This window comes from Copadichromis virginalis, linkage group LG2, assembly GCF_057382275.1.
Source record: "Copadichromis virginalis isolate Kocher_CV1m ecotype Utaka linkage group LG2, C_Virginalis_male_GT1.1, whole genome shotgun sequence".
NCBI lineage: Eukaryota > Metazoa > Chordata > Actinopteri > Cichliformes > Cichlidae > Copadichromis > Copadichromis virginalis.
In genome coordinates this window covers 25,756,592-26,017,647 of record NC_140619.1, presented here as the reverse complement: position 1 = coordinate 26,017,647, position 261,056 = coordinate 25,756,592, and the positions used below count along the sequence as shown (strand labels likewise).

The 261,056-nt window shown below is 40.5% G+C and overlaps 6 protein-coding genes and 2 long non-coding RNA genes across 8 annotated transcripts; 6 read left to right on the top strand and 2 right to left on the bottom strand.

The window, feature by feature from the left end:
* The first annotated feature begins 2,099 nt into the window (after nucleotides 1-2,099).
* tspan17 (tetraspanin 17) lies at nucleotides 2,100-23,570 on the top strand. The gene is made up of 8 exons (XM_085475537.1): nucleotides 2,100-2,797; nucleotides 12,273-12,323; nucleotides 15,228-15,374; nucleotides 16,080-16,250; nucleotides 16,736-16,861; nucleotides 17,075-17,122; nucleotides 18,667-18,783; nucleotides 19,019-23,570. Exons 1-8 carry the CDS (start codon nucleotides 2,711-2,713, stop codon nucleotides 19,082-19,084), a joined length of 813 nt encoding a protein of 270 aa, XP_085331663.1. The 5' UTR covers nucleotides 2,100-2,710; the 3' UTR covers nucleotides 19,085-23,570.
* Nucleotides 23,571-53,884: 30,314 nt separating this feature from the next.
* On the top strand, nucleotides 53,885-72,141 carry LOC146717399 (uncharacterized). Its single transcript, XR_014923363.1, has 3 exons — nucleotides 53,885-56,221; nucleotides 71,724-71,768; nucleotides 72,020-72,141. It is a non-coding gene; the product is annotated as an uncharacterized LOC146717399 (long non-coding RNA).
* mchr2b (melanin concentrating hormone receptor 2b) lies at nucleotides 58,485-61,871 on the bottom strand. Its single transcript, XM_085475517.1, has 2 exons — nucleotides 61,172-61,871; nucleotides 58,485-59,124 (listed from the first exon to the last, which is right to left on the bottom strand). The coding sequence occupies exons 1-2, from the start codon at nucleotides 61,573-61,575 to the stop codon at nucleotides 58,485-58,487; spliced, it is 1,044 nt and encodes a 347-aa protein (XP_085331643.1). The 5' UTR covers nucleotides 61,576-61,871.
* A 10,092-nt stretch (nucleotides 72,142-82,233) lies between the features above and the next one.
* LOC146717398 (zinc finger BED domain-containing protein 4-like) lies at nucleotides 82,234-85,576 on the top strand. Its single transcript, XM_085475504.1, has 3 exons — nucleotides 82,234-84,270; nucleotides 84,416-84,732; nucleotides 84,941-85,576. Exons 1-3 carry the CDS (start codon nucleotides 83,333-83,335, stop codon nucleotides 85,294-85,296), a joined length of 1,611 nt encoding a protein of 536 aa, XP_085331630.1. The 5' UTR covers nucleotides 82,234-83,332; the 3' UTR covers nucleotides 85,297-85,576.
* Nucleotides 85,577-88,214: 2,638 nt separating this feature from the next.
* On the top strand, nucleotides 88,215-88,994 carry LOC146717397 (uncharacterized). The gene is made up of 2 exons (XR_014923362.1): nucleotides 88,215-88,399; nucleotides 88,477-88,994. It is a non-coding gene; the product is annotated as an uncharacterized LOC146717397 (long non-coding RNA).
* Nucleotides 88,995-114,520: 25,526 nt separating this feature from the next.
* On the top strand, nucleotides 114,521-198,957 carry ctnna1 (catenin (cadherin-associated protein), alpha 1). Its single transcript, XM_085475465.1, has 18 exons — nucleotides 114,521-114,875; nucleotides 116,353-116,470; nucleotides 116,711-116,906; nucleotides 129,470-129,636; nucleotides 129,999-130,118; nucleotides 132,192-132,461; nucleotides 138,429-138,632; nucleotides 155,897-155,977; nucleotides 156,262-156,414; nucleotides 162,160-162,252; nucleotides 162,770-162,926; nucleotides 163,811-164,011; nucleotides 167,219-167,370; nucleotides 171,722-171,832; nucleotides 175,994-176,175; nucleotides 184,766-184,871; nucleotides 195,996-196,130; nucleotides 197,139-198,957. The coding sequence occupies exons 2-18, from the start codon at nucleotides 116,366-116,368 to the stop codon at nucleotides 197,427-197,429; spliced, it is 2,724 nt and encodes a 907-aa protein (XP_085331591.1). The 5' UTR covers nucleotides 114,521-114,875; nucleotides 116,353-116,365; the 3' UTR covers nucleotides 197,430-198,957.
* On the bottom strand, nucleotides 148,501-152,592 carry lrrtm2 (leucine rich repeat transmembrane neuronal 2). Its single transcript, XM_085475478.1, has 2 exons — nucleotides 151,913-152,592; nucleotides 148,501-151,245 (listed from the first exon to the last, which is right to left on the bottom strand). Exons 1-2 carry the CDS (start codon nucleotides 151,914-151,916, stop codon nucleotides 149,609-149,611), a joined length of 1,641 nt encoding a protein of 546 aa, XP_085331604.1. The 5' UTR covers nucleotides 151,917-152,592; the 3' UTR covers nucleotides 148,501-149,608.
* A 52,563-nt stretch (nucleotides 198,958-251,520) lies between the features above and the next one.
* On the top strand, nucleotides 251,521-257,670 carry LOC146717394 (general transcription factor II-I repeat domain-containing protein 2-like). The gene is made up of 2 exons (XM_085467149.1): nucleotides 251,521-253,093; nucleotides 257,555-257,670. Exons 1-2 carry the CDS (start codon nucleotides 251,521-251,523, stop codon nucleotides 257,668-257,670), a joined length of 1,689 nt encoding a protein of 562 aa, XP_085323275.1.
* The last annotated feature ends 3,386 nt before the right edge of the window (nucleotides 257,671-261,056 follow it).

Sequence of the window (261,056 nt, the reverse complement as noted above, 5' to 3'; positions counted from 1 at the left end):
GCAGAAGTTCTCAGACTTTAACAAGAATTGTTATAGTTTTGAATTTGAAAGCAGGTTTTTTTTGGAGTGCTTTGGGGGGGGGGGGCTGATTGCATGCCTGCATTTTATAACCCATGCTGCATAACTGTATGATCTTTGAATGATTTTATGCAGAATAAAAAAAATGCCACACTAGATTAAATATTTTCAGTTTGTCTTTGCTATTGTCTTTTATAAAACCATCACCCTAATGAGGAATATAATTGAAAAAAGAGGGCCCGTTATTCTACCCTGGAACACCACCAAGTCATTGGTTCAGGTATGTGGATGACACCTGGGTGAAAATCAAATCTCAGGACATAACACAATTCACTGATCACATAAACTCGGTGGACCAACACAACAAGTTTACAGAACTGGCAAACTTGATGTGAACTTGAGTCTAAAGACTGTGAGATTTCCATGAGTAATGGGGATATTTAAAAGTTGATGTGTACTGTAAACCTACGCATCATCAACCACTGGAACACAAACTGGGTGACATCCGGACGCTACAACACATGACGAACACCATCCCCACAGGTACAGCAGCCAGGGAAGCAGAAAAACATCACATCAAGAAGGCCTTGAGCAAATTTAAAGGATGCTCTCGGCATCCTTTAAATTTAGTGATCCCTTATGTGTCAGAACAGTTGAGATGCATTTTTTCTCAACACCCCCCCTCTGTCGCTTTTAAATCCCGAAACACACTGCCTCAAAATTGGTCCACCCCAAGAATCCGGTCCCCTGGCACAGAGTAACGCTGTTAAGATCCAGGAGGATTGCCACGATTTTTACATCGGGGAAATCAAAAAACCTCTGGCTAAGTGGATGGCACTACACAGAAGAGCTACGTCGTCAGGCCAGGACTCTGCAGTCTATTCACACCTACGGGCCAGTGCCAACTTTTTCAATGAAGAGAATGCTCACATCCTGGACAGGAAGGAACGCTGGTTTGAACGGGTAGTCAAGGATTCCATTTATGTGAAAAGGGAAAGAGCTAGATCAAGAAAGGGGCCTAAGGGTACATGTTTCATGATTGCAGCCATTTCCCAACTCTCTGTGAATGGTACATAGATCAATGGTCATTGATCAATGGTCATGCCAATTTACATATTAATGATCAAGAAACTGACCTTACAGCCATTGTTCATCAGTGGCATAACATTTCCCTAGCTATGATGTATCTAAATAAAATGTGAAGCTGGTCACGGAAGATAAGTAGTAACATATCCGCATTTACAATGTTAAGTTAGTGTTTTTATTCTATAATCAATAAAACTTTATCAGCCAATAAATGTACTATTAAATGTATCACTACAACATTAAGGCCCTTTAACAGCTGCTCCTTTAAAATTATATGACAATGTGGACAGTGTATTTGTAATTTCATAATATGTCTTTGTCTTGTTATTAGGTGCGGGTTTATGCCATATTGAGAAAAAGTAGAGTACTGGATGAAAATATTACATGTAGCTAATAGCTAATGCAGGCTAATACTGTTTGGTTTTACAGTTTTATGCTGTGTTTACTGTCAGTACAACATAATACACATTTCTGGCAATAGTTAGAAGGTTGGCATGCCCCAGAGTGGAGCACCCAGAGGTGAAAAGGAAATGCATTCATCGCAGGATCATAGACTGCCATCTGTAGGACTCCAGACAGAAGTTCAAATGAGGCAAAGTTGTTCAGAACAGATTGTTCACTTCCTTTTTCATTTGATCACGTTTCACAACATTTTCACAATATTCTGCAGTTATCTATATTTCTCCTTCACTGACTTACTTAAAGGAGTGAAATTACTCAGCCTGTCATGCCAGAACATTATGGCTGAAATTATGAATATATAATTGCGCTTGAGTACCCCAGTTTATTAGAGTGTCATTCTTAATCGACCTTTCTCACTGCAGATATTTTAATGCGTCGTGGCAGGTGTAGGCAAAGGTGTAAATAATGAGCTAGAATCTAGCTAATTATTAATCATTATACATGATTGTTAATATCATTACTCATATTGTCCTGTCCCGTTTTTTGTTTTTTTTAATTACTGTGCACTCCTTCAATTTGAACTCACACTATAAACCTGGCCACTTCCTATTGCAGCTTTTAATGAAGCAACCTCGTACATACAGTGCTTATTCTCTGTGTGGTCAAGCTAGGCTGAGACACAAGAGGCCGCTCTTGAAGCGAAAAGGGCGAAAGCCAGCGCAGTGGTTTTCCCGTTTGACAGCAGGGGCTTGTTTTACAGCACAAAACAACAAGGATGAAGACTCACAAGCGGCGATGCAGCGACACAGATAACATTAGGGAAGTGTAGCTGAAGTACCGCCATCTCGATCATCCGGCAAGCGAAGCGACGTAAACACCAGGCAACTTGAATGTCGACGGAGCTGCAGAGCCGCATCTGTGTGCCTTAGTTGAAGTGCTCCTGGATTTGTTGTTGTTAGCAGCCAATGCTAACTATAGAAGTTGCGAGCTAGCTGGCCTAGCAAGCTAATAGTCAAAGCGAGTTAAAGACAGTTTAGCCACATATGTCTGAGTTTTAACCAACCCGGAAGACTTAACGCGGGGTTTGCTTAGCTGATGGAGCCAGCTAACCTTGTATTCAGTTGTTTAAGAACTGTAGCTTTGGTTGATTATCAGTCATAGTAGTTGCCTAGCTCGTCAGTTAGCCACCACTTTCCGTGGAAGAATGAGTAGAAAACACCGTCATTTTAAAGGAGCCGAAGTCAGCTGCTGTGTGAAATACGTTTTATTTGGATTCAACATTGTATTCTGGGTAAGTAAACACAATGTTGTTACTCATTCCTTTTGTTTTTATTAGAAATTTCACGTAACTAGTGATAACTTGAAGTGCACATTCGTGTAAACGTCGGGAACGTTAGCACCGTTGCAGTTGGCCAATGGAAGTTGATCGCTGAGCTCCATCTAGTATATATTTTTTTGTTTGTTTTTTCCTGAGTCACTTGATTTTAATGAAAGTCACGTTTTTTCCCCATCCATCTATGCGGTGTTGTTGATGTTTAAGTGTGTTGTCATGCACAGAAGTAGATTGTTGTAAATGAGGAGGAAATTATTTGTTTAATGTAGGACAGTGTTCATGCCCTAAAATGTCAGCTACACACTCCATTTATTTAGGATTTAGATATTTATTTATTTATTTATTTATTTTTGCGTGCCTCTGCTTATTACTTGTAAACTTTACAGTTTTCCATTTAGAAACTTTTGGCCATCAGAGACAGATTACTTATAAATGTAACTTCTCAATTTAAATGTAAAGTTTAGTAAAGAAAAATAAAGGAGCAATTTTCTTTCATAATAGTTTCTGCTCCTAGTTGAGCTGAGCAATAGCATAATTCTCACCAGAACTGATGGGGCAGTGGCAAGTGGTTGCACGTCTACTTTACAATACCCCTCCCTCCATCTTTATCCCATCTCTGAAAAGTTTCTCTGTTCAGTCTTGCCCACACCTCCCTCCTCACTCATCTGCATCGCCTCTGTGGGCTGGTATAATATAATGTCTGTGGGTGAAGGAATGGCGTGTCTGTCTGCCCCAGGAGGTCTTCCCACACACAGTTTAAAGGAAAAGGCCATACAGTCTGAATACCACCCAACCCTCCCCTTTCCATGCTTTCTTTCACTCTATACTATAGCACCCAGACTGTGCGGGACAGCATTGTTTGTCTTCGCTCACACACCCACAAATGCACAAAGAGTAATGGTGAGAACAAAGGCTGGGAGGGGGGCTTGTAAGTCTGTGTTTTCTCCCATCATACGGTTGCTCTATCAGACTCACAAGGAACACGGACTTCATGTATATCTGCCTTTTCTGGCATTGCTCAAACTTTCCTTATCGCTTCCTCATTCCGCAACACTTTTCCTTCAAAAACAAATATGAGTGCACCATACCTGCCACATATTTCCATGAACATGATATTTGTAGATACAGAGGCTACTATTATCGACATAAATACAGAGTTTATTGTAGTTTCATCTGAATGAGCAATCAACAAGGAAATATTGAGTCATGGGCTTTCAGCATTGTATCTGACTCATTGTGTTCTTTTGCAGTGTTTGACAGTTAGGCCAAGCTAACAGTCATGTGTCTGAATTCTCTGTAAAACAGTGGAACAAGTTCCAGCTCGCTGGCTGTTTCCGTTAATAATCACTAGAAGATGTTCTACTCTTGTCTGTGTGCTGCAGAACTGGATTTGACAGACAAGCCAGTGCATTGCTGAAATAGAAAGAGATGGGGTTTATACTCCACAAATCAACCCATTTGTCTTTCCTCTAGTGATCTTGTCAGGCTTGAAAGGGCTGCCTAAATTGAGACAAAATGCTTGTAAGGCCATAAATATTGTGAACAAAATGGAACAATACTTGCTTTTGGTGTGAGGTTTCGCAGTACCCAGGCTTGCTGTTGACAGCCAGGCATTCTCACCCAAGAACAACACACCTTCTCTCATCCTTAGAATAGACACATTCCCCACATCCAATTAATTAATCACGTTTTCTGCCTGAGCTGCTGAAATGTTTGGGAGCTCTGCACGCTGTAATTAAGAGCTTGTTAAGCTGTAACCAAGTTGCTGAGTTGGTTGAATGCAAGGGAGAGTGTTATTAGCCAGCTACAGCTCTGTCTTTTCACATTTGGCACCAAAAGGCAAGCTGCATGATTACAGCTCTGGAGCATACCTGTAAACAACCAGGTGTGACGCTATTCGGAGACATGCTCTGTGACTTAGTCATGGATAAACTTGTCTAGTTATTGCAATGTTGATTGCATTACTGATAGCATTTAAGGAGAGCAAGACTTTTTATTGCCTTACCTTTGGCACAGAGGACAGTCAGATTTTCTCAGTATTTATGAAATGAAGGAATAAATGTTGATAAGCTACCTTATTTTAAAGATCCCATTGTGTGCGTGTTCCTAGAACATATCTTCCTTTCTTTGGTTTTCAGCATTTCTCATATCAGGCCGTTTAGAATATTCACAACATACTTCATACCGTGTACATTATAACATACCATAATAGACCCATTTCTGTAATATACTCACATATCTATATTATTGCTAATATATATTGTAATATATCTATATCACTAAAGCACTTCTGGATGGATGCAAACTGCATTTCGTTGCCCTGTACCTGTGCATGTGCAATGACAATAAAGTTGAATTCTATTCTATTCTATTCTATTCAGTGACTCTACCTTAAAATGGCGACATGGCAGCTGATCAGTTATATGATATATTATGCCACTTCTGCCTTTATCTCTTATTGATCATTTTGAATTGATATGTAGCCTTAATCACTGAACACAATATGTAAATAAATTTGTCAGACAGCTTTGCAATTACATTAGTGTCCGTTGTGCGTGGGAAGAAAACTTCTTTTTACAGCGAACAAAACCCCTAAACAAGCACCGAGTGCGCAACGAGGTAATGGGAAATTCACAGAGAAACTCGCGGATTCTTCAACTGACCGCAGCACACCTGCACCAGCGTAAACCTCCGCCTACTCTACTCCTGCTTTACAGGTGAAAATAGAGCAAAAGGACCGCTGAGTCTTTGACTTTATTTATTTTCTGCTGTGTTTTACTTGCATCTATTTGAAAGACTGAGTGTAAACACAAAAAATATTTTATTTTATGTGCTGGAATGTGCAGAAAATAGGTTTAAATGTTAAACTAATTTATTCCAGTCAGAGAATGTTGCATATAATTAAATTTCTGCTTGATGCATAAAGTTAAAAGATTAAAACTGATAAAACAAGTTAAAAAAAAGATAATTTTCCATTTGATTACATTTTGTATGATGGATTATGTAGAAAAAGTAGAATTGGGCTGAAAGATCTATCGCTTTATCACCTCTTCAGGTTGTAAATCGTGTTTTTTAAAAAGTAACTAAGTAATTAATTACTTTTGAAAATGAATAATCAGTAAAGTAACGGGATTACTTTTTTGGGGAAGTAATCAGTAATTAGTTACTGATTACTTCCCCAAGTAACTTGACCAACACTGTTCTTAACACTACTCAACAGGACCGTCAGAATAAAAATGAAAAAAATAAAAATGTTATGTAATACGAAATAAAAGTGCCAGCAGTATTTAAACAAAAGACGTGCTAATAGAAAACTAAAAATGGCTTCTGCCCACAAACTCAAATAAATATTTAAAAGAAATCAAAAAGATTTTCTTTTCCAGTCCAAAATAATAAGTTTGCAAAGTTTACAGATGATTCAGTTTATGACTTCATGATTGCAGTGGATGTGCTCTGGAATGAGGCTTGCTCTTGTCTTTGAGATGCTGATAACTAGACATCCTCTCTGTCATGACTTCAGCCATTTGAGAGGTGCAAGAGCCCCCTTTTAAAACCAACTCATCTATACGCCTGTGCTTAATACTAGTAAAACAGAACAAAACAAAATTAGAAAAGACAGTTACCAATCACTGTAGTTGTATATCTCAGACAGTGTAGTGTTCAATGCAAATGAAACTTTATAACCCAAAGAATAACTACCTAATGTAAGGTGGAAGAGGTTTAGTAGAATAAATGCTAATATTAGAGTGAGGAAAAAATAAAAGACTAGGAGACAGTGTAGCTACTCCTGTTTAATGGGTTACTATCACATTTCACTCATTAGCTAACAAAACTGAAATGGTGTTTCTTTAGCAAGTATCATCCTGAGGAGTTTCTGAGAGGTCATCTAACATAAACATTATTAACATAAACTTAACTCTCTAAAATTGACCCGTTCAGAGTTGACATCACAGCTCGGGGTACGTTCGTGAAAGGAAAGCGCCGCTTTGCATAGTCTACATTTAGGTTTGTTTTCTGTGAAATGCTATCATATTTTTTTTAAATGTCTGTTTCCATTTTCTGCCGTCCTCCTGTTTTGTCGTTTGTGCTACATTTCCTATTTTCTACTTCTACCAACACATGGTGTCAGAGTGCGCTTAGTGATATTTCTTCCTTTTTTCTATTCATTCATTCTGTCTCAGAATCTGGTGTTGAATCTTTAATGTTTATTTTCTTTGGACGTTCGAATTAAGTTTTGATGTAAAGAATTAAACTGCAAAAATAGTATATATATTTTGTAGCCATGTGATGCAAAATGAAAGTATTAGTAGTAAAGATATATGTTGTGGAATGTAAGGAGCTTAACAATTTGCTCACCCTGTTGACATTGCTGCTGAGATTGAGAATCACGGTGTCACACTATCCCCCTCATTAAATATTCATTTTTTTAGGGAGTCATGGAAAGGGGATTCACACTATATCCTGTGTGTGTATGTGTGCATGCGTGTGCAGGAGTGGGGAGCTTGATTTGTCTGACAGTTAGTAGAGGTTAATGGGATCAGCTGGCTTAGGGAGGCATCTTTTCAAGTGTTGATAATCTCTTAGTCCACATGGAGAGAAAACCCTCGCTCTGGGAAGGACATATTTTACAAGCAGCACTTGACACCGAAGGAACCTTGATTTGAATAATAATGCAAATAAAGAGACATCTAGATTCAGACTTTATTTAATTAGTTTCTGGTAAAATACATAGGTTTGACAGAATGATTAAATTAATCAAAAGCAAAAGAAATGCATTATCCATGCGGGTGAGATTTAAATGAACAGATCCTGAGTGTTTTAATAACATATTGTTAAAAAACCAAAGGTGGTGACTCGTACATTGTTGTGTTGTACAAAGAGATTAGTGCTGTAACGATTTATTGAGTATTTCAAATAATTCGATTGTAAAAGAAAAGTTTTCGACAGAAATTCTTTGCGTCGGCGTTTCATTTAGCACACGGCTCTGTAGCACACTACTGTCACCATGGACAGACAGACGCAAGGGTTTAACCCACATTTGCGACTAAAAACAGACTTTAAACAAAAACACTGATAACACAACAACAGCAGATGGTGAGCTCAGGTTGAGTGAAAGAAAACATGTTTCTACCGTCCAGAACTGCAGCGCTGTTCCTGTCCTCTCTGTTAAAACCTTTACTGGGGAAAAGGTAGCAGGTTTCCTTCATCAAAGCACCTGATCAACAAAGTCCCAAAGCCAGCTGTCTTGCTTAAGGAGTTTCTTAATAAGGTGAAGGACGTTTTGCCACAGAGAGTGGTATTTAGAGATTTGTCTCACATATCTAATTCTATTGCCACAAGCTCACCTGAATTTGATTCAGGTTGTGAGAAAAGTTAGTCAAAATAAGGATGTTACGCAAGCACTATACAAAGACAGTTTGTTCTTTTTGTGTTGTGTATTCTTTCAGTAAGTTCAGTCTAAAATGTACTGGTCTTTAAAGGGAAGTTTGATTTACAGATAAGGTTCCAAAAAGCACAGAGCACAAACACATACTGCCAGTTATCACGGTAAATATTTCACAATACTGTTTAGTTGATCTGTCCTGTCAAATCTCCGCAATAGATTAAAAAACAAACAAAACAACACATTCAGTAGAAATTAGAAATTTCAGGAATCCATCCCGTCTGAAACTTACATTAACTTTATAAAGTATAAAATAACAGTTCACAGACACCCCCCCCCCCCCCCCCCCCCGCCCCCAAGAATAAATTAGTACCAGGCATAGATGTCTCTTTAACACTGTCTTCAGTGCCACTTCAAGCTGTGGCAGGAGGAAATACAACCTGATGTGGGAAACAATGATTTATTTCTTGAACGGAAATAAAAATAATAATAAAATTGGTTCTATAACCAAACACCATCCAGACATCACAAAATACTTTTGTGGTGTCTGCATGGTGTTCCTGCATCTTTTGGGATCTTACAAAGCTTCAAACGACGCGTCGACTATTAAATTAGTCGTCGACGATTTTAATAGTCGACGTAATCGTGGCAGCCCTAATACACACACATACACAGTCGTAGCCAGACGTTTTGGTAGTGGAACAGATTTTGCATCATGTATTTGCCACATCAGTTTTTTTCTTTTCTTTCACATTTCAGTGATGTAATGAATTAAAAAACATGTCAAATAAATAAATCAAAATATGGTCAGAGAAGTTGACTGATGGAATAAGGTCTCAGCAAGGCTTTGTATGTCACTAAACATTTAAAATAGTCTTCAACGGAATTTTAAAATCCAGTTGAAGACAATGCAGCGAAGCAAGAATAAGGATGAATGTGATCACCTGTTAGTTTTTCTTAAATGCCTAGCTTCTACTGCCTAGACGAGCAGAAGCTAGGCTGGTTGCAGAGGACTGCAAGAACGAGTGGGGTGCGTTTAACCTCCTAAAACCCGAGCTCTTCCATGGCATGCATTTTTAATATCTCTTTGATATTTGGGCATTTTAGGACCTCATGAATGTAAAAACAAAGAATTGACAGATTTTATTTTATTTTTTTTACCTGATTTTTGTTTCTGACAAGTATAAGATCCACATATAAGGACATTCGTTTTAAATTTTGATAGAACAGTGGCAGTAGAATGTCCTCGTAAGTGGATATCAGGCCCTTGTAGAGAAAAATTTAGTGTTTTTAGGTCTAGACAACCCAAAATGTGATGTCCACGTATGTGAACGCCAGGTCCTAGGAGGTTAAAAATGACTTGCAGAATCTAGATGGGAGATGTTTTAATTATGTACTAAAGGCTTCCTTGGTATCGACTGATGGGATTGGTTTGTTAGATTTCTTAGGTGAAATCAAAAAGACTGGATGAGCTTAAAGATGCAAGATTGAAAATTTTAATACTATGCTCACCAAAATAATACCAGGATGCTTGGCAAGTTATTTGATATTATCCAGTGAGGAGGCAGAGTGACATCCCTAGTGAAATAACAACAAACACTTCGATTGAAAGGGGCGAAAAATGTTGGTGTCTGTATCGGGTTTTGGACATTTAGTTATTTTAAAAGCCTGTGTGGTGTACCTCTCTGTGTGTAGATAAATGTTTGTGGTGTGTAACTCTGGGTACTGGTACTGTTACCAAATGCAGCCTAAAAGTGATATGGAGTTCTCTTGTAAACAAGTAATGTTTTTCACTGTTACTCAGAATGTGTTGTGGTTTCCAAGGTCTGATGAGCCAACTAAATGCATTTCCGTGAAAATATCTGGTTTTGTGTGTTTACTGGCATGAACTCTTCCTGATTAAGCGGAATATTGCGAAAGCAGTAGCTGGACTGAGCATGTCCCGCTTGACCCTCTCAGATAAAAATGTTTCCATTAGCAGAACTGGAAAAATGCCACAGCTTACCATTCAGCTTGTTTCTTACTGCATAATTGAATTACAATGATTTTGGTGTGGTTTAAAGCTGCGTGCCAAAGATTAGGTAAATTTTCTGACTCCTAACTTTATTTAGATTTCTAAAAACATGGCGATGGGTTCATTGAAAATTGGCAAAAACAGTATGGTTTTTTTGGGGGTTTTTTTCTTTTCCTTTTCCTGCCCTGGCTTTTGAGGCTGACTACAAGTTCACTATTCTGTTGGGAGGACAGGCAAACAAGCTACTACTGATGAGATTCCTGGATAGATTGTGTACTGCTCTTTTTGTGTTGGTGCACAACTGTGGTAAAGCGGTGTAGTGTAGGGACCTACAGGAACCATTATCATATCCAAGAAAAGGTTATTTTTTTTAAAATAAACTCCTGAACCATGGAAAAGAACTGGAAAACAGAGCACTTATGAGCAAGGCTTCTTCTGGGTGTAGTCACTAGAGGTGGAAACTGAGAGCAGGCTCCAAAATGTCCAGTCTATTGAATTGCTTTGCCTCCAAGCTTTTCAGTTTCTTTCATCAGTGCGTCAAAGCGTGCTAAGGTTGCACTTTGCAAAACAATGATGTGAAACTGATTGGAATTTTTGCACACCTGAGTCATATGCTTGCCTTTTTCTGCTCTGGTCCTATATGCTGTTCAGACTCGGATAATAAAACTGTTGTATTGATTCTAAAATGTCTTCTTTTTTGCCTAAAAATATTGATCAGCATTGAAGTAGAGAAGCAAAATGAATGAAAGCTTCCATAGATTCCATTTTAGGGTTGAAGCCAAGCTTGACAAAGCTGCTTAAGTAGTTCAGTGCCCCAAATTGGTTATTAACATTCAAATATAGAAAAATGAAAGCAGCCTTGTACAAATGTCCTTATTTTGAATAAGTGAACTAGTAGTTATCCATGTTGTCTGGCGACTCTGATGCATTGTGTTGCTGTGCATTTCATGCCGCAAGACGCAAGTGGTTTCCTTTGTCACGGTTTTCAGCTTCTTTAATCTGCATGAAAAACTTGAAGTCAAAGGCTAAGTGCTGTAATACTCCCACTCTGTCAGTCTAATCTCTTCTGATGTCTGCCTGCATACACTGACTCTTCCTGCTTGTCACTTTCCAGTTGAATCTACCACACCCTTCGCTACAGACGCTTATATAACTACCAGGTCAAGGCAGCCCCCCCAATCCAACTGCTGACTGCTGTTGTTGTTTGCAAGACTGTCACGTTGATCTTGTTAGGTGTGTGCTAATGGGCTGCCATTAGTTTACCTGCTTCTCGCGATTTAATCAGCTTCCCAACAAATGATTTAACACAATTTCAATGAAGCTATTATATTTCAGGCATTACCATTAGAGTTTGCCCCCAGCTCTCTCCATCGACATCCTAAAACTCTTATGAATGCCATTTTGTAGCAGCTAAGCAGCTGATTAGACAGTAACATTTCTACGTGTAAACACCAGAAACCGGTGATTTTTCTCATCCTGTTGCTATTCTGTTGTTTTTGTGTCATTTTTACATCTTTAGACACCGTGGGCTAGTAACACAGCCACTTGGCTTTCAGTCAAGTTGAAGCAGTGAGCCTTAAACTCGTCCTAATATTGACTAATATTGGACGGATTTTCTTTAACCCTTACAGCAGCTCAGTGTAATATCTCTGTGATTTAATCTTTGAAGAATTCACTTTATTTAAAAGCTCCTAAAATCAGTTTTTCTTTTATTGGTCTCTTTCCTATGTGATTCTCTCTGTTTTTTTAAGTGCACTGATAATTAAAAATGAGAGATCCCTTTGTTCTTATGTGAATATTGTTAGAAAGGATGCAGTGGATGACAAAAGATGAACTAGATTTTTAATTACCACAGTAAAACTCAAGCAGTTCTGCTGTTTACATATGTTGCCAGGGGGACACCAGTGTAATCCACACCACTCCCAAACCATTCCCGGTCTTGCTACAATAACAACCGTATCATCTGTAATAAACTGCTTCAGTTTGTATCAGTTGCCTCCCGTCTCACTGCCGCATCTCTGTGCTTTGTTTTACAGTTACTAGGAGCTGCATTCTTGGGTATAGGCTTGTGGGCATGGGCGGAGAAGGTATGTATAAACACATGCACACAAACACGCTGGCTACGGGTTACCACATAGCTAAAATTCTTCCAGATATCCTAGCTGTAATAAGCTGGAAGTATAATTCATCGGATGGAGTTTGGATGTAAACAGAGCTTTTGAGAAGAGTGGCGTGGAAAATAGAAGCTCTATTCCTGTAACACTTTGTAGCACTTAAAGGCATATAACCTCATAATGTTCCTGGTAAACACGTCTCAGGATATGAATTATGCTCACTGCTGCAGCTCCAGTGTGATGTGTAACTAAGTTTTGTTGAACCAATATCGAGCTAATGGTTAAATTGTTTTTCCGGTGATTGGAGCTTTAAATGGCTGTGGCTGCAAATAAGGAGCCATAGGGTCCAAATGACACACTCATTTGACTTACAGCTACCAGGATTTGAATGCCTTGTGCTTCGTCTCGTATGAAAGCCTGTTGCACGATAAATTGGATCGTATATTTGCGCAGGAACTGGTTCGCTGTTTATTGTCAACGCTGGACAGGCTACAAAGATCAGGTGTTGCCATTAACCTCTCATGTGCAGTGAGTCATGGCTACGTTCAAAACTTCTTTCAGAGGAGTTACCAGTCAATTTGTTCATTAATTAGCAAGAAATCGCTGCACAAGCGTGGAACCATGTACTGATTAGTAACGTCTGGTCATGAACTCTGTGCAAATCGGCCTGCGCTGGAGTACCTTTGTGGAGCAGCGTGAATAATTTAAAGGGATTAGGGTGAATGATGAATAGTGGTTGCTGGAAAGTCGTAATGGTGAGTTTGGGTCTCAGTGACTAAGATGATTAGTTTCAAGCCTGCTGTGCACAGCCAGACTACATTATTGTTTCAGGGCCTCCTGCTAAAATTTAAATGCGTGCAGTTTATTCTGCAGCAGTGCCATAAAAACATGAGCATCCAGCATTGCCTTCATCCTACAGTTTTGTCCTTGCTCAATGCAGAGGGAGATTAACTCAGTACGAGAGCTGTCTCGACTTTAGCTGCAAGTGTTGGGCATGTTCACTACAATATATGACAAGCAAACAGGATGTCAGACTGAGAGTGGATACACATAGTGGTTTCCTTTTTCAAAATAACTGAAAAATATAGCAGGGATCAGGGTTGTACAAAAATATGTTAATAAAACAAGCTTGAACTCGTTTTTATGGAGCTTTTGCAAAGTACCTTCTTTAGTGTGCTATCCAGAAACAATAACGACGCCCACTGTTACTGCGGAAGAAATACTAATTTCATTTCCTGCTGGATTTGTGTGATGTTTGCTCACTTCCAAAGAAATAAACTGTCTCTATTTTTCATTTTAATAATAATAATAATAATGGATTGCATTTATATAGCGCTTTTCGGGACCCCTCAAAGCGCTTTACAATACCACTATTCGTTCACTCTCACATTCATACACTGGTGAAGGCAAGCTACAGTTGTAGCCACAGCAGCCCTGGGGCAGACTGACAGAGGCGAGGCTGCCATATCGCGCCATCGGCCCCTCTGGCCAACACCAGTAGGCGGTAGGTGAAGTGTCTTGCCCAAGGACACAACTACCGAGACTGGGCTTTAACCGGCAACCTTCCGATTACAAGACGAACACCCAACTCTTGAGCCACGATCGATTTTAATAAAGACAGCCAGAATATAAACCAAAAATGTAGGGGAAAAAACCCACATTTACAGTTATAAATTGATTTGCAAGGCTTTGAGTGAGATAGGTATTTGATCTCCAAGCAAAACATGACATAGTACTTGGTGGAGAAACCTCAGTTGGCAAGCACAGTGGTAAGATTTTTCTCATTGCACTGAGCCCCAGACTGAGGGTGATTTATGTTCATTTTCTATTTCTTTCATTTCGGAATAATCGCACCAACAGTTGTTACATTCTCACCAAGTTTCTTGGTGATGGTGTCGTAGCCCATTCCAGCCTTGTGCAGGTCTACACTTTGTCCCTGACAGACTTTGACAGCTCTTTGGTCTCGCCCTTGGTGGTGGAGAGGCTTGGCAGGTGTGCTTTGTACGCTTTTTACGCTTAATAGGCTGAGATCAGGACTATCCTTGACTGATTGATTGATTGGCTCTGTGCCAACACACACTCGTGGGAGCCAGAATTCTGGCTGGTTTGCAGAGGATGAAATACTTGTTTCGCTCAATGACATGAATAATTTCATATGTAATGCAAACTTTATGTAATGTGTTTTTTCTCGAATTTTGGATAATATTCTATCTACCTCCATTAAAATGAAACTATCATAAAGATTAGACACTAATCATTTAATTGAAAATTTTGGAAAATTCAGCCTAAGATCAAATTTATTGCATCAAAGTTGCAATATACAATATAGTTAAGAATTGGGAATGATTACATGTGAAGTCTGTCTTGTTGTAAATAATTCTAAGAACGCAGAGGCTGACAAAATAAGATGGTGGTCACACTGTGGCTTTCAGAGAGGAGAGTGGAAGGGCAAATGTCTCTGTATTTTCAGGAGGCTTTGAAGTTTGCCTCTTGTGAGAAGTTACTTGTTTTATAATTTTGTCACAAAAATGCCATAGAGTGAGTGCATGTTGCATTTAAACTGATAACAAAACCTCAGCGAGGTTCTTTATTTTATTTTGAAAACATCACATTGATATATAAGAATGTAATGGAATAACAGTATTTCAGTTTATTAAATTTCCCTGCTACAAGTCTGCATCTGTGAACGGGGCCCAGCAGGCTGTGACATTAGTTAAATCTCACTTTTTCTCTTTGACATCACAGGCTCTTCTCAAGGTTAACTGTGTTTTTGTAAAAGGAGAATTTTTACTGAGACCTTGTCATGGGGATGGTAAGGATTGATTTTGGAAATATTATGGTCTGAATTTTAACCACTCTTTTTGTCTTCCCCCTCAGGGCGTGCTGTCCAATCTGTCATCCATCACAGATTTAGGGGGCTTTGACCCTGTATGGCTCTTCATCGTCGTCGGAGGGGTCATGTTCATTCTGGGCTTTGCTGGATGTATCGGAGCGCTCAGAGAGAACACCTTACTGCTTAAATTTGTAAGCCACCTCTAGGCTTTATGTGCACAGACACTGTTTTAATTATTTCACACCCCTTAGATCTGCACTTCACACCAGGGCTGAAGGTATCTGTGTAGCAGGTGTCACTTTGACTCGTCTGAGCCAAATGCTATGAATGATGGTGTGGCACATCATACCTCATCAGTAAACCAAATCCTGTTTAATGATCAGAAAGGTATACTGATCCACTGAAGCCTATTTTTTTTTGTATGCGTATTAGGCAGTTCTTTCTTCAGCCACAACACCACCAGGATTTATTTGGGTTCAGCTTTATTGATAAAAACCTGTGACTGACAGAGACAAACTCGCCTTGTTGCTGCCTGTGATTCTGAGTAGCTATTACTCCAGCAGATGTCCATTAGCAGCAGTAAATCAGGCATCAGCGTGAGGAGCTAATGCGGCTTTTGTGCATTTATCATCAGCATCTTCTCCTACATTTACTGTAAAGGGATTATTCAATAGGACCTGTGGGAGTGCAGTTTTTATTGCCACACTCTCACTTAGCAAATCAGGACAGGCCCTACAAACTGACCTGCACAGGAACATTACATTAAAGTTGTTCTTACACTCATTTTTAAGCAGAAGCGGGGAAAGGCACAGGATTTTCTTTGGTGCTCCTTGTTCCCTGCTTGAAGTGACAGGTGTATTGTTTTCTGTTTGCATGTGTTTACTTGTACTTTTCAGTTTTCTGTGTTCCTGGGTTTGATCTTCTTCCTGGAGCTGACTGCAGGGATCCTTGCCTTCGTCTTTAAGGACTGGATCAAAGACCAGCTTAACTTTTTCATCAACAATAATGTCAAGGCATACCGCGATGACATCGACTTGCAGAATCTCATCGACTTTGCCCAGGAATATGTGAGTTCACCCCCACCGATGGTATCTCTTATCTTAAAATCGTTCATGTCTCTTTGCTGGAAGAAGTTACTCCCTTTCTTAGAAATGCGGCTGTACATGTGAGCTCAGAAAATGATGAGTCAGCCTTGTTATGGTAAGAATGAAGAGACTCTGCTGCTGCAAATGTGGAGTGGTTTTTCTGATTAATGTGATTGTATTTCGGTCAAATGGCTATCCAATTATGTGGAGGAAGCAGTTGAGATCATTTGCTCCTGTGTGTAAACGCTAGGTTCTGTCATGAGGCACCCTAAAGGCGATTAGATTGGCTTTTGTGTTCATACTTGAATCTCACTGTTTGTAGTCATTACCTGCCATAGTAAGCTAACAACCTAGGCTGACCTGAGCCAGCCTGTTAAGGGCTCAGATGGCAAGATCAAAGAAGGTACATCTGTGTGTTTACTAGAGTTAGCTGTTTAATCTCTGCTTGTTGTTGTTGTTTGTCCCAGTGGTCATGCTGTGGAGCGCACGGGCCTGACGACTGGAACATGAACATCTACTTCAACTGCACTGACAGGAATCCCAGTAGGGAGCGCTGTGGCGTTCCCTTTTCATGCTGCATCAAAGACCCTGCAGTGAGTCGCGTTTCAGCAGCACAAACAACTGTCCATAATCAGCTTTTTGTTTCGTGTAATACTCTGTAGCCATGCATCATGTGTGTCAACATAAGAAGTTTCTCTCATGCAAAGAGTCATTATTTCAAACCTTCTGACCTTAGGTAAAATTGTAACGGATGAATGTGGTCGAGGATCCCATTTTAATCTCCATTTGGTTTGGTTTTTTTGCAGGAGGATGTCATCAACACACAGTGTGGTTATGATGTTCGGCAGCAAATGGTTGGTATCTCTTCTATTTCTGTAGATCTCTTTAGACAAGGAAATCAAGGAAATCTGTAATTTAGAGTCCCAACAAATTGCAACGCTTAACCAGTTCTCATACGATAGAGTCAGCTGCAAATGTGGAGTTCTGCAGGAAGAAAGAAATCTTGGTTAAAATGATGCAATGCTGCTGGAGAGAAATACTCCCGAGGGCGAATTGACTGACAGCCTGCAAACCCGTTTGACTGAAACGGTCTAAGTTGTCGAACGCAGAGTGACAGTTGGGTTCATTTGTATTGGACTTGATTGTCAGTCGATCAAAAAGTAAATTTGTGTTTGAAATGCAAAGGAAAACCAATTAAATGTGAGATTTTATGGCATTCTCTGCATTCTCTCTTTAAAACTACTATAGGTAAAACCAGATGGCTGGTGTTAGATATAGAGAACATAGTGGGTTAAGTAGCTTACACAGACTAGTCTGTATGCTTCTTGCCTTAATAACAGATTGTTCTTCTAACAGTAATAATTAGGCTCCAGTTATAGCCTCAAGAGCAGCCTTACTACACTCTGTAATTGGCGACTCAGTGGGTTATGCCAGTCCGTTCCCTTTTCCTCTGTGTGTGTGTGTGTGTGGGTGTGGTGGTTACAACTCACTGCACTGCAGTCAGAAAGATTGCTGTTGCTAGGCGAGCTGCAGTACAGTGAACCACCTGCCATTGAGTTGCTATGAATTCATTTTCTGTGCGCTAACGCCCTGGCCATTGACATTTTGCTGAAACTATCAGGGATGTGCAGAGAGTTCCTGTGCAGCACCTGAGCGGGGAGCAGGGTGGGAAAGAGGAAGAGCAGGAAGTATGGCAAGGACAGGAGCACAACAAAGGCAAAGGGCTGAAATAGCTTTAGAGGAAGTCCACAGCTATAACAACATTGCATTTCCTGCTATTTTTTTTGGCTGCAAAGTGGCTCTCTCTACCTCATTGGTCTAAAACTAGATTTCAAGTTCTGGGAGAGAACAAAAGATTTTCCTGGTTGACTTGTCTGAAGGATAACAAAGAATGAATTGTACAGCGGCACCGATTCTTATCCCCTTTTTAGTTTCGTTGCAGCGTTAATTAAACCTGTTTTTGTTTTTTTTGTAAAAATGTTCGTGTCTGAGTAAAGCACGTACATCATCAGCTGGATCCAAAAGCAGAAATGGCCATCTGTCAGGCAACAGGAAACAGCTTTTGTCTGTTCAGTCCACCAGTGTCCTTGGTGGAAAAGAATACACTGCATTGATAGTCAGCGTAATTGAGAACACTGACATGTTGCAATCTTAGGCTGTGACTCAGCTTATCGTGAGGTCTTCACGCCCTCATCAACTGTGATGGAGTCAGTGGGCAAAACACTATCTTGTGTTTGTGTCCAGCATTAGTCATAGGGCAGAGTACCAGTTTTTGTTTAAATAATGAGCAATGCCAGCTTCCTCTCAGAGAGCAGATCATTCAATATGCTGTAAATTAAACACGTTTTCTCGCTCAAAACTTTAATGCACTTGAATTATGCTCATGTTTGTGAAAAAGGAGTTGGACCGGCAGAAGTTTATCTATACGAAGGGCTGCGTGGGACAGTTTGAGAAGTGGCTTCAAGACAACCTGATTATTGTAGCCGGCGTCTTTGTTGGAATTGCACTTTTACAGGTAATGAGCTGTTGTTTGGAGATTTCTCACACTAAGAAACCTGCTGTATCGCAAATGAGGCCTTTAATTAAAACTAACAATAGTTCTAGTTTTTTGATTTTATGTCTTCGCTTCCATCTAGTGTTGAGAACATGTAACTGTAGTTTGGTTTTTTTTGTTTGTTTGTTTTTTGCCTTAATCCGGTGACTTAAAATCCTGTGTGGCCTTTTTAAAAAATGTTTTTATTTTCTTCTAGATTTTTGGTATCTGCCTTGCTCAAAACCTCGTGAGTGACATCAGAGCTGTCAAAGCCAACTGGTGACAGGAGAATTGAAGTGGGGCGGCCCCAGCACCAAACTCGCATAGCACACCGTCCGGCTGAGGCGGACAGCCGGCAACTTTTGCCACTGAGCTAAGCAACACACACACACATGCTCTCACACACTGATATGTGTGTGAGTGACGCTTGAAAAAGAAAATATATTTCACAGACAAACCAAACAGTCAGAACTTTGTTTACCACTCAGCTGGGATTTTAACCCAAATATACAGAAGAGAGTCCTGCCTACTTTTTTTCCCCCTCTATTATTTTTTTTCTTTCGAGAAATTTATTTAAGGCACGCAGTTGCACAAGGACACCAGAAAACTCGGAGATCAGAAGCCATGGATAAAAGACAACAACAGCAAAAAAACAAAACAAAATGAGGAAAAACGTCTTTTTTCAAAAAAAAAGAAAAAAAAACTCAAGCAACATGTTGTCACAGAGCCTTTGTCCTGCTCCGCAAGGGGGCTGAAGATCTTCCCTTAAAGTCAGCTCGCACCCACACCCACACTTCCTTCTCCTCCAGAGGACGATGACTGGCTGGCCGCATGGATTCGTCTGCGTGTCATTTTTCTCCTTTGTGACCTTTTTTATGACCACTAAAAAAACAAACAAAAGAGAGACTGAACTGAACACTGGTCGGTCATATCTGCAAATTTAAGTCACTTCAAGAGTTTTCTGTTCAAGTTCAAATGTAAAAAGTGCCATTAATTTCCAGTTTTGTGTCCTTCCTGTTCTGTACATGGAACTTGTGCACCTCGACCGCTCCCTTCCCTTATACCTCAGGGCCTGGCTAAAAATGTGTTTCCTTCCGCCAGTTAAAAGCATATCTTATTTTTCCATCCGTGTCTGTTGAATTTAGATCAACGCCAAAAGTTACCCCATTCGCCCTATGGTGATTGCATCATCTGTTTGAGTGTATTGTATGACATGAAATAGTAAGGATTATAAGTGTGTGCTATACAGAGAAAGAGGGTTTAATGATAGAGGTTGTTGTTTATCTCCGAGCATCCCTCAGGCACATGGGATTGCTAGTTTGGGGCCTTTTTATCTTCTTTTTTCTTTTTACTTGACTTCTGTGTACCATATTTGTCTTATATTTTTGTCTTTGCAAAAGAACATATGTCTGTTGTTAAAGATGTTCTTTTAATTCTTCATTCATTTCCTGTCATTTATAGATAAATCTGTTCTCGGGTTCATTGTTAAGCTTTACAGGCACCTGTTTTACTTCCAGCTCATCAGTCAGCTGCAAATTAGCTTCGTATTGTGAATGTTAGCGGTCCTAATGGAGACCAAATAATATCATTAGCTAACTGCCAAGGTTTTGTCTGGCCACAATTCTGTTGTTATTAGGAATGCCAAACGATAACAAATGGCATTTCCACGGCCAAAATGTGAATTCATTGTCCCTCCATGTGGGAAGTGCCAGTTGAACCTAGAAATCAAATGACAATTAAACAATGTTACAGTAACGCTTTTATCTTTTAATTCAGTGTTGTCTTTTTTTTTTCCTTTTGGATTTTTTTTTTTTTTTTTAAATAGAATAGCAAATACACGCCGTACCATTTTAATATTAGCGACAGTCTCAATATAACATGAATGCTGCTTTTAACTTTGACTAGATTATTGATGGTGTATTACAATAGTCGAGCTAACAATCTATCTCACGTGGCGGCATTTGTAGAAAACGGTCTGGCCGCTACGGTTTCCATCTGAGGAAATAGTCACATTGTTTTTCATGTTAAAGTTTACACATTATACGTCACCGCCTTTTTAATTATTATGGGGTCCCCCCCCCCCCCATTTATTCAGTCATTCAGAACACTCTTGGAGTGAGTTCAGTTCTGCTATAACTGGCTTCACTCAGTAATTCTGTATATTATTCAAAGCATTTAACCACAACAGCTGTTTCTGGCTGTCACAATGTCATTCGGATACATTGCACAAGCTAGATTAGGAACGGATTTACTTGACTGCACACACAGGTCCATATATACACACTTTAGATATATACACACACACTCTCAAAAATGAGAAAACATGTTTGGAATTGCAATGCAGACTAGCTGAAAGATGAGTAGCATTAATATTCTGTGAACAGTGCAGGAAAACTTTCCCTGCTTCTCTCTCAGAGTCGGTCTGCAGAATACATATACATAGGAGTTCTTTCAGCGACGCCACCTTAAGATCGTCTGTCGTGTGCACATGTCACATGTTGCTTTTCACCCACGCCCTTTGAAAAAAAAAAAAGAAGAAAAATCAAAAATCTACCTGATCATAGTGCACCTGTTTCAGAGCCTCTACCATTCTGATGTATTTTTAAACATCGGGCTCTTTTGACAAAAGAGGAACACGCGACAAAGTGGGAGTCATTTGAGTTTAGGCGCCGCGAATGCACAAGCAGAAATATCGCCAGCGGAGAACAATGCATCTGCACAAGAGCAACAGAGCCTTAATGACTTCTCCCCGGTTCAGGTAGATGCGTGTGTATAGGAGAGGCTCTTTTATATCAGCACTTTAGGTCTAATCAGTGAGTAACAGCTTCCAGTAATCTCCAAAAACAGATTTCATTTAGAATAAATATGGAGTCGTTTTACAGGATGTACTTGCAGTTAATTCTCACCTGGAGTTATATTTTCGTGACGTGCCGCGAAAGTTGTTTGTCATGCTTTGTGTGTGGGCTTCTTTGATTTCACTTACTGTTCAGTCTGTTAGATGAATCTGGATGAAACGTGTGTGTGTGTGTGTGTGTGTGTGTGTGTTTTGTTGTTTTCTTTTTTCTCTTCCCTCCATACATCTGTGGGTTGAAACGAATGTGTGCCACTAATTAGCAAATGAGAAAGTTTAACAAATCTGTGAAGCATTTTCATGTTTTTTTTGGGGTTTTTTTTCTCTCTTCTAAAAATCTTAATTGGAAAGTCTTTGCTCAGGGTCTTTAACACACCGTTCCCTCCAAAGACCAAAGAGAAATAACAGAAGAGTGCATTTGCATAGGATGAGATCCTGTGTTATGTTTGATGAAGTGAAGAGCTGCAGCCGTTTGAGTTATGCTGAGGATCTGGCTGAACGCAGGCGGAGGCCATGAGTGTCAATTCTCCTGGACTACAGTTCTGCAGCTCTTAAATAAAAACCGCTCTGCAGCCAACATCATGCTTGAATGGATGTGCCAAGACAGTCACCTTGGTAATAAGGATAATGATGCCATAATAATTCGCAGTAGCCGCCTGGCAGGATTTAAATATGCAGACTCCACAGAGGTGAACTTGCTCGAGTATGTTTGTTTTTAACGGCTTTGGCTAATTCTGCTTTTGTATTCCTGTAATGCAGGGTAAAGCAGGAGGGAGAGAACGATGCTAATTACGCTTTGTCCTTTATCATAATGGCCTTGCATCAAGAAACACCTTCTTAATTTTCTCTGCTTCCCCCCTGTGGGTGCTTAAATCATTCCCGAGAAGGAGCCTTATACATACCATGAATGTACAAGTCTGTTATCAGCGTGGACCTACTGCTCCACATTCAGTTTGAACTTCCCTTTATCCTGATGCAGTGCAATGCATAACATGAATCGAGATAAGGAATGTGAATCAAGAGTATGCGGAGATGTTTTAATGTTCTTTTCTTGAAGATTTCTACATTTTTAAATATGTTGTAGCGAGCATGAAAGCGGATGAGCATTCCTTTTCCTCAGTCTCCAGGTGTGTGTGTGTGTGTGTGTGTGTGTGTGTGTGTAGACCTACATTTATATGCAATCACAAAACCTTTTTAATTAGCAGATACAACCAGTTAACATCGTCCTGGTTTCTCTGTGTAGCTGAATATGTGGATCTTTTTCTTTAAATACACAAACTTGTCTGTTCAGGTTGGAATAAACCATTATCGATTATTCATTTGTACTGATTGAATTATCTGAATGAGCCTTTTAAAAATTGCTTTACAGGTATAATTCAGAGTGGCTGCCAAGTGCGTCGGATGACATGTCCTGCGAGCATGTTTAACAGAAATGAGCAGCACATCAGACATTTGTACGTCTTACCTCATCGTGTGCACGTGCTCATGTCACACAGAATGCAGCTTAACTGGCTCGTTTGCTAGCATATGAACAGCAATACCACACGTGTTAGTACCGACGTTCCCAAATCGAACACATTTGTGGTTTGAGCTGGTATGAAAACGCATTTGTGTTGATTTGGCGGGTTTTACAGAGATGACATTTATGAAGACAACTTGTTTGTCAGTCTGATATAAACCACCACAAAAATTTCTGAAGATCCTCTGTTTTCTTTGTTTGTTTGTTTTTTATGTTTAAAGCTTTGTGGATAACAGCAGAATAATACCACAATCGGCCGTATTTTTCCGATCTGCCTACTCCGAGGGGTAACCTCGTGAAGAAGTGTTGTAAATGAAAACTGTGGGACTTGGTCTTTTACACTGTATATTCTGTTAATACATGCCTCTTTCATATATTAAAGGATTATTGATAAAAGTGTTCTTTTTTTCCTTTGTGGTTTATGAAAATAATCATGAACGCTGGGCCTTATGTATTTATTTCTTTTGTCCGAAATCCTTATTCATCATTAATGACACATGAAAAAGGAATGAATGGCCAGTACATGAATACGTGGCCTTATGATGAAGCCTAAGTAGCAATAATAACATTTTTTTTCTTTCTTTCTTTCTTTTTTTTTTTTTATGTAATAGGTCTTTCAGCAATCCTGACCCGTATTTGAGATTAAGTTATTTCTACTTGTACATGAAGTCTAATGTTACAGAATATTGTTTATGGGGAAGCAGGCCTACCTAAAGGGCAAAAGATGAATGCTAAACCTACTCATTTACTTACTCTGGGGGTGTTGTTAATGTCTCCTATGTTTACAAAGTCCTTTTAATTCATCATATTTGGATAAATTTAGCCAATAGAGGGAGACAAATAGTGATTCAGAGCTCAGATGCTGACACAGTGCTGCTGTGACCTCCTCTGCTAATCCTGAAAGTCAGAGAAAACGCCGTGCAAAAAGCTGTGCGTTTCTGTATTGTATTCTTGATGTTATTAGCTTTTGTAGAACAGCTCAGATCTATACAAACCCATCCCGTCGACCTGCTGTTGCAGCTCTGCCTTATGATAACAAGATCAAAGAGAAAAATTAATCAACTAGTTTAATCCGTGAACTTCAGAGACATTTTCTTACGCATCTCAGAGATGAAACACTTCATAGTTATGCACGCACTGCTGTTCTTTCCCTGGCAGTAAACAAATAACTTAACAGACAAATGTCACTGGTCTTTTCCATCTTTGTTACCGTTTCTGGCCACGGGGGAAAACGAATACACCGAAAGTCTTAACTTATTACCAAAAAAAAAAAAGCATGCAGCTTCATGGACAGACCAGCCAGTACAGCTCCCTCTTTTCTGATTTGATTTAGAGCAGCTGCTACCATCATCTGTCCAATAGATTTGACTGACCTTGTGTTTTTATAGGCGCAGGAAGCATCTTAGGCACCAACAATTCGCTTTCATACCATACTATAGTTCATCACTGAAAACCAGACCAATTGATATCATTTAAAAGACACAGTTCAGAGAGATCACTGCTCGATGCATGCTCCATTTCCTTTATGAGAGACGTTTAAAGATTTAATCTCCAGATTGTATCTCACATCTGGAAGGCTACATCAGACTCTGCTGCTTCTGCAGTCCCTATTGTTACTGCCTTTCATCTTTGAGAGGAAAGCAGAGCGCCTGACCTTCTCACCTTAAATAATATTAATCACAAGTGTTATGCTTGTAATCTTTTAAATTTGTTTTGATATTATTTTCCCCCCAAGTTCAGTGGAAAAAGTACGGGATGGGCATGATAACAGAACAATAGGGATAGATTTAATAACTTGCATAAGTAAAGCCTCTTGTTATATCCTTATCCCCCTTGTCCAATAACAGCGCTCACTACATCAAACCTTTCCTTCAATTCCCGTGATAAAATGAACAGATATTGAGCATTTAGTCTCTGGCAAAATAACTCAACAATAAAGGTTAAACAATAAATGACAATCAGATTTTTCAATAATAGAAATAAAGCAAAGCTGCAGTGTGAAAAGTGACCAGGACTACCAGCTTTATAATACTAGTAGTATTGATCTGAACCCACCCTTTTTTTTTGGTCTCACATCAACTCACTGAAAGCTGCCTGCTTGAAGTCTGGAAAAGATCATGGTCTGAGATTCATGCTACATGTGAATCATACTGCTGAGTCAGATCTACGTCGTAACTCACGCCATAACTGCAACCCAATTTTAACCCTGGACCGCAACCTCCTACTTAACCTGACGTGCACCTCCCGAGAAATCTAGCTACATGTCGGGCTGATGCATACCACAACGACTTAAAAAGCATGGAAGGTTACGCTGTAGGAATAATAGGAGTTTCCGGTCATCTGAAGCATTTTTAGAAAGCTCTATTTCATGTTCTTGCACAGTGCCAATTCCAAATCTAAAGATGCCAGCACCAACACCCATCGTACATACACTTCTTCAGACACATACATTAAACTGATAACAGCCTGACAGACCTATAAGGTCTCTTTTTGGGAGAGGACATCTCTGTATCCACGTAACATGAACAGAGCTTCTCCAGAGGGCTGTACAACAAAGCAGGGTTTGGGTTAGTGGGTTAACTGCAGCTTTTGAATGAAAGCTCTGAATGGTTTAGGACCAAAATACATCAGTGACCTCCTGACCCAGTATGAACCTTCCACATCCCTCAGGTCATCTGGATCCGGTTTTTTATCAGTTCCCAGAACCAGACACGGAGAAGCTGCATTCAGCTTTTATGCTCCATATATCTGGAACAAACTCCCAGAAAGCCCCAGATCCGCTGAAACACTGTTTATTTAAATCCAGGTTGAAGACTCACTTGTTCTCAGCTGCATTTGAATAAAGCACCAAATCCACACTGTTTTACTTTTAAGCTTAAATTTCAAAACTTACATTTTAACTACTGATTTTATCTATTGTTTCTTTCTTTTTTCCCATTTTAAATCATGCTTTTTATTTGCTTTTGTTTTTTAGTGTCTCTGTAACGCACTTTGAATGACCTCGCTGGTGAATTGTGCTATATAAATAAACTTGCCTTGCCTTTTTCTGTATTGTAAAGGTAGCTCACTTTTTACTGGGGTGCATCCCCACTAGGGTTTGCAGCATGGGTAACAGCGCTCTTATGCTCAGAAGCACTTTTTTCTTATGAAAAGAGTACCACCATTTGTCCCACAGACCTCAGCACGGAGCATGGCGAGTAAGTGGTTTTCTAGGTTTCTGAGACTTTCTAAACCCTCTGGCACTCCGTGGGAGATATAGATTCTCAGCAGAGATAACTTTACTTCTTGCTTCATTTCCCCCCCCAGCTGCTAGCTAGGAATTTAATCTTTTTTCATTACTAATTGTTACCCACTTGTTGGTCATATATAAGATTTGTCAGTTCAACACAGCCAGTGTTGCATCTAAAAGGGTAATAACTCTAGTCATTAAAGTCATTATAGCTATTATAGCCCACGGGTGGGCCCTGGAAGGTTAAAGAGTAGCACGGAAGTTATGGGGTTAAACTATCAAAATAACTTTTAAGTAGCTGGTACAGTTATTCTGCTGAGCACTGGGAAAAATGGAAACTTTATTCTGTTTTTGGCTTCTTTTTGTTTTCTCTATAAATCTAGCTTTTTATGTTAAAGTTAAAAAAGTTTAAAAAAAACTGTATTACTAAGTATACGTTTGACTTTTTTTGCTGCTTTCTTTTTTAGAACTATAGGAGAATAAAAGCGGTAGCTATTAAAACCAGCAGCAGTACCACTCATTGCCTTCAGGTGGCACAATAGTTTTAAAAACTATTAGCTTTACCTGTAGGTGGCACACTGTAGCTTTTAGTAGCTGGTCACTGCTCAGATCCATGAGAAGCTTGAAATCTAAAAAAAGTTTTTGTCTGAATTCATAAACATATGTAATGATAACCTGTTGCTGAATACTGCAGTTGGATCTTATTTACATAAAACTACAGGGCAGTTAAATCTGATTAGACACTCTTGTTGTTTGTGTTTAGGCTTGCAAAAAGTTGTGCTGAGTTATTTCATAAAGTGCAGTGCAGTAAGATTTCCCTCACTGCAGCCTGACTCACACCATAGCCCCCTAAAAAACATCATCAACAACAACAACATACATTTGTGTTCAGGTTGTCTAAATATGCAGTTAAGCAGCTAAATTGGATGCACACAGTTAGTAATTAGCTAATTAAATGGCACGGTGGGGCCTCTGTTTACCATCTTAAAGAAGCCGAATGGCCCCGATGTGACACTCAAGAACAAAAGCATCTTGTTCCTGAAGGCGTGACACCCTATAGCCCAGCCTGGATTTCTTCTATCTGAAATTGGATGAGTCAAAAACTCATGAGCAGCAACTAAGCTCCTAGCACAGATGAATGAAAAACACAGAGGTTTCACAGTCTTGGCCTAGCACAGCATTTCCTTCCTATGGTTCACATGGGAATGAAAGGCATAACTTTCCAGTGAAAGGTGTAAAAGTTTAAGCCCCCTGCATCCACTCTGATTGATCTGAACAAGCATCGAGGAACAACAATATCATTACGAGGCAGTGGGAAACCTCCTTGCGGTTCTCCACAAGGGGAGGGATCATGTCAGCCTGCAGAAAGAGATGATATTGCCTCTGGCATGGACAGAACTTGATTTCATTGATGTGTTCTATAGAAAAAAGCTTTCCCCACCAAACTGTCAAAGGCGCCCATTAAATAGCCGGTGACGTCAAATGTGCGTAAGCTAACTTAGAGAAACAGACATCACATGACAGCACTCTCGCTTTTTCATGTGGTATCTTCATGGAGGGGGGACAAGGGAGTCATTGACACATACTGCAGTTAAATAAAAAATCTTTGAAGTTTTCAAGTAAAAGCTTTTATTTTTTTTCTTTTGGGATTAAATGAAACATGCTGCTTTTGATTTGTTTTCTTATCTAGTGCGTGTGAGGAAAATGAACATCATTATTTTATCTTTTATCCTATAATCAGAAACTCCGCATTATTAGACAGCAATGGCCTCCACTTAGTCGAGACAAACACAGACATCAAATTATGTCATGATGTCTGCCCTTTGTTGTGATCTAACAGATCTGATTGGTTGTAATTGAATGAGTATGTTTCTCTTATTACCACACAAACTGAGATTGAAGCAGGGGCCAGTTGAAGTAACGGCAAGAGGGATTACAATGGCCCAAGCAGCAAAATCGCAGAATTGCTCTTTAGCTGCTGCCTCCTCAGTCTGAGGAATGTGCCGTAGGGTTAAGTTGAAGGAGAGAGCTTCTCAGGCCAACCATAAGTCACCCAAGTGGCTCTACTTTAAAGGCAGAATCCCACAAGAGCTAATTGCATGTCACCCATTTTTAGCCAGAATATTTATCTGAGCTATATATATTGATAGTGCTTCAAGGTGCTCGAAAAGAAGAGCAGGATGTGCGTGTGTGTCTATGAAAAAGACCACTTGTGCCGATGTATTTTTACCACTGCCAGCATTCAGCTCCTTTAATGAAGCAATAGTATTAATACTGTGCTGTAGAAATGCTCTGTTAAAAGCAAATGTTCTGCATTTACTTTACAAAAATGAACTCAAAATACTAAAATTAAAAATAGTAAATACATAAACTAGCATTAGTGGGTACAGTATGTTGAAAAAAGCAATACAGTTACCCGCTGTTAATTGTTAACATTATCAAAATTATATATATATTAAAGTTATTAAATAAATAAGAGGAAAAAGAGAAATATCATTTTGTGAAGCTGCAGCCAGGAAATACTTTCAAACAGAGTGACTTAAATTGATTAACAAAATAGTCTGCAATTAATCTTCTGCCAGTCAGCTTAATTGATTTTTAAACTGTTTGTTAAAAACAAAACATGTCTTTTTAAGATCTTCTTTTGTGTACAAAAATATACAAATTGGTAACTGAAGTTGTATCTTACTAACATTATTACTGTTAAACTGTTTTTTGTTTTTATTAAAGCAAGAAAATGGCATTATGGTTATTGTCAGCCTTTAAAATCTCCAAGTCTAACCATATCCCAAAATGATCTATTGGATTGGGATCTGGTGAATGTAGAGGCCATTTGAGTACAGTGAACTCACTGTCATGTCCATGAAAGCAGTTTGAGATGATTTAAGATTTGTGACATAGTGAGTTATCCTCTTGGAAGCAGCCATCAGAAGATGGGTAAACTGCGGGCTGAAAGACATGGATATCGTAACCAACAATACTTAGGCAGGCTGCGGAGTGTAAACATGCTCAGTTGATTCTAAGCGACTCAAAGTGTGCTAATAAAATACCCACCATAAATTTATACAACAACGGGGTGGATCCAGGCTTTCAGGTTGTTTACACTAAATTCTGACCTACCATCTGAACGTTGCAGCAAAAATCGAGACTCATCAGACCAGGCAACGTTTTTCAAACTAAAGGTTGTCTGATTTGTGGGAGGCTGTGTGGACTGGAGACTCTTTTTTCCTGTTCTTAGCTGAGAGGAGTGGCACTCAGTTTGGTCTTCTGCTGCTGCAGCCCATCTGATAGAAGATTCGATGTGTTGTGTATTCAGATATGCTCTTCTGCATACCTTGCTTACAGCGAGTGGTTATTTAAGTTACCGTTGCCTGCCTATCAACTCAAAGAATCCCTGATGTCACCAAGGCATTTTTGCCCAGATAATTGCCATTCACTGGACACTTTCTCTTTTTCATAGCATCCTCTTTGAACCATACAGATGGCTGTTTGGAAAATCCCAGCAGCAGATCAGCAGCTTACGAAATACTCTGACCAGCCCATCTGACACCAACAGCCACATGTTCCTCAAGCACCTTTCTTCCTCATTTTCATGCTAAGTCCAAACGTTAGCAGCTCTTCTTGACCATGTCTTCATGCTTAGATGCGTCTTGTGATTGTGAAACAGTTGAACAGGTGTACCTAATAAAGTGGCTGGTAAGTGTCTTTATGAAATACCTCTGTATTTTGAATATACCACACAGTACTGCTTACCTAGTAGACATTAGCATGCTAGCACTGTTTAGCATGCTAACATTAGCATTTTGTTCAAACTGTGCCTTCTGTCCTGGCAGGCTCTCAGACTTTGTTTTAGGACAACACATTGATGTCATCAGTGAGCTCATCTAACTCAGAAAAAGCAAGTACCACACCAAAAAGTCTATCTGTTGGTTTCAAAATAACTAAAGGAACCAGCCTTAGCAAAGAGGCTGATGTATCAAACTGGCATTCAGTACTTTGTCTGTGAAGGTTCTCAGTCATCCAGGTCATCGTAGTCAAAGGAGCTTGCAAAGAAAAACGTCTGGACTTCTTTAAGTTGCTTTAAGATGTTTCACCTCTCATCCGAGAAGCTTCTTCAGTTCTAAGGTCAAATGGTGGGGAGTCCCAGATTTAAACCTAGTGGGAGTATCCCCCCGCAGAGGGACAAAAGGACCCCCTGATGATCCTCTAATCCCCTGAGCCAAGGTGTGAAACTGGGTGTGGGTCCCAATCAGCCAGGGTTTTGGGTGAGCTCATTGTGAAACCTGGCCCCACCTTATCATGCGAATTCCTGAGGTCAGATGGCCCAGGATGTGAGTGGGCGTTAAGGCGTCTGGGGAGGGATCTCAAAACTGGATTATAGATGGCAGACAGTTGGAGTCGTAAACCACCGCCTCTGTTCAAAGATGGTCGCTCACAGTGGACATAGATGGCTTCTTTCACTCCTCTTTCAAACCATCTGTCCTCTCTGTCCAAAATGTGAACATTGGCATCCTCGAAAGAGTGTCCTTTGTCCTTAAGATGCAGATGGACAGCTGAGTCTTGTCCTGTGGAGGTGGCTCTTCTGTGTTGTGCCATGCGCTTGTGAAGTGGCTGTTTGGTCTCTCCAATGTAGAGGTCTGGGCATTCCTCGCTACACTGTACAGCATACACCACATTGTTAAGTCTGTGTTTTGGAGTTTTGTCTTTCGGGTGAACCAGTTTTTGTCTGAGCGTGTTGCTGGGTCTGAAATGCACCGGGATGTGATGCTTGGAGAAAACTCTCCTGTGTTTCTCTGATACACCGGCTACATAGGGGATGACAATGTTGTTGCATCTGTCCTTCTTATCCTCCCTCACTGGTGTCTGATCTTCTTTTCTGTGCTTCTTTGCTGACTTTAAGAATGCCCATTTAGGATAACCGCATGTTTTAAGTGCTTCCTTTACATGCGTGTGTTCCTTCTTTTTCCCTTCAGGCTTAGAGGGAACATGTTCTGCCTGGTGGTGTAGGGTCCTAATTACTCCAAGTTTGTGTTCCAGAGGGTGATGGGAGTCAAAGGGGAGGTACTGGTCCGTGTGTGTGGGCTTCCGGTAAATTTCGATGTTGAGGTTGCCATTCTCTTCAATGTGCACAGCGCAGTCCAGGAAAGGCAAACAGTTATCCTTTGTGTCTTCCCTGGTGAACTTGATGTTTTTATCCACAGTGTTAATGTGCGCAGTGAAGGATTCCACTTCATGTGTCTTGATTTTGACCCAGGTGTCGTCTACAACACATATCTGTACCAGTGGCTGGGTACTCTTCCTTTGAAAGAGCCAAGAGCCTTCCTTTCCACTTCCTCCATGTAAAGGTTGGCTACAATAGGTGACACGGGGGAGCCCATGGCACAGCCATGTTGTTGTCTGTAGAAGCCTTCGTTGTATTTGAAGTATGTTGTGGTAAGGCAGAGGCCTAACAGTGTGCAAATCTGATCGGGTGTGAAGTTGGTCCTGTTTTCCAAGGAGCTGTCTTCTTGTAGTCGTTTTCTGACAGTCTCCACTGCCTCCATAGTGGGTATGCAAGTGAAGAGAGAGACTACATCAAAGGACACCATGGTTTCATCTGGATCCAGGGTAAGTTTCTGGACCTTGTCAGTGAAGTCGGTGGAGTTCTTGATGTGGTGTGGGGTCTTCCCCACGAGAGGAGCAAGGATGGTAGCAAGGTGTTTTGCAATATAAGTGGCTGAGTTTATGCTACTGACTATGGGTCTGAGTGGGACAGTTTACTTAGTACTTTTTAGTACTTTACACTTTATTCAATGTTAAAATGCAATTCTGTTTCTGCTTTTCATTCTGGTGCCGATTAAATTTTAATGTCACAGTGTTAGTTGCTCTCTGATCACTGTGTGCCAAGTATCCAAGTATCATCAGAGGAAAGGTTTAATCGCTGTATGCCAAGTAGCATAATCTATGCTGGTGAACATCTGCAGTCTTTTTCCAGCTTTCTTCTATGCTAAGCCCATTACTCTCCTCAAAATACAAATTGAGATGTTTCCCTTGAGTGTTCAAAAGTCATATTTACCATTTTTTGCACTGTAAAAATAAAACTTTCTAAATGCTTTGAATGATGTTAATTAACAATTTAATTTCCAGGATATTAATAATGTTAAGCTCCACCATGAACACATCAGCCAGTGGCACTTTCAATGCAGCTAAAAGTACAGCGAAAAGACTTCCTTACACACTTTATGCACTTCACGTTTAAGCTTTTTTTGGCATGAAATACAGAATCCCATCTTTGCAGCAGTGCAGTCATAATCACATCATTTCTCCACATATCATCAAGGCTAGCTTATATAATGCACACACCTGCCAACAAGTCCCACTTAATCATATTAGTGAGAAAGCGAGGGTTGTGTGTGTCTGACTACTTCCTCGCATTCCTTAGTTCTGCAGATTTGTTTATCTCCCACCTTAGTATATGTTACTACAAGGCAATTTAATCACACTCCTTTTGTGTTGGTTTTTTAGCAAAGTCATGGTATGATGGCTGCTGTAGCTAAGAGCGAATTGAACCGAGTCACTCCTCCTTGTGTGGGACAGATGCCCAAACACTGTGGCAGCCTTGTTGAAAGGGACCTTTGTAGCTGTCAGGAGCAGTGGAGGGGGCTGAAGAAGCACATGCAGCGCTGCGAAAACACTCACATGAACATGTTCAGACACTGACAATGTGCTTCATTTACATGTCAGGATACAACTTATTTATCAATTTGCTGTTCTGGAGCTTTCAGTGACATCATGTAATCTTCAGCTGCCGATTGAGCGCGCCCAGATGTGAACCAGAAATCCCTGAGCTCCTTTAGGAAAAAATGGATGTTAAGAAAGCTGCATTTCCACGACAACTCGGGCCAACTCTGTCTGCTGATAAAGATCATGTGATGCAATCCAAAGCTCCAGAATGGCTTTTAATGGACCTCGGGGCAGGGTTTTCTGAAGAGCTTTATTCAAGGTCAAAAAAAAAAAAAAAGTTGTAATATTATTACTGCATGTTTGAATGTAGGCTATAAAGTCAAATTACATGCTTTTGTGGGGTCTTTTTATAGGCTGTATGTGCTGCTTATAATAATAAATAAACTGTTTAATTTGCCTGGACATTTCTTTAAGCAATGAGAGACAGCCCAGTAACAATTAATACTGCGACAATGAAAAAACATTAATTTTCAAATCACGAGTATCGGCAATACCAGTTCAACAAAACAAAATTGTTCGTTTTTTAAAGCTGATCGAATAGTAAAATGTATGATCAAACTTGACAGTCATCCTAAAAGGCCACTGGACACTTACTTAAGATGTTGTTTTGAATAATTTTACAAATTAAATGAAGAAAATGCTTAAAAACTTTGCCGACTTTCCTTCTAAAACAAACTGTTTTCCTCTGAGCTGAATCCTCACAATCCTTTACTTACCATAATACACAAAATCCGTCCAACAACTGCTCCTACGCAATCAGCATTTGAGCAACCCAACTTGACACATTGGTACGTCTTAGTCCCCCGAAGGTTCTCGTCAGATGCTATGAAGTCACCACGTTGCCTAGCAACCGCCTACCAATGGACTGAAATGACCCATTTGTTGCATTTATGCACATTCAACACCTTTTTTAAAGCATTGTGTCGTGTCAGTAACTTCTTACTGATGTTCACAAAACTTGAAAAATACATGAAGTCAAGTATGTATTATGACGCCATCACCTTGCCTGACAACCACCTAACAACGGACTAAAATCGCAGACCAAGCAATACGGTACTGCATGGGCTTTTACTAGCAGACTATGTCTCTCTCTTATAATGTTTCTGATATGATATCTTTTCATCATCTAACATATAACTCTAGGCGCCGGGGCGAGATTAAGTACAGAATCTCTATATGCTGCCAGATCTCTATTCACCCAGAGTCTCATTAAACTGTCATTCAAAACTATTTAAAACAGTACAATGGCCTGTCTGCTACATATCTGTTTTTTAAATGAGTCCACAGACAGGTACTGTCTCATTTGCATTGATTATTATCAGAAGCTTGTCACTGATGTCTGTGTGTTACCAATGAAAATGATGATACTGTGCAAATACTATTCAAGCATAATAAAACTAACTTAAAGTTCAATTGTTTGACTTTTGTTTGAGAGCAGCGCTTGAACTAAAGTCTGATGAACATATCAAAGTCAGGTGGCTGTGATTCACTTGGTAAAGCAGGTTTTGCTTTTCACATGGCACCCCCACTATATTGGTAAAGAGCTGAATCACAACCCCTTAAAGACTTAAATTGCTTGTAAGAAGCACAACTTGCTTAACATTTGGCATCTTTTTCTAGTTTTAGGGCCCATTTTGATCTCTATGTCTAGACTCTGAAGCTAGTTTTGAGAATTATAGTCCATTAAAACTGGCGTGCCGTATTGGCAGATTTCTTTTGTCATTTTTCTTGATACGGGACAATTTGACTATATTTAAGAATATTTGGCTTCTTTCTAGTGGGGCTGGTGCCATCCTGCCAAGATCTATCGAGCTCTCTGAGGCCTTCAGAAAAGGCTATCAGTGGGTGTCTATCAGTCTGGCTGTGGGTTTAAAAAGATCTCCAAATTATTTGAAATAAACTATTCTGCTGTAAGGAAAGTCTTCTTCAAATGGCTCAGATTTCAAATGAATGCCAGTTTTTCCAGGCTAAGGGCAGACTGGTGATGGATGCATAATCGGAAAAATATTACATAGATAAAACATAGAGAATGAACATTAAGATGATGAGCAGGTGTTTTTGGAATAATGTGCTGAAAGACAGAGTTGTCTGGCCATGGTAAAAGCAGAAATATTAGGCCCTGACCCCCAGACTTCAGGAGAAACTATGAGAATATTAGGTGGTGGGAATATTAAGGGTTGAGGTTGTTTGGCGCCTCGGGGACTGGGTAGCTCACAGTCAGTTATTCAATTATTAATCCTGCATCGCGCCAAAGAGTGCTTGATGATAATGTGAAGGCATCTGTCTGTCTGCAATTTTCAGTGAAAATGTAAATGGGTTTATCAGGAGAATAATTATTCTAAAGCACACAGAGAAACATATCGAGAAAAGGCTCAGGAAGGAAGAGATAGAGCCAAAGCCCTGATTTCAATCCCTTTGAAATGCTGTTGGGAGATTTGAAACACATGGTACATAAAAACATTCCTGAAGGACACGAAAGTGGGGTCAAAATGTAACAATTGTGCAAAATAGCTACAGTAATTTTTTGTTGTTGTTGTTTGCCACAGAGGGCAATACCGGCTTTCGAGGCTTTATCTTTACTTCAGACTCTCTGGATGTTTTTGATAATCAATAATTGTTTAAGTCAGCGCTGCTTCAACGAGGACTGTCCAAATTTATACATAAACATCACAATTTCTTGGGCTGTTCTTACTTTTTTTTATATTGTGCGTATTATATTGTGCATGAGCACACCCCGCCTTGGTTGTGTCACTGGTGCATTTATTCTTTAAGCCTCATAGCAGATTTGTGCACAGAGTGTCTGCACCTATTAAACTGGTCTGCTGGTTTCTGCTGCCAAACCTCTCGTCTTCTGGCTTTTTTTTTTATTGCCTCCTCTAGTCTGAGCCAATTGCTGAAACCATATTGCCTCCTTTAAGCATCCCGACTCAAACAGTATGTTCTCTGGCAAGTAAACCGCAGCACGACGAGCTCTGTGTGGATGGATTTGCACATTATTACAGTTACGAATTAAAGATGCGAGTCACCAGAGCCTCAGCTTCTATGAGGACAAACAACAAAAAAACGCCGACCTTTTTATTGTCGCACTCTAGAAAGGCCACGCTTTAAAGCTATTTATGACCTTCTGTGGGGGCCAGGTGGGGTAGGGTTTAATAGAAAACACTGCACAAGGAACAGCAAGAAACTTTGTGAAAGTGACAGTGGGCGTCCGCTTCCGGCGTGCTCTGTGCAAGGCCCACAGCAGGAGTCCCTCTTAGCAAGACAAACACCCTTGCGTCTGCCTGCGTGTATGAAAGCGGAAAAGTGTTTTTCAGCGTTTAAATTGAATGTCAAAATCAATGTCCAGATTTCGTTTTGATATGGCTGAGGGTTGTCATATCACATTAAGATGGATGCCCTGTGGGGAGGTGTTGCCAGGAAGTGCGATGAGGAGGATCCTTTCCTCCAGGAGGAGCTAATCAATATGCCTCTCAGACACTCTCTTTTCCAGTCTAAGCACCGCTTTTTTTAACACTGCTGACACAGTTCAATTAAACTTGTGCTGCAGATAAAGAAAAGTCCGATTCAGTGGATGGAGCCGAGTCTAACTCATTTCAATTTCAGAACACTCAATCATTTCCCAGCTATTTAATCTCCATTCCACACCTTTTTTAATATAGATGATCAAAACAATTAAGTTACGATGCATCTGGATCAGCACTTGAATGTAACCCGATCGCTCTTTCATAACCTGCGCGTGCATGCTAGTGTGTGTGTGTATGTGTGCGCTGAGATATGACAGATAACACCTTGCACAGCGTGGTTGCATCCTCTGTCATCACTCCATCAGGTGTGCCCCGACGGAGGCAGAACAAGTGTGGAAATGATTATATTGAGGTGCCTCGGGGCTGTACAGAGACACCTGATCAATATTCAATCTCAGTTATTTCACCCCGCATTACCATCTCACGCGGCGCTGCTCGATGACTGGAAGGGCCGTCTCTGCTCGTTGAGACTGAGAATCGCTTAATCAGAGAAAGTAACTAGATTTAGTGGCGTCAATAGGAACATGTTAGCCAGTGTGTTTGAAGCAGGTCGGGATATTCTGTTCAGTCTTTGATGCAGGAAGACAAATTGAGGAGGATTCTTCCAGCACCTCGAGACAGAAATCGTTTCAGTAGTTGTGCCAGTGAGTGGGAGAGATATGAGGTGCATTAGTGAGCTGTTAGTAGTGTTTATTTATTTTGTGGGTAGCAATATTAGCTTGATGACAAAAGTAAAACAATAGAAGAGCGCTTAGAAAGTGTACTGAACACCGAGGCCAGAGGATATCTTTTATGGTGGATTTGCTTCATAGTACTTGTGGTAATTATCCAAATACAGTTACTGAAGAGTTTTTGGATGTGTTACAACCCTCTGGCATCAGGAGACAACTTCCTTCCAAAGCAAAGATGAATCACAAAAGCGCAGCACTAAGATGTTTGCCCATTTCTGGTTTCTGGTGGCACCAGGAGAATCTATTTATTGGAGAACCTTAGCCAACTGGTTTTCATGACAGCAATAACTTAAAACAGTCGCTTTCTTTATGAATTATCGGTCCCTCATTGCTGTGAAACTCTCTGGCGCTTTTCTACTCTGTTTCAAAAAATCTGTTGTAGAGTTGCTGCTGTGCTTGGGATCACTGTCCTGTGGCTCATTTGTGGCCAAGCTGTTGAACAGATAGCCTCACATTTGACTCTAGAGTATTTTGGTAAACAGAAGCGATCACTGATGGTCGACTGAATGACTGCAAGGTGGCCAGGTGTGGTGGTTACAAAAAACAGTCCAAATCATGCTGTGCTTGACAGTTTGTATGAGGTGTTTGTGCTCATATCCTGTGTTTGGTATTTGTCAAGCGTGGAGCTGTGCATTATGTAAACACCTCTACTTTTATCTCGCCTGTCTTGTGGTTTGTTTAGATGGGACTTTGTAAACTACACCGTGCTGTCATGCTCTTTTTAGAGAGAAGAGGTGTTCCCCTGCAAACTCTGCCGTACAAGCCAAACTTGTTCACTCTTTTTCTAATTGTGCTGTCATGAACATTTCACATGCTAACCGAGGCCCGTAGAGCCTGAGATGTAGCTCTTGGTCTTTTTTGCACTTTCTCCATGCAGTGCACAGTCTGACTTTGGGGTGAATTTGTGGGGATGTCTACGGTGGCCCTGAGAGGCCAAACGGACTGATCTTAAGAAAACATCAGCAATAAGAAAAACGCTGCAAAAGCACACAGAACACAACGGAAATAGGAAAAACGACAACGGAAATAGGAAAAACGACAACGGAAATAGGAAAAAACAGATTTCCAATAGCACAAGGGAAGTGTTTCTGGGGAGACAATAACCAGACGAACCAGTTGCTGGAACCCAAAACATGCTAGGTGTGTTTTATCATGATTCATATAATACTGATGACAGATTTTTAGGCTAACACACTTACCTCTCATCTTTTCTTTCCTCATAAAACCGATAGATCCTCCACTTCTTTTAAGCGCAACTCTTAACATATTTTGGTTCCTGCAACTGGTCCGTCAGGTTATTGTCTCCCCAGAAACACTTCCCTTGTGCTTTCGGAAATCTGTTTTTTCATATTTCTGTTTTCTTTTTTCCTATTTCCGTTGTGTTTTGTGTGCTTTTGCAGCGTTTTTCTTATTGCTGGTGTTTTCTTAAGCTGCAGTCCATTTGGCCTCTCAGGGCCACCGTAGATGTCCAATGTTGGGAAGATTGTGAGATTATGTAAAGACATACCTAAAAGCTTGAGACCAGCAAACTGCTAAAACTTCTACTTTTTTAGAGGTGCTCACACTCACTGATGAATGTTTAATCAAATACATTTGATTAGCAGCACCTAGCTGCTATTTGTCCTTTCCTATGGAGGGAGTATGGGTGTACTTATACATAGATATGAAGAGCCGATCCCGATTCAGACCAAATTTTAACTGGGTTCCACTTTCCCCCATCTCTTCCCCAAGTTTCATTTGGCTCAGGAGCTTTAGTCTTATCTTGCTGACAGAGTAGAGTGACAGAAAAACAACAGACAGGCAGACAAACGGTGCTGAAAATCTGCCACTGCCTCAGTAGCTGCGCTGGCTGTTTCAGCTTTTTTCAAGGAAAATACTCCTGTGAGCAGAGCAGTTGAGAAGAAAGATGGCTGAAAAGGGGTTTAAGTTTGCTTCTTAATGGGGAACAATAGGCCTGGTATCACAGCTCTGCATATCTACGTCTATGAGACTGGACATTACACTGAGTAATGTGCTCATAAAATTTGTTACAGCAACTGTACTGAAACAGAAAGTCTCTTTATGTTATGAGAAAAAAGTGTAATTGTGAAGTTACCGAGTCATTTGTATTAAAAATTGCTTGGGGAGTTGATTATGTTCAGCCTGTTAGAACAGAGTAGGAAAAAGAGCCAGAACACAATGAACCAGTGCCCTAGCACGGACACGAGAAGTACCTGATAATAGTTGGAAAATATTACCCCATCTTCCCCACAGGCAGTGAAGGAGACAAAGCAAAGAGGTACAAAAGGTAACACTTGAATTGGTAAGCATGGAAGAAATAGTACGCCATCATTTTCTGTTACACCCATGACTCTAAAATTAAATCCACAAAATACTCAAATTTGTTGTAATTTAAATTAGAAACGCTCATCTTGCACATTTTGACCAATGTTCTTATTAAAAATCAAGAATTAAAATAAGCTTAGTGTTTTTCTGATAGTTTAGATAATAACAGTTTTCCTCCAAGATCCTGGTAGACAAAGAAAAGAAGACATGGAAGAAATGCTCTTATGAAGCCTCAGATAAGTCCCCTCCGTCACTATAAAGCATTCAACCTTGTGACTCAAATGACTCAAATTAAAACTCAAAGTAATTTGAAAGTTTTCTTCTTTTGATTAAATAACTGTTATTACATAATAATAGAATATATTAATTATACTATTTATTAATATTTAAAATGATAATTTATATTAATAATGCTTTTGAAATGTTACAATTGTAATATAATACCACATTTTTACTAAGGTTATGTCACAGCTGTCATCTCCTCCTGATGTTTAAGTCATCAAACAGTCACGAGGTTTTAAACTACAGTTCTTTTAGGAGTTAAGCTGGTTGACAAAAGCTAAAAACGGTGTACATGCATAAATAGCTTTGGGTATGCGACACTAAAACACCAACAGCAGGAAACGGCACAGTGTTCTCATGTTGCCTCGCTTGCTGTTTATAGCGTTCGGCCAAGATGTATCTAAGAAATTTGTTTACTTGACCTGGCACGACAACGCTGCCGAGGAGTTTGCTGTTGAGTAAGAAGCAGGGACTGAGGGTTTACAATGTTTGGAGTGTGTTTTTCTTGAAAGCCTTCATGAGAAAACACTGAATCTTTAGCTCAAGCAGGAATTGCACAAAACCTTCATTCAACACAGTGTCCTATATGATTTTTGTTATTGCAAATATGCATTCTTTTCTGTAGCTGAAAAGTCATGTTAGGCGAGGCCTGAAGACCAAGCTTTGTCAGTACAAGGCTCCTCTTTATGTCAATGGAACAGAGGCCATGACTTATACTTTCAAGCTTATGAGCCTAGATGACTGCACAAAGAGCTTCCAGCGTGGATCACTGATGTGCACAACTGACTACATTCGAGCAGCTCTGTTAGCTTTCTGCTTTAAGCCCAGAGTAATGTTCTCTAAAAAAAACCCAACAACAACAAAGGAACAGTCACACATTTACTCTGAGAGGTTTTTAATTTAGAAAACCATAAAGAAGCTTTCTGTCACTTTAATGTTGGCACTTGAGTGTCAGCTTGCTGTCACACATAAAGAGGTTTATATTGTGCTTTAGTGCAAATTGCTTTGCATACTACAGTATGTGTGCAGCAGTACAGCATAGTCTCATTTGTTGATGATTTAGGTTTGTCTGTCAGTCAAGTTTTTTCCTTTATCAGGCTTTAAAAATCTCATTAATTCAGTTTATTAAAAAGAAAAGCTTTAAGTCAAAGGTCTTGCCTCACTGGAAGAGTTGGTGGAGGATCTGTAGTGGAGTTTGTTTCGTGTTTGGTGCTTTTAGCAGTTTGAAAAGTTGCTGCATGGAAAATTAGTTCAATAATTTACATAATATTTACGTAATATACAGTCATGTGAAAAAGAAATTACAGTATACCCCTGCAAAGTTGTGGTTCAGAGTTTGCAGTCTCAGTCGTTTTCTAATTTTTCCTTAGAACTAAGAATTGTTTGTGGAAACCCCTGGAATTTCACAGAAACTGCACATGTCCTTTGCAGCTTGGCATGGTGAAGTTTGAATGTAGCCAATTTGAGTGCATCAGTCATGTCTCCTTATTATTATCTCTGGCAGACGTCCAGTCCAGCATTCCCAAAATTTGCTGTTTTTCCACACTTAGCGGGTGCTTTAAGAGCGTAACACCCTCCAAATTTCAACTACATATCTGTAATTTCTTTCAGTTCATGTTTTTTCATGTTAGGATATAATGAACACATGACACATCCCACTGTGTCGCTATTCTTTGGAACAAAGACTAAGCCAAATAAGCTCACCCCATGATTCAGTAGCTTATAGAACCACCTTTGGTGAAATAATCATTTTCAGTCTCTCACATCGTTGTGGAGGAATTTTGCCAAAATGTTTTCCTTACAATATTGCTTTAGTTCATTGATGTTGCTCTTAACGTCTCTCAGCTGTCAGACAGATGGCTTCACATCTGAATAATCTGGTATCCAGTGGTTGCAAAACAAGCCCAAATCATCACCGCTCCACCACCGTGCTTGACACTTGGTGTGAGATGTTTGTTCTGATATGTTGTGTTTGGTTTGCTCCAAATGGGATACTGTGTATTATGACTAAACCTTTTCACTTTGGTCTCATCCATCCAAAGGTCATTGTTCCAGACATTTTGTGGTTTGTTCAGATACAATTTTGCAAATCTTTGAGAGAAGAAGCTTTCTCCAGGCATCCCTTCCAAACAAGCCATACTTGCTTGGTCTTCTTATAATTGTAATGTGATGAACTTAAACACTTAACATGCTAACTGCAGCCTTTAGAGCCTGAAATGTAGCTCTTGGGTTGTTTGCAATTTCTCTGAGCATTGCACGGTTTGACCTTGGGGTGAACTGACTGGGACAACAATACATTCGCTGCTGGTACGATTGTGGATTCACACCTGAATGTTTCCAGAGTAGCTGCTTTTATAAAGGTGATCATCAGTTAATCGTTTGCATTTCATTAGCAGCACCCAGCAGCCACTTACCATCCTTCTATGGAAGCAGTGAGGATGCACTTAGTTTTTCCTCACACTGCTTCTGCATTTAGGCTTAATCTTTGTCAAATGCATAATGATATAATATCGTGTTGTTCATCTCAGGTTATATTTACCTAAATTTAAGATCTGATTAGGACCTGATTATTTGTATTGTCTCCTTAAATGTACTTTCCTTTTTACATGGCTGTATGAGACATGTGATATATTGTCTTATCATATATTAGTTGCCTTTAATACTGCTCTAAAGCCACCTTAATGTGCTCTCAGATTAGTTTTTTTAACTATCTGCCGGGACCAATCTGACCTTTGTAGTTTTTACTATTTGCCACAAAGGACTACAAAGCGTCTTAAACTTATAAGGATTAATGAAGTAATGCAATCTAGTATATGCAGTATATGCAAATGCAAGAAATGAAGAACTGAAGCTAAGCAGGGGAAGAGGAGATAAAACATAATTGGTAAAGTGCCTGAGCTTGATCAGGGACTTCCACTGCAACTGTACTGCTGGGTTCATATTGTTCTCTTGAGTGTTAAAAAGCACCAATCATTTTAAAGGGCTTTACTTTGTGCACGTTTTTTCCAACTAATCACAACTTTGTTTTTACCCAGAGAAAGTCATGACGAGCTTACTTACTGCTTCCTAGCAGAGAAATGTCAAGATGACGATATACAGAGAAAATGGCATAGTTTCTGAATGTCACCCTCTCTTTCCCCTGTGATTTTCACCTTTTCTCCAGGGTTTCGATGTGTCTTCAGTTTTCCTTTGTCACAGGGTGCTAAACCATGCTTCTTCATCCCCCTAAATTGCGCTCTTTCTGATAACGTAAAAAAATGTCTTAGTTGCACTCAAGTAGAAAGGAGAAGGATTCTGGAGGAGCAGAATCCTGAACAAAAACTGTAGAGGCTTTGTTTATTTTCACAGAGCTTACTTTTCTGTGTCATATATATGCATCAACAGATAATATAGCTGATTAAAGTACACTGTCACACCTTATTCAGATTAATCTCACACAGTGCAGTGTTTCTACCCTTGTGCAAGTTGATCCACTCCACAACAGTCTCCCCACCCATCTAAGCCCAGCTCTGCCTTCAGCATCCGCCTCCTTCTATTATTATTAAATTTCCCAAAGGCAGTATTGTTGATTTGACTGTAGCGTACTGCTTTCGGGTGAACTGCTCCATGAAAGTAAACAACCTCCTGTGACAGCATGCTGGTTTAATATTAAGAATTAGGTTCAATAAAGTTATTAGTCTCTCTGAAAAAAAATTTAAACCCTAATTTCAAAGAATGCATTTAATGATCCAAACTCAAAGCTAACTTGAAGATGTTGCACACTTATAGTCTGTAATTTGATACACATTCCTCAACATATGTATTTGCAAAGCACTTTACAGTGGTAATACACACAGACGCACGCTGGACCAGAGGCACGTTGGACAAATTACTAACCCTTAAAAACTGACCGAATTAGTGGTCACTTTTTTATTGGATCTAGAGGTTATATTCTAATTTAATTTGGTACTGTGTTTTACACATAAGTTGTGATTTCAGTCTCTCTCATTTGGTGTTTAGACTTCAAAACTACTTAGTTAAGATGCATTCTTCTAAAATGACATGCATTAGATTTCAAATTGTGATAAATGGCACCACTGTACACGAAGGGAAAGAAAGCGATCCTATTCTTAACTACTCTGTGAAATGGAGGTGAACTAGTGAGCCATACTGTCGATTCCTCTGACGGGGTTCATATTCATACATTTTATTTACACATGTTCAATAAGTATGTGGATGTTGACGCAGCCTTAGAATATGCAATAATAATGTGAGCGAAAATCATAAATGTGGCAAACAGGGAAGTCTTAGAATAACTTGTGAACTGACAATAATAACTTTTTACCTTGAAAATGACTGAAAAAGAGACAAAAACCTTCAGGAAGCCTGGAGAACTGTTGCTGAAGACCACTTCTGTCACAGTCCTGAGTCTGTGGACTGTGTTTTTCTGTTATTCTCTATTAGTTCTCCTTGAATTCATGATGTGTTTTTGCTAGCCTCTTGGTTTTGATTTCTGTCTCTAGTATTCCGAGCTCCTTAGTTCCTTAGCATTTCTTGTGTTCTAGTTCTTAGGTTGTGGTTCTGTGCTACTTCTGTTTAGTGTACAGTCATTTTTGCCAGTGTGTTCATTTGTTCTCTGTCAGCTGTATCCCCTAGTCAAGTCCTCGTCTGTTATGTTTCCTGTTTTACTTTGAAAGTCTGTGTATTATTATTCAGTGTGTTGATTTTTGCTTCACCTTTGTCTTGTCATGGGGCGATCGTGGCTCAAGAGTTGGGAGTTCGCCTTGTAATCGGAAGGTTGCCGGTTCGAGCCCCGGCTTGGACAGTCTCGGTCGTTGTGTCCTTGGGCAAGACACTTCACCCGTTGCCTACTGGTGGTGGTCAGAGGGCCCGGTGGCGCCAGTGTCCGGCAGCCTCGCCTCTGTCAGTGCGCCCCAGGGTGGCTGTGGCTACATTGTAGCTTGCCATCACCAGTGTGTGAATGTGTGTGTGAATGGGTGGATGACAGGTTGTGTAAAGCGCTTTGGGGTCCTTAGGGACTAGAAAAGCGCTATACAAATACAGGCCATATGTCAGATTACTCTCAGCTGTGCTCTCCTCCTGTTTCACATTCCCTAATCACCTCAGTTTGTATTCAAGCCCTGTGTTTTTTCCCTGCCAGTTGTTGCGTCCTCCACGTTAGTTGTGTGTGTGAGTCTCTTGTCTTGTATCGTCAGCTCATATCAAGTCACCAAGTATTCTTGGTTTACTTAACCTTCCTAGTTGGAGTTTTATTTTTGTGTGGCCAAGTTTCTTATGCCAGCAAATAAGGCTGCCACTTTTGAGTTAACTATTCTGTCTCGGAGTCCTGCACTTGGGTCCAGCCATTGCCAGCCACACAGCTCACCGTGACAGTTTCTGACTCCTTGGAAAAATATAAAGAAACGAGGAGTGAAAACTTTTGCACAGCACTTCTTCTTCTTGTGGCTGCTCCCTTTAGGGGTTGTTACAGCAGATCATCTTCTTCCATCTCCTGCTATCCCTAGCATCCTCCTCTGTCACATTGACTCTATGCACGTCCTCCTTCATTACATCCATGAATCTTCTCTGAGGTCTTCCTCTTTTCCTCCTGTCTGGACGCTCTAGCTTCAAGTTTCCATCATTTTTCCTCAATCTGCACATGTCCAAACCATCTCGAACTTGCCTCTCTAACCTTATCTGTGTCGATCCTCGACGCCCCCAATGAAAACCTCCTCATTCTCTTCATAGCTGCCCTCATTCTCTTCTTACTAATCCTCTGAACTTCCCGATTCACTAACCGTCCTCCACACCATCCCTTCTCCTATCTCGCATTGTATTGATTCATAAGTGTTAGTTAATTTCCATCTCTATCCTTAATCATCCTAACCTACTGTACATCCTTTCCAGTTTAATCTCTCTGCCTAACCAATCAGTACAACTCCTGCTCTCTTTCCTTAGTGTTCAGTCTCACATACATGCATACCTTTTCCTTTGAATACTACTACACTTCCTCATTTTACCACCAGGTCTCCTTGCCTTCTTTCCTCTGCCTTGAGACTACACCCAACACCTTCCTGGCAGTTTCCCTCACCACTTCAGCTCTACGTTCCCAGCCATCTGGTATCGCTTCACTACCACCTAGAGCCTGCCTCAACCCCTCCCTGAACTCTGCACAGAATTCTTTCATCAAAATCCACCATTTAACCCCTGCTTCTCACTTTACTTGCTTCGTCTTCTTAGTTTCTAAAGTCATTCTGCATAGCGTCATCCAATGCTGCCTAGCTACTTTCTCCCCTGACGCCACTTTTCAGTCTTCTATCTACACTCAACAAAAATATAAACGCAACACCTTTGTTACTGCTCCCATTCCCCATGGGATGGACGTAGAGACCTAAAATTCATTCCAGATACACAATATAACCATCCCTCCCAAACAGTGGTCACAAATCAGTCCAAATGTGTGGTAGTGGGCACATCTGCTATATTGAGATAATCCATCCCACCTCACAGGTGTGCCACATCAGGATGCTGATCTGACATCATGAGTAGTGCACAGGTGTACCTCAGACTGCCCACAACAAAAGGCCACCCTGGAATGTGCAGTTTTTTGCGGTATTGGGGGTCTGGGGACCCAGAACCGGTCAGTATCTGGTGTGACCACCATTTGCCTCATGCAGTGCAACACATCGTCGCATGGAGTCTATCAGATTGTCAATTGTGGCCTGTGGAATGTTGGTCCACTCCACTTCAATGGCTGTGCGAGGTTGTTGGATATTCGTGGGAACTGGTACACGCTGTCGTATACGCCGGTCAAGCACATCCCGAACATGCTCAATGGGTGACATGTCCGGTGAGTATGCTGGCCATGCAAGAACTGGGACATTCTCAGCTGCCATCTGCCCTGAACAATGTGAACCATGATTCATCCGTGAAGCGCACACCTCTCCAACGTGCCAGACGCCATCGGATGTGAGCATTTGCCCACACAAGTCTGTTACGGTGACGAGCTGGAGTCAGGTCAAGACCCTGATGAGGACGACGGGCATGCAGTTGAGCGTCCCTGAGACGGTTTCTGACAGTTTGTGCAGAAATTGTTTGGTTGTGCAAACCAATTGTTCCAGCAGCTGTCTGGGTGGCTGGTCTCAGACGATCTTGGAGGTGAACCTGCTGGATGTGGAGGTCCTGGGCTGGTGTGGTTACACGAGGTCTGCGGTTGTGAGGCCGGTTGGATGTGCTGCCATATTCTCTGAAACGCCTGTGGAGACGGCTTATGGTTGAGAAATGAAGATTCAATGCACGGGCGACAGATCTGGTTGACATTCCTGCTGTCAGCATGCCAATTGCACGCTCCCTCATTGCTTGTGGCATCTGTGGCATTTTGCTGTGAGACAAAACTGCACATTCCAGGGTGGCCTTTTGTTGTGGGCAGTCTGAGGTACACCTGTGCACTACTCATGATGTCAGATCAGCATCCTGATGTGGCACACCTGTGAGGTGGGATGGATTATCTCAATATAGCAGATGTGCCCACTACCACACATTTGGACTGATTTGTGACCACTGTTTGGGAGGGATGGTTATATTGTGTATCTGGAATGAATTTTAGGTCTCTACGTCCATCCCATGGGGAATGGGAGCAGTAACAAAGGTGTTGCGTTTATATTTTTGTTGAGTGTATTTCAGATTGCACCCTCTGCATAAGATGTAATCTACCCGTGTGCACCTTCCCCCTATTCTTATACATCACCCCATTTTTCCACCCTCTTCTTCAAGTACATGTTCACCACAGCCATTTCCATCCTCTTCACAAAATCCACTACCATCTGTCGTTACAGGTTTCTCTCCTCAACACCATACCTACCTAACACCTCACCTCCTCGTTACCTCTGTTCCCTTCACCCATATGTCGCTGCAGCCTGCTCCAATCACTACTCTCTTCCCCCGGAAACACTCTCCACCTCTTCATCCAACTTACCATACAATTCTGCTTTTACTTCTACCTGGCATCCAATTTGTGGGCATACAACATGACTACATTTCAGCTTCAAACTTCATGATTCTCATTCTCATGATTCTGCCTGACGCTCTTCACCTCCACAAAACTATTCAGATACTCTTCCTTCAAGATTACTCCTGCTCCATTTCTCTTCCCATCTAAACCATGGTGGAACAGCTTGAATCCACCTCCGATGCTCCTGGCTTTGCTTCCCCTTTTGCACCATATTTTCAAGACACCCTGAGTTAAGATTTTGTGATTAGATATAAGATTGCAATCCTGGTTAGGTGGGAGTTTTTCCTCAGTGAAGAATGTTTTTTGTTTTTCAACTTATGAAACAAAGTTCAAACCTAAGTGCATCCGTGTGTGTGTGAGGAATGAAAAAAAAGTGCTCATAATCAGAGATGGGCAGTAACGCTTTACTGTAATCTGATTACTTTTTTCAAGTAATGAGTAAAGTAAGGGATTACTATTGCAAAAATGGTAATTATATTACCGTTACTTTCCCGTAGGAACGCTGCGTTATTGCGTTACTAAAACCGTGATATTTTTTGCGAGAATGTCTCATGACATTGACGTAAGCGAGTGCGACGTTCGTGACAACAGCTGTGTGCAGATCAACAATGGATCATATATTGAGTGCGGGAGAGAGTATGAGCGTGCAGCGTTTAAAGCGTGGAAGTACTGACCTTACTTTGAGTTTGATTCCATAAAAAGTGACAAAAACATTAGCGTCCATCGTGCGTGGGAAGAAAACTTCTTTTTACAGCGAAAAAAACCCCTAAACTTCCGAGCAAGCACCGAGTGCGCAACGACGTAATGGGAAACTCACAGAGAATTTCCCATTGTTCAACTCACGGCTGTGGCACACCTGCACCAGGGTAAACCTCCGCCTACCCCACTACTGCTTTACAGGTGAAAATAGAGCAACAGGACCGCTAGTCTTTGATTTTATTTATTTTCTGCTGTGTTTTACTTGCATCTATTTGAAAGACTGAGTGTAAACACAAAAAATATTTTATTTTATGTGCTGGAATGTGCAGAAAATAGGTTTAAATGTTAAACTAATTTATTCAAGTCAGAGAATGTTGTATATAATTAAATTTAAAGTTAAAAGATTAAAACTAATAAAACAAGATTTAAAAAGAGACTTTTCCATTTGATTAGATTTTATATGATATATATCAGTAACTAATTATATGTAATTAGTTACTGATATAATTATATGTAATTAGTTACTGATTACTTTTTTCAAGTAATTTGACCAACACTGCTCGTAATACATAATCAGATTCCACCATGGAGTGTGTTTTGCATATTTAGGTCTGGTAATTTTTTATGGATCATCTCCCTGCAGTGCAAATAGAAGTGGGCTCTATCCCGGGGAAGCTTGCTGTAAAATCCCTCGTGCCACAACCTCCTGGTGTTGCATTAAGATTTAATTTCCAGTAAAACAATGAGTCTTAACATGCATCAGAGCTGCAAGGGAGAGCAACAAGTGTTGCTCGCATGGCTCTCCATCAGCAGTCACAAGACCTCAACCCCAGTGAATATTTGGCATCATTTGAGGAAGAAAATTTTCAAACAACATCACAAGACATGCTCTGGGATGCTCTAAAAGCGAGCTGGAATTTTGTGTTTTGTGTGGTAGAAGGAAAGAAATAGTTACGTGAGGTGTGAGTTCTGATAAAAGCAAACAGTGAACAAAACCAGACTTTTAAGAGGGTTTCAAACACTGAGAGCAGTATCGCTGTGGCAGAGGCGGAGTGGAAAATCTGATTAGTGACCAATTGCATGTAATCTGGGGTTTTAGGCTGTATCCACACTGATAAACCTGAAAACACATTTTTCTCTCCTGCTGGGCTTTGTATCCGTGCCAGAACTGCTCTTTGCAGTTTCGAAATCGAGCTTTTTGGGACTGCTGACTATATTAGGTGAATCTGATAGCGCACGTTTCTTACATAACTTAGGAACGAGCCTCATGGTCTTTTATAGATGCTCCAACCATGCTCTGATCATAATTATTCATCCCAGGGGTGGCTGTAGCTCAGGTGGCAGAGCAGGTCAGCCACTAATGAGAAGGTCGGTGGTTCGATCCCAGGCTGCATCCTGGCTGCATGCTGGGCAAGATACTAACCCCATGTTTGCCTACTGGTGGTGGTCAGAGGGCCCGGTGGCGCCTGTGTCCGGCAGCCTCGCCTCTGTCAGTGCGCCCCAGGGCAGCTGTGGCTACAATGTAGCTTGCTATCGCCAGTGTGTGAATGTGTGTGTGAATGGGTGAATGACTGAATGTAGTGTGAAGCGCTTTGGGGTCCTATGGACTAGAAAAGCGCTATACAAATGCAGGCCATTTACCATTTGCCATCCCTTGTCAATCTTCACGTTCATTAAATATATTTCTGACCTTGACACACACCAGTTTTAAACTATGATTAACTTTATTCACTTCCACTGAGGTTGGTTTTGGTCAGTGGTTTTGCTTCACAGACATAGCAGATCAACAGAAAGTCGGCTTATTTTGCCTCCACATCTCTCCGCCTCTGTTTAATTCTCTAATAGCTGATCACATGAGAGAGTAACGCAGGGAAGCTGCTATAACCGTAAAGTTGATGATGTCCGTGAAGATGTCAGAGCCTCGGAGTGGAAAATTCAAGACAAATACACATCTGTGTAACGCTTGGCAGTAACATGTTTGATAGGTGATCTCATCGCTGGTACGGGTTTGAATGCAGATCCACTGGGGAAACAGACACACAGAACCAGCATCAGCACATGTATGCACAAGCGTCACAATGAAGGATGATCCACTCATTTACATCCTCTGTGTACACAAAAGTACGTACTAATGCACAGCCTATAGTGATGTGTTACAGTGGACTCAAAAATCCTGGGAAACTTGCCTGGATGACGACGGAAAATCTAAGATGTTTTGATCAAGTTTTCTTTGAATTTTCAACCTCAGGCTGCAACACATGTTTATTTGCACAAGAGACATGACATGATGTCCCTTTAAACCAACGTAGAGATGCATGTTAATGCCAGATGTGAACAGGGTGAATGTAAGGCTCCTTGTAATTCAGCACACTCTGTCATCTGTTATGACTTTGCAGACTTGCTACATTTTAAAGGTAACAGCTATGCATGTCGCCTTCAGTCTACTGCTTAATTATGTTGTCTATGTGCTCATCTTCAAGCCACCGTAACATCTTAATGTGTTCTGAATTTTGATTGATTTGACTGCACATGTCACATCCACATTTTAAACTTTATTCTCTTAATCATCTGATTTATTTCATGCAGGCAGGCAGAGAAGAGCTCTCTCTGCGGATGGCTCTCTAAAGCACCGCATTCAAAGCGGCTTCCCTCTTATTAGTTCTGGTGCTCATCAAATTTTTACACTGTGGTGCTCGAGGGTTTAAAGTTAATACTTTTAAAGTCACTGAGTGCCATCGTGTTTAATTTGTACGTGAGCGGTCACAGTTGTTGGAGATCAGCTCCAAATCACCCAACAATCTGCTTCCCATTCACTCGCCAGCTAATAAACCCGCGAGGCAGGTTTAAGACTGCTGCAGTGCACGCTCGTGTCACATCCACATCCAGCGCTCTCCTTCGATCACCGCGGTGCATGTAAACGTTCGCTCCACCACGAGTTCTGCCACACTGCTCACCTGAAAATTATGCTGACGTGCGCTGCTGTCGCTGGCGTTCGTACAGCATTCATATGCCTTCCTGCACCACGAATCCAGTCGCATTTTAATACTTTCAAATGTCTTACATCAACACTGTGCACACACGTTCCCATAATCATCTTTTTCATTTGAGTCGACGTCCTGAAACCTAAGCCTTCTGATTGTGACAAGTTCTGACTGTGCTTCCTGCGTGACTGAATATGTTTATGGTTGTCTACAAATTCCGCATTAAGAACAAAACCAGTTTTGTGTTAAATTTGTGCTCCGGTTTAAAAAAAATAAGCCAAAAGTAAACAGTGCGGCTCATTTATGTGTTCAAACAGTTTGAGCAATGACAGAAAGTTAAATTAAAGCAGATTGTGGCTCCACAGATGATCCCTGTTAATGCTTTTGGTCTTCAACATTATTACTGAATGAATTCAGGCTGAGTTTGAGTTTGAGCAGAGCTCCGAACACAAACAGTATTTTTTTTTACTGTTAGAGAGATAGATTTTCAGGTAGCATCAGCATTACTGTGAGAGAGCTGTGCTACTGCAACATTTTAATATTCAGTGAAGTTTTTACAGTCAGTGCCGGCCCGTCAGGTTTAACTCCAGCAACTCCTGAGGAGCATCAGCTCACGTTTTCTGCATTCTCTGTAATGTTTCAGCAGCAGAGTGGAAAATATGTCAGATGTGCAGCTTTTCTGATATCATCATAATGCTGGTTTCTTCTGTAATGCAGGCAAATAAAAAAGAAAGAAAGATTTTGGCTTCCGTTCTCCCATCAGAGACCGGAGTGTATGGAATCCATAATTGAATTCATGTTGTCTCCGATGGGAAAATATTAAGTGAAGCTGGGCTGGAAGGGCTCTGCTTCACTGAGATAGGAGGGAGAAGTCAGTGCAGATGAGAGGTGAGGAGGAAAATGTGATTTATATGTTAGCCTGAATCATAAAAAGGACTCCTGTCAAACCTTTGATTGAATCACAGCTGGAACGCATTCAGGTTTAAGCGCTGAACAGGTGCTGCTTGTAGCAAGGATTGCGGAGAGGAAGGCAGGATGACCCGTCTACCTCGACCGGCTTCAGTAACGAAATGTGAACACAAGAGTGAGATCTCCCTTTGAAAAGAGCTGAAAATCACATTTTAAAAGGGCGAGCGGGACAAACCCCTACGAATAAGAAAAGTAAAGGTGGACTGAAAGTTATTTTCATTTCAAATTAAAGTCTACTTCAGAAACATAATCATATAAATACAAACACAGTTGATGGACCTGTTCTCTAAAACTGCTACTTGTTCATTTCGTACTTGGTTAATCATTGCTTGATTGCGAGTTTGCTTACTAACTAATTTCTTTCAGGACTCTAAGAAAATACCTGACATTTTTTTAATCACTTTTTTCCTGAGCTTTGGATGAAAAGGTGGACAACACTTCATTCAATGGAGGATATAGTGATTTGATCCCCTGCTGGATTTGTAAGTTTGCTCACTTACAAAGAAATGAACAGTCTGTGGTTTTTATATTAGTTTAATATTAATGAAGAGAGAACAAATATCAACCCATAATCCAGAAAAACAAATGACATAAAAGTTATACATTGATTTGCATGTTACTGAGTGGACTAAGCATTTGATCCCCAAGCAAAGCAAAACTTAGTACTTGGTGCAGAAAACCTTGTTGGCAAGCACAGCAGTAAGATGTTTCTTGTGGTTGATCACCAGGTTTGCACACATCTCAGGGGCCACTTTTCTTTATAGAAACTCTCTAAAGCCTTTAGATTTCATCCTCCACAGATTTTCTACATGATTCAGTTTGGAGACTGCCCACTCCATGACCTTAATGTGCTTTAGCCACTCCTTTGTTGCCTCGATGATATGTTTTGGGTCAGTATTATGCTGGAAGGCCCAGCCATGACCCATCTTCAGTGTTCTGACTGAGGGAGGATGAAGTCTTCCTGGACCCTCAGCAGAAAAAAGGGCACAAAGTAAAATGTTTCAATCTCTGTGCGTACCGTTTCTGAGCGCACATGGTCGGCACCTTCTCACCAAGCTGATGATCCACTGACAGCGCTTTGGACTTACTCATGGGTTTTTTTAGCAGATCGAATGCTTATTTCACGGCATGCAAATTAGTTTTTCAATTTTATGTAATTTTGGGGGTTTTTTCCCCCATTTTTGGTTGATTTTCTGCCCCTATTCATTAAAACGAAACTACCATAAAAATTAGAGACTATTCATTTCTTTGTAAGTGGGCAAACGTATGAATTCAGCAGGGGATCAAAAAATTATTTCCCCTGTTGGATCAGCGCAGCTGGAGTGAGCAGACAGTTAGACAGACCAGAAACAGCCAGCCAGGCCCTGTCTGAAGATTTTAAAAGTTCGCCTACTAGTACTTACAATGCTCACTAATTAATTCTGTTAAAATCCCTATAAGCAGTTTCCAGCTGTCATATTAAACTAAACTAGCAGTCTTATCCTGTCTAAAGATTAAGAATTTTACTTTCTCCTTTAATAGGAAAAAAAAATCTGTGTTCAACTGTGTTCCCAACTTTCAAATCAAAGATCCAAAGAAAAGAGGAGTGGGGGTGGTGGTTGTTGATGAAATCCTCTGCAACTTCACTTCACTTAACTAAAGCAAAGACAGAGGTCGATATATAATTCAGGGTCATTTCAGTGCACTGGTGTGACTTTGAAGCTGTTTTGGCTGCTGACGCTCTGACTCTTGCTTCGAAGAAGGCATGCAGGCATGTCCCAAAACACTAGACTAACCTGGGCCAAGCACACTTCCCCAGTACCTCCTTTTTTAAACTGGCACTTTCAACTGTTCCTTTGGCATTAATGGCATGTTGCTGGAGTGCTAAATAACACAAGAGCTACTGTACGAGCTTCACCGTAAATAGCAGAGGCAAGTGTTTTCGCTTGATGCGTCTGAAGATAATCAAAGATAAATCTGAAATATTACCACTGCACCAACTACTGATTAAAAGTTTGACTCTCCATGGATACTCTTTATGGTTGCTAAAGTGAGAATCGAGAGCACCGATGTATTAAATGAAATGCTGCTTGAATTACTGGGAAATGATTTGGAAGGATGCAGTTATACTGTACAATATGCGGCAGGTCTGAACATTTACAAGAAATTCACAAAGAACTCACAGAGTTCATATATATGATTGACATGTAAGCCATACCAAAAGCTAGAGAAGCCACAGAAGCTTTAAAGAGGCTTTTAAAGCTTTCATTGGCTGAGTAATTCAGCATAAAGCAATGAAAGAAAATAAAGAAAAAACACTTTACAATACAGACAGTGAGGAGACCACAGCAAAGCAAGGTCAGGGCTGGATTAACCCAATGTTGAGGTCCCTGGGCAAAAATCAGTTTTATTTATTTTTATTTAGATTATTTGATTTCACTTAAACTTGTTTGTTCTGGATGTAAGCTCAATGGCAACAGAAACAATAAAGGGAAATGCCACCAGTTTCACACATTAAACGCAGGTAGTGAGCCCTAGTCTGGTTCAACCTGTGAAATTGAGACTCCCAGCAGAAACAACAGCAGCGCTTCTTCCAGCAAATTTCCCAAAACAATATTTTTACAACAAGCTAGTGGTTTATAACTAGTGTCACTATTATAGAGTCAAGTACCAAAGAGGAAGAGAGGATCGGGGAGGATGAGCAAACTAACAAGACGTGAGAGACGGCAGACGGTCTCCCATTTCCTGTGTCAACAAAGTGTCTTTTATGCACCATTCTGGTCATTTCTGGTAGAAGGATTTCACTGTAACCATGGTTATGAAGATTTGTTTACCTTAATAAAGCAGCAAATTTTAATCCAAATCATAGTCTGTCCCTAAGACGAATCAAGCTGCTTAAAGCCAATTTCTTTTAGCTTTCACTTGAAAAAAAACCCTTTATTGTTATGAACAATCGTTGAGTTCAGAGGTTGTAAAATGAGGGAAGTGTTGCTTACATTGAAAGTTACACAAGGTCTGTCCCATCAAGTCTGAGAAAACGGTTCTCCTTCAGCATTGGGGGAGAGTTGCTATCCCAAGGGAAGGAGTTTGACCATCCCCGAGTGATGCTAACACCGAGTTTGAGATGGATGGGTGGATTGATTAATTCCACTGTGGTGAAAACAGACCCGAGCTAGATGACAAAGCTTTCCATTTACCAGTCCATCAGTTTTCCAACCTTCTACAACAGTCACAAGCACTGAGTAGTTCATTTTCCATTCGGTTCACGTTTATTTACATAGCACTGAATGACAACAACAGTCACCTCGAGGTTCTTCATACTGTACAGTAAAGACATTACAGTATTCTGGAGAAAACCTCGAGATAACACTTTGAACTAATGGGAAGGAAAAACTCCCTTTTAACAGGAAGAAACCTCCGGCACAACCAGGCTCAGGGAGGAGCAGCCATCTGCTACAACCAGTTGGGAGTGAAGGGAAAGAGAAAAAAAAGGAAAGAAAGAGAAGACAAAAGAAAGAGAGGAGCAGGAAACCAGACTAACACGGAGTAACGAAGAGAAAAGAGAAAAATGTAACGACATCCTGCAGGGGTTCATAAACGCCTAGGGAGTGAAAAGAGGTGAGTGGAGATGTGCTAAGTGCATCGCATGAGGTCCTCCAGCAGTCTGAGCATATAGCAGCATTACTAAGAAAGGATTTAGGGTCACCTGATCCAACCCAAACTATAAGTCTTATCAAAAAGGAAAGTTTTAAGTCTATTATTAAAAGCAGAGAGGGAGTCTATCTCCCAAATTCATACTGGGAGCTGGTTCCACAGATACAGGCTCTGCTTCCCGCTCTACTTTTATAAACTTTGGGAACCACAACAAAGCCTCAGTAAGTCTGAAAGCAAAATACTCTGTTGGGATAATATTATACTATAAGATCTTTAAGCTATGATGGGGCCTGATCAGTCAAGACTTTGCATGCAAACACAAGGATTTTAAAATCAATTCTAGGTTTAACAGGGAGCCAATGAAGAGAAAAAGGTCCCGTTGGTGCTCTCACCGCAGCGTTTTGGATCAACTGGAGAATTTTTAGAAGAACCTGATAATAATGCATTGCATATCCTCCATTGGGTGGCTGTGCTGAGCTGAGATAAAGTGACAAATCTGGACATGTAGAGGTAAATCTGCATGTTCAAACTCTATTGAAATAAGCTACATGTGGTAGTTCAGACATCTACTAATGATCTCTTCCAGGGCACATTCCCTTTGAAGGTAACTACGGTGGCCCTGACAGGTCAAATGCACAGTAATTTAAGAAAACACCAGCATGTAGAAAAATGCTGCAAAAACACACGAAACACAGCAGAAGTAAAAATATAACAATGGAAATGGGAAAAAAAAATGTCACAAAACACAATAGAAGTGTTTTTGGGGAGTCATTAGTGCAGATATGACAGAAGCCAAAATATAAGAAGGACTCCACTGACACACGCTTTAAAAGAAGAAGAGGAGGATGCATCGGTATCGGTGACACAGATGCCTGTTTACTGTTCACTCCACGACTGTTCCTTCACGTTATCGTCTCCCCCAAAAACACTTGTGTCGTGTTTAGTGAGATTTTAAGCTGCTGCCGCCATGAAAAAAAATGGACAGAAACTGGGATATTCCCGTTTTTCTCTTGTGAGTTTGTATTGAAATGCAACAAGGAATCACTTGAGGGCCGTTGACAAAGATAATGTGAGCTTACTCATTGACAAAGGCTCCCTTTCACAATACAGGGCCTCGATATGAAGTCAGACTCTGAGAGCCACTTCAACACTTCGAGCTCGGTTTGTATTTTGAGTTTCCAAACGAATTTACATGTCGTTAAATTACCACAAACTAATTTTCCAACTTGTATGCATCCAGGGCCCAGTCGCCTAATTAAGCACAGCTGGTAATCCACAGCGCAGAGAGAAACACACTGAAACACACTGTGATTATTTACTGAGGAGCAAGTGTGCGAGGACTCAGGAATGACCTGTAATTAATGAATGTGCGTTCCTCTTTAAAAACTCACTAGGCTCCTTCACCTCAGTTGGCACACAATGAATAAACAACACTCAAAATTAAAAGAATTCATCTTAAAAACTTATGAAAGAAACCAGTGATGATCATCTACTGTGCAGTCATAGCTGTTTCCAAACTATACAGTGACAGTTTATTCCTCTGTGTTTATGCTGCGTCACAGATCTAACAGGAAGCGTTATACTTATAAAACGTTCTCACTTTTCATTGTGCATTTTAACGTTACACTGAAGGGAAATGAGTATGCGGTCTCTGTAATATCACTCTGAGCCCTTTATGAGAAAAAACAACTTCTTATCACAAAATTACATGTCAGAGGCACAATCTGAAGCACATATCAAATATACATTACATGGGAGGAGAGAAGAACACCAATATTAAATCAACTATCTCAACTCAATATACAGTATCAACACTGTTTCAGAATGCTCAGAATGAACATGCCACCATGTGTGTTAACATTATCCGTCAAACACATAATAAAGCTGACTCCTTCTATCACCCTCCCATAGAAAGAGTCCTGAACATCACATCATTTCACACACTCAGCATGTGAACGCTTATCCAGCAAGCTGCACTTCAGTGTTGCAACTGACCAGCAAGAGACTGGAAGTACAGTTTATGAAGGCTAATGGAAACACTGAGGCTAAAAGAGAAAAAAACAGTACTTCCACTTTCCTGTTTTTTTCAGCTGCGGTTGCTTTTGCTGCTCGTGCCATTACGTTAGGTGGTATGAGTTTATGGTGATTCCATCCATCCGAGCTCCTTTCTTCTGTGTTAAGCAGCAATATATTTACATGTACATATGTGTATATATAGAAAAAAAAGTTAGATGACCGTACAGCGGTAGTTGGGGTCGTTTGTCGTGCTGGAGCCATCTGTTTTGACCACCGTCACCTTGGAGGAGTGCTGGGAGCTGTGCAGCGCGTTCTTTCGGCACAGACGCTCACGGTAATTCTGGGCGAAGATGAGCAACATGAGCGGATTGATGCAGCTGTGAGAGTAGCTGAGGCAGATGCTGATGTTGTAGGCATAGACGAAAGCGACGGTTGGCTTGTTGTTGCTCAGGTTGATCACCTGGATGACGTGGTAGGGCGACCAGCAGATCAGGAACAGGGCGATGACCATGAGGACCATCTTAGTGGCTCTTTTAGCCCAAACAGACTGCTTACGCTTGACCCGACGTATGGAGCTGAACACGTGGTAGAGGGTGAGCGAGTAGAAGGTGCTGATGATGATGAGGGGGATGATGAAGCCCAGGATAGACTGGTAGAGAGTGTACCAGTACATATCTTCAGGCCCGTCCAGGTACATCATACACACCTCCAAATGCTGCCTGCTCACAACCTTGGCGTACATCATGACGGGGACGGAGAGGAGGAAGCTGCCCAGCCACACCAGAATATTGATGATGATGGTCCACTGCACGGTCCTCTTTTCTGAGGTGGGATGGACAATAGCTATGTACCTGTGAGGGAGAATGCACTGTGTAAAGAGTATGACCACTCTCTTGAACACAAATGGTAAAAGCAGCTTTGCCAGAGTGCATGCAAGTGCAGGATTTTGCTTGGATGGTCATTTTCATGCTGGATGAGCTCAGGCTACCCAATGAGATACAAGGTACTATGTCAGAGATACACAATCATTAAAGTGATGATTGCACTGATAAATCAGCATAATTTAATAAGAGTAATTTAGCAAGAGGATGTAAACACATTTCCATATGGATTGTGCTTCAGTTTGAAGAGCCAGAAAAATCATTTTGCCATTACATGCAATCATTGCCATTTAAGTAGAGCCAGGGACTGTCTGCATGTTTGCGCCTGACCTTTCTGTTGCGATTTAGCAGGCGTGGACACAAAAACACTCCTGTAATTTCCTCCATGACATGCTGCTAAATTGCCATTGCTCTCTTATCATTAATTTAGTATACTGATCATTCAGAGCCATTCGTGTCCTGAGCTCAGGTTGAATATGTTTGCTATATGCCCAAATACCCCCACTTCAGACTGTCAAAACACTAGATAGCCCTGCACTATATTATGTACAAAAAAGGTGTCCCTAGATGATTTTTAGGTTTGCATAGAGGAAGAATACTACAGTTTACCTCTATGCAAAGAACCAACAGCCCTTCGGGTATTGTGTTTCAAATAAACAAACACTTGTACGTATCTAAAACCTATAAATCCAACAGCATTGGGGCATTAAAACATGAGTCACTCATCTGTAAATGTTTTTACAATTATTTAGGTCTTCTGTTAATTGGGAACACGATCATGTTGGTATCCACAAACCTCCCATGAAATGAAATTACACAGCAGCCCGAGATAAAGTGGCCTTTGTTGGGATAAACAGCAGCGAATTCAAAGAAAAGCACCGTAATGGCAGTTTGGACTTTACCTAATAAGAAATTAAGGGAAAAAAAATGCAATTACAGTATGAGCAGATGTTGAGCAGATAATGTATGCTTTCTTTGAAAGGTAACATTGATATCAGAAATAAGGGGCAACTCAAATAAACTCAGATAATCAGATATCAAAAATGTGATTTGGAAACTCGGGAAAATCAGCTGCTTTTTGTTTTAGGTTTCCATGAGTTTCACTGCCATTTGACTCAAGACTACAGACTAAAATTATTTGCCTTGAAAGGGAAGAAGTTTTGATTTTTTTTAAAAGGATTGTTTGATCTTTTCCTCAGTGTTTGCTACAGTTAAGCCTTTGTCTTTGTTTTCCCCGTTAAAGAAGTGATTTAAAATGATGAAGCTGAATTGATGTGATATAAAGCTCCGATGATTCACAACCTAAATGGCAAAGCAAATAAGAAACCTGTGAGGAATTCTTCTTGTGGAGGTGGTGCCGCTAAATCGGAGCACATTTATCCGCTCCAGTGACCCCCCTCGCAGAAATGTATTATGTGTATTATTCTGAAGATGTGTGCAATCATACCTCTGTCAAAGCCACCTGATCCAGATTATGTCTAAATGGAGATGTTTATCACTTCAGCTCTTTGGCGTGAGGGCTCATTTAATGTCCTGAATGTGTTCAGCTCACAGACCCGACACATTTATATAGGGAAGATTGTGTTTTCATGGGTTGTTACTCGCATGAAAAAACCCACTCAGTGGTACATTTTTAGAAGGAGTGCCTTTCAAAAGAAATGAAAGCTTCACTTGCACCCACTGAGGCTGGCTATGTATCAGGCTGAACAAATGAGCATGAGCATGGATTTCTGTTTTCAAACAGAAAACTCTGGAAATGAGATTTAAAAACACCTACTGTGGAATAAAATAAAGACAGTGAGTACAAAGTGGATACCAGACAACTACTTTTACTTATTTTCAGGTAATATTGGGTTGTTATTATCTTGATTTTTTGCACAGATAAATACAGATAAAATTTGTTGTTAGCATGGTTTGGAGGATATCTTTTGTTTTGTTTTTTCCTAAAAGATAAAATATTAAAATATCTTCATGGATTGGGAACAACTCTGTGAGATGTGTGGATTTCAACGCTTACCGATCAATGCACAACACAGTGACAATCCCCACTGTGGTGAACTGGTTGCTGACATCCACCACAACGACCGCTTTGCACATGAAGTTTCCGAAAACCCACTGCCTGTCTCTGACCAGCTGGTGAATGTTGAAGGGCATCACAAGCAAGAAGAGCATATCTGCTATTGCCAGGTTAAACACGTAGATGTCTGATACCATTTTCTTCTTGCACGCTGCCACCGCGTAGATAACCAGCCCGTTGGCAACAACTCCAACTGAGCACAGGATGCCATAAATGGAAGGGAATATGTGCATGAAAGTGGTGATGTCGATCTGACTGTAAGGCGAGGGAGTTGAATTCTGACATGACTGATCAGCGAAGCTGTCTGTTTGGTTGTTTTTGCACAATATGCCAGTGTCATTCATCTTCAGCTCGTCCTCACAGTCACCTCGGCGTGGCCAGTAATTAAGTGGCGCACCGTGCGCTCCGGGATCCCCTCAAGCCCGAGCTTCAAACTTAGGGCGGCAAACTTTGGCTCGCTCTCCAAACGCGCGTATCCGCTTCTCTGCCCTGGCTTTCACTTACAAGGATTATATGATTTAGCACAAGAGGAGGGAAAAAAGCAGTGTCCAATCCAGGCTGACTCCACTAGCAAAGATATCGTTCCGAAGATGTTTATATGTGGGAGCAAATTAGGATCCAAATGTTTACTGTGCGCTTCTGCCGCGAGCTTCAACGGACACCAGTGTTCCCTCCTTGTAGAGGATCACGCTCCACGTTGTGTAATGAGAGGAGCAAATCACAAATCGGCACTTTAACCTCATGACAAGAATTTTTTTTTTGGGGGGGGGGGGAGTAAAAAAACATTTAGTGAGACATTTTTGATCATAGGGGCGTTTCCAGGATTTTTTCCCATTTAAACGAGGCGACACACCCACAGTTTGTGCGCCTTTACGCTTCTACTTCTTTCTGGGTGTAGGTTAAGATTCAAGCTTCGTGGATCAAAGAGGACTTCCTGCTTAAACTTTAAGACGGCAAACTGAAAGAATCTCTCTTCAAGTTCTTTCAAATCGTTTAAGGCGTTAAAAAAAAGTTGGAAACAAATCTGAGGTTCAGACTGCAGACAGCTGTAGCGTGCCCCCCTTCCACACTTCTCTTGTTTCACTTAATTTTTTTTACATAAAACAAAAGATCTGTCTCCCTTTGGGGGGTTTACCTAGATTTCCAGACGATCTTTAAACATTCTTCTCTTTTGCTTTCTCTAAATTATGATTAGCTTCAACTTCAGCAAATTAAGGCTGGCAATTAAGTTTTCCGGTGGTGAATAAGCCCTAAAGGCTCCTGTCTAACCCTGCTATCAAAGATGTGATTTTCTTTGGAGCTTTGTTCTGACATCGCTGGGAGCAGCTATAAAGGACAGGAGCTGATCCAGAATCTGAAGCAGCTCAACGTAGAGAGGGCTCTGCTGGGATCTCATCACAGGTCATCCGGCAGGAATATATATTGGAGGTTTCCCCGTGCCGGTTTCAGGGGCTGTTTGTTCATTCCCCGTAGTGCTTTCTTTCTGTTCCACCAACCATTCAAAGACGCATATAATATAATTATTTTTCACACAGTCCTCACATAAAATATACATTATACTTTTGCCAGTTCTCTCTTGTCCAAAACACACAGCCCACCTGCCTCAGCGAGCTCTTTAAACTCAGCTCTGAAATGAGTTTTGCATTCAATTATCTTGATCCTCCACACCAGCCCTCCTTCGTGCAGAGATAGACGGGTAATTGCTGTGATCTAGAGTACCTGTGCAGATTCTATCTACAAGTCAAAAACATGCAGAGTGACTAAAAGCAAGGCCGTTCGCTGCGTTTTGACTGAGGCCCCCCCACTTTGATATCAGCAATTCAAGGACAGGAGATGTGACTACGTTTCAAATAGAGGATTTGCATAATAATGTCCCCCCGCAGTATCAGAAGTCATTTGCTTTGCTTAAATGTTTTTGAGCAAATCCTTGAGATCAAGGACTAATCCATTGTTTGCATTTATTTCATTTAGTGTTGCATAACTTCATACTCTCTACATGGGCTCCTGTGGAATATTATATAAGAAGTGCGAGTCCCTGAGAAGGTCCTGATTTCTTTTCGATATATTTCTTCGTTGTATATCTCACTGGGTGGATGCTCCCCTACACAAGTTACCCCTAGAATGAATTCTAAGGACTTTTATTGTCCTCTGATAGTTTACAGATATCACCATCAGTGATGTCATGAGTCATCATTGGACAGCTTCTTTTTTGCCTTTGCCTGCGTGGGTTTCTTCTGGGTTTCTTCCACAGTCCAAAGGCAGAGTTTGTTGGTTTAATTTTCTAAACTGGCATACCGGCTGTAGGTGTGGGTGTGAGATGAATCAAGCTCTCAAAGCACAGAGAATCAATGTATGTGTGAATGGATCAGTTTGGCTTGTTGTGAAAGATGGCTTTAGGCGGTTAGTGTGACTACAAAAGCTGTCCATTTCCATTCTTTTCAAAATTTCCATTTGTGCCCTGCACATTGTGTTTAGTGCAGATTTGCTAATGTTAGCGGGCCCACTTGGCAGGTAGTTTGTTCCAAGCTTGCCATGGTTCTTCTGTGGATTTGGGCAGTCTCGCTGTCTTTTGTCTCCTTGTGTAATCCTAGACTGACTGCAAGATGTTGAAATCAAAGGTCCACGGGCGCAGTGCCATCTGTTTTAGGACTCATTGTTCCTCTTGTAACAGAGGATAGTTCAGCTGCAGACTGAATTTGGGACCAGTCAGGCAACATCCTGATGGCTCTGCATCATTGATAACAACCAAATACATTTACACAACACTGTGCGGCTCTGTGTGTGTGTGTAGGTGTGTGTGTACATGTGTGTGTGTGTGTTTTAATAGCTTGTTTAGAGAATAACAGTGTTTCTCATGTGACTATCTGTTTCTTAGAAGGCTAGTAGAAAATAGTACAAAAAAGACACAGATCTCATTGTTTGCAGCAGCACGCTTCTTGTGCTATAAATGATAGACTACTGTGGGCTGAACGTACCCAAAGCTCTAAGAGCTGGGCTTGTGGCTGATACAAATCTCCAAAGGCGCGCAGTGTTTGAGTCTCTCTTTCGGCACCTGCCACTGTGAGCGCTGATGCGCGACAGGGTTAGTAGGGTCTTACCTCACACCTGCTCAAGTGGTCGAGCGCAGAGGACGGCGCTCGCCCTGGTCTAGCCCATGGATTGTGAAAGTGTGTTACTGTAAAAAGTACACTGCAGAAAAAAAGAGTGACAGACCAAGCCTGGATCAAGTTAGGATTAGCTGACAGCTTGTTAAAGTTTGGAGTGTGCCGACACGTTTCTGGGTACAGATTAAACCAGAAGGGTTAGGTGTATTAAAACCACAGGAAGATAATGCTTTACCATGCATTACCCTCTTGAGAAACTTTGCATCAAGGCATTCATGCAGAACACCCACATGAACATTGTCTTAGATCAAGAATCCCACCAATATATCCAAACTTGCCAGATCCCAATCCATGCAAGCCTCTGGTCTTGCATGGATTGTCAGTTCATTTATAGGATGAACTGACACAAACTGTTGAATGTTTTTTTTTTTTTTTGGTGACAGCATGAATTGGAAACTCACTCACATGTATCATGCCTGCCCCACAGACTAACAGTGAGCAAAAAAAGAAGTGAACAAAACAAAAATATTGTCTTTAGTGTGACTCAGTCTGTAGTATATTAGGTAATGATCATGTGACCTATGCCACCAGTGTCCTCAAAGGCTTCATTATGGTCTCATGTTGTTGTCTACTTCTCCAGCCTGGATTACGGGAATTGAGCCAATGTGAATGCTTTGGAGGTTCACTCGGGTGCAGTCTTTGAGCACGCAAACAGCAGGTCTCCTCTGGCCAGTGACACTTTGCACACTTTGCAGACAATGCCCAGACGCCATAGGTCAGGTAGGCTGCCTTGAAGTGGAAATAGAACAGCAACAGCAGAGTCTAGTGACAACAGGAGGGAAAACAAACAAAGAATCAAGAACAAAGAGTCAGAGATGAGAAGCGGCTTCAGCGGACAGCTTTAATCATTTTTATGTTGGGTTTCATTCCTTTACAAAGAAGTTCTTTGTACACGGCTTCTGTCGGGGACAAACAGAAGCAACACATTCAGAAACAGAACGTTCTGATATTGATCTACACACGGACATTATTTTTTAACCTGATAAAAGCAAATTACCATTTGCCTGTCAATCGCAATTTCCCTTTTTGCTCTTCAATGAATTAGTAAAATAAAGTAATCCAAATGCCATCCATGTGACAAACACCATTTACAGCATTCAGTGAAATTACCCATGCTTCTTAGAAAGTTCCTCAATGCAAACACAGAAGTGGTTTCAAGTCTTCTCCAGACAGTTTAAAGACATTATTAGATGCTACCCTGTCCTATTTTTTGACATTTCATGCCCTCCAGAATTTTCTCACATCAGTACAGATGAGCACTCATTATGGTGAAGTGTATAATTGCTGTGACATTGAATCGTTTCAAAAGAGCATCGGGGAGCTGGCACTGAGCTGCGCACAGCAGGTTTTTACCTGTGTTTTCATGGTATCGCAGTCAGTATCAAATGCGCATGTAAAACACATGCAGGTTGATTTATATCCATGCAGATAGGCACTAGATTATCGCCTGACATCATAAGTGTGTCAAAAGTGTGGCCGCAACCGCACTGCAGCAAAATACACAGATTGAGCATAAATCTGTATTAGTAGAGTGCATCTACAGAGATTTATACTAAGAAACATTTCGACAAGCATGCACTGTAAACCTGTTTTGACATCCCATTCCTCCTTTCACTTGGATTATTTTACAAAATCCAAAAACAGACACTAAAACCAATCAATACCTTTCCACAGCAAACCATGCTCCATCACATCAAAGGACACAAACCTGAGTACATCCTGTGCTCTGTGCCCGTGGTACACTCTGTGGACATGGAACTGAAAGCAGTGAGTGGCAAGTGTAGCAAAACATAATGTAGTGTCTGAGTAACTTATCTAGGAACATCTTTTATGCAATATAGTGCTATGCCTTAGGCCGATAATTAAATTCTGAAAATGTGAAACGCCACAGAGAAACTGCCACTGTATCTATACGTCAAGCTGAATGTATAGTATAGAAGGAGACTTCAAATTAAATTAATTTCGAAGGATCATGTTTCATTTCCTGCACATTCTGAGCAGGCTGCAATTTACTGAGCAGATACAGTAACGTATGGGCTGTACGTACAATGTGCTCAACGCTAAACTAAACCAGGGTAGAAGTGTCTGTTTGCAATTCAATTGCAAAACATGAACCAAAGAAAATGAAACTCCAGCCTGTCCACTGTGCAGTTAACAGTATCACATGCCTGAGAGGTCGCATGATACTCTGCAATGAAAAGATGCATAAATGCATATATATATATACTATCATGATCATCATCATCATTATTATCAGTAGTAGTAGCATGAGTAAAAGTAATTACTTAAGAATAAAGACAAGACAGAACATGGTTGACTTGGCAAGGTTAAGGCAAAAGGGCAAAATGTGCATTGATTATTTAAAGTTGCCAACAAAGTTGAAGCTGGAGTGGGTGTGCTGGGTTTATTTATTGGTGTGTAAATGTAGAGAAGCAGCCAAGAGTGTGTTTAGGAAAAAAATACATCAAATGGTTTTAAAAGTACAGGCACAGATTTGTTGGTACCCGAAGCAGCTTACATTGTGAGGTTTTTTTAATATGATTTTAAATATGATTTTTAGTCTTATCCTGTATTTTTGAATTGCAGCTAGTTTACCGCAAAGCCATGATGCAATCTTTTACTTTAACGTATTACAGTGGAGTTATCTGTTTATTTGTTTGCCTTAACAGAGTTTGCATGTTTTCCCTGTGCCTATGTGGTTTTCCTGCGGGCAAAACACCAGAATGGTGTTTTGTAGTATAAAATGATCATTAGCAAATATATAACGATCAGTCCTACAGTGGTTTTTCTCCGAGTGTGGTTGCCACGCCGCGGCAGAGCTGTAAGACTGTTGGATGCAATCAAATGTCAGATACTGTACTGTCTGTCCTTTTCATTACTTTCAAATGCAGTAAAAGTCCCTGGAAACTAAATTTAGTCCCCTCTACAGTTCAAACCCTCACTTTCTACAGCCATGGCTGGCTTTCATTCTACTTCCAAAACATATAGAATTGAAATACATCCAACTACTGGTTCTACTGAATTTTCATTGGCCGCAAGTAATAAAAAGAAACTTGTGAGCTGTGAAAAAAAACCAAAAAAAAAACCAAACGCTGACAGGCAGAGCTAAGAGGTAAGTACTCCACATTGCTACCACCATAATTAAATGTGGCAGTAGGGTATGACTGAAGCTTATAATGATTTTATTGCCCCTTGTGACATTTCTGATAACAGATCTTTGCCAGCTTTCGAAGGCAAAACTTCAGCTTAGTACAAATTTCCCTCTGATAGTCCTTCCTTAATAGTGGATGTTTACTCAGAGTTCTCACAGATGGATGCTATATCTTACTAAAGGCAAAATCCCCTCATTATGGAAGACTACCCAGCTTCACAAAGGTTGTGACTTTTGTGACAGAAGAAACTGTGGATCTACAGTTTCTCAAAGCTGCCCAGTCTGTTTTTGACTTCCTCGATGATCAAAGCTTCCTTCAGTGACAGCATTCATACTTTAGACCTTAAACCAGCAAGAACTCAGCTCATAAAAAGTAACACTGTGCTGCAATCCTTGTAGATTTGTCCAAAGTTACAATATCATTACGTTTTGTTAAATAATCTGCTTTCAGCGGGCATTGAAGCCGCTCGTTATTCCAGATTAGATATACGAAACACACAAGATAAAGTAACATTCAAACATCCCTCAGATGAAAATGAGCCCCTTGTTATACTGTGGTCACTGGGTTAAAAGGCATCCACCACAGCCCCCTGACCTTATTTATAGAGCTGCCTCTCCTATTGATCAAATGCTATGAAAATTCCTAGAATGGGACCTTTAGTAACAATTTGCCCTCACAGTTGAGACTAGATGCTGGAACAGATAAAAGCTATTCACAAACCATCTTTGCCATTAAGAGCTGATAAAGGGAAGGAGTGTAAGGAGCGGTGTAGGGAAGAGGATTTATAAGAGATTATTCAGTCCTCTAGTGCAGCACTGTGGCCATGCATCACAGTCTGATCAGGATGACAGCAATATTTCAAATAGTGATGGAAAAAGGACTCGGTCTGCATTTGATTATGGCATTAGTGTGTAAATAGATGCAAGAGGACTACCAGCCAAAGGTAGTTTCAGGTCACAGTTTGAACAGTCCCTAAGAGTTTTTGTTGTGGTTCACGGGGAGCTGGAACAAACACATGGGAAACACTTGACCCGCTTGGCCACATTCAGACTCATTAAGCTTAATAAGAGAAGTATTTATCTCATTAAGCTTGAATTTGGAGGCGGCTAGTTGGTACATTCTTGACTGCGGTGTGTAAAAGCTAACCTCATTTTAGACCCGTGTGTGATTTCCTCTGAGCCACAAATCCCATGATTCAAGGAAATGTGCCTTTTATATTTTCAGCTTCTTTGTTTTATGTTTATTAAATGAAATTGTAGTTTGCGGTGTAGCTACCCTGCCATGGATTACCACAGACTCATGGAATTTTGATACCATTTTGTGACTGATAACAATCAGTTAATACCTACCTACCTAAAAGCTACATTTCTAGGTCTAGGATTTCTGCATTGTTACATATTTGGTTGTCTTTGTGGGAAACCAGATTTAAATTGAGATGATTAATAATTCAATCTTTCATATGGAAGTGGTTCAGGGTCTTGACATCAACACTGGATGAAAGTGCGCTGCATGGCAGGCAGACTATGCTGGATTTGGATGAGAGAGTGAAGTACTGAGGTATCAGCTAATGCTTGCAGCCTCTGGCTCACATCTGCCAATTAGTAATTAGTAATATTAAAAAAGCCACTTTTGCAAAACAAAATCTGAGAATTCTGTTAGTAAAATTAACAGTAGAGGATAGTAAAATAAAATAAAAAACTTATAATTTTATTAAAACACCAAGACCATCTTGCATCTGAACCTAATCATTGTAGCCTTACAGCATGTGACAGATTTGCTAAAGTATTTGGAAATTCAATGCAAATCTACAGGTGCTACAAGGTTTTGTTTACTGAGGCTGTCAATATCTATTCAGCTGGACTTTAGATCCACCGGCGTGGCTCACATCAAGAAATCTATGGTTTCAGGGTTTTTAAAAAAAACTTTATTACATGCCTGTCCACGTCTGTATGTTTTTTATGGGACAGTGATGGCCGAGTTTGCACAGGTTTCTACGGAGACAAGCACCCATGAGTCTTAAAACTGGTCGTAAAAAAGTAAAATCCTTTTATGGTACATATAGATTATTCTTTTTTCAGTGAGGACAGTGTTTAATGTCTGCAATGGTTATCTATATATTGTAAATCTCAGCAACTTGAGAATTTTCTTGCTACTTTGACTTTCCGTTAAATATATTTAAATCATCATGGCTGTTTTCATGCTTCGGGGAAAGCAGGATGTGCAGGAAATGTTGTAGAAATGTAAAAGTACACTTTCGCTGCTCTCTGAAACATAAATTAAGGCTTAATCATTCATGTATTAATGTCAGGTTGGCTATTTATACATTCTAAATACATCTGTAGTTCGAAACTTGGCACAGAGATTTATTATGAGGGAGTTCTTGGCCGTCTAATGTGAGGGCATGAAATATGAACAGTATGCACGGTTTGAGGTTGACTAAGGAACCGTGAACACATTTATAATGTGTTGGATATGAAAGCAATGTTTATCAAAGCTGTTCTGTCTAAATGGAGAAATACTGCGTGACTGTATAACGAGAGTGCACAAAACTTTTTTTCAGTGTTTTTTTTTATTTTAGCACAAAAAATGAAGAAATTATACATAAAAGCAAGAGGTCAATCTGACCTTGGTAGGATTCATATCATGCATCCCCACATGTTTTTATCTCTTATTATTTTGGGGGATTCCCAGTGGTGCACCACCTCACATACATGTCTCCTCTGGCTATTCAGTATGAATTTGTGTTTCTTCCTTATGTGCTGTTTTCAGCTGTGTAACACTGCTGGCCACAAGGAAGCTTTTTGTTCGGCTTCTTCTTCTCCGACTAAGCCTGATGAAATATTCATGGAAATTTCACCCAGAACAAAGAAAAGATCTGAATGTAAATAACATGTTATTCCGCGACTATTACAAAGCATGAATCCAGAACAATACTGTGGCTTTAGGGTTTTTTCTCTTTACATATAGCAACGACGCTCCCTGTATGTTTCGTCCCACGCGAGTTGTCATTTTAATGTGCCATTCATTCGGATTAGTCAATGACTCACTCCAGGCAAGAAGAACGAACGATAGGTCAGCGCATGTCAGCACAAACTTATCAGTCTGTGTCTGTGTTTGGATCACAGAATGAATGACGCGCATGTCTTTTAAGAAACTCCGATTGTACGACTTGTCCTTCCATGCTTGTTTTGTTCTTCTCTGGTTGTTGGATGACACAGATCTTGTGAAGGTTCTTTAGACCATCATATGATCTCCTTCAGGGGAATGAGCAAGATGAATTCACATACTGTATGCAGGGAAAGCATCCACTTATAAAATACCCACACATCTATTCTGGTGTTACAAATAACTCACTTTACTAGCATCTCATTTTCCAAGAATTAACAATCAAAACATTGTATTTTCCTACGAACTCGGGACAAAGTTTAGATTTGTGGACATTTTAAATAGGCTGCCATTTAAGTTATATATGCTGGTAATTCGGGTAATAACGACCAGAAGAAAAGTGGCATGAAAATTTTATTTTCTTAAGATACAGCAAGTGAAGTGAAAACATGCAGACAGGTGCTGAGCTCCAGGAAAATGTCACCACTTTCCAAGAACAGTTTTAATGCACATTGGCATTTACTGTGGAAGTGTGCTAATAAATAAAAAAAACCAGCAGTTTTTTCAGTATGCCTGACTGGAGCAAAACCAATTGCTCCCGGAAGTTAGCGACATACGGTTGCTGAGTACTATAGAAAGCAGCACTGATGTTTGAGGTCATTTTTAAAAGGTAAGATGTTTTTTTGTTTGTTGAATGAGCAAGCCTGCATGTTATCAGCACATAAATCAAATTAATCTGTGTATTGAAACACAAAACTGTGGCTTACCTAGCAACAAATTACTACACTGTGGACATATTAGGCTAGCAAACTCGTAAAAGCAATGAGGAACGACACATTCATTTATCAATTAACCAAATATTTTATCCTAATGTTATTTCATTCATTGACATCATGACATGTTTAAAAAAAGACTTTGAGTTTTTGCTGGGTTGCTGGATTGAAATATTAGCTAAATATAACATTAATAAAACATTATGTCCTACGGCTGTCTGCTCTGTTTATCCTCAAATAATGTTTTCAATGTTTTCAAGCTTTGTCGTCCTGTTTACCGTTACTGTCTGTATTACAGCTGAGCTGACTGCTGAAGGAGAGCCAGTGAGACTGAAAACACAAGGTAAGTTTATAATATGCTACCAGGTCTGAAACAAATACTCAAGACTAAATAGATGAATTAGACTAAATACGTAAAACTTATATAACTCTAATCCTGTATTACAGTATTAGTATTTATTGAATATGTATTGAATTACACAAATTCATAATAAGTGAATTTGTGTAATTCAATACACAACTCGTCACAAAGTTCTATCATTAGAGTTTTCCAATGAAAACCATACTCACCTCCTGATGCATTTACCTGTCCAGGTAACGTGTTTATGTGATGCCATCACCGACAGTCTCTTTCTGTCCCACCTGCAAGTCTTGGAGATTACTTTCACTCTGAGATGTGAATCATGAAGATTACTGAAAACACAATGAAGAAAAAGTGGTAGGTAGACAATAATTCATTGTGAAATATAAATTTTATTGCATAAAAATATAACAATTAGTTATATCACAGTTAATTGTTATTGATTAGCAATATATTAACAATAAAAATGACCACCAGCAGCGTGCTGCAACATATGCTTCACTGTGAGGTAACAATTATTATAGATTGATTAATTTATTGACTATTAATTGCCGTTACTATTACGCTCTTCCACAGTGTCTTGTCTGTCTGCCTTCTGCCTGTGCCTGGTTCTTCCTGTTAAATGGGAGTTTTAGTTTCCCGCTGTTGCCAAGTGCTTGCTCACTTGATTGTTGGGGGTTTCTCTGCCTTATAATATAAAGCTTGAGTCAACTGCTGTTGTGATTTGAGGGTCTATAAATATAATTGAATCTTATAAATTGAATATTCCAGCTGCCTGTTAAGCACTTCCAGGAACTATCTGAATCACACGATGACCCCACATTCACCATTCGAGGGCTCTGACTGAAGCCAAACCATGTCTGCAAATTTCCTCTTGCAGCATAACAGTGCCACTAGATCTTGGGATCAAGAGTTTTTGACACATGTTGGAGGAGGACTTATCTGGTTTTATCACTTTCTCCCATCTCTGCAGACCAGTGCTATGGTTTCTCTCAAATGTGTATTCATCCGGGATATGTTCTGCTCTGCCACCAGTGTCATCCAGAGCTTCCTACCTTATTTACTTATTTATTTATAACGTTTTAGTCACCCTACTCATCTCGGCGACCGATGCTCCATCCACGACAGCAGTGACCCTCCCCCACCCCCAAATCACAATACTGAATCAGACTCCGCTGGGCCTCCTCAGCGCTTTCATACACCACAGAGCACAGCTGGATGTTAACTGCTTAATTGTACCACGCAGTGCAGCTGTGTGGTACCGTTTGCGTTCGTAGCGTTTCTCCCTTCATTTAATTTGCCATTTTTCCTTTAATTTGTCACCCATCTGCAGTTATGTCGTGCGCCTCTGTTTACCCTCAAACTGCGGGGCTTTGACAGCAGTCTGATGCGGTTCCTGTTTGATTCGTAATGCCTTTCAAAACAGTGGTTTAGAAAGCACAGAGTTCTCTTTCTGCAGCTTATCTGATTATAGATTTGATGTAAAACAAGAATCAGCCACACTTGCCAAGTTATGATTTCTTTTAAAAAAGCTCCTTCCTTTCCTTCCTTCATTCCTTACTTCCTCCTGGCAGTTCTCAGGAGTCTCTCAGCAGTTTCTAATCTTTCCTTTTCTTTCTTTGTTTGTTTGGAAATACAAATATTTTCATATTCCTGATGTCTTCTTATGGCAGCGGGGTGTAGGTTGAAGAAATTACAAAGAAAAATAAAGGACAATAACCCAGCTTGATAACATTTAGCATCAGCTTAAGGAACTGTTTATATAATCACATCTACTGTTGAATGCCAGTATTTAATGGAAGTGTTTTCCATGAACCTTGATGTGACATGTAACTCATCACAGCTCCCCGATGCCACCCTGATGCTTTATTTGATTTCATATTCTAAGATAAAAGAAGACAAAGGAGAGGTAATAGTTCTTTGTTCATAATGAAGGCTTCAAGCAATCCTGAGAATGTTTAATTACTAATAGCAGACATTAATCCCGCATCACAAATGCAGTGCCAAAAAACAGACTACAAAATGCCGATAAAACGTTTCTAAAATGATAACTAAATAAAACGCAGCATAAGTGGTTTTAGTTTCAGTGACGGAGGCTGAGGACGCCGGCAGCTGCAGGCATGCCTTTCATTTAAAGTGGTAACTTTAAGCCATAACAAAGCCCTGATGGGTTAGTTATAAAGGCTTCTTTTTTAAAAAATTTGATTAAAAACAAACAACCAGGCTGTAAACATGTTATTTTCATGGTTGAATTTGGGCATTTTAAAACGAGTCTATGGGGACTGACTCGCTTCGAGTGGCCTCGAGGGAAACAACAATTTTTCCTGCTTTTTTTTTTTAACCCTAAAACAGCTCTGAGTGAAGCACCAGAAGCCGGCATGATCTTTTCACAATACACCGTTTTCGTGAAGACATTTTACCAAACCACATACTCTGGGAAGAGCACAGAGGTCATTCTTTAGATCCTCACTTAGCTCTGTGTGTTACCTCCAAACTTCCGTTCTCAGCCAGCGTTTTAAAGAAACTAGCGTGCATGCAACTGTTAACTATTAGGAAATATTGCAGATTGTAATTTGTTTTTCCACAGATTGCACTCCACAGGGGCAGCTCTCCCTTGTTGTCACTAATTGCATTACTGGATGGCTCGAGCTGTAACTGGAGTGGGGTTTTTTATGTCTCGTTTTGTCTCTGAATATTCTGCATTTGCACAAATGATTTTTTTTTTTTTTTTTTTTGTTATTTGTGTGCTCATTATACAGCGAACCGCAAGAGCCGATTCTCGGTTCATACTGAGAGCAGGCTCAGTGACTCTAACCCTTGCTCATAGGAGGTCGCTCTATTAGTGTGGGGTCTTTACCTAGCATTGTTAAGTGTCTGTCCCATTTAAATCAGATAAAATGAACGAATTTGCTCCTCTGTTCATTGTGTTTACTGCTTATCCGGTTTAAGGTCACAGGGGAGCCTCCACCAGCAGACACCAGTTACAAGGCAGGGTACGCTCTGGTCAACACAAACCATAACCCCTCCCCTTGTGCTAATTTTTCAAGGGATCTTATATCTGTTTTCACTCTTGTATGCTTTTCATACAAGTTTCGCACAAGACAGATGCAAACTTTATAAGATTTATATATATCTTTTCCATATGGGAATACTTGAGCTTTAATCCAGTTTAGATTGTCTTCACGGGTAAAGCTATTGGTTTAAAAGGGGTCAAATGTGATCGAAATACATCACCAGCACTGTCAGCAAACACGTGTTAGACATTTCTAAGTTGACGGAGACTTGCGGCAGTCTCCGAGCAAACACGGAGGGATTACACCTCGAACATAGCCTGGAAACACCTCTGTGCGATTCAAGAACGGCTGTGGGATGCGACTGGACAGTGGGGACAAAAAGAAAGCATTCACACGCACATATGAAGTGGCACATTTCCATGATGGCAGTATTTGATTTACCCAAAATTGTGTATTGATTTATTTGATTACTTGCCTCACAGACTCACAGAAAACCATGGCAAATAGTGAGTCATACCCGACCAATTTCATGTGCAGACAAGCATAATGTTTTGTGTGGTCTTATGGTGGGTGCTCAAGATTTAATCAAGGATCCACACTGGATCTTGCTTGCATAATCACAGCTTTGATATCGTGAGTCACTCAAAAATAGGAACTGCAGAGGAGAAGAAAATCCTCCATTGTCACATGGCTGCATGGGGAGGATGGATGCCTGACCACATTGTGGTAGCATAGGAGAGCAGTGACACCCATTGAAGGCTTTATTCAGTCATGGGCACAATTCTTCCCTCGCTTTCTTTAAACCAAGACAATAAAGGTACCCTAGCTGTAATTTTAAAGTTTAATTTAAAAAATGAACTGAGGTATTTCTGTGCCTGAAACTTGACAAGTCTAAACTGTAGCATTTCTGTTTCATAAAACAGATGAAGCTTTAATATTTTGGGAGAAAGCAGGGATTGTGTGCTGCAACAGTGTCCTCTTAGATTTATTTGCACTGTTATCAACACCACAAGAGGGCAAGATGTTATTTTGGGATATTGACGTTGCTTTTGTGCGGATTTGAAATGCAAATAAGAGTTTAGCGTGTAGTATCACAGCTCTTTTTAAGCATTAGAAAAATTATTTCGCCACTATTCTCACCTCAAAGTGCAGCAGCACAATAAAAACATAGTGCATCTTGCAAACTATACTTGCCAGATGCCACTAGACTAACAATGACACTGCAGTCATTTCAGGTCTTCTCCTCCTACTTCAGTGCACAGAGAGAGGAAAAAAGGAAAACAATAGCTCACTGTGAAAACATCATTTTTATTTATTTATTTTTTGCTTCATGCGCAATCATCAAATCTCTGGAATAGTTTTTGCCCATTTATGACCTGTCACAGCCACAACAAACATTGCCTCTCATAATTGGATTTTAAATAAGAGGATGAAAACTGAGCCACAAAGATGCCTTGTTTTGTGAGGGGACATCTGTATGCCAGTCTGTGTCAGAGCTCCCTCTGGAAATGGAGTCATTCCAGTAAAAGGGACGAATTAAGTAAGGTTCGGATTAGAGATTTGACGTTTTTTAGGAGCAAAGCCAGAACGAAAATGTTTGCTAAAGAAAAGTTATTGTATCAAACAACGTCTCAAAGGACCATTTTTCATGACAACTGTGTCAACAAGGCCACTGGTGGAGAACTTGAGATTGCTTTTTCCTCAATGACCGGTTCCCCTGTTCCCATCCTGGTTCCTGAACACCCACTGATAGCACAGAGAGTGAGCGATATAAAAAAAAACAAAACAGATTTCTACTAAAAATGTCTGCCAAAATTTGTTGGATGTGGATAATCAGTTATGCTGCAGACTACGCGTGCGCAACACTTGGTTACACATTTTTCTTGCAAATTGCAATCAAAGTATGAAACTGCAGTTTGTCTTCCTGCCATCCCCTTTCCCGCTTCCCCATGCTGAGCGCCAAACTGCGCCGCTGAAGTTAAGAACTTCCTTTTTGATGTGATTTTAAGTTTCTAATGGCATAATTAGTCTTTTCTCCAGGCTTAAGGGAGGGCATTTATGTTGTGTTTTCTTTCTTTTTCTCGACAGTCATGAAAGTGGCTTTATTCGAGGGTGTAAAATGCCTGTGCGCAGTTGCTCGTTTGATGACTGTTCGAAAAGAGAAGAGGCGCGTCACTCGGCTTTACGCAAACAAACAAAAGTCTAAAAAGCTCAAAATAGTTTCGGGGGTGGCGGGAGAGAACAAAAACAATAAAAAGAGACAAACACCGTATTGATCCTTCATCGCCCTCGGGGGCTTTTTGAATTAGAGCTCGTCATCTCCGCAAAGAGTTGTCTCACCTCTCTGTAGCATCTTAGCATTCACACGGTGTCTGTGGGGTTCCAGCACTATCAGTATGCGGCACACATCGCCTGCAGGTCTGCAAATAACTCTGTGGCATGCCCCCCACCTACCCACCCCGCCCCTTTGTTGATCTATACTTTATTGCTATATTTATGAGTAATACACAGGCACCAACGCAGTTGTTCCAATCAACTGGGGGCTGCGCAGATTTTTTTTTCCCTTCTAGCTGTAAAACTTAATGAATAATTTGAATAGGTGCTGACGCAGATAGAGAGCATTGTCAAGTTTATTTCGTTAGATTTTACATATACCGCTCTAAAGTTACACGCTAGCCCTCAAATCCTGCGAACGTCCTCTAGAAAAGCATTGATCCGAACATTCCCGTTCCTGCGTGTCAGCCCGTGGATCAAAGATGAACATATCAAACACAGTGTCATTCCAGATAACATCTCATCCCTACCTGTCTTTATAGAAGCAGAGACTGCCTTAGTGCACACGGGACTTGCAGTCACCGCTTTATACATAATCCTCTGTGGAGTTCAGTGATTTCACTGTGGAGATACGGACAAGCGCTAAGCCTGCAAAGAAGAAGGAATCAATAAAAAAAAAATTTTTTTTTAACACCAGAGAGACCGGGTTTATACCCGACACGTAACTGTCTTTGTCGCCAGCCCATGATAGCAAAGCTGGCATCATTTTCACCCTGTGACTCTGTAAGGCAGGACCTGCCAACCAAAAAGGTTTTTTTTTCTTGAAGCTCATTGGCAGTTGTTTATATTCCTGCCTGTGGACAGCTTTAGATGATGTAATAATGTCAAGATACAGACGCTAAAGTTTACAGGTGTGTAAAGATCGAAGTGAAGGCCAAGTTCAAAGATGGATGAGGTCATGGGTGGCCTATGAGTGCTCAGTGAAAGATTTTGTGTGTATTTTTAACTCCCATTTAGAGTTTATGAATACGGACTATTTTCCAGGATGGGTAACTCATTGGCATTACTGCTGAAGGATGGGATCACACATGGTCCATCCATTCATGCCTTCAACCAATGATCCATTTTCTTGTCCCCTTATCCAACAAAGATCGCGGTGGAGCTGGATTCCATCCTAGTTGGCACCGGGTTCAGCTAGCGTTCAGCCGCCATAAAATACGACTCAGGACAGATTTCCTCTTCTCTGACACCCATTTTACCAGCTTAAAGATGTACACACAGGGTTCCGTGGAAGAGCATTATCCACCAGAGGAAGATGGCACTGCAGCAAAACCTCTTGGCACTCACTCAGTCACTTAATATGCATGCATTTCCACCTACTGGTCAAGGAATAACACTGCACATCATGATCTCCCCGCCACCCCCATTTTTTTTCTTCTTATTTGTCAGTCTGTGATACAAATCTAAATTACTGCTGCAAAATAGAGATTCGGGCAGATAGTAGACATGCATGTAAAATTTGAGCATATTTATGTAATAGATTGCAGCCAGTGGAGCATATCACAGGCTGCCTCAGGGGTTTATAGAGGTTGTAAAAGCGGGCTGGTTCAGGCCTGAGTTGATTTGTGTCTCTGCTCTCAGGTGTTCCTGCATGTAATTTGTCCAGAACACCCCCACACCCCCTTTTTTTTTGATATCCAAGCTGCAAATTTTCTCTCAAACAGGATGACACAGTGCGTGAGCCATTATTGCAGTGCATTTTAAATTAAGCTTGTCACCCAGACCTGCTCTGACTGTTCGGCTATTGGGAATAAAAACAGGTGGTGCCTCCCCCTCTTGTGGTTTGATGCATTATTACATTGGTTTGTGCAGTTACTGCTTTAAGCTGTGCCCAGTCATTAGCGCTTTTTTCTTTTTTCTTTTTGATAACCGCACCGAGGCTGCGTCTGAGCCGGGGCAGTGCGTAAGAATCTGCATTTCATGAGATAAATGTGCGTGCAAGGGTGGCACCGATGTTTGATCTCAGCAAAACATCCCAGACGCTCTCCTTTATGAGCGTAATGTGGAGTTATGCGACTGGCTGTGATCATGAAGACAATGTTTGAGAGAGAAGAGAAAGAAATCCATGTCAGAATTGAAGTAGATCTCTTATTTCCTTTGGAGTGCAGTGTATTGCTGATTGAGCGTTCAGACCTATTCAAAACCAAGATTGCCTCTCCTCTTTATAGACAGCTTCAGCTTGGATTGACTCTCAGTCTCATGATGCTGGTAAAAATAGCCCTGTTCTCAACAGGCTAGAGCTTTGCATTGTTTGCATTTGTGTACCTATGATCACTTTCCTCTACCTTCACATCTGTCTGTGTGCATGTGGGGTTTTATTTTTTTTGTGACAGCGAAGACAAGTGTTCAGCATGGCAAATGTTTCCCCATGCGTTCAGAATTTTCTTCTTTAATCTCCTCCGAGAAAGCTTCGGGGCTTGGCTGCAAAGCATGGGTGCCTGGATGAGTTATGGCATGCCAGCGCCTCAGAAGGGTTTAGAAGAACGGGTGAAAGAGGAGGTTTCACCCAAGAACATGCTAATAGTGAAAACTTACCACATAACCGTGCAGAGATCACAGATCCCTATCAGTTATTAAAAAGCTATAATATGAGACAGACGGTATTGTGTCCTGGAGAACAGGGTTCCTGCAGGTGAGGGTGAAATGCCGCACACGAAGTGGTGATGAAACTGCAAGTATAGATTCTTGGATTCATTCTGAAAGCATCAAATTTAAGTGTTTCTTTTTCTCTTTTGTGCACACATGATTGTGCATACAATACTCGTGTGTGTTTGTGCACAGGAGGCTGTTGGTGCATCAGGGGGTTCAAGTTATGTGGATTGAAATTCATCAAAATCAGCAGAGCGTTATGATGAAGGTTTTGTGAGGGAAATTCAGCCACGACTATAGCCAGGCTCCATGCAAAGTTGTTCGTTTTCTGTTGCCTTTTTAATGAAAATTCTCCCCAGCTATATTGGTCCTCAGTATAGCTTTAACCTCTGCTGTTTTTACTATCCGCTGAATTGGCTGGTGCCATCCACTGGGCGGGCTGTGTGAATTAAAATCATCCAGGAGTTGTTTAGCGCGCTGAGAGTCTGGCCACGCGTCTATCTATCGCCTGAGTCCCTGGAGACAGATTCCCCATATTAAATTTGTGTTTGTTCCATCCAGTTTCCATTTGGAAACTGATTGACTCAGTGCATCCCCATCCGCCATAATCACCAAATAATTTACCTTGTTGTTATCAAGAGGCAGATAATGGGAAAGAAAATAAATCTCCAATCTCAGCTTTGTTAGGCCAGAACATTACAATAAAATGCTCGAGTTGTTTGTGAGGCACCAAGAAATGAAAACGGAAGAAAAGCCTCCTAATGTTTTACTTGTTTGCATGATTGCTTTAGCGGTTCCTCACCTGTGTTGTGTCTTCTTAAGATCAAATGGGTTCACGTATCTATGGCCAGTCGTTCACTTCCTATAACCCAGCACATTAGTGTGAATGGCACGACTGAAGCTGCCATCATGTCCTCAACTACTTACAGGATGATCACAGCCCATTGCATATGCATTTACAACCTCCAAGTAGGAGGCATGAAGTACAGCTGACATTAGCTCGCTCTCAGTGCACCATCATAAACAAATTCAGTGGCCTTGTACAATAACCTTGCCCAAATCATGATGGATGATTCGCCATCAAGATGATTTTTGGTGAGATCTTCGCTCTAGCAGTTTTTATGATGCAGTGTTTGGAGGCAAATAAAAAAAATATGCAACAGTATTGCACCATGACCTGTTGTGCATTAGCTGGCAAAACTTCCATCTATCATTGGCAGTCAGAGGTAGGAAATATTTAAGTAAGTACAAATACTAGAATTTTCAGGTATCTGTACTTTTTGAGTATTTTTTGTCAACTTTTTACTTTTATTCCCTACATTTTTAAACAAATATCTGTACTTCTACTAAAGGGTAGTAGAGATGAATTTGAAGCTAAGCTGATGATGATTGTGTAGTGTATAATATAAAGACGGGATAGGCATTGAACTGTCAGTGTAGAGGATGGAATTCAGCCAGGACAACTGATAAAAACATCTGCTTACACTTCGTTGAATTAAAAAAAGTCTACTGATGCTTTCAATAGACAAACATTGTGAGTTGTGATTCCTTTATTAGAATTAAAAATTAGACTGAAATTAAGTTTATAGTCCTATCTACTAATAATATTTTATTATTACATTAATATAGCCCAAGGTTCGGTTAGCGTTGCATAAAATTAGGTTGTTGAAATGTTCTTCAAGGAACTACATTTACTTGTGCTGACAGTGCAGCATTGGGATGCTGTTTACAATGTAAATACGATTAGGATGCAATGATGTGAAAATCACAAAAAACCACAAAATCTTCGCAATAGAACATCAAAACCATCTCAAATGTTTAAAGTCAGAAAATCATTTTGGTAGAAAAATAATATCATGTCAAATATAATGGCAGCAACATGGGCAACAAAAGGCTGGGAAAGTAAGTGGCACTAAAAATAAAAAGCTAAAGGAACATTGTGCAACTGGCAGGGGTGGAAGTAACGAATTACAAATACTCACGTTACTGTAATTAAGTACATTTTTTGGGTACTTGTACTTTTACGAGTAATTTTTCAAGTGTGTAATTTTACTCATACTTGAGTACAACTTACACCATGTAATCTACTTCGCTACTTATAAAATCAAAAGTCACTACTGAGTACGCCCACAATTTGAATTAATATTCAAACCTTTCGTCTGCATTTTTGCAGCCAATAAGGCCGTGCAATCGCAACCGCGCCAATTTAAGACGTAAGCAAAGAATGAACTCCGCTGCAGCAGCAGGCACAGGTGTCTGGAGGTGCTAAATGGTGGAGTATAAACTACTTTATAGACGAAAGATTTGGAGACAAAGAAGCCAAAATGGAGACAGAGGACAACACTGTCAACCATGAAAACGACGTAGAAAAGACGGAGGACGCGTGCCCGTGGCTATACCTGGAGGAATTTTTCGTGTACAGAGGGAGAAAAGGAGACAGCGTCCAGATGCAGTGCAAACTTTGTTTGACCTCTACAGTCATTTCAGCTTACAAGACTTCAGCGTCTAATCTAAAAAAACACATTGAGGTAAGAGGTTTTACAACTATACGTGTATGATATTGCTTTCTTATTTTTCATGTGTGTTAAGGTTACTAGTTTGGCTAAGATATTGTCACCGCCATTGGTTAGCCTGATATTAAAATAAGACGGAGCTAGCTAATGTGCGTGTGTGCATGCATAACTGAGCTACAATTCGTAGGAATGTTTTAGCTTATTATTTGGATAACCACCGTCATTACAATAAATTAAACTTGTAGTCATTTAAAACTCACAGGCCTACAATCAGCTGGCCTATTTAAAAAAACAAACAAACAAAAAAACAAACTTGAACACAGTGCTGAGCTGCATCTCAAATTAATCTTCCAGCTCTCAGCTGACATGTACCAGAGCCCGATTGATGGATCAGTTGATCAGTATCATTGGCCTGATATAGGTCTATCATAGTGACATGGCTCTTAATCAGTAGGGTTATATGTTTCCCAATATGATATCTTTTTTTAAAGAACATAATGTGGATTGGTTTTATTTGTTAGCTGTATGGGCAGCATTTTTGTGTATGTGATCCCTTTTCTTAAATTAGATTTGCTAGATACACATATTTTGCTCTCTTAGTATTTTTAGGACCTGACTAATACTGAAAACTTTAGGGTGATACTGATAAAAAGGAGTTAAAAATTTAGATACTGATACATTGGTCGATACTCTTTTTACAGATAGTATACATATTACAGAACTTGGAATGTATACAGAAATTCATGTTTTTTGCAATGATCGTTCAAAATTGGTTTACACTTGTGAATAAATACAGCAATATATCTGCAAAATTTGACCAATTCACCACTCTTTTATACTATGCTCAACAATCAAAGATTAGCTCAAGTCTAGTTGAATAATGTTTTAAAAATGTGTTTTCTTTTAGTGTTAATCACAGTGATGTTATGAAGTAATGTATGAACCTGACGTATGATAATATTTATCTCTACAGAGGAAACATCCATCGAAGATTGAGCAGTACAATATCACTGTGGCATCAACATCTCGACAGCGAAAGACCACAGCCACACCAAACAAGCTCTCAGCAAATACACAAGCCAAGTTACCAGACCTGATGTTGAGAGCTGCAAACAAACATGTTCCACAAGCAACTGTTGACAAGCTTGTCATCAATTTCATATGTGAGGGTCTACAGCCATTTGCAGTGGTAGAACAGCCATCTTTCAAAGAATTGGTTACCACATTACAACCTCAAGCCAAAGTCATCTCCAGACCCACTGTCCGTGCCAGAATCTGTGAAGCTGCTGATCACATGAAGATGACTTTGGTTGCAGCATTGGATAAAGTCAAATTTGTTGCTACCACTACTGATTGTTGGTCAGCTCATCAGAAAAGTTACCTTGGAGTCACATGCCATTGGATAGAGGAAGCGTCCCTGGAAAGAAGATCTGCAGCACTAGCATGCAAAAGATTGAGAGGGTCTCACACATTTGACATGCTTGCTGGTGCGCTTGATGATATCCATTGCCAATACAAGATTAGAGGCAAAGTTGTAAGAACCACAACTGATAGTGGATCCAACTTTGTCAAGGCCTTCCACATGTTTGGGGCACAAAATGATGCAGATGAAGCTGAAGATGAAGCAGACCCAGAAACTATTGACCTGACTGACCATAGGGACTACCATGAGGCAAGTGCAATTCTTGATGAAGACTCTGGTTTGGAGTATCAACTTCCGCCTCATCAGCGATGTGCATGTCACCTGCTAAACCTTGTGGCAACAACTGATGCTGCCCTAGCAGAGAGCATGAATGAAACCTACAAGAGGCTCTCCTGTGCAACCTTTGCAAAATGCCAGGCCATTTGGAACAAAACTGGCCGATCTCATTTGGCTAATGAAGTGGTAGAGGACAAGTGTGAGCTACAGATCATTCGTCCCAATGCAACACGATGGAATTCAACCTACCTTGCCATTGAAAGGATAATACGCATCATTGATGAGAAGGGGGAAGATGCCATCAGGAGCATTTGTGAGGAGTTCAAGGTGAAAATGTGAGTAAAATTGGACACCTACCAATATGGTTTCAAATTTTGTGAATTTTCCTTAATGGATGGTTAAAAACGTGAGCAGACTCTTAATATTAAATCAGAAGATCCCTATTATAGTCATGGTGGGTTTTGTTGTTGTGTCTTACAGGTTGAGTCCTGCAGAAGTTGCATTCCTAAGGGAGTACTGTACCACCATGAAGCCACTGGTGAAAGCTTCAAACATCCTTCAGTCTGAGTCCACTTCCTTTATGGGATGGCTCCTGCCAGTAATCCAACAACTACTGTCCAAACTTAGCAGGCTGGAGACATCAAGCAAGACATGCGTGCCACTCATCAGAGCCCTGCAAAATGGCCTTCAAAAGCGTTTTGGAGCGATGATGGAGGATCCAGAGTTGGCTGCAGCTGCAGTCCTCTTACCCAAGTTCAAGACTTCCTGGACTGACAGAGCAGATGTAACAGAGGCTGGTAAGGATTCATGTGATCCCATTTTTGTGTATTTTTACATTTGAACACATGCTTAAGTGAGTATTTCACCTAATACATTGTAAGTTATTGATGGTCTGTCCTGAATACTAAACAATCCTTTTTGAGAATTTGCCGATTTTAAATTTGTGTTCAGGAATAATCACTGAAATTTAAATAACAAAATTGTGTTATCTACTTGCAATTACAGCCTTGACATACATCAAACAACATCTTGAAACGACAGAGCATGAGAGTGAGGATCAGCAAAGAGAGTCATCTGATGAAGATGAATTCTTCTCCAGACCAATCTCCAGAAGGCTGCAAAGTGCAGTTGAGCTTGATGGTTATCTTGCTTGTGCCACAGACACCATGGAGCTGCTGCACTCCTTCTCAGCCATCAAAAACCTCTCTCTTAAACTAAAAACAGCTCTGCCTGCTTCTGCTGCGTGTGAACGACTTTTTAGCTGTGCTGGTCTACTCTTCACTGCCAAACGAAGTCGGATTGCCTCTGTTAATTTAGAAAACCAGCTCTTGCTGAAACTGAACAAAAGGTTCAGAAAGTAAAGTGTGAAAGAAATGCTAAGACTTTAAGACACTTACCTGCCTGTTGTTCAGTGTATGGGGAAAAGTTTAAATGGTTCTACGCATGTTCAGAAACATTTTTGTCATTGTTTTAACAAACAAAATTCCTCCTTTTATATCTACATTTATTTACAAAACAAGTTACCTTTCTATACCTTGTTCATCTGAAAAATGTGCTTTGAACATAAATATTTATACTGGTGAATCGAGTTGAATGCCTGCTATTGACAACAGAATAAAACATCAGTCTGTTAAAAAGTAATTAATACTCTGAGTAGTTTTTGAGAACAGTACTTTGTACTTTTACTCAAGTATTTTTTTAACACCAGTACTTTTACTTGTAATTGAGTACAATTTAACCAGTGTAACAGTACTTGTACTTGAGTACAAATTTTGAGTACTCTTTCCACCTCTGGCAACTGGTTATGTTATTTGGCATAATTGGGCATAAAAAGAGCAACTTAGAGAGGCACAGAGAGTTACTCAGAAGTAAAGATGAGCAGAGGTTCACCGATCTGCAAAACATTGTGTCTACAATTTGTGAAGTAATTTCAAAATAAAATAATTCAACATAATTATCATCTACAGTACACAATATCTTTAAATGATTACAAAAATCTGGAGAAATCTATGTGCACATGGTAGAAGTTTAAAAGTCAATGATGATCATGATCTTTGGGTCCTTGCTGCAATAAAAACAGTAAGGATTCTTTCATGGAAACCACTGTATGGGCGAGGACACAAAGCCATTGACAAATGTAGGTTAATTTTTTTTTTGGGGGGGGGTGTCATTGATGCAGATATACGAAGAGTATCTGCCTTGTTATCAGCATTCAATGATATATGGAGGTGCATTTGTGCCTATAGAATTGTCTGCGTGCACATATGGAAAGTGAATTAATACTTTTGGCTATATAGTGTACTGTATGTATATATGCTTTAGAGTAACATTTGCTCCAATCCAAACAACATCTTTCTCAGGGAAAGCCGTGGATATTTCATTAAGAAACTGCTAACCCGCACACTGTGATTTGCAGTAGAAGCGAGGTTGATTGACAATGATTGGGAATTTTTAGCTGAGAAAAGTTTTAATATAACTTTAAATTACTCTCAGAATCAGGAGTCACAATAGCAGACGTGGTATTACTTGGTGTCCAACTACGTGTGAGACAGGAAAGCTTCTTCTGTTACTCTCCACACGTACAGCAACACACACAGGAGGAGAGAGTAAAGGGAAAAAGTAGCAGTTTCTTTTCACATTCATTGCTTTCATATAGCACATTCATGCCGGGCTCCTGACAGATTTCACAACAGACCATGTTGTGTTGATTGAAAATCCACTGATATATTATCACCTTTACATAAGCCGTGTGGTTTTCACTGTAAAAAAAAAAGAAAAAAGTATTTTCTTTGTTGACAATAGAAAATCCACACCTCTCATACCAATCACCTAATACTTTAATCACACTCGTTTGTCCCACACTTGTGAATGTAACTGATTAGCTGAATCCACCGGCAGATCAACACGTTGTTTCAACACTGTTAGCACAAGTGCTGACAATGATATTGCTTTCTCCCACTGATACCTCTGGCTATCATATCTGCATTTGAACTCTTGGTCTTCTGCTGCTCAACATTCCTACCCACTCTGCCTTTAACAAATTTGCATCTTAGTGCAGTGCAGAGAGGAAGGTCAGAGGAAGAACACTGTGTAAGCCTATCAATGAGCAAACCTGTGTCAACGATTTGGGCCAGTCTTGTTTTCAAAATTAGTGTTGAGCATCTAAAAATATAATCTGAAATGAGAGAATGTAAAATAGATTGGTGTGTATGTAAAAAAATAAAATGTTTTTAGAAGGAAGGGGTTTTGTACTGTGAAAGTACATACATAAGGCTTAAAGGTTTATTAAAAGCCCAAAACCTCAGTTTACTCAATGGCTACTCATTTATTATTAAGTCAGAATTGTTTATCCATGGTTAATAGCACTGCACCATAATTAATACATGAATGGTTTGTGGGCAGCCACACATAGAGAAGGTGCATTTAGCTTCATTTGCACAGACATGATTAAATTGAAGTCCAGAGAAACACAACCAGAAAAGGGAAAATCAATTCCAATCAGCAAGAGCCTGACCTAATGTTAACTATGAGGCCCTGAGACACTTGTGCTAACTGCGTACTCTGACCACACTACAGTGAAAGTAAACAGCATTTCCAGCCTGGGTGTAAAGTCGATCTCAACGGAAAGAGAATGAGAATGAACATCATGAGGATCCCGGCGGCGCTGATTGATAGCAATCGCCTTCCCGTATCAGAATAGAGCTCAGCGGACTCTAATTATGAGATGATGTTAAAGTAACATGTCACATCTGCACCTTGGAATCACTCCCCAGCATGAATTCAACATGACAGGTCTGTGTGCTGTGAGAGGAAATCAAATTATATTGTGACAAACCGCTCCAACGATGATACAAACTGCACAGAAAGAATTAAGCCTGGAAACCTGTCTGACAACTTTATTCTCAAAGCTGGGGAGCGGACCATTTATGAACATCAAGCATCAGATTCAGGAGCAGCAAAGAGGCCACCGAGTGTCATAAGTGTAAAATAGTTAGTTAGCGCATTTGGTTTCTGAAAGCATCAGGCAGAGAGGTTAATTGTACTTTAAGGTCATACTCAAGAACTCCAGTGCGCGCCTGCCCAGCGTTCCTCTAACTGTTCAACTCTGTGATGCTGCAAGTAGATTATTATGTCTCTTATGTTCAATGGCCCCTTGACCCTCCCACTTCAGCTTCCCTTTACTCCATACTTATAGATTACACCCTACCATCTTCATTTTGGTCTGAACTGCATTGCTGTAACATTTCTTGTCTGCATCCTGCGTGATTGCAATTGTAACCCACATCAGATTTGTGGGTTGTGCTGCTGCATAAGGTTGGAGGTGTAATTTTCCCTCCCCGCCGCTAGGAGGCGAGTATGCCTTGAGATGACTTTCTGTTAGTCAACATTTCCTGTTGTGGAAGCCATTACTCACGAGGCAACCGCTACTCACGAGGCAACCGCCAAATTAGCTGAAAGATCCTGGTAAGAAAAACTGAAATAAAAGTTAAATTCGCAATTTATCTTCACATACTAGCTGTTAACAGATGGCTATTTATTAGGATCTGAGATCTGTGAAATACGGCCGTGGGAAGCTGCGTCAGCTGGACGAGCTATCTCACCACGAGCTCCGATTGGTTTTTGACCAGGACTGGATCATTTGAGATCTGAACCCTGTGGGTTCAGTGGCGAGCCAATCCCGAGAGAGTGACTGTCGACGGACCCGAGTGCGGTGTGGCCAGCCGTGGGATCCATCTTCAGCGAACCTCAGGACTATTACTACCTTCCTTGATACAGATAAGACTAACACTTTAAAAATCTACCCGGGTAGTGTTCGAACCAATGGACAGAAACACACACACAAGGAGCTCTAATTTCTCTTTCTAAAGAGAAGTGGACTGAGCAACGGGAGCGGAAGCTCTTTAATTGAAACTCTTTGGAGAATTTCCTTAAAGAGGATGTTGTTTTGATTTTATTTTTGGGCCCTTTAATGTGCGTTTGTGCACTGTAGGAAGCCGGCTTTAGACAGGCAGGGTTTGTAAACTTTACAACTTTCAATACAGTTTCTACTCAAATCACATCTATTCTATCATTGTGTGGTTCCTTCTCTGCTGATCCTTTCAAGGCTCCATAGTCTTACCTAGAACTTTCTGATACTGGTCCAAAGTCGTCGAGACAATAATTTAATGCATATCTCATGTTGTTTAATTGTAATACCTGTTACAAAAGTGGCGAGCCAGCCAGGAGCCTAGTTAAGTGTCAGCAGTGAAACATATCTCAAGTTTGGGGAATTGTATAAAAAAAAAAGTTGTTTAAAAGTTGTTTGTCATTGCCAAAGATGGAGTTCATAGCTAACTCAGGTATCAAAGTCCCTAATGCAGTGATTGTAAGTGGGTTGCTTGAATCGCCAGAAGATGAGGAGATTATAGACTTTCTGAAGAAATTTGGTTCTTTTAGGCTTGTTTCAGTAACTGATGCTGAATCAGAGTTTTATAAAAACCTGATTATTGAATATCAAGATGGTGCCGCCATTGAAGCCTTATCTTCTCTTTTGCCTTACACACATGAACTCAAAGAGAACCCAAGTGTCAGGTATCTCGTTCAAGCTTTGGCTAGCATTTACACTACGAAGGTTGGCTGCAATGTTACCAAAACCTACCTCAATGAGATAAAGAAATTGGCAAAATTAAGTGGGAAAGACTACGAAGAAGTGCTGAGAGACATGATGTCAGAGATCAGTGAGGCAATTGGAACTGACAGCATTGATGAGGCATCTGTAGCCAAACCGTTCGACACATCTCTTGAAACAGTTGAAACCTCAGAGCACCGGATGTTCAGAAGTCCCTCCTTAACAGATTCCGGTCAAGATTGCCCCAAACCAAAGCCACCCACCATCCTGAGGCAAAATCTACCCATCAGGGAGAGTGACCTCCATCCACCTGAAGTTCAAAAGGTCATCGTTGAACACATTGTAAGGAAAAGTGACTGTAACACATATCCACATTTTCCCATCAAGCTTCACCCATTTTCAGGAAAAACCCCAAGACCCAGTAATGAGACCGACTACGACACATGGCGATCACATGCTGAGCTTCTCAGGAAAGATCCCACTCTGTCCAATCTTCAGAAGTCTCGGAAAATGGTTGAAAGCTTGCTCTCCCCTGCAGCAGATATTGTTAAAAGGCTAAGTCCTGAAGCTACCCCTGAAACTTACCTTCAACTGCTGGATGCAGCCTTTGGAACTGTTGAAGATGGCGAAGAACTTTTCGCCCAGTTTATGAACACTCTTCAGGATCCTGGTGAAAAGGCTTCGTCTTACCTCTGCCGCCTCCAGGCTGTTCTAAACCTTGCTGTTAAGAGGGGAGGAATTGCTGCTGAAGAAGCAGACAAATATATTCTCAAACAATTCTGCCGCGGTTGTTGGGACAACATCTTGCTCTCTGACCTCAACCTAGAAGAAAAGAAAAGTCACCCTCCAGCGTTTGCAGAGCTCCTGTTACAGATCCGTACTGAAGAGGATAGACATGCAGCCAAAGTCACACGCATGAAGAAGCACCTCGGCTCAAATCGACAGCGGGCCATTACTAGCTCGCAAAGCACATGTGCCTGCAGCCAGCAAGTAGTGATCCCACCCGAGTCCAACACGTTGGCGGAACTCAAACAGCAGGTCGCATCTCTTCAGAGCCAGCTTACCGCATTGATGTCAAAGAAACCCCAAAAGACCTCGAAACCCAAGGGGAGCGCTGAGCACACATCCAGCCAACCACTACCACCTAAACTTAACCCTAGAGCACCAAGCTGGAAGCCCTCCAACCCAAAACAGAATGCAAGGCCAAAGGCTTGGTATTGTTTCAAGTGTGGTCAGGATGGCCACATTTCCTCAACTTGCACTAACGAACCAAACCCCACTCTCGTTGATGAAAAAAGAAGTCAGCTAAGAGAAAAGCAGCGTCTTTGGGATGCAACCGACCATCTAACTCCCAATGAAAATTTTTAGATGTAGCCTCAGTTGTAGGGCAAACTGAGGCTGTAGCAGCTCACCAGCGCCCTGTTAATAAAGACGCTACACCTAAATTAAGTGCTGCTTTGAACCAGTGTAATGTCAGGAAACACCTTTCGAAGGTTTCCCCAAAACTGATAGGTACAAAGAGTACATGCCAAGTGATGATCCAAGATAAACAGTTTAACTGTCTGATGGACACAGGTTCACAAGTGACTACGGTTACCAAGTCCTTCTTTGATCAACATCTGTTCAAAACACAGATAGAGCCACTGTATGATCTATTGGAAGTTGAAGGTGCCAATGGGTTACCCGTGCCTTATTTGGGCTACATTAAAATCACCATCACCTTCCCAGAACAATTCCTGGGGAAGGAGTGTGATGTCCCAACCTTGGCCTTAGTGGTCCCAGACAGTGGAACATCTGGCTTTCATGTACTGATTGGTACTAACACCCTTGATGTGGCATATAACATGCACAAAGAGAAAGGTCCAGTGATCCACCACCCTTCAGCAGATGGCTACAAGACTGTGCTGAAAGTATTACAACTGCGACATGAACAATGTCATGACAGTAACATTGGAGTGGTGAGGATGCATGGGAAAGACAAGAAGGTTGTTCCGGCTGGAGAAACTGTTGTTTTAGAGGGAACTGTAGCAGTCAAGGGACTCCAGTCGGAGAAGTGTGCCATTGTGGAGTACCCTACATCATCTCTGCCTGGAGGACTTCTAGTAAAGACCTGCCTCCTTAACATACCGACCAGATCCCCATGCAGGCTACCAGTTGTGATTTCTAATGCGTCTGAGCACGACATCACTATTCCGGCCAAGAGCGTGATTGCTGAGCTCAATGCAATCCAGGCTATTCTACCGCACAAACAGAGTGCGATGGAGGGTCAGGAGCCAACCAAGCTACCTGGATCCAAGTCCCCTGATCAACCTAAGCTGGTCTTTGACTTTGGGGAATCTCACATTTCTCCAGAGTGGAGAGACAGAATTGTGGAAAAACTAAATGGATTGCCTGAAGTCTTTGCCATGAATGATATTGACTTTGGGAGGACAGATAAAGTAAAGCATCACATCAAGCTGTCTGACCAAACACCATTCAAGCACAGGGCCCGGCCAATCCACCCAAACGATTTGGAAGCCGTCAGAAAACATCTTCAAGAACTTCTTGATGCTGGAGTGATTCGTGAGAGCGAGTCTCCATTTTCATCTCCCATTGTTGTGGTCAGGAAGAAAAATGGTCAAGTTCGCCTCTGTATTGATTACAGGAAGTTGAACCTGCAGACAGTGAAGGATGCGTACGCACTCCCAAGGATGGACAACACTTTCACAGCACTCTCTGGTTCCAGGTGGTTCAGTGTTCTCGACCTCAAGTCTGGTTATTACCAGATTGAGGTTGATGAAGCTGATAAGCCCAAGACTGCCTTTGTCTGCCCGCTTGGTTTTTGGGAGTTTAATCGCATGCCTCAAGGAGTGACGAACGCCCCAAGTACCTTCCAGAGGCTGATGGAAAAGTGCATGGGCGACATGAACCTGAAGGAGGTTGTAGTTTTTCTGGATGACCTGATAGTCTTTTCAAAGACTTTAGAAGAACACGAAGCGAGACTCATCAAGGTTCTCAACCGGTTGAAGGAGTACGGGCTGAAGCTGTCTCCAGAAAAATGCAAGTTCTTCCAGTCTTCGGTTCATTATCTGGGACATGTGGTGTCGGAGCGGGGAGTGGAAATAGACCCAGAGAAGATAGCACCATTAAGGACCTGGCCAGTTCCTCACCGCCTAAAAGAGCTGAGAGCCTTCTTGGGATTCTGCGGGTACTATAGGAAGTTCATCAAAGGCTATTCAAGCATAGTAAAGCCTCTGAATGACCTGACATCGGGGTACCCACCTGTTCAGAAGCATTCCAAGTCAAAAGACAAGAGTGGGCAGTATTACCACCCAAAAGAACCATTTCTGGACCGTTGGACACCTGCTTGCCAGCAGGCCTTCGAAATGATTATAGACAAACTGACAACATCCCCAGTTCTAGCCTTTGCAGATCCCACGTTGCCCTACATCCTACACACGGATGCAAGCTCCACTGGCCTCGGAGCGGCCTTGTATCAGGAGCAGGAGGGGCAGCTGCGTGTTGTTGCCTACGCTAGCAGAGGGTTATCACGTAGTGAATCCCGCTACCCGGCTCACAAGCTTGAGTTCCTGGCATTGAAGTGGTCTGTGACAGAGAAGTTCAGTGACTATCTGTATGGCAATCAGTTTACGGTGGTCACTGACAGCAATCCTCTCACTTATATACTTACTTCTGCCAAGCTCGATGCAACCAGCTATAGGTGGCTGGCTGCACTCTCCACCTTCTCTTTTAAGCTCCAGTACCGCCCTGGGAAACAAAATGGAGATGCTGACGCATTGTCGAGACGCCCTCACGGCAATCTGCGTGATGACCTACCATCTCAGAAAGAGTGGGACAGGATACGTCGTTTCACTCAACATCACCTATCTGACCCAGGAGACATTGAAGTGGTTAATCCAGAGGTCGTTCAAGCCATTTGTGAGAGACAACTTATCTATTGCACCGACAATGCAATGGACTGCGATGGTAGTATCTCCCTGGTTGAAAGCCTGGCCATTTCTGCAGATGCGGTGCCTGACAGTTTTGGTCATGAGGACGGGCTTGGAGGACTACCCATCATCCCAAACCTTTCAGAAGAGGACCTCAGAGACAAGCAACGAGCTGATCAGTGCATTAAGCATGTCATTTCCCAGATTGAGCACGGAGTGAAACCACCATCTAGTCTAAGAACCGAGCTTCCAGATCTGCCTCTCTTGTTGAGAGAATTGAACAAGTTTGAGCTCCGAAATGGCATCCTCTATAGAACACGCCTAGAAGAGGGACACCCCCAACATCAGTTAGTCTTGCCTGAGGAACTTCGGGACGTGGTATTGACCAGTCTGCACGACGACATGGGTCACACGGGAAAGGAACGCACAGTGGATCTAGTCAGAGCTAGATTCTACTGGCCAAGAATGGCTTTGGACATTGAGAAGAAAATAAGGACGTGTACCAGGTGTGTGTGCAGGAAAGCTCTACCCGAGAGAGCTGCACCTCTGGTGAATATAACAACGACGCGACCACTCGAATTAGTATGTATGGACTTTTTGTCTGTTGAACCAGACAGAAGCAACACAAAGGACATCCTCGTGATCACTGATCACTTCACCAAGTATGCTGTAGCTGGACCGACACAAAATCAAAAGGCTCGAACAGTTGCAAAGTGGTTGTGGGACAATTTCATCATCCATTATGGATTCCCAGAGAAGCTGCACAGTGACCAAGGTCCTGATTTTGAGTCGCGGTTGATCAAGGAACTCTGTCAGATTGCGGGCATCCGCAAAACGCGAACAACACCATACCACCCGAGGGGCAACCCAGTGGAACGCTTCAACCGCACTCTATTAGACATGCTTGGCACTCTGGGAAGTCAAGAAAAATCTCACTGGAAGGACTTTGTAAAGCCGTTGGTCCACGCGTACAACTGTACCAGAAGTGAGGTGACTGGGTTCACACCATATGAACTAATGTTTGGACGCCAGCCAAGGTTGCCTGTCGACCTCGCATTTGGGTTACCAGTGAAAGAACAGCGACACAAGTCACATTCCCAATACGTACAAGACCTTAAATCTCGCCTTGAGCAGAGCTACAAAGTTGCCACAAGAACTGCTGCCAAGGTAGCTGAGAGGAATAAGATTCGGTTTGATAAGCGAGTGAGTCCTTCTGCTTTAGGCGTTGGCGACAGAGTACTCGTCAGAAACGTGCGTATCCGAGGAAAGCACAAGCTCGCTGATAAGTGGGAGTCCACAGTCCATGTGGTAGTAAAGAAAGCTGGAGACCTCCCAGTCTATACAGTTAGACCAGAGAACGGCGAGGGTCCCAAGCGCACGCTGCATCGTGACCTCTTACTCCCATGCGGATTTCTTGCCGCACCAACGGAGGAGCGTGCTCAGCCCAAACGAGCTAGAAAGCCTAGGACACGTCAGAATACTCCCAACAGGACAACGGAGCTTGACCAGTCTTCAGACGAGGAGGACATTGTTCCCATTGCCTGGTTCGAAACACAGCCAGTCTCTGAGACGACTGGGGGTGCTGCAAGGCAAAATGCCCCAAGAGACCTAGGTTCCAGTCACGCCAAGAGTAACCTGACATCAATCTCCGCTGAGTCAACGGAGGTTCCGGAAGGTGCCAATGTTATGCCTGATGCCACATCAATTTACCATGAAACAGATCAATGTGGCGATGAGCAGACTCCAGATGATGGTCAGACCTCACCTCCTGCTGCGGACGTACCAGCACCTGAACTCCATGAATCTGTGGGAGAAGCAAAGATGGATGATAGTGCATCCACTGAATCTGAGGGACAAAGGATGCTGCTGGATAGCAGTTCAGGAGAAGATGAGTTGTTTAACGAGGTCAAGGATTTGAGTGAGGACCAACCTAAAGAGATCCCAGTCCTCCCGGACAGGTTGGAGGATGTGATGAATGATCCTGGAACTGAAGGACAAGAGGAGAGTGGTGAAGTAGAGGAACGAGCTAACGCTGATATCCATGTCAGGAGGTCTGAGCGGGATCGTCAACCACCAATGAGGCTCGACTACACTGAATTGGGGAAACCAATTGTCACCGTGGTGAAAGTCTTTCTTCCAAGGGTTGACCGATGTGTGGAATGACATGGTAAATGAAAGTGAAGCACCTGCTTCTTCCCTTGCCTTTCCCCCCAAGAAACATTTGTGTGAACCTTGTCATGCACAGGGACGTGCAAGAGTTCAGGAGGGGAGAGTGTAACCCACATCAGATTTGTGGGTTGTGCTGCTGCATAAGGTTGGAGGTGTAATTTTCCCTCCCCGCCGCTAGGAGGCGAGTATGCCTTGAGATGACTTTCTGTTAGTCAACATTTCCTGTTGTGGAAGCCATTACTCACGAGGCAACCGCTACTCACGAGGCAACCGCCAAATTAGCTGAAAGATCCTGGTAAGAAAAACTGAAATAAAAGTTAAATTCGCAATTTATCTTCACATACTAGCTGTTAACAGATGGCTATTTATTAGGATCTGAGATCTGTGAAATACGGCCGTGGGAAGCTGCGTCAGCTGGACGAGCTATCTCACCACGAGCTCCGATTGGTTTTTGACCAGGACTGGATCATTTGAGATCTGAACCCTGTGGGTTCAGTGGCGAGCCAATCCCGAGAGAGTGACTGTCGACGGACCCGAGTGCGGTGTGGCCAGCCGTGGGATCCATCTTCAGCGAACCTCAGGACTATTACTACCTTCCTTGATACAGATAAGACTAACACTTTAAAAATCTACCCGGGTAGTGTTCGAACCAATGGACAGAAACACACACACAAGGAACTCTAATTTCTCTTTCTAAAGAGAAGTGGACTGAGCAACGGGAGCGGAAGCTCTTTAATTGAAACTCTTTGGAGAATTTCCTTAAAGAGGATGTTGTTTTGATTTTATTTTTGGGCCCTTTAATGTGCGTTTGTGCACTGTAGGAAGCCGGCTTTAGACAGGCAGGGTTTGTAAACTTTACAACTTTCAATACAGTTTCTACTCAAATCACATCTATTCTATCATTGTGTGGTTCCTTCTCTGCTGATCCTTTCAAGGCTCCATAGTCTTACCTAGAACTTTCTGATACTGGTCCAAAGTCGTCGAGACAATAATTTAATGCATATCTCATGTTGTTTAATTGTAATACCTGTTACACAATGCTCATGTCCTACAGTATGTTTCTCCAGAAGTGTTTTTTGCCACGATGACGCACACTGACAGACTCACAGGGTGGAAACAATACTAATGATGCTATACGTGCTGGTCATAAAACTTGGATTTGCAGCAGCTGAGGCTGATCTTGAATCACCACCCACTGATAATGTCTCTCCCTGAGAAGATAAAACTGATGTCATACTTTGAGTTTTCGAAACTATCCCAATATTTTGTTAAGTTTGAAAGTTTATACAGCATGAAAGGACAAATTTGCTGAAATAATTAAATTACTTAAGAAACTGTAGTCATTAAGGGATTAAGAAATGGCTCATTTATCTATACAGAACGACATCTGCTGACGAGCAAAGGACATTTATTATTGAAAATGCAATGAGTCAGACTATCAGCCTTCACAGCACTCCGTGCAAACTTGCACAAACATATATTAAAGGTGCTGCCATCAGAGCCGTTAAAAGTAATTGATACAATGGCAGTGTGCTTTACAAATATGAATGAATGTTAATGGAATGCAAAACACAAATTAGGCTGAAAGGACATCAAAGCCATCAATCAATTTAACAAGCATACATGATGATTTTCAGGCAGGCAGCAGAAGCATAAAAACAAGATGCTGTTTTTCTCAGTTTCTCAGTCTTTGAAAGTGGACGCGAAACACTACATGTATTAGGGCTAATTTACATCATGGAGCCGTCATAGATTTAACACTTTCTATGAAGCTGGATTTAAGCATGTGTGTAGCTTTGTCGACAGTACAAACCGGACACCTTGGATTACTAATCCAAGCGTCCTTTTCCATCTTCCACATCATTCTGTGTGTTTTGTCTTTTCATCGCCATGCCGCAACATATCCCTGCTCGTCTTCTGCTGACATGCTGACCCTGTGAAATGTTTATTTTCTCCATGTTCACAAATAGTTGCAACTTCCTTTCGCTCGAGTTCTTTACAGACAGTTTACAGCGCTCATACTTGTGACTTAGGTCGGAAAGTGAAGTGTTGCAGAAGAGTTGTAGAGCTGAGGTCTTTAAATCGTTATGGGGATGGGGGGGCGACTCCTCCTCCTCCTCCTCCTCCAAAATGACTTCTGGTTGTATAGAGGTTTATGTGGGGAAAACACCCTAGGCCCTTTTGTTCGGAGATGTTCGCGCGGCACTGGCGGCACGGAGCACCGCCTTTGCCTCCGCGAACACATCGGACTACAAACACGCACATTACCAACTCCGGAAGACGATCAAAGCAGCCAAACGTGAGTACAGGGACAGGGTGGAGCAACAGTTTGACAACCCTCGGAGTATGTGGCAGGGACTAAACACGATCACAGACTTTAGAGGGAAAACCAGCACACCGCAGACCACGGCCTCTCTGTGTGAGGATCTAAACATATTCTATGCTAGATTCGACACAGCGAACACCATGAGACCGGACAGTGTGCGCACCGCGGATGACATCAGTGCGCACACTGTGTCTGAGGAGGATGTGCGGAAGTGCTTCAGGAAGGTGAACGCACGCAAAGCTACTGGTCCGGACGGGATTCCCGGCCGCGTCCTCAGGTCATGCGCGGCTCAGCTGGCTGGAGTGTTCACGCACATCTTCAACCTTTCCCTCTCTCTGTCTGTAGTCCCAGCCTGCTTCAAAATGGCCACCATCGTCCCTGTACCCAAATCCTCCACCATCTCCTCATTGAACGACTGGCGACCTGTAGCCCTGACCCCCATCGTAAGCAAATGCTTCGAGAAGCTGGTCAGGGACTTCATCTGCTCTGCACTACCCGACTCACTGGACCCTCTACAGTTTGCATACCGCCACAACAGGTCCACTGATGATGCCATAGCCCTGACACTACACACTGCCCTGTCACACCTGGAGAAGAGAGACACGTATGTGAGGATGCTGTTTGTAGATTACAGCTCAGCATTCAATACCATCGTTCCCTCGAAGCTGGACAGGAAACTGCAGGATCTAGGACTGAGCAGCTCCCTCTGCAGCTGGATCCTTAGCTTCCTGTCTGACAGACGCCAGGTGGTCAGACTGGGCAGCATCACCTCATCCCCCATCACACTGAACACTGGTGCTCCACAGGGGTGTGTACTGAGCCCTCTCCTATACTCACTCTACACCTACGACTGCACAGCCACTAACAGCTCCAACATCATTGTGAAGTTTGCGGACGACACTACAGTGGTGGGTCTTATCACCAACGGTGATGAGACGGCTTACAGGGAGGAGGTCAGCGCCCTGACCCACTGGTGTCAAGACAACCATCTCACCCTCAACGTCGCAAAGACAAAGGAGTTGATAGTGGACTTCCGGAGGTGCAGAGAAGTACACACCCCCATCACCATCAACGGCGCTGCTGTGGAGAGAGTGAGCAGCTTCCGGTTCCTTGGTGTACACCTGGCTGAGGATCTTACGTGGTCAGTACACACAAACAAAACAGTGAAGAAGGCGCAGCAGCGCCTCTTCTTTCTCAGGAGACTGAAAAGATTCGGCATGAGCCCCCGCATCCTCAGGACCTTCTATCACTGTGCCATTGAGAGCATCCTCACTGGATGCATCACCACCTGGTATGGCAACAGCACCGCCTACAACTGCAAAGCTCTCCAGCGAGTAGTGCGGTGCTCTGAACGGATAATTGGAGGTGAGCTTCCCTCCCTCCAAGACATCTACAGGAAGCGGTGCCTGAGGAAAGTGGGGAGGATCATCAAGGACTCCAGTCACCCCAGCCATAAACTGTTCAGACTGCTTCCATCAGGAAGGAGGTTCTGCAGCATCCGGTCCCGTACCAGCAGACTGAGAGACAGCTTTTTCCATCAGGCCATCAGACTGCTGAACACGTCATAGACACCTCAGCTTCACTACTGGAACTTCAACATTATGCACTCCACACTGTATTAAAAATGCCACTTGTTCTGCACATATTCAACTCTGTATATTTTATATATTTTATTATTATTATTATTATTTTATTTTATTTTTTTACTATTTAATTTGTAAAAATGTGTATACACACACACACACACACACACACGTAGGAAAATATTTAGTATACACATCCAGAAATGCATACACTATTATATATTGTACATATATTTATTAGTTTCAGGTTGGCCATTCTTGTATTTTGCTCGTTTGTGTTGTTGTGTTTGCACATCTCTGTTGCTTGTGGGGCTCGCACACAAGAATTTCACTCGCATGTGCTGTGCCAGTGTGCCTGCACATGTGATGTGACAATAAAAAGTGATTTGATTTGATTTGATTTGATTTTGATTTGATTTGTGTGATGGCGTAATTGGGTTCAGTCTCTCATTGAAAGAGAACATTACGTCCATTTTGCAATTTATGGTCATTCTAAGAGTCAGAAAGGAGGATTACCAAGCTCACTGGCTAATGATTTGTCAGTCACAAGTTGTTCACCAATGAGTCAGTCACATCCACCTATCACTGCTCAAATCAAGTTCAAATCACCAAACTGGCAGAGGTGAAAACACTCATGCTGAGGCTGATCCTTGATTAGATGAACTATTCTGCATGTTTTGACTCACGACACAGTGAAACTATTTAAACAGGACTAAAACTATTCAGCTGACTTAAATAGATACACAACCAATATTTGTTTAATTTGTAGATACTTGGTAGTGTGGAGGTTAGTGCCATCGCCACACAGCAAGCAGGCTCTGGGTTCTAATCATCAGCTGGATGGGACCTTTCTGTGGTAGCAATGTGATATTTTGGTGATCTGTCTGGACTGTACCCCGCCTCTGCCCTATCACAGCTACGATAGGCTCCAGCCAAGCTATGACCCTGAAGTAGATGAGCAGAAGAAGATGGATGGATGGACTTTAGATAATTGTACTCAATCCTATTTGCCTCCATTTCCTAAAACATGTATAACACAAAGCGCTCAGAGAAAGCAAACCTTCACGAAGCCTGGTCACTCTCTCAGCAATATTTACTTTAGAGAGAACAGTCTTGTATTTCTTTTGCATAGATTCATTTTGTTTTCTTTGTTCGTTGTAAACAGTGCAGTAAAAAAATAACACACTCTGAGATCAACATAGAAGAAAAACTGTAGACAAGCATCACTTCTCTGAAAAATAAAATGCATTTAATGAAAGTTTGACCTTATTTGATTTTAAAAAAAGAGGTCAGAGGTCTAAATTAGCATTATTTATGTAATCCCCAATATCATTCCCTATATGCCTATATGTCATCAATACAAACAATGGAAGTAAGAAACATAGTTTTAAATAGATCAATATAGCATTTTTATTACTTTAACCTTGAGATCATTCTATTGACCTTGAAGGAGAGGTCGGAGGTCAGGTGTGATATTTAAAATCTTTATGTGTGGTACTTTCTATATGTTAACAAAACACACCACACTTGTAGGATTCATAATTTTTAAGTTATAAGGCTTTTGGTCCATTGCTGACCAATAAAAACTAAGCTGACTATGAAGACCTTGGTCATGTTAACATGACCCCACTCTATACACCTACAAAATTTAATCAAAACACATTCAAGGCTTTTTGAGCTGTCGTGTTTGCAGACAGAATGACATGCATGCAAAAACCATAACCATAACCTTCTAGGTGCCACTTTAGCTCAGTGGGTGAGCAGGCGATCACATGTTAGATGGCTGGGGGGCAGTGAGCTGGGTTTGAGTCTGACCTGCAGCCCCTTGTTGTGTGTCTAGTTTCCTATTTTCACTGCTAAACAGTGAAAGGCAAAAATGCTACAAAAAAGGATCTTTTAAAAAAAACACAACCTCCTTGGTGGAGGTTATGTTTTTTTTTAAAATAATGAGCAACGAGAAATGCTTTTTCTGACGCGCACCATTACGAACAGCTTTGAAAAAGTCAACTGTCATCACCCGACAATTGAACCAAATCAACCGAGAAAAACAGACATGCAAGAAGGTACAAACCGAGGAGGCACGGTTAAGTAGTGGTCTTGATTTGGTGCAACAAATATTCCTCTTAGTTTAGTTCTGTTTATAAGCTTCATCAAGCCCTGAGAAAAATATCTGTTTCTAACTGCCCGCTGCTCAATTTTCCTCACAAGAAGAACATTTTCTTCATTCCAAACGCTATTTAAAATTGCATGTATGCATAATTCCACTCCAGTGAATGTTTTGCATACACACTGCAACACAATAAAGGGACTCAATTATATTGATGTTAATGGCTCGTTCCCAGCCGTAATTTAGTTTTTTGTCAGAGTCAGCGTATTGTTCCAATACGACCAGGTGCAAGGCAGCTTTTGATGCACTTGAGCACAGATAGCTTTACACTCAATTCTGTTGCCTGGTGAATTACATAGCAGGGGGAAGCCAGAAGTGCACATCTGTCGGGATAAATTTTTTATAAGGAAGTCCTACTTGTGGCCATATTCCCTTCAATAATGTGTGAAACATTTACCACAATCTGTGAAAATAAGTCGAGAAATCACCGAGAAATTGGTTGAAGGTGCTAACTGTAGCAGGACGCAGCTCTCTGACATACATGCAATGTGGTTTCCTGATCCTGCAACACCGACACTGGACGAGGACTTCTTCCATATTCCTGTGCTTTGATCATTGCTTCTTCTTAACCAGGTCCATTCCCCTCCTTTCTGTTTCCCTTTTATTCTGCTCCTCCAAACTCTCGGATTCTTTATAAAACACAGCTGGGTCATTCTTCCCGTTGCACTTGTTATTCTCATCTCTTCATGCTTCATGCCTAATGGTTTCATTATACTTAAGAGATGACACATTTTTTGGATAGGCTGCATTATATTTGTCACAGGCTTGTTGTATTTTTTTTCAGGCTTGTCTGCTGTCACTAGATAACCTTGGTATGTTAAATGGAGCAGCTACAGTTCTTCCCCAGATGAAACTGCAATGTGACGCCTTTCATTATCGCTTTGTCTTGTCTTTGTCTTTCTTCAAAGACGCGTCAGTGCAATAGTCAACAGTGGTTTAACCCTCGGATTAGTTTTCTCCGCCATGGGCTTTATCTCGCTGTTGATGTGCCGCTACAGAGTGCATTTCAGCTGTGTCACTCAAACTGACAGGGTGGGATCCTTTTCTGGACATAAGTCATTCTCTTTCTCTTAGGTTCTTACATGTACATATTAAAGTGTAATTAGAAGAATTTTCAATGAAAGCTCCATTACTGAAACATCAAGAAAAATAATAACTGTGTTAGGAATGGTGTTTAAAGTTGAACACGTAGCATAGATTTGAAATACCACAGATGCTAGCACACGAATTAAGCTGTTCAATCTGATTGTTTCCGATCCAGTCAGAAGGCAAGGACATAGCAATAATGCTTTTGAATGTATTTGTGCTATTTTCATAGCAATGTGATCCATGGGTCCCAGTGCAACAGAGAAGTGAAGCCACTGCAAGCAAAGCACAGTTTGTGCTAATTTTTTCTTTGTGGCTTTATGAGACATTGGACAACAATACATTTTGAAAAAAGGAGAATTTTTCTTCTAACTTGTTTTCACAGCCAAGTAAACAGATATTTAAACATAAGCTAAAGGCGCACACATTAGTTCTCAAGGCTTTGGGGGTGGGGGAGTGACACTGTCTGCCATGGCATTCCAGATACACCAAGTTCTGCCAAATATCTGCTAATATCGCCAAGAAGTGGACAAACTGACCCAAAAAATTAAAGAAATAACCCAGAGTAAATATGTTAATTTCAAGCTGACACAATCACACACTGAGCTGCTTAAAATAATTATTAAATAATTAGATGAAGACTCATCCTATCCACAAGACATTTTCGTAATGCACTCTTGAAGGAAGTGTGTTTTGTGTAATGTATGTATATTCTTTTATCAGAATAATAATGAAAGTGTTTATTTCCCTTAGATTTGAGTTACTAAAATATGGATGGGACTATTATGTCACCGCATTAAAGAAATATTGAATCACATTATACTGCAATGTGCACTTTTGTATCACAAAATCAATCAGATCACTTGAACACATTCATCCAGTCACACAGCGCTTTTATCTGTGACTAAGTGCTTTTTAGCATTCTGGGGGAGTCAGGGATCGAGCCACCAACCTTCTGATTGGTGGATGACTTGCTTTACCTCTTGAGCCCAGATAGATAGATAGATAGATAGATAGATAGATAGATAGATAGATAGATAGATAGATAGATAGATAGATAGATAGATAGATAGATAGATAGCGAACACTTAAACTGTAGCACCAGCAAACTAATGAGATGCTGAGGTGAGTGCTGGGCCATAAAGTTAATTGTGGGTGTGGACAAGCGAGACAGCAATTACTGATGGCCCTGTGATAATGATGTCACTTTTCAGACAGCCAATTAGGGGTTCAACCCCCTGTCTGCATAAACCGTCTCTTATTAGCTACTGAAATAGCACAGACCCAAACTGAAAGTATCTGATTTAAGCACACAGCTCTGTAAAGTAATCTAATATAAGACAGCGCGTTGATTAATCCTAAGAGGGTGTAACACATCAGCCTTTTTTATTTTCAGTGCAGACATTATAATGTATACAGTGCATGCCCAAGACGTTGGACCAGGACATACTGCACCTCTCGCTATATGAGAGCTGGGACAGTCCAGCCACCCTCCTGTGACATTACGTTTGATAAGAAGTTGTGGAAATGGATGGATAGGTGGATGTGTACTCTCTTGGCTCCTCTGATTTAAAAAAAAAAGAGAAAGAAATCTCTAAATGTCATGTCTATAGATAACCAATGTAAAATTTTTATTCTTTGACTGCTTAAAAAAAAAACACGGTACAAATAAGCACAAAATAAAACAGATCCTCAACAATTTTAAGATCACATAAAATATAGGAATGCCTCACCAAGTGTCTGACTACCTCAGTTGCTGTTTGTAGTCTTCTTAATTGGACACACCAGGGCTTCTACATATTTCTTAAATATTTTATTTATACTACTTTTCATCTTTATCAAGCGAATGTTAATAATTTAGATCTGCAACTCTTCTTTGTGCTTGTTTTGAGGTTATCAAGCAGTTGCTTTTCACTAGTTGTTTTTTTTCTTTCATGGATCAGTATGATTTCTGAACTTCTCCTGACTCCAGCATCTGACACAAACTGCTACAGTATGCACCCTCTATAAGGAATAAAAAGTAACAAACGTTTCTTTTGCTTATGTGATGCACAGTTCATGTTCCAAATCAGTCAATTAATACGTTCCTTCTAAGAAATTTGCACTCTGATTTCTGCTACTCCAGAATTTATTTCCTCATATATTACAGAATTTTGATAATGGACGTGCGGGATTCCCGCTTGGCAACACTGACGCGTCAAAATAGAAATCCATAAACCTCTCTTGACAGCGCATTAAATTGGACACATCCTGGTGATTGATTAGACATCCAGCTGACAGATACCCGGCGATTGTTTACTGTGGTGGACCCTGGATACGACTGGGTGTTTATTGCTGTCTGGTCCTGCAGTATTTCAACATTGTATCTCACTATTTAGAGCTATCAGCAAGCAGCTACACAGCAACCACACGCTTCCAAGTACCAGTTTGTTTCCAAACCGCAGCACATCCCTGCCGTGTTTACCTGTGCTATCACCTCTTCACACTGATGTTTTCACCTGCAGGTATTGCTTTTACAGACCGGGTAAAAAAAACTGTCATTTTGGATAATTTATGGGTAATTATCCATACGCGTTCTGACATTCAACACGTCTGCTGAATTCCCTTCAGGTTTGTAAGTACTCTTGGAGGAATGAAAACTGCTGTTTGCCATGTTAGTTTTGGCAAAACGGCAGAAATGTCAACACTAAATGCATAACCATTTCCGTTGCAGTTGTAGTTTGTGTGCTTTTTCTCTTCGTAAAAGGTTTTTGCATATCAGTAGATCAGCTCTTCAATCTTCTATTCATTATTCAAAAAACAAACAAACAAACAAACACTATCAGGTGCTTCTGAAAACTTTATCCATCATCCATTCAAACAGCATAGTGCCATATCAAGTGAAAGTGACTGACTACACATAAACGACGATTCTGGTGACAACCTCCTCCACCAGAAGTCCTCACATCGGAAAGAATCAACGTCAGAACGGTGGCGGTTCGCTTTCCTTCGCTGCTCTTTCTGCAATGTGCGAGAATTTTATGCTTTCAATGACCCGTGCTTTGCAGCACAGCAAAAACAAGTCATGGCCGACTACACAGAAAGAGCATTACTTCCCCTCTTTTCCATTGTTTCACTGCATTAGGAAGACTTCTGTAAATCTGTGACGGTGATTACATTTCGTTATATGTGGAAGTAATTTGATTTTACAATACACTGTGTGAGGCACCTTTTAAACAGGCCATGAGCAAACAAATGTTTGAGCTTCAGTTCTGCCCGAGCTACAGCCAGAAAAAAATGACATCATCTGACTTATTATCAGCTGTGTGGAAAATGGTAGGTAGTGCCGGCTGAATTGCCACATTTCTGCTGCTGCACTGAGTGACGCTTCGAGCAGTTGGTTTGATAAATTTTTATTATAATAAATATGGCATGAGTGGAGCCGGGGAGAGCTGATATTCTCTACAGGCCTGTCTACACATCACATGGACCCAATCAGGTCCTGATGATGTCATAGCTCTCTGCATCATTAATATTGAAAGGTCATTTCCCCAGCTTGGAAGTTGTCTCTATCACAGGCCGGATTCAATTTCCAATTTGCCACACAACTCTCGAGGTCTTTCTTACTGTATATCTGAGAGAACGCCACCTCACAGTGTTGTAAAATTCTATTTCCTCTATTCTGCTTATAGAGCCATTGACTCAGAGTGGCATTTTATTATTTTCTATGAAATGAATATTTAGTGAGTAGTCATACTCATAACTATACACACACCAAATCCACATTGGATTTCAGGCTTTAATAATATGACTAAGTATCCATTTTTATTTTATTCACAAACATCTATTTATTGCTTGTTTTATTGTTTTATTTCCTACATAGACTGCTTCAGCTCTTTCAGCGCATTAGAAGTCGCAAGCAAAAACATATTCTTTCTTTTTTCTTTTGGCTGTTTTAATAAGGCCCTTAGGTTACTGTGGTACTTTTATGATTAGTTTCTGAACTTCAAAGAAGTCTTATTTTCCATCAGCCCAAATCCTTTTGTGGATTCTCTTTTTACCCATTTCTCTTCAAGTTCCACCTAAAATCACGCCTGGTTATGTGACACATGTGACTTGAAATACATTTCTACCTATAAACACATATGTATAAATATATACACGCTTTGTGTATAAAATGTTCTATCAGAAGTCACAGATTATAATATAAACAGCCTGTGGCGCAGACATTTCCCGAGCGTCCCTTATTAAAAAAACAAAAAAACATCTCTTCTGTAAGGTAGAGTCTGACATTATATAAGCTGTCTTCAGTCATTTCACTGCTGGTAATGCTATGAGTGTGTATGTGTGTACACGATTAGTGCTTCAATGCAAAACAAAGCTTGCATCCTACTGTATTTTTGAAGCTCGCGAATGTGCTTAGTTCAAACACTTTGGCAGCTGCTTAAACCTGTGACTCATTATCGCTTTGAAATTCATTATGTTTCATTCTGTGGCTTCTATCACACACTTCACCTTCCTTTTAGCCTGAATCCCACTTGGAAAATGAGAAATTAGGGCAGCGGGTCTCAAGAGACTTTTGGAATAAAACAAGGTTTCTAGAATAGTTCTTTGTACTGTGAATGACAAGTGATTTCGTGGTTGGTGGCCTGGTGGTAATTGCATACCAGTCAGTAATCACTGTTTATGTGAAAGTGATTATAAACACACGATTGTCTTCTAATCAGCGAAACCCATCTGGCAATAGAGGTAACATGATGAATACAAGTAAGAGGGAGAGAGAAAAAAATAGAGATGCTTGTATAGTATAGTCTGCATCACTGTTTTCCTATTAACATCACCTATCATCAACATCACCTAATATTAACACCACCTTCGCAAGTAGAACCTCTGCAAAAAACATTTGTTTGAAATGCACTGCTTGAAAAAATTAGAGGAACACTTTGAAAACACATCAGATCTCAATGGAGGGGGGGGGGGGGGGGGGGGTGTGAATCATGCTGGATATCTACACTCGTTTGGACTGGGAAATATGTTAGACATGAAAGGATGCCAAATCATTTGTTGAAAATGAAAATGATCAATCTCCAGAAAACTGAATGCAACGAAACCCTGAAAATGCTGAAAGTGCTTACTGTGAGTGTTACTCAGTAGTATTTATGCCCCCCACATGCTTGTATACATGCCTGACAATATGCTCCTAGTGCGATAATGGATGGTGCGCTTACCTGCTGCTCCTTGGCAGGTAGCTCCATGCCCTCCTGGGTTTTAATTGCACCTTAGAACACATATGCATCAACACTACAATGAGCGGGTGGAGGGAGGTTTGGAGTCTTCTCTCACCCCCATTCTCTGCGGCCTGCTGGAGCGGGAGGGCTAGTAGGAGGAGTTGGCCGTCCGACTGCGGTCTGGGGTGTGGGGCCTCCCTGCTGCTGCGGAGTCGGGGTGGTCTGCCTCTCCCCACCGCAGGGAAAAGGGTAACACCACCTGGGTCTGGGTGCAATTCCCCCCTCCAGGGGCAAGGGTACCTAGACCCGGTTTGTAGAGTACGCTTGGGGAGTGTGATCGTGTGTACAGCGTCTCTTTATGTCTGTCTCCACGTTGGTTGAGTGTGGAGTGAGTGCATATGAGAGCATGAGGGTGGGAATGGATGTTTGTGTCTGTGTGTGCTCGTATGTCTGTGTCTATATGTCAGGTTGGGTATCAGACGCCACTTCTCTGGGGACACCTCAGGCCCTCCAAGGTTTGGAGGCCTATCTCCACCCACCACCACTTCCCCTGCCAGTGGCGGACTCCCTCAGGTGTCGGTGTGTTGGTGGTTCTTTGTATCTGGGGGTGGGCGTCCGGGTACACACCGGCTCACTCCTTGGCGGCCGCTTGTCGGGGCCTGGGGCCTGGGGCTCGCTCGGGCCCCTTTGGAGGTGGGGTGCCCCCGGCCTCTCGGCCTGGGGCTCGGTCACTCAGGCACAGCTGGGGGCCGGCGGAGCTCACGGGCGCGTCACTGCAACTCCCCCTGACTTCTGCTCCGCGGCTGCTGGGCGAGCCCTCATCTGGGACTCTCCTCAGCTCTTACTGGAACAGTGGCGCGGCTGCCCCTCTGTTGGTCTTCCATGGTCTCTTGTGTTCTGGGGGCCTCTGGATGTCTGGAGTTTTGATCTCCTCCATACCCACTTCACACCCTGGAGGACGGGGCTGTGGCCCCCCCACACTCCCTAGCAGATCATTACATGGAGAAACCTTTGGAATGCAAGCATGCTGATCCACACAGGTATGCACACATGGGTATTCACAGACACGGACTAAAGCTTTCTTGGCTGCTGCCTCAAAGCACACTGTGCGCTGTCTATCTTGCGTGCTGCACAATATCGTTTATTATTTAGTAAATATTGATATCTATGACTAGCTAGTTTATTGTGATGGTGCTTTGTTTTCTCTATTATTATGTTGCTCTTTGTTGTTTGCTGTCTCCTCTGTTTGTTTTTTTTGTTTGTTTTTTTTTTTTCTCCATACAGGTGACCCAGGAGTTCTTTTTTTTTTTTTTTCTCTCTCTCTCTTCCCCCCCACTTCTCACCGTCTCTTCTCCCCTTTGGTTTTCTTTCTTTCTCTCCCCCTCTTTCTCTCATTCATTCCCCCTGTCCTATTTATTAAAAAAAAAAAAAAAAAAAAAAAGACAAAGGATGAACTGAAGCTCTGCCATCACGTAATGTCGCATACTGCTGTTTCTGATGTCATTTAGAAAAAAAAAAAAAAAAAAAAAAAAAAAAGATAATGGATGGTGTCCTGGGGTCTCCTTCCTAACCCCTAACCCTGGACCAAGGTATTGCTAGGCTCTGGAACAGTCTGAGGTGCAACCTGACAGCATTGCATGGGCTGAAACATAATGTTCTAGAGGTCTTCTGTTGGTTATAGCTCAGGTGAGCACTGGGATCCAGTCAGTGGTTCCTTTATCCTCCAGGAACTGCCTGCATTTCTCATCACATGAGGCTGGGCACTGTTGTCCATCAGAAGGAATCCAAGGCCTGCTGCATCAGTGTCTGACAGTGGAGCCAAGGATTTCATCCTAAGATACCTAATAGCAGGCTTGTGTGTCCCTCCATGGATATGTCTCCCCAGACCATCACTGACACACCACCAAACTGGTCATACTAAACGATGTTACAGCAAAATGTTCTCCACAGTTTCTCCAGACCATTTCAGTCTGTCACATGTGCTCAGAGTGAGTCTGCTCTCAGCGAGCCTGTTCTCAGCTCCTTGTAATCTCCTTCATGCTCTTTAGACTGCACTGGGGGACACAGCCAGCCTTCTGGCAATGGCAAGTATTGATGTGACATCCTGGAGGAGTTGGACTACCTGTGCAACCCTTGCTCGTGTTACCAGTAGTGACACTGACCCTAGCCAAATGCCAGACTACTGAATAAACAGTAAGAAACGTGTGAAGAGTGAAAAGGAGGCACGTTCAGATCAGTTCATAGCTATACTTGTTATACTTGACCCAGAAACAGAAAAAGGGTTATTTCGTTAGTTCCTTGCTTTTTTTGTAAGTCAAGGAGAGGTTCTGTCAAAGCAGCTCCACTGGGACAGCAGGGAAGAGTGTGATCAAAAAGCCTAAACCAGCAGGTGGAGCTCAGCAGGTCACTGTGACCTTCCGATATGTCCAATCAGACAAGCAAGGCAGACCTCTGATATTATGACATCACCGTCCTAACACCTACCTGTAGGCATGTCTGATATGTCATAAGGGCTTATTGTTTGTCCACTGGAATAATGTGCGTTTCTGTTCCGCTTTGCTGGACTGTCTCGATGAATGACTGATTATCATTAGCGTCACTAGTCGGCTGACTTCTCTCTGATGCCATGCATCACCACACACTCATTTCTAATCAAGGTACAGGGTTTTGCTTAGGAAAGGGAAAGCCTGCAGATGACATCATGCAGCTCCATGGACAGCTGTCAGAATGAGTCAGGTGGTCCTAGGCAGACTGATAGTCGCTGTGTTCCTTATGTCAGGGAACAAAATTCCTCCAGCAACGAGGCAGCTTCCAGTTCAGTCACCGTCAAAGCATGAGTAACTACTTTGACAGGAAGCTGTAACATACAGTGTCCCCTGAATAGAAATGTAGAGCTAATCTATAGAATCCATGAAAGCTAAGAGGAAAGATAGCATAAATACCATTTTTGTATTTTGATTTTTGTAATATTCACCTGACGTAGCACAAAATAATATTGCCGCATTTTCTATTTTTCTAGTGCCACACTCTGAAGATTTGCATGCACTCAATTATACATTCAGTATGTGACAAACATGTGCACTTCCACATAATGAGAAGGAATTATTTATAGCATGCTGCGCTCTTATCATTTGTCGGGCCCAACAGGTACAAAAAGATGAAGTTCAAGGACACCCAAACTTGTCCTCCCAGCAAGCTGTTACTTAGACAAACATTCATCATTCAAGAACACAATTACACCACATCTAAACCGTCTTCTCTACGGAGTATTAATTGGATAAACAGATCTCTGTTACACTATGTACATGCCGGTTTTCTCTGTTCTACACTGAAATTAATAATGTACACAAGATAGTTCACTGCTGTATCTCCATCCCAAAGAATTTAATATGGAAATTGAATCCATTACTCCTTAAGTTTTAACATGGTCAAAACTCTATGGCGAAAACAATTACTTCACAAATTATTATTGCACAAAAACCCCAAAAAACATTAAGGAGTGTCTTTCTGAAAGATAATTATATTCCGAGGCCTTCATTAAGAGCTTGATAAGTACATTTGTAAGCTCATTCTCTCCAAGACCGTAATTCATGCTGCACTGGTGGAGCTTCTTAATTAACACCTACTCAAGCCAACAAATAGAAGTGTGTTAGTTGTGCTTGGCTGCAGGACAAGACAGCATTGTTGATTGTAGTGTTCTGTGTGTCCACTGCTTTGAATTACTGATGACTGTCCTCTCTTTTTGGAACCATGACGTGAAGCACTGTAGAAAAGTCTTATCTCACCCATCAGTTCTTCATATTTTGCTTGGACAATACAGATCCATTGTGCAGAGATCTATTGAAACATGCAAACATGTATAGTTTGTGCGATTCTAACAGTTTTGAAGCTTCATTGAACCACACTGCTTCAATAATGTTGAGGTCCAGGCTCTGTGGGTGCCAGTCAACGACTGATAGTGTTCCATTGTGTGTTTTTCTATTCAGTTATGCTTTCACTGCAGTGGCAGTGTGTTTGGGATCATTGTTATGCTTGAATATGAAGCTGTTGCCAATCAGACTTGGTATTGCATGATGGATCAAAATCTCATGGTACTTTTCTGCAATCATAATTCAGTCAGTTTAGACAAGATATCCAACACCACTGGATTAAATTCAGCCCCAAACCACGACAGAGCCTCCACTGTATTTTCCACATGGCTGTGGACACTCACTGTTGTTCCTCTCTTCTGAGCTACTCCATACATTCTCATAAAAATTAAAACCCACAATGTCAAACTTGGATTAATCGCTCCAAAAGACCTGCTGCGACTCCTTTTTAGGTCTGAACTGACACCCCAGTGTTGGTTTTGTGTGTACAACATCATCATAACAATGTTGGCTCAACATTACAACTGACCAGTCACGCTGTCTGAGCAAACCAACACAAGTAATCTAAATTTGGCTAAAAGAAATGCTAACTTGATCATATGTTTGTTAAATAAAATAACTTTTAAAAAATGAACCACTTACCATTTGTTCCATAAGAGTTTAATATAAACAAAGTAATTTGTTTTCTTTTTTCTCAATATTCCAAAGCTATCACGTCACAACAATATGACTGGTCAGTAGCAATGCTGACCAACATTAACAACACCAGCACAGAGATAAGAGATTATTTAGTCCAGCTCTTATCTAATATGGCATACTTCAGTCTTTTTATTCCTCTGTTTGCCTTTAGTGGCTTTCCTGAACAGTAGGCCAGTTGTACCTCTCAGGTCAGGTCTTTGCTGGATTCCCCCCCTTTCTCAAGCACATGATTTTCACAGGTCCATGTTAAGTAGCTTAACAAACACAAAAACACATTCCTCTGAAAGTGGTCAGGTACAAGGACTGGACTAAAAATGGCTAAAAAGCAAACAATGGCAGAAGAAAAGCCTGGAGGACTTTTACTTACAAACACTTTGCAATATTGCAAGAAAGTCTGGCTCCTTGGAAGCAAAATGTTACAAAATGAGGGGTAACTCAAGACTTTTTCACAGTACTTTATTTCTTTAAGAGGTGTCTTGTGCCATAAACACACATAACATTAGGAGGATACAGATTGAACTTAATTAATAAACTATTAATTGCCAGCTCTGCAGCTAGTTCTATACAACCAAGAACCAAGCACTGAAGCTACCACTGCTATACGTGTGTGCGTGTATGTGTGAATTAGAAAAGTGAGGCTAGAGGGGTGGCACCTGGCCTCTTTAGATAATCTATTTATGTCTTTCACACTTCATCAAGCCTGAACCAAAATACCCAGCACTTGAATATGTTTATCAAATGTCTCAGTCCACGACATATGTGAGATATATTTGCTCTTGACCTTGTAAGAGTTGAATTTGCACATGTTTGTGTATCCACAAAGCATTTCTAGATATAGATATGCTGGTTAATTTACTTGTCTTGAATGCCTGCAGTGTTTCCATATGATGTTTATTTATTAATAATAAATGAATAAATGGCGCTTCAATGTGCCCATTGTGTCTGTGCACCTGATGCCACATCAGCTGGCTTTCCCTAGGGGATTCTGTTATACAGAGTTGCTAACATGTAAAACCCATTAGCATTAACAAAAGATAAACACAATTTTAGTTTAAAACAAATCGAGCTGCTCTAAATTGAGTTAAAATTAAAAATTAAATCAACTGAAAGGAAGATAATCAGCAAGTTAACAGAAGGTACAAAATGTGCAAAAGTTTTGATTCACCCGTCTAGTTTTGCATATTTATGTTTTATGAAATATGTGCTAAGATAAATAGAAGTACAGTAAATAAGGAAAAAACAGAGTTTGCAGAATTCTAATGACTTTTGCACAGCACTATATAACGCAAATAGCTATTTGTGAGTCTTCGTGATACTTCACAAAAAGAAGGTTTCAGTTTGAAAAGGCTCTGTTTTACATTCTGCTAGCGACGCACACACAGAGAGACAGTAAGAAAATAAGCAACAGACAAAAGAGCCACTGCCTGTGGTAATAACCTTAAACCTTGGAGTTTGTTATCGACACCGCCTCATTGCTGTCACTGAGTGGTGCAGTGCAGAGAGGAAAGTAAAGACAGGAGACAAAGGTCCAATACACGAGTTAGCAATAATACGAGATAATGAACTGATTTGCTCACGGAGAATTTCACTGTTTTTAATGATTATTTTTTCTGTTGTGACAGACTTAAGAAGAGTAAATCTTTTTATGGCTTTCTAGTTTAGCCGTTACGATTGAATGTCGAAGAAATCCTGGCAGAAAAAACAAAACAAAAACTATTACAACAAAATGTCACGTCTGAAAATCCCCTCAAATCAAATGTCATATTTAAAAATCAGATTTCTTCATAATAACTACTTGCAGTTTATTTTCCATCCTCTGTCAGAAGTCTGTTTTTTCGCCCAACAGTTTAAATAGCTCTTCCCTACTCCTGCCTTTATGGAAGCAGTAATTAATCCATATATGGACATACACAGCGAGCGCCACGCCTAAAACACCTCCTGGTTTTACGGACTTGCTGTGGCCCGTGTCCTCCCTTCCCCGCTGCCTGGAAGTTCAGGAACTTGGTCACCGCCCAGCGCCCCCTCCTCTTCCTTTTACCTCATCTATTGTTGGGCAATACGTTACGCCATCGAAATTCTCTTAACCGAAACTTTTCAGCTGACTTGCTGGAGCTCTTGTGATACTTTTCTGTATAGCCGTCGAGCGGAGGGAGTGTTTATCGTGAGTGAGCGGCGCAGTTAAACTAAGTCCGTGGGGCGAGGAAACGGGAGGAGAACTTTTGACGCAAGGAATTCCGTAATTCCCATTCCTCCATTTTGAACTTTTAAACTTCACTTTGTCTAGCGGACTGTTGTCGGTGAGTATATAACGAGTCTTTCTTACTTTACATACAATGAATACTTAAACAAAATGAGTGGACTAGTTGTTTGGGCCGTCGGTAAAGTTTCTCGCAGAAAGCAGGCTAACAGTTGTTTGTCGCTTAGCATTAGCTTTAGCTCATCGCTGTGTTTGGAGAGCTCCGTGTTACAGCAGGCAACCTGCATTACGCTAAGCTAAGCTGGTTACCTGTTACCTGCTGTTAATAAAGTATTGAAAATGACTTGAGGTGGACAGTTATTGGCTGTTAAATGTGTACACGAGTATCTTCTGCTTTGTATATTCTCGCTTAACGCTTTTTGACGGGGTAAAACCGACGTTTGTTTAGGTAGTTTTTGCAACAGGTGGAAGTTGAGCTAATGTTAGCACACCAGGTGATTGACCCACCCTAGTGCTTCTCAGCAAGTGTTAACATGTTTCTGTTTTGTTACGTAATTTTTCCTGTTTGGATACATTATATACACTTCTTGGTACCTACACATGGCTTAGTTTGACAGTTTTAAACCGTTAATATTATTATTTTTTGCCTAAGTCGCGTACATAAACCCCCCCAAACCTGCTAGACGGTTTCGATTTAATTTGCAGAGATTTGTAGATATCACTTTGCGACATGTACCACGCCCATACAGAGCAGTCGAACGCAGTTTCTCCCACGCTGGCCCAGATTAACCTTCGTCTCATGACTAGCATTTTAATGTTGCTTTCAGTGGAAATGCGTCATGTTGTCTGGACAAACAGACGTCTTCCTCAAACAACCTTTACAGAATTTTTTTTTTTTCCCCCCAATACACTTTTTCTTTCAATACAACATTATCAGTTTCACTGCGTGTTAACTCATGGGTAGAAACTCTGTGTATATTAGAAAGAAGAAAAGTGGTTAATAATACAGTAGAACTGAAAATAGCTCTAATATATAACGATTCACTATAAAATTAGAAAGCCATGGTTGCCATGTTCCCCTCTTAATATTTTTGTACTTTTGTTGGTAATGTAGGCTAATAGCTAGTGTTGTAATTCCTCACATAATACAGCTGACCAACTTTTCAGTTGAAGCCTCTCAGCCCTCGGGCCATCCTGATTATCCCTGCCCCTCCATGTTTGATAGCTAATCAATGGAGTCACAGCCACTGCCTGAAAAGAGAAATTGAAATTGGGCCACTGTGTTGCTGTGCTCTGCCGTTGGCATTCATTCTGAAAGCAATGGAGCACTGCTGGCTCTAACAAGGACTTTAATAATTTCTTTAATGCACCAAGTTCTAGACACTAGTCTGATAATCTGACAGAAATCTTGATTTGTGAAGAGAAATTATAACTTTTAAGTCATTCAGGGAAGCAAATATTGAGTAATCAAAGGACAGAGATGTCCATTTTTTTCTGTAGTCTACATTTTCTGCTTCAGAAGAATTAATTTGTCATTTGTTTTTTGTTTTATTTTATTTTATTTTTTTGAAACCCAGTAAACTAGACATCATGACTAGCAACACCGCACCAAACATCAACTTTAAATGGGACCCGAAGAGCCTGGAGATCCGTACTCTGGCAGTAGAAAGGCTACTGGAGCCTCTGGTCACACAGGTAATACAACAAGTATTAGTATTATTAAAATGAGGCTCCTTACACATCTTATTTCACAAAACAGCAAAGTGAAAAAATGTGGTGTTTTTTTCCCCCCTGTGGTTCATTCTTGCATTTCACCATTTTAGAACTGTTATTTTGCCTTACTATGTCATGTTGTTTGTTTTTGTTTTTTTTTAGACTTATCACAATTTATTAACTGTAGGCAGGTATATAATATCCTAATAATCTCTGCCATAGGTCACCACTTTGGTAAACACCAGCAATAAAGGCCCATCTAACAAGAGGAAGGGACGCTCTAAGAAGGCCCATGTTTTGGCTGCATCAGTGGAGACTGCTACCGAGAACTTCCTTGAAAAAGGCGAAAAGATTGCAAAGGAAAGTCAGTTCCTCAAGGATGAGCTGACTGCTGCTGTGGAAGATGTCCGCAAGCAAGGTATATTGAAAATACGAATTGCAGCAGTGTGGCTTCATGCTTGTACAGAGTGCCTCTTAAGATAGGACGGATGAAAAATAAACCATAAGCTATGTATACATCATCTACTCCAGCAAAAATCCTTGAAATAAGAATATGGTTTGAGTCTGATAGATTTCTTTTAGAAATGGGTTTTTCAATGAGGCCATTAATAGACTTTCAGTTTAAGCATGCACACGGTTCAGATTCATTTCATGCTAGATGGTGTCATTCCCGTACCTTCTGTGGGGATCAAATTTAACCACTTTTCCCAGAGAAGCCTGCGTGTTCTCTTAGCGCAGTGTTAGGATACTCCCCAGTTATCTGAACTTGAGAATCAACCTCACCATATTCAGTGTTGTATTTTCTGTGCTTCCTCCCGTTTCTTGTCCTTTGTTTTTGTTATAGAAGGATACCAAGATGTGGTTATATTATAGAGGTTTGCATAACATCAAATCAGTATTATTTTACTTGTTTCTTAATGTTCAGAACTTATTTTTGGGTAGTGTGTGGGGTATTCTTGGCTTTTAAAAATCCTTACTGAGCAGTCTACTATAAACTATGTAGTACTCACACGAAGAACTAAATTCCAATTTAAATCTTGTGTTTGCCAGAAATCATAAAATGTATACAAATTAGGGTGTAACATGTAGTAATTGCACGTTCTGTACTGATTGCAAAATATCAACAGTTGTGAAAAAAAAAAAAGAGGTTTTGTATGATAGAAAATTTAGAAGATTTATGTTATGGTTAGCATCAAAAAGATTGATGCCGATTTACAGTTTTATTATATTTCTTCTAACATTGGAGTGATATCACACACACTATCTGGGCCCTACATTATTGTGCTCATCTCTGCGGAACTGGGGTTTTATGATTAGCACAGTGGGTTGAGGAAGGTTTCTGTACCCGTTAACAGCCCACTGTTAGAACCGAGACAGGGCACAAGTTTGCACCTACACCTGGATCTGCGTACAAGTCTGTAAGGTTTATTTGTACCCAAAGTTGGCGGTATTCAAGATTTTTCCTGGCTCAGAATAGGTCTTTGGATTTGACTCTGTATACAAGTCTGATTGATTCACATAGCCAAAGAGTGTGTTAGCAGCCTTAACAGAGGTCAATACACTTCCTGTGGTTTGGACTGTTTTGATAAACAAAATGCATTTTAGCTTGGAAAAACTTCAAAATCACAGCCCTGATCATTTTCCTTTTATCTAAGGCCAAAACGTTTCTGGTTTTTTTTTTTTTTTTTTTTTTTCTTTTTTAACAGAATAAACCCTGATATTGCAGATAACGTCAAAAGTGATCCGTGGAGGCTTGTGTTGGTGGAGAGGTCTGTTATTCTGTGTAATTAGTCATCTTACTGGGGTGATTAGTGGTATACAAACTCATATGGCAGAAGTGACACATGAGCTGTGCACTGTTGTTCCCGCTTTTTAATCAGAATGCTTCCCTTCTTAGTTGTTGCCACGGAGACCAGAGAAGGAAAAAAAGTTTGCAGATGTCACCAGTGATGTCAAATTTATTTAAATGGCTATATCCACCTGCCTGGTGGGAGGCCTCCCACGCACAGTCCATTTCAAATTCAATTTCATGACTTCCTCAAGTCTCAAGACAGGAATCCACCATAAAAATCACCAGCCAATGCAATTACAATTTGTCTTGCGATAGCAGGTTCCATCATCTTAACAACCACACAGCAAGTCTCATTGACTCTCTCTTTTTCCGTATATCATATCCGTCTTTTGACACGCTAGGAGACCATTGAGACCAAGGAGCTATGACTGGAGGGTGGCTGTTATCACCTTCTGAAGTGACATCTTTGTAGCTCTGTCCTTTTTTCTTTTTTTTTTTTTTCTTCTTTTTTTTTTCCTCTGCCCCCCTTCCCCTTGATGCCCAGTGAGTTAGATGTCCCCTGCTCAAGCTCAGCTCTGAGTATTTGGGAGGTAGAAGACATGTTGCTAGATAGCCTGTGCTGTGCTCAGTGCCCAGGAATGTTACTGTAGTTATGGTAAGCTGTCACTGGGCTGGAATTCAGTGACTGTTAGCTGGTGCCTAGGCCTGGCTGTCAGCTATGCCATGCTGCTCAGTGGAGCGTGCCTAGACTGATAATATAGCCATTGAGTAGGGTAAAACCACCCTGGATTCAGAAAGCATTTTCTACCCAGCTGTGGATTACCAGCTGTTTAAAAGGAAACACAAAGAAATCACTGACATAATAATAAATAAAAACTCTGTATATATTGCATGTTCAAGTGGTTGTTGCAGCAATTATGCCCTCTTTTCCCTTTTAAAGACTTTTTGTTTACTCAGTCCTTTCTGTCTGCTCTTGTCCTTGTTCCATCTCTGTTGCCCTTCCCTCTGTGTCTTTGTTGTCCTGCTGTTTTGGAGCCTTACTGTGTGATATACATTTTAATCATTTCATCATGCACTTGGTGGGCCGCAGGTGAGCATTAAACAGATGGAAGTTTATTAAAGGAGCACTGATCACTATCTGTCCCCTGAAAATGGCCTTATTGATTTTGTTCAGGGGGGAGTAACATCCTAAGGGTGTAGCAGACTGTGTTTGAGGTTTGTGTTGTCGATCATTTGCACAAACTGCTTTCGCTCTGTCAGACTAAAATGGGCAGAATCTGCGCGAGTGGTGTGTTATGCCTTTAGTGGTGCAACTTTTAGTTAAGTAAACAATGCTTCACTGAAGTAGGAAGAAAAACTCCAAATGTGCATTTTAAAAATACCTTCATTACTGTAAAGTTACAAGAGAAATGGTTGATTTTGTTAAATTTAATTAAAAAGTTATTATTGGTAGCAAGTAGTGTCTCAGTAAATGTCCCAGGAAACATTAACATCTTTGTGTTAATCTGAGGTTTCAATAATTTCTTTATAACTAGTGATGGGTATCGTTTAGGTTTTATCCGATACTGGTGCCAAACTGGTACTTTTGAAACGGTGCCGGTGCTTAAACGGTGCTCAAACCGGTGCTTAAAGAATGGAGAACACAAAATTGATCCAAAAACCTCATGTTCAGCTGGGTTTGTGTGGTTTTATTTTTTATTTTTTTGTAAAAAGAAAAAAATGTTAACCTTTTCTGCAGCTATGGGGCATATATGATATCACTCTTGGCTGGAAGCAGTGCTTAATCAATGGGGAAAAAACACAAACTCTGTCCAAAAACCTCTCATGTTTAACTGTTTTCCACTTTTTCTTTGGTCATTTTAGCCTTTTTGGCCAGGGCGAAGGGAGCATCTGCCATCAAACAAGAAGACAGCTGCATGTAACTACAACGGTGTTTGCTAGTTCACCTTACATGCATTAATGTAATAACGTGGTTAGCCTACTCAACGTAAATTACACACGGACAGCATTAAGCTACTCACACAGAGAAGAACGGCTGCTGCTGCCATCATCATCCGTCATCTTTTCTGCTACACTGGCAGGGCTAGGGGCCAGGACTCTCCTCTTCGTGTTTTTGGGGGATGTTGCTAACTCCGGGTTCGATAACAGGCAACCCACCCGCAGTAGATGCGCTCGGTGTGAGGTTTCGCAGCAAGCTATCAAATACGGCGCATTTTTCGGCTTTTAAAAAAAACGCTATGCATCGCCAGGTGTTTCATCGGATTTGAGGTTTTACCTCCTTTGCACAGTATCACTTTAAAGCACTTGTTGCAGGCTGCTGAGTTTGCAAATTTTGCTGTGAAGTACAGCCAGACTTTTGACTGCTTGGCCTTGGGCATTTTTAATCTGTAGCTCTGCTCTAAAAGAACGTATGTACCTGGACCTGCCTACTATCCTCGGAAACGTAAAATGATTGGCTAGAATTCAAAGTGTATGACATCTCAGGGAGAAAAAAAAAAGCACCGAAATAAAGCACCGAAATGTGCGCTGCTTTTCAGTCTGGTTACTACCGTTTATGTCAGAACCGGATACCAGTACCCATCCCTATTTATGACTCACTTTTCTTAGGTATTTGTAGTATTGCTCTATTTTAGATCTGCAGGGATTATTTAATGAATCTTTTGGACTGTTGGTGGTATATTGGAGACTGAGTTATTGTAACTGTAGATTTGTTTTGAAGCCAGTTGATGATATGACAGTTGCTGCTGATGTGGTGCTGCTAAAGCCACAGCCACTTCTGGCTCACAGATGGTCACAGCAGTGTTGTCCGTTGAGATACACGCGCCTTTGAATGACTGAAGCTTTCTACATTTGCCACATACAGTAAAAAATGTATCATTTCTGGGAGGAAGTCTATTTGCTTGTCTGTTTGACGTTGTAGTGTTTATATAAACTTTTTAAAACTGGTTCTCTGAACAAACCACAAAGCAGTATTTTGGCAGCGTGGATCTAGTGTGAACACAGCAGCCAAGCTGCTTTGCTTCCAACGTTCTATCTTCCTTTACAAGCTAGAAGGGACACGTTGGATCCCAAAGTGTTAAATCTGTCCATTTCTGCTTATTTGTTTGTTAATTTCTTTGAACAGTGAAATTTTAGAAGACGGTGAGTAAAATTTGTCATTTTAACTGCCTTTATGTTTCTGTCAAAATGGAAATTTAACATGAAATTTTGACAGTTTGGGGGAAGATGCCTTTTAAAAAAATTTTTTCTTGGTTTATTCATTAGGTTTAATTCAAGCAGGATTTTGTCCTAGAATTGTTTTTTTTGTTAAACAATCACTTGTATAGTAAAATGTGTGACAGTGTAATAATGGCCTTTATTTACATTTTGTGTAAATAATTTGAAAGCTTCCATGCAATAACGTACACCACAGTATAGATACTGTTCAGAACTAGTCAGTCAGTTCCAGCATGCATCAGGCAAGCTAGGAAAATGGCTTCTGTGTTAGCACTTCTATATTTCACTGCCCCCCCCCCCCCCCCAAAAAAAAATAAAAAAATAGATCTGCTATCTAAATAATCAGGTTGAGATATGTGAAGTGTTTGGCAAGATCCTAATAACTGAAGGTAAACATTAACAGCTAAATTAATTTTCATTCATCTTTATTCCACATCACACTGGCCAAAGAAAATTATTCATTCTGCTTGTCATATCTCCTCTCCAGTTTCTATAAAGCTGCACCACATGCTAGAAAGGTAGACACAACAGGTTTTCTCTCTTTTCTTTTTGTGGCTGCGCATTTCTGGGGCAACGATGGTGGTTTTACAGTCTTTTTCAGAGTTTGAGGTTAAATTTGTCTCCACTGAAGTAAACTACTGATTTCCTGCTTTGTTCATGACTACAGAATTTATTTATGTGCCCAGTCAACTGTGCAAACCCATCCAATGTAGAACAAAGCATGGTGCTGGACAGAGCAGACACCGAGCCTTTTGTTGTGGTTTTGACCTCCCTTTTTGTGTGTGTGTGTGTGTGTGTGTGTGTGTATCCATGTATAACCAGAAACGCTGACAAATGCCTATATCTCAGATGAAGATTTCAAAAACAAAATGTGTTCAGTCATTGGTCACTCCCTGTAGGCAACTACTACTAGAGATGGACCGATCCGATATTACGTATCGGTATCGGTCCGATACTGACCTAAATTACTGGATCGGATATCGGAGAAAAATAAAAAATGTAATCCGATCCATTAAATATCACGAAAGCACCTCACAAAACTTGCAACACACCGTAACTCACCTCAGAACGTTAGCAGTCGGAGCAGTATGCATCACGTGATAGAGCAGCTGTGGCATGCCGGACCTGTCGGTGGTCTGGATAGCATGTGGAGCTTCGCTAGCAACCTGGCATTTCATCTCCGACAAAGTTATCCCCGAGAGAAGTAAAGCAAGTGTGTAAGTCCATCTCTGAATGTTTGTAAAGCATTCCCACGTTAAGCTTAACAAGCGACTGCCTCTCGCTCTCCGGCTGCTACTTCAATCGTGAAACTGCTTAAATGATCAGCTGATCGGCTTTTCTGTCGCGAGTCCGTTTCTCTTGTTTGTTTTTGGCCCACTTTGCACCAGAAAGAGGAAACCAGCGGCTGAACAACAGCAGAACGTTTAAGCTTGATCAGCTGTTGTTAGAATTTATTTAATATTTCTTTCTACACCAGGATCTTTTTCTACGTAGCTGACGCTGGTAACTGTGCAGGGGCGGATCTAGCAAAGTTTAGCCAGGGGGGCCGATAGGGCATGAACAGGGAAAAGGGGGCACAAAGACATACTTTTCTTTCTTATTCTCATTTAAAATGTCGAGCTTTTAATAAATAATTATCTGACACCCAAAGTTTTAATTTGATGTAAAATGAATAGAAGTCAATTACTGTATATAGTGACTATTAAGTCTAATATATATACCCTAGTAAGCTATAGTACTTTTTACTTTGGGAAGGTACCATCTGTGCAGTCTGCAATTTTGTTGAAGAAAGATGTTGAATCTATTTAATATTTCTTGAAAAATAATTGATTTCTGTGCATTTTTTTTCACACTGCATCAAATTAAGGTTGATTACGTCGATTAAGCATCATGAGGTGGCGCGTGAGGGGTGGTTCCTTATTTTTTATTTATTTCTTTTTGTTGTTGCTGGGAGTTGGAACCCTATTAGTTAGGTTGCTTAATATTTACGCTAAGTACTCTTTAAAATACCAGAATAGGGAGGATGGTGTAGGTCTAAGTTTATTAGATTGATCAGTATTGCTGAACTATGAAATATTTTTTTTGTATACAGGTATAACAGAATAGCTTTAGTGTAGTTGTTGTTTTAAACTTGAGTATGAACTTGCAGACTTGCAAAATGCAGCAAGATATTTTAAAAAACAGTTTTGTTGATTAAAAAACACTATATCGGATTCATATCGGTATCGGCAGATATCCAAATTTATGATATCGGTATCGGTATCGGACATAAAAAAGTGGTATCGTGCCATCTCTAACTACTACTATTAATGATTGTGTTTTTACTCTTCTTTTTTGTCTTTTAATGAACCACAAAAAAGTGATTCATTGCACTGAAAAGCATTTTTTTTGAAAATATTTTTATTGAAAAAAGAAAACAGTACTTGCAGTTACCGAAATACAATCAACCTAAGTAAATAAACTTAATATATATGAAAAAAAAACAACCCCCCCCCCCCCCCCCCCCCCCCCCAGTCCCACACAGATCAACACAACCATCAAACATATTAGAGGAATATAACAGTAACAGAAGTAGATTTAAACAGGCAACACCTCTAGACTAGCAAAATAAGAGCATAATGGGTTGCCACTTGTGAAAAAATTTGGCTGTGCAACCTCTCAACGTGTATTTAATTTTTTCAAGTTTAAAAAAAAAAAAAATCTTTAAGCCACCGGGAAATGGTAAGCAACCGGGAAATAGTAGGATACTTAACAGACTTCCAATGCAACAATATTAGACGTCTCGCTAATAGGCATGTGAAGGCTATAATATCCTCTTGTGTGGAATCAAGTGTAAGTGAGCGAACAGGAATCCCAAATACAGCAATCGGAGGACAAGGATGAAGAGTTACCCCAAGAACAGTTGACATAATAGCAAAATCCCCTGTCCAGAAACCTTGTAGCTCAGGACACAGAAAAAACATGTGGCTAAGGTGACGAGGAGAACCATGGCATTTATCACATTTATTTTCCACTTCTGGATACAATTCAGAAAGTCTAGACTTAAAGAAATGCACCCTGTGTATGACCTTAAATTGAATGAGTCCAAGACGAGCACAGGACGTGGAAGATCGTACCCTCGCTATAGCCTGTTCCCAAGACTCATGTATTCGAATTCCTAGTTCTCCTTCCCATGTACACTTAAGCTTAACATTAGAGTGGTTGCTAAAAGACAGAATAGCATCATAGTTTCGAAATGGTTCCTCTGTGATGAGGAATAAATGATAACGTAGTTTCCCACTGCTGTTCTGGAGGTAAAGACGGGAAATTTGGGAAACACTTGGCAACAAAATTTCGAATTTGAAAATAGCGAAACAAATGGGTAACAGGGAGATTATAACGAGAAGACAAGTTGGGAAAACTATCGAAAACACCATCCACATATAAATGTTTGACCTGTTTTATACCCTTGTCACACCACACTGAGAATGTCGAGTCCAAAAGTGAAGGGGGAAACAAATGGTTGTCGCTTAGAGGACCCGAGGAAGACGGCATTACAAAATTAAAGTGATGTCTAAACTGAAACTAGATTTTGAGTGTGTTAAGAACCACCTGATTATCAGTGTACAGAGGGTTTTACGGGTAAAGAGGAATAGAGCAAAGCCGGTAAAGAAGAGCCCTTACGTGACGATAGCTCCAATTTACACCACGAGGAACCAGAAGATTTTAGCCAGTAGCAAAGTTTATGGATTTGAGCGGCCCAGTAGTAGGCTAAAAAATTAGGTAATGCAAGTCCTCCACTAAATCTGCATCGCTGCAGCAAAGTTTTAGAGACCCTAGGTGGCTTCCCTCCCCAAATGAAAGAACAAATAATCTTGTCCAGTGAAACAAAAAAATGTTTTGGCAAAAATAAGGGAATTGACTGAAATAAAAAATTTTGGTAAGATGTTCATTTTAACAACATTAATCTTACCGATTAAAGAAAGGGGGAGATTACCTCATCTTTGAATATCAGATGTGATCCTTGATATAAGAGGAGACAAATTTGCTGATTTAGGGCCAGCTAAAGAGTGAGTCACGTTAATCCCTAAGTACTTAAACCCAGATGGACTGAGACGAAAGGTTAGATCGGACTGTTGAAGTTGACGTGCTGCCGTATTAACAGGAAAACACTCACTTTTCCCCAAATTTAATTTATAACCTGAAAACGAACGGAAGTTCTCCAGAATACTTAAAACAGCAGGGATGGAGCATGCAGGGTCAGTCATATATAATAACAAGTCATCCGCATACAATGATACTTTATGTGTAATTCCATTACGGATGATTCCCCTGAATACAGAAGAAGATCTCAGTGTAATAGACAGAGGCTCGATGGCAATGGCAAAAAGAGTAAGGGAGACAAGGGGCAACCAGGCGAGGAGGCCTGACGTCGTAACTGATGTGCCAACAAGCGACTAGCCTTGTAACCATATTCGTAATATGAGCCACGACTGCGTAGTAATAAGTGCTCAGCCTCTTTGGTTGACATAAGATCAAATTCTGCTTGCAAATCAAGGCGCTGCTTCAGTAATTCTGGAGAAGGGTTCAGTGTATAACTTTGATCAAGGTTACTAATTGCAGCTATAAGTTCTTTAAGCCTGGCATTAATCTTTTTATTAGCACGGCCAGAGTAAGAAATAATTTGACCTCTCAGGTAGCATTTAAGAGTCTCCCATAGCAGAGAATATGAAACAGAATCATCCTGATTGAAGGACAAGAACTCCTCAATAGAGCTTGAAATTCACAAAATTCTTTATCCACCAGAAGGAGAGAGCTAAATCTCCAAAGTGGAGGACTATGTTTATGGGTAGAAAGCTGAACATCCAATAGCAGAGGAGAATGATCAGATATTACAATACCAGAATAGTCAGAAGAATTAACACATGAATTAAGAGTTCTGTCGATGGAAAAAAAAATCAATCCTGGAATAAGACTGGTGGACCTGAGAGAAAAACGTCTGTGAAGATTCTCAGTCATCCAGGTCATCGTAGTCAAAGGAGCTTGCAAAGAAAAGTGTCTGGACTTCTTTAAGTTGCTTGAAGACGTTTCACCTCTCATCCGAGAAGCTTCTTCAGTTCTAAGGTCAAATGGTGGAGAGTCCCAGATATAAACCTAGTGGGAGTGACCCCCCACAGAGGGACAAAAGGACCCCCTGATGATCCTCTAATCCCCTGAGCCAAGGTGTGAAACTGGGCGTGGGTCCCAATCAGCCAGAGTTTCAGGTGAGTTCATGGTGAAACCTGGCCCCACCTTATCATGCGAATTCCTGAGATCAGATGGCCCAGGATGTGAGTGGGCGTTAAGGCGTCTGGGAAGGGATCTCAAAACTGGATTATAGATGGCAGAGAGTTGGTGTCGTAAACCACCGCCTCTGTTCAAAGATGGTCGCTCACAGTGGACATAGATGGCTTCTTTCACTCCTCTTTCAAACCATCTGTCCTCTCTGTCCAAAATGTGAACATTGGCATCCTCGAAAGAGTGTCCTTTGTCCTTAAGATGCAGATGGACTGCTGAGTCTTGTCCTGTGGAGGTGGCTCTTCTGTGTTGTGCCATGTGCTTGTGAAGTGGCTGTTTGGTCTCTCCAATGTAGAGGTCTGGGCATTCCTCGCTGCACTGTACAGCATACACCACATTGTTAAGTCTGTGTTTTGGCGTTTTGTCTTTCGAGTGAACCAGTTTTTGTCTGAGCGTGTTGCTGGGTCTGAAATACACTGGGATGTCGTGCTTGGAGAAAACTCTCCTGTGTTTCTCTGATACACCGGCTACATAGGGGATGACAATGTTGTTGCATCTGTCCTTCTTATCCTCCCTCACTGGTGTCTGATCTTCTTTTCTGTGCCTCTTTGCTGACTTTTAGAACGCCCATTTAGGATAGCCGCATGTTTTAAGTGCTTCCTTTACACGTGTGTTCCTTCTTTTTTTTCTTCAGGCTTAGAGGGAACATGTTCTGCCCGGTGGTGTAGGGTCCTAATTACTCCAAGTTTGTGTTCCAGAGGGTGATGGGAGTTGAACAGGAGGTACTGGTCCGTGTGTGACAGACCAGTACCTCCATTGGCAGCTTTATCGATCGCCAGCTGCGTCTTCACCGCCTGCAGGTCGAACTTAATGGTAGACAAAGCATCACCAAGAGTATCCTGAAGTTCCTTTTTAAAGATGTCGGCGATATCTTTCCTCAGTGAAGCCAGCAACTCGACCTTGAGAGCCTCAATATCAGGATTAGCTTGACATGTGGGGGGGGGGGGGGGGGCTTTGCAGGAGACGACGGCTCACTCGAGGGTGTGGTCGCGGTTTGCAAACTAGGCCTCAGTTGTGTTTGAATAGTACTGCGGGTTTTAACTTTTTTTTTTTTTTTTTTTTTTTTTTTGCTGCCATTTTACGCCGGCCCGAGTAAAACTTCTCAACAAGACAATCCACAAACCAAAACAGGACTGGAAATATGGCCAAAACGCGCGAATAAATAACAATTTAATCAAAATTGGCGCGAGCTCCCAGACTTGCTTCCTACTCCATCAAAGCTCAACTGGAAGTCCCACTGAAAAGCATTTTATGCAGATTTTGTGATACATGGCTTGCTGTGTACGAATGTGTGTCTCATATCTCTAAATCACTGCCTTCATGAGGCATGTGCCAGGTAGAGCTGGGCAAGTAATCAGATTTTCATCTTGGTTGTCATATGGGCTTCTGGCATTTTATGAAAACAAAATAATTGGTATACAGTGGTTATTCTTCTGTTTTCATTTTTGCTATGCTGTCTGTAACGGCGGATATGTAAAGCTAGCTCATATTCACGTAATATAACGTTTGTGCTTTTATTTTGGTTCTAGCTACAGTCGACAGGGGAACAAGGTTTGTAATGTATATGATTTAATTTGAGCAATCTGAAATCCATAATATGTATTATATAGTTTAATAAAAAACGTTAGACCAGCGTAATGAGCGATTAAGATGGTGTTACATGAATAATATGGTGTTTGTTTGTTTAGCTCTTACATTGGTTCGTTGACTGATACACGGCAAGGAATAATAAAGGTCATTCAACAACCATCAGTTCTGGCCTTCTCAATTCGACTGGATGCTACACTGTCCTTGTTTTAAACACAGTGGTGCACTTTTTTTTCCCCCTTCCTAAAAGGTTCAGCTCATCTGCTGACTAAAGGAGAACCTTCGGTCAACAGTATCCATTTAGAGGAAGCAGAACTCGGGACATTTATGTAGTTCAATCCTTGGAAGGATTATCAGTTGTCTACAGCTGTCTTTTCTCTGGATTGCTCAGGGTCTCTCGCCTAGTCTGCTTGCAGTAGCAGATGACAGTTGGCTGTTGGCTTCGTCTCTCTGTCATTCACCGTATGGTTGTTGTCCAAGTCTCACGGGGCTCACTAGTCCGCTGCTTTCTGTGGCTCCCTTTGCACCCTTCTGCACCTGCAGACATTCTGCAGTAAATACAGGCCGGTAGAGACTTGGCAGTTGCCCATGCGAGACAGACTTTATAATCACTAGTCAGGGCCTTACTCCTCACTGGATGAGCTGCTGTTGTCCATTTCATTTTTAAAAAAATATTTTTGTCATGTAACTTTACAATTCTCAATAGAATTATATTTAAAAGTATCTACATTTTAAGCACAAATATAAATAAATAAAATAAAATATTGTCCCAAATAATACTCACTATTTTTCCCATAATAAATGTGATATCAATGTTAACAGCTCAGTAGCATGTTTTCTTTTATTTATTTTTCTTTTTGTTACTGTGAAAGATGTGAAAACTCTTTCCCAGTCACAGATGCCTGGGGGTTCAGAAAGAAAAGGTCATAATGGTTTAAAATGGTTGCTTTTGGACAAATGCTTGTAAAAATGTTTTGAACAGGTTTCTCATGTAAGGTTTCTGTTTAAATCTTGGATATGGAGCTGATTTTTTTTTTTTTTTTTTTTGTGCTTTGTTTCTCTACCTGAAGGTGAGTCAATGCGTCAGGCCTCTGGAGAATTTGCAGAAGACCCCTGTTCATCTATGAAGAGAGGCAATATGGTTCGTGCAGCCAGGGCCCTCCTGTCAGCAGTTACGCATTTGTTGGTGCTGGCAGACATGTCTGATGTCTACAAACTTCTCGTGCAACTTAAACTGGTGAGATGTTGAATTCTCATGCATAACATACATTGATAATTCTAATTAAAGTGTCACTAACAATGAAGTGAATGCAGAGTTGGTAGAATCAGTTTGATTTAATATTTCTATTTGTCAGTAATTGCCTCAACCTCTTCATTCAAGTGCAAATTGAAATCTTGCATTCTCTCAAACTTTTGGGAACAGCTTGATGTCTTAATTGATCAATCCTAACTCATACTTGAATTTTAAAAGCAAGCATAGACATTACTAATCTAAGTTAACACTTAATGTTGTGCAAACTGCTAATTCAGTCAAGTACTGCTTGTGTTTCAATTACTGTCTTCAGTATTGCAGCAACTCTTTCTATCTGTGTGGCTCAGGTGGAGGACAGTCTGGCCAAAGTGCGCAACGCAGGTACAGAACAGGATTTGGGAATCCAATACAAGGCCTTGAAACCAGAAGTGGACAAGCTGAATGCCATGGCTGCCAAGAGACAGCAGGTAATTGAAAAAAGTGATAGACAGGAGCAGAGTTACAGAATCTGTATTATAGCTTGAACACGGTTGGAAATTTTTTGAGTGACTTCAGTACTTGTAACCAAAAACGTGCTCCAAACAGCACAGTGACAAGTGACTATAAAAGTCTTGAGTGAGAAAGAAACATGTCCCAAAATTTACATTAAATTCAGCCTTCTAATTAGTATACAAGTATCGGAGTGATTTGTGTTTTTAAAATGATTATAGCTGGGCTATATAGCTATATATGATTATAATGGGCTTTTTTTTTTTTTTTTTTTTTAATAAATCGGTTACTAGCTTGTCTCCAAAATCAAAACTTTAGATTTTAGCATCAATAAAATGATGCTAAAATCTACACAAATATTGTACACTCCCAAATCATTCATCCATCAATTTTATTCCACTAAAGCTGGGCAGACACTGATTTTTTATTTTATTTTTTTTTTCCTTTTTTTTTTTTTTCCAGTCGCGCGATTGAGCTCCTGCTCAAACTGTACGATTGACTCGCAGGGGTTAGAAGTTCATAGGTCATGATGCAGGGTCTCACACTATACGACCCGATGCTCTGATGCGACCCGAGTGCTCACACTGTGCCTCCATAAAATGAAGGTTATAACAGAAATTCTGTCGCTCGTTCTCCCTCTCTGTCTTTCACTCACACAGACACGCACACCACCATCATCAACTTTGTTAAATTGCTAATGAAAAACATTGATCAGGCAGCTGTGATTGAGCAGCAGTGTAGATCCAACTATTTTCACGGTTGTTGTGGTCGTGATAATTTTGTGAGGCCACATCGAAAAGGCTCGGATGAGCTTTCCATAGTTCTACAAGTTGTACCTCCATCGCTTGTTTCCAGATCACACGCTGCACTGCCGTGCTGCGCCGTCTTTTTCGCTGACATTTGTGTTTGCGCGTGCGCAGTGTGAGAAACTGCGGTGACACCCTCACGACCAAGCGATTGATGATCGGGAGCTGGTTGTGAGGTGTCAATCGCTTCTCGTTACCCCACGTATACTACACGATGCATGACGCACGATGAAGGCCAAAATCGGGCCGATCGCCAAAACGGTCGAACGACTCAAAAATCGGCTCAAAATGGGCCAAAAATCGCACAGTGTCTGCCCAGCATTACTCAGTTCAGAGTCACTAGAGTCTATTCCAGCTGTCATAGGGCTGTGAATATAATATAAAAGTGAAACCTTGTTTGCAATTGAAAATGAAGGTCAAACAGACCAAAATGTCAATTGCCCTCCGACATTTATTATCTTAAGCTACTTAGCACATCATACTATAACATTTTTTTTATTTTTTTTTATTTAATGGTGTAATGTGTTGAAACTTGCTTTTGGACATTTATGTGACTTTGCTGATGGAGATGGAGGAGAGGAAGTGGGTTGTGACCTTTTGCCAATGTCCCAGCGTGCTGGAATTTGAATAGTGGACTCACTGCTTTGGGAATTGGTGATCAGTAGTATGTTCTCCTTCTTGGCCATCGAGTCATCTAACTGATAATAGTTTTGAGAGAAAATTACTTTTTTAACTACAACATTTGGGTGTGGATGGAAATGTTTAACAAGAGTGAAATCAGGAAGTAATAGGGCTTAATTGCAAACGAGTAGTAGAGATAAAATCCTTGGGAGTAGTCCAGTTGGAGCTGAAGTAGTTGGTGTATGTAAGCTAGTTGTTTTGTTTTTTTTTCGTTGTAAATGTATAATAAATCTACAATGGGGTAGTGATCGCTATCTCCTCTCCTCCTCCTGTGAATCTGTAACTAGAGTACAATGCTATGGTCTGAATAGTGATGTATTAAATCGCAAAGGCACTTTATATTGACCTGATTATGACTGTATTTTCTGCAAGGGACGGAAAAAAATCTGGGTCATCTACAATAAACTGCTACACTTGGTGTCTTTGTAAGGGCATGACAAGTCCATTTTGAATATAAAGTATATTACCACACTACCTCCCATAGCTGTTCCTCCTCAAAGTTGAACATTTTTATCATTTTTTTCTGATCTTTTTTTTAAAAATTTTTTTAATTCTTAATTCTAGGAACTAAAGGACGTTCAGCACAAGGACCAAATGGCTGCTGCCCGTGGGGTGCTACAGAGGAACATCCCATTGCTGTACACAGCATCCCGTGCCTGCCTGCAGCATCCTGACGTGGCAGCATACAAGGCCAACCGTGACCTGATCTACAAGCAGCTGCAGTCTGCAGTGTCCGGCATCTCCAATGCTGCCCAGGCCACTCCCACCGGAGATTCAGCACTCAGTCAGTCAGGAGGGGGTGGAGAGCTTGCCGATGCCCTCAACAATTTTGATGTAAGTCAAATGAGTGGCTTACAAGTCACAACCTGACTTGTCACACTTCCAGGTATCTGCTTAATCTAGAAAAGCATGACATTTAAAATGACATTTTTCCTAAGTCTAACAACAAAGGCCTGACTAGGACGAAACATTAGACTTGGGTCAGAATGCTAGTATATAGAGCTAACCAAACTGACTCATGAAATGACGAAAACCCCCCAAAGTTAGTGAGGTACATGGACAAACTTGGGACATGGCTTTAAGGCACATGCTTGACTCACTACTACTCCATTCTTTGAAGGACATAGATTAGTCCGTCTTTATGAACGCATCATAAGGAGGGGGGCGGAGAGGGGGTGGAGATATAGCCTCAAAGCTGTATCACAACATTCAATGGAAATGTGCTAAATTTCTGACGATATATGACATAAATAATAAAATAAAATAAATCAGTTATTGCAGTTTGCAGGCATCAACATGTAGAGCAAAGAAAATAAAGGTCATCTTCTGTCCTTTTCCAATGAGCTACTGTCACTGATGACGCACTGCCTAATCTGAAGTGCGTATTTATTGAAACAAGTTGCCAACAGCAACATTACAGTGCAGAGGTAGTGACACAGCATCAGTCAAATTTAACCACGAAAGTAAAAGTATAACTGCCATATGCTTTTAAAAATGACTAAAGTAACATGAGTCTTAGAGCTTCACATTATTGTCGCATAAAATGGAAAAGTTTTTTTTTTTTTTTTTTTTTACCTGTGATGAGGATGTGTGATGGGTCAGGTTTTACAAAATGTATTGCTTAAGAAAAATGAACTTGAAAGGTATATAAAACGTGTGATAATGTACTCATAATATTTATAGGAAACAACATCAGGATAACAGCTGGAAAACACAAAGCTAATCAACTTAATGCAGCCTGGGGTGATAAATGCAGAGAAGATTAACCTGATTTCTCTTCCATTGCCACTTATTCTGTCACACTTGCAAAGTAACTTATTGTTTACAAGAGATTTTTCATGTTAAGATAAAGTCCAAAGACATTCAACAAATCCACGAGACAAATTAAGCTCCACAGAAGTACAGGTTTCTGTTGTGTCCTCTTTTGCTCAATGAATTATTCATCTTGTATTGGTTATTAAGTCATTTCGCAAGTAGCAGTGTCTTGATGTGTTGCTCATACTGAGACACTGTGTATTCGTGTGATTGATGCAATTCGCATGCTCATGTTTTATTAGCCAGTGGCTGTATGATGCATTGTTTAATTACTCATAGTTATTGCAGACCATGGTATTTCTGCTGGTTGACATGGGAGGTTTGGGAGTTGCTTGCACAGTTATTCCCGGCCTAGAATGTGACCCGTGGGAAGGGTGACTGCGCGTAAGCAAGATCTGCATGCAAAGGTAATGAGTCTGTGTTGCCATTAGTAAAAGAAAGCAGTGCTTTTTCCTCAGTAAATGAAACTCGAGTTAACTGAATTTGCTAAACAAAATTTGTTTTCTAAAAATTATTTGGTAATGGCCAAAGCACCTATTTATTTCATCTAGAGCTGGGAGATACTTATTTGTATCTCTCTGAAATTAGTAGTCAATTTGACAGTTAAAAGATTTGTACCAACAAAGATGGACATCTTTGGTTAAACAACCTTTTTTTGATTTATTTTACTTTTAATGTATAACACCAGTTAATTGTTGTTTCTGAGATCTTATGCCATGCACCAGGCTGCAGTGCCCCCCTTGTGCACTTTCTCTCAGGGGAGATGTAAACGAGAAACCTGAAAGACAGACATGTGAACCAGCATGTTTCAGAACTTTGATATAGAAAATGAATGGCTCTATGTAGGGTGTAATCTGGTGTGGTTGTTAGTGGAGAAATGTGAACCTACACTAACGTGTGGGGAAAAGAAGGCGCCTGCTAATGTCAACCACACTCTGCAGGCTAATAATCAGGTTTTTATTTATTTAGCTTTTTGTGCGTGTGTGCAATCTTATGTGTGATGTGATACATTTTGTATTTTAGTGAAGAATTGGTTTCGGAAGGCCCTTAAGTGGTTTTGTTACAGTTTTTAGTCTTTTTGCTGTTTATTTATCTTGTTTTGGGTCCTATAACTAGCGAATTGGTCACAGGCAGTTGCTAACGCTACTAGGTAACACTCTAATGTATTTACTTCACCCTCATATGTCAGCACTACCCTTCACTCCTGTTGAAGGGTAGTTGTTTGAAATACTCACCTGAAAGTTGAGAGAAATAACTCAGGATCTACTCACTTGGTTGTTAATGCTTATTTCGCCTGCCATGACTGTAGGCCGCCAAAATTCAGCGGCATTCTATTCCCTGATTTCTATATTACTGCTAGTGTCTTGATGTATTAGATGACCCCTGGACAAAACCATTAAAGGCTTTCAAATTTTGTCACGGTTAGGGTGCCTGAGAATTCCAATGTTTAAAGGATTTGTTGCTTTTCTTTTTTGGAGGTGGTGGACTCAATAAGCCAAAAGGCAAGATGCTCTCCGTTTGATTCAGTACCCGCTAGAATAGGAGAAAAAAACAAAACGCTTGACTAAAACTATACTTAAGGTAGTACATGTGTTATGTAAGACCGTCTTCTTTGAGTGTCCTTCATGAACTAAGCATTACTTCTCAAAGTAGTCCCACTTGGGAATATAACACAATGCCGTTTGTGCATTGAACAAATGTGTATTTTTAGGGCAAGGGTAGGCTGATGGCTGAAAGAAAAGAGTTTGATGATATCATAGTTGGCTTGCGTCAAGCCCTTTTTTTTGTGTTTAAAATATTTTTTTTCACTCTAGAATAAAAAGATCATTAGTATGAAAGCTTTTCTGCCTAACGGCATCATTTCTGAGTGATTAATCAATATTGATCAGGTGACAAAAAAAAGCCCTTGTATCTGTTGCATCAGTGATTATTTTACAGGTAATTACACACACTCTAAATAAACTGGAATGCAGGCCTTTTCCAGAATACCTAGTTGTGGTGCCCACTTTCAAGTGCAAGGCAAAATTAGCAAATGAGTCAACCCCCGCCATCTCTCTCCCTCTCTCTTTTTTTTCCTCCTCCATGTCTCTCTCGTGTGCCTGTTGCCATGGTGATATGACACGCAAGCAGAGGAGGTCAGATGAGACATAACGGAGGGGGGCTGGAGGTGGCAGTGATAGAGGGCGGGCTGCCTAATAAACCACGATTGTAACAGCTGAATTGTTGAATATTTTTCAGCAATAGGGCATCTGCAGCAGTATTGCAGAGTTCATTTCTCCCCGAGTAAGTTGGCTGTCTTAGACTGTCACAAACGTTGTATTGATACCTTAACCCTCCGCAGTCACCACCAGCAGCCTTTCTCAGCAGATTTACCCGTGTGAAGTGAAACGTTTAAGTTGGCTCCCTTGTCCTACAGATATATGGAAAAAAGTGTGGGTTGCTGGAGCACCTCTTAGACTGAGATGAGCGATAAATACTACCCAACTAATACTTGAAAGAAAAGAAAGTTGTACAGTTGCATGGAAAAGTATGGAGACCCCTGAAGAATATCTGATTTAATTAAAAAGAAAATATATATATTTTTTGTTTGTCTTTTTTGCGCTGGAAGTATCGATGGTGTCCTGTTTTTGGTTACTTCTTGAGTTCAGTCCTTCATCAATATTTACAGTGTTAATATTGTAAACCTTCTTGACTTTGGTTGAGAGGCAAGTGACATTGTTGAGGGCAGCAGTGTTTCAAAAATTGAACTATTTATAACAAAGAACGCTGTGAGCACAGTGAGGAGGGGAAAAAGAAATCCCTATGCTGACGGCCTTTTTGCACTAAGGACTTTGTAAGTGCTGACGTTCATTGGACTTGTATATAAAATATATACTGAGACGGCAAAAAAATACAGCCTGTGGAAATTGGTCTATAGGCACATATCACAGCAGTTTTTGTTTTCCTTCTTCTTTGTCAAGGAACTTTCTTTGCCACACCCTTTTCTGAGATATTTTTGGGCAAGCAGGGCACATGCCTAAAACAGCTGGAAACTGTTTTTCAACTGCTGTTTGATTTAAAAAAAAAAAAAAACCAAAAAACAAAAACTTGAAACCTTACTTGAACATAATCAAGCTTAAATTAAGAAAAACGAGCAGTGCCTAAACAAAATTAACTGGAGGAGCATTTAAACTATGATGAAAGTGATTTCTTCCAGGATGACTATGCTCCCTTCAGTAATGCACAAATGGTTGCTGCATGGTTTGAACTTGAAAGGAGAGAAAATACTCAAAACAAGGCACCTTGCAGCAGTTCTCAAGCTTACTAAGGTTTAAGTCGTCACCATGTGTTCAGGTTCATCTGCTACTGTATTAAATTCTTTAGCTAATAAATTAATGGGGTTCTCAATCACAAACTCTACTGTTACTGTTTTTATTACACTAGAAACAACATTTGGGTTACATTTTGTAACTTGGTTTTCCCATGAAGAACCTGCAAAAGGTATATCCGCCCCAGGGTCAAACTGTACAGTGGAGGCTCAGCCTGTTTTAAATGCCTTAAATTACACCATTTAAACCATTTTCCTTGCCAGGGCCTTATTTTCTTAAATTCTTTATCCCTAAATTAATTTTGTGTTTATTTTTTTTATATATAAGCCATTTTATTTTTCTGTGTGGGAACCTAATGGCTTTTTAGCAGAGTGTGTTAACTATGTGAAGTGTGGCCTTTTCTGAGAATTTATTTTCTTCACCATTTGTGGTAGGACCATTTTAAACCAGGACATGTTGCTTTGGGGAGAGAGAAAGAGAATGTATATTAGACTTTATCATTATTACCTGCTTAACTTGAAGCAGTGTATTTAAATTGACAGCAAAAGTTACTTTCACTTTGTCCCGGATAATCAATTAACCCTGAAGATTTGTTTTACAATTTCTGAAGTTTAATACAGGGTTTTGCCTTTAGTGGCTTTAACGTTACCTTTGATACTGCTGCCCTTCCACCACAACAAAAATAAACCATCTTTGAGTTTGAGAGACAATGCAGGAGGGTGGACTGTCAGTGAAGAAAAAACCCCCAAAAACTTAGCCATGCTTTCATGGACTACAGACCATTTTACAAATAACTGCCCGTTGCCAAAAATCTTAGAATTGCCAGTCTCATTACAATTTCTGGATACACTCAGATAACAACAGTTCCAGACAAGCTCTATAAAAAGCCTCAGTCACACCAGGCCTCTTATTGTATTACTGCTGGAAACTACTGTTTTCAGTTTACATTAATTTATTTCAGCGTCTTATAGAGTGGGTCGTGATGAAGAGATTTGAATTTTGCTCAGCGAGTATATGCAGCTTTGTATATACTCGCTGGTTTGTATTTGTTCAATTGGAGACTGCATCCTTCTTTACCCCAAGGTTTAGTACTTTAAATGTTTGACCAGTTTCCTTTTTTTGAACTGTAAACACCTTAACAGGGACCACTAAGGTGAACTTGTGTCAGGTGTAAATCAAAAATCACTCAACAGGCTTCAGCCAGATATAAGAGCTTAACATAAAAATATTATTGGCTCATAATGTTCTGCAAAAACACTTTTGTGGCCGTTATTCAAGCCATAAAGTCGGGATAGAATTTGGCATTGTGGGGAATACTGGCGTAAATTGGTGTAGATAGAGGAATTTAATCACTACACACATTCCATGAACTTTACTGGTTGGACACATCTGTTTTATTCTTTGCCATGTGGAAAGCACTTTGTAACACTGCCTTTGAAAGGCGCTAAAAAAGGAAGTTGTTGTTGTTGTTCAGGGTGTACAGAGACGAAAAAAAAAAAGACAACATGGCACTTTCCTCCCTTCTGGTTTTCCACCTCACCTCAGAGTCAGTCAGTTCAGTCATTTCCTTTCTTGTTACTCTGGGCTTTGTGAAGGAGAGATCAGTGTACCATGATTGTGCATTTTTTTTTTTTTTTTTTCTCCCTGTGTAATTTTCCCTCTGACCCTTTCTTTACAGAAACAAATCATTGTGGACCCCCTGGCGTTCAGCGAGGAGCGCTTCCGCCCTTCCCTGGAGGAGCGCCTTGAGAGCATCATCAGTGGTGCTGCCCTCATGGCTGACTCTTCATGCACACGTGATGACCGCAGGGAGCGCATTGTGGCCGAATGCAATTCTGTGCGCCAGGCTCTCCAGGACCTTCTGTCTGAGTATATGGGCAATGTAAGTCTCTTTTCAGTTTTGTTTTCTTGTCATGTTATCTCGTCCCATCTTCTTTATTGTAGGCAGAACAATTTTCTAAGGTCAAAGGTTGTGCAACGGACTACAAACACAATTCATTCTGGCATGGATTGAGTTAAACTCTTAACATTTGACTTTATGTGAGTGTAATATGCGAGTCTTTACATAATCTGTTCCACTTGCAGGCACACCAATACCAACACATAACTGTCAGTGACAATTAATTCGATTATGTAAGTGATTACATAGCTAATCCTTGACCTTGCTTAATGCCATAAAGTATAGTACTCAATATCAACAGTGCTAACCACCATGCCACCGTGCTGCCCATAGTACTCAATATATAAACTAAATTGCGAAATGTGGTCTTACTCAATATTTCTTGTTGTGAACAACTTTTTAAACTGAAGTACTAGTTTGTTTCTGAAATTCAGCGGAAAGAAAAGACTTAGGAAAGTCTATACACATATAGAAAAGATGAGAAAAATTACAATACTAAATATTGCAGAGCATAATGACCAAGCTAGAGACAATTAAGCCCAGTCCACACAGGAAACTATTTGTTTGATGGTCATTTCTTGGTCACTGATGGTTGGTCATTAGTGGACATTCCAAGCTCCAAGTTGCCTTGGTGACCCCCTAATATATTTACTACCTTGTCATGTCAATCTACTGTATCCTGTGCTCTCATTGGTAGCTGCTTTAGTTGCTTGCCTCAAAGTTGAGAAGTTGATTTTTCAGCCATTACCAGCAGTTACTTCACCCACCATTGCTGGATGTCAGAACTGAGCCTGCTGATTTATTAAATGCTAAAATTACTATTCTGTCTGTAACAAAAAGTAATATATTTATTCCTGGCCTTGGCCCTGCATGCCGTGCCTGTGAAATCTGTTTAGAATTTTAAGGATTCAGTGGACCTATAAAGACCAAGAGCACAACCTTTTTTAGAGTTCACTTGCCTTTGGGGAAGTATCTAATATTAAAAAAAAAAAAAAAAAGATGACTTAATGGCAAAAACTGTTTTTTATCCTTCAAAAGGAAAAATTTTCCACAAGTGCTGATGTCTTATCACTGGATTAATGTGACATGTTTTGTATGTAGATGCAAATCTGCTCCCATTTGTTGGATTTTGTTTTGTCCCAAAAACAAAACAAAAAAACAACAAACAAATATAGATAGAGAGAGAGAGATCTCTGAGATGCTGCACTGGCATATCATTAAAGTGGCGGTAAAAACCGACACGAGGGTACACTGTTCGACCCAGCTGTGGTGGCCACGGCGCAAAGTAGGGCTGCACGATTTTGCATAAAATGAGAATCACGATTTTTTTTTTCTTTTTTTTTTTTTTTGGCTTGGAATTGAGATCACGATTCTCTCACGATTTTCTTTTCCAGTATAAATATTTATTGCACTTATTAACTGCACATCAACTTCGTAACAGTTGAGACTGAACATAAAAACAATAAATAAACATAAAAACAACAAATGTCTCACGTTTTGTTGTTGCCGCAAAATGTTGTACTGCTTGAAATTCTGTCTCCACCTTTGCTCAACACTGCGTGTATAGAGCAGGTAATGCTATAATAGAAAAATAGCCTCCGTAATTTCTTTGTGCCTGCGGGAGTTCGACGTGTATAGGGAAGCGCTGTATAAGGTTCCCGTTATTGATGTTTGGGTGGTTGACCGGAACGGATTTTCTCCTGTCACTTTCTCGTCATCCCTGACATGTTCTCAGTTGTTTTTTCCCTGCTAATTTTAGCATCACACGGCACAGCTTCTGTATCACGTGGTATAAGGCTCCGCCTTTGTCATTTGTTGAGCAGGAAGAGTGAGCGCTTGTTTTCATGCAGAGTACGTCCCGGATCAAAATGCGGTACAGTCGTCTTTTTTTCTTTTTCTTTTTCTTTCTTTTTTCGTCGTTGTCTTTTGGAAATGAGATCGCACATAAGTATGAATCGAGATCGCGGTTTTCTAATGATTAATCGTGCAGCCCTAGCGCAAAGCATCAGATTACAAAACTGCATGACCGGCTAGGGTGTCACAAATGTTATGGCGTGCCCCCAGATGATGTGATGTCCAACTCCGCACGGGGCGCTCAGAGCATAAAAGCACCATACCAGTGAATGCTTATAAAATTATTTGATTGCAGATCAGGTTTGCCTCAAAATTTGTTTTCATTGGACATTGACAAAATTAGCAGTTGTGGGTCAACTAAGTTTGAATGTCATTTTCTCTTATTCTAGCCTCAAGAATTGCAGTCATGGTTTGCACTCGTTGTCCATCCACAACATGTTCAGTTTATTTTAAGGTTCAAGACACTCATGAAGCATCTCTGATTTGCTTCAAAATGACTTTTCCACTTCACTGGACTCATCCATGCCAGCCATGTTACCCTGTATGACTTGAGATGTTAGATTTACAGCGAAATACCACTCTGATGATAAGTGGACATGATAGGTGTATGACCACTCATTTGGCCAAATGAAAACAACAGATGAGAAGCATAATGTGTCATTGTCCACAGTGTGCTTTAATGGCGTAGTTTAGCCTCTAAGAATGGTGCCTTTAAAGCTGTGGTAGATGTTTGTTATGAATCTTAAGCATCTAAACAAACCACACTTGTTTGAGGATGTGTCAAATTATTCCAAGACAGAGAGATAATAATATATGTGATGTCTTTCAGGGAGGCAGTCTTTTTCTTGCCTAAACCAGTGTAGGCCTATGCTTGGCACAACCTTGCTACATGATGTCCTTGATTTTTAACTGTAGATCATTTTGAATGCAGATGAAGCAGTGAAAGTCAATAAACGGTATGTAGCCATTACAGCATATGGGTTTACACTCACAGCTCATGGTGTTGGAAAGACTCCTAACTCATTCATTCCCATCCCTTATGTTTCTTCATACCCTCTAGCTACAACTTGTTTACCCCCCTTCTCCATTTTTCCTGCACTCCTCCTGACTCAAAGATTTCCTAGTATCGTATAGTAAAACTCAAGCATTGAATCTTAGGTTTTGTTGAAAGGATTTAACTTGGAGTATAATTAATTGTTCAGTGTAGGGTTGTTGTACTATACTTTATGTTGTACGACTTGAGTTGCTTTGAGCTTAAAATGTGCTAACAGCAGTGGCCAAGAATCAAATTCTGGAGCTTGCATTTATGTGCTAGTGTGTTCCTCATCCCTTAGGCCATGAAACAAAAATGCTTTTGTTAATCTTTTTCATTAAGTTTTGTGTAGGTTTGTTTAATTAGGCATATTACAAGTTGTACAACCCCCAGTAGTAATATACAAATGATCTGGCTGCGGCATGCTGCAACAATATATTAAAGCGATAATTAAAAAAAAAAAAAAAAAGTCCTTTGAATACCCTCTTAAAAATCTCTTGATCATTTTTATATGGAAAAGGGCTGGATAGATAATGACAATTGGTATGTTGTCTAGAAATCAGGTTTTTGTTTTTTTTGTGTTACATTTTGTTTCAAAGCCAGCTTGGTTTATATTAAAGTTGTTTTGATAAGCATTTTTTTTTTTTTTTTTTTTTTTTTTAATGTTCTGTTTAGGTCTGTTTTTGAGCTTTTCAAACTGCCTTTTTATACACATTCACAGCAGGTGATTTATTGCTTGTTTCATTTGTTTGTTCAACCATGAGAGTTATTCGAGGAGCAGTTGAAATTATGAGCTGATTTGAACACCATTTAATATTTGTTTATCTTGTATACAGCAGACACTTTGTACAAGTTGTATTGACTTTTATAAATTTGAGCTTTGAGATAGATAGAAAGATAGATATTCATTCATTCATTCATTCATTCATTCATTCATTCAATGGAACTAAGTGAATAGAAAAGTTGGGATGCACTAGCTACAGATGTCTAAATGTATCAAGCACATTATGCGGATGAATCACTTGGATATGTCCAAGTGTCTTTCTTTTTTCGTGTTCCCAGAGTAGAAAATGTAAGGGCAATGCTAATGATGATCATTTAATAAGACTAGAGCTTGTCTACTCAGCCAGTGAAGTGGAAAGGTGGGTGGGGGGAATGTCGCCCCAGCACTGCCACATAGTGTGACCTCAATTATTCCATATTGTCATGACAGTTTGGCATGGCACATGTCGAGTGCAACTGTTTCTGCCACTTTTTATTAATAATGCATCCCTTGTTCTCGGCATCTGTCAGGGTTTCATTTCACATTGGAGAGTGACACTTGCTTGTTTTGACATACACAGCTACTGACATTTAAATTTCTTCAACCGGATAGGATATATTATCATTTTCACCTTAGGCAAAAAAGACATACCTGGCCAATGTAGTGGAACCCAACTTGTCCTCCTTGCTTGTGGTTTTTGGTGTAGTTCTCTTTCCACACTCTGCCTTCTCCTTGCTGAGTTCTGTTTCACTTTCTTTTGCGGTTTCAGTCTTCCTGCTTGTGCCCTCTTTTCTTAGTGCCTCACTCTTTTCTTAAGTCTTGCTGTTTTCTTGCCTTGGGCATCTAAAATGAATTTTGTTTTATTCTTACACTGTGCGTGCCTCTCATTTTAAATACTTTTTAGGTTTGTATCTTGTGCCATGTACCCGCCTTACCTGGTACCCTTATTGTGTGTGTGTGTGTGTGTGTGTGTTAATAACAAGTTCACAACGCTAATGAGGATATTGATTGACATTTTACATGAGGATTTTGTTTGGACATATTTAAAACACAAACAAAGAAACAAACAAAGATTGTGTTTGATATTGTACCCAGAGGTTGTGATTATTATAAACTGTTTTTACCAAAAATATTGGGGTGGGAGAGTGACAGGGTTTTTGATTTTATTTATTTTATTTTAAATTTGTCTATTTGTAATCTCAATGGATAATTAAAACAAATTGCACTCCACACAATGTAACGGGGAAAGCTTTAGAGTCCCAAAGGTTTTTCTGTATTTACAGCCTCCATAAAACACTGGTCTGTCAGTAAAAGCCCTTCAGGCTACATTTCATTGATGGGGTGATCTTTTGCTGGTGAATTCCAAGCTTTTTGATTAGCTTTGCTGTCAGGTAAATGAGGTACACCCTTTCTTTAACAGGGTGTGTTGTGAACTGCATTAGACGGCTTGTTTTAAATAATTTGCTGGCAGCTGTGGCAAGCTTTGTCTGTATATTAATATATTTGTATTAATTCAGATTACAAATTTCTGTGTCAACTTTTGACCTTTTGCCATGTCCCTTTCTTGGTCACTTGAGAGCTGAGGAAACAATTTATAAGTGTAATATACTGAAAAATACCGATGCAACAGCTTAAGCATGCAGATGGTCCTTCTGATGGTAGTTGTCCTTAAGGTAGACTCATATTTAGCACCATAACATTTTCATTGAATGTACATCAGTTTAAATGTTTTCTTTCAATACTGCATTTTCTTTTTTTTTTTCTTTTTTTTTTTTTTTCTTTTTTTTTTACAGTTACAACACTGTGAATACACTGTTAAGTGACAAGATCAAACTAAGAAGCCTTCATTTCTTTCCTTGTTCTAAGTTTCAAACACTTTCAAATATAACACTAATATTCCTTTACTGTTGAGATTGAGAAGGACTGGTGTCCGTCTACGTAGAGAGGTGGCTGCCTCAGAGCCAAAGTGGCACATCTTAAAATGGATTCAACTGAGAATGTGGAATCCAGTTATTAGCCAGGTAAGGCCATTGTCTTTGAGTTCCTGTATCTTGGAACTATAGTTGAATCTAAAACCTAAACAGACTGCGAAGAACATGTATATTGCATACAGAAAAAGTTATAGCTTTAAAACTAAGGGCTTAGGTACCTTTCAGAAAACAAAGCTTATCCCTCAGTTAAGTACCAGATGGTTTAAGTGGTGTAAGCAACGTTGGTGTTTGTTTTGTAGAAAACATGGTTTGATTAGGCTCGAGTTGGAATTTTTGCTGTTTACTTAAAGCAGGCCTGATGTTGGACCATTTCTCTCTGGTTATGAGACAGCAGTGGCAGACTTGCTGGGTCTGGAATATTTTGTAATATGGTAACATGACGGCCATAGGTTTTTGTGAATAAAAGTGCTGTTCTAAGTTTGAATTAGATTTTAATTTATTAGGCTAAATATTCAAGCATGTCTATTGGTTTGTAATTCTCAATTGTTTGTGCTAGGACTCACCAGTGATATCCTTGGAGAATGGCTTTAAATTTAAGCAATAGATACATTAGGGGTTATATGCTGATGAGAGTCCTGATCAATGTGTCTCTCCTAGTAAGCATTTTCTAGATTTATTGGAGGTCTTATAATGAGTACCTGAAACATACATGGGTTCTGAGTCCTTGAACCACACTGCCGAAGCCGTGCTGTCAGACTCGTCAGTTTTGTGCCTTGCTCACTTGGGTACACCCTCCAGGTTAATTACGGAAGCTTGCTTTTTGTAGACCTCATCAGAAAAGAGCAGGTAAAATTGAAGTGGCTCTTGTAGTTATTTATTATCTGAACCTTCTGACAAATGTAAGATCATAGGTTAGAGGGGTGTGGTGTTTTTTTTTTTGTTTTTTTTTTTGTTTTTGTTTCAATCCTCAGATGAAATAGTTATATGAAGAAAATGGCTTAACAAGTTTCTGTGCCTTTATAATTTCTACTTAATATAACACAAGTGCGCACTAAAAATATGATTAGAAATATGTAAATTATGGAAAGTTTCTTGAACAAATACCTGTCAGGTGTTTATTTTGATATTATTTTGTTTTCAGTTAGCTGTTTTAGAGCAGTCAGTGAGTGAGAACAAACATGGTAGAGTTAAGTTTGTACTCTGTTTAATCATCCAAAAATGTGGAAGTTGTCTGGATTCAAGTACTCAGTCTGTCTAAAATCAAAACAATATTGGATTTGTTGTTTGCAGTGGCAGTAATACTTGCACTAAGCAGAGATTTAGAGAGTGGCTCGAAAATCCAGAGGTTAGATAGCCAATAACTGTATTTACTGGAGTGTTATACAACTGTAGAAAAAAAATATGGACACTGAAATGATAAAACGAAGTCTTTTCTGTTGTTTTAGTTTTTATGTAAATTGCTTTACTGTCTTGTGTGAATGTTTCACTTTGATAGTTTTTTTTCTTTTATATTTTGCACATAGAAGCTTAAGACTTTTTTTTTTTGCGTTGATGAATTATATCTACTACTTTTTTTTTTTTTTTTTTTTTTTTTTCTTTTCATCTGAAAGTTGAATCTGAAACTAGACTCAAAGACAGTACTGTTTATAAATGTCACTTGTAAAAACTAAGAAAAAGGAAACACCCATGCCATTAATGTTGCCTACAATCTATTAGCCCACACGAAATGTGAAGTCTTAATTTGTGGTTTTGGTTTTGATTTTCTCCATGTAAGTAAATATCACATTGTCACAGAGTTTCTAATTCCAAAGTTTAATCTCTAGTTTTTTGCTCTGACATCCAAGAAAAATGGACAATGCTGGATGTTACTGGTGTTATCTGATGATCATTATCTGTAACTGCAGTGCTTGTATATCGGTCATTTAATTTTGGGCATTTAATCACATAGGACCAGTGTCGATGCAAAATCACGAATTTGGTGCAGTTAATATTCTCAACAATTCAGTCTTACATAAGACTGGAAATGCTTTAATAGCTTAATTACTGGTTATTCATTGCAGTGTTAGTTTGTAGATTTTTCACTATTTGCTCTTCTATTAAACAACAACCTATAGCTTGTGGTAAAGTAAAAGTTAATTAACTTTTGAATGTACCCATAAACATGAATCCTCATAGCAAAAAAAATTGAATTTTTAAAATCATAAATATTTAAACTATCCTTCTTGAATGTCAACAAGTGTTGAATTTCACTTTGTTGATGTTCAGAGTTTTGCAGTATCATGATTTATACACTGTACTAAAGTGCAATTACAGACCAAACCAAGTTGTGAGCATCCATCAGTTGGCAAACACCTTGTAAATTATAATCATTTTATTTAAAAAATATATGTTTTGAGGGGACAATGTTTTTTTTTTTTTTTTTTTCTTCAGTTTGGCACAGCTTATCCACTATACAGATATGAAATTGTACATATTACAATACAAAAGGAAAATGGGAAGAGAAAAGCATTCATTTTGCACAAAGAGGTTGGGTTAGAGAGGGGATTGGTGCTGCTTTTTTTTTTTTTTTTTTTTTCTTTTTTTTTTTTTCTCCCTATTTTCCTTTTTTTTTTTTTTTTTTCTTTTTTTTTTTTTTTTTTTTTAGGCAGGGTGGGAACAAGGGCTAGAGGATGACAAGAGGAAACAAAAACAGATTACAAAGTGCAAAGGGATGCATATTTCTACAAATTTGTGGATTTTCAGTCACTTGGTACAACTGTAGTATTAAACAGTGAAATGTCTAATGATGGACAGAACTTTATAGGAATTCCATATACATCCCCATACTTGGTGTTATCAAAAACAAAGTCTCCCCATAAAGTTTGCTGAATGAGATTAGGAAATATTCAACTGAATTTTGACTCTTGAACATGCAAGACAGATTAGAAGGGCAATAGTTATAGCAGTGCTAAGCTGGAAACAACTTAAATTAGAAAATGGAGGTGCTTGACTGATCAGTGTATGCAATGCTTTCATTCAATTCAGACATGAAGTGTAACAATTTTTGGTTTACAAAAGCACTTTCTTGTTTTAGGCATCCTATGAGCATGTGCTGAGACATGTTGACACGCAAGCATTCATTTGAGTGTGAAGCCAAATTTTGACAAGCTCAATATAAAGACAAAGCCACAAATGGTACCTCCTCCTTACCTATAGGGGGCATCAGCCAATGAACTTCACCCTAATTGTTGAAAACCAGGCATCTCACTTAAAAGTGCTGCATCTTGTCATCACTAATTGCAGACTTTAGTAAACACGAGTTAAAATACTAGTCCTAGGAATTGATAAGAATATCGTAAAATCGCTGAGTACTTGAATTTTACAGTGTTCAAACATTGGACTGCTCAACACTTGATTAGCTGTGAAGTTGCTGCTACTCTGGTCAGTGTACATTTCATGCCTAAGGTGCTGTCATTCCATTCTCTACTACTTTTACTTGCCCAAAAGGATGCTCGGAATTGTTAAGAAAAAGACATAACCCCATTGTTAAACTCTGTCTTCATCGTCCTATCTATTCCTCTCAGCCCCACTCTTTCACCCTACCCCCACTACTAAATTGAACACAAAGAAGTGCGAAGCTACTGCAGCAGCTTTAGTCTGATGCTAATGCACATCCTCCCCCTGCTGCATACAAATGTGTCCTGACCCAGGCTTGCTGTTTGCTTATCACTGGATCTCCATTTGCTCTCAGGGTATTGACCGCAGTTTAACTTGACACGTTCGAGTGCTAACCTAGGACCTGAAATTCATTTTTCGCTAACAAGAACAAAACCTTAAAAATATATTCGCACATGATTTTTGGTCACAAGGATTAATATACTGTATTATTTTTCAGTGGTAGCATGACTAAATGTTTCTAGATCACTGGTGTGGGTGATAGAATATTAAGTTCATTTTGCCTTGCTTTAATTGGTTCAATCTTGAGCCTGTCAGGACTTATTAGTGTGTAAGCAGTAAAGAGCACAGGCTACTGGGGTTTTGTATTCAGAATAAAATGCGCTCCTGTCTGGCATTTGAGCTGTTTGTTACAGTTTGTCACTTGCTACCCTCACTCTAGCTTGTCTGTATATTGATCCTGGTATAATATAGCTCATCAGTTAATTGTAATCAACACCTAAAGCTGTTGGAAATATTATGGTCACAGTTTGTATGGCAGTTGAAAATGGAGAATCCATGTACAGATCATTGTAGATCATTTTCCATGTCTAGGGTGAGGCTGACATCCATGAGTTGTTTTTTTTTTTTTTTTTTTTTCCTTCTAAGCAGTGTAGTGTGTTGGAAGTTAATCACAGTTGTTCAGTCTGTCCCACAGATTGAGAATTTATTTGTGGTGTTGAGCCCTCGTGGGTGGGAGCTAAAACATCCATTAACTTGAGTCAGCTGCAAAACAGCTTTTCATTTACGGGGGTAACGTCTGATTAAAGAGGTAATTTTTCCAATTTATATAATTGAACATAAATTCTCCATTCTCAGTCCACACTTTCAGTTGCATTTCCACACAGAAATGTTTCTTTGGAGGAAATCCAAATTTATTTATTTTTTTTAGAAATAAAACAATCTCATTCTTACTAAATACAGCCTCTCTTCTTCTTCTTCTTCTTCTTTTTGTTTTCTGTTATTTGAATTTGGCAACCCAAATGTATTCTTGGTGGGAAACCGTGGAACCATGTCAGATTTGCTAAACGTAATGTCATAAGTGATTACTCAATAGAATTTCAGGATTCTTCTATCCGTAACAGATGATTTCTTTATTCATAACATAACAATAATGACATTTACTTTACAGTTATAATTCATAATTTGAGTTTGGTCTTAGTGCCCTTTAATGTATTATAGTTCTCTCAAAACAAAGCTACAAAACAAAATGTTCTGATAATTGGTTCTGTTCATTTGCCCCAGTGATTGAATGTTTGGCTTGGACTGCCTATGGTGTAGTTAGAAACAGCATTTCAAATATTTACTTTTTAAAAGAAAATACATAAATCACATCTTCCCTTAATGTATTCTGTTAGCAGAGGGCCACTTGGCAAAGTAGTTTCTCTGTGCTGCAGAATATAGAGACAGTGGTGGAGACAGATCTCACAGTTTACAATTTTCTTCTTTAAAATGATTGCCCCTGCCTGATATGAACAACCTTGCATTCATATAAAAATAAATTTGTGACTATCTCTACAACGTCCTGTAACTGCCCAACCTCTGCCATTGTAGCATTCTCACATATTCTCAAATCTCACTTGTAGAAATTATGCTTTTTACATAAACTGGGAAAAAAAATCAAACCCTGTATCATCTGAAATGGTCAAATGACAAACCATATGCTCTAGGAATAAATAAGAGTTCATACTTCACACTCTTTGTAAGGCAGCTGCTGACACTTGCACTGCCCGTAGCCGTTGATGATTACGAGTGCCCCTTCTTCATGGCTGGGCTCATACTCATTATAGGGTACCTGCGTAGCTAGGTCTGCCATAGGCTGTCGTTGCTGGGTCCTCATCTGTCTGCGGTTCTGAATAGCCGAACAGTGGCGTATCCGGCGCAGGGTAGGAGGGCAGCACTTCCGTGAGATATAGACAACAAAAATGATGAAAAAGAATGAAAAAAGAAGGGCCATAGTTCCCATGATAACCCTTTGAGTCATAACAGTGTTGTCTGCAGTTGCGAAGTCATCTGTTACAGCTGCCTCTTCCAATGGAGCAGTAGTAGCTTGAGCAGTGCGTGATGTTTGTGTTATGATTGTTGTGGTAGTGACTGTGGTAAAGCTCCCAAAATCCTCTGCATAGTCTGGTGTGGGGGTCGGCTGCATAATTCCAAACAAGGAGCTTGTGATCTCTGCAGCTGTAGTAGCGTCTGTTGTTGTACTAATGGTCTGAACGACTGGTACTGAAAAATTCTGACAAAGTTGGAATCCATAAACGGCATCTAGTATCTCCTCACCTTGGGCATATTCAGGACTGTGGCAGAGGATAGAATGCTCCCACCTTCCCTTAAAGGTGCTTAGCCAAGTGGCAAGAGAGCAAATCCTTTTGGTACATTCCCAAAGGTTGCTGGACAGCCCAATCATACCCAAAGACTGCCACATATCCAAGACTTGGGGATCCAGGCTGCTCAGTTTGTTGTTATCCAGCAGCAAAACTTTTAAATTTGGCAGCGTTTGAAATACATCAGGGGTCAGGACACGAATTTCATTTCCTGTGAGGTCCAGCTTCTCCAGCGTGGTCCAGATCCATTCCATGCCACATGTTACGTTGCTGATCTTATTCCATTGCAGGTATAGAAATTGAAGGGCAACAAGGCGAGGGAAATGGGCCAAGTTTATCTTGGTCAGTTGATTGTGCTCCAAGTGGAGCTCTTTAAGCTTGATGAGCCCAGCAAATCCATTTCGTGCCAGGCTTCGGAGACGGTTGCTGCTTAGGCCCAGATATTCCAGGCTACGGCAGTCCCAAAATGCCCGAACAGGTGTGGTGCGAAGTAAATTAGAGCGGAGGTGGAGTATCTGGAGCTTCCTCAGTCCGTGAAACAGTTCTGGCTCCAAAGCAGTCATCTGATTGAAGGACAGGTCCAGTATCTGAAGATTGATGAGGTGGATGAAGGTTGTGTTGGGCAACTTGGTGATACGATTGGAGCTCAAATTGAGGTCCTTCAGTTTATAGAGCCCTTGAAAGGCATCCTCTTGTACTGTGGTAATCTGGTTGTGGTCTAGATGTAGCCAAGTGAGCTGGCTGAAACCATAGAATTGATCAGGACTGAGCTCAGTGATACTATTGTGTCGTAATGACAGCCCCAGGGCTCCCTTGTCCACACCATCTGGAGGTGCCTTAAGCCCCTGGGTGTCGCAGTAAAACTGCAGGTCCTCACAGCGGCATTTTTGAGGGCAGGTTGTGCACAACGCAGGAGACAGCAGGCACGCTAGGAGCATGCTGATCACAGACAGAGCCGCTGGTGCAGGTCCCACCAATGGCCACCTTGAATGGAAACCTGGGTGGGTTCAAAGACAAGAAAATGAACTGTGGGGCGGGAAAGCTAATCTCTGCAGAGTACTTATTACTAATTCATGCTGGCAGTTATGCTTTTTTGTGTACGCTCTGTCTTGTCCTTACATATAGCTGCTAAGGTATTTTACATTGGCAACTTTAACAGTGTATGTAAACATGATACCCTTGAGATTCGGTTTAATGGAGATGTCATTTTCTCAGCAAGGCTTCTAATGATCAGCTGCATACATAAGGCAGACCTTTTTTTTTTTTTCTCCTCTCCCTTACCATTTATATTAAGCCTGTTTTGGTCCACATTTTGTGCTATTCATTCGAGCATAATTTTCTTAATATTGTCCTTTTTTTTTTTTTTAATTAAGTGCTCTATGCTTCTTTTTTTTTTTCCTAGGGGAGAAAAAAACTAACATAGGGTGTTCAGGAAAAAATAATAATTAAAAAAAAAATCTTTTTTTTCATCACTTATGAGATCTTCTAGAAGATTCAAATGTTAAAAATGTATGTCTTCCCAACTCTTCTGTCTGAAGGAGGAAACATGAAGGACCATTGCAGTAAATAGACTAGGCAGAAGAGCTTTTAGTCTTCAGCCTCCCTCACTCTTACTTGTATTCCCTATTCATGTCCAGACCTGTCATATAAAGGGGCTAACTTACCCATTCTTTTGTGCACATCGGAGGCTGCATTCAACTGTCCTTTTCCGCAGACTCTTGGAGCAACCAGATGGAAGAAAAATCCAAAGGGAAAAAGCCCTTTTGATTAAGCACAAAAGGAATCAGCCTCTTGGGAAATAAAGCAATTCTGAACCCACCCAATTCAAACAAAATATGAAATTCCATGTCCCGACTAGATGTTTATTCCTTTTATTTTGTTAGTCCTTTAAAATCCAGGCTCATAGAAGAGTGAGTCTTTTTCTTCCAGCCCACGAATCCTTGAAGAAATTATTATTTTTTTTTAAGTTGATCAGTTGCATCCAGAGCGACTCCAGTGATCAGACCCCCCCCCTCTCCCTTTTTCTTCTTTTTCTTTTTTTTACCCTTTTGTTTCCTTTCCTCCGCAATGGTGTCAGCTCAGACCGTTAATTGAAGATCAAGCGCTTCTCTTTCATTGCCGTGGTCCTCCAACCCTAACTTGTTGATGGCAGCCAGAGATCTTGCTTCTGACGCCGGCTCAGTCTCAGCATAGCCTCTGCAGAGCTGTGAGCGGAGCCCTCGTCTGCTAGCTGAGACGCAGGGAGAGAGAGAAAAAAGCAGAGCAGGGAGTCAGGGATGTTATTCTGTGCTTTTTTGTTGCAGCCACTCACTGCTACAGAGTGGTGGCAGCCTGGCGTCGATCATCACTACTGTTTCTCTCTCTCTTTTTCTCTCCCACACACACACACACACACAAACACCCTCTCACTCTCCTGCTCAGTCACTTGCTCTCTGCCTCATACACAGTGCTTGTGCACCTTAGTCTTCCTCCACCTCCCTCTTGCATTTCCCTTCCCTCCCACTGGCTCGTCACCTTCAGAATATTGATATCTTGAACGTGTTGCGGCAGCATGCTGTTGAAATTAACCACAGCTGTAAATCTGTCTCGCATTGCTGCTGTTCTGCAGACTGTATGTATAAATGTATACACAGGACATAAACCTTAAAAAAAATAAAAAAAAATAAAAAGAGAGAACGCAGCAAAACAGATTTTACTACATCAGTGCTAACATAGGGTGTCAAATTTACATATCCTGGTTGCAGTTCTTTAACTTTTGAGGACAGGCATGTGATCAATTGCCAGCTCCTTTGAAGTTAAGTTAGGCTAGCTTTTAAAATGTAAAGGTCAAGGAAAAATACTGGGTTATTCATGTGATGCATTAAAAGGATTTGAAATTTACTAATGCTAACATGTATCTACTTGACCTTAAGCTATTTTGTGATTATTTTTTTATTTTTTTTATTTTCTGTTGGAAAAATGTTTGCATTTCAGAGGTTTTTTTTTTTAATAAATTTTTTTTTTGAATCCCCCTTTTTAAAAAAAAAAAAAAAAATAAAAAAAATTATTATTATTTGTTTATTGTTGTTTTGCTGTTCATCCCTTTTGGTAGAAAAACTGAGGTAGCTGAAAAGTCGAGGTGTGAAATGAACCGTGGTGATGAGAAATTCCTTAATCCCTTGTCCCTATAGTTCTTCATTATTTAATGTTTGGTTGAGGTGCGTTTTGGGGTATATGCATCAAATTAAATTGCAATCAGGCAGACTACTTAGCAGAAATGGTATGAAGAACAGATGGTATCCTGCTCAAAGTTGGTTCTTCGGCCCCAGTCTCCTTAAATTTATCTGATCTGGATTTTAAACATTGTTATTTAATGAAAGCACGTAACAATGCACACTGATCACTGATTGGTGATGGTGAATTCCATATTTTCTGTTTTTTCACAATTTAAGTTGGAACACAGAAAAAGTAAGCCCCGTCATTATCTGGCGGTGAATTTGCAGGTCATTTGTCCTGCATGTTGCTGTATTTTTCCACATCTATTTTAGCCTGCATCCTCAAAATGGGAGAAAACATGTAAAAATACTAAGACCTTACAGGAATGTTCCATCTGTCTGTGTGTCGTCTGCTTAGTGGCAATTTGGCGTGTTGCAAACGTAAATTTTAAAAGGGGGAAAACATTAAATTATACTTAATTTGTACTTAAAGTTCAATAAATGTATAACTTATAACTAATCCAACTAAGATGAACTTTGAAAAGCAATAATGTTGAATTGTTGAAAAGCAATAATATTGACTGCATATTATTTGACTCTTAGAGCAGACTCTTGCTTACATTGAAACACTAGTGGGTTTTTGTTGAACGGGATGTTCCTAAATCTGTCCTAAAGGAGATGGATATACTCACCTGGCTATCATAAAAGATTCTACAGAGAAACTGCTTCCATAATGAGCACCTGAAGAAGTGCTTTAGAACCCCTTGGCGTGGAAATGAAATATAGGCTAGGCATGAATGAAATAGGATTGAAAGTGTTGGGGCAAAGCAGGCTAAAGCACTACCACAGCACTGTATCCAGCCAGCACAAAATCACAGGGGATTAGTGCTGTGGAGCTCCATGGCCCCTAACTGTGTGCACAAGCCCCCAACGGGCATAAGGCAGTGGGGGATGGGGTAGGTCAATGCTACCGCCATCCATGGTGTTACGTTGCAGTTGATTTAAGCATTATAAAGGAAAAGAAGAGCCCAGAGTCCAACTGGTCCTTTGCCTTTACTCAGACCTTTCCTGTCCATCTAATTTTGCTCTAATTTTATGGCTCTCCACTATCTGGGAATTTTCACTCTTTCTCACTTTATCTTAAGCGTTTCTAAAAGTTTTCAGTGTTTTTCTTTTGTACTTTGCAGAATGTGATCAAACATCTCTCTACTAAAACTACTCAGTAGTTACGAATGTGTTCACTGCAAGGCAGCCCCTGAGTACTTGTGTGGATACAACTAAGAACTTATTTAAACGAGAAATGGATGCATAGGTTTAAATGTATAAGACTGATATGATTTTGGGCCTTTATGACTTTCCCAAAGTTGGTCAGTGCTTGTGTAGCAACAAGTCACCTCTACTTACGTCACCTTATGATAGCCAATCCAGTCCTTACTTTGTTCTCAATAGTTTCCACAGTTGGGAGCTAATGTTGGCCTTTAAAGCTTGAAGATAAATGGCTTATTCTAATACAAAATGACCAAAGGACTTGGGCAGCATTGTAATAAAAATTAGTGAGGGGGAATAATGAAACAAAATGAGCACTTGTAATATTATTAACCCTGAATCAAATTAGAATCACAAATGTGACAAATATAAAATGATTTACAACAGTTTCAAGTTTGACAGCCCATTGGATTTAGAAACGTTGGCTGTTACCAGACTACTTTTAATGTTGTGCGCAGGTCTTTATAGCATATCCATGAAGAGCGCTGTGGTGGTAGAGAGGCTTTGAAAGGATTTGGGTAGCTTCCCCCCCCCCTCTTCAATAAAATTTTGGATTTTAAAAGCAGTTTGCAACCAACAGAAACACGTAAGAGGATGCATTGCACATTAAATATGACACTGATATAATGCAAAGGATCTTTTTTTTTTTTTTTTAATAAAAGCCAATGTGGTGGCTGTTGCCCTGTTTACTTTCAGTGTGTATACATTATTAATTTAAATTGTTAGCTGGTATTCTGTCGGTGCATTACTTGCTGTGAGTCGGTGGAGGATGTCATTGTTTATTGGAGAACAAAATGAACAATAACTGGAGGCTTCAGAAATGAACTGGACTTGGTATCTCCAAACATTAGCTCCACGAAGCAGAATAGCTCAAGCTTGTTGAAAATTACATTTCATTTCAGAGTAACACCTACAGGGTGACCCAAGTCTGCTCTAGAAGAGTTTGGGTGACGTTAAAGTATAAATTGTATAACTACCCTGTTGGTTTAAAAATGAAAAGATGCAAGGGATGATTTACAGATATGAATATTTTTGTCATTTTGCCTTTTTATTTACTCAAGACTGTTTAATATTTTAGGTTTGATATTGATTTAATTTGATCTGATCCCAAGACTTTTCAGGATTTTTGACACATGAGCTAGTCACCGTTATTCTACTCACTAATTACTACTTTTTTCCATGTTTCAGGCGGGAAGAAAGGACAGAAGCGATGCTCTGAACACTGCCATTGATAGAATGACAAAGAAGACTAGAGACCTTCGCAGACAGGTACTTTTTTTTTTGTGAACTTCCTTTTCCCTCTTTCCACTAGGTCTTCAACTTTAAACTGTAGTGTTTGCGCTCAGTGAACTTTTATTGGAAAAAAACAAATCAAATATTTTTTTTCTTCAGCCTTTTGAAGTTTACCAGCAAACCTCAGGAGACTCTTGTCTCTCATAATGTCAGGATGTAATCTGTAGTTCAAAAAAGCTGTGGTAGACATCAGTCTGTATGTAAAGGATATGCACCAAGGGCATTCTAACGCTTTTTCAAAAAATCATCTTATTTCACAGCTGCGCAAAGCTGTGATGGACCATGTCTCCGACTCTTTCCTGGAGACTAATGTTCCCCTCCTGGTCCTCATTGAAGCTGCTAAGAATGGCAATGAGAAAGAAGTTAAGGAATATGCTCAGGTGTTCCGTGAGCATGCCAACAAACTGATTGAGGTATTGTATGTTTTTCTTTTTGTTTGTGTGTTTTGTTTTTGTTTTTTTTTGTTTTCCCTTCCCCTTCCTCTCTCTCTCCAGTGCATTTGCAGTCAGAACCTGACCCACCCCCAGATCATAACACTCAAATGCTTCAAATCTATCCCATTAGTATTGCATATTTAATTTTTATTGTTTCTGTTCTCTGAGATAAAACTTGTGATAAGACTATAGCATTATTGTCCCTTTAAAAGGCTTCTTTAAAGGTCTTTGGTCAATTCAGTCTGATGTTGGTCACACTCTCGCACACAAACATTAAATAAAGAAATGATAATTATTAAACTTAATATTTAAGGAGCTCTATTGCAGATCCTGGATCCTTTTCCCCCTAAAATGAAAAATAATAAAAAATTGCTATGTGGCCAAAGACATCAAAATTGCTCTTTCTTTATTATATAATGATTGGATTTATATAGCGCTTTTCAATGCACCCAAAGCGCTTTACAATGCCACTATTCATTCACTCTCGCATTCACACACTGGTGGAGTATGAGAAACAAAAAATATATTTAGATCATTATGAAACTGTTTCAGGCTGTCATAGTAGTCACGTGAGTAATCTTTAAAATCTAGTTTTGAGTCCATAACCTTCCACTAACAGACGAGAATGCAATACATGGTTAAAAAAAAAATTCAAGATGCAAGGAGAAAAGCAAAGTAATGGACTCGATAGGCAAGAAACTAACAGAACATTCAGCCAGGCTCATTAGTGGTCTTTCCTTCCGTTCCTCTAATGCCTGTGTAGAGCATCATATGACATTTGAAAGTGACTTCTGTCTATGGGCATATTGCCATGAGTATAGCTGGATATGTTAGACTAGCCAGGACAAGCAGCATGCATATTCACCAGGGAAACCATTGAAGCATCAGAAGGAAAGGGGGAGTGGGCAACAACACTGGGGAGTAACCCCTTAAGTAGCACCCGAAGGCCTGAGTGTCATATGTGGCATTAGAGCACTAGACCTTGCTAATGCATGGTTACTATTTGTGCTTGTAACACTTAGAAACACAAGGGGGGAGTGTGTAATTTAAAAAAAAAAAAAAAATTACATTTAAACCAAAGTAGTTTTGGTTTAAATTTGTTATGAACTTTATGGAGAAATTTCTTTTAGTAATTTTTGCTTACAGTTTTCATTTTCATTTGAATATACATGTTGTATGATATCAATCTAAGAATAGAAGGTGCATCTGTAAAAACCGCTTATCAGCAGCACAAAAGAAAAACTGTACAAATGATGTTTAAAGAATGTAAACTCCAAATGCTGTCTATTTTAAAGCTGGGGTTCGTTGTGGTAATTGTTGCTATCATGACTTTAACTAGAATATTTTACTTCCAAAGTCTCCATATCTGCAGTTGAACTGAGCTCCTACATCAGTCTAGTTGTACTAAAATATTTATCAGCAAAATATGTTTTTGTCATACATAAATTAGGAATGCTAGTAGTGTAGTAAAGCCACTGAACAGCATCTTGGCACTGAGTTGATGGGCATCATTATGGTAGAGTTTTAAGCACTGGGCAAAGTAACTTTCTTGCTCATTACGCATTTTCTAAAAGGGAGCCAGTTGCCATAAATTCCCATTTCAAAATCTACATTAGGAGATATTCAGTGTAATCTAGCAGTTTATCCTCCACATACTTTCTTTAGTGTGTTCCTTCCAAAAAACGACAAACATCAACTGCTGCAACACAAGCGTTCACAACCTAAGTTGATGTATGCCTTCAAACCTAGAGAGAGCCCAGCTCTAACTAGGACCTGGGAATTATAAATCATGTTTTGCAACAGCCTTGACAGAAGTTGCATACGTTACTCTTCATTTTGGCTAAAGATTTCTGCCTTTGTAGAAGCTGCCAACATTGCATTTTGTCATTTTTACATTAACCTTTTTAATTATTTTTTTATGTATCCCATCCCTGGTTAATATGATTGGCAAAAGCACACAGTCAAGTATTATCTCACTTCTCAGGAAAATTATTCCTGTAAGCCAACATCAATACAATCGGCTGAACAGTAAGCAGTTCACAGTAGACCTCTTGGCTTTCACCTTTAAATAAAAATGGTTGACATTTACCTTCAAATGCATGGTAGGAAGTAGGTATTGAACTGTGCTGTGGGCCGCTCTAGATTAGAGCCTTTGCCAAACAATATATATGCAAATCAATAGAGCTGGAAAGACTAGAGAGAGAAGTTGAAACATGTTTGTTTCTTTATAACATATGGAACAAAAATGCTTTAAATGTAGAATGTCCTCTGTTCAGTAGCAGGAATAGCAAAGAGCAACCAGTCTCTGGCTGTGTTTTGTATGACATCACAGGTTGCGCAATTGTAGTCTGCCGTAAGGCAAATGGCCTATTACATTACACACATTTTTATGAAAGCTACATTATGACTGACCCATATTTAGAGAATGAGGGGGATACAAAAAACTGCATTCAATTTGGCATGCACCAAGCTGTGTAAGGCTCTCATCCAGGCAAAGGGATGGTTGTCACATTATGCAGAGGGTTACTTATTTACCTCATTTAGATAAGTTGTTTGTTTTTGAGTGCACACTCAGTTCTGAAATATAAGCTTTGGAGTGTGAAGCCACTATAAGTCATAAAGATGTGCTACATAGCAGGTTGAGATGCAGAGATGTGCATTACTGATGGTATAATCAGCAGTGGAAAGTGAATTTACTGGTAAACCCCACCTAAGGATTTCTTTTGTTTAAGAAAAAAAATTAAGCATTGCCCTAAAGCTTGCTTTTTTTTTAATGTTTTAAAAAAAACAACAACAACAAACTTGCACCCATTATTCATAACTCTAAAACCGGTCACTAAATATTGTGTTCCCTCATGTCAGTAAAACAACTCTTGGTAATCAGCTTTTCCATGAGTGCATGGAGTTAATCAGTGTATTTAATCTTACCTGTCAGTGGTATTATGTCATTGACATGTGAATGACCAGTTGTACACCCCTTTATTTTAAAAAGATTTGGTGTCTGAATACCTTATCCATTAGACCTGAACATCAATAACTTTTTTTTTAAGCTTGATGTATGGACGGTCACACTGCAGTTGTATACTTGGCTCAATAGCACTGATACTAAACCACTGCAGTGATTAAGATATTTTATGCTAAATATATTATCCATGATATTAGCATAAGTTTGTAGTTTGTTGGATTATCTGTCCTTAGTGCAACTGCTTGATTGGGATAACTGTTACAGGGCCATAGTTATTTCAAATAAATGCAACCCCAGTGTCTCAGCTTTAACATATGTTTGGTATGTTCACTGTGAGAAATATGGGTTTGAGATTTGTAAATCATTGCTTTTTTTTTTTCTTCACTTTTACATTTTACACAATGTCTCAGCTTTCTTGGAGTTGGGTTTGTACGTATTGTTGATGACAGAGTACTTCTTTAACAAGGGGTTGTGTATTAAGGAATAGCTCTGTAGGACAGGAAGGTAAGAAAACGGGTGCACTTTTGTAATTGTTTGCATAGACTGTAAAGTCGGGCTCCCCTGATACTTTAAATGGTATGGTACAGTGTTGCAAGTGGAATGGCATCTCTCTATGCAGAAACATCTCCTTTCCCAGTGGTTCACAGGGGGCGTCATCAAAAGCTTTTGTGAAAGATCGTGCAAGTAAAAACACAGGTCTTTCCAGTTTTTCTTCATGTAACCACTCTTCATTCGTCCTCATGGATTACTAAATGTTCTCCCTCTGGTTCCAGTATGTTTGAATAGCGATGTAGAATATGTTTATATCAATGTTTCAGTGCTTTAGCTACACAGTGAAGAAAGTGCTTCTCATCAGCAAATTACTCAGACATTTTAAGGTTTGAAAGGGGCTCCTCAATGCAATACTTTGGCAGCCAGTGATGCACCAGCCCATCAAATAAGATGTTTTTTGTTTTTTCTAATAAGTATTATTTTCTAATAAGTATTATTTCCCTGTCTGTTAATGGTACCAGAGGAAGAATATCATCACAGAAACCTGTTTTTGAATAGAAGTTGATTAAAGGAAAAAGATAAATTGAATGCCTAAGCTGAGCTTTGTTCATTCCTTTTCCAACCTCGTGTTTTTGCTCCAATCAGACATATTATTAATGTACGTTTTAAAATTCAGTGTGTCACCTTGGCTGACAGTTTTGTTGTGCTTTTTGACCCAGACGTCAGTAAAGTAGTAAATTAGTGACCAAACTTTAACAGATTTATGTGTGGGAATACAAAAATAAGAGCAAAGCTGTTGGACTCCTAGTGCTTTTGCTGTCATGAGTTGGTTTAGTCCTTTGTAATTGATTATGTTTCAGCACATTTTCTATCTGTTGAATAATCCCATTTTGGCGCAGTTCCTCACATCCCAGGCATTCTGTTACAGCATTGCTGCCAGTATATGCCAACCAAAATGGGAATCTTCAAAGCCTTTGACCTAAATTTATGTCGCTATAAGTAGATGTCTAATGTAAAACTTGAGTATGAAAGACTATTTAGAGATAATTGTAGGAGAGCTTTATTTTAGTCAAGACAGAAAAAAATTACTGATGTTAGCAGCTGCAGGCAAGATTTGCTTAGTTTAGCACTCCCGTTCTCACTCTACTGCTCACTTTTTGAAAGTGTCATTAATATTTGCCTCTCCAGGAGCGTAATGGCAATCTGGCAGTCTTGTGATTCAGTCACTGAGAATAACGATATCCTTGAGTTAACCAGCTACAACTTAGATTTCCATTTGGTGAAATTTACTTTTATTCTGGGAATTGAATACAGAACTTTCCCAACAGCTCTGCTTTTGTTTTTCTTCCTACTTTTTTGGTTTCTCCCTCTGTGTCATCATATTGTATCCTTTTTAGCAGCTTTATAAATTAATCCACAGCAGTGGGTTTGTATTCCACAGGGATTAGTTGTATTGCAGAGCTGCTCCATTTCTGACGGAAGAATCCCTAAACCAGGCTACCATAATGAACTTATCCAAGTTTAATTATGTATCTACAGTATGTATGGCGTTTGTTTCTGTTTTTTCTCAAAATTAGTGCAGTGCCCCGTTCAAAGTGCTGCCTTTATTCAGAACAGGCTCACAGCATCTGAGATTTGTGGCGAGAGGAATGGTAACAAAATGGATAAATGATTTGGGTTGCTAACACCCACTCTGCTTGAGCCAACACTGCACTTATTGGTTCCTGTGAGTTAGAGGGACCATTTCAAGCAATGGAAAGACAGACACTAGCAATTAAGTGTTTAAATTTTCATATTGTGATTATTTTCTTATCACAAATATCAATATTTATCACAGCTATCGGTTTTGTTACTTGCTGTGAAAATGTGCTGAAAGTATATTAAAACAAACTGAAATTGTCTTAACAAATGTTATATTGATTGAGGGTTATAAACAAAAAAAGACCACCACTGAATATGAACAATTTAGTTTTGACTGTGGTTTTCTTCCTTTTTATTTGAATAATTTATAGCTCCACGCCTCAGCCAAGCGTGATACAAAGCTTTGTACTGAAAACAAACATCTATACTAGTTTGCATATGAGTAGTTTTAGCGACTTCACACACCTTAAATAATTATCAAGAATCAATGGACACAACACTGGAAGGTTTTTCTTGTTTTTGTTTTTTGAAGCAGGGTAATCACACATGTTGTTTTTTGTTGTTTTTTTTTTTTTTTGTGAGATTTCTTGCCTTTGGTTAACAATTTTGTTTTTTGTTCATTGTAGGTGGCAAATCTGGCATGCTCCATTTCCAACAATGAGGAAGGGGTAAAACTGGTCCGTATGGCTGCATCTCAACTAGAAAGTCTTTGCCCCCAGGTATGTTTGCCCCCAGCTGTCACCCAGCTCAGGTCTTGGAGCACATCCAAAAGTCAATAAATTTAATTGCAAGAACATACTGTCTTCAGCAAACAACAGTTGAAATCTGTTTACGTCTCTAACCTCCCTTTTGTGTGTGTGTGTGTGTGTGTGTGTGTGTGTGTGTGTGTGCGCGCGCAAATAACAAGTTTGTTTTGCTTGTCAATCTTTTGACCATTGAGTCCATTTTTTCCACACACCTGCTGCTAACGCTCTTTTTAAGCTCATCTAATGAGTCCCATTCATCCTGAGCTATGATATCCACAGATGTTTCTTAGTCCAAAACAATCTATTATTTTTGCCCTAGTCAGTATCTAAAAACACTCCCTGTAATCACCTCTAGAAATTAATTTTCTTCCTAATTCAATCCTAACATTGAGCTAGGGAATGGGGTCTTCGTGCAATCAACCTATGCTAATGTTGTGGCTCAAGGCTATGTTGTAATTGAGCTTTAATGGTTGTAATTGGGTGATTACAGGTGATTAATGCAGCGTTAGCCCTTGCTGCCAAGCCCAACAGTAAGGTGGCCCAGGACAATATGGATTTGTTCAAGGAGCAGTGGGAGAAGCAGGTTCGTGTCCTCACTGATGCTGTCGATGACATAACCTCCATTGATGACTTCCTTTGTGTGTCTGGTAAGTCTTGTTCATTTGCATGTCATAGCCATGAGGAAACAAAATAAGTTTTTCCAAATAGTTGTAATGGTCTGGATTTTATTATTCGTGATGCTTATAGACTAAACGCAGTGCATAACGGAGGAAAAACCTTTTTATACGGTCTGTGGTAGTAGTGTTTCCTCGTGAGTCGCAGTCACGCTGTACACTTCTCAGATATATATATATATATATATATATATATATCTGACGTGGCCTTAGCAAAATGTTTAAACGTAGAAGACCATATTTGTCACCATTATCCACACAACAGAGTGATTGAGATTGTAGTGCAGTACTAACCACTGTTATTTGATTTAAAATATAACGTATGTATGTAAGATGCATAAGCCATCTTAATTCTCCCTTTGTCCAACAACAAGCATTGGTTCACTCTCCAAGGTATCATTATGCGCTATAGAGAAAAACCCAGAAGCATGAACAGAACTACATCTATATTTGACATCCTGTCATGTACGTTGAAGCACACAAATGGTTTAGAGTCCTCATTAAGCATTAAGCAGAGTGGCTTCTCTGACCTCCAGCCAAGGACGGACTGTAATTTACACAGTGGACATTTGCATTTTATAGGCGGCTCATTAATAAGTATTCTAAGAATTGGTTTTCAAACCCATACCTTCCAACAAACGCATATTATGTACTTGAGTTTTTCAGTGGCTTTTAATTTCAGGACTAACTCAGGAATGAGAACTTCCTAATAATTTTTTTTTAGACTGTCACATTATGTGTCATATTATACTGTAGTCGTTTTGATTAAAATAAAAAAAAGTGTGGGTGTGTGTGGAGAGGTCTGACTGTCCGTCCGGGCTGTACACTAATAATTTCACACTGCTTTATGTCCCCAGAGAACCACATCCTGGAGGATGTGAATAAGTGTGTCATTGCTCTGCAAGAGAAAGATGTTGATGGTTTGGACCGTACCGCCGGGGCTATTCGAGGCCGTGCTGCCAGAGTTGTCCATGTGGTTACTTCAGAGATGGACAATTATGAACCTGGAGTCTACACAGAGAAGGTTTTGGAGGCAACAAAGCTCCTTACTGATACAGGTACCACAGAAACAAATAAGTTTACTACTAAATAAATTTAGACAAATACTGAGAGGGTAGACACGGTAACACTTGCTAATGTAGGTTACTCCAAGTTAAATGAGAAGGCAGTGGGTCCATGGGCATGGATGGCGTCATGGTTGCTGTGTCCATATTTTATATACATTGTGTGGTTAACACTTATACCATATTTTCCGCACTATAAGGTGCACTTAAAATCCTTTAATGTTCTCAACTCGGCAGTGTGCCTTATCTGGTGCAGCTTATCTATGAATTCTGGCTGTTTACTGACTTCGAGCCGGTTTTATGTGGTACACGCCGCTCAAAAATCTGTCGAAATGTTTTAGTAGGACTTTGCTGAGCTACGAAGCCGCACCGCTTGATGGATTGTCTGAGCGTTATGGCTACCGTATTCCGCGTCAGGCCCCAAAGTCAAACGAACACTGTAAATTCTTTCATCTTTAATAAAATGATCAGTGTTGCTGCTTTACCAGGTGTAACAATTAAGTTTAACATCCAGGCATCCATGAAAACAGAATATATTAAATTTAACGGAGTTAGAAGTTAGCAGAAAGTTAGCTCGCTAGTTTTGCTAGTTAACTAAACACGATATATCATGTTCTGACTGAGAGATTTCTAGCGACACATTTATGTTAGCATACCAAAGCATAACACAGTGAACCTGGAGAATGAACACTAACTTTTTTCCACTTGATAAAAGTTCCCAATGTGGTTTTTTTGACAAATGCAATTGCATGGAAAATTACTGTAAATGGACCAAACTTCAGTGGGGGAGAACAACTGAGATAATCCAGCCACAATATGAGGTTAGTCATTAATATAAGAACCTCTATTAGTCCCACACGTGGGGAATTTGTTTTGTTACAGCAGAAAGTGGACAGTGCAAAGTTACATAGCAAAAGTTAGAAAAACACTGGAACAACATACTGTTGTTCCAGTGTTTATAGAGCAGCTACCAGCGAATTCAACATTAATGAATCAATTGTAAGGAAGTGGAGGAAGCAAGAGGAATGAGTTGAGTAAAGTTTGACTTATCTGACTGTTTTGTTTCGATTAATGCGCCTTATAATCCAGTGCGCCTTATGTATGAAAACAGACCCATTTGTCGACAGTGGGCCTTATAATCCTGTGCACCTTATGGTCCGAAAAATATGGTATTTATGATCTACTTACATGGACTGACACACTAGGGGCCATAATGGCATGAGCGTGATAGTCTTTCTTTGATGTCTGTCTTGTTTTTGTGTAAAAACGGTTGACAAGAGTATAAAAAGATTAACTACTAAAGGGCTTTAAGATAATGGGGTCCCCCAGTTAAGCTCTTGCAGACTAGGAGAATCTGTAGATCACAAGTTTGTTTGTTTGTTCTTTCCTAAGATTTTATTTTTATTTTGAGAATAGCTTTAGTTGCTTTCAAGAATGAGCTTATTTTGGTTATGCTTATATATTTATTATAGGTGGTGGTAGTACTAGTACAATACAAACGCAGCACTTTTTACAAACAGAACCAGAGGTATGCATGTTTAGACAGGTTGTCTGTAATGTGGTGCACTGTACTGTTGGAGTATTTGTGTACAAATTAGTAGTCATACACATGTATAAAGAATTTCCTTTAATTTAATTTGATCAAAAAGCCTCTAAAATCTTTACTTTTTATTTTTAAAAAGGTGGAGAGACCCTGCTCCATCCACTTTATCTTTGGTACATTGCCTGGTGCTAAAACCACACTAGTATCTGCCTGCAAAGTTGTTTCTCAGAAGTCTGCCCTTTATTTGATTTGTCTTTGCTTTGGATGTTTTTGAGCATTTGAGTGCTGGTGGCACTTTAAAAGGCAACTTGTATGAATCTAGAATTGGCTTGTGAAATGCAATTTTCTGTTGAATGAGCCTGAGACATTTTGAGCTCTTCCACAATTCATTATGGTGCATTGTGTGATATGGTCTCTCACACAGCTTGCATTACTAGTCAGTATGACATGACGGTCACTGTTAACCCTTCAGTAGTATTCTGTTTTAATCCAAATTATGACGTAATCAATCTGTCATAGGTTCAAAGACTGAGTCATATTACAGTTCCTTCCACCTGTGCTATTATATTGCAGTTTAATGTGTGGAGGTTTTTTGTCCTTTAAAGGACAAATTCCAAAAAATATTTTGCAATGCAATAGAGAGAGGGGGGACAATATTCACCAGGGCAAAAAAAATCTTTATTAGCCTCTATTTTCAGTTTGTCTGAATGTTGAGGTGCATTTATACAATGTTTTCCACCAGTTAGTAAGAATGTTTAAAGTTCATTATCTATGGATTCACTAACAATACAGTTATTTATTAACACTTTTTTTTTTTTTTTTAAATGGGAACTTACTTGAAAGAGTCAGTTGTGATAGTTTAAGGAGAGTAATCACTGTGACTGAAAAAGCCTGGAGGTTGTAAACACAAAACCAAATCTGCTTTTTAATCCTGCTGCTCCCTCCCTCAACATTTGCATCTTGACACCCATGATGTTCTCATGAAGTTGCAGCAAAATGCAACTCTCTTAATGCAGTGCTTTAAGTGGTGTCTATGCATATGTCCTGGTGAGTCCTCCAGAGCATTCTGTGCATTCATTTAAGGCATTGAGTAGACACCAGTGCAAATTTCATTAGGTTTAATATAACACTTTGTAATTATGAATTCTGACACCACTATCTTCGTTTGCATTTAATTTTAATTCAACATCAGACCAGAACTATTGTTCAATATTATCACTGGGGCGATTGATACTGATAAGTCGATTAATGTAATTTCCTTACTAGACTAACAGTATGTGTCAAGTAGCTTTATAACCCAAGTTACACTGAGAGAAATGTGATGGATGTAAAATGAAAAATAGGCCCAAGGTAAATTACTCTGATATAAGGATAAATATTTACAGAAGTGTATCTAACAACATTGTCAGTTCTGCTTATGGAACGCTATCTGATCAGTTTTTACTGTAGGAAAAAAAGACCTACAGAGGTTTTCAGCATCAATACAGCTGCTTTATTATTTGTTTCTGACAGTACAGAAACGGTAGAAATGAGGCTTACATGTTAGTGAGTTGTGTACGGTTTACACTGCCGACACAATTCATTCAACATACAGCTGTCAGGAAAAGCCACATCAGATTGATAAAGGAACTGATCAACTTCATCTCTGCTTCCTGTAGTCATGCCACGGTTTACAGAGCAAGTGGAGTCTGCAGTGGAAGCCTTGAGTGCAAACCCCTCACAGCCTGTGGATGAGAACGAATTCATTGATGCATCGCGCCTGGTGTATGATGGCATTCGTGACATCCGTAAGGCTGTCCTCATGATCAGAGTGAGTTGCACAGTTTTGTTTTTGTTTGCATGTTTTTTTTTCTTTCTTTTTTTTAAATCGAATTTATTATTTCTAATGCAAAGTAAGGCTTCATATTGTCATCTATTTTTCTCTTTCAAATTGTGACCGTGAGAGTTCTGATGGAGGATTTTTGATGTGGTTTTTAACAGCTTTTGAACAGAAGTCATATGCTTGGAGTTGCTCTATTGTTGCCATATGAGTAGTAATATCCAGATTAGCTTTTTATCTATAATTGTGAGAACCTGTACACATGCAGTCTTGGGAACCTATGATTAACTTGTCTCAGGCAGTGGCCAACCTAATTGACCAGACTTGCAATTTCGGATAACAATGGATTTAGTTGTCTGTGGCATAATGCCTTTTAGTTGTGTCCCATGGATGAAGAAAACATTTCCATCAGGGTAAAACGTTTCATCATAGGATCACTAAGAACAGTTTGGGCATTCAATCACAAATGGACTCAATCCATATTTCCTCTAAAATGAAGAAAAGTGAAGGGGGGAAACCCACACAGCCTGTAGGAAATAAGATTCTGGGGGAAAGTTTTTTTTTTTTTGTTTTTTTTTTTTTGTTTTTTTTTTGGTCTTTCAACATATTACCCCCTGTAGCTAAAGTACCTGAAACTGCCAAATTTGATTTCTCAGTAGGGAGCAAATTTCTTTAAACCACTTGTCATGTTTAACAGTACCAAATTATGTATTTATCACACTAAGATACAAAGTGCTGGTTGCTGTCTTCTATTATTTTCAACACTTTTTTAAAATTGAAAACACTAGCCTTGAGAGCACATTTTGTTTTGACAGTGGTCCTTAACTCTTATTAATAATCCTGCTCAACCACAAACAAAAAAGCAATAACAAATGAAAAGAGGAACATTATCCTGCTTTTGCATTTTAATAAGTGAATGATTTAAGATGGAGGGTTTAATTGGCTTTCCTTAATTGAATTGCAGGCCAAAGAACTATATTTTAAGACTAATTTCCATCTGCCCTAGCTCCACTCTTCTTACCCTTTTTGTTTCAGACCCAGCGGTGAACATTGGGCTTATGGTTTGGGCTGAACACTACCTGGTAGATTTGTGGGCAGGTGTAATTTGGCGTGTGTGACTGTTAACGGGACTTATTAAGCAGCTTTGCTCATAATGTATCTGTTAGCTTTATTCTGCCTTTAAGTGCCAGCTGGAGAGACTGATGAGATTGAACCTTCACCCACCACTTTCTAGAGAAGGCAAAGGAAAAAAATGGATTAGTGTTATCTCTGCATTTATGTTATTTCAAGCAGCATCTACACAGCACACTCTTTAATCTTAGTCTTAATTACTGTTTGTTATAATAAGATTAAAGGCGTATCAAAAGCATTGATCTAGACTGATTCAATTGCAGGCTAAACTGTCATTCAAGGGTTTTTCTGTGGGCACGTTCAATTCTGAGTCCAAAGAAATATGAAATCCTCCTAACGGCTGCGCTGAGATGGCCACGAGACAGCTTCTCTTCAGGGCATGTCCACTCACATGTACAAACCCACCCTCTTGCTGTCTTTCTAAAAATCCCCACATGCAAGGCCCTAGTCTTAAATCAAAACAGACAAGAGTGTGGTTGGGGCTGCTTAAGATAGACTCATCTTTAACCTCTATAAGTAGTGCACAGACAGTCTGTTAGATGTCCCTTGAATATTTGACAGGCAGACAGACCCCTCTCCCAACCTCCAGTGACATCAGAGAATATGCCTCCTAGACATGAAACGGTCTCGAAGTCAGCGAGCCACTGACAGTTAGATACAGAGGGCAGCTGTTACCGTATGATTTGTGCGGTGCATCACAGCCCAAGGTGATTTTGCTGCCTCTGTCCTAAAAGAAGAAAAAATTGTCTCGACCCACAGAGGCTATGAGCAGAATGTCACAAAAAGAATAAAACTGGGGTTATTTCAGTGTTGAACTGTCTCATTCATATTTACAACAGGAGGGAAAAAAATTCTGGTTAAGGCTATGTCTGTTTTCCAGCTCTGTCATAATGCTATAATTTCACCTCTTGCCCTGTACACTTGTAATTATTGCATTTCAGATATCATCTGTACATGTATGCGTCATGAAGGCGTTACAGGTGACATGGATAATTGCAGCTTTCAGACACGGTAGAAATACAGAGAATTATCACCTAAAAACCTGATTAACATATTTTCCCACAATGTGGAAAAAGTGGGTTTTAACTTCATTTACCTTGACAGCAGGTTTTCAATATGTTGTCTTTTTTTAGACTGCAGGCTATTGTTGTCACTTCTCACAGTAGTTTCCCACTGGGTGCCCACCATGAGTTATGATTTCTGAGCCTCCCACGTTCACAGGTTATCTGTTGCACAGGCCGCAGCAGGTGATATCTCTGCCCCACTGAACAGCATTGTCTGAGTTGAAAGCGATGCCGATGAGTCACTACAGCTTTTGTATCTGAAACCATACCCATATTCCCTTGAGTACAAGAACATCTCTACATTCCCTAAAGCAGAGTAAGATTGTTCAGAGTAGAGCTGGGCGATATATCGAGTTTTTAAAAAATATCGATATATTTTTATACGAGATATAAGATGTGACAATATCCTTTATATCGATATAGTCTATGTTACGTTATAATTATACTTGCGGAGCCGCAAGTTTGCCTCTCTTTCGTCAACTTTCGTCTTTACGCAACGTTACTCGGCCTCGCGCCTCCTTCACTGAACACAACTCCCCCTCCTCCCCCATCGCTTCACCTGCAGGAAGCGACAAGATGGACACGGCAAATCCGTTAACGAGTTACTGCGCATCGCCCCGTGCGTGGGGCTGGACGGCGTCAACGTGTTAGCTAGCTAACCACGCTAACGAGCTAACCACGCTAACGCCATGCAGCCCAGAGGTGCTGCACGGACTAAAATCCTTTCATTTTCTCAAAAGTTGACAGCGCGCCTTATGTATGAATTCTGGTTGTGCTTGATGGCCGCGCACCGATTTTATGTGGAACACGGCGCTCAGCAATCTGTCAAAAAATGTTTTAGTACGACTTTGGTAAGCTACGGAGCTGCAGCGCTTGATGGATTGTCGGAGCATTACGGCTGAGCCTCGCGGAGTGATACGTACTGTGCTTCAACGTAATATTACCCTACTGTGTATAAGGACCATAAATGGCACCTGTTAAGAGACGTGGTTGCGAAGCGGATTTCAAACTCCAGGTTGTCAGTCACGCAGTACAAGTTGGGAACAGAGCAGCTGTGAAATCTGTCCTTGTTATAGTGCTCGTCTTTTACTTTACATTTTGACTGCACATTTGTGAGCTTTTTGTTATGCACAAAAACAACATTGTTTTCTTTTATTTATGGAGCATTATTATTTAATAAATGCTCATAATTTATTTTTGAGTAAATTTTATGTACATCTGCTCTATGTTAATAAAAGTGCCTGTGTGACATCTGGGACACAGCTTTGACTAAGAACTCTCTTTTTGTTCTTACTTTATGGCTTTAAAAAAATATATATCGAGATATATATCTTATATCGCCATCCAGCTAAAAAATATCGAGATATGAATTTTGGGTCATATCGCCCAGCCCTAGTTCAGAGACTTTCAACTATTTTTTCATTACAGAAAGGAGGTAGTGAGAAAGCCGGATAAGCACAAGCCAGGGCGTCTGCATCCTAATGTCCCTTTATCTGTCCACATCATCTCCCCTGTTCCTACATATCAACTAACTTTTGCCTATCACTTAATATTGTATCTTGCCTGAAGCATAACCGGCAAAGATAAAGTTCATTTTATATATTAATAATATGGCAAATTGTTCCCTGTGGCTTGTTTTGCATTCAGGGCAAGAGGTAAAGGATCTGAGATGAAGTGGCAAAATTCTGGAAAAACACAATTCATGCCTCACTCGCCTTTCTGCAGATAGCGACAGATGGGCCTCTAAAGTGTTTTGCTCCCAATATGTTTCGTACCAGCTCATACCTTCATTTTCCCTCTCAAGATGCACAGGCAGCACATTACACTTGATTTACAAATTCATTTGGAGTTTACAGTTTCTCTACCAAGCTGTGGAGAGGGTAGACATTTATCTCATGCTGCCCTGTCTGGCAGCACTAAGGCATTTCTCATAGATGGTAAGCAGTTTTGCTATTTAATAGTGTTCACAATGCTGTAGTATGCCAATATTATTTTATGTTCCCCACTTATGTACAAACAGCTTTTTCTTACCTTATTCCACTTCATCTCCCATTTTTCTTTTCTCCCCTCCTCCTGGACTTTTTTTTTTTTTTTGGGATGTTTGTCTTTCTTTTGACATCTTCTCATGCTCTGTTGTCCTGTTACAGACTCCAGAGGAATTGGATGACTCTGACTTTGAGACTGAAGACTTTGATGTTCGCAGCAGGACCAGTGTGCAGACAGAGGATGACCAGCTTATTGCTGGCCAAAGTGCACGGGTATGTTGTTCAGAGGTTCTGATTCTGTATTTACTCCTCTTCCTCTAAAACGAAGGGTCATCAAATTGCAACAATACTTTGGGAAAAATTGTGAAATATCCCAGAAAGAAACACATCTCAAAAATGTATTTTCCTATGAGAAAATGGGTTGCTTCAGTGTGCGGCTTAACTGTATTTTTACATGGTTAAATATTAGCTGTGATACTGCATATTTCAGTATCACAGTTGAATATTGTCATCCAACTCTATAATAATTTTTATATGTGTGTGTGTGTGTGTGTGTGTGTGTGTGTGTGTGTGTATATGTGTATATATATATGTATTTTTTTATTATTTTTTTTTTTTATTTATTTGGGGTGCAACGATACACAAAATTCACGGTTCGGTTCGATACTTTGGTGTCACGGTTCGATATTTTTTCGATACAAAAAAAGTTCATGCCTTTTTAATTTGTCATTTATTAAAATTATAAATATATATTTTAACTCAAAAGTACAGTTTTTAAATTTAACCCTAACCCTTGTGCGCGTTTTTTATTTTGACAGCGAATGCGCACCTGCGGACCACTTATGTGCAGCCCTGGTTATTTAGCTCGTCATATTGCAGCCACAGAAATTCTTTTGTCCATGAAACCATGAAGCTGCACTTTCTTTTTGCCTTATAGTCTGATTTGTCATAACTTCTCCGTTTTGTGGTAAGCTTTTCTTTGGCTGTCACTTCTTCACCCTGACCTGTCTTATTTGGCTCAGAAGAAATGAAATATATATCCTCCTGCTTTTACACACGCACTCACATAAGCTCAGCGATTCTCTGCGCAATCAACCTCTCACATGTTTAAGCTTGCTGCGGGAGATTTCACTTGTCATGTTTGCATAGTGAGCTAACGATTAATAAGACGATGTCAGAGGAATTGGTGCACAAATTTTCATCACTCACAGATCAGTGCTGTCGCTCTCTATACACAGTTCGCGCGATTGCAAAGTGAAAGCAAAAAAACAAGCGCAAATTCAAACGCGATTTCAATATGTCACATATTGACAGTGGCTCACCGATGCCAATGACATAATTACCCAGCTACATTTCTGAAAGAATGCAAAAGCATTGACATATATTTTTCTTCCTACAATAGCCCGACGGGCAGGGAAGAGATAGATTTTGGTAGCCCGACTGAAAAAAATCGCTAGCCCCAGGACGTCGGGCTAGCGATATTGCAAGCCCTGTATCTGATTGAGGAATCACTCATCTTTGGAAAAGAGAGTTTATTACAGAGAAATGTCTCTTTCCAAAATAAAAGCTATACTATCTGCTTCTTCTGGGCTATATTCTCAGCAGCATATTAAACATATCAGGTCCCCATAAGGAGAATCATGTGCTAACAGCTGTCTAAATGACTCGGGTAAAGTTAGTAGCATGCTTGTTGTTTTTGTCTTTGCACTAGGATGATGTCGGCGTAAATGTGCAGTCATATTCGTTGTGTTCCCACTAGTGATTTCAGGTTAATCTCGTTGAAATGACGTTAACGCCACAACACGGCAAATCTCCGTTAACGAGCTACTGCCGATCGCCCCGTGCATGGGGCTAGACGGCCAACACGTTAACGAGCTAACTGCGCTAACACACTAGCTCCCACCCATGTAATTGAGCATTGCATGGCACATCCAACATACTGTTTTACTTTAGTCCATGACTCGCTTACCTTCAGGGTCATACGTCACATGAAAACCAAAATAATTCCAAACGCCAGATCTGGAGAGCTTAACTTCTGTCTTGCTAGCTTGCCCTGCGCTCTTCCTTCTGACTATGCTGTCTGTGTTGAGCACTCAGTGGATCTGCGCTCGACAGTGCAGCCTAGGCGGAATAGTCAAACGCAGATTCACTGAGCGCTCAACACAGACAGCATCATCAGAAGGAAAGTTGATAAAATAAATTACAAATGTTGTTCGATACATATGCGTACCGAAGCGAAAGCACTGTATCGAACGGTTCAATATCGATACGAATATCGTTGCACCCCTAATATGTATGTGTGTGTGTGTGTGTGTGTGTGTGTGTATATGTGTGGTAGGTTTAAAAATATACTTGATGAGACAAATATCACTTGACTGGTGCAATAACATCAATTGGAATAGTTTATTTGAAGAGCAATTTTATATCTCTAATGAAATTTGAAGATGAGAAAAGTAGAACCAATAAATTAGTCTTTCTATATTTGCAGGAAATATTTAGTCTTTTTTAACAGTATTCTAATATTAATGCTGTCCCAGCCATTGTTTATTTTTCAAACGCTTCACCCACGTACTTGGTGATGATGGCTTGTCTTCTCAATAGCTCAAGTTATGGGGGGAAAAAGGTTTAACCATATAGAGCTCTTATATTCAACTTAAAATGGACCTGTTATGCTTTTACTTACTTTTTCTGTTTCTCAAAGAATGCATGGCTATAGATGAGTAGGACTCTTTTTGGCTAATGCTAAAAGATGAGCTGTTCTATTGATACAGAGCAATGATGGAGGATCAAAACTTTACATGAGTTTTAAGGAAACTGGCATCTTTAAGATATTTTTCTTAATATTTGGCCCCATTAATCTATCATTAAAATGTTATTGAAGAAAAGTGTCATAGTAGCCAAGCAGCTTTTTTTAAAAAAAAATTTTTTTTATTCTGAGTCATGCAAGCTCTTGTGCACACGTAAACCTGTTTATAAGCTATATTAATTACCCGAAGACAGTTGGTGACTCCAGAATCTTTTGCTCACTCATTTTAGCTGTTTTAAAAATAGAGGTTTTTCACTGCAAATGACCTTTTTAACAGTATTCATGGCAACAGAGACATTCTTCACTTACCTTTAAGCATAGATTGGAAATGTAATAAAAGCAGACAAATATAAAGCTCAGCAACAACACATGTATGCAGATGAGTTGGAATAAATTTTAAATTTTTAAGAAATGATGATAATAAGTCAACTTTGAAGTCAGTACTTTAAAGTTGACTTATTGTGTGAATTATGTCCTCCAGTTTGCTTTCCTTCAGTCATCCATGCCATCTGGCTCTTAGATACCATGTCACAGACGGAACCAGTGAATGTTTGTTGACTGAGCAGTCTGCACTCTGTGAACTACCCAAAAAAGACTGAGCAGCTAGTTATTTTGTTTTCCCTGCGTGGTGTAACACACTGCGAATCCAATCTTTTGTGCCTCTGGACACCAGCTTTGTGTGTTCTTTTGTCATGAGATTACTTCAATACAACATTCACTTGGATAGGACAGAACTGCAGTTCTACAGTATTTGTACTACGCACCAAATTTGTTAAATTTAAGGTTAAACTTACTTGTAACTTTATATTTTAAGAATATAGAGAGATTGTACATGTCTTGATCTCAAGAATCCCTCATGGCTCCATTGGTACATTTCAAGTGTTTTTGTTGTTGTTGTTTTTAAATCGCCAAAGATGATCTATTTTGTTAGGTACAGTCTTTCCATCTGTGCACTGCATAAACAGCTCTTTTGAAGCTTATGTGCCTCTAGAGAGAGGGTCCCATTTATCAGCAATAGAATGAACACTTGTGTGATGATATTGGATTTCCTGCTCTTAAGTGTCTGCCTACTTTGGCCTGACAGGCTCATTCACTGAATGGCTGATGTCTGATTGCCTTTTTTGGAAGCTGCCCTCTTACTCTCCAGTCCAAAAGGATGGATAAATATGGTGATAAATACATCTTAACGTGAATAAAGTAGTTGTAACTAACTCCCCTTATACTGGTCTTCAGTGGCCAGAGGTGGTGAGTTCATATTTTTCCAAGATATGTTACATATGACTCACTTGCTCTGAACATAATTTTGAACCCAGCTTTGAATTTTGGGGATGAGAGAACAATATTATTTACTTATTTATTCAGAGGATACTTCAGGCAACCGTTATTCAGGCACATTGCTGAAAAGCAAGTTACACACCAAATAGTGAACAATTATGTATGTGTTTAAATTCTAAATAAAGGGTCACACAGTTGTGTAGGATATCTTGCTGCCTTGATATTCTCAGGCGTGGTTTCGAACAAGACTCACTCATTGATTATGGCCGCCAAACTTATGTTCATGGTATCAGCAACAGTATGTTTGGGTCTAGTTTGCTAACCATCCATGCTTTTCATAAATCCTCCTTCAGGCTATCATGGCTCAGTTGCCCCAGGAGCAGAAGGCAAAGATTGCTGAGCAGGTGGCCAGCTTCCAGGAAGAGAAGAGCAAGCTGGATGCAGAGGTATCCAAGTGGGACGACAGTGGCAATGACATCATTGTGTTGGCCAAGCAGATGTGCATGATCATGATGGAGATGACAGACTTCACCAGGTTAGTGTTAGTGGACTGCTTTAAAGAATACCTTTGATTGGTAATTACTTTCATGTACTTGCACGGGGACAAAATACGTGCTGCATGTCAACTTCCCTCTTGCTCGCATTAATATTCTGTTGTTGTGCACTTCAGGCAAAATGCCTTCCAAGTCAGATTGCATATTTAACTTAAGCCTGTGTCAAATACAATCAGCCAGTAAGCCTACATTTGTTTTCCCAACATTTGCCCATATCTGCACAATGCTGTGCACCTAGTTTAGCAGTACCATTCATGCATCAGTGCCCTTTTCCTTGAGCAGCACTGTTGGTAGGATTTTGTGCTTGATTATTTTTCAGTCCTCCTTTAATCTTAATATGCACAGCCATAAGCAGTGTGTCAGATCTCCCTCTCTCCTGGTACATGAATAAAGCTCTGGAAGTGGGGATTCTCCATCCACAGAGCTGCTCTAAAGTGGCTGTATTCACTCTTGGTAAATGGTTCAAGAGGTGAAGAGCTCAGCAGGGACAGGTGAGACATTTTACACCAAAAAAGAGAGACTACATTTGAGCTATGGGTCTAAGGAAAGTAAAATAAAGACCTGTTAAATGTCATGATTTAATGTTATAAGCTGGTCAGCCACGTGTAATTACTGTCTAAATCAGCATTTTTTGTCAATATGCAAACTACTTGGAAGTGGAAGTGAGCTTGAAGTAAGTAGTAGATTCCCAGTGTTTTTTTTGTTTTGTTTTTTTTACCTGTACACGGTCTTTTTTGTGCACATTTGGGACATGCGTTTTTATGCTATAGATGGTGAATAGTGCCTAAATTTGCTAAACTTCTATGTGCAAACTCTGTATCAGCAGCAAAATGAGAAAAGATTGACCTTAGTGTGTTGAGCCCAGATAGTCTTGTGGACAGATGGTAGCAAATGTAGTTAAACATGGCCTTATCCTGAAATTTTCATCAAGTCTGTTTTAGTGAACCTGTTGACATAAGAGATCTCGCCACTCTTGGCTCTGACTCTGCAGCAACATACACACCTTTGTACAGAAGTAGCAGCCAGTACCCTCCAAAGGCCTCATTAGAAATTTGGCTCTTTTTCAGTTCATCCTGGTCTTTGCCATTTGCTAACAGATTTGTTGGCTTTCACTTCACATCAAAACGCATCAAACCATAAACAACAAATTCAGTGATGAAGTTCTCAGTGCTGCATGTGACGGCTTTCTTTATTGTTGTTTCATTGTTGGATATACAAGTAAGTTCAGGACCTTGAAAATTCACAAAGGATGTGATACTGGCTTTTTCTCTCACCCGCTGATGATAGAAAAGTGTAAATCGTGACCCTTGCCAAGTACACAGTGGGGGCTTGTCCAAAGGGATTACTGATTATGGTTCACCAACATCACCATCTCTACATTACCTTCTAGCTTACAGTGTGAGTGCATTTGTATGTTGGCATGCACAAGTGGACATTTTGACTGGCTGCCTGTATTTGCGTCTGACTATATTTGTATGGCTGTGCCTTTTTAAATTTTCAAGTGAATTACTCAGAGGACGTTGTGTGTCTAACTCTGAGTCACCTCCGTAATGATGATGAAATGCTGCCTCTCTATCTTAATCTTCTGAATGGGTCAAAGATCCCGTCTCCTTGGCCAAAAAAAGTGAATGCTGGAAAGCTGTAGAGGATTTGAAATACTGACATAACCAGCAATCTGACCAGGGTTAAATAGGAACCAGTCATGTTTGCTTGCAGTACTTCTTATTCATGCAGAGGATTAAGAGAAAATTTTTTACATGACATGCAGATGATACTGCTCATCCTGGACTAAAATCAGTGCTTTTTAGTGAACTCGGACAGCCACATGCCTACTTCAGCTTTCATTATTTATCTAACAAATGCATTTTATCATTCGAAAATATTTTAGTTATAAGTTTTCAGCCAAAGATTGACAAAGCTATAATAAAAATAAGCATGACTAATAAATCTTTGAGAATTTGCAGTATGAATGTGAGTGAACATTTGATGAGTTGCTTTGTTTGTAGCCTTTCACCTCTCTTACAGTTTGCAAAATGAAATCACAAAGTCAATTTATTAACCCAGTTAAACTTCAGTGAATGGTAACTCATGGACTATTTTTATGTGAGTAATAAAAGAGAAATGCTGTGTTCTATTAGATAGAAAATGAGGCACCTTCATCAATGTGATGAGCTGCTGACCTTATATGCAATTTATTTATTTATCCTTTGAATATTTGAATTGAATTTATACATATAAGTCATACTTCTTCCAATTAGCACATTATATCCTCTCTGCTATGTTACTGCCATTTGAAATAAATTGAAAATGATGCTTTACAAATAGTTTTAACAGTCCACATAGTAACTGTGTGGAAGTTGTTCATTTAATCCCATAACTTAGCATTGTGGCTTTTCTTATTTGGCACTGTCAGGGAGTTTGGAATTGACTCTGTGTACGCTTGTCTCACATGCGTCCGTGTATGTGTGCGCGCGGGTTGGTCGACTGAGGGAACACGCATGGTCATTTGTCAGGCAGAATACATATCTTCACATTATGCCTTCACTCTCACATGCAGTGGTAGCACATGGAAGGTCAGTAGTTGGCTAATTCAGCCCGCGTCCAAATTATTGCCCCCACAACCTTGAGCTGGCACAAAGCACTGCCAAGGTTAATGCTGTATGAGGTAATTGATCCAGACCTCCCTCCTGACAAATCTGCAGAGAGTGACTGAGATCCTTGTTGACTCTGCATCGCTTATGGCTGTATGGCAGCTCTCATGAATAAGGCATATGTGTATAGCTTGAGAACATGCAACATATTTGAAAGCCACCTGTCACAGTCTTTTGATGTAGAATGCTTCACATTGACACACGGACAGCTGTGTGGACAGATATGGAAAATGATGCTTTAATTCTTTTGCTTTAAACAATTTTTTTTAAGGAGGACATCATAGGTATATATTCGCAGTATAAAAATGATTACCATGTTTATGTATTCTAATGTGTTTTTTGGGGGCAAACTTCTGTATTATATTACCAACCTACAAATCTTTTTCTAAATATCGTCACAGCACCGTTAGCTCTCTCCAGGGGTTGACTTGTCCCCAGGGAGCTTCCAGTATGTGCACTGACGCGTGGCCTTTTCCACTAGGACTCTGGCTTGCTTTACATCAGAGCAGCAGAGGGAGAGCATGAGAAGGGAAGGGTTGGAGATGAGATGAGAGGAGAGGGAAGAGGAAGCAAGAGAACAGAACACAAAATTCCATCTGTTCTGGGTTGGATGGCTCATTTTTTTAGCCTGAAGAGAGAAGCTTTGAATCCAATTTGTGCCTCTTGCCAACTGTGTCCCAGAGTCCCTTGTATGGAGTTAAATCAGGGCCATAATGTTTGTGTAGTCAAAAGAAAAATTTGAAATCGAAAATATGTAAACTGAAAGCAAAAGTCACATTTTTAGAGTGAACTTTGAAAAAGAAAGAGTTGGATTTAAAATAAAATCAAACGTTTTGAATATTTGTATTATTTCTCTGAGTAAACTTTATTTAAAAATTTTCAGTAATCTTCTTTTCATTATTATTATTTTTAAAAATTCTATTCAGTCTCAGATTACATTTTTTCAGATTCAGATCTTTTAAATTAATGTACAAAAAAAATTCTTCAGGTTCGGATTTTTCTCTCAGCTTCAATTTTTTTTTTCACTTTCAGATCTCTATTTTTCAGTTACAGACTTTTGGCCCTGTTTTGGCCTGGTGGGCGTGGCTACACAGAGAGGGGCGGGGAATCACAAGTGACAGCAGACCGCTGCAGGCTCAAGATGGTCCATTTTTCATGTTGCCTTCAGGAAACCTGGGAATGAACATAATTTATCAAACACCTCCTGCACTGTATTATTTGATAATGTTTAGAAAACATGTCATGCATAACTGCTAAAACTCAGTTACTAAAGCTCTTTCAAGCAGTAATGTGTACAAATTACGCCATAACTGATCAATTATGAGACGTTTTCCCAGCCACTACGTGAGAAGTGGTCATTTCCCATGCTCTCAAGGTAGCGTGCATTGTATGGGTGGGGGCTGCTGTTAACTTGTCCCTCAGTGAACGATGGACAACACTTCCAACAACACTGCTGGCGCGAACAATCAGGTGAGTGTTTAAGTTTGGAACAATTACACTGCAGTCTGTGAATACTACGAATTTAAGAAGTGGCTATTGTTACGGTTAATTTTTCGGCTATTCTGTTTTTTTATTTTATAACGTTTTTTGCTGAAATGCTAGCTCAACAGAAACGCCTCGCTATCATTTTCGGCTGAAACTTATGTCGATCTGTAAGCTTGGAGAACAACAAAGTTAGTGAAGTAACGTAAAATTCTTTGTATTTAATTTAGGAGCAGCTAAAAAGAGAGATGCTTCAGCGACTACTGCATAAAGTTTCCCAGGTCATGCACAGACAACCCCTCGATGTGGACTATTTGCAGTTTGTTATCTACCATGAGATGGTCCTTTTAAGATCTTTGTCCCATCAGGTTGAGATCCCTCAAAGTATTATAAATGCTCTGATAGAGCTGTCAACTGTGCTCAGTATGGAGGACGTCAATGAACAACCCCCCTCTCAGATGTCAGTGTCAGAAGGAAAGCTGGGATGTCCAAATTACAATGTATCGCCTGTACAGCTCCAGATACTGACAGAAATATTAAAATTCCCAAAAGTATGCTGCATATGAATACGTGAACGAGGGAAGCCTGGAATTTGTATGTGGACCAAAATCTGCATTATGTACAGGTTGGATCTATATGAAACAGCCAATAATGAGCACATAGACATAAGAAAAACTTCTTGCCACCGCAGTTTGCTCTCTCTCTCTCTGTTACGTAATAAATTGTAAACTCCTTTAGTAGTGCCTTTATTACTTAATTATTTTTATTATTATTATTATTATTATTTTATTGTTATTTACTTAAACATGACACATAGTTTAGGGAAGATTTTGCAGTTGTGTCATTTCAACTGGAATCATTCAGCTGCACATTACTTGGGGGAAAAAAGGCCTTCTGAAAAAGATCTCTTACTTCTTGCTTTAGAACATGATACTATTATTGCTTTTTATCTATAACTCACGCATATGTATATTGTAGGAAAACCGTGAAAATTTGACACGTTTTTCCCTCGTGATAATTTGTAGCATCGCAAAGGCGTACATTATTGAGTAATAACAAATCAAATGTTTGATTAGATTTAAGCATCAAGACTGAGAATGACCAGCACACTGTTTGAAGAAACAAGGATTCCTGCTGAGCAGCAGGCTAAAGTGGCTGGGGAGAGGGTAGTCTGGGTCTATTTACTGAAGCTGCTGGCCCCGCCAGCAGAGCCCGGAACCAGATAATGGATGGATCAGTATCAGAATCAGAATCAGAAAGGGGTTTATTGCCAAATGTTGAGCAGGTTTACAACATTAGGAAATTGCTGCGGTGCTTCAGTGCAAACATAGTGTCATAAATAGCACTTAAATAGACATGAAAAAATAAAAGTAGGAATAAGAATTAAAAGTGCTATGTAGAAAGATATGTGCATGAGATATACATGAGATATATACATGAGAATAAGAATTAAGAGTGCTACGTAGAAAGATATATACATGAGTGCAGGTGGTGATCAGTGCCAAACATGGAATGATGCAGTGACACAGCGTAGGGTCATGTGTTAGTGGCGGGGACAGTCATATGGTTATTGTTCATGTGTCCAACAGCAGAGGGGAAGAAACTGTTCTTATGGCGAGAGGTTCTGGTGCGAATGGACCGGAGCCTCCTGCCTGAGGGGAGCAGGTCAAACAGACTGTGTCCAGGGTGAGAAGGGTCAGCTGAGATCCGAGCTGCACGCCGCAATGTCCTGGAGGTGTACAGGTCCTGCAGAGATGGGAGTCTGCAACATTGCCGTAGCGCAGGTGATGAAGACTGCATCCCAAGCCCGATTAGTTATGGAGTCTTTTAAAATGTTTTCCATATTTTTGGGGAAGGATCAAATTGTTAATATTACTTTACCTTTTGAAGTAAGTTTCAGCCGAAAATGATAGCGAGGCGTTTCTGTTGAGCTAGCATTTCAGCAAAAAACGTTATAAAATAAAAAAACAGAATAGCCGAAAAATTAACCGTAACAATAGCCACTTCTTAAATTCGTAGTATTCACAGACTGCAGTGTAATTGTTCCAAACTTAAACACTCACCTGATTGTTCGCGCCAGCAGTGTTGTTGGAAGTGTTGTCCATCGTTCACTGAGGGACAAGTTAACAGCAGCCCCCACCCATACAATGCACGCTACCTTGAGAGCATGGGAAATGACCACTTCTCACGTAGTGGCTGGGAAAACGTCTCATAATTGATCAGTTATGGCGTAATTTGTACACATTACTGCTTGAAAGAGCTTTAGTAACTGAGTTTTAGCAGTTATGCATGACATGTTTTCTAAACATTATCAAATAATACAGTGCAGGAGGTGTTTGATAAATTATGTTCATTCCCAGGTTTCCTGAAGGCAACATGAAAAATGGACCATCTTGAGCCTGCAGCGGTCTGCTGTCACTCGTGATTCCCCGCCCCTCTCTGTGTAGCCACGCCCACCAGGCCAAAACAGGGCCAAAAGTCTGTAACTGAAAAATAGAGATCTGAAAGTGAAAAAAAAAAAATTGAAGCTGAGAGAAAAATCCGAACCTGAAGAATTTTTTTTGTACATTAATTTAAAAGATCTGAATCTGAAAAAATGTAATCTGAGACTGAATAGAATTTTTAAAAATAATAATAATGAAAAGAAGATTACTGAAAATTTTTAAATAAAGTTTACTCAGAGAAATAATACAAATATTCAAAACGTTTGATTTTATTTTAAATCCAACTCTTTCTTTTTCAAAGTTCACTCTAAAAATGTGACTTTTGCTTTCAGTTTACATATTTTCGATTTCAAATTTTTCTTTTGACTACACAAACATTATGGCCCTGATTTAACTCCATACCCTTGGGGGGGCAGAAAAGTGGCAAATGGCTGATAAGCTTTACAGTGGGTCAGGTCAGGGCTGGATTGACCTGTGCTGGGATGGGCTTTGTTTGGCTCAGGACGGGTCAGAAATGGATGTGTAATACTGTGGCAATGACCAAAGGCCTTAAATTGAATTGGATTCCAATTTTGCTGCTTTCAATTCTCTTGCCTTCTCTTCCTGCCTTCTTTGTCTCCAACTTGGATGGGGAAAAAAGAGAGAGAAGTTGGTGTGTGAAAGAAAAACTTGGATACTAATTGATCGCGCAAAAACAAATAAATTGGATTTAAGACTAATTCAGTAGTATGTTGACAACTTTACATGGCAGTGCTGCATGCAGGCGGGCAGACAAACCCTGGAAGAAGTCAGTAAAGTTTCCATTTGAGCAATATTAAAAAGTTATCAACCTGGCTTAAGAATTACCCAATATAAACAAACCCAACCTCAGGGGCTCACAGGCTAGTGTCCTGTTAGTGCTAGTGCCAGGCTCGGATAAATGGGAGGGTTGCATCAGGAATGGTATCCGGTGTGAAGTCTGCCAAATCAAGTATGCTTGTCCATCCAGTGTGACATTCCCTTGGGAAATAAGGGAGTAGTCTAAAGTACTTTGTCCGATAGCCACATTAGCTGTCTTCAAGTTATCATTACGTTAAGGCTTGCAATGGCAAATAATAAAACAACAATGTGGGAGTGTTGCAGCAAATGTAATCAGTTGCGTCCATGTGTAATATAAATGGAGATTGTTAATTTAACAGGGTAACACAATTATTTGTTTATTAAAAACTGTTACACTTCTCTAGAAGTGAAGATGAGAAAGTCTTCCAGCAACTAGAGACGAACAGTGGCAGCTTACCGTACCAAGTATGGAGCCAAGTGACCAGAAGCACAGAACTACCTCGGCAACCTAAAAATATTTAACTTATTGCACTATTGCGCAATCTTTATCCAAAAAGTCTCTTGCCCCTGTGTTATCAACCTTTGTCCTGTGTCTTAGCACTGTGATAAACACTTCAAAGTTGCTTAAAAGTTTCTAAGTAGATTTTTCTTATATTTTCTGTTGTGATAGAAGGCATGTGGTGCTATATAATCGCCTCTAGACAGTTTATTTCCAAGCAGTTTGTGGAGAAACAGTGTTGTCAGTTCATCAGTAAATTTTATGCATATTTTTTCAAGCTAATATGCGTTTTATTAGACTGAACACAAAGGAAAAATGAGTTGAAAACTTGATCTTATAAGAAGTCATGTAGGTGCTACAAGAGTTTGATGGTGCAGTGTTATAGTCCAGTTCTTTGAGAATAAACTTAAAGTCTAACCTCTGACTTTAAAGGACTATAACACATTCTCATCCCTGACAGAACAGCATGATGCCAGAGTGTTTTATGTGTATGGACATGTGTGTACCAGCGTGCACTTTGAATTTGGTGCAGTTTCCCTGAGGTGTTCCCGGTTCACGATACATTCTTGCTTCTGACCGAAAAAGAGGTCTCTAAAACAAACAGCTGCTCCTGCATATTGAATGAGCTTGCAATATATCAAAAACAGTCACTGATCTTTCCACGTCTTCTCCTCAGGGGAAAAGGGCCGCTGAAGAATACGTCTGATGTCATTAGCGCTGCCAAGAAAATTGCTGAGGCAGGATCAAGAATGGACAAGCTGGGCCGCACCATCGCTGACCATGTAAGTTAATATTAATCTGTAGACTACAGCTTCATTCTTAACATCAGAGTATGTTTAGCTTCGTAAGGTAGTAACATAAAAGATTTTGTTCTGTTTCAGAACATTTTAACTCATACATAATGTAAAATGGGACCAATCTCAGATCAGTGGCACATGTTTCAGACTACATGGAAAATTATTAACATTTTGATTAGTTTGTCTAATGCTACAAATTAGATTAGATGTTCATCATTTAAAGACAAACACACACAATTTTAATTGAAAATGGTAAAGGTCTGCCTGCTGGCATTGGAATACTCTTGTTTAGTTTCTCTAAAGTCCTATTCATTCATATCACCACATCTTTCCGTGCATTACAACATTTGGCAATTCAAACCCCTCCCCGAAGAGTTCCTTTGGCACCCTGTGATCAGGTCTTCTAAAGTTATTCTTTTTGTTTTGTTCAAAAAAATAAATAAATAACAGTAGTACATAACAATTCGTGTTTCAAGTTACATGGTGGTGTACTGTCAAGGTTTTCATTACCTGAATTTGCAAAGCTTTTCTTTTTTTTTTTTAACAGACAAAAACAGAAAACATCCACTACATGAATTACCCCCCCCCCCCAATACTTCTTTCTTTTATTTGTTCTTTTGTCTATTTAGAAGCAAATCAAAGAAACAGGCTTGCGCTGTGGGGTCCTTTCAGACATTAACTGCAAAGTGTTGTGTGACTGTGATGCAATCCTTACCAGTATTTACCATTTCTTTCAGTGTTAAACCCTCATTCTTCCATCTCCCCCCTCCCACTTCCATCACTTGTTCACATCTATTCCCTGCCCCAGTGACTATGGTCCTTGACATCAGGAAACACACATTCAATTATCCATGGCCTCATATTTCACTTAAATACTTGCACTGTAGCGCTCCACAGGGAGACATGTTACATGATTTATCCCCCAACTTATTCATGTGCCGTCTCTAACGCTGGGGCTTACCTTTTTCTCTCCAACATGTATACATTTTGGTGTGAAATCATGGAAGAGTTTAGTTATGTTTTTAACAAGACACAGTTGTCAGTTTGAGGCTTTCTCCCTTAAATACATCACTTGCGCTTTGTGGTTTGACTATAATAGCTGTGGGTTTTGTCAACTTGTATTCAAGAACACAGTCACTCAGAAAGGCACTCACTCATTTTAGATGTCGAAGCCAACGAGTTTTATCAAAACTTTAACAGTTCTTTTACAGCTGATAATATAGGTGAAATGCTGCAAAAGGTAGAAGCCTGTTTCTTTTAGAGTTTAAATTAAGTACTTCAGGGCAATAAGTTTACAAGCTGATTTGGGATTTATCCGTTTCTAATTACTTACTATACATGTACTTTAAGTGGCGAACTGCCAATTCCTGTAACCTTTATTTCCCCTCTGATTCAAATGGGAAGAGGTTTTTCAAGTATCCTTTCCATATTTCCTGCACAGGGAGAGGTCGTGGTTATTCCTTCTTGTAGCAGAAATATCTGCATTCAGCTTTAAGCAGATTCCACCCCCCTATGGTCTGACATAATGAGCTGCTGGCCTCCTAATACCCTGCATATCTGATGTTTTATTTAAGATGGCCTCAGATCCTTAATATTACAACCCCACGTCTATCAAAAAGTAACAGTGCTACCTGTACTGACCTAATTGCATTTGAATCATCTGAATAGGGAATAAGCTCTGGAAAGTGACTTTTATATGCCTCAGTGCTGCTTTTAAAGATGCTTATTCACTTTAAGGAAAACAGCGCTATCCCCCAAAGAAAACAGATGGGTAACTGTGCAGGTGTGAGTGTGCATATCTGTGTGTGCATGCCTGCATGCAATCATGTCTGTTGACTGACATGCTTCTCCATTTGGCAGTCTGTGTGTGTGGATGTAATAGATTCAGGTACCTATTTTGCATTTATGTACTAAACTCATTGTAGGTACTTGTTTCTTTCTTTTCTGTGTATGTGTGTTTTGGTTATGTGTACGCACTATGAGAGGATTTTGGGGTTGGAGGCACTCAAAGTATGAATAAATGAAGAGCTTTGGCTGTTGAAACAGAAGTCTTTGCCAAGAGTGAGGACCCCTTCAGCCTCTGAACCCATCCAGCTGTCCCTCTTAGCCTTTCTCTCTCAGCAGAGACCAAAACACTCGCAGATCAGGCGACACTCTCCCATAACACATCAGCCAAGGCTCCCAGGGATGGACATGGGGTAGAGACGAGGGGAATGATGGAGATGGGGGAGAGAGAGAAAGGGGGCATTGCATTTGCGTTGAGAGAGGTATGTCTCTCCTGAGAGATGAATCTATTAAGAGTGCTTCGCCTTTTAATTAGCAGCATAATTGCCAGGTGGCCATTTTTAAAAATTTATTCACGCAGGCTGTTTATTTTTAGGGCCATATCTTTAACAAAGCAGGAGATGCCACAGGCCCACTTGCAGCAAAGGCAGTGCGCTATAGGATGGTCTGCATACTCCATCAGCAGTGGTTAAATGAATCACTACCAGGATGCACATAGACTGACAGAGTCTGAGAAGCAAAGGCAAAGCTGGGACTGCTCATTAACCTAGGCATATTAATCACTTGCGCTCTGTGCCTCTGGCCTGCAGGGCCTGTGAGGGTTTGCTCCTCATATAAAACACATTGGCAGATGGTCCCAGACTGATAGCACAGCATCTCACCCCACATTTCTTCTTTGTACAACTGTGTCATGATATGCTTGGTACACGAGTGCTGTGTTCAAAAGAACTGTGCAGGTGGACATGGTCTAGGTTGGGGTTTTTGAGAAACTGTTAAATATGTGTAATGGAGCCTTATTAAAATGTAAAGAAATGAGTGTAGTGCAGAGATGAGCTGCAGGATTTAGGTCATTGCTGTACAAAGGTCTGCACTGCAGTTTATTAAGAATTTATGACCCTCCTCTGCAGGGCACCTTATGAGAATTACATCTGAGGGGCCAGTAAGCAAATAATGCTATGTAATTGAGATTTATAATGCAAATGTGTTAGCCGCTATGTAGCCTATAAATTGCAGCTGCTTGCCTTCTTACCAACACTTGCATGTACACATGCAAACACGAGCACATAAAATAAGGCTTACATATTTGGAGAATAGGCATGCACATGCTGTATGCATTTGTTGCGCAAGCTTTATTCTCCTGATGTTTACTGACATACATAATGTACTTTTCCAATTTGCATTCAATCAGTAAAGATTTATGGTGATCCACTGGCTCTGTCGCTGGTCACAGTCTGATCCAGGCTCTGGTCCTAGACACTGTACTCAGGCAGGGTTATAAATTACCTACTGCAGAGAAGAAGGAAAGTCGCCCAGAGAGCCCACAAATTCTCAACTCAACCACCAAATGAAGATTTCTTTTTTGGATTTCTTTTTTTCTAACCAAGCACCATCAGCTCCCATTCAGTTGCATTTTATTATTTTCATCCATCCATATGTTGCACTTGTCCATTTCAGAGTTCCCAGGGTTGCTCCCCAGCTACCATAGGGCAAGAGGTGGGGTACATCGAGGACAGGTTGCATGGCCGACACAGGAAAAAACGGTCAACCATTCACACTTGAATTCACACCTATTGTGAATTCAGAGCCAGAAACTATTTGCTTTAGAGCGTCAACGTTAAATGTAAGTGTTTTAACATGACTCTCTCTGGCCGTGCTAAGTTATCAGTTTTGCTTACAAGTCCGACAGTAAAATGCCCGACTGACAGGTGAAGTGTGAACATTAAAAATTGATGAGGACCTTTTAATTGGTCCCTGTGGTTACCTCGACAGGTTTTGTTTTTTTGGGTTTTTTTTGTTTGTTTGTTTGTTTGTTTGTTTGTTTTTCCTCTTCCTGGTGTGCTCCCAGCTTGATGTTCTCCTGTCTGCTTCAATGTCACATTAACATTCCCAAGTGCCAGTGTGATTGAATCAGCCCAAACCAAATACGGAGCTTCTTTTTAGCAGCTGCAGTTAAGAAATGTAGCTATCATCACATAGTTTAAAATGAACTGTTGGTTGCCCATGGAAGATTTATTCTTGACCCTCTTTAGTAATAGAATCAGCACTAGCTTGGTAAAGTAAAAAAGAATGGGCATTACAATTAACCTTTACTGGAAAGATTTCTGTGAACAGAAAGCAAAGGAATATCCACTTGATCAGAGGTCTTGCAAAGAAGATGCAGGGCTGCAGGATAATACACCACCAGTATACTGATGGAGTCCAGTGTTTTAATTTGTTTTTCATGGTGTTCATTTATCTTGATACGTGCTCAATAGGGATGGGTATCGAAAACAGTTTCTTGTTGAGAACCACTGTTTCAATTCCTTGGAATTGTTTGCCATTTTTTGCAAACGATTCCCTTATCGATTCCAGTCGCCCCGAATGACGTCACCACGTTGCGGAGCGTCATTTACCTGGCAGTAAACATGGCAGCTCAAACGCTCAAAAGTTTGATTATACTTTACGAGAACGGATGACAGCAGGGCAACTTGCAATACTTGCAAAGTAGAGATTTCATTTAAGGGAGGAAACACTACGAATATGCAAAAGCATTTGCTCACAAAACACACGATAACCTTAAATGAATGTCGTGTTTTTAATTCTGCTCCGGACTCGTGAATCTCAACCCAGCAGCAGCGGTAACGTTTGCACGTCCTCTCCCGTTAATGCAATCTGCCTTATTACAAAACCTGCCATGACTGTGCGCTGCATTTAGGTGACCATGATGAGAGAGACAGAGTCTGGCTGGCTCAGATGCTGGTAGTTCTCGCTGCAGTCTACCGGTAGCGTCTCCTTTCAGGCCAGGATAGACGAATGTCACCGAGCAGTGACTAAGTTTGTGGTAAAAGGCTTGCACCCATTTGCCACAGCAGATGCCCCCAATTTTCGGTAAGTGAATGTGTTTAATTGTAGGCAGGGACATTACTGGATATTCTTGTGTAATTGCTACAGAATAATTTATGTTATACTTTGTTATTGCTACAGAAGAATATTTCTTTTATTATTTTACACTTACAATTTTTTTTTCCTGGGGACCCTGTGACACCCCATTGAAGAGCCATAGGCTGGATCTCTTAAGATCTCACTGTTGGGTTTGTAAGGCCATGTTACTCCTAAATTTCTATCTTGTTCAAAGAGAAGATATAAAACAAAGTTTTAAGCTATTCGACCATAGTGTTCTCCTTTTTTTAAAAAGAATCGGTAAGAGAATCGATAAAGAATCGAATCGTTAAACAGAATCGAAAATGGAATCGGAATCATGAAAATCTTATCAATGCCCATCCCTAGTGCTCAATCATCCAGGTAATTAAATCCCAAAAAGTTGATTCTGTTCATCTGGACGTAGCGTTTTCAGTGGGAGAAACGTTTCATCACTCATCCAAGTGACTTCTTCAGTCAGCTGACTGAATGTTTCCCAGCCTTATAAACATAATGACTGAAACTAGCACCACTGACAAATGGACTTTGATCAGTGGTTGTTGATCAATGGTCATGACAATTGGATAGTAATGATCATGAAACTGATCTCACAGCCCATTGTTTGTCATTGGTGCAATGTTATGCAAATGTGTTGTTTATAAGGTTGGTGAAACCTCTGTAGTGTATTATGTCACAACAAGTCAGGCATACCAATGGGAAAATGCATATCTCATCTTTGTCTTACATGGCACGTTTATGGTTGTATGGTTGCGAGACCTAAATGGTTACACTTTAGAGTCCTGGGAAGTTTTAATCCATCTAGTTTTTATCCACAAGTAAAGCTGCTTTGAATTTCTTACTGCTGAGGTTTTTCAGTTTGTATGCTTTTGAAGCCATCCCATTTTTTTCACTATTGTACATTTTGCTGCTGTTTTGTTAAGTTTTAAACCCCATATCATATACTAAGCATTGTTTATGTTGTTGCGTTATCTTGAGATGTCTACACAGACTATAGCTGGAAATTGATCACTTCCCGTCATTGCTTAGCCATATCTCGTACTTTAGTTCTCCCCTAAAGAAAACAGAATGGTCTTTTCAGCACTTTGTTTCCTGTATTTCCAGAAGAGTTTGCCATGAATCTTTTTTTCCCCCTTTTTTTGTTGTTTTCCCGTGGCTATAAGCACATTCTATCTCTTTCATCTCTTCTTGCAACCCCTGTGGCAGTTTTGAGGTGTAATCGCAGATAAAGGTGCCCAGCGGCTGGTTGTCCTGAAGGTCCTTTGTTATGTTAGGCATAGTTAATTATCCAGAAGCTTCTACCAGACAGACTTGGTCTTTTTTTTTTTTCTTTTTTCTTTTTCTCCTCCACCCAGGAGTAGTTGCTCGCCTCTGTCAGTGCGCCCCAGGGTGGCTGTGGCTACAATGTAGCTTGCCATCACCTGTGTGTGTGTGTCTGGATGTGTAAAGCGCTTTGGGGTCCTTATGGACTAGTAAAGCGCTATACAAATACAGGCCATTTACCATTTTTACACTTGTATGCAAAAGTTTGCTAATTGTATATGAAATTTAAAGTATACACTGGTAGTGCATAAACATTTTTGCAGCAAAGCTTGTTATTTTGACTTAAAAAGCTAACTGAATTTAGCCTGGACAGACTTAACCTTTGTCTCCAGTATATCTGAGCAGTAATTCTTTATAGACAAGCATACCAACAGGCAAGGTTCTGTATTGTATTATTTATTTTTTCCCCATTGAAGCTATTAAAATGCATCCACAACACCAGACTGTCAAACTCACTTGAATAAATGTTTGAGTGTTTAAGCCTGCCTTTCAACTGTTGGAGAACAAATTACCTATTGGTGTTTTATTGTATTTATTTATTTTTTGTTATTTTATTATTATTATTTTTTTTTATAGGGTTGAAAGATGCTTTATCAGTACAGTTTTTTTTTTCTTGTTTAACTTTCTAATTGCACCTACAACTAAGTCATCTGATCTAAATGAATGTATAAATGGGTCTTTTTGAGTAAACAAGATAACTGGAAGGAAGACTTCAGGAAGCAGTCCAAATTTGGAGACTAGAGCAACAGGTCCCTCCAATAAATACAGTAAGAGAAAACACTCAATTGCCTGAGGACAGTGGAGACTAGATTTTCTCATGACTGAAAAGCAAACATAACAGAAAACGCTTCTTGGGTCCCATTGTTGCATGGCTCGCCCCAACAGGTTGCTGGCAGACACATTAGAATGCCGCACCGTGAGTAAATATTGGAAATTGGCATTTCCTCTGGGTGATGCGTCCGGAAAGGTCAGCGCTGGGCGGTGGCAGCTCTGTGGCTCTGCCTCTGCTCTGTATAATAGAACTGAATAGCACTCGCCAATGATGGGACCTCACCATCCGATCATTATTTAAATCATAGATTGTGTGCTTTGTGTTGAGTAACAGAGAGAGCTTTGTTCAGCATCCTGCACTGTCATTCTTATTGCCACATTTCCTGTTTTTTGTGTGCAGTGGATTGGAAAGAAATACATTTTGCTTTTGATTGGATTGTGATGTGAGCTTCTCTAGAGCTACAGCTTTGATGCAAAGGAAAGAAAGAGCTACCCATTCTTTTCAGACCCACATAAATGTGTAGTACACTAAAAGTCTTGTAAGGCATTGTTACTGAAGAGATTCAATTAGCAAACTAGAATACTGATCTGGTACCCATTGTCCCCATGTCATCCATTGTTTCACCTTTCTTTTTCTTTAAAAGGTACTTCAAGAAGTGAAGGGGAGGCAAAACTACACTAGAATCTTTGACATTTCTGCCTGTACTGCTGGCTGCTTTTGAAAAGATTTGTCTGGCTGCTTTTGAAAAGATTTGTCCTTCTCTAGTGCACCTATTCTTGATTTGCCATCTCTCCACAGTAGCTGGCAAGGCAAAGTTGACTGTCCTATTAAACAACTGTTTTTAATTTCAGTTTATTCACTAATAAATTAAAATACAAATTCCAATATGATCATGTACAAGATGGCTTTTGCGCAGCTCAATTTGACAAATGACTACCCACAGCTTATAAGTTTGTTCCCAAACACCAGATAATATACACTCATTCCCAACATTACATTGTCTTACTAACCCGAATCACTAAATCTCCTAAGAATAACATTAATCCACTACATCCAGTGAGTGGTACATAAAAATCCTTAAGTTTTTTTTATAATTCTAAAGTTTTGCAAGATCCTTGCCATAAAGTTTACATAAAAAGGCTTGTATGCAATTTTAGAGCAGCACACAGACGAGACAAAAATAGGCAGTGGTGTGTTCTAATAGTTAAAAACTCACGCAAGAGCAGATTTTGAGTGAACCGTTTCAATAACAGGCTAGATTATTAACTTGACTACCGAGGGAAAGTGCTTGCACAGCCTGCAGATGCAATAACATTTAGGTTGTAAAACTACACCTGAAGTATTAATTATTTATAGCATAAAGTCTAAAAGCAGAGATGTTGCCCTTTGATCCACCTGGTTTTAGGGAAGCGTTGACGTAACAGTGCGGGTAGTTATTGAGCTACCTTAGTTTTGCCACCTGCATTTATTGCACTTCTATTTCCATTTGCAGCACCTAAACAATTCAAGGTGCTCTTGTCTCTTCTTTTTGCAACTTATGTATTCACATGTCACAGTCAGAGCAGCGTTGCAGAGTTTCCTGAGTGCTAAGTGAAGCCAGCAGCTGAGCTGAGTATGAGCACAAGTGATGCTTTCACAGTGCCCTGCTTCCAGCCATCTGAATACTTCCCCAAGCCTTCATTAGCATGGCTGCTGCATTCAGCCTCATCCCAGGTCTTTGCGTTTGCATCTCTCTCTCTCTGTGTTTCTCTCTGACTTAAATGCCCCTCCCAACTACAGTTGAATCCTTTCGTCTACCTTCCTTTTCCCCAGTTGGATTTCTACTTCTTATTTACTCCTCCACTCTGTTCCCCCTCTGGCTCACTCTTCATCCCTGTCTTTTCTCCTACTTATTTTTCTTTTTTTCCCCTTTGCTTCTTCTTTTTTTAAACCTTCCTCTTTCTACCATTTTCTGTGGTCTCACAGCCTTGTATTAGTCCTCTGCTGTACAATGATCATCATCTCTTTTTCCATACAGTTTTTAATAGAATGTCAACACTTAATTTGTCCTCTCTGCTTAGCCTGTCCTATTAGTCAGCAGTAGATGGTGATAATACAGGAAATGGGAATGTTGTTATTAAAATGTACATGGAATATCTAAAGAACTGTCAATAAATTGTAATTGTAGATGCTTTAGGATGTTTGTGTCCTATATGTAGATGAGGTCTATTTGAGTAGTTAAAGGATGCGTTGGTTGTATGTTCTATTCTGCTGTGGTGACCAATCACGTATGAATGAGTACAGTTGTACTGGGTGGGATGGTGTTTAAATTCATGCATGCATGGCTGTATGGCTGGGAGTGAGTGCACTATACTCAGCCGTGCACTCTGTTCTCCCACTAGGGATACTGATGCGCTCAGCAGGATTAGACGCATCATAAGTCCTAGTCTGTTTGAAGTGTCCAAAAATCAGGATCCTACTTATGTTTCCTCTTCCTCCCTCCTTTGATACAGAAACGAAAACGGGGTTTTGTTGCCTTTGGTTAGGTTGACGCACTTGAAGAGGAGTAAAAGCCATTATAGCCAAGTGGGAGATACCCCTATGCCCCGCTGTGTCATTTACATGCTTATATACAGTGTTTCTTGTTTATCCCAAGACAAGCAAGCACTCGTTTACACTCGTGTTCTTTAGCACTGACCTCACAAGCTCTGTCCCAGAGAGCTTTTATCAATTAAAAGATTGGCCCTAATTATCTCCATTTCACCTTTTCTGTGCACTCAAAATTAACAGGACCAAAGGACTCCTCCCTCTGACATTTTTCACAGACATGGTCATCCCAAATATTTTCATAGATATTTTGTGTTTGCTAGGTGATGTTGACAATTGCCAGCCTTTGATCGTATAGCATAGCCAGTCTGATTGTCGCTGACATGCTAGCTGTGACTCAAGTCACTGTAATGATCTGATGTAAAGCATCGGAGCCCCATCAGACTGCTTAGATCCTTCACTTGATGAGCAGCTAAGAGTACTGTGGCCTAATTACTCTGGTAGCAGGGGGCTTGTTTAGCAAACCAGGTAGAGCGCAAGTGTAATTACGATGCTATAATTCAAAAAGGTTGCCGGTGCTAAACAGAATACAGTTTTTGAAGCTCTTCACTTCGAAATAGCGTTTATAACTTTAATGCTTCAGTGTATTCTTTTTTTTTTTGTGTGTGTGTGTGTGTGTGTGTGTGTGTGCTTTTGGTTGGCTTTTGATAGGCCTTGGGAACAAAAGTAAGACTTTTTTTTTTTTAACCTACATCAACCTATGGTCTTCAAATTGCTTAATTGTGCATTTTAAGGTTTCTCTGCACTATTACATGCTCACTCACATATTAGACTGTATTTACCGAAGCCTGTTTGAGTGCTTTTCCACCCCTGAGAAGTTTATTTGCACTTTCACGCCCAAGGTCACTGCTTAAGTTGTTGGCATGAAGGTCTTTTCAAACTCTTTTCTTCTAAGAATTCAAATTACTGAAGGCATTTTGAAAACGATCAATGAACTGTGCTTGGGTTTACACTTTCAGTAAAAAAAAAAAGACTTCACACAACATTCATATCAACACTAATTGACTGACAGCAATGTTTGCCTCCTACTAGAATTTGCATTCTGTGTGACTTGATCATATTTAACCTTGTGAAAATGAGTTATCTACCAGGTTGTGGGCATGTGTTTTTCATTTTTGCTCAGAGCACTTTGATTTTGTGCGTGTCTACCTTACCTGTCACACTGCTACTATCTTATTCTAAGGAGCTTGGAAAGAAAAACGTCTGGACTCGAATGAGAGGTGAAACGTCTTCAAGCAACTCAAAGAAGTCCAGACGCTTTTCTTTCCAAGCTCCTTAGAGTATGATGACCTGGATGACTGAGAACCTTCACAGACATGCTACCATCTCATCCTGATAAAGCTGAACATAATTGCATTCATAGTAAATTTAACAGTGCCAGCAAGTGACTTAACTGATTAGCAGCTACATGCAAACAGGTAATATTATTGATAGAAAGCTGTGCATAACAAGGGTGTGTGTGTGTGTGTGTGTGTGTGTGTGTGTGTGTGTGTGTCTTTCTCTCATAGTGTCCTGACTCCAGCTGTAAGCAGGACCTGCACGCCTACCTGCAGCGTATTGCCTTGTATTGCCACCAGCTTAACATCTGCAGTAAAGTCAAGGCCGAAGTTCAGAACCTGGGAGGAGAGCTGGTTGTCTCTGGGGTAAGTTTAGCCTTTTCATTTTATCCTCAAGCACTTTAAGTTGTATAGTTTGAGTTTGAGATCGGATTTTTGTTTTGAAGATTGCAGGCTGGTAAAACTTGGTGACAGTGATGCAGCTTCAAATGTGGGCAAAGTGGCAGTAATTGAGAAGAATGAAGAGACTGAGTAGTGGTGCAAACTGTGCAGGTTTCAGGAAACTTGAGCTGCTTTGTTGTCAGCTTCATGGGATAATCAATGTAAACAGAACTGCACTTGTGTATAGTGAAATCTCAGAGGAATGCCTTTAATTTCTACAACAGTTCTTAAATCAATAGAATCCCACAGCTACTTTTAAAAGTTTTATCTGTTGTTGCCCAAATAAATTAAAAATACAGAGGCTTAATGACACCGGCTGCTGGTTGTGATTACTTAATGATTTATTCTCTGAACTATAAGTTGCAGCTTAAATTTTAAATTTTAATTGAATAAACACATAACAGCATTTAGTGGCTTTCTCTGTGCTGGAAAGGACTCATGTTGCCCTGATGTTTCCTAACCTTTTTACTACCTCAGATAGCACTTTGCAATAAAAAAAAAATTACAAGTCCTTTAAGCACTAATTAACCACTTGCCAGTTAAATTCATTTAAATATCTGTGCAGGGAATAATGAATTACTTCCTCCTTTCTGTTGGGCAGAAATGAGAATATCCTTCTACTACTTTGAGTCAAGTGTGAGTGGCGTCTCTGGGGCTGTTAAGTGTGGGGATTAAATTGGTGTGACCTTTTTACATATTCAAATTTTTGTCACACGTGTTTGTATTTCAGACAAGGGACTGGTTGTTAATGCTTTAGTCTGAACTCTTCCCCACAAAGCTGTAAAGATGGATTTAGTTCATTTTTAACTTGATATGAGCTTAAAGACGATTTAATCAGCCTTTGCTTTTATCATTTTACAAAGCTGACCCTGTTCTCTCCCCCCCCCCCCCCCCCCCCCCCCCCCCCCTCCAACATCTCCTCCACTGTATCAGTTGGACAGCGCCATGTCACTCATTCAAGCAGCAAAGAACCTGATGAATGCCGTGGTGTCCACTGTCAAGGCGTCGTATGTGGCGTCTACCAAGTACCAGAAGAACAAGGGCATGGAGGCACTCAATATGCCCGCTGTTTCCTGGAAGATGAAAGCTCCTGAGAAGAAGCCTCTGGTGAAAAGAGAGAAGCAGGATGATGGCCAGACCAACAGAGTCAAGAGATCTTCTCAAAGGAAGCACGTGAACCCTGTGCAGGCTTTGAGTGAATTCAAAGCTATGGATAGCATCTAGACCCCTGACCTCCAACCCCACACATTTATTGTTTAAAAATAACAAAGGATTTTGACCAATGAGTTTTTCTATAGATTGAGCATGTCACTCTATCAAAGAGAGAAGCTTTTAGCATATTTCTTCTATCTTTCCATAGACCGCTTGTCTGTTTGACCCAATATATTCCTCCACTGCCTCATTTTTATTCCACCAGCTCAAATGTACTCTTGTCTAGTATCAAGTGTCTATTCTTCAGAAAGGGAAATCAACTGGACAAAGTTATTCAGTAGGTGAATTTAATGGATATGGGCTTGTGGTTATTTTGTATCCTAACCAGTTTCAGAATAAAACTGTGGGGTCTCCAGGGTGTAAGGCTTGATTACGGCAAAATGCGTTCTGTACTGCAGATATCAGCTATGCAAAATTTCAACTGCCTTATTTTTACCTTTAGGCATAACTGCAGTTAATTTGGATGTGGGAGTCTAACTGGTAGGATTTAAACATGTTTTGGTTCAGCCAAGTCGAGATATTTCCATGTGTGCCTGCGTTTTTCTTTATGCCATTATGTATTTTGTTATGACACTATAAAAAAAAAAAAAAAAATCAGACCAACTTTAAACTTTATTGTCAGCACCATACAATTTGATCCATTTGTACCCCTTGATTGTCAAAGGATATTTTCCTTTTAATTTAACCATCTCAAATTGTATTTGAATGAGTTTTATTGTTGTTACTGTTATTGTATTGTCTTCAGAAACCAAAGGTGACGGTTTATTCTTACCCTTCTCTTTTGCTACATAACTGATCTACTTGTGTGAACCTACACTTTAAGGCACAGGTCTCCAGCAGTTGAGTCAAACTTTGTTAATTAGCAATAACTCTGTGTTTAAGAGAAGCCAGTGGGCTAAAGAATGAATACACAGTTGTTGGTACTGTCCAAAGCCCACAAGCTTTCATTAGCTGTCAATGAGACCAAACACCACTACATTCTCAACATGTCCAAACTGAGGGATCAATGTTTTTCTCTTCACATCTTAGAAGTTGGCAAGGTATGGAAATGATTATCTGCCTCTTAACTCTTATTGTGTTGCTTGTCCTTTATATATAAAATCTTAATTAGTTTAATGCACAGTCTTTAAGAAAACACGCAAACTGCTTGTTAGACTTTACAGAGTTCAAATAAAAGCAGAAGTTGTTAGCAGCGTGGTTTGCAGACATGTATGGTGGTGCATTGGTTTGCAGCAAGGCTTTTAAATCTTGCTGTTTTGATCTTGGAACTGAATTTGTTTTGCTCATTTGACATCTGTAAACCATAGCAGGATGGGCATGCATGTTTTTTAGGGAACTGAGCATTTTGAACGTTTTTGTTATTTAGGGTTTTTTTTTTTTCCCCTCCCTACTGTTAACCTTTTGCTGTATTTGAGTCTTGAGTGGATATCAAACTACATTGCTGTGGATTGTTTTGTTATTGAGAGCTGACATATTAGTGGACACTTGATAAATTTAATGTGTCTGCTTTATATCTTAATAAACTTTAAAGTGAATCTAATCTGTTATTTTGTAATTTGTCTTTGTACCACTGCCGACTAAAGTAATGTGCACTGCTCAAAACAATTAAATAAACACTTTGAAAACAAATCATCATTTGATGGAAATTAAAATTACCAACCTGCAGATGGCTGAACTCAAAGACACCCCAAAAATCAAAGTGGAAGAATATGAAGCCAGTCCATTTTGCTGAAATTACTATTGCAGAATTACAAATTGGTAGAGTCATTTGCAGGATCCCCACATGCTTGAATGCACACTCTTTATCAAACTGTGTCCTGGTCTCCCACATCTGGGCCAGAGCCCCTGGATACTCTAAGTTGCCAGTTGATAGCATTGATGGACCGAAACATATCCCAGAGGTGTTCTACTGAATTAGTCAGGTGAGGACGGGGTCCTTTATCCTCCAGGAGGTGCCCACTGACTCAACATGTGAGGCTTGGTTTTGTTGTGCACTAGGAGGAACCCAGGAACCACTGCGCCAGCATAGGGTCTGACAATTTCATCCTCGATAACTAATGGAAGTCAGGGTGTTGTTGCCTAGGCTGTACATGCTTCAAATGGATTAGCCTCATCAGACCATTACTGTCCCTCTGATTGTTTGGTCAGACTTTCACACCAGTGTTTTGTTGGAGGTCATTTTGTAGCTCAAAGTACTCATCTTGTTCCTACTTGCACAAAAGACCAGATATCAGTCCTGCCAATGAGTTATGGACCTATGTTCCTGTCCAGCTCTGCTTGATTAACGATCTGTCTACTGGAATCTCTTCCATGTTTGAGGCTTTGCTGGGAGACACAGTGAACCTTCTGGTACATATAGATGTCCCATCCTGGACTACCTGTGCAACCTCTGTAGGGACGACGGTCCAGGTTTTGCATCATGCCACCAATAATGATACTGACCCTAACCAAAACTAGTGGGGAAAAATGTGAGGGGCCTCCACCTGTGAAACCATTCCTTTTTGGGGGTTGTCATTGTTGCTGCTCTAGTGTACCTGTTGTTAATTTCATTAACAACAAAGCAGCTGAAACTGATTACGCCCTCTGATATTTAACTGACCTATCAATTACAAAGTTTAACTGACATGATGCTACACTCTGATTAACACGTTCCTTTTATTTTTATTTCTCCCCTCACTTGAACCATGCTTACATACTTTCCCCCCCTGTTGTACCACTTTTAATTTGTTTTGTAGTAACACATTATAGTATGTGGGGGGGAAAAGCCCAGAAGAGTAATGTTTGCTCTCAAAACAAGCTTTAGCATGCCGCCTAATGTGCTGCTCTGTATAATTATGTTGTACGCCTCCCATATTCATTATTTTGCAACATACATTGGGTCCTGCTGCTGTTGTTTATTAAAAGTGCAGCTTTTAACATCAAACACTATATTTAGCCTGGTGCTGGTGCTTATTAAACAATAGCCAGTGAAGTTGGACTGCAATATGTGAAGCAGCCAAGAATTTATATTGCTGCAGTAATCGCACATCAGAGTATATTTGGGTCATTGTAAGGACACTGAGAAGACAAAACCACCTTTTTTTTTTTTAATTTTTAAATATGAAAGTCAGTTTAAGTATGGTGATTTGCAAGATTGTGTGTGCGTCAGTTTTTTTGTTTTTTTACTGTACCTCATTTAAATCGACTTAATAAAATATATAGTTTCCCAGAATCGCTTAGAAAAAACCCACACAAAAATGGATGCAGTAAAAGATTTCCATATCACTGATGGCTGTAATTATACTGTTTTTGAAAGCTGCATTAGGAAAGAATACATATTTTCCAGCTCCTTGTATAAGATTTGATGTGAATACATTTACTTAAAAAAAAAAAAAAACATTGGCAAACATGGAACATTAAATAGAAAGACTAAAAAGGTTGATGCATGGTGATAGCTGGAAAATAAATTTTAAAAAAATCATTTGGCGCACCTGTTCAAAACAACAATCAACCAATCTATGCCATTAAAATTAAGGCAGTTCTGAGAGAAAACGGGGGTCCAATATGAAACTAGCAATGGATAACTGATGAAGTGGGCAGTGAGTGTACATCTCAGTTAAAAAGTTATAAATGTAACTACATAAAAAGTGTCTAAGTCAGCATAAAGCCAGAGTAAGACTTAAAGTGGGGCCGCTGCTGTGTATCTACTGACACACATTTTTCCGCATGGGTTGGAATTAAAGGTCTTTTGGGAAAAAAGACCCCCTGGGCAAGATTATAGGTCATATAATCCCTCGTGACCGTGTGACGTGTTAAATTTACAATTACGGTATTTCATCTCACTGCAGACAACAACATGATATACATACAGCTGCAGGGAAAAAAGCGCAAGAGGATAGTGAATTGAAAGGGTGCAGGAGGACCCAGCAAATTGGGTCAGTGCTTCACACATTTGTACCTGGAACTTTCTGAAAGGTACAACAAAGAACAGCAGATATGGAATAAGGATATAATGAGCTTTTGTCACAGCAGACATATTCGCTTCAGATCGGGGAGAAGCATAGGTGGAATTAATGAGAGTAATGACAGCCCAGTTCCATTAAGCGTCCCAGCAAAGCTATTCCAACTGAAGATAGCCATCGTTCATTTTTGGTAGCTGTGATATATCTCCCACTTGGTGAAAAGAAGACTACAAACTGTCACAATAATGGCTGCGAATACCCCACTGTGGGCAGCTGCGTCAAAGTGAAATACAGTCCCCTCCATAAGTTGAGCAATGACACGATGCTCCCAACTTGTGAAAGTCAGCAGTGGTTTAAGGAAAAAATAGTGAATTAACCATTTTGCAAATGCAGGATTTTTACACAGTCTCCTTCAGAGGACAGGAACTGAAGAGCGCTGATTCGTTTCCAGCTTCAAGCATGCGCAAAGGGTAACCTCGGCATGCTGTTGTTGCTTCAGCAGAGTCATAGTGGACAAAGACAGTGGCCAACAGTATAGTCAACCCAGACCAGGTGTATAATTGCCATCCGATAACTGCTTTGAGCCTAGTTTTAAATGTACTGGCCGAACATCCTGCAAGTGCAGCCCCCTTATGAAGCAAAAAAGATAGCATTTAATGTAGTGCTGCCATGTTCACAGGCCCAAATATAATTGGACTAAGTTTCACAATTATAAACACAAGAATTGATTTTAATACTTGGGTGTAAATGCTTTGCCTACAATCTGGGAATCATGGATGTCACCAACTGCTACATTTCCTCCCTTGATAGTTTGCCTGGCTTTTACTGCAGCCGCAGACTTAATCGAATTTCGTGTTAGCGATTGCTTTTCATGCAATAACCCAAACGATGAACCCGTTAACACCAGCTGACTTTGCCAGCTGACTCTGGTCGGGTGCAGCATGTTAGCCACCATCTTCTCTCTTCTCCTGCTCATTTCTGCTGTTCTGTGGCAGTCAGGGAGGGAGGACTATCAAACCAATGTGTGGCAACACCTAGTGAGATTCACAATGGTAAATGGCACTCAAGTGTTAGCGGCAAGTCATGCTTTACACACTGAAAGACCAGTTAGAAGCCTCGCTGGGAGTCCATCTGACCTTTGAGAGAAGCATTACCTGCCAAGTGCACTAATGACTGGAGGGATATTATCCAGAGACGGTTCAACACTTTCAACTTTATCTAATGGTGAGTGAAACGTATTTATTCTTACCCCGCGGTTTTATTCTGCTTCTGTTCAGTTCCGCTATTATCCTGCTCACTGTGCACGTGCTACTTTCTGCCTTTCTTCATACAGTTATGTTTTTGTACTTTTGGCCTTGAAACCATCAAGGTTGAACCTTTCTGTCCATCCAAATGGGCCACAATGGGAGCCATGACGACGTGAGTCATGACGACATGAGCCATGTCACCTGAATGAGAGCTGGGTCGTATTATTATTTTATTATTATTATTATTATTTTTTGTAAGGCTTAAATCCTTTTTGGTAGTCAAAGGGTAGCTTTGGGTAGAATTTTGACTTGCAAGACTTTCAGTGCAGAACTTTATCACGCTTTTGTGTTGCTACTTTCACTAAAGTATCTGAAAATAAATGAATAAATTTGAATCTATCCGACTCACTGGCATCTTCAGGGGAACTTCCATGTCATAAAGTATGCCGTCCCTTGCACATAATAATGAGTAGGAGGAAAACTGTCTTGGCAGCCTTGGTTTTCACAGAGGGTTACATTTCTCATTGGAGTTTGGGCCTGCACCCTAAGTTCATTGTAAGAAGTACTTAAAGTATAAATCTTCCTCTTTATATTAAAATAAACCCGCACTATTATGAGGAGCTATGAGGAATAAATCTGCTCCCTTAATGTTAAAAGATCCAGGGCAGCCTGAATTAGCCAGGCTGTAGGAAGAAGCAGTAAATTTTGAAACCGTAAACATCAGTTATTGGTAATAATAAACCTCACATCAGTCCTGTGCTGATGTTGCCTTATGCATCACACTGCATTAGGGTGGTATTTCCACCTGTGTTTCTCCACAAAGCAGGATACAGGACCTTAAACTGATACAGGTGTTCTTATGTCTTCACTGAAAACCTGAATGTTCAAAGTAATTAAATACATTAAGTGGAGGAAAATTCATCATCTTCAGGAGGTTAAACATGACTTTCTGTATGCATTTTTCCACACACACATATATATAAGTGCTTTACCATAAAATACAGTAGTGCTTTGAGGTCTATAGTGGCCTTCAGCTCGTCTGCAGTTTTGGGTCGAGCGTTTCACTGAACTTGTCTGCGATGTTCCGTTCAAGCAAGTTTGCCGGCCAATCAAGTTCAATAATAATATGGTTATCAAGCCATTTAATTGTATTTTTGGCCGTGTGAGCAGGTTCTGAGTCCAGGAAAGCAAATCAGCATCTCCACAAAGCCAGTCAGCTGATGGAAGCATGACGGTCTAAAATCTCCTGGTAGATGCTGCTTTGACTCTTGACTTGATAAAACACAGTGGACCAAACACCACCGGCTGAGCAAACTGAGCACAAAGTCTCCTTCCTTCCATCCTACCTAGGATGCTTCTGATGTTGATGAGTGGGTTGATATTAGGGGTGGGGGAAAAATCGATACTGTGTAGTATCGTGATATTTTGTTTGCTAATAATGTATCGATACAGGGACAGCAGAAATCGATATTTTGTTACAAAAAAAGGTTTTGTGCTCTGACTTCAGAGCATGTTGATCCTTTTTCTGAGCAAGAATCCTGACATTCCTTCACTGCCCAAATGTGTTTAACTTTTTTTTTGGCAGCAATAAACATGACAGCTTACTTATTTTAATTTAAGACATGTTTTATTTTAATTAAGTTTAAAACTTTTTTATTTAATGTAAAATTATATTTTGTTTTAATTTACTTTCAAATTCTTCAGTTGCTGAATGGGCTGCATAGTTTTCATAAATTGCATAGTTCAGAACAGCTATAATTGTACCAGATGGTTGCATTCAGTTAAGTTGGACTAGACTGTAATACAAACCGTTCAGTTTGTCAACATTAAAACTGACTGAAATGAGAGAAAGACTGAGTGTGAGACTTTGATATTAGATAAAATGAATATTGATAAAGTTTACCTTTATGTACAGAATCTGAATATCGCAGATATTTTAAAAAATTGCAATAATATCGTATCGTGCGTTAAGTATTGCGATAATATCGTATCGTGGGATGTATGGTGATTCCCACCTCTAGTTGATATTAGGAATGCGACATTCATAGCTCCCTTCCTGAAGCCCGTGTGTGCTGACTCTTGATGCACACGAGCCTCAGTCCACTCCTCGAATTGACTTTTCTTGGCAATCCTCTCCTAACCCTAACGCTAACATCATCCCTTTTGCTTCCCTACCATCAACTTTCTATTAACACACTTTGAATACAGCAGTGTGCATGTGAACAGCCAGCTTTTTCAGCAGGGAACGTCTGGATAACTGTGACATCAGCAGTCTTCAGTGTTTTTGTGCATAGAACCAGACCAAAGGATACACAGTGTTCATCCTTACTCACTCTAAATAAAAGATACTGGATCATCAGCCGTACAGCGGGTAAGCTGACGGAGAGCCAGTGTGACACTGATACAGGTGTGGAGGTCCGAGAGAACAGTGAAACAAACAGGTGGAAAGATGGAAAAACTCAATGCACTAGGAGGTCGAGGCTGTCTCCATCTAGACTCAAAATTAATACCTTTTAAAACTATTCTCACACATAGTTTCAAACCTTAGATCAGTGATTTCCAAAGTGTGTGCCGGAGCTTCTTGATGGGCCACTAAGTTACTGCAGGCAGGTCGTAGTAATAACGAAAATTCAGTTTGAAATGAATCAGAATCAGAGTCAGAATAATTTATTAATTCCAGAGGAAATAATGTAGTCAGAGTTAATGAGAATATTAAATAATACAATATATTGCAAAATATTACAGAAAATTAAATATGAAATAAAGTTGAAGTTGAGGTGCCCCTCTCATCATATATTATACATTATATAACTGACAGTTATTTTCTTTGTGGAGGATGTGCCGATATTAAAGGTGTGCAAGGTCTGTATTACAAGTATGTGCAGTTACATATTTATTTATATTATGATTTCCTGGTTTCCAGGTGAGCTGCAGCAGTCTCCTTAACATGTTCTACTAAATTCTACTAAATATGATCGGTCAGAACCATGGGCGTAACGTTGTGCTTAACACTGGGGTGGGTCAAGATCTCTGTCTAAGTAAATAAATAAATCAGATGATTAAACATGCAACTGTTTTGCTGGTAATAACTGAAATGAGTAAAAAAAATTAACAGCCTATCTATGCAAGATAATTTATAATTTTATTGTGAGGGTTATATTGGCTGGGTCTGATTATTGGGGGGGTCATAGCCCCCCTAACACCCCTGGAAATTACGCCCCTGGTCAGAACAAAGTATGATTATCTTTAATGTAATTTAGACTGAATCTTAAGCATTTTGGTTTGAGGTTAAGCTCAGCCAGTCATCCATCTAAGCCTTGTCTAGGGTTTCATTGCTGTTAACCCAGGCAAATATATTTCTGTAAATATGGCCGCCCATTTTCCAGAGACTGAGCGTTGACAGTTAATAGGAGAACGGATTCTCCTCTGACGTGAAGGAGGACACCTAAATCTGCCGAGGCCTTGTAAAGTGAAACAGTGCAGGATGTTTCTTTTTCATGAGGCATTTGAATGCAGATATGATGCAAAGGTGACACCGCTGAGCAGCTCGTCATGTCAAAACCCCCTGCTGCTAGTTTCCCCCCCATTTGCTGTATCATTCAGGCTGCTGTCATTGCATGACATGTGTGAATGAACTTTTATCAATCACGGCGGTCAGGTATGACAGTTTAATCAATAGGGTACGTTTTCCGAGAGATTCGCATTATTTTAAAACCAGAGGAAAGGCGCTGTGGGGGTGTGGAGAGGCAGAGTGAAGGAGGAGGGGGGTAGCAGATTGTTGGGGAATGGTTGAGTTGAACTTATTGCTGTCGAGCGATGCAGTACATAAACAAAGGAACAGAGGGACTTCTGAAGTATTAGCCCTGAACCAAGTGGGAGAGAACTGGCAATAAACACAGGATGCTGGGCTGTCAGTCTGTCAGTGGATGTCTCAGATTTGGCTCTGTTATCTGGAGTATAAATGTTAAATGTATGACTGGCTGAAAGGGCCTGTGAACCCCATCATCCAGATGCCAGTGTACAATCATGTCAAATAAGGTAGTCTCGGCTAACCCGGCTAAATGTCAATAGCCTTACACAGAATTCAGTAGCCCACTGAGTCCAGCAGGGACACCTGGGGAGACGGTCATTCACTCTGAACTTGTGAATGCTCTCCAATGCCAGCAAACACACCGAGAGGCTCTTTTATTTGGTGCCAGGCGACTTTGTAGTGGGATAATTTGACAGGTGAAGGTTTCAGTTGTACACTCTAAAACCACGAGGGATCACAGTCTGTTTATTCAAACACGCCTCTCAACAGTTAGAGCAGTGACAGATCTCCTCTCTGTTAAGCTGTGGGGGTAACCGAGCAAAGTCAAAACTCTGGAAACAAACGGGATGTGTTTAATCTAGTTTCAAGGTCTTCCATCAGTGATCCTGACCTCACGAGCTCAACCTTCTAAGAGCATCATTAATACTGACGCTCTCGCATTAATAAGATGACACAAAAAAGGGCACCGCAAGTTCACCTAAACCACACGTACAGGCTGGGAAAGAGGGGAATCTGAAAGAATATTAATCACCCAAGGGCCAGCAGGAGAAACTGTAGCTATTGTAAGTTACCGCATTGTATTTTGGCCTTCTGTGTCAGGTTTATAGTAGCACAGTAACCCACTTGTCATGTTTAATATAAGTATTGTCCTACAGGGGATTTCATTTTTCTTTTCCTCGTGGAAGTGTAATTAGTGATGGCGCATGGGGCTTTCAGTCTCCTCAGCATTCATCTACTGGCTGGTCAGAGGTTTTATTGTGATTGCTGAGCTGAGTCTTTTATTTTTTTACAGTCTGCAGCTGTTTTAGCCAAAAACAAGAAGGGGTTCACCATCACCATGCCAGGCATCACTACATCTCAGCCCCTCAGGATTGCTTAAAATGGTAAAGACTGGGCTACAATGTGAAATATTGCAGGCTTTGGGAAGTGCCTTTAAGCACTGATATTCGTAGTGATTTATTAAATGGACTGGTACTTACATAGCGCTTTCCTACTCTGACTAAGCACTCAAAGCCCTTTTTACCGCCAGCCTCATTCTCCCAATCATACACGTATTGATACAAGTGCTTTTTGTCCATACCTAAGCACCCTGTCTAACATTCACACTCCAGTGGATGCATTTGGGGTAGCTCGGGGTTCAGTCGCTTACGAAGGATTTGAGATGCAGACTGAAGGAGCTGGGGAGCAAACCACTGGATTGATATGATAGATTATTTACTCTACCTTGTAATTCTTAAATTTTAAGTAAATACAGCCGGTATTGTATCCAGAGCTCGCAAATTAAGCCATAGGTACAAGGTCCACAATGGGGAACTATAACCAGGACTTGTCAAGTCAAATCAAGTGGCTTTATTGTCATTTCAACTATGTGCAATGGTACAGTGAAGCAAGGCAACAATGGTGCTTCATATAACAGACAATCAACATAGGACTATATAAAGTGCAAGTGTGCAAAAATTACAAAAGAAACAGCCACAAGACAGTGCAGACGCAACAGTGCAATAGAAAAGTGCAACAATGACGGTGAGTTGTGCAAAAAGTACCTTGATGTATGAAGGTGTGTGTGTCAGTGCATCTCTATTATCAGTCTTGCACAGCGCTCCCCAACCTTTTTTGCGCCACGGACCGGTTTATGCCCGACAATATTTTCATGGTCCGGCCTTTAAGGTGTCGCGGATAAATACAACAAAATAAAACCAGTACCAGTACCGAAAAAAAGAAGATTTATTCATAACACACGTGAAAAGACCCAGGAAAACCGAGTTAACGATAAAAACGATAACAAAATAACGCTGAAAACCGATAAAAACCCTGAAAACCATACATTTCACACCCAAGCCTCAACTCTCGCGGCCCGGGGGTTGGGGACCGCTGGACTTGCAGATGTCTGTGGTTGGCTGAAATTGGTCCATCTTCGGTTTTAGATGGATTAGCATTTGTTGGAAAAATTTTGATGCGCTTACTGTAGACTAACGAGCTATTCTCTCTTCTGTCTGTCTTCTAATTTGCTTTGTGCTGTGCTTTGTGCCACACACACACACACACACACACACACACACACACACACACACACACACACACACACACACACACACACACACACACACACACAGTGACAGCAGTGGAAGGAAACTAGCACAGGCATAAATGCTTGCAGAATGCACTAGAGACTCGCACACGGCACTGAAATGAATCGACTGCACAAAATTTGAGTAAAAGAGGAAATTCTTTCTTCATTTGTTTGTTTTTCCTCTTTGGGATATTGGTAGTAATAGTGAGGGGGTGGGGTTACTTCACACAAACCAATGCTATTACTTTTTTGGCTGTTAAAAAGGTTCGTTTTTATTATAACTCTGTGGTGTTGGATACAAACCAAGTGGAAATAGCTCTGGGTCCAGTGGAATTTCTACTGAATAGATTTTCTTCAGAAGTCACTCAAACCTATTCGCAAAACGTTTTCAGTCTTTCTGCCAAACACAGAGAAGCAGCGTTCCTTCACTCTGTGCGTTATGGACCTCTGCTTGGTATATTTTCATGTAATGATTGAAATCCGCAGGAGTTACACTCACTGCATAAAAATATCACCTCAAGAAAAAACCCCAACTTTCTGCTTGGATTTCCAAACATTCTTTCCATGCATTATAATATGGGCTCTGTAATGATTCTGAAAATGTGTCATTTGTCAACAATTCTTCAGCAAGTGTCTTGAGGAGTATAGAATGTCTAGCCTGAAATAGATTTCAACAGCAGATATTTAAAAATTAAGTTAAAGATTAAATCTGTGCCTCAGTTCTTCAAAAGACATGAAGATCAGAGTTCGGATGATACAGATCCTACATCTTTTCAAGCCCTTTAGAAGCCACATGTTTAAATGAGGAGATAAACATGTTTACAGCCAGGAATGCCTAAAACTGTAGAAGATCAACAGGACCCTAACAGCCTTCATCAGGATGTGGAGAACAACACTAGAGGCCAACCTCAAGCCAGCTGCACAAGTCACCATCAAATGTGGGATTTGCCAATGAGATGCTGCTCTTCTGCAGTGGCCCAAAGCTAGATCATTAACAAGACTGTCTACACATACAGTCTACAGAATGAAGCCCAGGAGTGAAGGAGAGATCGACTCAAGGATCCAAAGCACTAGGTTTTAAACCCAGAAGGAAACATTGCAGACATTAAGGTGTCACGTACAAGCTACACGAATCCCACAGGCAAATGGCAGTCACAAAGAGGCCGTAAGGAAAGCTGCAACCACCAAATACTTGTAGAGAGTCAGGCAAGTCCCGAGGAGTCAGCTGAATGGGAAGAACAAGATCCAGGCAGTTAACACCTACGCCCTTCCCATGATCAGATACCTGGCTGGGATAATAAGCTGGCCAAAGGAGAAGATGGAAAACTGACATCAAGACAAGGAACATCCTTAGCATGCATGGAGGGTTTGTCCCCAAGTCCAGCACCCTGAGACTGTAAGCTAAGCAGAAGGAAAGATGGCGAGGACTAATGAGTGTCAACACCACAGTCCAGGATGAGACATCAAAGATCTGCAAATACATCAGGAAGATGGCCACTGATGGCTCAGTGAATATCTCAGGCAGCAGAACCAGAGAAAGAAGAGAAGCAAGAGGAGGAACCATCATGGAAGGACGGGCCCCTGCATGGCATGTACCACCGGCAGATAGAAGAAGTGGCTGATACTGGGAAATCCTACCAGTGGACAAAACTGACTGAAAGAAAGCAAAGAGGCACTAAATATGGCAGCAGAGGAACAAGCTCTTGGCTTTAAAGATGTTCATGATCATAGCGATAAGATCAGAGTTCAAAAACAGGACTTTACAAAGCCTACAAAACCCATTGCTGTTACCCTTTTAAAATAATCATCCTAATTTGAAGTAATATCACTAAACACATCTTTTCACGTCATAGCTTCTGAGATCTTTTTTTAATGTGAGTGCAGTTCCAGGGTATTTATTTCTGTGATGTGAATCTGTGTCTAAAGTTATTGTAGAATATGGTGCTATGCAATTCAGTGAAATAGTGCTTTTTTAAATGCTGGCACTATCTTTTCATTTAAAGTCATTTCTATAATCAGCTCCCAAGGAATCACGAGAAAAAAAAGGCAGTAAAAAGTAATAGAATCAGCAGTGGCACAGACATAGGTAATTATGCTAAAAACTCCTTTCACGACAAACGCTTTAGGAGGGGGGAAAAAAGCTTAATACTGTAAGCCGTACAGCGAGTGCTGCCATCAGTGTATTGCAAATAAATGACTGGTGGTGAACATGTGTGTGCTGTCTGGGACGATTTGTGCGATGTAATTAGATGTAAAATGCTTTTTAGCTGCCTCTTTAATTGACTTTGGGCTCCAGTGATTTGTGGCACTCAGGTTTTCCCTCATGGCGCGATGCTGTCTCCAGTCAAGGCCAGTGGATTATTTGCAAATACCTAAATCCAGTGTCTGGTGCCGGACTTATTCGATCAGCTCTTCAGCTCTCGAGTTCTATAAACTTGTAGAATGGCTAATTTAAATGTATATAGATATATATATTCCTTACTCTGGGTGTTAAGATTTCCTCAGTTATACTTGAAATACATCCTGACAGCTATTTAAACACAGCCACATATTAAACATTCAAGTGAACACCTTTGCATAAGGTAATCCAGTGGTGTCACACAGCATTGCTGACTACCAATCATCTCATATATATTCTGGGTACCCACTTTAGCCAGCACTGTATTTTAATGGCTGACATCTCAGGGCTGCAATTCAAGTGTGATTTATATCTTCTCAAGTCATCAGTTACAATCAGATCCAAGGATCTGACTTTGTGCTTGCTGGACAAGCATTGCAAATATAAGGGAGGGGGGTGCTGTGTCACTTCCCCAGTTTTTAGTGAAAATCTGAATCAGAGGTGCTGCAGTAGAACTGGAGAGAGTTAGATTGAGAGAGTAAGAGGAGGGTGACAGGCTCCGCATTGGTACGCAAGCCTGTGTCTCATCCTTAAACCAATTTCCTTCCTCAGTACTCTGGGGAGTGGTCTGATTTGCACCGTTTCCTTTCTCTGAGTAAGTGTTTATCCTGCTTTTACAATTAGATCTCGCTCCCAGCTGCAGCATTAATCAAATCGCCAGACATATTCTCTGCATTTGGAGATTGAGGGAATGTGTCCTTACATGTCTGCCTTGATGCTAACGGGCTGCGAAGCAACACCGTTATTTGTTTAGTAAGTGTCTCACACAAACTGTACACAGATTTAAGAGGTCAAGAGGATTTTGGAGAGCTCTGAAAGGAAGGTGTGAAGAAGGCTATTTAGGCATATCTTGCTGGGAGGCATGCTCGTGACCTATTGATTTTACTAATAGTGTTTATCCTGGTTTGTATTTTTCAATGTGACAGGGGTGAGAAGGTGTCCTGAAATTGTTCAAAGACCCATCTTATGAAATGTTATTTCTTTGAAATGTTATTTTGCCGTGAAAAGCAGAGTTTGGAATGATGGTATGATTTTATTTTATTTTTTTGGCCTATGAAATGTTTAAATGGATGATGGAAAAGCAAACAAATTTACAGGTTTTTTTTGTTTTTTGTTTTTTTTAAGAGTAGAGCAAGCCACAATAAAGCATGGACATAGTTCAATGTTGTTGCATCGTGTGGGTGTGCTTCCTTTCTCTCTCTCCTCATAGCATTATGTCAATAGAAATCCACTACAATCACTTAATGTACTCCACTTCCCCACTCTACATATGGGCTTTAAATGCTTTAATCGAAGACCTGCTCATTTTTATTGGTGTTCTTTATAGGTGAGGTTGGTGATGATTTTCAAATGCACTCAGTGATTTGTGGCTAATTAGGTCGAGAGTTAGTTCAACCACATAAATGTATGTTTGCTCGGGGTCCAGCGAGTTGGCTGGTGGTGAAACAAAGGCCACGGTTACGCAGCACAACCACGTCTTCTTTGTGGATCGGGGCGAGGGCTTCCTAATATGGTACCAGTGCAGATGAAAAGACCAGCGTGCAGTGTCGTTATTACCATACATAATGGAGAGAGTGGCATTGTGATCTCTTTTCTCTAAAAAAGAGATGGGTTACCAATCAGGCAGTTGCCTCTGTCACCATGGTTACCTGTGAAAGTTGTGACATTCAGTCTGGGATATACATGACGTCCAATTTAGTAGTCTGGTATTAGTTCAATGGAGCCAGAATCAGGAGTGATAGAGCGGTATGTATCAAGATTACAAATCACTAATTGGTCTGTTTCCTTCCCCCGCGATGCTCCGTGTTGCTGGTGTCGCATGTTAATTGTGAGACCTGCAACGACAACAACTAGCAACAAAGCACGCAGCTTATTTTCTCTTATTAAACCCCATCAATTCCCAGCTTTGTCTGCCGTGAAAAACATGTCGCTTTACACTGGAGGAATTGTTTATTCTGTACTTTACCACTAACAGGGCTTTCTCTGCCAGCTATATAAGAAGCTATTTTGCTGTGTTGGCCAAAATCATCTGCATCCAAATGCAAGTGGCTAATGCAGCCCTCAGGTGGAGAGGTAATACATTATGTTTATTTCAATATTTAATGAACTAAATGCCAATGCTTCCAAAACGGGGTCTCATAAAACTCTGCGAAACGGGCACAATATCTGGACAGGAATTATGTGACAATGAGGCCGGTACTGCAGCAACGGCAGAAATTGGATGAGCGCTGTGCCGTTAAGCTTGCATACAATTAAATCTATTTTTAACATTGTTCATCATTTTATTTTAAAGTTGATGATATTCAATAATCAATCAAATCTGTAAAAATGGCAAGATTAAAACTCCTCCCTAAATTTGACTGTTATGTTAACGAAACTTGCAGATGCATAGAGCGCAACATTAACAAAACAGCTAAATTAAGACCTAAAGATGTTCAGATTTTTTGTCTGTGGTTACAAATTTGCAACAGCCTGACTATAATGAAGGAAAATATCAGCCTTGAGCATGATACAGGTTGTGAAAGATGAAGATAAATCCCTACAAACATGGATTAGTCTCTCTGACTATCCTTGTTTCACTCACCTTTTCTTAAACGCATATTAAAATGTCTTGTATTGCACTAATGCTTTGATTTTGTTCATTTTGTTTTACTCTAGTGTAATTTTATTCCTGTGTTCAGCACTTTGGTCAGTGGTTGCTGCTTTTTAAGTGCTTTATAAATTAAGTTGGCCAGCCACTCTTTTTGTTCAGTTTGATGCCAAGTGGCAACTGTTGATGCTGAAAAAGGCGCCACAGAGAAAGAGCCAAAAGCTGCTGTTTCTTAAATGGCCACTTGAGGTTTATCTAAGATTCACCTGTTCAAGTGCCCATGTGTGCTAAATAAATAAATCAAGGCATTTAGGCATGTAAAAAAACATAGTCAAGATAACTTGCTGAATTTTAAACCGAGCATAACAATGGGGAAGGAAGGTGATATAAATGACTGTATGAATGTATTCTGATTATTTTCCTAGAAACAAGAAAGGTCTAACAAAGAAAATCCAGTGAGAGGCAGTTCTCTGGGCAAAAGATGTCTTGGTGAAGCCAGATGTCAGAGGAGAATCACCAGACTGCTTCAACAGCAGAAAACCACATGGGTGCCACTCCTGTTATCTAAGAACAGGAAATCAAGGCTACAATTTGCTCAGACTCACAAAAATTGGGCAAATGTCACCTGGTTTGATGAGTCTGCAACATTTGGATGGTAGGTTGCGTAGAGTTTGTGTAAACAACATGAAAGGATCAATCCATCCTGTCACATATCAAGGGTTCAGGCTGGTGGTGGTGTGGGGGGAATTCCCTTGACACACTCCAGGACATTTATTGTCAACTGAGAATCATTTAAATGTCATTTAAGATCTTAGAACTAGCTAAAAAATGGCAGTCACATGAAAAATAAAGTAAACAAACAAAAAAAGCAAAGCCATAATAGCCTCTTAAAACCCATAAAACACTCTTTATAGCTGAGCGGCAGAAACACACTTAGTCATTTTCTCTGTTTGTTGTGGGCGAGCGGCAACAGCTTGTCTCTGTGCTTTGCTTCCGAACTCCTGGAGAGCGTTAGGTCAGTTGGGGGTTTACAAATTCCCAAACAGGCCTGTTCGATCTCTGGCCTCCAACCTCGGTCACAGGAATCCTCTTGCCGTAAGCTAGCACTGCCAATGTCCTTGTGTTGTACGTTAGATATGAACCCATGTTGAGACCACTGCTGCCGTCCGTGACATCTACTGTCTGACTGTTTGTCCCTGCTGGTCGCCCAACAAGGGAGAATAGCAACTCCTAATGATGCCCCCCCCTCGCCCCCCCATGGCTTTCTAGTCAAAGTCTTTAATGGCTAGATTGGTCTTATCTCTTCTCTACAAATTATGTGTAATTTACAAAAAACAAATGAAAAAAAGAGAACAGCTGTAGGAGTTTGATCCTGTTTGACATCATTGTTACTCACACACTTGCTCGCTCATTGCTTGGTTTTCTATTCATATGCTGTGTGGGATCATTAGTATTTGTTCAGATTATTTTAGATGCACCGTTAGTTTTAGTAGCTTTTTTACTTTTGGTTCCAGTCATTCTTGGGTTAGATTTAGGGGAAAAAACATTTATCTTACAATAGACCCTTTCACCACATTCCACGTTCTTACAAGCCTCATTTTTCTACTTTACTTGGTAGCCAGGATGAGGAGTCCCACCTCTATGACATGCCCTCAAAAACATTTAGCTAAACTGCTCACCAAGCTGGTGCATGAAGAATGAATTAATTCAATGAAGGGAAAGTTTAACCTTCAGAAAAGTACTGCATGAGCAAGCTGCCTATACAGCCTTTAACTTGCTATCTCTTAAGGGGTCATTTAGACTAATGCATTGCAAAGACCAGTGCTATTCTTATTCTGCTGTCAGTTCCCATATTACTGCTGTCATGTCTGTTGTACTGTTGGTAGGCCCACAGTGACACCGCTGCGTGTGTGGGTGAGCTTGAACGGATGGAGGCACAGGCATCAGCGCCACTGAACTGAACTGGGCTCCAAATACACTGAGTTAGTCAACCTTCCATTGTAATGAGCTGCTGTGTTAGCTGACTTAATTAAAAGTGATGTTAAATAATTTCTCTGTGGTGACGGCGCCATCAACTCAGTTCAGCCTCAGAGCGCAACCTGGTGCTCTTCTCCACGCCTGATTTCAGTCATCATGCACACTCGAGGAGATGTATTTATCAGAAAGGCAGTATTTGTCTTGCCTAAGAAAACCGCCCCCGACGTTACAATTGGATTTGAAAATTCTACCCCTTCGGTAGCAGTGACCCTTTGCAGGGTGAGCGAATCAGGGCGAATGTCTGTATGTATATCCGGAGAAGTGGGGCGCAGAACAATGGAGAAATTAGACTCTGCTTTGGAAAAGTGCCTCAGGAGTGTCTGCGTTCTTGCCTTGATTGCGCTGTCTTTCTTCGGTTCTGAATGATATAAAACCAGAGAGAGGGAGAGCTGTGAAATTTGTCTTGGGGTTGAGTGAACTTGTCAGGGAATCAGACAGACAGTCCAATCCTGTTTTTCTTGGAGATTGACTCCATCCTCCTGAAATAAGCTCAGAGTGAAGTCGTACTTTACGACATGATCCAGTCTAATTAGAATGCCTTCACGCATGTTTATGGTCAATGCTGCAGACACTGGATTTAAAAGCAGTCAGTTGATATGCCACTGAAGGCCATAGCCAGGGGCATATTGTTTTCAGGCTTCCTGTCTATACATATATCCCCCTTGTCCTATCCTTGTGAAAGGAATATCTCAGGAACACCTTGGGGGAATTTCGTTATATCTGGGAAGATACCAACTTGGACTCAAGGATGAACTGAGTAGATTCTGGTGGTCAAAGGTCACTGCGACCTCACAAAACATGCTTTTGGCACTAACTCTGGAATTTATAATTTCACAAATTGTGTGCAGCTGTAATAGAAATAGATGATGACTTGATGGCATTTTTGATCCAAAAGGTCAATATTCAGCTTTACTGCAACATCATAATGTTCTGCAAAAACACTTACCTGTCTCAGGGAGAGAAGGTTGGGTTGTGACTGTATTTCCTCTTCATTTCGCATCTCTGCATTTCTCCTATTTTTCTTAATTATTTCAGAGCTGTTTGAATCAAACAGTCATTATGTGGCTGAAGTGCAGATTTAGATTTAAATTAAAGGGTTTAACAATAGTATGGTGTAGTGGTTTACACATTTATCTAACAAACAAAAGATCCCCTGCTTTGATCCTGGAGGAGACACGAATCCCTTTGAGATTGCGTCATGAAGAGCATCTGGTGTAAAAATCTGCCAAATCCCATGTGAATAAGGGAGCAGCTGAAAGTAGTTTCTTATTGTAGTAAGTGCTTAGGAATTGTAACATTTTTATCCATAGTCCCCCATTTTCAGAGCCTGAAAATTAAATGGAAAAACTAGCATAATTTTAAGTATAAGGAATGTTTGGAAGAAAAATCGTTTGCAGTTAATGACTACCTGATCGCCAGAACCTGTGGATGTCACAGAATGCTTTGTGTCCTCCACTGAGATGCTCTGTTAGGCCTTTACTGCAGCTACTTTCACTTGTTTGTGGGCCACTGTAATTAGTTTTACCTTCAGTCTCTGACATGACTCTTTATTGGGCTGGGATAAGGTGACTGACTTGGCTATCAAAGAATATTTCATTTCTTTGACTTGAGAAACTCTTCGCTTACTTTTCAGTCATAATTCATTTGTACTGTGAAGTGCTGTTCATGTAGCTTTGCAGCATTTGGCTGATTCTGAGCAGAGAGTATAACTCTGTACACCTAACAGTTCACCTTGCTTCTATCAGCAGTCACATCGTCAGTAAACACCAGTGACTCAGTTTCACTGCTGCCTCCGCCATATTTTACAAATGATGTGATATTATTCAGATCATGAGCTGTTTTTATTCTTCTTCATACTTTTCTCTTCCATCATTCTGCTACAAGTTCATCTAGTTTTCATTTGACCATTTCCAGAACTCGGCCTGTTTCCTGGCAAAGTCTAATCTGGCTTTTCCGTTCTTGAGTGTAACCAGAGGTTTGCACCAGGTTGTAAACTCTGTGTATTTCCATTCATGAATGTGAATCTTGATTGGAGACTCTGACAAAGATAGAGACTGTTCTTTGCTTAGCTAGATATTTGACCAAAGAAGTAGTCTTTCAAGACTTTTGTTGTTTGCTGTGTACAAGATTGTTGATTTTGTTTGATTTTTCTTTCCTTCTGATATGTTTATTTGTATTTTTCACCCCCAATGTTTATTTATCTTAGTTTATTTCACCATTATTCATACAGGTAAATCTCATTGAGACACGATGTCCCATTTTCAAGCGTGGCCTGTTTTAAATAAATATCCATAACATCCATTCTAATGATGAACTTTGTCCCTTGCATTTCATTGGACCTCACATTGAGAATTCCAGGGGAACGCTACCTAATGTAAGTTCAACACTTTTATCCGCCTAATTTGTCACAGAATGACAAGGGAACAGGCCTCACTTGGCTTTTTGTCAGTTGGTTGTCCAATTATTTTTGAGCCTCTGGAGGACCATGTGTAAAAATGCCTGTAGCTCCTAAAAAGTGAATTCAATACTTGGTATTAAACCCCTTGAATTAAAAGTGTAAGGCTGCACTTCAGTCACATCTTGACTATTTGATTTGCATTCCATTGGGGTGATGTACTGCACAGAAGCAAAGCTGCAAAAATTATGTCACATCCCAAAAACTTTTAGGCCTAACTGTATTTCACAGGTCTGAATGACTGTCCAGGTTGCCTGTTGTTCGGCACTTTGGTTCATCTGTTGTAACTTTAGTACTAATAAAAAATGGCTGCCTTAACTTGACTTGACACTAGTTTGATGGCACTGATCTTGGGTGGCCAAATGTGCTGACTCTCTTTGCATCTGAAGCACGGTTTACCGACTTGCCTGCAGTGTTGTGTTCTATCAGAATTAGCTTCGTCTGCCAAGTGTGTGAACACACAGAAGAAATATGACTTGTCTTCTGGTGCTCTTGGCAAATTTACGCATTAATATTGTAGAACAAGGAAAACTAATTTTAACACAGTCCAGTCAAATCAAATTTTTATTAATGCTACGGCACCACAAATCAAAAACAGACCTCAGCGGGCTTCAGTAGTATAGCTGACAACTTACTGTATCCTCAGACTCCTGACTCAGATGACGAACACAAACAGGAAAAATGTAATCATGGGTGCAAAGTACAACTTGACTGGGTGGTGGAGTCATACAACCGTGAGGGGATAATTACAGTTAAGCATATGGTATATGATAATACCAAACATCTGCCTGTAATGCAAAGGGATTAGTAAACAGGGCTTCTATTTAAGCCACTTAGTCTCATTACAAATATGGCTTATAAAAAACCCCAAAACAGTATATATATATATATACACTATATTTAGATCTGTTGTAATTACAATGTCAAATAGGAGAGACTCCATTAAAGATAGCCATTAAAAATGAACCAATTTCCTTAATACACAGATGCTCGATTTTAAATGTAATTATTGTTTGGAGTGAGTAACACAATATCCCTTATCTTGTCATATCCTCGTTGAGCTTGTTCTGAATCGACCCCCAGCCTCCCATCAGCTCCTTGAACACCAAAATGCTGACAATGCAGCCGCCGTCACACCGCTTTTATAATAGCATACATCAAGCCTTAAACGCTTCCGTGAAACACTCAAACATCTGCGTGCAGATAATTTTTGTTGCCCTATAGATTCTGCCCAGACAGACAGAGTGCAAAGTAATAGGTATACAGCAAAACGAAGAGGACAAACTGTTTTCAGCAGCAGCAGTGATTTTTTTTTTTCTTGCTTTTTTTTGGACACTCAGTAATCAGTGAGTGTGTAGCATCTGCAGGGGCCTCTTGCTTCTGCTCTTGCCCCGGGCTGTGCAGCTAACTTGGAGTGCTCGAGAATGTAGAACGCTTTACAAAGGGCCTTAATGTAAATACTTCATAGCGGGCTGAGTGACTATGAATATGTGATAAGGATACAGGTACCAGTTTGATTTAAATGCTATGCAAAGCTTCCATCTGCATAAATGCATGCTTCGTTTTTTTGGACGGGTGGACAGTTCCGCCTTAATGATGGCAAGTGTGTAACCCGGAAACGGTTGGCTTCCTCTTTGAATACATTCACTTTTTTTTTTACGCCATCTGGTTTTATGTTTTAAATTACCTTTTAGCGAGGGGCGGTAGTGTTTTTGCAAAGTGTTATGTTTTGTAGCACTCAGCCGTAGCATGCCAGTGGCCACCTGAACTGCACTGGTGCTTAATGTGACAGCTGCACTGGCAGCCGTCACTGCACATCATAACTGATGCTGTGCTGAACTCACTGCTCATGACTGCAAAAAACACTGTTTAATTGACCTGCAGTAACTCCGGCCAGCAGCCCATCTTTGCCACTCTGTGTGGTCGAACAAATATACCCAAGAAACTGATATTCTTTTTATTAACTTTTCTTTTTTTTCATCAAATGTGTTCTTTTTTCAGGCGAAAATACCTTAAAACGGGCTTCTCCCGGGGAACTGTAATGCAGTACATCCCCAAGGCTTATTAGTTTGTCCCTCAGTAAGTGTTGGTCTGAAAAAATGAAATGGATGAGTTCCTTTGATTTCTGCTGGTTGACATGACAACCGTGCCCTGAAATAAGAACGCAACATCTGTTCAGTCAATAATTGGACCTGAGCTCCTTGTTAAAATGTCTCACTATACTGAGAGTTGGTTGTTCCGTCACTGCGAGCATGTATCACCTGTACATTTGAAGAACCTGCTAATTCAAATTTCCCACTAGACTTGTGATTTTTTTGTGTTTGAATTTTTTTTGCTCTCTTATGTACCAACACCCAACGTGAAGTGCTTTATTTAGGGGAGAGCGCTTTGGTTAGAGTCCTGCAGCAGCACATAACGCACTGAAATGAAATGAGGTCCATGATGAGTAAGTAGATAATTTCCATGGATGCTTTCATTTGAGTTGCTTGCCATTAAAGAGAGAACACATGCAACAAGCACCAGTTAATGAAGGAGTTAAATCATGGGCAGAGTAGACTTAAGACAACACTGCTGGCCAATTAGCTTCTCCACTAGGGCGTGATCCAAGGCTTTGCAGCACATACTGCCTCTGGCGCTCGCGTCCTGCTTGGAGAGTTTTGAAGTCCGGTGCATAGCCCCATGTGACTCAGTCTCAGTCTTCTTTAGCCTTCTGGTAGCAAGACTGGCAGAATTAGGTAGATAAATACAAAGAGATCTGCAACACCCCAACATCCCTAGTTGAGTCCATGTCTCACTTATTGATTGGGTCACACACCACTAGATCTTCATTTGCTTCTGCTAAACGTGCGTGCTGCTTTTTGTGAGCATGACTCCAAGGATTTACAGACATGGAGTAAACTGCCTTGACCTTTAGAGCAGGTGTCGTTCACATGTCAGGCATAAAAAAAATGCAGCAAAAAATATAAATCTCTGCAAATTCTCTCCTGAAACATTGTTTATGTGCTTATGCAGATTTATCCCTCTTGTGCTGAGCTCACACACAGAGTGCTTTGTAGCCAGGGAATCATGTGACAGTGTACAATGTCAAGTTGCTTTTATTGCGGCTCCGCTGCCAAAGCCCAGTAGTGTTTAAACTGGATCATAGCTGAGTGCGGTGGGGGGGGGGCGTGATGGATGTTTGGAGCCGCTTTTTTTTTTTTCTTTCTTCACTGTGTGGTTATTACACAGCTCCAGTGTGGAAAAAATCCCCAGGGGCATAAATTCTCACATACTATTAAGTGGAATGTAATGTTATAGAGGATATTCATCCTTAAAATGAAAAGCGTAAATTAAAAAAAGGATGTAGCTTGGGAAATTAAAGTCAGGCTTCATATACACGACATGTATTGAGACTGTCACGCTTATTCTGCAGTGGGGAAGGTGCGAGGGAGCCGTCCCATAGAAGTGCTGAATGAGTCATCTTTTAATGTTACCTGCTGCCGTGGAGGCTCCACTTGTCCCTTCTTTTCATTGAATTTCACACAGAACGTTACAAAATCACAAAACAGAAGGTGCGTCTTTCAGCCATTTGTGTTGCGGTTGCATCACATGGGTTTTAATCTCTGCTAAATATACCGCACTGTGAACAGATCAGTGCATTCTCACAGCTCAAAGCTCCAACCCTCCCCTTGCATCTTATCTGGCGGGTATACTCACTTTTTCTCACATTTAAGGACTCTGGACTCCTCATCTGCATTTATATAAGCAACCATAAAAGCTGGTTTCTGCTCTTTCTGCTTCCCTCTTCCTTGGACAGTCTTGAAGAACAGGAATAGAATTGAGATGCTGGCATAGGTTACTTACTCGTCGGAGGCAGCAGCTGCATAAACAATGCTTTATTTCACATCCTCTTAATGTTTATTCACTGGCTCCCATTCGTACACTGGTAGTGCTGAGTCACACCCTCATGCACACACTCTCTAATTATTCTGTACCATAGCAACCGTAACTTAGCAATTGCTAAACCTCTTCCGTTTGAGAGGTTTAGAAAAATGTCATTATTTCTCTCTGTTTATCCTTTTAACTCAGGAAAGTATGAAGCCAAATGAGCAGTTGCTTCATTGTTGTGAATTTTTATGTGACCATCTTATCTTGAACCAACTAAATCTCTTTTGTGATATGCAGATTTATGGTCTTCAGAGAAGAAGTTAAGTCATTAAGACAGACTTGGCTTACTTGTATGTTCATTTAAGATGCATAAAGTACATTTTTTCATTCAAGCTATTAAATGCAGTAAGTGACTTATATCTGCTGTCCTCCCTGCACAACCATGCAGCACCGTCTGGAGGTGAGCCACTATGAATTCTGGGCTCTCTGACAACTAGTGACACTCTTTCTCAGCTGATGTGTCTCATAACGCTTAGACACACAAACTGGGAATTGAGACAATGAATTACACACATTCAGCGTGACCATTTATTCTCGAATTATGCTAATGGGTAAATTCTAGTGCTGTGATTGATACGTGATCCTGTTCTGTAATTATTCTTCTAAAACGGGTAGTTCTGGTCCTTGATTATGATTGGCTGCGCTACGTTCAAAGCTGTTGTGAAATAATCTTTAAGCACACACCGGCAGCCACACAAGATTAGAGTTAATGCAGCAGGCAAATTGTTTCAAAAATGTGAAATTTGTTGTTTTACTTGGTGGGCTAAGTGGTGAGTGGATCAGTGGTTGAAAGCGATGGACAGGATAGAGGAGAAAGATCAAATGAAAAAAGGAAATAACCAGTCATCTGACAAACTGAAGAGGTGGAAGTACTTGGATCGTTAAACAGACTACATCCTCTGTTTTTTTGACCTGTCTGTGTAATATCATCACCACAATGGAGCAGTTTTGTTGCATGTATTATCACGGTGAGCTGTGTGGCTGGCAGTGGCTGGACCCAAGTGCAGGACTCGGAGACAAAACATTTGCTGGCAACAAACTTGGCAATACAAAAAACAAAACTTAAACTAGGAGGGTTTAACTAGACTGGAAAAAAATGGCATGACATGTTCTGATGATACAAGACAATGGATACACACACGACTAATGTGGAGGATGCAACATCTTGCCAGGGAAAATACAGGGCTTAAATACAATAGGCCGTAACAAGGAAATGAGACGAACAAGGGGAGCACGTGGGAGTAATCAAACCTGACGAGACTGAGGGAAGCAAAACAGAATACATTAACCTGAGACACTGACCTTCAAAGTAAAACAGGAAATCCACAGACAGAACTTACAGACTCAGGCGAAACACAGAGACATGGGACTCGGGAGACATGAGACATGACTAACTGGGGAGCAAGAGAATAAGCGCAAAGGCAGAACCAAACCCCAAAACTAGAAATCACAATAGACAAAAGAGCACAAACAAGGACTCAGAACAAAAACCATAATATGAAATAATACAAAAACACATAAACTGAAAATGCTGTCAAAATGACCCAGAACGGTAACATGTATATTTAATGAATCTAAAACATAAGAAGTTGGTGGAGCTGTTTGAAATTATTTTAGATTTTCTCCTCTCCACACAGGATCAAAAATATATGGTATAATTATAATTCTGGCTGGATATTTGACCACTCTGTTTGAAAGAATTGATAGAGTAAATTTAAATCGGTTTCTTTCCTCACACTGACCCAGCTTTTAAACATAATCCACTCATTTCCAATAGGACTGAGGTTGGGGCTTCGGGAAGGCCATTCCAAAAGCTTAATGTTAGCCTACATTGTCCTGTTGGAAGACACAGTTGTGTTCAAGTTTCAACCATCCAGCTGCTGATATGAGGGCGAAATTGCAGAATTTGGATTATTCCATATATTTTGTACAATGTACCAATACCACTGGCAGCAAAACAAGCCCAGAGCATATTGCTACCACTACCATCCATGCATGCAAATTTCAGTTGAGCTTAACCTCCTTAGACCCGAAGTCTTTCATGACATGCATTTTTAATTTCTCTTTGATATTTGGGCTGATTGGGGCCCAATGAATGTAGAAACAAAGAATTACCAGAATTTTATTTTACCTTATTTTTGTTTTTAAGAAAAATAAGAGCCACATATAAGGATATTCATTTAAAATTTTGATAGAACAGTAGCAGTATAATGTCCTCGTAAGTGGATATCAGGCCCTTGTAGAGCAAAATTGAGTATTTTGGTCTAAATAACCCAAAATGTGATGTCCACATATGTGGATGCCAGGTCCTAGGAGGTTAAAGGTGCTGATTTTAAAGCTTTCTTAGATAGAAGCAGTTGTAGATGCACCCGTGAGAGGGTGCCATCTAAGAATCCTATTACGGTGCCACGCTGGAATGCACCAACCCAGTCTTTCACAAATGTTTGTAGAAGCAGTCTGCATGCCTTTATACACCTGTGGCTGTGGAACTGATTGGAACAAATAAATTGAACAATTTGGATGGGTGAGTGAATACTTTTCGCAATGTAGCGTCTGCATAGTCACATCTGGCTTTCTGCAGGGTTGTGTGGAAGTGCGCATGTGTCTATATGTGCTTTTGAACATGACTGCTGTGAAATAATCAGAAAACAAAGTTCTGACTCACTGCTTTGTTCTCACTTCGGCTTGTTTCTTTCTCTTGTTGCCATTGTTCTGCCTGACCATCACTGCCTCTCTCGTTCTCTTGCTTATTCACTTGTTGAATTTTGTATTTGCAACCCAGCAACTGCTACTTATTACCTGGCTGTAAGCATTATTTTTGATAGTTTTAGAGCAGCAGGTTGGTTCAGCCCACATTCTGCCTACTTATCAGATACACCACCAGTACACCACAGGTGAACCCTGTGCAGTTATTTACCACACACAAAACAACAGCATGGTTGACACCTTTTAAAACAACCAGCTGACAAGAATAAACTCTCTAGAGTTCAAGCACAAAGCCACAAGGTTGCTCAGTGTGAACACACTCTTATGCCTTATGGCTTAGAGTATCACCTTGTCTGTCTCGAGAGCTTCCTCTTGTTGAAGATCCCTGAAATTTTCCACTCTCTTCTTTCGCTGACTGTCTTATCTTGTTTGTTACTGCTCGGTCTCAGAGCTCTGCTGTGCAGGATACAGTCTACACACACACACACACACACACACACACACACACACACACACACACACACACACACACACACACACAGAGGCAATTTTCCTTTCCTGCCCATGCCTAAGGGTTTGGTTTGATTCATGCCCTTTGTCAGAGTTTGAGTGGGTCTCAAAGAAATAATGGTACGACTTCACTGGAAGTGTGGTGCCTTCTTTAATTGGTGTCTTTTCTCGCATGTACATCGCATTCGCCCTTGTTCACTAGAAATCACACATCAAAGGATCTGAAAAACTCCTCTCCTGCGGTGTCAACTTGAAGTTCATACTGCTGAGGTCCTGATAAGACTGCACATCAAAAATTTTGAGGGGGGTAGTGGGGGTTGGGGGCTGCATTCAGCATTATATTTACAGTTTAATGTACAGAGTATTAAATCAGCAGCACCCACTGCAATTACTGCAGGGAAATGGTAACATGAAAACATCGTTGCATGCCATTATTGAAGACGCTTTTTATAGGAGGAGAAATGCCACTTTTAAAAAGGAGCATGTTAAAGTGGTTCTCTGTAAACACACTGTGTAAAAAAGCGTCACTTATTATTCCGATGCGACTTGACACATGCCCTTTAATCTCGCAGAAACGAGATTTGCCTGCACCACTTAAGGCAAATGTTGTTGGTTCAGCAGTGCGCGCTTAAGTTACCCAGCATTGCCGTGGCCCCTGAAAAATCACCATTAGAGATAATTTAAAACCATTTTCCTACACTGTTATCAATATTTTAAAAAAGCAGCAAATACAAGTGCATTGTACAAGAGTGCGCGTCTTGTATGCGTCTGCAGGTGCATTTTAGCTCGTGAATGAATTTTACTTGTGAAGGCGGTTTTTTTTGTCCTTAACCAACCCACACTTCAGCCGTGGCTAAGTAGAGCTAGTCATACTGTGATAGATGCTTTAATGCTTATTAAAAGCATGCGATCGCCTTAAACTTAGACATCCAAACGCCAGAGAGTTTTTCAGGAAGACAAATAATCCGAGAAGCTAATTGAATAACTGAATAGATGACTGCAATGGAATAAATGTAACGCCTTCCCCTGCTGCTGCGAACACAGTTGAATGATGGGGAACATATGTCTCATACCTGATGGCTGAATTGGAGCCTTGAGGTTTTCCCTTGTCACCGGCAAAAAAAATGAATGGTCATGTTTTTATCCACTCAGGTGTGAAATTGCTGCTGTATTTGGCAGATCGGTGCGGGTTAATGTACTCTCCAAGGTCCCACTTCCTATCCCCTTGCACCTCCCTGGCTAGCATAAGCAGTCCATATCACACCTGGTGTAATGCTTTCACAGTGGCCACTCTGGTGATAACAAAAGATTTGTGAGGGTGCTTGTGTGCAGGAATGCGTTTAGATGCAGAGGCATGGCCAGCAAAACTGCTCTGATGGATCTGTCCGAACGGTGGTAACTCCTCTGTGGTCCTGCCGGCTCATTTGCCGGTTCTCCCAAATGAGGACTAGGCCGGAGTTTTTTACCCCTCCGCAATCAGATTGGTAGAAGTAGCTGCTTGATGGCTGGTTTGTTTTAGAGCAAAGAGGGCACGGGGCCATGAAAATCAGCCCGTGCCCCTGCCTGTTTCGCACCGCTCACATCTCATTCTGCCGCGCTCTCAAATACCCAGGTTGGAGTCATTTGGTAGCTGGTCTCATCTGTGCATTGATCGCTCTGTTTTGGATCCTCTTTCATCTATAAATAATGTACTCATCTGCAGAGTGTACTCTCTCTGTAAGCTCCCTGTTACCCAGACCGGCCCTACAAGGCATGCCATTCCTGTCTGTGATAATTCTTTTATGGATGACAGTCTCTCTTTCTCCCTTTAACTCTCTCTGTGATGGACAGAGGATCTTTCTTCCAGCCCCGAAATCACCTCACGCCTACCAGTGGTCATCATGATCTGAGATCATGAACACTGCATCAAAGTGACGAAGCAACAAAGGCAACTGCTGATAGTTAACTCTATTGGAGGGCTAAATAAAAACTAAGCGTTGACTCTCTTCCCTTGTATTTGCCGACAAACACTGCCCAAGTAACACTCTCCCTCACTTTCTCTCACCGTCTCCTCATTATCAATGCTTGGTTGCCTGTCTTACCCAGTGTACTGTAAATGCTTTCAATGGCAATCTGGGAGGGTGGAGAGTGTTGCGATTTCCATTCTGTTGCACATCTCTCCGCGCCGGTCTCCAGAGGCAGTCGGGGAGGGGGGTGGAGGGGGTGGTATTGCCGGGGCTCCCCTGGGGTTAAGCACCAAGCCCCAGGCAGCGTGAATGGATTAAGTCAAAGACGGAAATTCATATTTGTTCAGTTACTGTTTTCAGCTCTTTAAAAATCCACTCTGCGTATTTTGCGTTTGTAAACACTCGTGGAGGTAGAAACGCTGTCCGTCCCGACCCGTGTTCACATGCGGCGTGCTGTCAAGTTTTTCTCAAGAAATGAGGTGTTACATAATGTGACGTGGAGTTTCTTTTTTAACAGGCACCGCTGACACGGCAGCTCATGTTGCATCTTTCTGAAGCACCTGGCAAAACACTTGGTTTTATTTTCTGTTACTATATACTGTATTATTATTTCATGACAGGGCAGCTGCTTCTTTTTCCAGTTTAATCTGGTGCTTGGACTATATACGATCCAAATGACTGTGCGAATATTACCCCAAAAAAAGAGAGCAGGACTTATCCTTTCCTTGGGCCATTTCCCATTATGTAGCTTTGTTGTTTGGATTAGGGGCAGGGTCTTTTCTAATGAAATCTAATATCTTAAAAAAACCATTAATGAATGAAATCATGGAAAGAAATAGCTTGGAGTCATTTGTAGCAGAAAATATAGATAGATCTCGTTTCTTTTGAAGTCAAATGAATGTTTCTGGCCAAAAAAAAGAAGAAAAAAACTGGATGAGGATGAATTCCCACTGCCTTGTCGAGTAAGACCAGACTAGATATCTCTAATCTCATGACATTTCTCCATGCCAGTACTAGAGTTTTGCAGCGTATCTCTGTGAGAATAGGGCTGCATAAACTGATAGACTATTCTGTTGAGATTTTAAAGACACACTCGGCTTAATGGCTGCCAATAAACAAGACGCTGTGGAACCAAATCACCGCTGCAATCGTGCCGCTGCCGTCACAGTCCTTGAAGACAGGTACAGTACGAGCCAGCGTGGCGTGTGCATCCCCGCAGACCCGAGAAACAGTTAAGAACATGCAACCGCAAAATGCCACGGCTGCCTCCAAACATGCCAGGCTTAGAAGTGGCTTCATGTTGTTCTTTTTCATGAAAAACACGAGATGTGATGAATAATATATATCCTGGTTTGACATGCCCATGTACACTGGCAACAGATAACGCTTTTTATTTTTTATTTTGATGCGGCTGTTACACATTTGTCTCTACTTTGATGGCTGCGGCATTGAACTTAAGACACCACTTTTGACTGCTGAAACACAGCGCTTACCATTTCAAATGAGCTCATTTGCAGTATTTTGTTTCTAAAATGGTTTAATCAAAGGGTCAGTTCACCCTCAGGTGCCATGTGTCCTTGCAGATAGTTTCGCTTTTATAGGCTTTAATGTTTGAAGTCCATTTTGATTCGAATTCTTCTTTATGTCCCATGAGCAGCAATCTGAAGCAAGCACGCTGGTAAACAACAACAAAAAAAGCTTTTCATTCACTTGCACAAAGGAAACAAATTGAAATATGATGTTATTAAAATTTGAAGTCATCTACAACATGTAAAGCTAGTAGTTCAATCATGTGGGAGAATGCTGGTATCTTTTATCTGTACTTTAGAAAGCTACAAAAAATTCTGGATCATAAATATTATGAAATGATCATACATTCTTCAGATTGCTGTATTTGAACCCCTTATCACCCCTTTATTTTTTCCCATCTCGATCCCTCTCAAGCCATGCCAAGGCAATGTGTTCCTGCACCACACATTTGACCTTTGTGCAGTGCGTGTCATGTGTTACGGTGCATTGCTCAGCCTGAGGAAGAATTATCACGGCCATGCAAATACACAACTCTGACCAACAAAAAACGTTTTTACTTGTGAGTGCAGCAGAAATGAGCCATGAAACTGTAAACCTCAGGTCTGTTAACGCAAGCATGAAATATTCAGAGATAGCATATGGCCAGATATGTAGTTATAGAGTTATATTACCAGAGAGTTTTGAAGCTTTTCATGTGTCCCAAAAAGCAGACTGCTTGTCATCTAACAATGGACGCAAAGAACATGATAGGATGTTCAGATTTGTGCTACTGGTGCTTACATCTGCGCTTTGAAAAATCCTAAAAGTTGTGCTAACTTGTGCAGTAAATAATGTGTGTGTGTGTGTATGTGTGTGTGTATATATATATATATAAAAAAAAAAACACCCAGCACGCCCCTGCGGGCGGTTTATCCTTCAAGCTCGGGTCCTCTACCAGAGGCCTGGGAGCTTGAGGGTCCTGCGCAGTATCTTAGCTGTTCCCAGGACTGCGCTCTTCTGGACAGAGATCTCCGATGTTGTTCCCGGGATCTGCTGGAGCCACTCGCCTAGCTTGGGAGTCACCGCACCTAGTGCTCCGATTACCACGGGGACCACCGTTACCTTCACCCTCCACATCCTCTCGAGCTCTTCTCTGAGCCCTTGGTATTTCTCCAGCTTCTCGTGTTCCTTCTTCCTGATATTGCTGTCATTCGGAACCGCTACATCGATCACTACGGCCGTCTTCTTCTGTTTGTCTACCACCACTATGTCCGGTTGGTTAGCCACCACCATTTTGTCCGTCTGTATCTGGAAGTCCCACAGGATCTTAGCTCGGTCATTCTCCACCACCCTTGGGGGCATCTCCCATTTTGACCTCGGGACTTCCAGGTTATACTCGGCACAGATGTTCCTGTACACTATGCCGGCCACTTGGTTATGGCGTTCCATGTATGCCTTGCCTGCTAGCATCTTGCACCCTGCTGTTATGTGTCACACAGCGGAAATTTGTGTTTTTTATGTTTTATCAATCTGTGTATTGGTACATAGTGTTGATTTTATTTGCATGATTTTATAGTGATATTTATATTGCATGTTTGTTTATTGATATTTATACTGCATGGTTTTATCCTCATATTTATATTGGTGTTAATGTTGTACCATGTTCCTTTAACCCACTGTGGACTAAACAGATAATTGTAGGCACCTGTGAGGTGGGGGCGTTCCCCAAGGTGGCCTATCAGCCGCCAGGTTGCCCTGTTAAAGGGGATGGTGAGCGCAGAGACAAAGGAGAGAGGAGTGACGCACGAAGGGTGAGGAGGCGAAAAAGGAACGCGTGCAACCCCGCACGTGTGTGGAACGAACTGCTGCCTGACTGTGGGGCGCCGCGAGTTGTTCGGCGATCCAGTCCTAACGGCAGGAACGGCAACAGTGGGTGGCGATGGCTGCAATGCACGACAGGGCAGGGATGCCCCTCTGCCTGCATCTGACGGTGAGACGAGGGAGGCCGTGTTCAGGTGTGGAGTGGGGCGGGACTGTGCGGCGACGCGCTGTCAGGAGGAGACAGGTCTGCGATAGGAGCCCCCTCCCTGGTCTGTTGCTGACGAGTTTTGCCATACTGGAAGAGAAGTTCCTCTCCTGTCTCCTTCATATAAGGACCATTCGCCCATGTGTGGCTGGACTGTGGGATTATGGGACTATGGGAGAGTAATTTTAGTATATGGAAAACATGTTTTAGCCTTGTTTTAATATTGTATAGTTATTTCTGCCGGCAGGGTTTTTAGCGGGTTGCAACACTACTTTTATTGTATATGGGGAATTTTGTCTTGTATTTGTGACTCTGGCTGTGTTTTTTTATTATGGAAATAAATGGTGTTTGAAGCCAGCTAAGTTTCTGTGCCCTGAGCGCTGACCCACCCACTCCCCTTTTTCGCTTGTATGTATACCAGACGTGGTGGTGGTGAGGATTTAGGTCCACCAGTCTTAGCGGCTACATATGTGCTGGATTGTCTCTGGGGCATCTTTACACAGCCTGCACCTGGGGTCTTGCCTGGTGTGATAGACCCCAGCCTCTATGGATCTTGTGCTCAGAGCTTGTTCTTGTGCTGCCATGATTAGTGCCTCTGTGCTGTCTTTCAGTCCAGCTTTGTCCAGCCACTGGTAGGATTTCTGGATATCAGCCACCTCCTCTATCTGCCGGTGGTACATACCGTGCAGGGGCCTGTCCTTCCATGATGGTTCCTCGTCTCCCTCCTCTTTCTTGGGTTTCTGCTGCCTGAGGTATTCACTGAGCACTCGGTCAGTTGGGGCCATCTTCCCAATGTATTCTGAGATGTTCGTTGTCTCATCCTGGACTGTGGTGCTGACACTCACCAGTCCCCGGCCCCCTTCCTTCCGCTTAGCGTACAGCCTCAGGGTGCTGGACTTGGGGTGAAACCCTCCATGCATGGTAAGGAGCTTTCTTGTCTTTATGTCAGTGGCTTCTATCTCCTCCTTTGGCCAGCCTATTACCCCAGCAGGGTACCTGATCACGGGTAGGGCGTACGTGTTGATGGCCCGGATCTTGTTCTTACCATTCAGCTGACTCCTCAGGACTTGCCTGACCCTCTGCAGGTACTTGGTGGTTGCAGCTTTTCTAGCGGCCTCTTCATGGTTCCCATTCGCCTGCGGGATCCCCAAGTACTTGTAACTGTCCTCTATGTCTGCAATGTTGCCTTCTGGTAGTTCAATCCCCTCAGTTCTGACTACCTTCCCTCTCTTTGTTACCATCCGGCTACACTTCTCCAGTCCGAACAACATTCCAATGTCATTGCTGTATAGCCTGGTAGTGTGGATCAGTGAATCGATGTCTCGTTCACTCTTGGCATACAGCTTGATGTCATCCATGTACAGGAGGTGGCTGACAACTGCTCCATTCCGTAGTCGGTATCCGTAGCCAGTCTTGTTAATGATCTCACTGAGGGGGTTCAGGCCTATGCAGAACAGCAGTGGGGACAGAGCATCTCCTTGGTAGATCCCGCACTTGATGGTGACTTGTGCTATGGGCTTGGAGTTGGCCTCTAGTGTTGTACGCCACATCCCCATTGAGTTCCTGATGAAGGCTCTTAGGGTCCCATTGATCTTGTACAATTCTAGGCATTCCAGTATCCAGCTGTGGGGCATTGAGTCATAGGCCTTCTTGTAATCAATCCAGGCAGTGCACAGGTTGGTCAGTCTGGTCTTGCAGTCTCGGCTGATTGTTCTGTCTACCCGTAGCTGGTGTTTTGCGCCTCTGGTATTCTTGCCAATTCCTTTCTGTGTCCCGCTAATGTATTGACCCATGTGCCTGTTCATCTTAGCCGATATGATGCCTGACAGGAGCTTCAATGTAGTACTGAGGCAGGTTATTGGTCGGTAGTTGGAGGGGAGCGGTCCCTTCTTGGGGTCCTTGGGGATCAGGACCGTCCGGCCTTCAGTTAGCCATTCCGGGTGTCTCTCGTTAACTAGCAGCTGGTTCATTTGTGCTGCCAGACGCTCGTGGAGTGCAGTCAGCTTCTTCAGCCAGTAGGCGTGAACCATGTCGGGCCCTGGTGCTGTCCAACTCTTCATACTGGAGACCCTTTCTTGGATATCTGCCACTGTGATGGTTACTGGACCCTGTTCAGGGAGGTCGCTGTGGTCTGCCCTCAGATCCTCTAGCCACTGAGCATTGCCGTTATGGGTTGCATCCTTGTCCCATATGCTCTTCCAGTATTGCTCCGTCTCCAGCCTTGGTGGTGCTGTTCTCTTATTGTTCCCTTGCCACTGAGAGTACACCTTTGCTGGTTCTGTGGAGAACAGCTGGTTTATTCTCCTGCCTTCTATCTCTCTGGTGTACCTCCTCAAGCGGCTGGCCAAGGCTGTGAGTCTTTGCTTGGCAGTTTCCAAGGTACCTTATTTGTCGCACCTTTCTGCAACTCCGTTAGTTGGCTAACCTCCCTCCGTGCTACTTTGATCTTGCCCTCTAGCCTCCTTCTCCATGGAGGGTACTGCCCCTTGTCGCTGTTCAACTTGTAGCCAAGCATCTCACTGATCACTGCTGCCGTATTGTAGATCAGCTTGTTAGTGTCGGTAATCGTGGTTGTAGGTATTGCCCGTAGTGCTGCATTAACATCATCTAGCAGACCTTCTGAGGGTACTTCACGTAATCTTGGTAACCGGCTACGGGGGATCCAGGTTTCAAGCTTGGCCATGATCCTATTTTTCAGGTCAGTTCCTCTCGCACTCAACGATCCTTCTCCTATCGCACTTGGGGCTATGTACCCAATCTCGGGTGGGGGTGATGATATCGCCCCCCTGACCTGGCGTCCTGACTCCTCCTTGCCGTAGCATTTGTGTTGTACCTCGTCAATCTCTAGATGTGAGAGCAGTCCCTTCTTTCGAATGTTGGAACACTGAGCTACTAGTTGTTTCGCCGTCATTGTGGATGTTGGGTATCGAAGAATCCATAGGTCCCTCATCCTATTCATGTAGCCCCTTCCGCCGGGGTTACTTGCGTAGTAAGGCAAGGCAAGGCAAGTTTATTTGTATAGCACAATTCAACAACAAGGTGATTCAAAGTGCTTTACAGAGACATTAGAAACAAGAACAAATAAAAAGCATGATTTAAAATTGAATAAAACAAGCAAATAAACTAACTAATTAACAAACAAACAAACAACAGTATATAAAATCAAAACAGATAAAATCAGAACAGTAGATAAAATCAGTAGTTAAATGTAAGTTTTGAAATTTAAGCTTAAAGTGTGGATTTGGTGCTTTATTCAAATGCAGCTGAGAACAGGTGAGTCTTCAACCTGGATTTAAATAAACTGAGTGTTTCAGCTGATCTGAGGCTTTCTGGGAGTTTGTTCCAGATATAAGGAGCATAAAAGCTGAATGCAGCTTCTCCGTGTCTGGTTCTGACTCTGGGAACTGATAAAAGACCGGATCCAGATGACCTGAGGGATCTGGATGGTTCATACTGGGTCAGGAGGTCATTGATGTATTTTGGTCCTAAACCATTCAGAGCTTTATAGGCCAGCATCAGAACTTTAAAGTCTATCCTCTGACGGACAGGCAGCCAGTGTAAGGACCTCAGAGCTGGACTGATATGGTCCACTTTTTTGGTCTTAGTGAGGACTCGAGCAGCAGAGTTCTGAATGAGCTGTAGTTGTCTGACTGATTTTTTAGGTAGACCTGTAAAGATGCTGTTACAGTAATCAAGCCTACTAAAGATGAATGCATGGACTAGTTTTTCCAGGTCCTGTTGAGACAACGCCCTGTTTTCGTCTCTTGCCCACCGATGCCTTCTTGTTCCAGTAGCCCACTTTTCGTCAGGGTGCCCTGGTTCCTCAACACCTGACGCGGACCTTGTTGATCCGGGCGACGTCCGAGCCGGCATGCCTTCATATTTATCTGTCTCGCTCATGTCTGCGGTAGGCTTGCTTAGCATAGGGGGTCTAGCCTTAGGACCCTTACTGGATACAGACGCCCCAGGCAGGAATCGAACTTGCGATCCTCTGTTCCAAAGGCGTGTAGTCTAACCACTACGCTTGTTGGCACATCAATTTTTGTGTTAGTTTTAAATAAGCCAAACTAGATGTATCCCTTGGATATCTTTAATTTATTCTACTCTCAGTGTTTTCAGTGTGACGTGATTCACAGTAATAACATAGACGAGGGTTTATCAGTTCAAAATACTCAAAGGCACGTTATGCAAAAAAAGTATTTGACATTTATCAAGGAGACAGCAGTAAAACTAAACTTACTTTCTCTGTTCATACACTGTATTATCCTAAAGAAGTCATATTAGGTTCTTACTGTAAATCCCTTTCTGAGCACAGCCTCGAGGTGTGGAAGGAGATATTCTGATTTAAATCTGACATAACTATTCATTATTACATCCTTTTCTTTATCATCATCATTTTTAGAACAGTGTATCATTTTTACAGTGCAAACATGAATTAAAGTGTAATTGGGGCATTGTGCATCGTACTAAATGACACATATAAATTAAACAGTAGAAAACCTTTTGCTATAGCTCACGAGAGAACTCCTGAAGATGTTTTTTTAATTTTTAATCCAGTTTTAAATGGCATGTTGATTCTTTTATTTTTAAAACATTTTTAAATATATATATATATATATATATATATATATATATATATATATATATATATATATATATATATTTTTTTTTTTTTTTTTTTCCTTTTTGGCGGGGGGGTTCTAAAAGTTGCACTTTAATTCTCCCAGTCACAAAATCAGATTCTGGCCGGTTACTGTCTGACTTCTTGTAACTTAGTAGCACATTTGGTCATTTTAATTGCAATTTAGGGAACATTTACCAGACAAGCATGACACTGGCACTAATAGAAACTATGGTAATTAACCTAAATCATGGTCATTCTATTCTGCTGAAGGATTGTAGGGCTTTTACCACATGTTTTATCACTGCTCTGTGACATTCATTAACACGGTCATGACTCATTTTTCCTCTTGCTTTGAGGGAAACGGAGTTTGCTCCTCACTGGGGAGCTACACTGCAGCAGCAGAAGCTAAAATAAAAATAACATCTTCCTTCACAGCCTGTGAATGGGGAAAAAAAAAGCTTCTATCTTCACATCTACTGTAAAATTACACTAAAGCTTGTTGACCTGGCAGGTCACTGAATATAGTGTAACATGGGTGATACTTGACTAAAACCTTTATTTCTTCTTTTCCCTGTGTTGTCTAACACAGGCCAACATGAATTAAAGCCTAAAAACGAATTGGACTGGAAATGAAACTTTAACTACCCTTGCTCAGTCTTAGGATATTTTTTTATGTTAAGTTATCTTAAAAATATTTAATCAACTGTGAGTTTTGAGAAATGAACTTTCCTACTTTTCCTACTTCTGCCTTATTACGACATTTTAATTGTAAGCCCATTACAATGAATGTGAAAGTTCATTTGTGTTGCCAAAAGTATTGAAAAACATACCCTACTTGTGCAAATCTCCAAAGTGTTTTCTGAATATTTAATACTTTTGGATACAGCTTCTTTAGAAAATAGCTTTCATTTTTTTCCGTTTGTTCACCAAGTTGTCTGTCCTTTCTTTAAAATCTGTTATTTCTCTTTTGTTTGACTACTTAAGAGAAGAAATATAATCAAAAATGACATTCATCTCTAATAGATTAAGGCATCTGTGTGTGCGTGTGTTTGTGTGTTATCTACATGGATACCACACAAACACACCCCTGCAATGGTCCACAGTAAGTACCATATTGAGTTTGAGGTCATGCAAATGGTCACATTTTGAGTTTCTCTTTACGAGACAGTTGAAGATGAATGGAATCTATATTAAATTATATATTATACACCTGTGTGACTGATTATTAACACAAATATCTGATTAGCTAATCATTTCAGTGCATTTAGGCATATAAACATGGTCAAGTAAACCTGCTGAAGTTCAAATTGAGCATCAGAATGGGGAAGATGATTTAAGAATGTGGCATGGTTGTTGGTGCCAGATCTGGTATGGAAGTATTTCTGCTGGCATTTTCCCTCAAAAAACTCTCTACAGAGAGTGGCCTAAAAAATGAAAAACATCCAATGAGCGGCATTTCTCTGAAAACACCCTGCTGATGTCAGAGGACAATGGGTCAACTGCTTCTAGCTGATAGGAAGGCAACAGTGACTCAAATACCTACTTGTTACAACCAAAGTGTGCAGAAGAGCATCTCTGAAAGCGTGGAGCCATCTTGCTTAATATCAGCTGTACAGGCTGCTGCTGGTGGAGTAATGGGGGATATATTGGATCTTTTTTTGGCACACTTTGAGCCCTTTACTACTACTTGAGCATCATTTAGACACCGTAGCCTACCTGAGTATTGTTGTTGAACACTTCCATCCCTTTAAGACCACAGTGTACCCATCTTCTGATGGCTGCTTCCAGCAGGATAGCTCACCATGTCGAATCAAAGTAGTTTCTTGAACATGACAATGACAACTCAAATGTCATCCACAGTCACCAAATCTCAATCCAATAGCACACCTCTGGGATGTGGGGGAACACGAAATTCACAACATGGATGTGCAACAGACAAATTTGCAGCAAGTGCGTGACGCTATCATGTCAGTATGGACCAAAATCTCTGAGAAAAGTTTGCAGCACCTTGTTGAATCTGTGGCAAGAAGAATTAAAGCAGTAGTGTGTACCTAACAAAGCGAACGGTGGATGTATATCATCATCACAAGTAGTAGTTTTGTAGGCTCTTACCCTTGATGCGTTGCTTAACAGATGATGGCCCTGTAATGCTGTCACATAGTTTACTAATTAACTTACCCTGGCTGTGTTAGCCACCTTCGCGGATGCTAACGTAGCTGTGACAGCTAGCTAGCTAGCTGTTATCAGATATTAAAAATCTGTATTGGTCTCAAACATCTAATATTTATGAAAAGCTGGAGAAACAGTGCAGTTTGATTGCTTTAACGTTTCCAAATTACACTCAGATTTTGCTTTATTACACTTATGATCATTTTCACGATGAAGGGGAGCTGCTGTGTTTGCAGCAGGATTGGGAGTGCTTCCAGCCACAACATAGAAGTTACAGGAAAATGTAAGTTTTGCTCTGATACAAATGGACCCGACAGACAAATGGTATGACTCTCACAACCAGCATTTTTAATATACAAGATTAAAATACAGGAATTCTGCCAGTGCACAAAAAAATATCAAAGAGAGAAAAGAAAGACAGAGGAGAGGATGTATTAGCCGCAGGACAAATTGTGCTTAATAGTGTAAAAACCTTTAAAATTAATTGAGCAGCCAAATGTTACTTCATCCCTCTCATGCATGCTCGCAGCCATGGAGAATCCTACCGCAAAGGGAAATGGCTTTGTTCTCTGTCTCACAGCCAAGCATGCGTGTGGACGCCATATTCATCCCATTATTCTTTTTTATTAAGGCCTGTGATATTAATGTTACAAAATGCACTTCCCTTGCATGTGTTCAGAGGTGCTTGTGGTGGAAAATAAATAGAATGCTTTAGTGTTTTACTGCCATCATGTTAAACACCAACAATCAGTAATAGCACAGCAATCAGAAGCTATTAACTGGATGAGGATTTGCATAAAGAGCATACTATTTACATGATCAGACTACGCCACAGTTCATCACTGAAGGCAGGAGGTCTTGCCCTTTCATATCATGAGATGTTTAAGCAATGCAAAGACATGCACCACCGATCTTTTTTTATTTTTAGTTGAAGTGCAGCTTCCTGTTCAAAAACATGTTTGCAAAATGAAATGCGAACGAATGAGAAAACAGTGTGGGAGTCCGTTTTTAGGAGCAGTTCTGAGTCACAAAAGGCTTCAGTTCAGTGTTTTCAATTACAGCGTATCTCATCTCAGTTTGCCGGACAGTAGGCGTGTACCAATATGAAACTCAGGCCACTGTATCCCCGTGGTCTCAGATTGTTAGCTGACCTAGTATTCAGCCAGGGCTTCATGCTTCACAGAGCCGCTCCCGCAATCTATACTCCACTGTAGCACCCAAGAAATTAGGGATGGGAGGGAGATGGAGTACCATTGATACATTTCATCTTTGCTAGAGGGCTGTCTCTCTCATGCAATCAAAAGCTGGGCCCTAGGAGCCACAGTGCCCAGACAGAAGTAGGGGGGGAAGCTGTGAATCCCTGCAAAGCCACTGTGGGTTTTATAAGCTGTTCCCTGGAAACCAACAATTATTTCATTGTAATGAATGCATGCACAACTGCGTATCACTTGACCATCATCCAGACTGTGAACACATCTGATGCCATTGGTGAGTATTTCAATGTCTCTAAAAAATGATGCACAGTGCTTTCATTACGGCTCTGCTGCAGTCATCACCTCATCTTGGAAAAAAAAAAGCAAAGTGTCGGACCCGAAAGCCACAATTTACCTGGAATTACTCTGATAAAAACATCAACATGGATAATGCATCTCACAGCCGCAGACTCATAAAGACGTGTATTTGTCAAAGACAAGACAGAAATTACAGTGCTTGTGCAGCAGCTACGACCACATCAAATCTGCATGCCTCCGTCCCCAGAGGCTCCCCGGTTTGTCCTCTTCCATCTTAACTCAATGAGAGGCTAACGTAAACCTAGTAATAAATCATATCCCTTTAAACTGAGCAATGATCTAATTTTTGAAGTGCTGAGGGATGGGCGAGAAGGGGAAAACACGGATCTCACAAAATGAAATGTTATGACTCCCCCTGTCACATCTAGTTGCTTTGTCAATTTGGGGCTAACACTGCTGCCTTAGGGCCCCCGGCACAAAGATGTGGAGTGTGGATGTACCAGCCGTGGTTGCCTCAATCGGTGGAGCATGCACGAGTTCACTTTACATCTCTTTGGCAATATACAGTCAGTCAAAAAGTCACACCTGAGTAAACAATGAATTCAAACAATTGAGCAGCCGTTTAATTAATAAATGAAGATTCTCAGAGTGATGTTATCAAAAGTTCTGCATTCTAGGGAAGGTCTTCATTGCGCTTGAAGATGAATACCACTGTTGCCAAAAAAAAGTGTCTAATTGTGGTCACACAGTCTCGCACTGAGGGACAATTGCACAGTTGGCAGTGTGCAAGACTACTGAGAGGAGTGTGTGAACCATCTTCCACGCTGTGCTTGACTTTTACTTTCTTCTGTGTGTGGTCATTTTAACGCACCGTTGCCGATTGTTCACCTGTTCAGGCAGGTGAGGTGCAGGTGTAAAAGCCAGGCTAACTAACCAGTCGCATGCAGCCAGTACAGACTAATGATCACTCTGATCACGAAGCATGCTGTAGCAGACTCTTTGTACAACTGGTGTCAGCACTTGGACTGAATTTGCATTTCTCTTTGAATGTGTGCTGACAAGCGCTACTGTCTCACGCAGTTATTCACAAAAGAAACGGAGATGATGATTGTAAGTAGAAAGAGAACAACACAAATATATATAAAATAGGTAGCTGACTGGGTTAGGCAGCTTTAAAAGCATCTCTGGAAAAGAATTTGCATTCATTGCAGCATTATGTTATACAAATATCTTGCTTCGTGGCCTCTCACAGGGAAAATCTATACGCTTATCTGTTTGCCCAGCAAACAAGCAAGAGGGTTTTGACTGAAAGATTGTATTCCCGTGTGCAAAAAGCTACGCCTTTCCTTTTTTTTTTGTAACAAAAAGATAGGAGCAATCCCTGCAGGTCTTATGCTGTTCCTGCTTAATATGTGAAGTGAATAGAGGGTGCTGCTCTTCATGGGCATAGCCGATTAACGCGATAAAGAAGGTTACTGCGATAGCCCAAACGCGAGGCAGTGTGATAACGCCAGGGTCTCGGCAAGATCAGGCTTAATGTCCCAAAGTGCCTCCACAGGATTCAGCCGCGGTCGCAGAACAGGTTTCCATTTAATACAGACTGTGGCATTTTAACCTTTTGGATGAATTTAACATGACTTTCTATTTGCGCTCGTGTATAGGTGGGGGCTCGGCAAGCGAGCAGGAAGCGTTCAATAAAGAGGAGAAGTAATCTGCTTAGAAATGGCGGGAGAGAAGTGTCAGCCTTCATCTTCTCTGTGCTCTGAGGAGGTGTCTGTGGCCTTGACAACAACATTACATGCTCACCAGGCAAGGTGCACCCCCCACCCCCACCACCGCTGCCGCCGCCCCCTCCTCCTCCTATCCCAAACAAACACACAGAACATATCCCACGATGCACTGGATTAGCGTCACAAGTGTTATCTTTGTCGAAGCCCTTAGAGAATCTAATCACGAGGGCTCGGCGTGGAACGCTGAGTGCAGTTTATTCTGCTGAGCTGTGCCGGTAGATAGCACTCCACAACCCTCCTCTGCTCGCAGGCCACATGGCGCACACGTCGACATTAAGTTCTCGCTTCAAAACAGGTGAACCACGTCTAGTGGAGAAACACGACAAGCTGCTACGGGAATGCACAGATAGCATCGGATTGTCAAACTTTTAGTGGGGTTTTTTTATTGTAAAAGAATCATTGCTCGTGTGCGCTTTGACTGTAAATGGGCCATGGGCTGATTGCTGCAGAGCAGAGCAGAGATTCTCCAGTGGATGTGTATTTGTACAGCAGCAGGAGGGGCCCTTGTATACCCAGAGGAGAGGCTAAGCCTACACATGGCAGCCCTCTGGGATGCAGAGAGGCTGGGGAGCCTCTCAGGGGAGGGGATGTACAGGGGGTCACATCCCCCTCCAGAAACTGTTTTTGTCTGCGATTGTTTCTGTCTACATTGCTCAGGATGATACTCGAATATCATCTCTCCCTCTCGTTCCGCCTCTGTCCCAAGGCTGAGACATGATGTCGGCATGCTAAATTGGTTGCTCCTTGGTGACGGTGACATTTGAGCTACTAATTATTATGTTCTCTCATGCACTGTTTCTCTGCTGGCTCTAAATCTTTCTTAGAACATCTCAGGTCAGGAGTGAGCCTTTTCTCACAGCGAAGGGGGCGAAAAAGTGAGTCTATTATAAATCACAATGTAGTTTAGTAATCCTGAACATGTCATTAAATGGCTATTGTATCGGCAGACATGTAATTTGGAAACTTGAATCTTTCATTTTCACTTTAGACTTTCTTTTTCTATCCGAGTCGAAAAGTGTTACCTTTTAATTTAGATATGGCATTTTTATACCGGAAATTAGGTTTTCGTTATCTTTGAAGCTGACAGAGCTCAACTCTACAGCCGTGCAAAGCTCGTAAGGGGAAATTTGGCAGCACCCAAAAAAAACCAAACAACCCTTGTTCGCTTTCTTCTTGAGTTTCTCATCTCACAAGCAAAGCAAACACACGGAGAGAAGTACACATAAAATGACCCCTTTTCCTCCAGAGAGCTCTTTACCTTCTGAAGCATCTACACTCGTGGCTGAGGAGAAGGAAAAAAGGGTCTATGCCCAGCTGTAAAACTCTATCAGCGCTTTAATCTTGTTTTGATTTGGAGCATACTGCATCTGAAACTAGCTCCATTAGACAAGAGTGCAATCAGATCAAGAAGTCTTCAGCCTCCCAGTCACATGATAACGCCGGGATCTTCAATCTCCGGCATTCATCACTTCAATTGGCGCGCATCATAACATGCCCTTTCACAACACTGCAATTATTATCCACTTTTACAGCTTAATTATAAGTGTACCTGTTTGACCCAGTGTTGCTGTCTGACCAGGAAATAGCTCTGCTGCACCACACAGTCCCCACTGGGACATATCTAGTTTTTCTTTCAAACATAAGAGGATTTTTTTCTCCCATCTTCAAAGGATGCTATTTTGAAATTCAAATTTTGCAGACATGTTTCCCTGCGTGCAATAAAGAGCTTGCTTCAAACTACTACTGAAACAATGTTTACTGAATATCATCAGACGTGTCGTTTAGTGAGAGGAGAGAGGTGTGTAGGACGCGTTCGGTACATTTTTAGCATTTGTCGCCTATATAATTGGTGTCCATTATTGCAGAGCATTAGCAGGGATTCTTTCAGATCTTCAGGATCACGATAAACTAGCACAATAAGAAGAAAGAGAGACAGTGTGCTGCTTTTATATATGGGTTCACTGATTTTCCTCTGCTTTCAAAGGCCATATGGAAAAAAAGCTGATTTTTTTTTCAAATACTCCCTCATACTGATTAATTCGTAAAACCAGAATTAACAGGAGTACTTTTACTTGCACAGTTCATTTTACACATTAAAAAAAGAAAAAGGGAGACAGAAACTCACTTCACACCAGTATTCCATAATTTAAATAGCATTATTTTTGAATGAAATTGGTACGGATGGCTGTCTCCAGCCCTTTGATGGTGCCTACAGGATTTGTCCCAGAAGTGCTTCACCTCCTTGATGTATGTCAGCACTGCAGGTGTAAGCTTCTTGGCCACAGGTTCGAAGTGAGAGAAAAATTTTTCCCTCAAAGTCTCATTTCTACCCGCGCCAGGCACTTCCAGTGAATTCCCAGCTTATTTGCTGCCAGTTTTTCTCAGGAATTTATGTATCTGGGGTTGGATAGGGTCCTTGCACTGTGTGTGTGTGGGGGGGTGGGGGGTGGAGTTGGGGATCATTATGTCATCAAAGTCTCTTTGTTTCACGCCAAACAATCTTCTCAACGGGCATGGGGCTGTAGCGCTGTAGGCCTCTACCTTTATGTGTTTTCGAAATGAAATCAAGGTTGAATGAATTAATAACGATACAAATAGTGGCTCTTCTGTTTAAAGCACTTGGTCATGTGGCAGTGTTGGTATTGGCTTCGGGCATCATGAATGAGCTCTTTTGGAAGATAGAAAGTTTTATTGCCTATCAATCAACAGCTTTCTTGTCATCATTCCTCTCATTGTCTGACCTATATTTCTTTTTACCCACGGGCCAGTTTTAATTGCATAGTTTGCATGTTATCTACTCCCATGAATATAAAAAGATAGTGAGCCACAATAGCTAATATACTTCTTATACACTTAACTTTTATTTTATTTTGTTCTTAACTGTTAATTTCACACTGAGTACCCCATTGTTCCAATTTACAGAGTCTATGCAGACTATGCAGCTCTTACTATGCGCTTTAATTCAAATCCTGCAAGTCCAGGGATCCAGCTATTTCTTTGAAATAATAACTGAGATGGGACATCTGTTTAATCATGTATTTATTACTTTATACTCAATAGGATATTTGTTAGTCAGTGTTAAAGCTCACTGGGGTGCTGTAAAGTGTAATGTGGTTTTAAATTAAACATCTAATGACACACTCTTTACACTGAAAAGTGATTTAGATGGGTCACAAGTCACAGAGGGGTTAGGCGAGACAGGAAGAAGTAACTTGAGCAGCAGGTATTCCTAAACACAGTGAAATTAAAGCTATTGTGCGACAGAGTAAACAGCTAACAAGAGGCCCACCGAGGCATTTCAGTGGCCCTCGCTGCATTTGGATGATAGATTAGGATTATTACGTGTGCGTGTTTTATTTATGTGTTTTGCCTGGTCAGTTCACACTTAAAGAATAAAACATAACACAATGTAAAGGTATGATACGAAACCAGATCCATATCAGCTAGAAGACTAGACAAAATTACTTTTTAATCTTTAAAATTTATAGCTTTTTATATGCTTGGTTGGACACCTGACGCACGCAATGTTTTTCCTTTTCCACGGAGGCACAAATGCAAACAATTTAATTTATTTTCGAATGATTGAACTCCATTTAGCTCCTCCGGTTTCAGTTTACCACTATTGCCGATGCTGGCTCACTGTGATGCTGTCAAGGCCTTACTATGGGACACATAGCAATGTGTTATAGTAAACTATTAGTAAACTGCACTTTTCTTACTTTGGCAGAATGTCTCTGCTGAAAAAAAAAAAAGCCTTCAAGGGTTCACTTTGGAAAAGATTACACAGCTGCCAATATTGATGCAAAACATTTTGCTCGTAATTCAAAGCTCCGATTGCACAGAAATTTGCACTTCCATCAATTCCACATGACATATGTTCCGCTGCCATCAAGCAACAGCTGGGTCATAAAATGAAAACAAAACAGAAGTGCAATTTTCTAGGACTGCTCTGCGTGCAGCCTCTTAAAGACTGTGGTTCGGGAACTGATCCGTGTTTTCTGAGGGAATTTTTTTTCCCCCTCCCACCACACTCTGTACTTTGTGAGGACAGTTAAGATATTTAGCGGCAAAGTAGCACCTTGTAACAGGTCCTACATTTATAATTTCAATTGGAATTTAATTAGAGCTGCTAGAGTATTGGCAGCAAAGAGTGCTACATTTGTTAAACATAGACATATCCACGGAGGTGACAAGGTCATGCTTTTATAAAGGTGCCCCTTTTTAAGAGTGTAATAATAGAGGATAATTATTTTTAGTCGTGCATTAATGTGCCAGCAGAATTTTAATGGTTTGGTTATTTGAGCTTGGTGTAATGATAGGTTGTTTTTTTTATTTATTTAGATGTTTAATGATGGAATTTGTTGAGTTTAATGTATCTTCACGTTCTTAAATATCAGGAACTTTGCTGGAAAATAACTGTCGCTCTAGTAATCAATGTAATCAAAAGTAGCTGATGAGGCCAGCTGAGGCATGGATGACCTCTGATTCCCTGCTTCCAAATTTAAACAACACCTGTGGGTGTATCTAAAATGTTAGAAACATGGTGTCTGTCTTTCAGTGGCCTTTGAAGAATCTTGAAGTTATTTTTTTTATCAGGATATGTCCTTCTACATCGACGTTAAACAAATATTTAGGACTTACTTTGCACAATGTTGCTACATTAGAAACATCCTCTGTCAAAGTGACAAACTAGTTCATGCAATTCGTTATTATCAGGATGTCATAAAATCTCCCTGAAAAGCCTTCAGTTGATCCAAAATACTGCAGCAAGAGTGCTGACCGGGACTAGAAAAAGAAAGCATATTTTTCCCATATTGGCTTCCCTTTATTGGCTCCCTGTTAAATTAAATTTAAACTTTAAATCCTTATTCTCACATTCAAGGTATTGGATATAATATAACTTCTTTCTCTGAAGGTTTACTTGTGGCTCTTAGGAAATTTAAAAGTAGAATCGGAGGCCGAGACTTCAGCATTCAGGCTCACTTTGCTTCCCCTTCTTGTGTTTAGATGTTGCGCCGTCACGTGACGTGACTTAGACGTGACTTAGACGTGACTTAGACGTGACTTAGACGTGACTTAGACGTGACTTAGACGTGACTTAGACGTGACTTAGACGCTTTGGGGGTTGTTAAGTTGTTTACATATTATTTATATTTTCACCAGTTGTTCTTTCTGTTGTTGAGAAATTTAATTGCAATTTTCGTATTATAGTTTCTCAACAGTACTTGTTTGTTTTCATTTGTTTACTGGTTTGAATGCACCTTTTATTTAAGAATTTTCTAAAAAAAAAAAGAAGATAATATTCATTTTCTATAAGCATTTTAATTAATAAAAATTTATTATTAATTAATTAATTAATTATTTCCTGGGCTTTAACTATTTAATAATAAAAAAGGAAACATCACAAAAAACACTTAAGGTCATAAAAATTAATTGAGATTTAGCAATTCAATAATGCATCCATCTTATTTATTGAAAAGTATCGGTATCAGTGATACTGGCCCGTATTTACTTGATATCGGATCGATACCAAAATATGCAGTATCACACACCACTAGTCGTGGCAGATGGACACCCCTCCCTGAGCTTGGTTTTGCCAGAGGTTTCTTCCAGTTAAAAGAGAGTTTTTCCTTTCCACTGTCATAGAGTGCATTCTCATAGGATACCATCTGATTGTTGAAGTTTTCGCTTTAATATTGTAGGGTTTTTACCTTACAATATGTAACCTTGAGGCACCTTGAGGCAACTGTAGCTGTGCTTTGGTGCTATATAAATAGAATCGGATTAAATTGAAGAGTAATGAACTAAAACTGTTAATCAGCACTCAATAGAAAGCGATGTGCCTGAATAGTTTGAAGTAAATGTACATAGAATCATGTAAAGTGGAAGGCTGTTGCATAATTTTCTTTCAAGGTTATGTAAAGCTGAATTTATAGTCATGCATTTGTGTCCATTTGCATAACTCTTTGGCTACATAGAAAGGATTATGGGAATTCAACCAACCTGGAGGCTATAGACACACTTGCATATGGCACATCACACGAAGCAATGACCCTACGTGTACGTACTATGCTGACTAGTAGAAAAGTCGCTTACACAGTAAAGGGATTGACAGCGGATTTCATCATGAAGAGGTTATCTTTGATGCACAGAAAACGGGTAAAAAAAATACAAGCATGAGTAGAAAAGATGGCTGCAGTGGCATTCTGAGTTGTTGTTAACACTTGGCTAGCTTCTCTACAATTTTTTTTCTATTATGACTTTTTTCTTTTCCGGTGGGGGCTAAAAACAACACAAACAGAAACAAAATTAGCCCACATTACCAGTTGCTGCTGTACAATGAAGCAATAATTTATTCTAAAGTCTTGACTTGAGAACAATTTCTCAAAAGGAGCACATATCCCAAGTTTCAAGATCTTTTCTTGATTTGCAGCCAAGCCCAACACCTGAAGTACTAAAGTTCCCAAGTGTAGATGGAAATACAGTAATGGATCAGTTATTTGAGAGTTTTCAATAATGATTTATGTGGATATTTTTCATTTCTACCTCAGTATGGGCTTTCTTTAGCTTCCTTGGTCACACAAAATATGGCTTTTATACTTTTTTACTTGTATACTTTTTGTGTGTGTGTGTGCCTGTGATGTAGCACTTCTCTTTCTGTGAAAAGACCCTGATGATGATGCTACAGCTGCACATTCACATGTAGTGAATAATCCTCCGCCTAACTCTTACACGACCTTGCAGGTTTCAACACTGAACTGGCGCATACAGCTGGCTCTGCATCAATCACTGAAGACAATATTGCTTCTGCCATCCTTACAGACATTTTCAGTAACCACTCAATTTTATTCACTCAGTGCCAAAACACAGTAGTCATCTAAAGGCACTTTACATTGTAAGGTAAAGAGCCCAACATTAAGGGTGGAAAGCCAATCATTCAAATATCCTCTACAAGCAAATGGGGAGGAAAAAACCCTTTAAACAGGCACAAACCTCTGACAGAGGGATGGTGGCCATCTGCTGCGACTGGCTGGAGTGAGGGGAAAGAGAAGAGAGCAAAGAGATGTTAAACCCTTTCTTCTAAAACTGTGTCCTAAATCTCTCGCTTTAAAGTGAAACAATGAAAAATTCTTCTCTAAATGTAAAGAAACAGCTCAATTTTAAATGACAAAAAAGGTAATAATGGAAGCTAGAGACGCTAATGAGAATGAAGCAACTCCCTGAGATCTCTCTCTCCACGAACCTCCACCTAGACTGTCACCTGAAAATTTGATGACAGAATATGCAATCAGTGTTGCAATTATCAGAATGGAGTCATCCACTCGTGTTGTTGACCCTGTTCCAGCCAAGCTGTTTGACTCCAGTACCTCTTACAGGAAGCAACCATTATAATAAAGTGTTCTCTGAGTTCTCAGGCCTCATTCCCAGAGCTTTCATAAGAGCTGTGGTAATACTTATTCTTACTGTGACTCTTATACACCATCCCTCTAATCCCAATTTTTGGGGAAATTTAAATTAAAATATCTCCATATTCCTTTCATCTGGATGACACGTCAGAAAATTCTAATTATAAACTCCATACAGTCTAAAAAACATGCTTTTAACATTTCAGAAAACTGTAAACTGTCTGAAAAACATAACTGTCTTTTGTACTCTTTTTAGTCATCCTCATAGCTAAAAATAATAATAAGAGATACTAAAGAGCCACATTTCAAATGCAGTAATGCAAAGACACAATTTTAGCACTGACCTTTTTTTTTTTTTTTTACAAGGAAATCTTAGTCATTGCAGAAAAACAACAAATATGTGGATCCAAAGGATAATAGCAACCCTAAGTGCTCCTTCATTAAATGCACCTAAGACTGTGTGATATGGATGTGCCAAACCTCATCTGTTGGCCACAGTCAGCTGACATATCTAAGAGTCTATCCTGGTGAATGACAGGAGACTGTCTTCTGTTTTCCTCAGACAAGAGTAATTGGTTCCTCACCCTACTCAGCTGAGCAGGTGTCTCCTGTCTCCGTGTCAGGGAAGGAAGAATCAAAACCACCAATCAAGCTGGCCAAATGTCTCTGAGCGACTGACTTCACTGGAGCTTCGGTGGAGAGGAAAGCAGGTGAATCTCCCTTTGCATGTGACCTTTTCCACCACACACCTTGTCAAACTCCCTGTGATGCCCCATCACTGATATAGATGCATGACAGAGCCTCTACTGTGATGTACAGATTTGTCTTTTTTTTTTTTTTTTTTAAATGGGGCTGCTGAACAAGCTGTTATCATAACACAGACACGGTATCTTTGGATAAAATATATGGTAAAAATGCTAATAAATATAGTTAATTTGCACTCCAGCAGACATAAAGCAAAAATAACATATTGGCATTCAGTTCAATTTGTCTTTTTGCTGTGTCAGTTAAAGTCAGCTGACCTTTGTTGGTTGAAAAAGATTTTTGTGGTAAATATTTGATTATCATTTCTTGTACTTACTCTGAAGCTCACAAAAGTCTTGTGTCACCTTTCATTTCTTCATATTTTGCTAGAAAAGGGGGAATTGAGTTATTGAAACGTGCACAAACATACACAGAAATACAGTACAAAAGGCAAAAGCAGAGTTTGTATAATTCTAACAAGGCTGAGTTGTCAGCATTTGGTACAATCATCTTTATTCTTCAGTTTCAAACTGAAGCTTTCCTCTTTGGCAGCTTTTTTTGTCATTTCTTTTAGTAGTTTTAGGAATAGTTCTTAAGGCTTCTTGAAGGACATTCAAAGCTCTTCTTTGGATCTTGGCTGCCTTTTGTTCAGTTCTCTGTCAAGATCATCCCACACTGCTTCAATAATGTTGAGGCTCTGAGTCTGGGGAAGCCAGTCCATCACTGATAGTGTTTCATTGTGTGCTTTTCTATCCAGGTAACCACATCTGATTGTACTTTGCTATGTTCATAATTCCATCATTTATGACAAAATCCTACACCACAGGCTGAAATGCAGCCCTAAACCATGTGAAAGCCTCCACTGTGATTGGCTGTAGACACTATAGGCTAAACAGTAGATGAACTTTAGGACCAGATGCGTCTCTCAGGTCCTGTGTCAAGTCTTCGCTGGATTTATTTCCCGCATTAAGCACATACCTTTCACATACGTGACACTTCTTCTTTTGTCCTCCATTTGTCCAGTTTTCCCACATTTTTTGACACACTCAACACCATGCTGACATATGGCAATTATTCAGCTAACAGCTCTCTGAGAATCACCTTGTTATTTTTCCTGTTAAATTGTGTTATTGTTAGCACTTTTCTGTTAAAGAAATATGAATAAATTATGTGTTTTTGTGACAGGCTCCTAGTAGCAAATTGCCTACCATTTAAAATTAGTTCCTTGCCAAGTTGTGAGTGATGTGCCTTTTTATGCTTGAATGAGTCATGGATCAGATTCATAGGTAAGTAACACATAAAATAACATTCCTCTAAAAATGGCCAGGCGCAAGGTTTGGACTGAAAATGAAAAAGCAGACAAACTTTGAAAGGCCTTTAGAAAGTCTGGAGAACAATTGATCAGAACCATTGTAAAACGTTACATAAACATCTGGCTACATGGAAAAAATATATAATGAGGTGAAGTATCTGGTCGTTAAGTGATGACGTGACGAATCCTACTTCCGGGCCTAAAGTAGTCTGCGTTTAATATGGCTTTTGTGTTGTTAACATGTTTTGTATTTTCTTCTATTTAATCTCAAAAAGCTCCTAAAACAGTCAGTAATCACTGTTGAATTCCCTCGTCTTTTATTACTGCTAATCATTTATTTAAGCTCAGTTTTTAAAACCTCATGATGTAACTACAGCCCAGCCCATGCAGCAGTATATAAATGACTAACCTCGTATTGTGGATGGATTATCTCAGTTGTTCTCCTGGCTGAAGTTTGGTCCGTTTACAGCATCCTGCCATGCGATTATATTTGTTCCTGACCACCGAGAACACTCACGTTAACTTTTATCGAGTGGAAAAAAAGTTAGCTTGTTTATATTATGCTAACATAGCTGTGTCGCTAGCGGTCATGTAGCACATCATTATATACCAGGTAGCCAAACTTCAGTAACCCTACAAACGTCACTGCTGTTTAGTTTTCTGTCTTCATTTATGTTGGAAGTGATAACAGAGCTGTACGTTTTAATGTGTTTCCAAAACCCCACAGTCAGGACATGCTATATTGCAGGGGTGCTCAATACGTCGATCGCGATCGACCAGTCGATCGCAAAGGTAGTATTGGTAGATCGCATGGCATTAAAAAAATAGATGCCAGCCTATCATCCATCCCGTCACTTGATTGATACAGGGAAGCCAGTCAGATGACATCGGATTTTTTTCTGACGCTTAGGTCGCTGCGCATGTGCAAACAGCGGCGCGAAGTGTAGTAAAACTGACAAGCTAGTCAGCGAGTTAACTCCAATTTTTAGCTCTCGGTTTTTTCTAAACCTAAGAAAGGGTTAAAAATGAGTGAGGGAGCTGGACCAAGTAAGAAGACAAAAACGTATCACTTTCATACGGAATGGGAGGAAGACTTTTTTTTCACGATGTCATTTTCGAAGTGCGTTTGCCTCATCTGCCAGGCTGCCATCGCAATGCCAAAGAAGGGAAATGTGGAGCGGCATTTTCGAACTGTTCACGGAAAATACGACACTACATTCCCGCCGAAAAGCGAGCTAAGAAAGAAAAAGGTGAAGGAACTAAAATCCCAGTTGTCCGGACAGCAGTCATTTTTCACACAACAAACTTCAAAAGCGAAAGCCGCCACCGAAGCATCGTTCCGGGTGAGTCACATCATCGTTAAAAACAAGAAGTCTTTTCAAGATGGAGAGATGGTAAAAGAGGCATTCGTTGAAGCAGCTGACTCATTGTTCCGAGACTTTAAAAATAAGGCAGAAATAACATCTTCGATCAAAGCTCTCCAGCTGTCAAGAAGTACAGTTACACGGCGCTGTGAAGCCATGGCGGAGGATTTAACCCAGCAACTTTGGAAGGACATCGGAGATTGCCAGTGTTTCTCACTGCAGTTGGACGAATCTACGGACGTGAGTGACGCAGCCCAGGTGTGCATTTTCATTCGTATGGTGTTTACTGATATCACTGCAAAAGAAGAGCTATTAACAGTCCTGTCCATGAAAGAACAGACGCGAGGAGAGGACATATTTCAGTCGTTCAAAAACTTTATCGAGAAAACCCAGCTCCCAGTGTACAAATTGGTGTCTATTACCACAGATGGAGCACCCGCAATGGTTGGCCGCTTGAATGGATTTATTGCCAAGTGCAGGCAGGACGATGCTTTCCCGGACTTCCTAAATTACCATTGCATAATCCACCAACAAGCGTTATGCGCTAAAATGCTCAACATGAAGGAGATCATGAATGTTGCAACGAAGATCGCCTGTTCTATTCGCGCCAGATCTCTTCAAAGACGGTTATTTCGTGCACATCTGGAGAAGGCTGACTGCGACCACTCTGAGTTGTTGCTACACACTGACGTGAGGTGGCTTAGTCGAGGGAAATTCCTGCAAAGATTTCGAGAGCTCTGTCCGGAGATTAAGGAGTTTTTCCGTGTAGCTGGACAAGCAGAATACATGCAACTTAATGACGGTCAGTGGCTGTTAGACTTGGCATTTTTAACCGATCTGACAAACATGTTGAATGACCTTAATCTACAGCTGCAAGGAAAAGACAAAACAGTGATCAACATGATCAGCTCAGTTAATGCTTTCAAACGAAAGATGCAACATCTCTCTTTAAAGCTGCAGCGCCATGATTTGATAAACTTTCAAAACCTGGCGTCAGAGCTGGAGATGCAGGGGATGGCCTGTTTGCAACTTGACAGTGCACGCTACACAGAGCAGATTGACAATTGTCTGTCAGAGTTTGACAAACGCTTTCAAGACTTTTCTTTGCTCGAGCCAGTCGCTACCTTCATGTGCTATCCTTTTCGGGAAGATGCTGATGTCGATTCACTCGCATCAAAAATTGCAAAACTATTTCACCTGAACTCTTCTGGAGTGGAAGATGAGATTTTGACACTACAAGCTGACATTGAGCTGAAGTCCAGAGATCATGGACAGTTCTGGAACTTAATCACAGAAGTGAAGTACCCCAACATGAGGAAATGTGCTGCCTCTTTGACTGCATTATTCGGCTCCACTTATTTATGTGAGTCATCATTTTCCCACATGAACATCATTAAGTCCAAGTACCGTTCCACCATGACTGATGAACATTTGGAAGTGTGTTTGAGGCTGGCCGTCAGCAGCTACTGTCCGGACTATGCATCCCTGGCTGATTCAATTCAGTGCAAGTCATCAGAGTAAACTCAGGTAATGACAAAAAATTTACATTGTTAATTGTGTTGTGAAATATTGGATATTGCGGTTATGCATGTATATACATTGTAGATATAAAGAATCCTCAATATATTTATAAATAAGTATATGTTTTGGATTTTTGTAGTGGGTAGATCATGTTGACTTGGTCATTTTATAAGTAGCTCACATGCGGAAAAAGTGTGAGCACCCCTGATCTAAATAATACTCTAAAAAGCTGAGTGAAAGTGCAGAGCCATGAGTCTGATGGTTTGCCAGCTCTTACACAAGATCCACTGCTGATGTAAAAATATTGATTAGCGCAGATTTAAGATATCGAACTGCATGAATGCAAATTGGTTAACATCTTATTGTATGCATTGTGTGTCAGTAATGGTTTATTAAAAACGTGTGCATCACGTTAGAGAATGTGTTTGATAGACTGAGACATGCAGCACAGGCTCCATCATGCTGTATTAGTTCAGTTTCTTTTGTAAGTCAGAAACTGCTACGCTTTCTAATATGTCCTCATTACTATAGCATCCAATACCTTTTTGGGACTGTTTAGTTTTTTGATTATAAGCTGGCATAAATGCAGCACTCTGTGGTTTGTAAGAATGAAATATCTTTGGCTCCTTCTGGATTTAATCTTTTTATGGAAGCAAAGTCCCTACCAAAATATTTCTCTCTCCCACTGTCTTGGTTTTGTGCTCATGCCAGTGTCTCTAATAGATTAAATTTCTACGCAGACACAACCCATTCCCTAAAATCTGCAATTTGATAGATGTAGTGTGTAAATAGCAGAGAGACAAATGGTTCATGCACTGGCCCTGGACCCTGATCGTGGAAATAAAAGCAAATTGTTGGGATTGTTAAGTAAATATGAAAACTGGGACTTTTGTTACATATAATGTTCGCAGCTGGATCCAGGTACATTATTTACAATATCTACTAATTAAGCATGCTTGTGTGCAAACGCGGGAAGATACATTTACCAGCAGCTCAGAAATCCACCCCTCAAAACAACAGACTGATACATGTGTTAATTCTTACCACTCTGCTTCGCATTTCCCCCGAGCTATGTTTTGTTGTGATACTCAGTCAAATTAGCTCTGAATTCCACTGATCATCAGACTCATTAAAATGTGTTTATATTGCTATCAATTTTTCCATGGCTCAGTTAAACGGCTGCTGTACAGTCATAGTTAATGCAGCCAATACTCCATCCCTCTGAAGTTAGTGCAGCCTTCTTATTAGGACGTAGTTCTACACGAACCCTGGTACATGATTTACTTTCACTTGTTACTTGTTGAGTGCTTAATAGTACAGTATTTTATGTAGACCATGTTAGTTTGCCATTGTAATTTAATGACTGAGTCCACTGAAAGTCCTCTGCACTTTAAAAAAAAACAAAACAAAAACTCTTGATAGATTTATTTGCTTAGTGCAAATAATAAATCGAAAGCAGATATATAATTCAATAAATCTGGATTACATTAAGATAAATGCATCTTAGAGATTCAATTTAGGACTTGTGAGGCTTGAATTATGAAAGACGATTACTGTCTGGCTTCTGCCATGACTGTAACAGAACCGGAACTGAAAGAAGAGTTTTATCAAGACAGTTAATAGAAGTCCCTTTTATAAATAAGCGCCGCTTAAGATTATGATTAGGGGTGAGCGTTTCGAGGAGGTGAGAGCTCGCTTTAAAGACTTAAAGCCAATTGAGGTCAGAAACACGGGGTATATATTTTCGTCAGCTTTGCAATTGCCGAACAGTTGCAGCTGCTGTGCAGCGATTAGCTTGACACATCATGTGGTGTGCACAAAGTGCTACCAGGCTAACAGCTGAGTCAAAAGTGGAAGGCCAGACCCTCCTAATGGGGTTTTAGAAGGAACACGTTTTCCCTCCTCGTTCACATTTTCTGCCTCTGTCTTGGTGGGTGCAAGTTAAAAGTAAAATATCCTCCCTTTAAAAGTCTCAGTGGAAAATGATTTGCATTGTATTATTTAAATTGCAGTTAAGTGCATAATACACTCTAATTACACGGTACAGCACTGAGTGTGTTTTGAATTCATGCATTTCATTTTTCAGGCAGACTAATGCAGAATGAATCACACAAAATGAAAAGTGGAAGGTGGCTATTGTACAGATGCAAACCTCTCCCTCTGCTTTTTGCATTTCACAGGGAGACAGGGCGAAAATGTGCATTTGTGTGTGCAAGTAAACATTTGAAATACTGCGTATGTGCGTGCATACGCCTCTGTTTCTGCCTCCTGGTTTGTAGCTACACACAAGGGAATCCGATGTTTGTGTGTGATACCCGCACAAAGAAGCATCTGCAAATTAATTCCAAGCACTGATGGACATTGTTCATCACTGAGATAGGCACTTGATTTTCAACAATCTAGCTCTTACTTGACTACGGTCTCAGTAGCCTTGATATGATAATCCTCACTCATTTGGTATGCAAAACAGGTTCACATAAACCCCAAGTGTTACATTTTAGGCATATTTTGTTTGTGTGTGTATGTGTGTGAGAGGCAGGGGGTCTGTGAAGCTGAAATAGCTACAGTTAAAGGTGCAGTGAATAAAATCTTTACTGACACATTGCAAATAACAATGTACATCTATGTGATTTAAGTTTAATGGGAATGCTGCTAACAATCAGTGAGTCAGTTTTTACGTACTGGGTGTTTGGGCTGAAAACAGCCTTTGGTTAGAAGCACAGGGGGGACTCGCATTGGAGGGGGTGTGTAGCATCATTTTGATGATGAAATATAGCCCAGGAAAGCTGGTTTGAGTACCAGATATGAGATAGTCTGGAGGCTGATCAGATGCTATAACCACAGTGCACAGTGCTCTGTATCGCCAGCTGGGAGGATTTTACAACTCTGGAAAGTTCTCAGAGCAAAAATCAATTTTATCAGGTATTTGATTTCCTCTCTTTAAACACTCACCGTGTAAACAGTATAATTAAGTCATTGCAGATGACCCTGCATTTTCCCCTTCTTCTTTCTTTGTCTTTGAGCACTGCTAACAAAGCAGGAAATCTTTAACGGTCCACATGAACTGATACCTACCCACTCTGCGGTGTATTATTCATCAGTCTTTTATTCGGGCATCATGTTTTAAATACAACTGGATGTCACAGAACTGCACAGAGCATTTGTTTTTATCTGTGCCTAGCTGTAGTGGGAGTTGGGTTATTGCCGCTCAATGCTCACATGAGGATGCGGCGATTAGGCTAAAAAAACAAACAAAAAAACATGCCTACTCTGGATTTACAAGCAAAAAAAGTCAGGCAGTGCACACAGCTTCCTACACAGTTAGCTGAGGTGACACCACGGCTAAGTGGCATTAGGATGACTACAAAATTTGGACAGAATGATGCTTTAATAGGTCTTTATTAGAGCAGACGTTTTGACTGTGTTACAGTGTCACATGTCATAGTAATAACTGTAAAAACAGCCTATTTTTGAAACCATATTCATTAGAAATTATGTTAACGGTAAAATATTTCAACCTGCAGCTCTGACTGTACAAATATTCAGGTAACAAAGGAGTTATTTACAATTCAGATTTATGTAGACTGTGTTGGTGGTGTTGCCATTAACTCATAGGAAGTCAATAACAATGGCTTGCACAGGATGATTGACACGTTCATTAATTAGGTGGCTTTACTTGAGAGAGTGGTGATTTGCTTTCTGTGTTACACGCACCTCTGTGCAGGTACATTCTTTCTCCAATCACTCTATTTCCTTCGATCGTTATTAACATCATTCATCATTAACCTAGCTTTTGCATCTCCTTTAATTCTGATTGGATAAGGAGGTTCACCTGGATGAATGTGACATCAGAGGGGTCTTCACCACCAGTGTCTACCTTATTGCTATGCCATCCATCCATCCATCCAATTTCTGTCACTTACCTGGGTTCAGGTTGGGGGGTGACACAGACTTGTTCCTAAGCTAGAGATATAATCTCTCCAGCAAATCTTAGGTCTGCCCCAGGGCCTCCTCCCGGTAGGTCATGCCTGGAATACCTCAGCCAGAAGGCATCCAGGAGGCATTCTAGTCAGATGCTCTAACCACCTTTCGAGGTGGAGGAGCAGCGGCTCTATTTTGAGTCCCTCTCAAACTCTTCACCTTATCACTAAGGGAGAGGCCAGCCACAGATCTAAGGGTACTCATTTTTCTCCGCTTGTATCCACGGCCTCATTCTTTCAGTCACTACCGAGAGCTCGTGACCATAGGTGCCGGTAGGAACATAGATTGACCAGTGAATTGACAGCTTCGCTTTTAAGCTCAGCAGATCAGTACAGCATTCGCATCATCGTGGACGCCACCTCAATCCATCTGTCAATCTCGTGCTCCACACTCCCCTCACCTGTGAACAAGACCCTGAGATATTTCTCCACCTGGTAGTAACTTGTTCCTGACCTGGAGTGGACACTGAACCCTTTTTAAGCTTCTCAAGGCTTTGGCTCTCTTTTGTATGACATGTCATGTATTAGAGAACATAACACTCAGTAAAAGAAGAGATGCTAGTAACATACGTCAGCCTTTAAACAGTGACTGGAGCAATGAAACGCAAACTGCAAGAGTCATGTTACAGCAAAGATACTTTTTGCTCTTTAAAAATTAAGTTTAAGAATCCTTCACTGGGACACATGTTGTTCTAAGGCCCAACTCCAGGCCTTGAGGGCCGGTGTCCTGCAGTTTTTAGATGTGTCCGTGATCCAACACAGCTGATTCAAATGGCTAAATTACCTCCTCAACATGTCTTGCAGTTCACCGGCCCTCGAGGCCTGGAGTTGGGGACCGCTGTTCTAAGGGGTTAAGCTTAGCCGTAAAGCCACTAAAGCTACAGTGTTGTACTAAAGCTATTAAACGCACAACAACACGTGTGTTTGTGTAACATGTTCAGCTGGCTTTCTGTGTGACCTTCTTGGTTTATTTTGCATATGAAAAGAATCTCCACTGTAAGCTCCTTGCTGCTGCAGAGAATGGCAACATTCAAAAAGTTATACATTGCAGCTTTAACCCCACAAAGACAGCCTCTCTACTGCACTCAGATGTTGCCAAGAAAATGAGAGTCATTTGGAGTAATGGCTTCCTAGAACTCCCCTTACATCAGCATGAGTGTAAAGGAGGATGAGTGGCAAGCCACCAGGATGTTTTCACAGCTCAACAGGAATCACCACCTATTCAACAGGATTGCAACCCACACGCAAATAGAAATGGAGATTATCACCGCACACATCCACAGGACCTCAAAGTGCACACGCACACCTACGCACGCGCACTTAACTCTTAATTATCATGGATGCTGGAGTCATCAATTATTAAGCACACTCTAGGCGTTGCTAATGGTATTTTTGGAGTGGAAGCTTTATCTACTGTAAGAAGGTAGATGTCTAGTTTGGGAGCCTGTGTAATAATTTATTGTGGCCCCAGAGGCAGTTTAAATGCTGTCTGTATTTAAATCAACTCCAATGTCTCAGCAAGTTTAAGGTTTTTTTTTTCCTGTCCCTAATTTTGCATCCATTTAGATTGCAATTACTTTCTTGCTACCAAGCAAAGCCCATCGATGCTATCAGACAAACATTTAAGCCAGATGCTCCTGTATCGCTGTAGTGCAGGAACTAATCTGCACCATCTACTGTATTACACATTGATTTCATCAGTACTTTTATCATATTCTTTCTTTTTTTGTTTACCAAAGGAACATTGGGATATTCTGATTCATGGGTTACATAAATGACTTAACAAGCAGACAGAATATTTTAGCATTTAGATTCATACTGTGTCACTTGCTATAATGAAGGCGGTTTGACTGACAGAATATGATATCAGAGCAGATGGCTGCAGAGTTTGAGGCCAGTGGGGGACATTTCGGGGGAAAGAGACTATCTGTTAGGATGCACTGTATGACATTGCATCCAGTGGTTTAAAACAAAATAAAACACCTAAATATCAAGGCGCCATGACAAGGCTTGAAATTCACCTCTTGGCTTTAAAACAAATGCTTTCAATTTGGGACAATCCAAGCATCACCAAAGTGAGACATTGCACCGTGCGAAGAATGGATACTGTATCTCAGAGGGAGAAAAGAGAAACAGTGAAAGGCTTTCGTAGTGAAATCAGCAGTGTTGCCTGTCAGCTCCTCCGTAATGGAAAATGTATTTAAAATGGGGTCTACTGGATCTCATTTTACGAATCATTAATAATAAATTGGTGCCATCAATCCTAATGATGACGGGTCCCCTATTATCAGGCCAGCATTTGGGAAACTTCTCCTGGCTTGGATCAATTAATTCCCCCTTTCCCTCAGCATAAAACATCTGTTTGGTTTCAGGAAAGACAGTGTTGCATAAAACAAAAGACCTTGGGCTTTGTAGCCTCACTGGTTGCATGTCTGACCTACTTAACCTCTTGCTGTTAGCTTTGACTGCTGATACCAAGGGACGGCAAAGAAAGAGATCACGCTCAAGGCAATGGTCACATACACTATAAGAGATTGAAGAAAGCTACACCACTATAGCAAAGTTAAAGAGCCGTGACTGTACACGCTCCAGCTATGACCACACTAATAGAAGAGATTATTTGGAGTACTGAGGGCATTATGGTTAGATGATCATGGATATGTCCTTGAATAACATCCATCAGTCACATTTTTCCCTTCGCTTCATGCCATGTTTATGACCAGGCTTTAATATGCAGTCGTTATAAGGATTTACCTTCACATACACTTCATACAGGTAGGTCAATGCACCTAGTCACAGGTTATCACAGAAAAATAAATAGGGTGCCATTTATTAAACTGTAAACAGCGCTGTTTTCCTCTCTCATCAAAGCTACGGGCCGGCTTCCAGCATTGGGAATGTTTAAAATGTGCATGTCAGGACATTTATATAGCAGGATACTTCTTAGGAACATTTATGGGCCTCTGTGGCTTCAGTGATGTATTGCCACACTCTAACTCTGAAAAGAAAGCAGCTGAAAGAGTGTTGATTTAATTAAATTAAAGCTGCAATTAAATTGCAACCCTGTCCACAGCCAAAACATTTTGGGTGTGTTGAACAGTTGTTTTACATTAGGATTAGACAGAAGAATACAAATGATGTTAACTGAATCATGATATCTATTTGTTCGTTTAATCAACGGTAGCACTGTGCATTTTTAATTCCCCATTACTTCTGTGCAATGTCAACAGTAAGGAATTTGTTTAATTTTAACCAGGAGAAGTATACTATTATGCTAATAGCGACTCGCTTTAGCTAAGGGGCAGAGCACCAAACTCGCTCTTGTATCGCCTGCATGGCTTGCATCAGCACTGCGGTCTGCGAAATGCACAGAGGTATCATAAAAATGAGTGTGGGAGTGCACATGTTGCTTTCAATTTATGCATACTAACTATGTGTGCACTGTAACCTTACCAGCAGCAGTACTGCTAACATTAGCAGCTTATGTTTACTGCCCTGGCCTTAAATTCATGGCCATTGGAAGGCAATAAGCAAAGCTGTGAGCTGTCTGACTTTATACAGTTACCTACGTATTGCTGAAATTGCCAAATGCAGATCAGTGGCACTAGTCCTGTAACCAGAAAAGTAATACTCCTTAGTTGGACCTGGCTAAAAAGGTACCGCATGTATGGTTTCATTACCTGTGTTTACTATGTTGGTACAGAATAGTTAGATTTCATAACAAATTCATATTCATCCTTCTCAAAGGAAATTATTAAATTCATGAACTAAGTCCTATTTAAAGTCTTGCTTAAATCAATTTATTAACTAAATGCAGCCGGCGTT

Excerpts from the sequence above, each read along its gene's own strand:
- tspan17 (XM_085475537.1), top strand. The coding sequence starts at position 2,711 with ATGAGTAGAAAACACCGTCATTTTAAAGGAGCCGAAGTCAGCTGCTGT. Across the intron at positions 15,375-16,079 it reads ACACCTTACTGCTTAAATTT|TTTTCTGTGTTCCTGGGTTT; the intron begins GTAAGCCACCTC and ends TGTACTTTTCAG. Across the intron at positions 16,251-16,735 it reads TCGACTTTGCCCAGGAATAT|TGGTCATGCTGTGGAGCGCA; the intron begins GTGAGTTCACCC and ends TGTTTGTCCCAG.
- mchr2b (XM_085475517.1), bottom strand. The coding sequence starts at position 61,575 with ATGAATGACACTGGCATATTGTGCAAAAACAACCAAACAGACAGCTTC. Across the intron at positions 59,125-61,171 it reads ACTGTGTTGTGCATTGATCG|GTACATAGCTATTGTCCATC; the intron begins GTAAGCGTTGAA and ends TCTCCCTCACAG.
- LOC146717398 (XM_085475504.1), top strand. The coding sequence starts at position 83,333 with ATGTTGAGAGCTGCAAACAAACATGTTCCACAAGCAACTGTTGACAAG. Across the intron at positions 84,271-84,415 it reads GAGGAGTTCAAGGTGAAAAT|GTTGAGTCCTGCAGAAGTTG; the intron begins GTGAGTAAAATT and ends TGTGTCTTACAG. Across the intron at positions 84,733-84,940 it reads AGCAGATGTAACAGAGGCTG|CCTTGACATACATCAAACAA; the intron begins GTAAGGATTCAT and ends TTGCAATTACAG.
- ctnna1 (XM_085475465.1), top strand. The coding sequence starts at position 116,366 with ATGACTAGCAACACCGCACCAAACATCAACTTTAAATGGGACCCGAAG. Across the intron at positions 156,415-162,159 it reads ATGCCAACAAACTGATTGAG|GTGGCAAATCTGGCATGCTC; the intron begins GTATTGTATGTT and ends TGTTCATTGTAG. Across the intron at positions 184,872-195,995 it reads GCCGCACCATCGCTGACCAT|TGTCCTGACTCCAGCTGTAA; the intron begins GTAAGTTAATAT and ends TTTCTCTCATAG.
- LOC146717394 (XM_085467149.1), top strand. The coding sequence starts at position 251,521 with ATGCCAAAGAAGGGAAATGTGGAGCGGCATTTTCGAACTGTTCACGGA. Across the intron at positions 253,094-257,554 it reads ATTCGGCTCCACTTATTTAT|CAGATCAGTACAGCATTCGC; the intron begins GTGAGTCATCAT and ends TTTTAAGCTCAG.